The sequence below is a fragment of the Coturnix japonica genome, chromosome 3 (genome assembly GCF_001577835.2).
Source record: "Coturnix japonica isolate 7356 chromosome 3, Coturnix japonica 2.1, whole genome shotgun sequence".
In the NCBI taxonomy this organism is placed as follows: Eukaryota; Metazoa; Chordata; class Aves; order Galliformes; family Phasianidae; genus Coturnix; species Coturnix japonica.
The window spans coordinates 31902258-32190615 of NC_029518.1; the positions used below are offsets into that span (position 1 = coordinate 31902258).

The 288358-nt window shown below is 38.4% G+C and overlaps 5 protein-coding genes and 1 long non-coding RNA gene across 12 annotated transcripts in view; 4 read left to right on the plus strand and 2 right to left on the minus strand.

Annotated features, from left to right (window-relative positions):
- Positions 1-22682: 22682 nt before the first annotated feature.
- Positions 22683-183625, plus strand: PLD5 (phospholipase D family member 5). Of its 3 annotated transcripts, none has more exons than XM_015857803.2 (10): positions 22683-23247; positions 81541-81677; positions 115992-116160; positions 123572-123686; positions 143756-143883; positions 163469-163666; positions 166744-166883; positions 168083-168248; positions 172630-172744; positions 173165-183625. In XM_015857803.2, the coding sequence occupies exons 1-10, from the start codon at positions 23062-23064 to the stop codon at positions 173398-173400; spliced, it is 1590 nt and encodes a 529-aa protein (XP_015713289.1). In that variant the 5' UTR covers positions 22683-23061; the 3' UTR covers positions 173401-183625. The 3 variants fall into 3 exon arrangements, with proteins under 3 accessions (XP_015713289.1, XP_015713290.1, XP_015713291.1); XM_015857804.2 differs by lacking the exon at positions 22683-23247 and adding an exon at positions 54033-54299; XM_015857805.1 differs by lacking the exon at positions 22683-23247 and having other exon boundaries at positions 81578-81684.
- A 22503-nt stretch (positions 183626-206128) lies between these two features.
- On the plus strand, positions 206129-209794 carry LOC107311213. Its single transcript, XR_001553945.1, has 3 exons — positions 206129-206236; positions 206603-206791; positions 209293-209794. It is a non-coding gene; the product is annotated as an uncharacterized LOC107311213 (long non-coding RNA).
- A 9812-nt stretch (positions 209795-219606) lies between these two features.
- On the plus strand, positions 219607-221379 carry MAP1LC3C (microtubule associated protein 1 light chain 3 gamma). The gene is made up of 4 exons (XM_015857823.2): positions 219607-219720; positions 219800-219855; positions 219964-220070; positions 220835-221379. The coding sequence occupies exons 1-4, from the start codon at positions 219663-219665 to the stop codon at positions 221040-221042; spliced, it is 429 nt and encodes a 142-aa protein (XP_015713309.1). The 5' UTR covers positions 219607-219662; the 3' UTR covers positions 221043-221379.
- A 15588-nt stretch (positions 221380-236967) lies between these two features.
- Positions 236968-253458, minus strand: EXO1 (exonuclease 1). 4 transcript variants are annotated; one of them, XR_001553992.2, is made up of 15 exons: positions 253185-253418; positions 252839-253006; positions 250930-251049; positions 249925-250048; positions 249130-249267; positions 248695-248907; positions 247996-248183; positions 247147-247243; positions 245268-245484; positions 244399-244651; positions 242719-243169; positions 242149-242253; positions 240473-240666; positions 238118-238662; positions 236976-237895 (listed from the first exon to the last, which is right to left on the minus strand). XR_001553992.2 is itself a non-coding variant. In XM_015857767.2 (14 exons), the coding sequence occupies exons 2-14, from the start codon at positions 252997-252999 to the stop codon at positions 238521-238523; spliced, it is 2403 nt and encodes an 800-aa protein (XP_015713253.1). In that variant the 5' UTR covers positions 253000-253006; positions 253185-253418; the 3' UTR covers positions 236968-238520. The 4 variants fall into 4 exon arrangements, 3 of the variants coding, with proteins under 3 accessions (XP_015713253.1, XP_015713255.1, XP_015713254.1); XM_015857767.2 differs by having other exon boundaries at positions 236968-238662; XM_015857769.2 differs by having other exon boundaries at positions 236976-238662; positions 253339-253458.
- Positions 251364-261078, plus strand: LOC107311319. Of its 2 annotated transcripts, XM_015857773.2 has the most exons (4): positions 255847-256214; positions 256314-256391; positions 256734-256913; positions 258352-261078. In XM_015857773.2, the coding sequence occupies exon 4, from the start codon at positions 258403-258405 to the stop codon at positions 259351-259353; it is 951 nt and encodes a 316-aa protein (XP_015713259.1). In that variant the 5' UTR covers positions 255847-256214; positions 256314-256391; positions 256734-256913; positions 258352-258402; the 3' UTR covers positions 259354-261078. The 2 variants fall into 2 exon arrangements, with proteins under 2 accessions (XP_015713260.1, XP_015713259.1); XM_015857774.1 differs by lacking the exons at positions 255847-256214; positions 256314-256391 and adding an exon at positions 251364-251414.
- WDR64 (WD repeat domain 64) overlaps positions 257986-288358 on the minus strand; it is a 51800-nt gene continuing 21427 nt past the window's right edge. The window contains exons 11-29 of the mRNA XM_015857561.2: positions 285970-286093; positions 283592-283740; positions 281539-281662; positions 280022-280191; positions 277855-278034; positions 276538-276668; positions 273686-273778; positions 272777-272879; positions 271426-271468; positions 269693-269757; positions 268269-268374; positions 266530-266591; positions 266028-266137; positions 265721-265891; positions 263844-263943; positions 261277-261357; positions 261080-261113; positions 260287-260371; positions 257986-259846 (exon numbers count right to left, since the gene is read on the minus strand). Of these exons, the coding sequence (XP_015713047.1) occupies positions 259807-259846; positions 260287-260371; positions 261080-261113; positions 261277-261357; positions 263844-263943; positions 265721-265891; positions 266028-266137; positions 266530-266591; positions 268269-268374; positions 269693-269757; positions 271426-271468; positions 272777-272879; positions 273686-273778; positions 276538-276668; positions 277855-278034; positions 280022-280191; positions 281539-281662; positions 283592-283740; positions 285970-286093 (1971 nt within the window). The 3' untranslated portion in view covers positions 257986-259806. The remainder of the gene's footprint in view (positions 259847-260286; positions 260372-261079; positions 261114-261276; positions 261358-263843; positions 263944-265720; positions 265892-266027; positions 266138-266529; positions 266592-268268; positions 268375-269692; positions 269758-271425; positions 271469-272776; positions 272880-273685; positions 273779-276537; positions 276669-277854; positions 278035-280021; positions 280192-281538; positions 281663-283591; positions 283741-285969; positions 286094-288358) is intronic.

A 288358-nucleotide genomic window follows, 5' to 3' on the forward strand; every position in this document is an offset into this window, starting at 1 on the left:
TGTTGTTAGCAGGTCATAATGTGGTAATAAGAGAGCCTTAATTGTTTTCTCTCTGTTAAGTCATAATTTCTGAAAACAACCCTCAAATTTACCTTTGTTCCTGCAATTTTCACAGCATTGTGAAATTTGTTCATGCAAAGAGAGTAAAAGAATGAAGATGAAGATCCTCTATTTCTTACTTGTTTTGGAAAAAGCTGCAAGAACATATCTCTTTTTTCTTTTTTTCTTTTCTTTTCTTTCCTTTTTTTTTCTTTTTTTTTTTTTTTTTCTTTTTCTTTTTGGCCCTCCGGCCAAGAAGTGCAGTATTGAACATAACTCTTTTGAGAATTAAATGCTGTAACTGAGGCACTTTCTCAGATTAAAGTGCTTCTTCTTTCTCTGGCAACTTCGGACCTTGAAATAAATTCAAACATTTTGTTTTCCTTCATTCTAAACTTCATTCCTGATACTGTATCCTGGTCTTGCTAGCAGATAAAATGAAACTGGCAGATTGCAGATTTCTTATTGTAGGTTCTGCTTCTGTGCAGTACTGTTTGTAGTCATCTCAGATGGAAGTTCAAAGCAAATTCAGTATGTTTTCCCAATAACGGAAACTAAAACACATTGAGAAAATATTCCTTTATGTCAAAGAGCAGACTAGATGACTTTGACTCACAGACATTTATTGATTCTTACATGGGCTTAGAAGACACTGAGAAAAAAAAATCTGTTAACTATGGACTATTGTTAATAATTGCTGAGAACATTTCTACATTAATCATCTCAAGGCAAATCACATTATATTGGAAATACTCTGTAATGGATTCATTTATGATGGTAGATTTGTACCCTCACCTTAAATCAAAATAATGGTACGTATTTTGTTGCAATCACATTGAAGTAAATGGCATTATGCTATGGATAAAAATGATGTATTGTATTTTGTCCCGAGTTTCAGACATTGCTACTGTTAGTAGTATCAGTCTCCAGGAATTCACCTGAATTGAACTGATTAATGTAAAATTCTTTCAAGCTACTTCTACTGCCTCTAGAAACACTTACTAGTTCAGTCTAGTAATGGCACGGTTTTTAACATGGATTTATGTGTTGTTTTTCCTCAGTGTGTTATTATTTATTTTATTAATAACAGCAGCAGTTCCAAAACCTATTGTGACAAATGCAGTAAAAACTTATTCAGCTACACAAGGACAAAGAGTGGAGCTTTTTCAAAGTGCCAAAATGCCTCTCCCAGCTATGATGCCTTTTGCTTTTCCTGGCACTCTTTGATGAAATAGATTACAAAAAGGGGTTGGCAGAAAAACAAAGCTTAGACTTGAACTGTTTCTGCACCTGTAAACTGAGGGTAGCTGAAGTCAGAGGAAACAATTAATGGACTGAGAGTCATTAGTCTGCTTACTTCTTCTGTGTAGAGAAAAGATGTGGAAGTAGTCTTGCATGACTGAAAAAATCAGGCCTCCATTATGGAATCTTACAAACCAGCACTGTGCATAGAAATAAGAAGCTTTCCACTTAGTCCCCAGACTGATTCCATTATGTATCTTCTTGCTCTGTATGTCATTATTAGATCGATAGGGCACTAATACAAAAAACAGCTAGAGTTTTTATCTGAATTTACTCCAGTATGACTTAAGCCTGATAAAGAATTTATATTCCCTATGGAGTTTTTGAAGATTACTAAGTTACCAAACAGAGGAGATCAGATTTAGTAGTAAAACTGGCATCAAAAATCAGGAACAACTCTCTGCTAATACAGTCAGAAACTGTTCTCTTGCTTGCTTGCTTGTTTGCTTTCCTTCTTTTTGTCTTTCCCCCTTTTCTCCATTCTTTCTCCCTTTCCTCCTTTCTTTCTGCTATATCCCTATAGCTCTTCTGGGTTTACATGAGATGAAAATTAAGATTTGCATATTTTTACTGCAAATATTACTAATATTTGTTTACTTAATGTGAAAATACACATATACAATGCCTTTGGTAATCAAATTGATTAATTATATTGATTTAGTTATAGTTATTCAACAGAATCTTTTGCCATGTTTCCTGAAAACACAGGGGAGATAAATTCAAGGACCAGAATATTGGTGTTCATTAAGCTATGGCATTTCTCATTTAAATACAGGTTTGAAGGCTTTCTGTCCTAACCAAAGTCACCACTAAGACTGCCAGTATTGTGGCTACTATTTCCTCTAAGGAAAAAGCTTGGAAGTACAACACAATGATTATATGCTGTACTTTCTCCAAATAAGCACTTTTTAAAATGTTCACACTATTGATGAAACTTAGGTGCCAGTCTGTTGCCTATGGTTTTACACTCTGAAGTTTACTTGTTTTTCCTGCCAAAAAGTATAATTCTTCTGCTTTAAGTGGTCTATGCCTTCCACTGCATTTCTTTGCAGACAGCAGCTCATAAAGCTGGACACTAGAAACGCACTGAAGTGAGAGTACCCATTAGGGTGTTTTTGAAGTACTGTCCTCTACAAGTACAGTTTTCATTGCCTCATTTCTAGACAGTTATAGTGTCCTCAGGGTTGATTTGCAATGTTAATACCATAAGACTTTGTAAAAAATGGAAGCAAAATTGTAGCACATGCTGAGATTTTTGATAACGAGGATGTCTCTCAGAACAAAAACAATGCTATATTTGACTGCAGAGAGCAGAAACAATGGGAAAACTGGTATGTTGTTATGATGGGCTGGAGTTTTAGTTGTTTATTTGATTTCTGTGTATTTTTACTGTTCCAGAAGAAAATCAGCAATATCAGACAGAACCAAACCACAGCAATTTGTATTCATTTGAAAAAAAATTTGTTTTCCTTTAGCTGAGATTTATAAGCATCCTCATACATAATCACTAGCATGTAAGAGAGAAAATGTTTCTCATTGACAGAAATGCTCTTTATTTTAATGCTGGTTTCATTTTCAGAAAAACTGTTCAAGAATTATTTGAAAGCTTTCCTTTTGGGAGGAACAGGGGATTGATATAACTATGAAAGATCGATTTATATGTTGATTATGTCTAGGTTTGATGGGAAATCAGACAAAACACTTTAGGAAACAAGGTTATCACTAGAGCCACACTGTGACAGTTCAATTCAGCATTTTGCATTAAAATTATCCATGAAAAAAAAGGGTTATAGCTTAAAGTTCCCTCTTTTAGCATGGATCCAAGAATGAATTTCCATGCTCTTGGAATTCTTGAGTGCCATGGAAAATACCAGAGAGCAAGTCTGAGAATCTGGTATAAGAAGGTTCTGTAGTGCTTGTATTTGAGCTTGTTACATAGCCTCTATATTCTCAGGTGTGCAAAGGCGTGTGATAAACTGGGATAATCATCACTAGTCAGGGAGAATTTAGAGAAAATACCTAAGAATTATGTGTTAACTTTCTAATGTAGATATTTACTGTGTTTGGATTATCTGATATAGCAGCATCCTTGGCTTTTCTGTGGATCAAAACAGGGACCAACCTGCTTTTTGAGTGTGGTGTATAAAAGCTGCATAAGTAATACTTAACAAGAAAGAGAAAATGTGTAGAACCATTGAAACATAGAATGGCTTGGATTGAAAAGGACCTCAAAGATCATCTAGTTTCAACACCCCTGCCATGGGCAGGATAAGCATTTTGCTCCTGAGTTACTTGAAAAATGCTCAGTAGCTGTTCATAATTTCCAGTGTACAAGGATGTATAAGGTGGCAGATCACAAAAGCTGATCTAGTTTTAGTTAGAAGATGTAATGTTTGTATGTCACCTACCTACTTCTCTGTCCGGGGGAAGGCAGTTTTTGTTTTGTATGTGTTTAGAGAGTTTTAAGGGTTTAATCCCATTGTTCACAGGAAAGTGAAGTTCACAGGAAAGACAGACATATTCTTCCAGAAACATAAGAGAAGTGCCTAGCAGAATATAAAATAGTTTCTAAAATGTTCGTGTTAAACTACCTTCAATTTGAATAATAAATATTTCTGACAATTCTTTATTATGTGTTACTTTCTGACAATACAGGAAGTACATTGATATTCAAGAATCACATCTTTGAAAACTTCAAGGCAGAAAGAAATAGAAAGGCAGTAAGTATCTGTTTATAGTAATCTCCATAAAAATAGAATTGTGCTCAATTCTTCAAGGGTGGTTCTCCACTTGTGGACTGGAGAAGAATATTGTTAATCAAATATGAAAAAAAATCTGGAGATTGATGCAGAAAAAAATTGGACTAGATGATCTTGTAGGACCTTCCCAACCTTGTGATTCTATGATTGTATCATTTTCTTCCTTTTTTTTACCTACCCAATGTAATGCATAGTCCTTTGCAATCACAGGGGAAAATGGTTAAGAAAATTTTGGTTAAAATCTCAACTGTTCTGAGTTTCTCTTCTTAAGAATATAATTTTGTGTACTAGGAACCAAGAGAAAAGAAAAGAGACCTTTTAACCAAAAACAGAGATTGATTACATTTTGTTTATTCCAACTTGCATGTAGTTGTGCATTTGTATTATAAGACTATATAGGGTTTTCTTCAACTACAGTTGAAGGTGACAGCAGTCACACTGCAGTGTGATAATCAGTCATTGATCATCAGTAGTAACCAGTAGACCACCTTTTTAAGCATCTTTTTTGTGGATTTGATTAAACCTAGTAAGAGTAGCAATTCTAAGACCCTAAAGAAAACTGAAAAGAAGCCCCTGTGTATTTATATTTCATTATGATTTTGAAATACATTTTAATTCCTTGATTAGGAATTTCATGTATTACAATCTAGAAGTGATTGCTTATGTCATTGCAAGTTCTAACTCTTTAGGAAATGGAACAAAGCTCAACTTCTGTAGAAAAACCTTTCCCCTTTCTGTCTGTAAAATGGATGAAGATGAATGAAGAGAGGAAGTGCAAAATACTCCTTTGCAAGACTGCCAACAATCTGTCATTTCTTCAGAAAATTCTCACTTTTGAGTTTTTGCTCTCTTTTGTCCTGTGAAGCTATGTCCTACTTCCTCTTTTGCATCTTCAGGGAACAGAAAGGCTCCAAAAAAGAGATGAGAGCTTGAATGTATGTGGTAAGACCTGTGTTTTAAAATTAATGGGATCCACAGAGAGGAAAGTGCCATAGGCAGCAAAAGGCCATTTGCTTTCCTTTTGCAGGGAGAAAAGCTCAGCAGCATAAAAATTGTGCTGCTGCGGCTACTGCTGCTGTTCTCTCTTTCTTTCTTTTTTGGTCCCACTTCTCTGAGGTAGGTCCTAAGGACAATGGGCAGGATGTTGTTCCAGTGTGTTGGAGAACACACCAGAAGTTCAAGAAGGATGTCTAGTTCATGCATAGTTGTGAACCCATCTATAGTACAGTAAGGAATTGCAGCACCCCGATTTTTATTTATTTATTTACTGCTGCAGAAGAATCTCTTAAGTCATTCCTACCAAAATGTCTTTAATTATGCCACATCTGTTCACTCAAATTAAATTAATTTAATTTGAATTTAAATTCAAATTTAAAAAAAAAAAAAAAGAAAAAAAGAACCAAACCACCAAAAATTAGCTTGGCTCTTAGTAGGCAGCGGAGTATCTATTATACCATTTCACTTATGTGAAGATGAAGAAACTAAAGCCCAGAGGAAACTACCCTAGGACTGCTGAACACTAAGCACCTGTAGTTATCCAGGGATCTTTCTGTCAAAATACTCACTGATTTCTTTTTTGCAATTTCCTTCTGCAGTTTAACAGAAGCCCAAGCACATACATTTTTGCAAGATCCATTTCCATTGATACAAGTAATAAGGTTATTCCTGTCCCAGGCAACCTCAGGACTTTGTTAACAAGATATTTATTTCCCAGCTTTTCTGTCTAGTAATGCAGTTACTAGTTGCTAGTTACAGGATTTCACATCTATTTTCAGGCTCTTTCCTGCTTGTGTTGTTTTCAGTGTTTTTCATCTGATACCAAATGTCTAATCAGTGCCAAGCATAAGATTGACAAATGCTTACATTTTTAAGGCTGGCTCTCTAACAAGATCCTGTATGTTTTTATCACACTATACAAAACTACAGAAACTATGAACTAGAAGTAAGAGATGTGTAGACTCTGCAGTATACCCTAGGAACTGAGAACAGGCCATTCCAGGTTGTTTTCGTGTTTTATTTTCTACATGCTGAAGGACCGTTCTAAATAAGAGAGCTGAGTACAATGGCTGTCCTTAGAAGGCAAATGGACAACCTTCCATCTTGCAATTAGATCCAGTTCTTAGTTCTTAGATCTTAGTTCTTGACATTTCTGTGTAGTTTGACCCAAATTTAGTAGAAAATGCTTTACATCTTACTCTATTTTCTCCTATGAGGAATTATTTAGACTTTATGAATGAGTAAAGCCAAGAACAAGTTTAAGTATATTAGAAGTGGATATACTTTAATGTGGTTAACAAGGTTGTTTAGGATCAACTTTCAGAATTCTCCTCTTGGAGTAAGACAGGCAAATGCATTTTGTTTCTTCAGGGTTCTGTCTGTTTACCAGCTTCAGAACTTGTTAGAACCTATCACTTGAGGGCACTTCAGGCATTTTAATGTGCAGCCACTTTACTAGGAGCCTGTGGCAAAATACCAGAGTTTGATTTCTGGAGTAGTGAAATAAAGGACTTCATGTTAATTATTAATTGTTATCAATCTTTTTTCTTCTGCTAAAGAAATTTTGGAAGTTTGGTTGGATGGAGAGCCTAGTTTTATATAATAATGGTCCCAAAACTTACTTTCCCCATGAATCCCTCTAGTGATTTGCTACTCCATTTGAACTGTCACAAGGCTATGGGACTGGGTGGGGTCCATCCAAGGATACTAAATGAGCTGGCAGAAGTGATTGTTAAGCTGCTTTCCATTATTTATCAGGTTATTCAGTATACTTGGAACCATTTGCCCCAGGGGTGGAAACACAGCCCAACCATTTGCCATGGGTTGGTCCAAACTGTATTGGAACAGGGTGGTGCTCCCAAACACCTGCAGTACATTGATGACATTGTTGTGTGGGGTAATACAGCAGAGGAGGTTTTCACAAAAGGAGAGCAAATAATCCAAATTCTTCTACAAGCCAGTTTTGCTATTAAGTGAAGCAAAGTAAAAGGACCTGCCCAGGAAATTCACTTCCTAGGTAGAAAGTGGACGTCGTCACATCCCAACAGATGTGATCGACAAAATCACTGCCATGTCTCCACCCACTAGCAAGAAAGAGACACAGTCTTTCCTGGGTGTAGTGGGCTTTTGGAGGATGCACATTCCAAACTACAGCCTCATTGTAAGCCCCCTTTATCAGGTGACGCGGAAGAAGAATGATTTTGCATGGGGCCCTGAGCAGCAGCAGGCTTTTGAACAGATTAAACAAGAGATAGCCCGTGCTGTAGCCCTGTCCCTATGGATGGGACAGGATGTAAAGAACATCCTCTATACTGCTGCTGGAGAGAAAGGTCCCACTTGGAGTTTGTGGCAAAGAGCCTCAGGAGAGACCCAAGGCCGACCCCTGGGATTTTGGAGTTGAGTGTACAAGGGGTCAGAAGAGCGCTACACTCCAACTGAGAAGGAGATCTTAGCCGCGTATGAGGGGGTTCGGGCTGCTTCCGAAGTAGCTGGTACTGAAACACAGCTCCTTCTGGCACCTCAACTGCCAGTGCTGAACTGGATGTTTAAAGGAGAGGTTCCCTCCACCCATCATGCTACCGATGCCACCTGGAGCAAGTGGATTGTGCTGATTACACAGTGAGCGTGGATGGGGAACCTCAATTGTCCAGGAATCCTAGAGGTGATCATGGACTGGCCTGAAGGTAAAAAGTCTGGAACATCACCAGCAGAAGAGGTGTCACATGCTAAATGAAAAGAAATACCCTGTTCACTGATGGATCATGTTGTATTGTAGGGAAGCATTGCAAATGGAAAGCTGCTGTGTGGAAAGCTGCTGTGTGGAGCCCCACATGACAGGTTGCAGAGTCCACTGAAGGTAAAGGAGAATCAAGTCAGTTTGCAGAAGTAAAGGCTTTCCAGCTGGCCTTAGATGTTGCTGAATGGGAGAGGTGGCCAATGCTTTATCTTTATACTGACTCATGGATGGTGGTGAATGCCTTATGGGGGTGGTTACAGCAGTGGGAACAAAATAACTGGCAGCAGAGGGGTAAACCTATTTGGGCTGCTGAACTGTGGAAAAACATTGCTGCCTAAAAAAAAGATATGGTTGTAAAGGTGTGTCACACGGATGCACACGTGCCCAAGAGTTGGGCTACTGAAAAACAACAAAATAACCATCAGGTCGATCGAGCTGCAAGAATTGAGGTGGCTCTAATAGACTTGGGCTGGCAGAACAAGGGTGAATTATTTCTAGCTCAATGGGCCCATGAGACCTCAGGCCATCAAGGAAGAGGCATGACATATAAGTGGGCTAGAGACCAAGGGGCAGACTTAACTATGGATGCTATTGCACAGGTTATTCATGACTGTGAAACATGTGCCATAGTTAAACAAGCCAAGACGATCATAGAATCATAGAATCATAGAATTATTCAGGTTGGAAAAGACCTTGAAGATCATCAAGTCCAACCACAGCCTAACCATAGTACTATGTATACATATGTATACAGACCTGTGTGTGTAATGCATTTTAATTATTGTTTATTTGTATATATATATGTATTTTAAGCATGATATAGTGATGTAGAATAAGGTCTGGAATGTCATGGTTTTGTAATTTTTGCTATTGGTGTTCCACATCATAACATCTTGCAGAGCACAGAGAAGAACTACACGTCCCAGAGGACGTCGTGGTCAGAGAGGGAAATATGTCATGGAAGTGTTATGATTATGTTATGTTATGATGTGGAATACCAGTAGCAAAAATTACAAAACCATGACAATGAGTTATTGGGAACAGACTGCTCAGGGAAGTGGTGGAATCACTAACCCTAGAGGTTTTCAAGAAAAGGGTAGGTGTGACATGGTTTAGTAAGTATGGTGGTGATGAGCTGATGGTTACACTAGATGATCTCAGAGGTCTTTCTAAACATAATGATTCAATGATTCTGTGACTGAACATATAATGAAATTTCTTGCATTCCTTGTATTTTCCATATAGTTCAAGATACCTTCTCCAGGGTACTACTTCTGCACGCTTTCCTACATTGCCTAAGTTAGCCATTTTTCTCTACTCGATTCTATATTCTCTTCAAACCCAACATCTCAACTTTTTTTTTTTTTTTTTTTTTTTTTTTTTTTTCCCCTCAAGTATCTAAAGAAAATAACATAGAATTCTTCCTCCTACCAGCAGCATGCCAACCATCCTTTCCATATTCTCTTTCTCACCCAGTTTCTTCTTGGCAGTACTGAAGACATATTAGAGCAAATACAGCATTCTGGTATATCTGTGTCAGCTGTTGTTTGAGTCTTTGTGGATACTCTCCTTTTAAATGTCAGCTCCTCTGAAAAATTCATACCATCAGAATTAATGTCATGATATCTCAGGTTATGAGAACTCCTCAGTCAGAAGATTGCTTTCTACTAAACTTTTCTCAAAATAATAGGGAATGTGAGAATCTGAGACAATATCATGAACTTATTATTTTTGTTTTTGCTTTTATTACCAGACCATTATTTTAGTAACCTATTCCAAAATCATTTTATTGAATGAGCTCTCTGTGAGGCTTTTACAACTCAGTTTAGAGGAAAAAAACTTGTTCTTTGCTTGGATTAAGTTTTCATTGCTGCTAATTCTTTGCCACCGCATTACTCATTTCATAATGAGAATATTTTAACTTCCATTGTTCAGAACAAGAGAAAATGCAAGTACTACAACAGAAATGAATGAATAAAAATTGTACTGTATTAGAAGGATAAATTTCCCAATCTGCTCAGGCAACTAGTACCTGCGTTAGTTTATCCTGAATGTGAACTTCCTTGCAGCAAATTCCTGCCCATATCGTTGTTTTATCTTGTGATGTGTCTGGGCACATCCCACTACTCTTTCAGATGAGGTCCCTGACTTGTTTTTCTCATTTGGTTGTTGCAGTTCTACAGAATACTTGTTTGGAAAGAACACTGAGTGGAATGTATCACTTCTCAGTGACTTTGCATCTTTGTTTTGCTAATTGTTGGTGAATGGCCTGTTAGGCTGAGTTAAAAGTTCACTAACCCTATCAGTTAAGTAAATGTACAAACCTTCCCTGAAAACATGTGGCCGCATCTAGATCTTAGATCCTCTGTGTGGGCAGGTGAAGAAGAATAATTAATTATAGCTAACAGTAGGCTATGAGCAATGTGAACAGTGCCAGAAAGAAACAGTGAACAGAAAGGTCATTTCAGCCCTCCAGAATGGTTTCATACTTAACTATGAGTGATGGAGTAGACAGGGAGAATGACAGGAGGTGTCCAGGCAAAGGTAATACGCTACAAGAAAAACAGAATAACAACTTTTAAACAATTATGTCAGATTTGGAAAACTCTGAGATGCCTACCCAAAAATATAAGAACAGATTACTAATAAGAATACTGTGATTAAATGTTAGAATAACATTTAATGTTTAGTAACTGTGATATTGCCCTAATTTGAAACTGTTTAGCATGCTTTTTTTCCCCCCTGTTTTGAACTGCTTTACAGCATATGCTATAAGAAGAAACTAAATAAGTTGACTGCTTTGCTAGATTTGCAAGATATATTCATTATTAATAGTCTTTGAAAAAAAATATTGTGTGTAGAATTGTTCAAAATGGATTCTCTTAACATATTCTTAAATATTCTGGTTGGCTTTATTGCATCACCAGCACAGAGAACAAGACACTAAATTCTTACAAAGATTTTCATCCTTTTTAGTTGATAAAACTAAAGTATATGAAACAACATTGAAAGATGCACTTCTTTTTAGAATAAAATGAAAGTAATGAGTGTCTTATCTTGAGTTGTAGCCCTCTCACCATGTCAGACTGAACAAGACTGTTATTAGTATGAATAGAGAAACACACAGTGGGCAAACAATTAAATACCATCATTCTCCCCATACTGTTTGTTCAATCCAAGTCCCTTTTACGTCTTAATCCAATTACCAGGTTCCATCATGTCACTCAGTCCTTATTGTCCTTGTTTGCCACTCTTGTACTCTGTCATTAATAGGGCATTACTTTGTACATACTCTATGATCACATTACCTAAGACTGAGATTATACTGTTTTTTGCTTCTATAATTGTGCTAGCCAGACTGTACCACATTTGTCTTAAGTTAGAGTCACAGGAAAAGATGATGATTTTTCTGGACATGGTTCTTTAAGACATTAGATCCAACAGTAGAAACTTGGGTTTGATTGTATCCCCAAAACTGGATGTACTGAATTCAGAAACAGAAGCATATGTCTTGTCTAAAAGCAAAATTTTGTCTCTTCTGTCAAAAATATTTGCCTAAATTCCTAGAAAGCCAGTTCTACTTAACTTCTACTTCTCATTTCCCATTTCTAACTTTTCTTTCCCTTTTGAACTGCCTCTCCTGTCTTTTATATGTTATGGTTTACTATAAGCCAGAAAGTCAAAAAAGTAAAGTCTTTTCTAGTTTTGGTTCCCAAACCATGCTTGGTCTGTGATACAACTACAGAATTTCTTGGAATTTCAAGTGAGTTTTATGAAGTGTGTAATGAGCATACTGTAGGATTTAGAAGTATAATATGGTCAATTCTGAATGGATTTTTACAGGAAGTGAGAAAGCAAATTCCTGATACAAAATCAATGCCCTGTGAATTCCATTTATCTTCAAAAATCCGGATCATATTAAAGCTTTTCAAAAATATCTATCTATCTTCTCAAACCTAAAACCAATAAATAAAATAGAACAGTGGCCCAACTGATTCAAAAAGTATTCTTGGAAAAGGAGATATAAATACTCTGATGTAAAATTGAGTAGAGATGTCAAGCATCTAAGTGATCTCCCTTATGCCCAGTCCAGTCCCATTTTTCCATTCATGTCAGTAATTATGGGTTGTAGATAACTACCACCAAGATTGCGGAAGACTCAAGATTTTTTTTAACGTTGTGGAAGACAGGATTAGCATTCAAAATGATTTTGATTAATTGGAGAAGTATCTTGAATAAATTCAAGTTAATAAAGCTTCAGATTTCAACAAAAGAATCACAAGTCCTTGCACAAAATATGAGTGTGCTCCCATCCTGCAGGGGTTAACAGGCACTTCATAGGAAATCACAAGTCTAATATAGGCAAACAAAGTGGTTCTACTGTAAACAATGAACCTCAGTCTTTACTAAAGAAAAAGAAGAGCTGCATATGAGTAACAAAACAAAAATCTTCTATCTTGGTTGGCCACCCCAGTATCTCAGCTAGAGTTCTATGACAGCCTTTTTCACCATTATTAGACAATATAAATACAAACTGAAGTAATTAAAGAAGAAAACATTAAGAATATCGTGCTTGGAGGACATGCACCTTCAGGAAAACAAAGCAATGACAAAAATCCCTCCAAAAATAAAATCAGTGTTGCTCTGAAGAGGGAACAAAGAGTAATGATAAGGAGACATTTAACCGGACTTCAAACATGGAAAGAGTATTATGAGGACAACGATCAGTTATTCATTAGTTGCTGTTAAGCAGCTGCTAAAATAATAATAATAATAATTTATAGCAAAGAAGATGCTAATCAACTAGTAAAGTATAGACACTGTAAAGAGTAAATCACAGAAGCTGTGGAATGTTCTTCACTAAAGGAAGAGTGGAAAATTTGTCTTAAGCTGAATCTGAGGCAATTATCTGGATTCATTACTAGGGAAAATGTAGATAATCATTTAAGGTCTTTCCTGTTCTCAACTTTAATGATTCTTTGACAGTTTCACAGGAACCCCTAGATGGCTGCAGCACTGTTATGGCTTGTTTGCTTCTTCCACCGTGCCTCTGAAGTTTCCTTCAGGTGTTTGTGGTTCAGATGTCGATCTGATATAATTTAGATATGCCTATAAGGAATGCACTATACCTTAAACGCTCAAAGCAATTTCTAGGCCATGTAGATAATCAATATTCCATGTTGTAAAATGTTAAACGTATTTCTATTTTTCGTCCCAAAAAGAGAGTTGGAACTTTTTATTTCTAGAATACAGTAAATGTATCATGACTTCACTTCTTCCTTACCTGTTTACAGTTGTTCTGAGGATTTAAGAGAACTTTTCCAATTTACTATAAGATTTAATTGTTACATTATAAGAATACTTTGTTTAAGCCATCAAGTGTATTCATTAGAAAACTCACTCTTCTCTTGGAATATATTTGATGTGGATTTTGTTAGAATGAAACAGATTTTGGACAGTCTACAGAGTTGAACAACAACAACAACAACAAAACAGCAAAAATACCAAAAAAATTAAGATCTGTGTTGTTCATGTTGAAGCATGACTCAGACAAAGAGATAACTGTGTGGATCTATGGTAGTGCTGCCTGTTGCAGCATGCAAGGACCTAACTATGGTACAATGGAAGAAACACAGCTTGGAGGAATGTGTATGTCCATGATCCCTCAATCATCCAAGTAAGAATACTGCTAAGTGAGAATGAGCTAAGATTATTTCTCTAAAGTTGTGGCTCTGAAGGCAAAATGCATTATGTTTAATTATTTCCATCTCATCACAGAAGTTAATACTGGGTTGTGAAAGTAAGACTATCCTAAATAGTGATGAACCCACAGATAGATTAATTCTTTCAGAACTGTAGCCAGCAATGATCCAGCAAAGTGTTTGATCACCTGACTTTCACACAACTGCAGGTCAAAAAGCATATTACACATCAGTGAGGGAAAAAGTACATCATTTAGGCTTCCCATTTCTCTGAAATGTGAAATAGTTTATAAAAACATTAATCTTCAAAGCTGCTACCGCTGTTCTTGGTGGAAACAATATATCAGAGTCATAAGTTCAGCAGCTTTGGCTCTTAGCCCCTAATATAGCAAGCAACACAGATGAGCCTGCTGACATGATCTATACCAAGTGAAAAACTAGCAGTGATCATGTCCCTAGCATTACAGTGCTTTGTTTTTAGTGTATGTATTATCCTGCGTAATATCATTAAAGACCTGGTTCCCCGACACTGTAGTTATTTTGTGAATATCAGATTAAAAAAAAAAACAACACACAAAACAAAATACACAAGGGATTTTCTATCCCTTGTAATGAAACAAAAGGCTTGAAAACATCACATCAGGCATTTGTGAAACCCCAGAATAAAAAGTCCCCAAATCCCTTTAAATAGAAACCATTGTGCTTTTTTATCTAATCTTACAATTCCTTGTGACTCTGATCAAGAATTATGAATTTTCAGAGACGATCCTCCCCACTGTTGAGTGGACTACCAAGAAAAGAATTATGCAGTTCCCTGATTTACGGTTAGCTCTGTCAGTGAGTACCAAGATTTGCATTCATTCTATTGCATGAACTGTTTGTCTCAGAAGAAATTCTCTGGCCTTCTAACAGTAAATCCTTTGCACTGAGAATGTGCTTCACTTATTTTGTTTGCAGTGTTGTTGAGGTAGGTGCATCTTCCTGATATCTGATATCCTGAACACTGTTGTAGTTTTTATTCGCCTTTGGTTGTTACCAAATCAAAAGCTGGGTCATGCTGCTGGCTTTTTATCATCCTTTTATTATAATGTGGGTTTGTTTGTTTTCTGTTAGAATTTGGCATTGTTAGTTATTCCTTCTCACCTCTTTTCCTCCTTGGAAGTAGTGCTTCACACATTCTGGATCGTTTTCCTGTACCTTACTACTCCTTCACTTTGTGTTGCTTTGTTTTCAGACTTCTTAGTGAAATAGCATAAAGGCTGTAAAAATAATGGAGCTTCTGAAGAAGTTATTACAATGGTAAAAATTGTCATTAGTTCAGTAGAGGACATACTAATTTGACAGCGTATCTGTGGTATTTCCATAGCCCTCACTGCTATGATAGTAAAGCCCTAGCAGAGAAAGAGTTCACTCTTTTTCTACAAAAGAAGTGGCTCCAAAATTTCACCTGTGGTGTTTAATGATTAACACAAAAGCACTGATGCATCTTCTGGCTAAATAGGGGAACATGTACCATGAAGCCATATCTTAGCCTTTAGTTCTTCTTTAGGCTACTTAATAGCCTTGGCATGTCTTGTGTATTCTTTGTATCTCAAATTATACCTGCTAAATGAGAAAAATATTTATCCTTTTATTTTTAAAATTGTCTGTCTTTTTTCTTTGGATAGAGAACTTGAGAGACGGAGAATGTCACTAGGGTGTATCTGTGTAATGCCTTGCACAGAATCCCAAGGTCTGTCACAGTAAATTTGAATATAACAGCATCTTGTAATTCATTTATATTGCACCTGTGCTATAATGTATACTCATTACTGATGCATACTTACCGTCCATAAAGTTTATCCTGAAATGTCAATCACATATATACGATCCCCACAAGTCAGTCACACTTTCATATGAGGTACATGTACTTGTAAGACACAGTTTCCATAAGTTGAACCATTCTAAATCCAAGCTACTGCAGCTTTCTTTCACCTCTCCTGAAAGAATATTGCCCTCCTGACTTAAGGAAACAAACTCTATAATCCAGAGTTGGGTTATAAAGCAGGTATGTTTATTCCAGCGTTGCACAGTCCGGGTGCAGGGCGATAGCTCCTCCAAACTTGCACACCGTAAGGAGAAAGTGTGTTTACAGATATTGGTCAAGCTAATACATAATCAATAGTCTTCTCCTCAGTTTGATTACATATTCATTACATTCCCTATGGCCCATATTCCTCACAACCCCATTCCCTCATTCCCTCTGACCCATTCCCCAACCCTTGCAGTTTTTTGGTGAAATTCTTCTTCTGTTTTTCTTATTGGTGTTATCTGCCTGTTCTCCCATGTCAGCATCATCTTGCCGGGGTAGTCTAATCCTTCTTCTTGTCAGAGGTCTCCGGACAATTTCTTCTTATCTTTATTGCCCTTTCTCTGTTTTATTTTGACTAAGTGTCTGTAATTCCCCCTTTCCTGCACTTTTAATGTAAACTATCTACAGTTACCCTTTGTCTTGGTTTCTGGAATTCCCCTTTCCCTTTCTATAGCAAAGTGTTACCTTTGCCTCCATTTTGGTTGCTCACTCTTCACTTACCACACTCTACTCTTCAGTACACAGCTGGTCTGAATGAAAGCCTATCACCCTAACTGCTTTTGGATCAGTTGGATCAGAATGCAAAGATATGTATGAAGTTATAGCAGTGTAGTGCCTATTTTCTCATATGTCTTATTTCATCCACTTTATGTGCGTTCACACCAGTAAAACACTTTACTGGTCACATAAATAAGTTTGATATTTGTAATGTAACATACCTTTTGGGGGGGAAAGATCACTTCAGCTTTTGTGAATTCACTTTCTATTTGTTCTCAGTGGGAAGTATTCCAGTAAATAATGACCCTTACACCTGTATTTGCGTAAGAATCCCACCTCCAGACTCTTAAAAAACACTTAACTGCAAAAATTTTAAAGCCATCTGATCTACATCCAGTACGAAACAGATAAAGATGATTACATTGACATCTAAGCTTTATTGCAATTATTAAAAGAATTGTGTTAAAGCTTATGCAACTGTAGCTTGCAGCCTCATGTTATTGATCAGGAAGCTTTGAGCTAATATCCTACAGGTTGTTAGAATTTAGGATATACTTCTTTGGTTCAAGAAGTACAGAAAATTCTTCAAATAATTGCTGTCCTATGAAATTAGATCGAAATACTGAAGAATAATTTGAAGGCAAAAAACACTCTGTTTTAAGAAACTTGACTATTTTAAAGTATATTCTTTGGTATAGTAGAAAAAAGATATTCTAGAGGAAGAGGTCACACATGTAAGAGATCTCTTTGGATATTTCCTGATCTAATACTTCTTTTACTGCAGATTGTCATTAGTAAGAAGAAATGTATACTATAGGTGTCCTATATATGTACACATATCATATATAAAAGATGAAAGAAAAAAGTCTCCATAGTGTTTTATCCTTTTTGCAATATGCTTCTTCCTTTCTCTGACTTAATGCATTGTGAGAACATATCTGAGGGATGTTGAGAATGCTAAACCTAGAGCCCCTTCCTTCTGTATATGAGCCAATCAATCCAGCCACAAAAAGCATTCCCAAACGTTCCCTTCCCTTTGTTCTTCTTCTGCTCATTCACTAAGTGGATTTTCTTTTTTCCTTCTCCCTCCCCACCTCCCTCCCTAATTCCTTGCTGTTTATATAGTAACATTCATACAAAACGTTCAATTTTTCTCTTCTCCCTCCAAACACTTAATACTGTGCAGATGTAGAGAATATATTCCCTGTTATCAACCGTAATTTATGTATGTGTTGAAAATAAAAATGAAAAGCATTCCATTGTCCCAGGAGATCGCTCCTTCTGCTTGTGCATATCCCTCACCTGCTGTGCTTCCGTTTCAGTTCATTAGAAAAAAAGCATTCCTTAAAGTATTTTTCCTCTGCTGACTAACAAACCCCTGGAACAATTTTAACTACTCACTTCAGAGTATGAGCACTCGAGAGCTTAGATCTTATCAGCAGTCTGCCTATTGCACTTAGCTGTACCAACAAGATAAACTCAGCATGAAGAGCCCTAGCTGAGATAGACATGAATCTACCTGCCTGATAAACAAAGAGAAAACCAGTGTCCTTCACACAACTGCAAAGGGTCTCAGACTTAGGGGAGTCAGACAGGCACTGCTTGCTGCAGTTTTATTTTAAAGAAATGTAGGCCAAATTCTGTCCCCCAGATACAACTTCATTATACAATTATTTTTGTCTCTTGACTCTGGTGGGGACAGAGAGGCATAAAGGAGGACAGAATTTGGCCCCATTATTACATGGAACTAATGGATGTTATTTTAAGATGCAAGATGAAACTTGTATGGACAAGATTATCAAGGCCCACATATGAAAAAGAAGGGAGGGATGAATGAGGAGAAAGAGCAGAGTCAGTGTTGGCTTTGAGATGAAAAATATCAGACATTCTGTCACAATCTCTGGTGAAAGTGAGGGCATCCCAATCCACACTGATATGTGTTCAGCACATGATGAACCGAAAGGACTACCTTTAATTGTGTGAAGGTAAAAAGGATAGTATGGGAGATTAATTCTAGCCCTGGAGTTCTAGTTGAATTGTAATTTTTTAAAATGATATTTAGAGGATAATCATTATTTCAAAAGAGAGATAGGGTAGTTGATATTTTTATTTGTCTACTAAAGGAAATGAAGCTTATGTAACTATACTGGTTGTCTGTCAGTCCCAAACCAGTGTGTTCTGAAACACATGACTGATTTCAACTATGTCTGAGAGTGATGCCCAGATGTTCCTACTTGGTGGTTGTGGGGTTTTATGAAAACTGGCAGTTATGGATGGAGGAAAGAGTTTGGGCTTAAAGTCTGAGGGAAGAGATGTAGAAGAATTTAATAGCTGGATCCAGAAAGACATGGAGGCCTGAAACAGGGAACATAACAATAACAGTAACAATATTTCCATGTTATTTCTGAGGTAGGTGTCTGATGCGCTCATAATGTGAACTCTGAAGCTCCAAATTTTCACTGTAACCTTAACCTGACCCCACTATTACATACTTATGACTTTAAAAACTGGATATATTTTCTGTCCAAAGGCCACACATTATGTCACACAGGGCTTGAGAAAGCAACAATGTGGAAGTTACTTATAATCAAAAACATTCCGTGTACAAGTCCAGGTTTTTTCTTATTTTTTTTTCTGTTTCTTATGTAGTGAGTTTTACTATTCCGACCTTGTGGATGAGAGTGTAGGAGAACACACTATGGGGAAAACCTTCTCCCCCATGGTTCTTCTTTCCTGTGAGAGCCACATTTCAGTTATTGCCAGCTGCTTCCAGGAGGCTAGCAGAAATGCATTGCAAAGCTGTCAGCACTAAGGACATAGACCACTATGATGGATATTTTCCTTTGTATACTACTAGAATAAAGAGAGCCAAACAGGAGCTGGCAATTCTAATGTTGTTTGAAAGACTAGTAGCTCAAGTTGGGTTGTACCACTGTTATACAAGAAGTTACAAAGGCCCTTTTCAGTCCTTCCCCCAAGCTGAGTCTTGTTGGCAGTCCCTAGGGGAAAAGGCAAGTTCAGCTGGGCCATTACCTTCCTGCCTGGCTGCCAGGAGCAGTACTGCTGGTGACCGACACAGCCCTCTGCCTGAGCACCAGGTGAAGCCTGTAGGCAATCACTGCCTGCTGCTCTGGACAGGTGTAGGAAATTAATGTGGGCCAGGGTGTGTGCACTGTCTAGATCTGCAGCACAAATGTAGTGAGTCCAGTGCTTTGTGAAGAGGTCTTGAAGATATTACAGGTATGATTTTAAATATATATATGTCTAGGTGTATGATATTTGCTGTTTATTGGTCTAATGCTATCGTATATCTGGCATACTGCTTGAGTCACATCTAAAAATTGGTTAGAAAGCAATAGTACAGGGAGTACCCCTTAAAACTTGTCTGAGCTTGACTTCTGGGGAAAAGGATTGTGGGGGTTTTTGTGTGGTGTTTTAATTATATATTATACACATACTAATCCTATCTGTTTCTGTCCATGTCTTGATTTTTCTCATTGGTCTGAATGAACTCTAACACTACAATGTTCATTTTACTGGTATAAATGATAGAAAGCTTTGTAGGCTGCCTTGAAGGTGTTTATCTGAGTCTTGATGTTAAGTGGGGTTAAAAACTGGAGAAAATGGCAGTGTAAGCCACAATAAAGTAAAGTAACATTACTCTATGCTTGACTTGCATCTGTTGCTAGTGAAGTAAGTACAATGTTTACTTTCAGTCAGCCTTGCCACTACAATCACCTGGTGCACAATCAATAAGAGTACAGAGGTTAGACTTAGACAGATGTGTGGTTAAGTAAGATTATTATGATGGAAAGATAATTAGTAATAAATGAAAATGCTCACTGATGTTGTAGGCTTGTGGCAAAACTCCACAAAGGAACAATCTCCAGAGGGAGATCCTCCCTTAGTGGCAGTCAGTCCTTCAATGGGGTCCAGGAGAGGTGCAGCCAGGCTCCACCCCTTCCAGTAGTACAATTGAATTGCCTTCACCTGTACTCTGTGGCTGACTCATTGCTTGCCTCAGGTGACCAGTCAGAGCTTCAGGCTGTGATCAGCATTTCCCATACACCTGGCTATAGAAGCAATGGGCTCTTACAGGAGCAGGCGTTTGGTAATTCTGAATATTGCATGAAAGAAAGACAGCAGCTTAATCTACCTCATACAGCTAATTGGAATGTCTGACCTACTACAGAGCTGATTGAATTTTAATGAGCTGAATTATCTCTGAGTTAAGCTGGATGCTATCCTTTTGTTCTGAATAACTTTGTTTATTGTATAAGTCTAAAGCAGAAACAAACTGGAAGGGAAAATCTGGAAAACAGTTTAAATTGAGTTAACTGCTATGTATTAACTGAGATTCAGTTTGCCTGAGAAAAGTGTTTATGGAAGCACAAAAGTGTAGCCAGTGGAGTAAGTTTTCCCACTCAAAATCTTCTTTCCTATGTCTAGGAAACAAAGTTTCAGGGGGTATACCTTGATCACATGACTTGAATGCACTTGTTCTGAGTTCCTTTTTGTCTTTAATTCCTAATCAGAAGAGAACTGGGGTAATACTAATGTCAGTAATAGTAGCAGAAAAACATGCAAATAAAAGAGCTGGGTGCCAGCTAAGAAAATATCTAGAAAAGTGAGCAAACCTACTTCGTAGCCTAGGGATTAAAGCAACCTCAGCACTCCATTTTGAGACTGTTCTAGGTAGGCAGAAGGAAGCTCATCTGGCAGGTGAGGATGTTGCTGGTAGAATAGCAAGGAAAGATGAGATAAATTAACCTTACACAGAAAAACAAAGGCTGTGTATTAAAATACAGAGGGGAGTCTAACAGTGTATTGTCTTGAAGTACACTGTCATATTGATTCTAATCTGTCACAGAGTGACCTATTAAAGGATGGGAAGGAAAGCAGGTGGTGGTTGCAGAGTGCTAATAACTTGTTTGAAAATTGTTGCAGCCGCCATAACCAAGAAAGCCAGAGGAACAAAGAAAGTGTTAGAGTGCTTTATATACTGATATAAAAATATTTCCTATGTAAATAACAGCATAATGCAGGCTGTTCTTCACAGCATACCTCTATAAGAACTTCACTCAGATATTTCTAGAACCTCCAAGTTGCCTGAATCCTTTTGTTTGCTTGCTTTGTTTCTTTGTTTACTGAATATTTGCATGTATTCCTGTCCTTTGGTAATAGGTGTGTCTGTGCCTGTAAAAAATTCTTTTGCAGGCATCAGCAGATAAAGTTCAGTGTGCTTTTAATCAGAACAGTCTTAAAAAGATACTGCTGCAGCTCTGATTTGCTGTACATTGAGTTTTAGGTCCTGCGGGGGCATCTGGCATGCAGTGTTCATGTGGACTTGATTTTTGCTCCAGGTGTCATGAAAATGCATCGATAGCCTTTTGAAGAAGGTTCTCTTGAGTCTTCTGTTGGAGTTGGGGAAAGCCTACAAGCCCTTTATACTGGTAAAAAAGTACTTGTCTATGGCATAAATGACTCTGTTTATGTCTATCTTGTTACACTTAATTTTTGTAGTATTTATGAATGTGAGCATCTGGCTGGTTTCTGCATGATACTTTCTGAAGATAATACACCTTGAGCCAGATCCTAAGGATAATTTAGATGTTCTTTCCACTCATACAGAAGTAAGCTTTTCTCCAGCCAGAGGTAAGCAGAGAGCTATTCAATGTTCTCATCCAGTGATATGAATGAACAGGTTTACCATTCAAAGGTTACTCTCTGTTAACTGGATGCAAGTGTAGAGTTTTGAGTTCAGTATTGCTTTATCTGAATGACTGCATCAGTTCACTTCTCTAGCAAGCTGAAGATTATCCACCAGCAAACAGTCACCAAACTGAAATGATGAGCTGAGTTCCAACAATTACTTCGTAGTATTATATGAGAAAGTTTCCATGTCTGTACCTAACATAGCTTTGCAGAGTGTGTGGGCAACTACTGATGTGGCTTTTCATAATGTGAAAAGGAAAGGTTGTGGTTTTCTCTGTGGTTTGTTTTGTTTTTGTTTTTTTTTTTTCTTTTTCCTGCTGAAACAAGTTTCAGCTAAATAGCAGCACATCCGAACTTCTACCAATCGAGATGGCTCTGGGCTGTAAAGGCTACCACAAAGCATTTTCTGCGTTGAGACAAATGCCAGTATTAGGGATGCAGGTGTGTGGGCCGGCCGGTGCAGCCTGGCCCACGGCAAAGGGGTGAAGGTGCTTCAAGGCAGGACGCGGGCACGGGGCTCCTGCTCGCGCTGTGCCTGCTCAGCTTTCCTTGGGGCGAGGACCTGCAGCTGCAGCGGCCGGGTCCTGGGAAGCACTGGGAGCTCCCGCCCAGAGCCGGAACGGTGCTGCCGGGGGGACTCGGTACCCTGAGGGGTACGGGCAAGCAAAGGCTCCCAGGCTTGCAGAGAAAGAGCCTCTACCCTCCGAGAGAAGGGAGGCTGCGGCAGCTGCACGCCCGTAGCCGCGCGGCTTTGTGCTCTCGCAGGCAGCCACCTTCGGGGAGGAGCTCAGCCCGGGCGGGCGGCGGCCCCTCCACTGCGCCAACCTGCAGGCGGCTGGAGGCTGCGGCCCCGCCCGGCCTCCGCCTGCACGGGGCCGCCCTCCTCGCACCGCCGTCCCGCACGGAGCTGCACGCAGCCGCTCCCCGCGGCAAAGGCGGCCGGTAGCGGCGACAGGGAGCGCCTTTATTCCCCCCAGTCCTCTTAGTCTGCTGCCCTGTTGTACCTGCAGCCTCTCCTCCCTCCATCCCTCCCTCCTTCCTTGCTGTTCTCCTTTTTTCCCCTTCTCTTTACATTTTGTGTGTGGTTCTTTTTTAGTATTGTTTTTGCTTTCCTCCTCTTTTTCCCCCATTTTTTTTTTTTTTTTCTTCTTCCCCATTTTTTGGACCCTCTTCCTCTACTCCTCTTAATTTCCAGTTTCTTCTAGTTTTTTTTTTCTTTGGACTGTGCCTTGTCATGTCAAGATGGAAGTCAGGCATGACTGGCTTTCCTCAGCCCCCCATGAGGGCTTCGAGCAGATGAGGCTGAAGAGCAGACCCAGGGAGCCATCGCCGAGCCTCACAAGAGTAGGTGCAAACTTCTACAGCACCGTCAAGCAGCAGGACTACAGTGCCAGCGTCTGGCTCAGGAGGAAAGACAAACTGGAGCATGTAAGCCAGCTTCTATTTCCCTCCCTCCTTTCTTTCCTTCTAGACCTCTGTCTGGGTGCTCTAGTAGGCTATGTCTCTATGAGCTTTGGCTCCAGAAGAGAGGTCTTGTGCAAGTGGTTGAGCATGGCATTTCCAAGTGCTAGAGGAAGGAGCAACTCACAGGTCCCAGGCTGGTCAGTTCCAGGGTAAATAGGATGTCAGCGCTGTTCCCAAAACACATGGAAGTTTTTCCCTCAATGGAAATATATTTGAATGTTCTTGGCTTATTCTTCTGTTCCTCCAGGTGTGGGAGGAGAAACATTGGGATGATGCAGATGGAGGTTAGAGCATTTATCTTGCAGTGTTTATAGTGTAGTTCTATAATTGCTGAATGAAAATAGTTGTGTTTTTTGTTTGTTTGTTTTTTTAATAATAATTACTGTGTGTTTGTTTGGTTTTTCCTTCCTTCTTATTCCTACATAGGACCCTGATAATGTTCAGTCAGAATGGAGTAGAGAGTTCCTTCAAGGCATCTATTTTTGCAGCAGCAATACATGACTTAACTAAGTGTGTTTGGAACCATAGTTGAACTGATGCTGTGGGTAGCTGTAGTGAATATTTTATGAGAATTTAAGGTGCTTCTAAGTATCACTGCCTCATACAATGTTGGAAAGCATTTTTCATGTTACTTGTAACAGGAAGGAAATGGATTGAGATGGCATGCATACTGTCTAAGTTTTGAGTAGCTTATTAGATTAATTCCATTGTTACAGTGTACAGTACAGTCAGAACATGAAAGTGGCTGCATACATACAGGGATGCAAAAGAATGTGGATGGGTTTGCATAATGCAACAGTGTCATCCTTTATGTTGCTGAATAATTTGTAATCAGTTACACTGACTTTAAGATGTACAGAAAAATAGAATTCTAAGTGGCATATTATAGTCCTTTAAAGATAAAACCTGAAAAAGACCTCAATCGAGTGGCTGACAGACTATCGCACTTCCCCCACCCCTTTGCCCCCCCCCGCCTTCTCCCCTCCCCCTGTCTACCCACCAACCTGCAGAATATCTTACCCATGTTAGTGAAATCTTCAATTTGACTTGTTCGTGCTTCTGGGGAGATGAAAAGTGATAAACTGTTGGAAATACTGCATTTCAAATTTTGACAAAGATATTGAATCCTATCTGCTTTCCCACACACATTTTTGTGATTGCTCATGCTAACAACAATGCTTCACAGTAGTATGCTTGTAAGGAGAGCATTCTCCCATTGTGAATCAAGAAAGGCCAGTGCTTTATCTCAGCATAGCTGATGGTTAAAACACAGGACACACAGCAGTCTGACCTCTGGTTTTTGTGACAGGATTTTGCTGTGTGTGCCTACATGCTGATACATATCAGCAAATGAATGATCATTCATTTGAGGTGGTGGTGAATAATCTGTGAAGTTTGGTAGTTAAATACTGTTCTGGTAGCTGAATATTTGCATGTTCAAATATCTGCATTTGAAATCAAGTAGGTGTTAGCTTGCTTGAGAATGACCAAGTGCTAAACCTTTATTTTGAGTGGTGGTGTAGTTTGTTTTTTATTTTTTTATTTTTTTATTTTTTTTGCATTGGGATCTTTTGATAGTCAGTATTTAGTCACAGCAATTATCTTGAATAACCCTTCTGCATTGGTGTGAAAAGCTTTTTCTGTTATCTCTTGGATATGAATGCATGTTCTTCTGGGGATTTCCCTTCTATTTGGTCCAGTTATTTTTATTCCCAGCCTGTACTTGAACCATGGAAAAAAAACATATAACATTAATATTTCTCTCTTTCAATGAAGTATTTCATTGGCACTTATTTTGAATACCCTGCAGTGTGTTAGATGTGCCAACTTCAAATATGTGAAAATACTGTTGAGATTTAAAGTAACTGCATTAGTCCTGAGTGTTGTAACAGACAGGTTATTGGATATGTTCCCTTAATGACTGTGAATAAAACGTGTATTACTTTCTAGATTGAATTTTGCTTATACAGTTTTCTTGCAAGGTTATTTTCTATTTCAGATAAATCTTAAAGAGCTTCAGTGTTTTATTGCCAAAGAAATTACTTCCTATGCCCCACTCTGCCAGCCCGAAAGACAAACCTATTAATTAGAGTTGCATTGCTTTCAGTGGTGTAGGCATTGATGGATGATAGCTTATGGCCAATGGATGATGATGATGTACAAACTTCAAGGAAGATGGCAGTCATGAAAAACTTTTCATTGCAGCCCCTCACCATCCTATGCTTTCCTTGAGTTAATTATGTTATTTGATACCTACCAAAGATTGATAGACAAGGAGTGAGCATTCACATGGGCACCTATTTTTTGGAAGTATGTCATAAATTTGATGCTTTGTGATGGTGGCTATATGCAAAAGAAGTTGCAGATAGTGAATACGGGTTAAGATATGTGTGGATTTTGAAGATTTAGATGTACTCTTTAAGTGAAAGGAGTTTTTTTTCTTTTTCTTCATTGGCATTCTCTTAAATTGACCTCGCTGTGTAATAGGGATAAAATTATGCCAGTGTATTTTGAATGCTATTTCCTGTAAATTCTGGTAGACCACAGTAGATAAAATATATCGATTTTCATTAAAGTGATTGGCATGACTTATTCATGTGTGACATTTATTAATATATAGTTTGAGGGACTGAAAAACATTTTCTAAAGTCATATGTGTACATAATGTAAAATGCATGGTTTGTTTCTGGATTGCAAAATAAAGTTGAGGGGTTTTGTGTTGCTACTTTAAGCGGGTCTATATTTGAAGAATGTAGCAAAGAGGTTCAAAATTCAACTGTTGCATGGCTTTTTAAATGCTAAAAGCCAAGGAACTGAGATGAACAAATATGGTACAGTTTCTTTAAATTGTTTTATGCTTAATTATTGACTGACCATGGAAGTCAAAAGGTGAAATGTATTGTTGGCATCTTGCTGACTGTTGTTACATCAAATGACCTTCATGCAATGTTTCCTCACTCATTGGTTTTTCATGTGGGTTATCTTTACTGCAAGTAAGAGTAATGCAATTTGTACCACACAGGATGAACACAGCTGGATGATTTTCTCCTATGAACTCAATTGGTATCTTTAGGATTTAATATGTTATAAGACATGCCAGTAAGCAGGTTTTGCTGAAGTGAGGCCTCTGTATAGCTCTGTTGTAGCTCAGTTTATATGTTAACAGAGAAGACAGAAGTCTCAGGAGCTTTGCAGGTGTGAACACAGTGATGCTGCAGATGTTTGACTGGCTTTTCTGCAGAGCTCAGGTTGTTTAAATTCAAAGGGTCTGCTTCAGCTGGTTCCAAATGTCTTTTGTGAAGTTATTTGTCTACTACTGGAAATAACTAGAGTAGAAACTGTTATGCAAAAAGAGACAGTTTTTTATGTAGTGTTTCTTTTGTTTGTCTCTGGTGTTGTCTTTTTAATCAGATGTGACTTGGATAAGAGGAAAAGAACATGATACAGAGCAATAATGACTAACATGCTTTTAGCTGGTGGGAGTTACCTAGATCTAATTGGCTTTGCAGCTATTCTCAGTCATATCTATGCATCTTTAAATTACAATAAATATTGGACAGCTGCTTTTGTAGGATCTCAGCAAAAGAGGTACTAGGTACCTCAATTGTAAAGGAGAACATAAGTAATAACATTAAAACAGAGGAGTTTTTAAATCTAGCACAGATATGCTTCAAGTATATACCTTTTTAATTACAAATACAGATATAACTTCTCAAATAGTAATTGCCCTTTAAACTGTTAAACTTGGTTACTCGGTTGTGCTTTTTAAAATCAGAGAGATTTTGCCTTTTTTGAATTATATCCATGTATGGGAAACTGGTAATCACAGCCTGAACCTCTGATTAACCAGCTGAGGCAGGTGTCGGGTCAACTGTGGGAGCACAGGTGAGAGTAATTTAGCTGTGCTCCTGGAAGGGGTGGAGCTTGACTCCACCTCCTCCAGACCTCATTTAAGGGCTTACCACCACTAAGGCAGCATTTTTTGAGACTGCTCCTCTGTGGAGATCGGATAGCCAGCCTCAGCATTTTCCAGCCAGACTGAAGGCATCCATATTGGTGAGTTTTTCCTATATATAATCTTTTAGATATCTATCACCATCCTTCTTGGATTATTGCTGTCTTTTATATTGTTCCACCTTACAATCAAAAACTGTGTTGTTGGGGATCTAGCAATAGAAGAGTTGTACCTTCTTGGACACACTCAATCTATTACCTTTAATATAGTCACAATGAGGAAATCCTGTTGATAGGTCTTGCATCATCTCTTGTTTTTACTTAAGTTCTCATCAAGTGCAAAGGCAATTCTCAGATTTTAAGTGCTCTTTTTCTAGGGGAATTGTCTTGACCATTTGGTGCTGCACAGTCAGCCAGCATACTACTGTCCCTTTGGCTGAGTTATTGTTTGTGGAGGAAAGGGGTGATAAGGTAGAGGGAGGGCAATACTGTATGGGAACAAAGGCAGTTATCCAACATGTAAGTGCTTGTCAGGTAGCACTGTGAATCGTCTTAGGCCTCGCATGTCTGTGGTACTCCTCAGAGCCTTGTGACCTAATAAAAAATGAAACACATTCCAAGGATGCTGGAAGATGCAGTTTGCATAATAAAATGTAAATAGAGGAGATGAATGTAACTTAGTGCACTCCTGTTACTTGGTTTACAACTCAGAGCCAAGTCACTTTAACATAAGGCAGAAAACTAAAAGAATCTGAATTGGAATTCAGAAAACTATTCCACATACTTCTGGAACAGCCTCTGCCTTGCTGTGAATGCAAACACATTGGGCTTTTCTTGGGGTTCTTTTTTTTGGGAGGGTGAGAACTGGGGGGGAGTTCGTAAGGTAGTTTTCATTATGAAAGAACAAATAATGGAATAACATTGGATACTGGGAAGTATACTGTACATAAAGTTACATAAATTGAGACCATTCATAGGAGTCAGAGGTGTTGGTTTACAGCGTAAGAAGCTTTTCGTGGTAGATTAGAATTCCAAATACTTATCTGGTCCTGGAGATTGATATCTATATTTAGATTCTTATCATTAAAGTCAAGAGATCGAACTCCATTACATAGAGTGATTTTTGGTTCTTTCTCAACAAGAAGCTGACATTGGAATTACCTGGCTGTACCAGTGCCATTACCATGTGTTGAGGACCCTGCTGAGGCAGCAGCACGGGGTTACCTTCCCTGCTGTCAGATGGACTGGAGAGGTCCTTCTGTAGAAATGGCTTTTTCTTTGCATGCATAGATATATTTATTTATTTATTTTTAGAGAAAAAGAAACATTCAGAAAAGCATGGGAAAGGGAAGATAAAGATGCATGAACAGTAGGGAGAAAATACTAAATACTATTAGGGTAGAAAATGTGAAATAGTTTATTTTTCAAGTAGTATGAGGAATTCAGAGTGGTGTCTGGAGTAGAGAAGAAAGAGTTGACCTGAGTAGTTACCATAAGTAAACATAACTTCATGTTCCAAAGGCTGAAAATACGATACATAGTAGTTCATTTTCCTTGCTGTGGTGAGTTGGCTGTGGCTGTTTGTTAGATGCCCACCAAGGTGCTTTCCAGTCCACATCTCTCCCTTAACATGAATGAAAAAAGTGAGAAAGAAATTTAACCTTATCTCTCCTTTTCCTGCTTTTGACTTTCCTCCTTCATTCTTTCTTTGAGTACTTTTCCACCCACTGGCAGTGGGGGGTAGGATCTCTGTCCATTGTATTACTCTTTCTCTGTTCTTACTTTTCCCCTGCTCTGATATGGACTCACTCCTGTGGGATACATTCCTTCAGGGGAAGAGGCATGAGAAGGTATTTCTAGTATGCCTAGGCTTCCAGGATGAGGAATAATGAATATATACCTAGGTGCTACCTTATCTGCTGGGTGTGCTGTCGAACTGTTTATTGAGAATGGAGGCCATCCCGTATTCAGGTGTTATAGAAGAAGCAAGTAAGCCTGCTGTTCTCTCAAAGAGAGAGCTGAAGGGTGGGTTTATTGTGACTGTTTTATTGAGGTTTGGTAGCAAGAGAGCCACTCGGTGAAAGTGAAGAAATATGTGCAAGGAGTAGGAACTTCTGGTTCAGAAGGAGAACAAGGGAATTAATGCCACTCTGGTACAACTGGACCAATTAATTTAATCTGTCATTTCTTATTAGGCTGCAGATCCATTCCTGTTTGTTTGGATGCGTATCTATCAAAATGTGCTCTGTTTTTGTTTTTTTTCTTGGTTAGTCCTCACAATTATTTGAGATTATATAATGAAACAGAATTAGAGTGTTTTTATAAAGATTTGGATTTTTTTTTAAAATCAATGTGTTGAGTAATTTCACTGGATAGGTAATATCTTGCCTCAGACAGAGAAATATCAAAGGTGCTTTTAGCATTGCTTCATTGACTTGTTCTTTGAACACAACCACAAATAAACCTATTCTCCCATTTCTCTAGATGCAGTATTCATTGGTTATAGATGAATGCAGTTGTACGTTACTAATTCTTATTAAAACCAAGAATTTAAAAAAGCTGAGCTGCTACTGTTTCTGTCTGCATGATGTCAGCAGCAGCAGCTTGTTTTACAAATTATTTGGCTGTTGTAGTTCAAATTATAGTCTTTCTGCTTTAATTTTGTTGCTATTTGTATTTCACTATTTACAGTTACAATAAAATGCTTAATATGGTAAAAAAAGAGCTAATGTTTTTGAGAATTGCTGCTAATAAAGCAGAGAGTGATTCAGATAATTCCTACCATTTTGATAAATTAGGCTGGAATTCCCCAAGGCATTTGATGCTGTTTGGAACTGAACCAAATGTGGAACAGTGCTGAGAAGGGGATTTTGTCAGTGATTGATTGTAAGGCTATCAGTCACAAGTTTAACTTTCATGATCTTGTTGATACCAAAGTAAAGGCATGTTTACTTGCTAACAATTCTGTGAATGTCAGAATTTGCTGTGAAAAGCCTACCAGAATGAGAAATGGGATTTTTTTATTTTTTTTATTTATATTTTTGACATGTGGAAGGGTTAGTAATGTCTCCAGGATGGTGTCTCAGTAGTGCTTTCAGCATTACAGAAATCATGCTGCTGCTCATTAAGTTCCTTGTCTGATCCTTCTTAGGCAGGGTTGGTTATTTTAGTAAGGCATTATTTATGCTAAACAAACTTTAGGCATTACTTCAATTGAGGCTGCCTGCTAAACTTTGAGAATGATGTTGAAGTTTCTCAGTGCTGTTTGTGCTCTTTTGCTTAGTTTTGTCTTAGCTGTGGTAAGGTCTCTATTGACTTTGCTGTTAGAGATTTCAGTTGGGTATCAGCTCCTTGAGAGAAGAGTATGGATCTGCTCAGCTGTTATGAGTTTAGGGCAAAAAATGAAAGTGTCCTTGTAGAATGTGAAGCAGATAAAGGAGAAGCATGGCTTAAGCTAGTTGCCGGGTAACTTACATAGAACAGTTCTCTGTTAGCATGGGGAAAAAGTCTGTTAAAGGCTATAAAAAAGATGGGAGGTATTGATTGTAGCAGGTGAGATATAAGAAATTGTAAGATTTATGAAAGTATGTAGGAAATGAGGTAAATAACAACTGGATCAAAGTTCTCTTTAGGGTGTTTCAGAGTGGGGAATATGCACAGAAATCAAACAAGTGTATTTGAACTTAGCTGAAAGACCAGTGAATTAATGGGTATTTAAGGGTAATTCAGGAAAACGAGACTACTTGTGAAATGTTTGCTTTACTTCCCATTAGACTGTGTACTTCTAGTCCTAATTAGAAAGTGTGGGTGAAAAAGTGTCCATCAGTCTTAAGCAACCCCAGACAACCCTGCAGGCTTGGGGAGGTGTGGCTGGAAAGCTGTGGAAAATGAATTAGGTGAGCAAAGAGTTGGTGAATGTGACTGGTGGCTGTAACAGAGTTGTCAAGTTTTGCTAATTGTTGTTTACTTGGGGAGTACCAATGATCATCTATAAAGTTTTACTCCTGGAACACTAAGAAAGAAATCAAGTGATCAGATTATCTATAGGAACTTAGAATTAGCATCTTTCCTGTGGCTTTCTTCTGACAGCGGACAGAAGCTGGCCTGTGGTTAGCTGTTTGATTGGCGGTGATGATACTGCCCATGATGAGCTGGGAAGATGAGTGGAATAGAAATAAGGTGAGGCTGACTCTGTCAGCTTACTTCAGGAACTGAACAACTGTGCAGTGTGATGAGTGAGTGTTTTCTGTCTCCGTAAATGGGAGTTGATGTTCATTTGTAACCTTGTGTTGCTCAGTCATTGTTACCTTTTGGAATGAAGTTCTTCAAAGGCTTTGAGCAAATGATTGGCTGAGGTAGCCACTGTGTTTTTTTTCCTTCTCCTAAATCAGAATCTCAAATTTCTTCCTGCTCATTAGATAATGTTTTACTGCCTATAGTGATGTGTTTAGCATTATTTCATCATTAGAGTTTATAAGACTTTCTAATGACCATAGTGGTCTTTTGATTCCTTATAGAAAAAGCTGCTTCCATAGTTTTTCAACAGAATGTGTAATGTATATATAAATATGTACTTGGGTAGGGTAGTGAGCTTCTCTTTCCCATCATCTAGAGATGGCTTCAGCCACACTCTGAAGTATTTGCTAGACTGTCTTGTTTATTCATAAACCTTTTCATGGAAAATTAGCACGCTTCATAGTCAGCTTGTGCTGTTTGCTAGATAAAAAGTAATTTGCACTCAGTCTTAGTCCTGTAAGTGCTGCTTGAAACAATATGGGATGGAGCATCTTCTGTGCTTCCCCTGTTGCATCTGCAATTTCTACATCTCTAGGAATGTGCGTCTTTAGAGTAATTTGTGTTGCATAACTGAAAAATTCATAGTTACCCTGGTTGGTGCAGATGATTAGAATGGCTTGAAGGAGACATAACTTAAAAATGGCTTAAAACAAGTGAACATAAGAGAACATTAATGAATTAAGCCCCGACATCTAAACATTATCTAAAAGTTCTTTTGTAGTGATATTTGTTGTGGAATGTGACTTTTGCCAAGTTTGCTGTGCTGAAGGTTGGCTTGTTTGGGAGATGCCGTGAGCACAAAAAGATCATAAATATACCAAATGCTGTTTCAGGTCCCTATAGGGACTACTATTTATTGTTTGTACAGTGACAGTTATGCTGAGAAACAAAGACACTTAAGTGTTTTTGTAAATGGTACCCTTTTAAACAATGCATTTGTCTTTGTAAACGTGAGCTTTTGTCTCTGCAGACTTTTGTTCTGATTCCCTGTTGGGTGTGTGGCAGGCAGATAGCGCCTCACCCTTTGTGTTGCTTTATTCCATTTCATGCAGTGTTCTTCTGAGTTTGGTTCTCCTGGTTCAGGTACAGCAAATTCCTTCTGGGAAAAGCTGGAGTATACCAGTCTCTGTTCTCTGGATATACAGCATATGGTCTTGATATGCATCAGCCTGAATCAGTTTATTTCTGCAACTATATGACATCTGAAACTTTAGACAGAAATCTCAGTTTAAGTATGTATAATTTTAGGTTTGTGTACTTTATTCACCTGGCCTGTCTTTGCTGGGTCTGTTCCAAGCAATCTGTTTGGCTTTAAGTAATTTTTGCCTCTTATGTAGATTCAAAAACTCTGCTGTGTTGTAAAGCTATTTCCCTTTTTACTTTTCCAGGGATGGTGTTACCTATCAAAACTAATTTACTCACCTAAATCTAGACTTTTTTCTTGATTTTTCTGTAATTTTGTCTCATTGCTTCTACCATGAAGCTGATAATTACTTTTTAAATTCTCTTATCCATACTTCACATCCCCTCCCACTGCTCCCTCTGACTTATCTTGTAAGTCCACAACCCAATTTTAAGTATTGCATGTCACCTCCCTGCTGGATTTATTTGTGCAGAGCTCCCAGTGAAGATATGGTGAAATAATTTTCTAAGTTCTACATATATGTTCTATCTCAGGGTTTTTCTATCTAACTTTTGAACTGCAAGATAACACTTTCTGAAGATCTTAAGTGACTTAAGCTCCTAAATCTTGAGTTTGCTCTGCTGAAAACCCTGAATTTACAGTGAAAATGGAAGGTTTGACTTGTGTGCCAGCTTTGTTGTCTGTAGATTTAATAATTTTAAAGGTAAAAGTTCCATGAAGTTTTTGTTATCAGTGTGATTTTTGTTATGCCAACCAGCAATGAGTTCTTTCAGAAACTCCTCTCCTTGTAATTAAATAAAAGCGTGGTTGTGGGATTATTGTGATGATTATTTTTGTTCTTCAAGATTTACCCCACCCACTGGCTGGGGAAAAGTGTTTGTTTTCAATATTTGGAAGCTGAACATTTTTCGTAAGAACCTTTAGAAACAGTTGTTGCTTTGTTTTATACCCTTTGATTCTGTTTGATGTTAAATGTTCTCAGTTTACTTCTGGATGATGTGAATTTTTGATAGCTTACTTGGGTAATTTCCTCAGTCTTTGAGCGTGGAAGTTAGATGAAGAGCCAGCTACTCTTGGCGGTTTGATTATTGACACCATGAAACCCCTTCCCAAAACATATTTTCATATAACAGTTGTATGTCTAATCACACACATCATGTTGATGTAATGTTAAAAAAACAACATAACCACTGGTATTGGAGAAGTTGTCTGTATTAGGGTGGTGATAGAAACATAGAAGCTCTCTTAGGGCCTCAGAAAGGAAAACACCAGATTGTCTAGTTCAGCCAGTGGAAATTCGTGGATTAGAGAGCAAAATCTACAGAAGAACTGCTGTGAAAGATCTTAGGACCTAATTTTATTTTTCAGCTACAACATAACAGATTTGAGGTTTGGCTTTTTTATTAGCTTAGTATTTTGCTGTGAGTAATTAGATATAGGGCTGTTGTCTCTTCATTGTTGTTCTTGGTATTTGTTTTTGTTCTTTGTTTTTTGTTCCCCCCCTTCCCAGTTCTTTGGCATACTAACTGCAAATAAAACTCGGTCATGAATGTCCACATATAAACTTTAACCTGCAGGCCGTACTTCTTTTGAAGTAGCCCAGGATACAGTTTATTTTCTGGCCTGTGAGGGCACTTAGTTGGCTCATAGCCAGCTTTCCATTCACCAATACCTCCTTTTTGGCAGGGCTGTGTATTAGTAAGATGTAGAAGAATATTTATATGGCTTTGTTGTTGTTGTTGTTGGTTTTTTTTGGGTTTTTTTATGTAATAAAAGAACAGATATTTGAACCACTTATTCTGATTTTTGACTGGGACTTGAGGAGTCATTGGATTATTTAACTAGCTTCTGTTAGATTTAAATAAGGAATATGGAAGCTACACAGACCACTTAAAAAAATATGAAGTGCTTATACTGAACATAGAGGCAACTCTTGCCTTTCAAAAGCCAGAGGTATTGTAATTGGATTATGTCAGAGTTCTAATGCTGTTCCACATCAGTACACCAGTTCTTTGGTAGCTTCTATTGCTTTAAAATCCTTATTTATTTACAAGTCTGTGTGCAACTGAATACAATTAATGCTATATCTTTATCTTGTTTTATTTTTTTAAAACATACATGCTGAGAGTCAAACTATTGATTCCTAGATGGGCGTGCTGGCACATTTGACATAATCATTTGCAAATGTTCACTTGCACAAATATTTCTGGAGTGACCTTTTTTCCTAGTGAAAAAAGAAAAGTCTATTCTAAATGAATGTCACCTGAAAACAGGTAAAATGAATTAAAAACTGATTAAAAGTTGATTAAAAATTGATTTTGATATGTAGCTGTCCCACCTGATTTGTTTAGATGTACTGATTCTGAAATGTAGGATTTTTTCTTTCTGCAGTCCTTATTCCAGGTAAATTGCAATTGATTTGTGTTGTCACTCAAGTAGTTTTTATACTACTTTTCAGTGGAAAACTGCACTGAAAGTAGAATACAGCCTTGAAGATTCTACAACAACACTATGGAATGAAAAAACAGAGTCATCACACATAGGAGACAACTATTTTCACTGGACGTTATCCCCTGCCTCCCCATAATCCCTTAGTCTAGCTAGCTCATGTTAATCAGGTTTGCTCTAGAGAAGGAAAGGGATGCAAACTCCTCCCTTCTACCTGTCGCTTAGTACATCTACTTATTACCTTCTCAGGTTGACTCCCTAATTAAACTGCTGCAATTTGTCTGCTATGCTGATGGAGAGACTTGAGGACTGTATTTGAAATTAACTTCTGGTAGTAGAGACTGGAATAACTAACATTAGCAGTGTTACTTTGATAGTGAAGATTGTGACTGTTTCCTTATCTGCAAGAGGGTTCTTCTGTTGCTAAGTTAGCTCCTTCACCTTGAAGGTCTCATGGCTCCTTGAAAAGGGCTACTCTGTCAAAGAGTGATGGAGCTGACCAAGGGAAATAGTACTGAACTTTCATTTTAATTTGGATTTAGATGATCTAGTTCAGAAAATAAATATAAAGTTAGGCTAATGTAAATACATGTTTTGGGCATAGGCAGGAAATATCTCAAGATGATGTTTTACCTGCTATTCCTATTAAAGAGAGTAAAAGCAGCAATTATGTTTCTATCTGACCTTGGGCAAGATGTCATACCTCTTTTGCAGCTGGTTTCTCTGCTTGTGTGATGGGCTAACAGCATTATTCAACTTTTTAAATGGGATGTGGCCATATGTCCAGTCAGTATAATTTACGTATAGTCAAGTTGCGGGCCATGTGAATACTTTAGATAATGTAATGTTTTTCATAACAGAATTCCAAAGTAAACTGCATGATGGCAACCCTAGATGCAATTCTGTGCATGTCTCATCTGGTTCAGTGATGCCCAGCTTCCTGAGTTACAGTCTGCCACCTTCCTTATTTGCTGACAGTGATCACTTGGCCAGAAACTGAGTTGACCAACTTGTTGAAATTACAGGCAATTTAAATAATTTTCCTTCACAATGAAATTGCTAACTTTCTTTCAGTTAATTAATCAGAACAGTTAATCATACCTCTGCAGAGGGAGCCAAACTTGTTGTAGGGGGAGGAGTAGTAATGCGAGAAGAAGAGATCATTGGAAGCTTCCCTATTTTGTTGGCTGCTATAGTTTTGGGTTGGTTGAAATTCAAAGCAAAATAATATCTGTAGGAATGCATTTGACTTAATCACCTCTTACAGAGTATTCTTTCTAGAGCTGTCTCTGTCTCAGTAGGAACCCAGATGTCTGAGCCTGAGATTGCGGGCTGTTGCAACACACAATCATATTTGAGTATAGATTATTTTAACTACCAGTAGATTTTTTTCATGTAAATATTGGAATAATGCAGTTATCTCTCAGGAACTAAAATTCTGTTTACCCAAGATGAAAGCAACAGGACTAAGTTATTTCTGTAGACCAGCCTTCTGCTTCCTAGGTAAGGCTTGATTGTTCTCAAAAATGTCTTTGCTGCCATGGAAAATATGTGGGCCTAGAGCCTCACAGACCATGTATTTTTTGAAAGGCAACAATAATATGAACAATCAGTGAGAAAATATTTTGGAGAACATCTATGTGACTTCAAGCAACTTCAGATAAGTTTTGTCTTCAGTCTTCTAATATAGTAATTTAGCTCTTCTTTTCTGTAAGGAAAAAAGGACAGAACTTCAAGAAATGTGTTACTGGATTGCTGTGATTAAATTTACTACTAGTACGAATTCTAATTCTACTCACCAGCCGTTTCATTTCTCCCCCAAAAAGCTTCTTATCTGGCTCCCTTAATGAGTGCACTTCTTAACACAGACACACATGGCACATATGTTGTGATAATTATTTTATAGCATCTTCTACTCTTTTCATATCCTGGGTGACCAAAGCTTCTGAGAGGAACTTAGGAGTCTTATCCTTGAAGGTTTGGAAAAGTAATACAAGGTGTTATTGGAGAATGTGAAATGAAAAACAGTCTGGAGATGTGGATCTGTTGGCACAGTGAATGTTCTGAAAAATGTTGTCATGGTATATGGCCTTCCTTCCATTTAATAGAAAAGATTATATAGAAATGAAAAATAGTGAATTGAGCCAGCCTGATCTGCTGGATCTAACTGCTAAAAGCAATTTCATCCTATTTCTAAAAAGAAGTAGAATCCTCCGGAAACTGAGTAACCCAGATGCATTTTTTTTTTTTTTCTTTCTTACACTTGAGAGGGAAGAAAAAGGCTAACATCAAAACTATTCTCTATTTATATACCACACAGGGAAAATATTGAACAGTCAAAACCTTGAACATGGCTTCTGCTCTCAGAATGTGCAGTGTAAAATATACTTGCTTTTGTTAGACATATTCCATAGAAACATCTGAGTAAAAAAGCAAAGAAGAAGCCTAGAATGCTGGGACTGTGGGAGGGAAGAAGCTCAAGGAAAGATTGGGGGAAGAGTTCCTGCAAGTGAACTCACTTGTGCTGTCACAGAAGCAATTAGTTTGGAAGGGACAACTTATACAACATCCCTGCTCATGCCTGTTCACCTAGAGCAGGCTGCTCAGGACCATGCCCTAGCTTTTGAATAAGACTCCACCGTGCTCCTTGACTATCTGTGCAAGTGCTCATTTTCTTACATTGTAAAAAAGCTTAAGTTTCATATGGAGCCTCCTATATTTCATTTTGTGTATCACCTTAATCTTTGTGGCCCTTGTCCATGTCACTATTGTACAGAGAAGTCCAGAACTGAATGCCACACTTCAGATGTGACATCAGGCAGCCGATTCTTCCCCAGTACTTGGCAACTTCTACCTGCTGGCAATGCTTTGTCCAATACTGCTGTTAGTCTTTTGTGGGATGAAGGAATTCATTCATGTGCAATGAAGGATCATTGCAGATCCATGCTCAATTTTGATGTCCACTGGGACCCCCAGATCACTTTCTGCACAGCTGCTTTCCACCTGGATACTTCTTGACTTGTATTGGTACCTGGGCTTGCTCAAGCCCAGGTGAAGTACCTTGCACTTCTCCTTGTTGAACTGCCTGAGATTTTTGTCAGCCCACTTCTTGAGCCTGTCAAAATTCTGGATGGCATCAAGTTCTCTGGTGTGTCAGCCACTGTACCCGATTCTGCATATTTGCTGAGGCTGTACTCTGCCCTCTCATCCAGCTCTCTAATGGAACTGCTAAGTAGCACCAGACTCAGTATTGACTCCTGAGCTACGCCACTTCTTATTGACCTTCAACAAGATTATTTTGCCCTTGATCATCACCCTCCGGGCCTTGCCCTTCAGTTGATTTTCATTTCACCTTCTTGTCTTTTCATCCAGACTGTACTTTAATGCCTTCTTCATGAGAGTCTTCAAAGACAGTGTCTAAAGCTTTATTTAGCCCTTTTATCAGGTTCCCTCCTGGTCTTTCCTGCTGTCTTCTGGAAAGTCAACTGCCTGGGGCATAAGTGCAGCATCTCATTGAATAGTTGTATGTTTCTGTGTACTGTTGCACTGGGAGGAATATTTAACTAAAGAGATTTGTAACACATTAGTGTGAGTTTGAGGCTGGTTTATGCAGAAAGCCTCACAGTTCTGTGCTATTTGTTGTTGTTGTTGTTGTTTTATTTTTTTTCTCCCATCCTCTGAAAGCTTTGGTATAAAACTTAAGCACCATGCTGAGTTGAGATACTTATCAGCACATGCTGAAGTCGGTCTGGCAGCCTGAAAAGTCTGACTCTTTGAGAGCAGGGAACGTGCTGAAGTGGTCCATCTCCATGTTGAGAGGCTGTCACTGTTGGTACCCACATAGGTTTTGTTCACCTCCTGTGTAAAATGGGACTTGCAGCTTATGATATGCATTAAATGATATCTTCAGTGACACGGGGCACATCAGGGCCTTTGAAAGATCAAGAATAAAATCATGTTAATGCTTGAATAAATCTGTAAAACTTACCAACTTGTTTAATTTTTCTTACATAACTGGAGTAATTATTTAAACCAACAGGCAGCCTTTGATAGATGGTTATTAACTCCTTTGATTGCATTTCTATGTAAAAGCACATTTTTAAAGTGAGATTATTGCCTATACAGACAAGCAATGTGACAAACACCTGTTAACTGATATCTGTTGTAGTGGTAAAAGACTGCTGAATTAAAATACGTGTAGTAAGTGTATTATATGACTCTTTCTTGAAATTTAAAGGTTGCTTTGCTGGGAAATGTGAAAAAGAAAAGCAGAGTAATAAGAGTGTGTGTGTGTATATATACTTACTGTTTTTTATACAATGCGATACGTTTCATAATTGAATCACTGGAAACTTGCCCACAAAATACATACTTCTCTTGAGTTAATAACAAAAAAAAAAAAAAAAAAAAAAAAAAGCAGAGCAGGAAGTTCATTCTAAGGCACATTTTCCATCCTTATGCCCCTGGGCTGTTTTCACTGTTTCTTAGTGTAATATATAACTGTGAATGATGTTACTTTTTAAGCATCAGGACAAATAAAACTAACATCTGCTGGTATGAAAATATTTAGAGTTTACTATACTGTCTTACGTTTTCCACAGTTATTACATTTAGCTAATCTTTTTCATTACAGTTTAATATTAAAGTGATGAAATAATATTTTATTACAAATTTATTTTTATTAATACTTCAACGACTTGGTTTTACTGTTCTGTCTTGAATAAGTTATGGAATTTCAGTTCAAAGAAAGTTCTGTCTTATACTTAGATGTAGCCTGCGGTATAATTGCATTAGGATTTAGAAGCAAAGTGGGTATGTACATTTTTCTCATAACATAGATGAAAAAAACCCTCCCTCACTGATAACATAGTTTTTTGGTGGTGGTGTTTTGTTTTTTTTTTTCTCCTAATTTGTCTTGCCTTCTCTGTCTAATTGGGTCTGTTTGTTTCTCTGGAACGTAACATGAAGCCATTGAATGCTCTATTGTTTCGAATGAACTTGCAAAAAAGGCCTTTAAATTCTCAGAGTTAAGATTTGCAAGGAGAAACGTTGATGGCTTATGCAATGCTGGTTACTATGAAGCTGTTATTTTGAGGGGTTTAGGCCGTGTTTCGTTTAAAAGACTATATTCAGCCTAGATATTGATTTGCTAGTTAACTTGATGTTGTTTTAAATACTGAGACTATTTCTTTATACGTGGATTGTAATATTGTATTACAGTTACCAAAGGGTTTGAGGTATAGGGTGTTCTTTTTTGTTTTTCTTCTATTTAAAAGTGAGTAGTTAACAATGGACGTACAACGTACTAAAAAGAAAAACTCTACAGTAACAGAAAGTCATGCTTCACAAGATGTGACATGATGTTTTTCCTGGAAATGAATGTAATCTTCTATCAAAAACATATTTTCCTACAACTAGATCTTGTAGTTTTAAGTACCTTAACACTTCTGTAGTTGCGTGTGCTGAAGGAAGCAAGTAGTAGTTCCTGATGTGTATGTGTGTATATATATATATATATATATATATATATATATATATATATATATATATACACACACACACACATATTTAATAACAAAGATTGACTGTTCTACCATCCTAGCTTTGTTTCCTACCACCTACCTTGTACTTGGGAGGTTATTTAGAATCTGTTCAGATTCTGCACTGCTTGTCATCAAGGAACCCAATATTTTCAGTGCCTGTAGATGGAGAGTGCTGCTGAAAGTCATTGTGCAGGAGGTAAGGGATAGTATAAATCAGTCTTTACTCTTTCCATTGTAATGGCTGCATTCCTGTTCTTCAGGCAGTTAATAGTTGTTTATGTTTTTCAGAAAACTGGAATCGTTGGCTCAACATTCTTCAATAAAGTGCTCAGAAAGTGTGTTTTTGTAACAAATACATCTGTATATATGTATTGTAATCCATCCATAATTGTATTACTTTCTATTTCAGCTCATGAGATTTGTTGTTTTTTTCTCTTTAGGGAGTAACTACTTGATTTTCAGCCATGTAAAGGCACGTACACAAGTTAAAACAAATTCTTTCTTTCTCAAAACGTTATTTCTCATTTATTAATGCCTTCAGACTATTTCAGGTTGCAATCTTTGTCTTTCATCCTCTAATAGGTTCTTTATAAGTTGTTCTAGAATGTTTTTTAATGCAAATAAAAAATGTGTGCCTAATACAGATCTTAACATTCATTCGTATGAATTCAGATTTAGCCTTGCTGTGTTTATATGTCCATTGCTAGGAAAGCTGATCCAAAAGTAATGGCTCTTACTTTACTATGTTGGCCTGCAATGTCAGAGGCGAATGTTGGTGGTATGGCAATAGAGGTTGAACCAGAGTCCTCTTCATTGTCAAGTCCATATTCCATACTTAATTACTGTAAGTGGTAGTTGACTGTGTAAGAGGAAAGACCCTACAAAAATGAAAGTGAAAGTAGAATGAGTAAGCCTCAGTACAGATATGATCAGTGCATGCGCAGTGCCCAACCACAACTTCATCCGAAATTACATTGTTTTGGGTTTTCCAGACTGAGGAGAGATGAGTGATCTTATGATTTGCTGTCACTTTTGTTTTCTATAGTATTAATGAATTTATCTGTCTTGGAAGCATTTGTTTCCTACCTTTTGGTATCTAAAAAGAATGGCATTTCATTTCCCAGTGCAAGACAGGGATGATTAAGAGGCTTGAGTGGTCATGAAAGTACACTGTTGGAGCAAGCTAAAATACAGTTATAGATATACCTATCATATAGCCAGAAAAATATACTTTTCAGTAAAACAAAGTAGGCGTCACATTGGATAATCTTAAAAATTCACTTCATGAGATTGAAGCTTTTTTTTTTTTTTTTCTGTTGAGTAGGGAAGGATCTGTTGTTTTCTTACACAAGTATGTTCAATTTTTTTTTTTTATCAAATCAAGTCTGAGATGAATTTTCTGCACAGCTCAGAGGACTCAGCAAGACTCTGAAAACAGCCTACTAAAACAGAAGCACTCAGAAAATACCTAGATAGACTTCCAAAGGAGTTATAACTTCCTTTTCTGAGGCTGCTTTTCATGAAGCAGTCAGCATTTCTTCTTTGAGACCAAGAGCTGTTTTTTTTGTTTGTTTCTTTGTTTTTGTTGGTTTTTTTTTTAGATAGTATCACATATGCTGTGGAACGTGGCCCCAGGAAGGTGGATGAAAAATTGTACTTTTTGTATTCACAGTCAGTTGCCTGGAAAAGTGTAACATTGCTGAAAAACAGAATAATGCAGTCCTAGAGAAACACAATGTAAAAGAAGGTGTCAGTATATACCTCCAGTTATTAATAGAGTGCATAGAATTCAAATATAATTTATCTAATAATAAATGGGAAAATAAGGTTGTGCAAAACAAAACAACAGGAGGAAAATAAAGAAATTAATTATTCAGGTCCATGGTAAGAAATTTGGAACTCAGCCTAGGTTGATTCATGTTTTGAGTGGTTCCTGTAAACTGTTCCAACTATGACAGGCTACGGCTTTGCCTCCAGTTAGTGGTAAAATTATTTACAGCAATTTCTGGCTGTTGCAGTCTTAAGAAAATTATTCTATATATTCAGCAAGTTTTATTCTGTTAGCTAGGTAAATGTCTTGTAATCCTCATAAAAAATAGAAACAGACTTCATGATCTCCCCTAGGAGAAGGATTATCAAGGTAGAAAATATATTATTTAGAAAGCATTTTAATTAATCTATTAACCAAAATCTGAGCACTGGATCCTTCAGATTCTTCAAACAAGGACAAATGTCTTTCTCAGTAGCTGCTTCTTTTGGGGACAAGCCTCTCTGAGCTCTTAACCAGTGAGGATGTAGTGAAGTGCTGCAATGTGGAAGCAGCTTCAACCATGTTCAGTATTTTGATGTCCAGGTTGTACATTCTTGGGCTCCTTGTGTGGGTTACCGGGATCTGTTCTTACTGAAGCTTATTCAGATGAAGCTGAAAATAAAATTGCAACATTCACAAGCATAACATTGAGAGCACAGATGGATACCACTCTTGATGTTTTGTGTACTCCTATATTTAGTAGTCATAATTTTTGTGTGTTGATAGGGCAGAATCTTCTAGTGTTTTATTTATTTTTTGAGTTCCTGATGGATTTTTCTATTTTAGGGTGACTTTGTAACTCCCCTTTTATAAGCAAGTGATTTTTTTTTTCCACGTGCCTAGACTGGGAGAAGTCTTAAATGACATAGCTTACATATGTTTGGCATGTAGTATTTTACAAGTAATTTATTTGTCTTCAGATGATTTTTCCTTTCTGTCTACTTTGAGCCCAAGTACTTTTTACCTGTAGAATTAAACTTCCTCTTCAGGAATGCAGTAGATTTATGTGTCAATAGTGGGAAATGGTAGTGCTATGATTTAGTTTAATTTTAGACTGAGAGTTGGCCATTACTCTGCAGAATTCTGTGCCTGACCTGGGGAATCATGTTATCATTTTTCAGTTAAGTAAGTGGCATCAGCTTATCTTTTGGGTGAAAGTATTGTTCTCGTCACCTAAAGATATACTGAGCAAAGAGAGGTATTGAGTACTCAAAGTAAGAGTTTAAAGCTTCTCTCTGGAGTATGTGGGATTCTCTCTGTTCTTCAATCCCTCGTTTTTCAAAACTGATGTTTTTCCTGGCAGGTCAGACTGTTTTTCTTCAGTCTCAAGGCCATGTTTTTTAGCTGTATAAACAAAAGAAACACAGTTGAAACTACTAGGGACTATGTGCTGAACCAGTAAAGAATTTGGCTTAGAAGTATACCCATGCCTTAATTATGCCCAGGACTAGCTGGAGACAACTTAAAATCATTAGGTAATTAAGTTGTTAATGAACTTAAACTGTGCCTTCAGTTCATCTTGACCAGTAATAAATTCATTAAGATTTTCATTACTCAGCATTAAGTTTCTGAGCAGTAGCTTTCAGCTACACTACAGAAATGTGGGTATTAATCTAAATTACAGTAAATGTCTGTTATTCCTTCTGTCAGTGCCTTATGATGACTGTATGCACCTGGTACGTAGTAAATTCTTGTTCAGTCTTATGCTTCAACACACATGCATAAATTTGCTGTTCCATCACTATTCTGCTGTTCAGTCACTTCTTGCTAGCCTGCAAAGCACAGCCTTAAAAGCAGGCAGGTCGTCCTTCATCTGGAAGATGTCTGTGGAAGTGAAACTGTTTTTGTGGTTGTTTTTTTTTTCTTTTTTTTTTTTTCCCTCCACCCTATTGATCAGTTCTTTCTTATTCTTGTTCCTTTACTGTAGCTGTTGATGTCATTTTACCAACTGACTCCAGGCAAGCATTAGAAACATCAACGAGTAAAGCTGAGAATATTCATGTGTTAAGTTGTAGCTGATTTAAACCATCTACTTCTCTAGTATCTTTTGAGTGAACATCAACTCTGCAAGGGCTTTGGGGAAGGCATTAACAATGAAAGAAAAGTAATGCCTCCTAGTTTATTATGTTGGCCCATAACATCAGAAGTGAATGGTTGTGATATGGCTATAGTGATTGAACCTTCCCACCGATATTCTGTTACATGCTGTTGCTGTGCAACAGATGTCAGCCAAGGTGCAGTCTGACAGTACAGTGTCTGACATGAAGGTGTGTATAAAGCAAATGGGTGGAATTGAATTCCTCCATGCAGAAAAAATGGTACCCGTTGACATTCATTGATGCTTGCTTGAAGGCAAGCATAGGGAACATGAGCTGGGTTTAGACCGTTGTGAGACAGGTTAGACACAGCAAGAAGCCACATTCCAGAGAGCCATGCACAGCTGTCACACCATGAAATGAAGAACATCTTGATCAGCTCATCCTTGTCAATTGATGGGTTACAATCAGGGAACTGTGGAGCCAAATATCAGCTTCAGCATGTGAAAATTGATGGTGGCAATGTTTAAGTATTATTGCAGAGCTTGCACCAAGTGGGTCCCATGAATACTCAAAGAAGAAGAGAAACAGCACTGTATGGAAGTTTGTCAGGACCTATCTAACCAATACAAGTCTGAAAGTGACAGTTTCCTGGACTGCATAATTTCCAGTGGCAAGAAGTGGCGTCACCACTACAAAGTGGAGTCAAAACAGCAGTCCATGGAGTGATGACATGAATTCCCCATAGAAGAAAAAGCTCAAGATGTAGCCCACAGTGGATAAAGTCACATGCACTGCCTTTTGGTATAGGAAAGGAGCGATCCTTCCAGATTTCCTGGAAAGCTGACAAACTGTCAACTCTGACCACTTCATTGCTGTGCTGACTAAGCTGAAGGCTCAAACTTCCAGAACTAGGCCAGAGAAGAAGGTAGTCTTTCTCTTGCAACACAATAACACCAGGCTCTGTATCAGTCTGAAGAACATAGAGCACATTGCCATTCTTGGCTGGACTTATCAAGCCTACCATATTGTCCAAATATGGAGCCTTCTAACATTCACTGGTTTGAACCAATGAAAAATGGGCTGCGTGGAAGACTTTTTCCTAGCAGTGGTGTCACTATAGCAGCTGTGAAACAATGGGTCACATTTGCTAGTGCTTTATGAGGCTCTTGTCCATTGCTAGCAAAAATACATAGGTAATGCCAGTGACTATGTTGAAAAAGTGTTTTATAGCTGAGAATTTGCTTTAGCAAATAGTGTAATTGTGCTTTTTTGTATCTGCTTTATTTTCCATGGAAATAAATAGGAGGTGTTACTTTCAGAGTGACCTGCATAGTAATATATTCTCATGTAAAAGATTTTGCAAGTGCTTCAAGCTGTTCAGGTTGTTGTCATCTTCTCCTGCAATTGCAGTCAGCTTTGCTGCAAAAGAGGCATTCTGGGTCCAGCTGGGATGTAGTCAGCCTTCATAGCACAGAGTGGTGCAGTGTTTTTGGATTTGTGGCTACATGCATGTTGATATTGCACTAATGTTTTTTGGCTGTTGCTGAACAGTGCTTGCACTTTATAAAGGCCTTCTCTGTTTCTCACTTGCCACCCACAGCAAGAAGCCCGAGGTGGGAAAGAGGTTTGTAGGAGGGATACAGCTGGTACAGCTTACCCAAATTGGTCAGAAGGATGTATATTCCTTGCCATACACCACTGCACTCAGTGATTGAAACTGAAGTTAGAGGAACAAGGGGGTAGGTGAGGATTGAATTCTGTGGTAATACCTTGAGAACTAGCTGGCAGTCAGTCTGTTGGTTAGAGGTGGTGAGTGATTTCCAGTGTCCCTTGCTGTCTTTTTCTTTACCTACTAAATTGTCTCTGTTCAATTCATAAGTTTTTTTGCATTGTTCTCATTCTCTCTCTTGTCATATTGATGGGGAGAAGAGAGCAAGCGGCTATATGGGTGCTTGTTTGCTGTCTGAGGTCATCACATCACAAAAGTTTATCTGAGTGTAATGTATATACTTTATGGTGTATAGTGAAGAGCATATATATTTGTAAACAAGCAGTGTTGCTCTCTGGGCATCTGTTTTGTGTGTGTTATGCCAAATTTAGCTGCATCACAGCAGATTTTTGGTCTAATTTGAAGGTGTAATGTACTTTAAATCTTGGACTGGCAATTCTGCATATCAGTTCTGCCCATCTCAGAGTGAGATAACCCAACTTTTTCTCAGCATTTTTATTTTTAAACTTGTCAGTTTGCAGAGTTTATTGTGAGACTCTTGACTTCACTTTTCCAAGGGTAGGAGCCTGAAACTACTTGACAAAGAATACTCCACTTTGATAAGCTTCTTTAAACAAACTTTTTATTTTTAAAGCCAGGCAAAATGGGTGAAAGATCTTTTCTGTTAATCTCACAGGATTTGCCCACAGTGAGTCTAGGGCAAAGTCTTGAGTGTGTACTCCATTTATCTTTAGAAAAGCAGCCCATCCCTTAAATCACCTTTCTTAATTTTTTTCCCTCCATGTTGATAGGATTTGTGGTAAAGAATTTAGTTCAGAAACTCATGCAGTTTTTCCAAAAGCCTTTTTTAAACAGTCATTTTCTCAGAACATCAAGAAAAAAGCTGTTGGAGTATGAAAGTGTTTGTCCTTGCTATTGTTTACTATTCTGTGTGTCTTTGCTTATCTCTAATACTGAATGTTCTTATTTATCAAGGCAGCTTATCTTGAGTTTTTTATTTTGAGTATTTTCCACTTTCTTAACTTTTTTTTTTTTAAACATATATTATAGCGTACCTGTGGAATCATATATGGATACTTGATTGCATCTGTTTACTATTTCTCTTTATTTTTCACAGTGGGTGAATGGAAACTCTTTTGTGATGTCTAAGGCTTCCTCAGTACATCCCCAGTGCACCTCACATTGCTGCCTGCTAGGATTAATTTGGGGCCAAATCCCACCAAATTTCTCTAAGCCTATTGCTCCATCCCCATTGTATCTTCATAGTTTGTCTTTCTCACAGAGCTTGTGCTGGATAGAATTGGCAGCTCATGGGATGGCAGTCCAGGTATGCATTGACATTAAGATGCTCATTAATTATGCTGGTCTTGTTCCACAGCAAGGGGAATTCTCATATGTCATTCAGAACCATGCGGGTCCATTTCCTGCTCAGCCTGTGCTGTAGATACATATTGCTTACACCTACGCTTCTCAGGATTTCACAGATCTGTAGCAGTCTTTTGCCTGCTGACAGCCTCTATTCATTTGGAGGGGTTTAATAAGTGCTGCCTACTTCACATACCATTCCAGTGGCTGGTACCTGAACAAATGCTGGTCCTGCTTGGCTGCTTTTCAGTTCTTTTGTACAAACTGTCCGCTTCCAGCTTGTGAGGTTAACATGACAAATTTGAAGTAGGTTGTAGTTGTCATTGAGCTAGTTGTGCAGGATCAGTTTGGGTACTTTCCTGGCCCTGTTGCTTCAGATCATGCCACCTGATCTGTCAAGTACTTTGTCATCATCATTGGATGACTCTTGATCATCCATTGCTTTTCCAAGCCTTCTCTTGCTGATGTGACGTTGCAGTAGTACCTTGCTGTGCTCGTTTCCTCTGGGGCTTTCAAGAGCTATCTCTTTGTAGCATGTACCTCTGTAACAGGCACCTGCATTCTGATGAAGGCAGTGCTGCAGGAACATCTTGATCACAGATGTAGATATTCCTCATCTCTTGTAGTTCGTTGTGACCACTGGGCTGAAGATCTCCTTGGTGCCGTTCAATTTCTCTCTCAGACTGTTCTCAGTTCAGTGGCTCCAGCTTTGATCTTTCTGCCATTTTCTACTTCTATCCCAGTTTGAGACTGGCATAAGTAGAGTACTGCAGCACCATTAAATGTCTTCTGCAACCCAGGAAAATTATATTATATGCAACTTCATGTGGAAACAAAACTGAATTACATCAATGCAGGGAATACTGTTTCATAGGAGACCAAGTACTAATGTATGTGTAATGATTAGCTGCTCTAGAAATTAGCTGTTTTTCAACGTATACATTATGTAAGCTTCTCCGATAAAGATGTTTAATTAAGTACTCACTAGCATATGCTGCAATCATTCTTACTAAGCTTAATTAAGTTAGTTCAAGTGCTTATTATAAAGGAATGAGAGCCTTGCGTGGTTGCTGTCCGCTCTGCTGGCGAAGCGGGGGCCCGCAGTGCTGCACCTCCCTCTCGTGGTGAAAGGCGGCGGACAGCGGCTGCCGGGAGCTGCTGCGGAAACGAAGGCTGTGCTCGTCTGTGCTCGTCTGTGTCAGCACTGAGTCTTTTCTTTCCTGCAGGGAATGTGGGCAAGTGTTTCTTTGGGAGCGGAAGTTAATGGAGGGAATACTGCTCCGTTAGCTGTTTTTCTCAGCGCTGGAAATTGTTTGTTTATAAATGAGGTCTCGCATTGGTAACAGTTTCAGTATCTAAAGGCTGTGTGCCATCTTCACTAACATATATAGGAAGGAAGATTATAAAGATGGTTTTTTTATTTGGATTAAACAAATTAGGATAGGACTTTGCTTCTTAAACAAGTAAAATGTACAACTTTTGAATTAATTTGTCATGCGAAGATGCTTAAACATAGAATGATTTATTATCCTGAGCAGGAAGGGACTCATAAGGATCACAGTCTGACCCTGCTTCCACACAAAATCCAAAAACCCAAACCCAGTGTCTGAGAGCAGCATTGCAACACTCCCTAAACTCTGTTACTCGGGGCTGTGTCCACTGCCCTTGGCAGCCTGTTCCATACCCATTGCCCTCTGGTGCAGAACGTGTCCCTAACCCCCACTGCACCTCCCAGACCCATGCCATTCCCTTGGACCCTCTCACTGTCACAGTCTGCAGAGATGTGACAGTAATTACTCACCAAAACACCATGGACTAGAATCTAATTTCTTTAAATGGGACTCCTTACATGTCTGTTTCTTGCTCTAGACCACACCTACAGTGATGTGCTAATTTCAGTAGTTGCTTCAAAGGGTTCCAGTTGTGGAGTTGTTTGGCTGCGGGATGTATAGACACTATGTCCTCCCCTTTGCTGGTGACAGAAGGTGGAAGCTGCCCACCCTCTCAGTGTAGCTTCTGTGCCTCCCTCACAGCTGTCTCTGTAGGGAGCTGTAGAGGCTTCTCTGCCATTGGGCTGCTCCAGGCATTGCAGGAGCAGTGGGTTGCCTAGGCTGTGCAGCCTTGGGGACAGCAGGCCTAGTAACTGCTTTCTGTTACAAACTTGTGTGGGCATGAGAGAGATGGGTTTAACTTTGTTGTGCTTCTGTTCTCTAGCATTGCTATTAAGGCAATAGAGAGACCCAGGTTTGTGCATAGCAGGGGCTGGGAAGGCTCTGCATAGCCCACTCTCTGTGGTGGTTGGCAGAGGTGGGGAGACTAGCTGTTGTTTCACTGAAGATGATTCCTTAGGTACTGAATCAGTGTTCCACAGCAAAATAAAGGAAAGCATAATTTCCAGTCAGCTGGGCTCTGGGAGGCAGCACTCATATGTTTTTGCAGCTGTATCTGACAGATGTAGAAAAATTTATATTAAGAAATAGACTTATTTAATATGATGGCAGTTTTTTTTACAGCTGTTATTAACTTTAACTCACTATTTCTAATCTTCCCAAAATGAGCAAAGCTTGGTCTTGGCAACAGTGAAAACTCATTTTTTGTCTGTATATTGATAGTACCCTATTAAATAGCAGGTGTTGGCTTTGGACAGGATCATTCCCTGTACTGTGAGTTGGTGTGTCATTTCAGGGCTGGGCAGGCCAGAAGTCACTGAGAGTGCTAAAGTTTTACAGCCCTGTTTCAGCCTTTGGTGTTGTTAATTAGGCTTTGCTATTCTGTAGATGTTCTTTCCCTGTGCTCATTGCAGTTGAAAAACTGTAACTGCTGGGTTAGTGCTTATCTTGATGTAATGGGCCAAGTGAAAAGGCTTAAGCAAACAGAAGGTGCTATTTGAAATGTGTTTTGGAATTTGTTGCGTGCAAATAATATCATGGTAAAAGAAAAAAAATGTAGGAATATGGTTCTTGCTCTTGCAGAACACTAGTTTTGAGGGTCTGGTCATCTATTAGGCTTCTATGGAGACAGACAGAAATCAAAAATATTTACTGCCATATCATTTCTTGAGTATCCACTCCTCTGCCATCTTGGTACTGTTCAGGAATCTCTCTCTGTGCTGGAGGCCTCTAACAATTATATTTTCAAGTCTGTCTGTCCAAGACAAGCTATAAACTGGGTTTGAATTTTAATCCTAAAGAGAATGTCTAAAAATTTTGAAATGACTTGGTTCCATCTCAGTTTGCAGTTTTCCTATTCCTGATTGAATTGAGTATACTTAAAATGAGAAAGTGCATTTTGCTGTTCTTTATAGACCCCAATTATCATGATGGTTTAAAATCTTTTCTGTGTGACCTTTTGGAAAAGGAATAGGGAAAAAAGTGCATATTTTCTGAAATATTAAATTATTTAAAAATTCAGAGTCTTTTATTACTTTTCTTGTGTAGGTGCTTTTGAAGTTTCGAACTTGGTTTGTTTTGTTATGTTTAGACATCATGCAGACAAACATAACCTAGTTTACTTAGTACTGTAAAGTCAAGTAATAGCTCATATGCTTGTCTTAATATTTATTAGAACTATGATTTAATTTTAGCCATTCATAGCAAGATTTATATAGATATTTTCATTATTTATTACAATCTATAGGGAAAGATGATGCTATGTAATGTTGGGGACAGTTTGGTCAGGCTTACAGAGTATGCCAAGAAAACTGTAACTATGTGTCCTCTTTGGCTTTGCAGCATCTCAAGCAAATCCAAAATGACTCAACAGTTCTGTATGTAATTTCTTTTTGGACCTCTCCTTAATTGAAAAATTGAGATACTTTGTTTTTCCATCCTGTCTTAATGTAGCAATGAAATGCCAAAATAAAAGAAATTCCACCAGGGCAGAAGCTCTTTGATCAGTTGCCTTGATCAGTATCTCATAATTCAACTGTTCAGTTGTTGCAGATTGAGGGCTCCAGTGTGAAGGTTTAAGTGCTGCAGAGAACATGAAGGCAGAAGTAGATCTGACAACGCAAGTTGTTTCTATCACACATATCAGATTACTTTTAATTCAACTTTGGGTTGTCAGTTTCATTCTGAGCTCCTTGATCATTTAGATCATTCAATGATACCCTTGTGTCATTGACATTATTGCTTAAGGATTGCTATGTGTTTTTATTATATGGGCTGCTTGCTGTATTTCTGCAGGTGTTAGAAGAGTGTGATCAGATGCCTCTGAGTGCTTTTTTTTGACTTTAGAAATGGCTTCTAAAGCATGGGATTCATGATGATAGCCTATCAAATGGAGACAAGCCTGACAATATATGACTATATTTGCAGGACAAGGCTATAGGCAGTCAGCACAGGGTTAAGGGTTTGAGTTAAGTGCGTTAACCCAAACTTGGGAGGAATATGATTTCTTCTTACATAGAAGATAAACTGTAGGCCTGTCCATAAAACTTCTGCAAAGAAAATACTTAATCTTTAAGGCTTGTCTAGATGTAAAAGTTGAGGTTCAAGCTTAAACTGTTGCAATTATTACATCAGTATATTATGTCTATCATGTGGACTCTCCTTTTTCTCAGTATGTATGTTGGAAGGAATAAGGAAAAAGGTGATTTACTGAAGCAAGAAGTCAACATTAATATTTTTTATGCCTCTGTAGTTGTATGGATAATATCTGTTGAGTTTAGGAGATGATATTTGCACTTTAGTTTGTAAGATGTGTATTTTAATTATGAGAATGCAGTGCCAGTATTCACTCTGAAATCTGCTTTATTTAGTTAATGTTTAACTACTTAATAATTCAATTGAGGCATCCTGGTTACATTGACTGAGAGGCAAACTTGGAAACTGTAAGTTTCACATAGTGATATCACCCTACTCCATACAGACTTACTGCAGAAACACACGGAGACAAGTGTTGGCTACATATCTTAATATTTGGCATTTGATCCCTATCACAGTAGGTATCTTTTGTTAATGCCATCTTTGTACATTTCAAAGGGGTTGAAATTTATTTATTTGTACCAAATGTTCACACCTGTAAATTCAGGTCAAATTAATCTTTATAAAAAAGATCTGTAAATATATTTATTTCAGATGTTTCTTCTTCCTCCAGAACTTCAGAATTTCTTTCAGGAGAAAGCTGCTTCTGGCTGTCAAGCTTAGACATCTAGCTCAGTAGATTTCTGTATTGGCGCTTCCATCTGGAAAACACCACATACGTTATGGTGTCCATAACGTATCATTTTTTACTATGATCTTTACACTTTCTCTGTGTACAAAAAATAGTTTTCAGAGTTGATATCTAAATTTTATTCCTGTATGTAACTTTAAAATTAATTGTTATTTCAACAGTTCCAATTTCTGACCTGCTCTCCTTCAGCTTGCCTGCCAATTAGTCGGTCATCCTTTTTCCTGCTTTTTTTTTTTTTTTTGAGGTCAGCCCTGCTCTGTCATAGTCATTCAAGCAGGTACTATGAAAATCATTGTAGTATCCTGTGGTGAAATGAACAGTGTGAACATATTTTCTGACTTTATTTCTTCCTTATGCAGGGCATGGTCTTAACTGTTCTGGATCTTTATAAGTTCTTGTGGCAGAAGCACCAATCCATTCTCTTTCATTCATCCCAATTTTACACATTAATGAATGCTTATCTGCTGAGAGCAGCACCAAGAATAATCTCCATAGTCTCTTTCTTTAAAATTTGTTTATTATGACGCACAAAAGGCTTACAAATGATCAGGCTGTGGAGGTATTTCTGTAAGTCCATGTCAAACTAGACATCATTTTATTTGGTTCCACCTCTCTTCCATTTCTTACTCTGTTCTTTGATGCTAATAAACTCTGTGGAATCAGGTCTTTCTTCCCTTTTTTGTGTCACGCCTACCACAGCATCCTTGACAGTTGCTGGGCACAGTAAGACATTCACATTACAATATGAATTAAGTAATTAATCTTAATCACAGCATTGCAGAGAGATTTTCTGTGGTGTATATTTTTGAGAGAGATGGTGTTGAAAGCATGTAGTAGAAATTTCAACTGATCATCTCATCTCTTTGGAAGTCACCATCTTGGCTTTACTAGGAAAAAGCATGTTACAAAAAATCCAAGAAATAACAACCACATTGCATATAATTTTTATCCAAAGGGGCATTTGGCTATTTCACAAAACGCTGTGTGCTTTGGCAAAGTTTGGAGCTTTGGCTTAGGAAGATCCATGTTTGGAATAACAGGGTGTGTTGCAAGTCAAGATTCAGGTATCTTGGCAGAGATGTATGCAGAACCTGGCACGAAGCCTGTCTGCACTGTGCCTAGCTGTAGCAAGTGCTAAAGTCCCTTGTGAACAATATATGAATCTCATTTTGAAAGGGAGGGAAAAAAAGAGGAGGAGGGAAGAGGGAGCCAGGATTTATTTTAACATTTAGTGGATATATAAAAAAAACAAGTGTCAAGAAGCAAAACATTTTCATGAAGCATTCGCTGTGAAAATCCTGCAACTTCTTATTGCAAACCTCTTTATTGCTTGGATTGGCTGATTTCCAGAGCATCAAGGCTAGGAATTGAGGGACTGAAATATAATCAGTGGTGATACATTTTAACCACATGAAACATTCTCTGCTTCCAAAGCCTCCGGTGTCTCTAGTAAGCAGTGCAACAGCTCCTTGCTGGGGGACTCGAGGGACGTGGAAAATATTGGATCACAATGGTAAGCAGCGCTTTACTTTTCACCAGCTTTAGGTTATTACTTTGAAAAGAATGCCTGAAAGGTGATTAAATTAGTAGGGAAACAGTTTTTTAAACCAAAACCTGCATGTGTAAGCTACAGAGGCATCCTCAGTGTTTTGCTGAAAGAGATCAGCAAAGCAAGTTGGTGACAAATATCTTTGGCACTGAACATGTTGTGCAGCTAATATAAAATCTTTTAAAATTGGGCTGGACTGCTAACTAGAACTTGATGTAAAATATGAGCTTGTCTAATTGTTCCAGTGCAGAAGGACAGCTGCATGGGCTTTTAATATCATCTCACAATAATAAACACAGCGATTGTATACATAAAAATATAAATAAATCGATGCTGATTGCTTATGCAAATTGCATGTTTCTATGTTTTCTCTTAGGTGCTGCTTATTTTGGCTTTGTTTTTCAAGGAGCAGAGATGCTCAGTATGTACCTTTCTACTTTCAGGGTGCTAGGAAGTTTTTATTTTTCCAGGTTTTTAATCTGTGAAGACCTATTGGTCACATTGCATATGCAAGGGGGAATTAGGAAGGGAAACTGTCTGGGTACTTTTATGCTTTGTAACAATTCGAATATTAAAATAATAAAAATAGGATATAAAACGTGTTAATATAGAAACCAAATTTACTGACAGTGCCAATTTTATTAAAAGTTAAAGCAATGTCTGGAGATGCAACAAAATATTGTAATTGTCAGGTGTTTTTTAGGTATTAAAGAACTGGTGGGTGTTAAGGCAAATTTGGGGAGTGTTTGCTCCCAAGACTCATTGTTAAGATTGAATATGATGCATGTTTCAATTTAAAACAACAACAACATAAAACAACACCCCACCACCACCAATCTCCTATATGGGAACTCAGCCATTCACTTTAAGTGCATGCTGAAGTCCAGGAATGCATTGATTTTGAAGTTACATTACATCAGGGTGAGAGGAAATCAAATTACTGAAGTCAGGAGAGTAGTGAAATCTGCTTCCTTGACAGCCCAGCTGATGCGTGGAAAATTATTCTCTTTGTGATTCAAATGGGAGAAAATAATTTTAAAATAGCAACTGTGAGAGTTTGGAAAGTGTGTAGCAGATGTGAGAAGGTCTGATTCGGTATTGTTTGTCTGTCTTGTGTATTTATTGTTGCTCAGCAGTACGAGGACTAGAATTCTGGAAGTAAACTACCCCCGAATGCTGTCTGATCTTTTCCTATGTGGTTTTACAGCATAGCAAGAAATAATACCGAAGTATTATAGCTAATGAAATGCTGACCTATATGTTCCGTGATTGTGACTGTAAACACACTTAAATATTTTTAAGACTTATGTTGCCCTTCTCAACATACACTATGGATTAGGAAATCAATGATTGAACAGAAACCAGCCTGTAAGCTTCTTGGAAAGATATTAAGTATGAGCATAAGTATTGTTAAATGTTACTACCATTTCCTTGACAATAATGCTCAATGTTGAATAGCTATTAAGTACTGATATTAATTAACTGAGGAGACCTTATAATAATGTAATTTACTCTCAGTCAACAATGTGCAGTTCAACAGTTAATAAAGGTTTGTACTGCCTTGTATCTAAGTTCTGGTATATGAAAGAATTGTAGATGCAGGGACTGGCTTTTTTTTTTTTTTTTTTTTCTTCTATTGTAAACTCAGAACTTGACGAATAACAAAGGAGGTTATACGTGTTTCCAGATGTGTGACTTCTCTTATAGCGAATCAAAGAAAATGCTGTCTCCTAGTGATAAAACTATTCATATACTGCCACGTATTTGCTTTTGATAAAGATTAATCCAAAGTAAACTTGCTTTGTGTTTTGCTTGACATGGATTAGTTAGGCAATTAGTGCAGGCAGTTCACAAGAGATCTTTTAGTTAAGATTGCATGGGAAAAGATCTTTCATGTTTGCTGTTCCTGGGGCAAGAGGGACTGAGGGGGCAGATTAAGAACATTAATAATAATTCTTCCCACTCCCCCCGAGAAGAACTCTCAATAGGAATCTGCTGTATTAGGAATGGCACATGTGGTCCGAATGGCAGTCTTTTATATTTTCAGCGTGACAGGATTTGTTTCAGAGTATAAATCAGTGGTCCTATGTTAGTATTGCAAACTATGTGATGGAGATCTAAGTTTAATCACTCAAAGTCTTAATTTCTAACAGCAGCAACAATAACAAGTAATGTACAAGCTTTACTTGAAAAATTGGGAGGACATAAGCTTGACTATTGGAGTAACTTCTAATGAAGTATGATTTAAGAACAGTAGAAGAGATGCTGGGTACAGTGAGGATTATTTTAAAACAAATAACGTAATTCTACAACTGGATACTGTGTTCATCCAAATGAGTTTAGGATAAAAACTTCTTTTGAATCCCAGTGACTAAGCAGAAGTTCTGCCTGAGAATATAACCCTGTGTTTTAAGATCATAGCTATAAACGTTTGAACTATGTTTCACATACAGGGGAATAATCACAGAATCACAGAATTGTAGGGGTTGGAAGGGACTTCTAGATTTCATCGAGTCCAACCCCCCTGCCAAAGCAGGCTCCCTACACCATGTCACACAGGTAGGCGTCCAGGCGGGTCTTAAATAAGGGAGCATAGTTGCTTTCTGTCTCTATGAGCTTGACTTCACACTAGGTAATATCCCTAGATTTTTTCAGCCTTAGGTTTTTGCTTTGTTCTTCTACTTTCTTGGCCAAAAAATTTACTTTGGGCATTCAGAAGCAGTCATGCTGACTCTCATAATACTGCTGCTGAATGGTTTTAGTCAAAAATCTTAGTACAGTACAGCTTTGATGAATGACAGATCGTGTGTGCTTAGTGCCAGCTGACGTGCCTCAATTAACTTTTGGCACAGTTTTATTCAGGTGATGCGCTGTAGTGTGCTGTAGCTGTGTAACGGGCTCCTTAACACACCATCAAGTCTGTGCACCATATGTAGGATGAAGTTCATGCTTTACTCCATAGATACTGCTTGTGTAGAAGGGAAGAAAAAGACAAGCATTGATGTTTAATTGAAATGTAATGCTGACATATAGGCAGGTGTACGTTTGAGTTTATTCATAATGGAAAGAGCATCAGTTTTGAAATTTCAGCATCCATATTTATGGAGTCTGGGTAGTTTCAGTGAAAGAAATATGACAGCAAACAAGGTTTATGCAAGGTTTTCTAAACTGGAATAATTTTTGGTGGTGGTGGATTTTTTATTTTTTTTTTTAAGCTGTTTTACTTGTATTTCAGTATCAATATACTCTGCAGATCAGGTGTATTAGCTCACTGAAACCCATGTTTTAAATTGTGCCATCAGAGAGGCAGTGCAACATAAAATGCTTTCAGGAAGATATAAATTATTTACTGTGGTTTACATAATGTATTAGCATGTCTGCTGCATCTGTGTTCTAGACAGGTTTTTATTCCTTCATCTGTGTGATATACAAAAAAATTATTAGGAAGGGATGCTTCTAGCCTTAGTCTGTCCTGATGGCAGAAGGGAAGGCAGGAGAAAATTAAAGCAAGGGAAACGGTCAGTCTGGTATCCACATGAAATAATTAATGGGAGCAGCTTCACAAGAAATAGAGTTACAGCGAGCCAGATAATTTGTATTTTCCTTCACCTAGTGTTGCTCATATTAGAGTATTCACACTATTTTGAAATACCCAGACAAAACTGTTGCCTGTGTATGTTAGGACTGTCATAGCAACATGATGTTTTGCTGCATGTAATTGCTTGTATATGTCATGATCACATTGAGAATACCGCAAAAAATTGTGCGTAAGTGTTCTACATAAATAAAAAGAAAAAAACTCAGAGTAGACAAGTGTTCCAATGCCTCTGTACCAACTGATAATGTAGAGATGTAAAATAAGTCAATCAGGGAGTTGTGCTCTGAAGGGTGTGCTGCCTGTAATAAGGAGTGTGATCTGGTCAGAACTGAGGCTGGTTAGTGTGTGCTGGTGGGAGATGCACTTGCACAGCTTGACTGGACTTCCAGTTTTAGTGATGGGAAGCTTGCTACTTAAGCTCTCCAAGTCTTGTACTTTGTTTTTTGTCTACTGTATATTTCAGCAGTTAAGGACATTTTCTTTAAATATGTTTTCCAATGTAGCTGTGTCACCTGAGGATACAGCTACATAGTCAACTCTCTTTTATCATTTAATAATGAAGTGGAGAACTCTGAGACAAGTGTCATCTGCTCTTCTGAAACTGTGCCTGGAGCTCCACTTCCTCTCTGTTCACCAAGATACACTCCAGGTATACGTCTAAAGCTTTTGGTTCCGTGAAGGTTTTGTATTGAGGAAATCTCTGGTGTGGGTATTTATTCAACTGAAAAGGACTGACAGATAACTGTGTGAAACCCATAGCTCTTCTATCTCCATTTCTGTAGTAGGATAGCTTTCTTAGTGGAGGCTTAACTGCAGTAGTGCTAACCTTTTGGGTAGGTCAGAGATGTTCTCAAATTGTGTGTTTCTTTCTTTCCATTATTCACTGGGATGTGGCATTTTTGTATGACTTTCATGTGATTTCCTCTCTGTCACAGGGTAGGAGGGAGTGCATGTGTTTAAGGTTACCAGGCTAGAAGCTGCTGACATGTTTTTTCATACATATTTGTATATCCAGTAACAAGGAGAACACCTGTTTTGGTTGTAATGTGGGTATTTATTTGACCATGTGATAACAGAGATTTATTTAGAAGAAATGGCAAGGAGGAAGATGCTGCAGGACTGCACCTCTCATTTTACTTTATTCCTGTCAATACTTCTGACAGTTTTTGTTTGTTCATGTTCAGAAAGAACAATCTTTGTGATATCGTATAGATTTTATCAGCATTAGTTCTGGAGAGAAAGTTTTGGAACTGTATACATTTGATTTGATTTCAGCCAAAGATGCTGTTTCAGCTACCGAGTTGTGAATAAACAAAGAAATACTTTTCAGACCTCTGATTCATTTGGATAAAAATAAATAATATTCAATTGCAAAACCTAGGCTAGAAAAATGAAATGCTTCCAATCCCTTTTTATTTTTTTTTCTTTTGTTGAGGAAATAGAAGGGAGTAATTTTAGAAATGCTGATAAAGTTCTATATGATGAAAAGCTCATATAAGTCAATTAGCCTTTGTTAGGTTCTTTACTTACTGTACAAAACCTATTGCGTGCACTGCTGAAATTTTCTTACTTTTCTCTTTCTACGATTGTCAAAAGTGATAGGTATGTTGAAAAGAAACCTTTTTCTGTGCTACTGTTCAGTCCACTATTACAGAGGATCCACCACAAAAGCAGCAGTTGCATCTAATAATTCTTCCAGTACAGCACAGGTGGAAAGAAAATTGGCTTCTTTATAATGCAGAACATGAGAAAACTGAATTCTATGTGACAGATGAATACAACACACTAGGAATACTACAAGCAGAATGTCTTGGAGTCTCTTTTAGATGATTTTGAAAATCCTTGTGCTTAGCTGTTTCCTCTCTGTACTCATTGGCTGTTCATGGACTGTGTTTCCTTTCTCCCTTGCTGTTGATGTGGTCCTGTAACCAAGAAGTAATGGGCAGTTCTATCTTCTCCACCTGTGAGAAGAGTATTATTATACCTGAGTATTTAAGTATTTCATTTTACACTATGATAGGTGCTACAGCCCAGTAGGACTTAAGTATAGTTAAGTGCTTGGGAAAAGTTAACAAATTTAAAGCAAACCAGGGTAAAAGTGAGTCCTACTGTGTTGTTTTTAGAACCCCCTAAAGTCATGAAAAATGTGAACTATCTAATTGAAGAAATCATTTATGATACAGTTTCTTATCTATGTTGTAGAAGGAAGGTTATTACATGACACTTCAGAACTTATAAGCATAGAATCACAAGGTTGGAAAGGACCTACAAGACCGTGTAGTCCAACCATTCTCCCTTTACCATACCTACCTGTGATTTTTGTTACATAAATATCTCTAGTTCTTTTTTATTTGTGTGTCACAAGTTCCCCAAGTGCAATACCTCTCTTCAGTTTGCTGAAGTTGCCTTCACAGTTCAAAGTCTCCTCTTAAGAAAGAAAAATGGGGAAGTATTTATGGAAGAATCCTAGGGATGAATATAATGCTAAAAACAAAACACCCCAAGCCCCACAATTGCTAGTGAATGTTTATTTAGAATGACTTTAGTAGTATTAGGACTTTTAGCAGCTATATTAATTCCCTGGTGTAAAGTAACGGAAGTAATACGTTTGCTGTGGATCATTTTAATGGTCAAAAAACAGTGAAATATTTGCTAAGATCTTTGTCAGTTCTTCTGCTGGAGAGGAAGCACTTACATCCTTCCAGTAGACGATGGAGAGAGAGTAGGTGGGTATTTTCAGGAACAACATAATTAAATGCACATATGTAAAAGATACCTGCAAGAGGTTGCCTGAGACCGTACTTAATAGAAATGGATAATTATAGGGTGAAAAACTACTTCTCTGGAGTGATAGCATATGTTATTAATTTACCAGTAGTATAAAGGTTTTTTGAATAGTTTTCTACTTGTAATGTACTCTTTTTTTTTTCCTAATAATCTGTCTCTTCAGAAAGTAATTTTAGATCGAAATGTGTTAGTGATTTGTTATACGGCAATTTTAATAGAGAACTAATATAGGCCATTCTTGTCATGGTTTGTATCATTGCACAGAAGTGTTTTGCTGTTGTTTTAGTTTAGTTGTTGTTCTTTTTCTCCTCTCTTTAATGCACTTTAAATTGTGTACGTGGTTGCTGCTGCTATGAGATCACAGCCATGATTCTTTAAAATGAAAAACAACCTCTGGAGAGGATCACGATAATAACTCACCTGCTGTGAAATACTGTGTTACTTAGAAAGTAATTCAAAGGTGACTCAGACATTGGATATGAAAACAAGTCAGTTCCTTGGGGCTTAATCTTGGTAATGCTTGCTACCACATGTAGAGTGTTATGACTTTCCTGGAATTAACCATGTCCTAAACATAGAAAATATTCCAGTTCCCACTATTCCTCCAATTTCCATGGAAAGAGAAACAGCTTTAGTGGATCTTGTTTAAGCTTTCTTCAAATAAAACTGTAGGCACAGGGTGTGATGACATTTGTCTCTTAGACCAGACAGCTTAACCACCCTTGGAAACTCTTTGGCAGAACCACAGGTGCTCTCAGTGTCGCCCAAAGAAACCTTCAGCACAAAGTGGCCCTGTCTCTCCTGAGAATGCTTCGAGAATATATGGTGAATAGAAAATGATGCAGACATTAGTTCTGGGAAGGTTTCATTGATGCTATCAAATGGCTTTCCTTGGCTTCTATTAAAAACACAAAAAAACAGTGCAACCCATACCATTGCATCTGAAAAATAGGAGCTAACCCATTGATCTCAGTTTTAAAAGACAGGCTCTTTTTGGCTTGCTTTACTGTAAATTTTGCTACCAAGAGTTACCTTAGGATATTCCACCTGCCTTCATGCTCTACTAAGTCAATGTATTACTGCAGTTAGATGTGCAGCTGAGTGTTCTTGCCAGTTTAGCTTTGATTTGCTATCAAGTGTCGCACAGAAAACATAATTTTGACCTAGATAATGTCTTAGCAATTGGGAAAAAGTACATGGATTCTGTAGGAATTTATTCCAGAGAAATCCCAGCCACTACCATGAAGCCATATTTCAGTCAGGTTTAAGAGCATTCATAATGTAATCCTGTACAACTTCTTTTACAGTAGGTGCTGTTGGTTTTAATGGTTGAAATGAAATCTGTATTTGAATGTGGCAAATTTGCTGCATCTATACATGGGGATCCTAATCTGAACCTATATAGGCCACATGTATTTTCAGTAGAACCATAGAATTGAGTTGGAAAGGATCTTAAAGGTCATCCATTTCCAATGCCCGTGCCATGGGCAGGGTTGTCACCCATGAGATCTGTAGGGGCATTTATTTTTTCATTTTTGTAAATGTGTTTATATCTTTTTAAACCAAAAGTGTTATTTTTTGAATTGACAGTGTTCTCCAGGGAAATAGATGCAGGATGTAGAATACCATATTTTGGGTTTTTACTACCTTTAAGCCTGACACTGTGCTGCACTGGATGCATATCTTTTTATTGTGGTATAAACACTCTTCTGTCTTAAATTCTAAAATAGTTGTTTCCTGGAGGAGGTTTGGAGTATACACTGATGTACCTGACAGTTAATTAAAATTCAGTGTTGTTTGTTCTTGCTTAAATTAGTGAAGAAAAGCTTCTAGGAAACACCACAGAGAATAGCGTTCTGAAGATTTCAAATTGTTTTGAAAGATGAAAATTCCCATGTCTCTGTTCTTTAAAGAGTTGAAAAACAATTCAGACACAGCCTGCCATTCTTTTTCTGTGTGTACACATATTTAGAGTGAGTATTCTCTCCCCCTCTCTTCCTCACTCATAAATAAAGAAAAGGATTGAACTGCAGAGAATACCTCTTATTTTCTTATTTTTCCAGCAGATTATTTTCTGAATCCTAATTGGTGAATTACACACATGTAACTTTTTTCTACACCTGGACAAATTCCTTGTGGACATTCAGTCATTTCATTAAGCTACACCAGGAATTGGCTGGTATTCCATACAAACCAGGAAAAAAGCATGCATAATAGATTTTGTTTGTAAGCAGTATGTAACAGCTGATTAGCTAATTAATGCTATTTTCCTTCACATACATACAGTGTCCTACATCCAAAAATTAAAATAAAAATATATTAAAATAAGTTTTAAGCTACAATTAGGTCTCCAGATGTCTGATTCCTTGGTTTAGAAAGCTGCACTAGAGCCTTCTATTCCTGAAATAAAAATGATTTATAGTCCAAAACCTCTTTCATGCTTGCCCATCTGCCATGGTGCTCATTTCTTTCTTTATGTGGTAAATAAAATTTCAGAGTAATTCTTTAAATCATTGCTGAACAGCTCATTACAGAGATCTCATGCTTGCCAATGCTGACAAACAGTTCCACCCGTACTAGGCTTGCAAGGCAGGAAGTCCATCAGGATGAGGACTTAGGCATAGTTCAGTGGACTTATGCAGGATAATAAATAATCACTTGACGTGTGTCATTTCCCTGTTGTTCCTTTCAAGAAATGCAGATGCATACTGAGTGGAATGAGAGAGGGAATTTTCCAAGATTTCTTTTTGAGTTTGTGCCATTAATTATCACTTCTAAGTTAGAAACTAGGAATTTAATGTCTTTCGTGTTACACACTCTAATGCTGCAGGCAACATTTGCACCTGTGGTTGGGTCAGCAGATGTAGTTAGTCTCAGTGTCTCAATTTAGTCTTACCTTTTTCGTATTTTTTGAAAGGTCACTTTTGCTTACAGATTGTGGATGCTGAAGCATTGGCACGTTGGGCTCTTTCAATACTACATACCGAACTGGCAGTTGTGAAAGAGAAATCTTACTGCCTTCATCTTCCCAAAACTATGGACTAATGCTCCTGTGCCTCAGGCCACGCTGTTAATCAAAACAACTGCAGCTTAAAAATCCTGGAAGTTGGGCAACTTTTAAGTGTCTAAATGTAAGAATTTAAATTTACATAGGTAGATTTGATCATTTTGCCCTTGGTTGCCGAGGAAACCAGTTAATTACTATGCATTTGCTCCAGCACTCTGCATGCAGCTTTTAAAATATTTTATTGTAATTTTTCTTTTATTTTGTCTTAAGCTAGTGTTTGTAGAAAGAGGTGGCTTGACAGCTCTGGCAAATGAAATAGTCTGCCTGCCCACGGAATATGTGCTCCCTAGACAGTGGCAGTCCAAACTTCCTCATGCTGTTTTGTCAGTGTGCCACAACTTTTTTTGAAGAGGAAGGAAGTACTTGGAGGTGGAGGCAGAGTCCTGGAGCCATCAAATCTTTGCCCTCAAAATGTGTGTGATCAGAAAATGACCTGTGTCTGTCTTTCAGTGTGTAAAACGGAGTGGCTAAAAATTGGATGAATTCAAACTCTAGAAAACTATCTCCAATCTTCAAATCGTTGTCCAGCTCACAACCATGATTCTAATGCTTTATTTGCAGATAACACTGACAACAGATTATCTGATAAACTAAGCAGATTTTTTCCTTGCTTGATTCTGAGAGAAAAGGATTTCCAGGGAGTTCTGTGCTGAAGACTTCAGCAAAAACATCCTGGGATGATATTTGCAAATTAGAAGTGGAAATGGGAAACCTGGGGATTTAGTCTAAAAAGTTAAAATTGCAGCCTTCAGTTTTCTTTGGTGATGACTTTTGTTGAGATAGGTGTGTAATATGAATTCTGAGAGCTACAAATCACCTGGCACTACTAGAAAGTAGTGAGCTTTGTTTTTAACAAAGAATTGTGCATTTGCTTCTCAAGTTGTATTAAGATCTTCTGTTTTAGTTAGTTAGTAGCCTGAAAACAATGGAAGAGCCCTGACAAAATCACTCTGCTTGACTCTAGTGATCACTGTGAATTTGCAAGTGTTCAGAGAAAATTGTAAGCCAGTAAGAATGGAGTACATCCATAATATCTTCTAATTTCATAAGTCTGTGCTCCAGCGTGACTGAAAATTAAAATATAGAATGAACATTCAAATCTTCCAGCTCCAAGCATTTGACTTTAACAGCTACAATGGTTCATAATCACTTTTGTTTAGTGCAGCTTCTGTAATTAGGGAAGAGGTTTTCCAGGAAGCTGTCAAGACCATCTCTATTCAAGCTATGCTTCCAAGGCAGCTTAAATGACCTAATTCAGACTGCATACTCCTGTCCTGCCTCTGTCTGAAGCCCCATCCCTTTCTTCTAGCCAGTCACTTGTAATGAATCAGATTAGGAAATTGTTTTCTTAAAAATTAACCAGAAGTTTTTAACTTTATGGAGAGGAAGATGTTGTCTTCTGCATGGTAGAGTTTTGCATGCTTTGATTTGGAGACCAATCTTTGATTTTTTTTATTATTATTATTATTTTTTCAATGGCAAGAGTATGAAAAGCATAAATGAAAGTGCAGTATGTTAAGAAAGGAGAACACTGGAGGTTATTCTCTGGTTACTGAAGTCACTTGGATTACTAGTTCTCTGAATGTTGTTTTGAATTACTGAATCATCTCTCATTGTTTTTTTGTGATTCTTTTAATTTATATCTGATTACAGTTTCAAGTTCATTGCTTAAGTTCAGACTAAAAGCTATACATTCTATTGCTTTTCCTCCTGTAGACTGTATAATACAAAGATGCATATGTTATTGATGCTCTGAATTTATGAACCTTTTCAGCATTTCAATTCAAGATTCATTGCTGCTTTTAGTGTTACTCTAAGAAATTCATAATGCATTAATGTAACTCTAATTGAGCTATCAGTATTGGTCTTGTACATGTTACATCTTCTTTAGATGGAGAGAAGCAGGAAGAGTACATAGGAGAAAATGGCAAATGTCTCATTCATCTTCTGAATTCGAATATATTCCTCCTACCTGGAGAATCAATATTATAGAAAGCAAGTAGCGCTGGAATTTGTTTTATTCATGTATATTAGGGCTTCTTAAGTTTTAGAAACTAGTAATCCAGTAAAAAATTCCATGATGGATTTGCATTTGTAGGTGTAAGGAATGTGGGTCTGTTGTGGAGATGTTAAAATGCATTTGTAAATTAGGAGTGAGATCCTGCTCTTTAAGATTAAGAAACTTTCCATTTTTTATAATCCTAGTTAACTTTGCTTTACTGGTATGAACTGACTTTGTTTGTTTGTTTGTTTGAATCGCTATTTTGCTTTCTATTTTAATAACTCTAGTTCTTACACAACTAGTTTGTGGTCCTTGGATCATGGTCCTTTAAACTCTGATTTAATCACAGAATTGTTGTAGACTCCATATTTTTGCTACTGGGTGGTTTGCATGCTGCAAATACTCCTCAAGCCTGAACAGAAGGAGACTTTTCTATAGAGTGTGAGAGAGCTATTAAGTTAAGGAAGAGGAAGAACTCTGTTAAGACTGGTCAAAGATATATCCGGTATGTCTCCTTTGTGTTGGCCATACAAGATGCATTTTGCCTGGGTCATTTGGCTGTGATGCGATGATGGTGGTTATCTTCTTGGTGTGGTTTATTAGTTGTTAATTCTGTTTAAGAGAAATAGCCATCAGTTATGGCCCTGTCAAGTGTCCAGTGGGACTAGCAGAACATTTTCATTCATCATAATGATAATTAACACAGCAACTTTTATGCCAGTGGTTCCATTAAATTCAGTGAATCCTGCTTCATTCACTGATGTTGAGTATACAATGCCCTTGTTTCCTGAGAGTCATGCCAGATCTTCGGTAATTACAGCAACTCAGAGAGCTTCTGAGGACTAGACTTCTCAGGTGTGAGACAATGTGAGGTGCTGCCAGAATAAATTTATTCTCCACTGTGATTTGTGGAAGAGCAGCATGCTATCTATATAGCGAAAATACAGAGTGCTTCTGTGCAGTCACTGCAGTCATTAAGACTCAATTGTATTGCTGCTTGCATTTGTATGAAATATATACTTATGAAATCACACAAATCTATATAAGGGCTGATCTTAAGTTAGACAGGTATTACTTTTTCTTAATAGCCCCAATTATTAAAATAAAATGTAAATAGTTGAACAAAATGCTGTCTTCATGAATCTAGTGTACTTGTTTTCTGGAAGCTGTGGCTTGGTACAGACCATATCTCAGTATTTAGGACTGTGCAGCTCCAAAGTCTTGTATGATAACACAAAAAATGTATGTCTCTGGGCTAAAACCAATTCACAACTGTCTGTGTTTAAATTGATAGAAGTACTGTTTTTTGATTGAGTGAATCAGATAACGTTACATCCCTTTAAACACTGCTCGCGGTAGCTCTGTTTTTCTTTTTTTGCCACTTGGAGCCAGTTCTCTAAATTCACGTAGAAGATCTTTATATGTAGCTGTCACTGTTTGTTGTTATTGGTGTCATTAATTTTAAGAAACCAATTAATAAAGCCTACTGTCATCAATCTGGGTACTGATGGCCTTATATTTTTAAAGTTTTCTATAAAGGAGTGTCTTACTCTTCCTTCTCATCCTATTCAATGGATAAATTTCACTTAACTGTCCACAGGTTGATTTTTATTTTTATTTTTCACAAGTAGTACATTTCCTTTGCAATGATAACTAAATAAAGCTGTCAGGTTAACATCAATTGTCATTCCACACTATTATGCAAGGAAGAAACCTTGTAAAAGTCCTTCAAAATAGATACTTCAGTGAAAGGCTCCAGGATAAGCTGAGTTCAGGCTCAAAAAGCCCGAGAAGTTGTTACATGTACAGAGTGTACATGTGATCTCTGAAATTCGGAAATTCAAGGTAGTTCAGATAGAATTGCATTTTACTGTGATTTACAAGCATTTAAGCAGTATGACTTTGCTGATGTTTTTAAGTCATATGGATACAAAATCTGTTTGTATGGTCACGCTTTACTATGCACATAAACTGTACTAATATTTTATCTGTAACAAAAGTGAAACCTCAGAGTTCCTAAGCGGGTGCATCTGAGAGCTCTGTCTCTCGTGGCAGCCCATGCAGTACAGTAACCTCCTTGAATTTGCAAGGTGCACCCCTAAGAATTGTGATCAATTAGGCCATCCTTTGGTGCAGATTTTGAGGTATTAGCAACCGCAATAAAATTAGCTTTCTCTTCATTTTCCAGGACTCTATATGCTTCTCCATGTAAGATGTAGACTGCTTTGTTTCTGTGAGTGTCGTCGGTCAGTGTGCCAGGGTGGAGCATTGACTTCATGAGGTGGCTGTCAGGGACCTGGCAGCCACAAATGCCAACCATACCCTCGGGTGTACCAGGCCCAGCACTAAGAGAGAGGCAAGGGAAGGGGTTGTCCCTCACTGTTCTGTGCTGTGCAGCCTCACCCCAGTTCTGAGTGCATTTTTGAGTGCAAAGATGCAAGGAGATGAAACTATGAAAGAGCATCCAAAGAAGGGCTACAAAGATGGTGAGGGCATCTTGTCTGTAGGGCAAGACATACAAAGAGTGGCTGAGGCTCTTTGGTTTATTCAGCCCAGTGCAGGGGAGCTGAGGGGAGGTCCTGTAGTTACCTACAGCTCCTCACGGGGAGCAGAGGGGTAGTGCTGAGCTCTGCTCTCTGGTGGCAGTGACAGGGCCCAAGGGAATGGTGTGGAGCTGTGTCAGGGGAGGAGCTGGGATTAAGAAAGGTTTCTTTACCAGTGTGGTCAAGCACTGGCACTGGCTGCTCAGTGCAGTGGTCAAGGCCCCAAGCCGCTAGAGTTCGTGGAGTGGTTAATGCACTCAGATGGTGTCTGCATGTTGTGTGGTCCTGTGGGAACAAGGTTGGTTGATCCTTGTAGGTCCCTTCCAACTCAGGTTATTCTACGACTCTATTGATAGCTCTTCTTATCTTTTTCCATATCTCTTCCTATTGCTCTGCAGTTTTTGAGATTAGTGGATCAGAACTGCATGTGGCTTTAAGTTTGTGGGCATGTTGAGAATTTGTTCGTTAATATAAGGACTTTGTTTTGATGTTTTGTTTCTTTTCCTGTAATTCATCTGATCTCTGACTTTTGGACACTTAGTTAATATTTCCCATAAAACTACTTAGTATAACTGTAATCTTGCTTATAGATTGTGCTGCTCAGACTAAAACTGGTTTTGAGGCAAATAAAGTTGGAAGAATTACGTGTATTTTAGTGTGCTATGTTGTATGTAGCTGCATCATTTTTGCCACTGTGCAGTTACTCCATATAAGGTGATCCTTCTGCCATTTCTTGCCTTTGATTGCCTTCTTTACTAATGTGAGATTAACACTGTATCATCGTCTGTCTGCCTACAGGAAGGGAAAATGTAATTTAACTAAGAAAATGAACAATGAAAGCAGTAATTAATGTTTATTCAAAAAACACTTGTTAATTTTGGAGCTGGAAGTCTTATAATTATTAACTTTTTTCTTTATAAGACTCTTCAGTAATTTACTGGTGTGATTTTTATGAATAATTTCTGTGGAGTTTGGGGGTTTGTTCATTTAAGATGAGGGAGATACTGAGATCGGTTTTAGCCAAGTAGCACTTTAAAATAAGTTGAACAATGTTTCTCTTGGTTCTCAATCTTCAGAACTATCTGAATTAAGTTAAATCTAAATCCCTGTCCATTTTTGAGGGGACTGAGATTGAAGCCCAGCCTCTGAAGTAGTTTGAGGGAGGATGCTGAAGTGAAAGAGGGAATTCCTCCATACCCCTGATATTTAAAGTCTCCCTGCTATCTACGTATACCTGCAATGTATTTATAATCTAAATGTACCTAAAGTATTAACTAATAGAAGTCAATCAAGATTAGTGGTTTTAAAAGATTCTTACAGCAGGGGTTGAAGTCAGTGTAGTATTCAAACAGGAGAAAAAAGCTTTCTCTTACTTTGTAAATAATGCCATGTAAAAAGTGCTTCACATAGCCTAAGTAAGGGAGGTCTTTGTGGCAGTCAATATGTAGTGTTCTAATACTTGACTGGCATTTTGGATTGAGGTGCCACACTTCGTTAGCTTTTTATAAGGTATCCTGGGTGGACTAAGCTATAATAAGAGCAGTAATTAGCTATTTGCTATGGCTGCAGGGTGGGGCAAACTGAAATAATTGAGTTTCGGAATACATAATAGAAATAAAGACAATCTGAAATGATAGATGGATATTGCTGCTTCTGCTCCTGTTTTTGTCACCTTTTCATAATCTTAGGGGACTTTGATGTTTTCTGATACTTCTGACAGCAGTTAGAAGATTTTTGTAGAACATACTGAAGTCTCTCTAGTGTTTTGAATGAAGGTGTTGTGGCATGCTGCAAAGTCTAAATGCACCTTTTTTTTTTGCCAGTGCAAAGACATCTTTTCAAAGATAAGGCAGGGAAACCAACTGAAGCTCAAGGAGGATCAGTGAGTGGGAAGCAAGAAAATAACACGATCAAAGAAGCAGCAGCAAAATATACTGCCATCATATATAAAGGCTGGACTTTATTCCTTGTTTAATTCTAAAATTCTAAAAGAAGAAAAAAACGATTAAAGGGGTTTGAGCATAGCTTCATTATAGAAGAGATTTCTGCATATGTGATTATGCATATGCTCCAGTATCAAGGACACTGAGCAGACACAAGTGCTGTAGTTACTATGATAGTACTAGAACATTTACAGTGGTTGGACTTGTGGATGCAAAGTTGAGTCTTTAAGCCTTTGCCAGATTTGCCTCTAAAGCAAAATACAATTTTTGAGTTAACTCAGTATAAAATGTCATTAATATTTTTGTGGTATTTATCTTTTCCCATTTCTAAAAGTAGTTCTTTAATATCCTCTATCTTATTATTATGTCACTCTTCTTGGGTTAGCTCCAACTTCAGTTTTTGTTTCTTGTCCTCTTTCACCCCATAGACTTGCCTCATCCTGGTCTGTAGATCTGTCTTCTCTCAGATTTGCTAAAAGGGCAGTTCAGATCCTGAAACATTACATCAACAGAACCTGATCTTACTGACTGTATGTACTTTGGAAAAATAATAAAGATTTTTTTAAAAAAGGTTTTTTAGCAGCACAGGCTATTACAGAGAGTACACTATCTGCTAATTCAGTTATAATCACTTTGTACAATATGTCAAGATTGCTGTGGAGAAAAGTGGCCTTAAAGAATTTCTGCAACTTCATCGGTCTTGGCTGCCTCGGAAATGCCATAGTCTAGTGAGTATTAATTCAGCTTGATGGCAATGGTATTTCTCTGTAGCCGTTCCATCTTGCAGTAATATTGGGGCATACTGTTCCCTTCCCCTGTCTTGCCTCAGAAGTGTAGCCTGTGTTACCTACACATTAAGTATCCTCCTTGATTGATGTAGCTTTGCTGATATTATGACAGGATAGAGATGTTGGAGGGAGGAGAAGGTAGAGCATTGCTTTCTGAGAAGGATACCATCCAAACCATTCTCTAGATTAGATAATCTGTACTGTGCTTATCCAAGGTAAAATAAGTAGAAGATGACAGCAAAGTTTTTCACTCTGTATTTTTTGTTTTTGTGTGTACGTAGATTTCACAGACGGTCAATAACTTTACCCCGGGTGCTTTCTTTTATCTGGCTGTGTGAAGAATTGGGGTTGTCTAACAGAAAACAGAGCTCTGGGAATTTCTCACGTTGGGCCAAAAATATTGTATTGAGAAGCTTTTTGTCAAAGTGCCCAAAGAGTCATTTACACTCTCTGAGTCTGCTCTTATATAGTAAAAAGACAAATTTTCAGAGTTGCCATCTACAAAGTAATTTGTACAGCTACAAAACATCAGCAAGTGACAGTATTAATTTCTGCAAATATAGCAAATAGTTTCAGTGTCCTTGGAGCAATCTCTGGATAAGCGTATTGTTATTTATTGAGTTTATAAGTTGCTAGGTAATTTTCTTCTGTTTGAACTACAGTAGCTAGATGGAGACTGGCTTCTTTTTTTTTTTCCCCCCTTCATGTCTAAAAACAAACTTTCTATGCTTAATCTAATCTATACTGAGAACTCAAACTGCATTTCATTTTGCCGTTTAGAAAGCACTTTGAAGATTTTTGTGTGCATAAATCTGTGCTCAGAACAGTTTTCTTCAGTTGATACAATGCCTGTATTGCAAACAATCTAATTTCTTCTTCTCTTAAATATTACCACTGAAATTTGCTGTCAAAACAAAACTTGGGAAAAACATTGGACTGCTCAGTAGGATGAAAGGTGATAACGTTTAGTGATACTCTCAGTCATGCTGGTACTCGTACTGGAACTTCCTCAGATACGTTGTCACTTGTATTGGTGTAGTTCAGTACACTTCCTGTCCTTTCAGGAACATTGAAACATCAGTGAGGTGCACATACCTACTACTTCTAATTGTTGTTTGACAGGATTTGTGCTTTTGTATTCAGCGTTCATCTCTCTAAGTTGGTTGGGTTTTTTTGCCTTGGAGATTCTGTGCAACAAAACTGAGAATAATAAAGTAGAACTTCAAAAAAGCTATATTTTATATTTTGTTTTAAACTGTAACAGAAAGATACAAGTGTTCAGGAGGTTTCAGTCAGGTGCCATGAAAACTGAGGATGAGTTGAGGGAAGGTGTGGTCTAATGGACAGGATAGCTGCAGTGCAAACAACATTTGGCTAGGTGATAGTCCACACTAAAATGTTTTACAGAATGGGCTCTGTTTTACCTGAATTTTCAGTGACTTTGATGCAAACAAGGACAAAATAGATCATATAAGAAGCTGAACTAACATTATTTTCATGTATGTTCTTTCAATGATGATGTTGACTGATTATCCTTATGTATAAGGTTACAGAAATTGAGAGAAGGAAACTGAGAACAGTGAATTTTTTTGTTGTTTGCTGTAGCAAGGAAGGAGGTAAATATAGCTGGAATAGTGGACATTTAGAGGGCATCCAGAAACAATTTACTTTGGCCAGTTTACTCCTTTTTTTTTCATTCCCCCCCCCTTCCACATTAGAGAGGTGTTTCTCCTCCATTGGGTTAGGAAAAGTTCCGTTTCTTCAGTGAGCTGTATGGAGAACACCGTAATGGATCTCATACAGAAAGAGGAAACAGAAGGGAATGGAAGACTGAAGATCTATAGCTATTTGTTTCTTGCTGCTTTTTTCTGGGTTTGCTTTCCTGTTACATATTTTAATGTGCTCAAAAATTTATATCTGTTGTAATTATTCAGCTTCTCACTTTTGTTGCTATTCAGGGAGAGTCTTTCTAATCAATTATCAGTTATTAATAATGGCTAGCAACAGGCATTGCAGTTACTGAAAACTTGGAGAAAATTGTTTTTTTTATTTAAATCTTACCTACCTGCTTCACTAGGAAGCACTTTCATTTAAAACAGGCAAACACAAATGAAACAAAAACAAGATAAAACCATTGGAACTGAAATATTTGTTTTACGTGGGAAGAGCGAATAAAATGAAGCTCCTTGGTGAACCCCATCAAGGAGATTCAAGGTGCTCTTGTGGGATGGGAGCTGAGACTTCCAGTCTGCCTTTCTTCAAGTCAGAGCTTTTCATGTAGAGTAGGGGATGATGCACTTGGTGACAGCCCACTCTTCTGTCCCCTGTTCACTCTAAAAAGGGTCATATGGATTCACTGACAGGTGTCAGGTGAGTGAGAAAGACAGGGAATGCTAAGCAGGAAGATTTTTGTCTCTTATTCCTTTTCTACAGAAATTCATGGATCTTGACATACAAAATTTTTTCAGGGAAGTGGGCAGGTGAGGAGTGTTCTGGACCAAATATGTTTCAGTCTTCCAAAAATAGTAGTAGGAGCCAGGATTTTTGTGTGCAATTTTGAGTTCCTAGAAGCCAAAATCAAAACAATAGTCCAGTCTTTACTCATTGTTATGTATTATTCTATCCAGTAAAGAAATTATCCATCAAGTAGAATTATTTAAAATAAAATAATAAAAATAAAATTATTTAAAATAAAAAAAAAATAAAAAAAATACTGTCATTTAATTAGAGTACAGAATTTTATAAGATAAAAGCCTTGGTAGCTAAATTACCTCTCAAGTTTGTCATAACAAAGAAAGCATGGATCAGATACACATAATCTCTATGATTAACTTGTTTACCTTTATCCCTCTGATTAGCTCTGGATTGTAAGCCTCTTTTTATTTTCCTTTATCTCTCTTTAAAGTAGGACATAATTCTTATTATGAATGTCACACTGGTTGTGTTCTCTGTGACAGTGGAATTAACTTGCTTGGCTGAGTGGCAAATCTACTCAAAGTGTAGAAATTCAGAATGAGCTAAAAATAAATGCTTCTCCTGTGAGATAATCTCTTTTTTTGAACTTCTGTCAATACATAATATCATTAATAAAACTTTTCCCTAAATTTGATCTCATCAGAATGAAAGTGATTTTTCCTTCTTTCCTTTTTTTCTAATTTAATGTCTTCATGACACATCCCCTGAATTGGTCTAATTTACATTGCTCTCTCAGCACGATTCTGCCCCAAACTAGGGAGGACTGCAGCAACTATTGGACAGCTTTAGCATGTCAGGAAAGGCTCGTAAAGGACCAAATTGTATCAGACAAAAGGGTTCTAAAATTTAGCAACAACCTTGTTGTACTACTTAGGTATGTTTCAGTTTTAGGACAGCCTGTTTAGATGGTAACATCTTTAGACTAGAAGTTGAAGAAAGAGTACACTGAATATTTTTTTCCCCACTTCTTTTTTTCTCTTTTCCATTCCCTTCAGTGTACTTCATGAACTTTCCTTGATCATCCTGAAAACTTCATTAAGTACTGTTACCATCAGTTTTTGCTTCTGGGGTTTTATGCTGTTTCTGTTTTGTTTATTTTTCTTTTAATTTGGTCCATCTTTCCTGAAGGTACTTCATCTTTCACCGTGTGAAGAAGTGCTCATCAAGAAAAAAATTGATTATAGCTTTCTCTAGAGCAGCAATTTTTATTTGCAATATTCCTAAGGTAGTTATGGAGTTGATGCTATTGTGGTAAACATCGTTACCTACAGGCTTCAGGTTTAGAGATGTGTTAATTGATATTATGATATAGAATTTATAAATATGGTGGGTTTTTTGTTTGTTTGTTTGTTTTTGGTTTGTTTTTTTTTCTTACTAATAAGTATTAATAGTCTTCTGAGTTGATTGTTCAAGCCAGGCTGATTGTTGAATACACTTTTCCTTCCAGGAGACACTGAACTTGGGTAGGCTGTACTTAGGGTATACGTTGGCCTTTTTCTGCCTTTCCTGGACTACAGTGCTGTCTTACACTGTTATAAAGATTGAGTCAGTGTATCCTGGTCAAATGTCAGGACCAGGGAAATAGGAGATATGGTTTAGTGGTTTTTCTTTAGATATGGTAAAGGGAGGATGGTTGGACTAAATGATCTTGTAGTTCCTTTCCAACCTTGTGATTCTATGACTCTATGACCCTGTTTCAGGAAAATGACATGTGAACATTTGAATGCTCTGTCTCTTCACCCCCCTCTCTTGTGAGAGTTTTGGTCAACATAATGCATTAGAGGTTAGCTGCTCATTTGCTGGAAGCACTTTCAACTTAGAGCTCCTATTCTGAAAGTTAATTGCTTTCTGTAATATAGTGCTTTGTATGGAGGAGGTTCAGATAAGTTGTATTTAAAGCCTTGGAATTCTTCCAAGGTAGTTTCTAGTTTTTATAGTAATATGTCTGTCATTGTGCTATATGCCTGACCCACTCAATCAAACATTTGTTCAGTAAGCAGCGGAACCACCACAGCTACTTTGCTGCAAGTGCACACTAAGGATCCCACACCCTGCGGGCTGATTCTTCTCATCCCTGGCTGTCTGAGGCTGCATGGTGCTAAGGCATATATGCACTCAAATGTGAAACTTTCAACAATCCTTCCCTTGGTAGAGGCGCTATTTTGGGTATTGGATTTCATAAAACATCTGAGATGATTACAGTTGTATAGATCTTTCTTTTAAATACAGATTCAAAAGATACTGGGCAGACAGTGGGACTTTGTATACCTTGTTTGCTTGGAAAACGCTGACATTAAAGAATGTCTTTTGAAGAATTAGCTTTCAGTGGTGACTATATGAGTAAAAGGTTACTGATGACTTTTCTCTTAACTCTCTCCATTCAGTATTAAAAGGTGAGCAAAATATGCATACTTGAAGTAGAGATAGGGATTATTTTTGTCTTGGATGCAGTACAAACATTACAGAAAGACATAGAAATGCCAGCCAATACTACAGTGTGTCATGATTGATTGATTCATTTTCATGTTGTGCTTTGCTATTACTAGTGGGTCCTTCCATGGAAAAATTAAGTAACGCAAGAGCACAAAAATATATCCTAATGCGCCAGCCATTTGCATATCTAGTCCTGTACTATGTGTTTAACAGTGACAGCATGTCACACAGCTTCTGTATTAGAGGGTGCATCCTTGCCTCTTTCATCTAGAGGCTTCTCTGGACATGTTGTTGAAAGCATTGCATAATTCCATTCTAAACCTGCTGCTCCTATTTGCTTTCACATACTTCTGTGGTAATAAATTCCAGATGTTCAGTTCCACTTGATGTTTCTGAAACTTAACTCCTCTTTGTTTCAATAACATTCCCCATTTCTGGTGTTGTGATACTTGGTGAGTAACACCTTTGGCTTCACTGTACCCAATGTTCTGATGAATTTTCTGCTTGCCAAAGTACAGAGTCCTACCCTGTTTTGGCTTTCTCTTCCTGGAGCATCTGTTCCCGCCTATAATTTTTATTGTCTCTCTCTCTCTCTTTTTTTTTTTTTAATGTCTTCTAATTTCTATATCTGTGCAATGGTTTGCTTGCACCTACTTGTTGCTCTTTTTTCTTCCTTAATTATTTTTTAACATTTTTCAATGTATTTCTTAAATTATCAAGAATATGCTCCTCATAAGACTTGTGCTCTAGACCCCTCACCAGTTTCGTTGCCCTTTTCTAGACACGTTCCAGAGCCTCAATGTCTTACTTGTAGTGAGGGGCCCAAAACTAAACATGCTACTCAAGCATGTAGCATAGCATGTCATACAATCCCAGTTATGCAGAATTTTATGTGCTGTTGGACAGGTTACTTGTGCTTAAGGTGAGGGCTTCTCACATTGGTCTTCAGACACAGTACGTGAAAGAGCAGGCTACCAATACGACACATGTGAAAACCTCTCAGAGCCCCTGTGGCTCTGACAAGCACACATGAACTCTGTATTAGTATGCTGTGTAAATCCTGCCTCCTTAGTTCTCCAAACAAATATAAAAATAAAGCACTATTTCAAAGCCATGACATGTTTGGTTGGTTTGTACTCTGTTCTCTCAGTAGTTGCAGTGTGGTGATTTCATGGCTCTTATTTGGGGAGATGAGTTGTTGGTTGTTTTTTTTCCCTTTGTACTGTGCTGAGGGAAAAGCAAATTCCTCTTTACATTTAGTGTGTTAGAAATACCTATTGTTTGTGAAGAAAGTGAAAGCTTTATGGGCCATTGAAGAGTTCTTAACAGGATTTGTTCAATGGGTATGCAGTGAAAGTGGATGGATTTTTCTTTTAGCCCTCATTTGAAATTCTGCTTGGATAGCACTGGTTCTGATGCAACATTAACTGACTCTGACTACCATTTTTCTTAATAATAAATAAACAGATAATGTCCTTCTCAGATCACAATCTTCTCTGAATGGTGCTGCACTGCATACTCATTTTGTGCAAATTTTGTTCTTTTTCTCACTCTCTACCTAGGGGGATAACAACATGAATAGTACCATGTTTTATTTTAGTAAATGCAATGTTTTGACGGATTTCTTTTCAGTGTTGGTATTAAGTTGGATGAGGCAGGTGAAAGAAACACATTTTGCTCATGAAAGTGGAAAATAACAGCATTTTTGATGGTTCTAATCTCTGCAGGAGTTTCTTTCCCTGTCTTTCATAAGCTCTGAAGAAATCTGTCATGCAAGAGTTTACGGGTTTATGCTTGAAATGGTCTCGAAACTTGTTGATAGAGAAACTCTCAGTCATCCTTGTCCTATGACATGTATGGTCCACTGAACAGATTCTCTGGGCCCAGACTTTGCAGCAGGAAAGAATGGAATACTTTCTTCTCTGTTTTCAACATGTATGGGAAGTAAAAAGATTAGCAAGTTAGGCATCAATAAGGTACTAAAACGTGAGTAGGTTAGCTGAAGAGACTGTAGGATCTCTTTCAACTGGAAATTCTTAGGGACAAGTTAGACAAATATCTGTTAAAGTAGGATTTGTATAAATTAATCATATTTGTGAAGAAATGGACTACATAAGCTTTAGAGGCCTTTCTCTACTCTGTATTTCTTAACGAAGTGTTAAAGTTTGAAAGACAAAGGGGTTCTAGGCACTTGCTGAAGAAAGCAAAAGGATAGAGTAGACAAGCTCAGATCCCAGTTGCCAAGCTGAGGCAAAGCAGTGTTGCATCAAGCAGTTTTCCCAAGCACACGAACTCGAGCCCAAACAGCAAATCTAACAGATTCCTTCTAATGGCTCTATGGTGTGAGCTTTTCTATTTTGAATTAATTTCTTTCAACAAGCCTGCTGTTACTCACACATGCATGCACATGTGGATAGTAGAATAGAATAGAGGCATGGACTGTTCTGATCTGCTTTGATTAGAAAAAGCCTATTATAAAATTGCCTGCAGTTTTGACGTTAGCGATGGAAATTAAGATTTACTATCCCTGTCAAAAGAAAAGCTCAGGAGACACATTTGGTGCCAGCAGCTATTTTTCATTCTTTGTTTTGTGATATTAGCATCAATTTGAAGATAAGCAGTACTTAAATATTCATACCTTATCTAATGTATATGTTTAGATGTTGTCAAAAATCACTACTCAACAAGAGTAATTTCAACTGTAGATGCATTCAAAATCCCCTTTACTATCTGTATAATGTTTTTTTTAATGATCTTTATCCAGCCTTTCAGACCTGTGAATAAAAATTTGGGATTAGCAGAGTAGTAAGCTGGAATTTTTGCTTTTTCAAAAAGTTTAGTATTTTGTATTATCCTTCGTTCAAAGAAGAAAAATCAGTTTCTGGAGTTTGATAAGGTTCTTTCTAGTGTGGGTGAATTTTATAGGTCTTCTCTGCTACAAGTCAATATGCAGTTGAGCTGAGACTTTTAAAGATAATAATAATAATAAAAATTAAATCAGTAAATATAAAATGAAATAACTAATCTGTCGTTATTTTCAAACAGAAATGCCTAATTTTTTATTCTAGTTTTTTAGCCTGATCTTATTCATCATTGATGCTGTTCGTACTGAGAAGTGGTTGAACTGCTGAGTTTATTAAATGCACACACTCAGAACTGAAATAATAGGGATTTAAGCTTTATACAAATCCAAGCTACAACACTGAAGTCCAGAAGCCTCGAGTGTGTTCCCTGAATTGATGTGAAATGGGATTTAAGGTAGATCAGGAGGATTATTTTGGCCTCCCACTTTGTTTATTCCAGGAATATCACCACCTGGAAATTGCTACCATAAAATTTCCTGGTACTGAAGGAACATTAGGTGTCAGGCTCACCTGCTTTCGGTTTTTTGTTGTTTTGTTTTGTTTTTTTTCCTTCTTGTGATATCATTTTAAGTATTCTGTAGTTTTTACATAGCTTTTGGCCTTTAAACAGGACTTTCAGGGATGTTCAGTAACTCCTTTTAACACAACATCTCTTGCTGCCTAAATCTGGCTGGCCCAGCCTTGAAGCCTGATGTGTTCCTATCTGTTCCAGGCCTTGTGATGCTCACTGTTTGTTTGTCTGCTTGTGTGGACACCAGCAAGAAGGTGGGAGCCAATTGCTGGAGCAGTGTTGTGCAGTAGCTAGGATGCCTGTTGTGTCAGTTTTGTCAATCTTTGTCTAAAATATGGGCTTAGGACTGTTCCCAGTGAGCAGGATGACTGCAGTTATCCTGTGATTAGAGTGAAAGGAACATTAGGGTCACAAGCTGTCCTGACTGGCTTCCCCTGCCCTCAGGGCTAGAGAGTAAGTCCTGGCTCTTCTGGGCTTACTGCCATGGAGTAGCTCAGCTGTCTTGCTGCCATGGTGATAAACCCAGTGCTTGGAAGAAGCTGCATCAGTTTCTGCACATACTCTTAGGGAATTGTAACAAACTGCATGAGACAAAGGTCATCGTAGCTAGAGATTAGATGTCTTGATGAGGAGATGGCATAAAGCGGTGTCCCAGGTCTGAATGTCTCTTTGGCACTTTGTTTTTCTTGCTCCTATGATGAGGCAGTGTTTTAATGTTTCTCTATTAAATCCTACTGTGCACGTGACTGCAGCTTTAGTTTTGAGCACCCAAATGCAGTTGCTTATAATTCTTGTTTATACATTGCCATGATTATACCTAACAGAAAAGCAAGTCCATATTGCATTTATTTCAGGAGTAGGTTTTCTAGATGCTTGAAGAGGGTTTTCTTATGCTGTGTTCTTATAAGACTTTAGATAATGTATTGACGTGGATTTAAATATGTATTTGAAAGTTATAAAAATGTTTGACATGCATTATATTTAAAACACATGTATAACCTAAATTTATTCAGTGTTAGGTAAAGGGATACATTTCTCACTGAATTTCTTAAGATTTGTTTCTGTTTTACTGAGGAATTTGTTTTACTGTGTTGGAAGTTTGGGAAAATCACTTTAAAAAAAACACAACTTGGGCCTTTTCTTTATGCAAATGTGGTACCCTGAAATGTATTACCTCTTAAATGCCAAATAGCATGGAAATACTGTAAAGCTGTTTTTCAGGAAGAAACACGAGGTTGCACTTTTCCTATTTCTTTACAAAGCTTTTTTTTGAAAAAAAAAAAAATTAAATTCATGTACAGGGCAATGATAAAAATTAAGAAAATGACTATGGTAACATCAGAGTTTTTTAATTGTTATTTAAATATGTTTTGGATTGTGCAAATTTTCTTTGGTAGAAAAATACACAGTATATTTGAACAGTAGGTCAATGGCCTTTCTACTCATGCAGCTGTATAAATTTCATGTCAGGAAATCCTTTAGAAGGTTTCACATTTATCTAGGGCTGTACTTGTTTCCCATTTAGTGCTGCAGGATTTCACATTGTAGAGTAAGGAGGTGCTATGCTGCGTTTTGCCAACAATCTCCAATGTTTTGTTGCGTGCAATCTAGCATTTGTGAATTTGCTTTCTTTGTATCCTAAGTGCTGTAGGGCAAGGACTGGCCAAAGTGTCTCAGTTGCTGCGGCAATTTTAACAATGTTAGTTGCTTTCTGTAGCAATAAAAAATAACTTTGCTCTTCATTCTTCTTGCAATGACATATTTTATTTCAGCGAAACACAACAAAACTCTTAAGATTTTGAGTGCCATGCTGAAGTGTATATTGTGTTTGTGATGTGCAATCAGAAAATATATAGTTAATGTGAGAATCATTATGTTAATGCATAATGCTTTTTTTTTCTTAATGCTTTTCTTGTGGTGCCAACAGAAGACAAGTTTAAATTATGAATATTATTTGTGACATGAATTATTTAATAATGCCTGAGAGGTATAAACCACATCTCAAGGTGATAATCTCAAGGATGGTTTTGAGGATATTTTCATCCTGAGGTTTGTTTCATGTTTTCAGCTATGGCAATAAGGTCTTCTAAGGTTTCTAGATTTCTATGTAAAAAATAATATGTCTTTAGTTTCAAGTCATTGACTGGAATGTGCTTGCTACATTATTTTTTTTTTTAATCTTAATCTCTTTCAGTCCCAGCAAAGATGCATTGTGATCTTTGCACTGGTTTGCTGCTTTGCAATTCTCGTTGCACTGATATTTTCGGCAGTGGATATTATGGGAGAAGATGAGGATGGACTCTCGGAGAAGAACTGTCAAAATAACTGTCGGTAAGAGGTAACAAACAAAACTTCTCTTTTGGGGTGGATAAGAACGTATATGCACTATATAATGATATGTAGTAACTAACGTAGTTCAATGGTGTAATCAGTAAGAGAAATAGATAACATCCAGTGAAACGCTTTCATTTTGTGGTATGTTCTGAGCAAGATTTTCCTGTTAGTTCAGTTATTTTGTGTTCCTGGGTCAAAGTTTGTTGCGTTTCAATAATTGAGGCCTGTGCTAGCTCTCACTATTCTCAATTTCGCTGCTTCTTTCTTTCATCAAGACTTTTATTCTTTCTTTCTGGGAAGGTCACTGATTGCTTTTGACCTGAGACTGCTCCTTTTATATAACCTATTACTGCTCTTGCACACCCCTAATATATGCAATGCCTTACCTAGGAACTGTGAGAAAAATAGGGATACAGATAGAAAGACCAAATGTCTGTATTGAGGCTCAAGGGAGATCTTATAATTCTCAACAACTCTGTAAAATGAGGTTGTAGCAAAATGGATGTTGGCCTTTTCTCCCATATAACAGTGATGAAAGGAAATGGCAAATGGCCTCAAGTTGTGTCAGGGGAAGTTTAGGTTGCATTTTAGGAAAAATTTATTCTCAGTAAGAATGGTGACCCCACAGGACATGTGCGGAATCTACTCAGCTACCAGTGGCTGGGCCAACCTCCAATCTAGAGGTGGTTTATATATATTACAGTAATCTAATTAAATGTTATTGTCTTTTGGAGCCTCTTCTCATCTTTTCTACAAGTTGTTGATTTGGTTTGTGACCTCTTTGGGTACAGAATCCTGTCCGCATCATGCTTTTCTTTTTATAAGCACTGGCTTTGTTGTTTTTTTTTCCCTTGTGAAATTACTTGGCCTGTTCAGTTTATGGTACACTCACAGTTCTGGATGGCCTTCTAATACTTGTCTGAGTTTTCTGGAGCTCAGTTAGCTTTCATTTCCTCATCAGGGTCTGAGGGATTCTTTACTGTCAGTTGTTGCCTTCCAAAAGTTTTGAAGACAACTGTATGTGTCACCTCTACACCCACTCCTCAGTGTGGGAATCTGTGACAGAACTAGGTCAGACGAGGGGAAAGTCTTTCTGCTCAGTTGCTTCAGTGCACTGCACATGACTTCAGTTATAGACCATGTTTTCCTTGTAGTTTCATAACCTAGCAGTCCCCAATTTTGTCTCTAGGCTTAACCATGAAAGGCCTTGTTTTTCTCTTTGTACTTTTCAAATGGAAAACAAAACAAAACAAAACAGGAGTGGGGGCGGTGTACGGTGTGATGGTAAACTAGAGTATTGTTTTTTTCCATGTCTCGAACAATTGCTTTTTATGGGACATGGCAATCTCTCTTTCCAAAAATGCTCATCTTTGCTCAGTTTTTTATTGGTTGCCATATGTCATTCTTGTCTCTCTTGGACTGTGAAAGTGGAATCTGGGAGTAAATCTTTCACATTGATGTTAACCATTAGAGCCAATCAAACCATTTTGCATTTACAATGATGAAAGTGATCTCAGCACTATTCTAAGATGCCTTTCTCAGAGAGATACAAGTGTGTGATCTAGCTACTAATACTTGAACCGTAACACTATGTATAAACCATTTCTCATAACAGCTATTGCAATATCCAAGAGCTGGTAGCTAGTACCTAATAACATTGAATCTTCCTTTGCATGATGGAAATCTGGCTCCTTTATGTGTTAAATATATTGCAGACTTCACTGAAATGCTGTGAGATCAATTGCTGTGTGACATATATTTAGTACTTGGGGTGAGCACTTTTAATAAGTAAGACAAGAATTATTGAATTCTTGTATTTCTGCTGTGTGAGGACTTTGACTGAAATTCGGGAACAGCCACTTACATTTGCAGGATGTGCTGAGAGAGTTGGCAATAGAATGCCATTTTTTAAGATGAAACTGTTATCAAATACAAGTTTTATGCATGTGATTCTAGATTTTTTTTGTTGTTTTTGAATAAGCTTGATGGGAAAAATGCTGTTGAATTGTGAAGTTGAAGTCTTTTCTTCTACTGGAGATCAACTTCATTTTGGTGTTTGGATTCTAAAGGAAAATATATTTAAAAGAGAACTGTGGTCTAGAATAGTTCTATAACTAGAAACAAGAAAGGCAGTGGGAGACAGAAAACAGAAAGAAGTAAAAGGAAGCCATTTTAGAAATCCAGTCTTTTCTAGATCGAGAGAGACATTGTTCTGTTTTAAGCAGTATTTTCCAGTAAGCCCTCTATATCATCTTTTTGTTATTATGATTGTATTGTTGTTCATGAATATGAATAAAACTGTCCCGATGAGATTACTGTAGTTCAACATGAGGCTCCTCTATTGTTAATTCTTAAACTCCTAGTATATAATGAATACTTACTGAATTTGTTGTCAAAAAAGACCTTTTTTACCATTGTATTTATTTTTCTTGGGAACTTTGTAATAAAGACTTGTCAGGCAACTGGAAAAGCAGACTTTATTACATGTCTGCTAATTGCTGAAGGATTTGTTGGCATCTATTTAATAGGCACATAGGACATGATTTGTAACATTCAAGCTTCTTGCTAAAAAGCTCAGTCTTTAATCAAGAACTCTAAAAAACATTTTGCCTTACAGGCCATCTATGTCTCTCACAGTGTGAAGTCAGGTACCCAGAGGCTACAAATTGTTTTCCACTTTGTTTGCTATACAGGCAGGTAAACAATTCAGTATATTCAATAATAGTGAGTAGAGTATTCAAGAAGAACTCAAATGTTCAATATTTAACTAATAAATGAATGAAATTATTTCTTTTTTTCTTTTTCTTTCTTTTTTTTTTTTTTTTTTTCCTTTTTATACAGAATTATGTTTTTTTAAGCTTGTTTATGGGAGTACAGAGATTAGTAACTTAGAAGAAATTACAACTCTGTCCCAGTAGTTAAGGGCAAATAGTAGGGCAAACATATGTACCATAAAAATAACGACTGAGAACCACTGTAAAAATTACTATCTTCTACTGGTACACGCAGTGCTATTCAAAATTAGAGTTGGGTGGATGTGGGCAAAGGTCTATGAAATTTATTTGGCAGAAAAATTTGGGTTTCAGAATTGAAATTAGAATTTGACTTCTGCTAACTGGCAAACTTTGTTGGTTTAGATGAAATAAAGTCTCCCACATAACACTCAAACCAGGAGCTGCATATGGAGAAACTGGTTTACTGAAAGCAATTGTATCCTTCAAAAAAATGTTTTTATTTTTACATTTGGATCAAGTCGGTTAAGATGCATCTTTTCAGTACAAAGAGTGCTGTGCATTCCTGGCTTGGTTCCACTAAATTTGACTTTAGAATACCATACTTAACATAATACAAATGGTGTTTTACCCTTTCTATTAAAAGCAGCTTCAACCGATTGTCATTTAAGAATTAAAAAAATAACAAATAGTAATGACTATGAAAAGTGGGGTTTTTGCAGTTTGCGCTTCAAACAGGATGCAAATAATTCTCTTGAGATGCCCACCGTAATGTTGTTAGGCAGGCCCTGATAGATGAGGCTGGTTAAGAGCATATGCTTAGCAGTCTGGGAACTATGCCTGTCTTTTCCTGGGTCCATTAGACACTGTATCTATAAAATTAAATTATTGTAATTTGAAAATAGTACCTTTTTATGGCTGATTTAATTTAAATAAATCTTGGCTAGCCTTTGACATAAGTCAAGACTTGGTTTTATTAAAACTGGCTGGTGATCTCTAAAAATCAAAGTGTGGAAAACAGAAGAAATTACATCTGACAAAATATGCTCTCTGTTATCTGAGGTGTTAGAACTGAGGTCTTTTTACTGTTACCAGTAACTCAAGCATTCAGTAAACCTCTTCTCCTGGTTGTTGCTGCTGGCAGGCATTCAAGGGGTCCAACAGAATTTGCACGTTGTCTTAATTCTCCTTGTCTTGCTGGCCTCTCCAGTGCCCATGGAAGCAGTTGTGGCAGAAAACATAAATCTTTCTTTGGCCTTGATTCTAGTCTTGTCCCTCTCTGGGGACTAAGAAGGAACAAGGTGAAAAAGTTAGTAATGATGGATACTTTGTATGGTTCCCAGCTGCAGTTTGAGGTGTAGAAATATTGTTGTTATGAGGATAAGGTTTTTTTCTTCTGTTTCCTCCCCTCCTCCTTTTCTTGATGGTGTTCTGGGGATTTTCTTGTTTTGTGAATTTTAGTGTTTCTAGGGAAAACTAAGGGAAGTTCTTAATGGCAAACCACAGAATCACAGAATAGCCCAGGTTGGAAGGGACCTCAAGGATCATTAATCTCCAACCATCCTGCCACCAACCTCTGCATTTAATACTTGACCAGGCTGCCCAGGGCCCCATCCAACCTGGAAACCTGGTTTTGTGTGTGTTCAGGGTTGATTCTGGCTTGGATTCTGTTTCAGTGATGCTGCTTTACTACTTTAATTGATTATCGTTTCCTCGGAGTAGTAATGAAGGTACTTGAGCTAATTTGATTTGCATTGAAGGAACTTGCCTTTGGGTATGATGTAAATGGGAAAACGTAGGTGGTTCCTTTGGTGTTTGTAGGAAGGCATTGACTAATTCTGCCTAAAGCAAGCAAACGATGATCCTAAGGTTGTGTTTCCATTTGCTTTGGCAATTGTTTGGATTGTTTTGGGTAAGGATTTGTATCCTTCATAATTTCAGTATCTTGTAGAGGAGCTGAATGTTCCCTTTGAAATGCTAAGATTTAGACCTCAACAGAGCTCAGCACTGAGATTTAGTGATTAAATCTATTTATACACAATGTACTTTTCATTAATCAGTTACGTGTTGCATGTGTTGGTTTCAGATGTGCCTTTTATTGTTGGATTGTGAGAGAGGACCAAAAATTGATCGTATTTTATATTGCTTTGTAAACCTCTACCTCTGCTACTTTACTCAGAAGGGTTTTGCAGCACTTTTTGAGCATACAGCAACCACATTCTTACATAGTTATACCTTGGAAATGCTTTGCCCCTGGCTGGTTGTGGGAGAGATTTTTTCTGTGCTGCATGAGTTCTGAATATAGCAAGGTTTATATCGACTGATTTCTATTTAATAAACAAACTATGACACGCATAATACTTTAATGCCTCAACAGAACAAGATGCTCAGATTTTGAAAACAAGTCTGTTAAAGAGCAGCTGAAGATTTCTATTTACAAAACACTTATGGCACTTGGCATAAGAATACCTTCTGTCAACATGATGGCTGTTGTCCTCCTGTTTTGAGGTGATGGAGAGAATGAGCTATAAAACCACTTATATATGTATATATTTAATAATTGATATTCTCAGTCATTTTTATTTTTGCCTGAAAACAACCTTACTATTGAAGTTTTTGTGGGTAAATGGTGCAGAGACCTGATGAACTTCCTTGTAAGGACATTCAGTGAATTGGACCAGGGAGGGGATTCAGTGATTAATAAAAAATTTTACCAGAGGAAACTCTTACCTTTCCTTTTATTTTTATTTTTAATGTATTCTATGGAAAAGATACTCTATTGACAGTTCCTCAGTATCTGTACAGATACAGACAAGAATTTTCTTTTCTCTCTCCCTTTGCCAATATCAAAAGAGAATCAATTTGTTTTGTGTTTAATTTCGGCTATAAAGAATGCTTTCACAAATTAAAAGATGTGTGCCAAAACTCATGAACATGTTCTGTTTAGATATTATTCTACTACATTACTGCCAAAAAATGGTCCAGCATTAATTACACTGTGTGGATGAGTCTGGGCTTCGATTCATTTTGTCCTAATTCACGTTTTTCTACTCTTCTTCTCAGTTAAATCTAATGGTTTCCTCTGTGTTCTGACTGAGTGCACCAGAGGCTCCTTAAACCAGCTTTTTCTATTATGCCAGACATTGTTTATGATGTAATGCTGAGATTGATGTGTTTTGTATTCTTGGAATTTATAAATTTAAGTATTCATTTGTTTCTTGTTTCATGACCCAGAGTTTGGAGAAAATATTACAACCTTTGCAGAAATCAAATTCTAATTACTTCATGGATCCTGGGTGATGTAAATGGGATAAAAAAAACAGTTGTTTTTACCAGGTAGCCTCTCCTATCTGGTCTGCTGGGGACGTTCTCTGTAATCAAATCTTTCTCTTTATTCTTTCTTAACTTAATGTGTGCAGAAAACTCAGATGATTTCTTCCCAGCAAGACTCATAAAATTCTCAAGGTCATTTTCTTTACCAGACTGTAAGCCTGCTTTAAACAAAGTTATTAAATCTGGAATTATTGGTCATTCTCCTGATCTTGGAGACTGATTTACCACACAACAGAGAGGTTTTTGTTCTGTCTGCTGAGAATAGAATAGAAATCCAACTTAATAAAGCTCTCTGATAAATATTTCTTCCTTTCCTCTGTGGAAAAAAAACATTAAAAGGGGATAAATTTTCCACCAGAATATCTGAATTCATGCTCTATTTCAGGGTGACCTGTGCATTCATCTCAGGCTAACTTTGTATCGGACCATAGTAAGTACCTGATCCAGTGGCACCATTTGCTTTTAATTCCTACTCCACACTCAGTGCAGTATTTTAAAAGGTACTTACTGTCCTGTCAGCTTACAGTAGATATGTTGAGATCTGTGTCTAATTCTACAGTGCTTCTGTGAGTGTCCTTTCAAAAAGTGTGATCTGACACTCCTTAGGAGTTTAGGTGGGACAGTCTAGACAGTGTCTTTGGTGCCCCAACCAGTGCATGGATGGGTGCCCAGAGTGCCAGGGCAGCATCAATTATGAATAAGCAACTGGGGTGTTGGTAGGAGCCCCATCAGCATCCTAGAGATATTGGTACTGTTTTCTTGGGTAAGCTGGAACCGACAGCATCTTACTTAGAAGCATGCAGCACACTTTGTCAGTTGTAGCACTGAAGCTGAATTCAGATGGCAGTGGATCTTGGTGTTAATGCTCCAGTGGAAAGTAGTTGAAGTTTGCTAGTATTTTTTTTCTTCATGTACTCTTTCTGTGTTTCAGTAGGATGGTAGGATGTACTAGATTGAAGCTTTCAGAATACACTACGTAATTTTTAAGATTTGTTTTGCCTCTGATGCTAGATTCCTGAAGGGTATTTAATAGCACATGAGAACCGTTGGGTTTGACCTCTTACTGTTGTTACCGATTTATTTGGTATTCCCAGAAAATAAGTATGTTGTATTCATATTTATGAACATGAACACAGGTGATTTTCTGGTGTCTTTTGCCAGCTTGACAGGTACAAAGCTAATTGGTCTTGCAATGTATTTCTTTAGAAACAGTCAGGAAAATAAAAGGAATATTCTTTGGTGTCATTTATGCACTATGTGTTTAAGCCAGCTGAACTTGAATCAGTCTCTACAGTAATAAGTCTTGGAGCTTAACTTATACTGACTATGTATTAGAGAAAAATACTGTGTTGCTAATAACTTAACAAGATACAAATATACATAAACTCAATGAAGATGCATAAACTCTCAAATCTTTAACAAATTTCACTAGAAAAGTTGATGAATGAAAGTACACCATTTTTTGGTCATGCAAAGCTAGATTTGATGCTTGAAGATTCAAACCAAATGATGATCTTTGTAAAGACAGCAGAATAATATGTACATATGCAACTAAAGGGAAGAGGGTGTATATCCCTCTGCGCTAGAGAGGTGTTCCTGAAGGAAATCGTTGCACATTCACAGTGCATTGCATTGTACCGCATGATGTCCAGCACAAGGAATGGTGAAGGCAACTCAGGCCTAGGGCACACCCAGCATCAACTGTCATATCAGTAAGGTTGGAAATAACCTCTATGATCATCTAATTTCACCTACCATTTCTTTCAGTGGCACGTCATCCATGGATAGGCCATGCAATCTATTCATTTCCCCTTCCTACTGTGGAACATGCTGTCTTCCTCAGGGGCAGACTTGGAGCTCCTACATACACATACAGGCACATTTCTGCAGCAGCAAGCTCCCAGTCATCAAAGTTTACTGAAAGTGAGGCATTCCTGCTACTGGATGCTGAAGTGTAAACCTAGAGCTTTGATTTTTGTTCAAATAGTGTTAAAACATCATCAGACTTTTTGTTCACTTGTATCAGCTTGATGGTGCATATTTTGCAGTTCATTGCAGATGATTGTAGAGAGTAGATGTTTAGTGTAATAAAGGTTACTGTGGGACTCTGGAGGTGAAGTACTTTGAGCAGTGGAGGCTGAAGTGTTGGACAAGTAGAATTATCTGATGCATGCAACTTGGGCTACTGGGCTCATGAGCTGCCTCATCTGGTGAGTTTTATGGGCATACATCATATGCCACCCTAAAGATATCCTGAATACCTTCCAGTTTTTGCCAAAGACAGATTTCCACAGCCTGGTGCTAGTCCATTACTATGACATCATATGGCAATGGTCTGAAGAAGCAGAAGGGATATAACTTCTAAAAGTAGCATCAAACTACATTTTTGTTGTTGTTGCCAGTCACTCATTTGTCAAAGCAGTCCTTCAGGACTGACTAGAAAGGAGAACACTGAATACAAGGAATGTCAGAGCTGCTCTTAAAAGGCTATACAAATATTTGGGATGAACAGCAGAGTGATTCTGTTAGAGCTACTGACTGTTCTGGCTCTGTCATGCTTATAACACTTCAGGATATTTTTATGTTTTCAGGGCTTTTAGTTTGGAAGTTTGAATGTTGCTATTAAAAAATAGAATTCTGGTCAAAGTAACTCTGATTAACTGCTCATGCTTTCTAGTAAAACCTAGAAGTGAGAATTGGGGTTATTTGTCTTACTTTAAGTGCATCAGACCAAAATACTCTTCCAATAGAAATATAAGGACTAATTTATCAAGGTACATAGCCTGTGTCTGTTCTGGGAAGAGACCCCTTGATTCTCTTCATCGTGACTATACTTTTTTGCTTGTTCTTTACCTGCTTTTATGCCAAATTTTAACCAGATGTAATTTTCACCATTTGCAATTGTATATGGACTAAACCGATCTACTCTTTAAAAAGAAAAATAACTTATTTTTAAGCAGAAATATAAGCAACAGATAATGGACGAATCTATTTTAATGCTTCTACGATCTCCTGGAAATTTCTGTAGACTATTGCCTTTATAATTTGAGTGCTGAGTGCTGGCAATGCCCTTTGGGAATGAATGCTTCAAGTATTTTATTCTTTTCATCTGTGGATTTTTATTACCTTTTCTACCTGCAGCATATCTTCTGAATTTGCAGTGCGGATTTCAAATAGTTGCTGACTATAAGTTTTACCTTGGATTTTCCTTCATTCTTTTGCAGTGTAGTTTTGTTTGTTATTGTTGGGTGAGAAGGGCATTAATTAAATTTAAGGAATTGTTGGATCATAGAATACAATGTCAAATAATATCCTTTTGTTCCTCTTCTGGGAAAGAGACCTCTTACTTAGAGAGATCTCATTAAATTACTTCCAACACCATGTGATCACATTAATTTATCAGAAAAACAATATCTTTATTCTTGTCTGGTTTCTACAGCTGAGAGCTAATGCATCTGTTCATTCCAAGTCATACTAAGATAAGCAGGTATTATCTGTTGGAAGATGCACAGGCCAAAAGAAAAGAAGGAAACCAGTCACGTTCCGCTTTAGTGATATATAATGAGACCAATATAGTGCTGGGGTCGATACTTTTTAATATCTTCATCAAATGTATCAACAGTGGGGTTGAGTGAACCCTCAGCAAGTTTGCTGATGACACCAAGCTGTGGGGTGCAGTCAACATGCCTGAGGGATGGGATGATATCAGGAGGGACCTAGACAGGCTTGAGCAGTGGGCTCAGGAGGTTCAACAAATCCAAGTGCAAGTCTTGCACTTGGATTGTGTCAACATCCACTACCAATACAAGCTGGAGGATGAAAGGACTGAGCACAGACCCTCTGAAAAGGACTTGGGGGTGCTGGTAGATGGCAAGCTGGACATGAGCCAGCAATATACCTTCACAGCCCACAAAGCCAAGCATAACCTGGGCTGCATCAAAAGAAGCGTGGTCAGCAGGATGAGGGAGGTGATTGTGCCCCTCTGCACTGGGGAGACCTCACCTATTGCATTTGCATCCAGATGTGGAGTCCGCAGTGCAGGACAGATGTGGACCTGTTGGAGCATATCCAGAGGAGGTCTGCAAAAATGATCCAGGGGATGGAACATCTCTCTTACAAGAACTGAGAGAGCTGGGACTGTTCAGCCTGGAGAAGAAAAGCCTCTGAGGTAACCTAAGAGAGACCTTTCAGTATCTGATGGAGATAGAGCAGACAAGGGGAAACAGTTTCAAACCTAAAGAGAGTAGATTTAGGTTGAGTGTAAGAAAAAAGTCTAATACAGTGAGGGTGCTGAGATGCTGGAAGAGGTTGCCCAGAGAGGCAGTGGATGCCCTGTCCTGCAGAAACTGAAGGTCAGGCTGGACCAGGCTCTGAGCAGTCTGATCTAGCTGTGGATGTCCCTGTCTTTTGCAGGGGAGTTGGACAAAATGATCCTTTCCAACGCTAATGATTCTATGGTAAATATTTGGACAAATTAATGTTACTATTCGCAGTTTAAAAAAAATGTTGATAAATGATCAGAGTTCTGTGGAAGAAAGTTAAAACACAATGCACATTTCACTATTAAAGAAAAAAACATCCGTATAAATATTTATTTGCAATATTCAGGCACTGTGAAAGGATTTTTTACAAACTTACATAGTCCCAACTGAGCGTGAAAGTAAAATAAAAGCATCTCACTGAGTAATTCATATATATGATAGTAGCCATTTGCATGTTATTTGTTGACCTTTTAAGAGCCTCAGTAAAGGTGTCGTGTTGGGATCCGTTTCTGTGTTTCACAGGTGGGTGAGCAGTTAATGGGTTTCTGCTCAAAGAAGCTGAGTAGCTGTAATCCAGCTTGTGTAAAGATAACAGCTGTACAGAATTCTGACTCAGTACCTTAGATGTTAGATTTTAGTTAACCTGGAAGTACGGGTAATGAGATTTACCCAGGGGAAAATACTAACAAAGGAAAGATACTGAAATTATTTCCACTAGCTAAACACTAGTTTAGTGTTTTCCTTAGCTAAACACTAGCTAAGGCACTGGGTCAGTGCCCAATATGTTAGGTTGGGAAGTCTGAACTCCTGATTCCTGTCTGATGGATATTCATGATATTCCCTTGCAGCATGCATGCCTTAAAAGGCAAGAGGAGAAAAAAATAAAATGCAACACTAAAAACAGTAGCTGCATTTCCTTATATATGTCAAGGGTAAGAATGGCTTTACCAAGTTCAGTCAGCACTGTTTTTGTGTTTTAAGCCTCACAGTTAGGCACAATGACAACCTCTGTTAGAAAGGAAACAGCTGCCTGCACAAGCTGAGATGCAGAGTTGCTATGACTGGAAAGTATGTGGATTGCCTACAGAGACTGCCTGCATACACCCACTTGATAGTAGGGAAACTGTTGCCTACCAGTGTATTTGAGAAATTGTTATTTTAGAATGTCTAATAGCTTCTTAATAGCATATGATATGCATATCAGGCAGTGAAGCTTGAAAACATTAAGTAATAGTTAAGAGAATATAAAGAAACAGTTAGAAAATAAGCCCAATGTGAACTTCTTTTTGGTGTACAAGTTGTGAGTAAAGAAAAACTGTGGCATAAAGTTGCAGTGGAGGTATTTGGAACAGAAATAAAAAGCTCAATCTTTGTATTTTTTGGTAACTTTTAAGGGGCAAAAGATAGCAAAATGCTACTAAATAAAAATAGTAGAATAGCCAAGGTTGGAAAAGACCTACAAAGATTGTCCAGTCCAAAGATGGATGTTGAAGTTGGCTGCTCTTTTCTCAAAATTAGGTGGAAACTGAGATGGGAAAAACTAGCATTTTCTTAAAGCCTGATTTTAGTTACTAGAAATATTTATCTTATTATGCCCTTGTTCTTTCCTGAGTAGAGATTAAGTGTGAGTTTTGGAAACATAGGCAAGACAATTGTGTGTGTTTTTCAGTAAGCAAATTTTGTATATCTTCAATTATAATATGACAGTGAACACAAGAAAACTAAACTATATATTGTCTCTTTGTTAATAGTGTATTTTACGTTCTAGGAAAGAAACAGCAGCAGCAGAAAGATTTCTTGTGCAAAATTCATTGGAGTCAGTTCAGTTTCATTCTTTAGTGGGAGAACTGTAATCCATACATCACTGCACTGTTTCATTTCACCTTAGAACTTCCTCAGGAGTCTCATGTTTTGTGTTCTGCTCTTTAAGGTAGCGCCTTGCAGCCAATAATAAAATAACAAAATAACATCAGCTCAGGACCGGTTCTTGATGTGGGCAAGGCCTTACTCTTTTTAAGGTGCTGATGTAGCACCTTGATAGTAGGACAAGGGCAAGAGGTATGGTGGCTGTGGGCAGGACTCTGGCAGGCAATGAGGGAACCCCATTCCTCTCATTAACTCCAAATCAGAGCAGTAAGAGATTTCAGAAAGTTCTTGTTTGAGTGTGAACATTTTCTGTGATAAATGGTGGTTTGCTAAATTATTAATACTTTGTGGAATCCTTCGGTATATTGTGAGGTATTACTGCTCTGTAAGACTAGTTTTCTTCTGGCTTAAGCTCTGATAGGATTTTGCCATGTAGTAAGTTTTCTCATTGCTTTCTTATTTTTACAGCCATGTCCTTTCCTGATCCTTGATAGACATCCATAACCCTACTTTCCTTCTCTTTCATTTCCTTGTCATTTAGAATTGGCTTTGTGAGGTTCTGACAGCATTGCTTGTGTCTCAATCAGGATTTTCTATGCAGTTCTTTCTGTGGTATTCCATCCCCTGGTGGTTTAGCAAGAGACATAGACTTCATTCCTTGGAACTTCTACAAGATTCCTCCTACACACATTCATATTCCCTATCTCAAGTCTATATTCAGAGAGAGAGTGTCTTGGGGATAAATCTGTGTTGGCCACAGCACTGCAAATATCAAACAAATCCTCACTTTAATATATTAATATAACTAAGAGAAAAAATTGGCTTATTAGTTAAGATATGCTTTGGTGCAATTATTAAAGATCGTTGCATAAAATAGTTAGTCTGGTGAATATACTTCTGTGATCTCAATTTTATTAGACTTGAATCAAAATACTTATGCATAGGAGTAATTCTGCTATGACGAGCCCTTGTTTTTCTGGCCGCAATTAGTAGACTTTAATAAAATGTACTGAAACAGCAACAGCAGGCTCTTCTTGGTATAGCCAAGGGAAGTTTTTTTTTCAGGGAGAAATAAACCAAAAGAAAGCATAGAGAAGGAGTGCTTCTCTGCTCTTAGCTGAAGGAATGTGGATTTACTTCACTACCTGGATTGCTGGACTTAATCCTCCCACTGAAAGTTAGTGTCCGCACACTGAACGGTTCCTCTGAGCTTGTGGTGTTGCAATCTCTTTGTGCCAGCTGCATCAGCATGAAGCTCTCATTGAGTCTGCATGTGCTGACAGCTCCTGGCACTACTGCTACTTCCTTGCCCTGTTAGGCTCATCCCCTTGCTTGTGGGTTTAGGTAATGTCCTTTGAAGAAGCACCTTGAAGTCGGACATACTGCCACCCCATCCTCCAAGTGGAACATTGGGACACCATGCTTCTCTGATTTTGCTGTTGCGTGCTTTTAGACAATAAAGATATTAAGACCTGTTTATGGGAATTGAAGCTGCAGTTAGGTATGCTTTTGCTCTTCCATTAGTTTTTACAGAAAGCTGCTGCTTTTGTTCAAATCAACTGAGAAATAAGGATTTTAATGTTCCTTGCTACAAAGAGCCGATGGATCATAAATGTCCTTGTTTTGGCATGCTCATTGCAGGTAAAATCCGCTGTTTGGATTTTCTGTGGTGTGTGAAGACTGATCAGATTAGTTGCTTTCTCCTGCCTCAGCATCCTTGGGCACTTGTCTCCCAGCAGTATGCTATAAGAATCCGCTGACCATCTCTCAATTCTCCTCACACAGCTGCAAAACCCATTAAAATATTTTAGTGCTGACAGGCTGAAACACTGTAAAAATGTAAATTTTCTTCTGCTGAAGGGCAAGATGCCAAGAAATGCTTTCTAAAATATTTCACTGCTGAGTAAGGATTTAGGGGAGTTTTGGTATAGCTGGAATACAGTTTCAGGCAGTGGGAGAGAAGCTTATGCCATCAGTAAGACCCACCAGTATTTTTCAGTCACTTCAGGACTTTGGCACAGAGTACTTGCTGTCTGAACCTTTTTCTTTTAATAGAAAATAATGGGCTAAGAGGTGATCTGCTCTGTTGGTGTACAAAGGAAGGACTTCTTTTTAAGCTTCAAAATGGCACCATCTTCCCCTGCTTAAGTAACTGTACTTAGAAGCTCTATATAACAGCAGGGTGGGAGGGTCAGCTTTCATTCAGCAGAGATTTTAACTGCATGTGGACACTGATTTCTTGTAGTGCAGTGGCCAAGGGGAAGGCCCAGGACTGTGCCCTTGACTGTCTGTGGGGTGCTGAGCTGGAGAGATTCTGTCTTTTTGCTTAAACCCAGTAAATTTAATGAATGTTATTTTCTGCTGCAAAAGAACGGTGAATGCTTTATCTGGAACTGGAAACAGGCTTTGATCTTTGATCAGAAAATTTAAAAATTACTTTCTTTCATCTCTCAGCTTAAATTATCATCTGTCCCATAAATCAAGACTGTTTCCAAGGATGCTATTTTCTTCTCTAAATCAGGGGCAGAAAAAGAACAAAGTAGTTGATAATCTCTCTGCTTTTTTCATACTATAACAGTAGGCTTGTGATAACAATGTAATTTCATCCTCTTGGCCCTCCTTTGCCCCATATGGCGTGGTCACCTACGTTAAGCTATTGTATTTGTTTTCCTATGTTTCGTTTTAGCTGTCAGATTTACATTAGAGAATTCATGATGCAGACAAATAAGATTGGTCCTTTGTAGTTCAACATGTTAATGTCTCTATGGATTGTCACTAGTACCTGTGGAATGTTTTGCACAAGTATGAATTATAAGGCATAATAATACTTCTTCTAAAGTGACTTTTTCATAACACTACCAAAGTGCATATAAACACTTCATGAGCATTACTTTATTCAGCAAGGAACTATCAAGGAACAGCAGCTCTTTCTGGTCAAGTTTCCACAGTGAACTCCACAGTGGAACACACCAGTTTGTAATTAATACACATATTTCAATCTTGTCTAATTTTAGTGTAAGCACCCAGAAAAGAGTCAGGAAAACGTATCTGGACATTCTTATAGCATAATGACGAGAAAAATCTGGGTCATACTCTGGTATTCAATGTAATATATGAGAGCAAAATCTAATGAAGGTAGCGGGAATTGTACCTTCCCATAAAGGATTCTATCCTAAAAATTCTGGAAGGACTTTTAACTCTTCTTGAGAAGCTGAGCAACACTGGCACAACTTATGAGTGCTTACATTTTGAGGTCTCAGCAGTCAAAGTCTGGTTTGCATTGGATTTTCATTTATTTGTTTATTTTTGAAGTCCCGTGTTAATAATCAACAGCCTATCCAACAGCTAGATAAACCCTCACTGTACCAAACTTGATCTTTAATCTACATCTGAGAAATCATGCTGCAAGGTAAAGTAATTATCAGTAGAGCTGGCTGAAAATTAAGCATACATATTATGGCATTAATATTGTATACGTTATCTTACATATTGACCTAACATTTATGGTATAATAAAAATAAATATAAGTAATATAATAAAAAATACATTTCTGTATTTTTTCCACCTGCCCCAATAATGTTGACATAGTCGGCCATCAGATAGCTAGACCATGTGTAGAAATTCTTAGAATTATTTGTAGTTTTCTTTAATTGAAACCTTAAAATTTCTCATGCTACTTGTTTCTCTTGTATCTGGAAATAAACTGGAACTTTTCTTTGCAAGCATCTTAACTCTTAAATTTTGACTTTGTTGTTTCTAGTTATAACCAAAGTGATTTTATTTGAAATATCAACTAAAGGCAGTAAAAACTTTGACTCAAACCCAAACAATTAAAGGTTTCTTGTATTTTCTCTGGGACGTACAGGGATGTGGTATTTAATCAGTAGCAAAGAGTAACCACTTGTTTTCTAAATGCTGGCTTCTATTTAAAACTCAATTATTTTGTATTTGAAGTCAGGAGAAGGTCTTGGTAAAGATCAGTTTTTCGCTGCATCCTCTCTCTCATGTGTTCTCCAGCCCCAGCAATCCATCATGATGATGGTAGGGATCATTTTTCCTTCCAGGTTTCAGTTAGTGAGAATTCACTGAACTCATACTTCACATGGCAATGAAAAATGGACATCTTTTGTCATACCCTTTTAAGCTTAATAGGCTCTAGACCTTTCACCATCTTGGGAGGCAAGAATGTTGATTGGCCTTTTATTAATAACAACTACAGTATGGGACGGTCTTCCTAAACATTAGGAATCTAGGAGTACAAGATAGCTAAAGGTACGGTAAAAAGCCTTAGATATTGCTCCTTAATCCCCAGGAAATACTCCGTTTCTGTGCTGCTGTCTTCATTCAAGTTCAGAAATAGTAGTAGAACTTAGATATCAACTTTCTGTCTTGTTTTTTTTTTTCCTTTTGAGTGTATGTTGTAAATACTGTCCCATGGCTCAGTACCAGCATTTTAGACAGCTAATGCATGCTGGAAGATTATCATATTGTGTGTATGGTGGCCAGCTGAGAAAAATACCTGATTTCATGAGATGCAACATAAATGAGAATTATCCATCTCTGCAGCAGAAAGAGAAAAATATGAAAGAAGATTCTTTGGGTTTTATTGGGGACAGAGTGTGTTTCCAGCTTTTTTTTGTTTTGTTTTGTTTGTTTCTTTTTAAATCTTTGAAGTCTCTCTTCTATTGCTTTTAGCAGCTGTGGGATGCAGCTGCAACTGCTTTAAAGGCAAAGCACTTCCCAGCTCCCCCTGGCTTGTGATGCTAGACCCGTACTAGTATTGAATTTAGAAGGAAAGGATGGCAATCTGCAGGAGTGGAGGATGGAGTTACTGAATTTTTTGTCACTTTGCTAAGTGAAATAATGATCATCCTTTATGTCAGCCTTCACACCCTTCAGTTTTACCATCAAGCATTTTGCTTATTTGTAAAACTGTTGCCATCTTTTTCTTAAAGTGCTTCTCAGATCTCCCCTCCGCAGTTGCCTCTGTGTGGGACAGGAGCCTGACCACAGGCAGTCTAGCAGCAAGCTGTGTTTGCTATTGGGACCAGCAAAGAGTTGGGGCAGGCTGTCTTAATCTGCAATCTTTGGGTATTTATTTCTTGTTTCTAAATTTCTCTCTTGGAGTACTGTTACTGTTCCCTCTTTGGAGGATGAATTACCATTTTTGAGATTTAGTGTGAGAATCTACTGAGTTGGATGTTGAAAATGCTGCTACAAGATTATGCTGGAGTAGATTTTCGGTCATCTGGTGGCTTCTTGGGTCTCTTTCATTTATAGAGGTTCTGTATCATAGATAAGGTGTTTTTGTTTTTGTTTCCCAAAAACCTACATCAATTTAAATAATTAGGATTTTTTAAGATAATATGATGGCAGTAAAAAGTACATTCTTAGTAACAAGATTTGTCTCATTAAGAATAAAGTTCAGTTTAATCTAAAATATATTTGGTATGCAAAGCATTTATGATATGTTGTAGATACTTGAAGTCTGTATGTGAGCTGGAAGGAGTGATTATGTTTCAGAGAACATTAACCCTTCGCTGCACCTTTAGAAGACATTTCACTTCCAGTGGACAAAAACAATTTGATGTAAAAGAAAACACATTTCAACTAGTGAATTTGAAGTCAACCTTGGAAAAAAAAAAGTGATTTTCATTAGGAATGCTGTTATTTTTTGCACATCTGCTAACTAGAAGCAAAACATTTGATTAACTCTTGGCAACATTTGGCTGAAAATATGCAGTAATTTTATTTTCTTTTGTGAAGTGGGTTCATTCACAATCTTTTTGTACCGTGTAGCACAATAGAAAGCCCAAATATTAACCAGTCAACTCACTGTACACAAGCAAAGACAGCCCAATGCAGCCTTGATTTTTCAGGAGAGAATTTACCTATGTGAAAACTGGAAGAAAAAAATCACCACAACAACAAAACATTCCTTAACTTGCTCAAAGTGTGCAGTTTTGACAGGTTTGAAAGGGATTTGTCAGTCATACACTGTTTTGTCAACAAAGCTTCATAATGTGCTTAGTTATTTTTAAAATTGGACTTTTTTTTCCAATAACTAATTAGTTTATGTTCCTAATCTTTACTTTTGCTGTTTGGTATCATTATTTGGTATATATATAATAGAAAAGTATTTGGTTTCCATAAATGGCCCCACTGTCATCAGGCAGTCTGTTGAGAAGATGGTGTATTTTTTCATCTCTCATATGCTTTAAAGCAGAACCAATTTTTTGCATGAGATCGTGTTGTTATGGCTCTCTGATGCATTCTATTGCTTTTTTTTTTTTTTTTTTTTTTTTTTTTAATTTCAGTAACTAAAATACCAGAGAATACTAATGGGTAATTTTTTCATGTTCTGCTTATATTAAATAAGGAGATAGGTTTACTCTTAGAATGTGATTCTCATGTATTCCAGTACTCCCATTCCAGGAACTAGAATGCGAGAGTTGGGTTGAGTTTATCTCTAAATTATAAGCAGTGAAAAAAATGTTATCATTTTAAGTGACAAATGCATGACTTCCACCAGAGCTCTCAAAATGATGATGACAATGCATTTGTTAAATACTTATAATAAGTTCAGAAATAATGAAGAAGAAAGGGAAGAAGTACTGCCTAGAAGAAGACACGGTTTGCATAAATGTAAAGGAGTGTTAAAAATTAGCAGTTGCTGCTGAAAACTGCTGCTTTACGTAGGGAATGGGGGAGAGTTCATTAAAATTTAAAAGGAAAACAAACCCCTAGAAACCAAAAGCTTTTAATTTTTAATTTCAATTTGCCACAAACCTCACTTCTGTTTGATTTCTTATTGTAGTTCAAGTGTCATTGCTTTAAAAACACAAACAAAACAACAAGACTGCAAATAATATCTGGAATTCATTTGATACATGACCTAACATCTTGATTCATCTTCATTCAGTCTTTCCAAATGACCAACATTTCAGTTGTGTCAAAGTATGAAATTATTGGGATATCTTTTACTATTCACACGCTAATAATGAATTAAATACATAGCAGAATTCATTCATAATTGTCTCCAAACTGCTTTAATTTGTTTATTCTGGGGATTTGTAGTATTTTTGTTCTATGAAGACCAGTGCTTGCTACAGTGTAGATAACCTGTTTCATTTTGGGGTATTGTTATGGATTTACTTACCAGAGATGTTTGGTGTCTGTGCCAGCTGTGTCTAGAAGAGGCAACTTTCATGTCACTTAGGACTATCAGTATTTTGGTTTTGTCTGGAGTTTATTTTCTGTTTAAAGCTTGCTATTTATATTTGAAAGCAGTTTTCAGGCAGAATGTACCCCACTGTATCAAGCTGTTCTCAGTTCTGTTATCTTGAGTCTGCATCTCATATTTCTCTGCTTTCAGCTTGTTTTCATTGACATTACACAGAAGGGAGTAACAGGAATAAGCCAAATCCACTTCCAAGTATCAGTACCTAAGAAGTCTGTCCTAAACTTCAAAGGCTGAATAGATCATGGTGTTTGGGAGCGTACCTTTGGCCTCTGAAGAACTGCTTGCATTCCTTCTGCCTGTTTGAATGGTTGTTACTTTCATCTCAGACCTTTCCTGCTTGTGCTACTTTTCTTTTTGATAACCTCTGTTAGAATTTATCCTTCTGTATTTTTGTTTTCACTTATGAAAACAAACTCTTGAGGAGACATACTACTTGGGGAATCCCTCTGAATTTCAAGGTGTTTTTTAGTTACTTCTCCCTGTGCTCCCAAATTATTTTCCAGTTGTGCAATTTGAAGATTTATATTTATGTTACTGTGTATGTAGAGATAAGGTGTAAAAAAATCTTTGCTGCTATAAGCAGACTTGTCTTTAAAACCATATTTTTCTGATTTTATGCAGCAAGTGAAATGATGAGTCTTTTCAACCCACTGGAACTGGAAACAGGATGGTAGGAGAGAAATATACAGAGCAAAAAATAAGAATTATTTACAATTGTTTACCTGCATGCTCTAAATAACTGTAATGGCTCTGTTGTTATCCAAACTACATTTTCTTATCCAAGATAGATTTCCTGGTCCTAACTTAATATATGAAAAAGTTCTTTTAGGACTGCGTCTGTAACATAAGCAAGTATTGATCATGTAAGTAAGGATTCATCACAAAAATCAAGTCAGAAGACAGCTTAATAAAGATACGGTCAATAGAATGGAAATTGCCTGGTCAAAAGAATAGTCTTGAGTGGTTTATTTCTCATCTGTGCAGTACTCATAAAAGCAGAGGAAATGCTATTTAGCAAGGACTTGATCTTAATTCTTTAAAAGAAGTTACTGGAACATTGTTATGGTATTCCCCAGGCACAGGAGTAAGTTCTGACATTAATGTAGTTCAGCAAAGTTAAAAGTCAGTCAGTCTTTCAGTCTTGATTTTGTCTGTGGCTGCTCTCTATGTCCAAGAAATTCTTCATTGTGTAATTATTCTGGAGCTAGAGTAGACCAGGCAATAGCTTGTGTTGCCATTATCAGCATCATGATGTTTTTTCAATTTTGAGTACTCTCAATTGCTTTTACTATTACTGTCCTCTCACCTTACCTCACTGTAACTTTTACTTCACTTTGTGTTCTAACATGAAAATTTGGCAGAATCTGGGAGCTGGAAACCAGTTTAAAAACTGCAGAAGGTAAAAATTAACCACATTTTTAAAAGCTTACCTCAAACTTGCAATACTCTGTATTTCCGAAGTGGCTACCATTTTAGCCATATTCCCCTTCAGCAAATGTCAGTCTCAGTCAGAATGTTTCTCTGGGTAACCCTTGATCTGGCAGATGTACTTAAACTGAGCCAAGTGGTATTCACAGACCTGAGGTTGAGCTCATGTCCAGGTCAGTAGGTGGCTGCTGCCTTTTGGAGTGCACAGGAGCTGGGTAGTAAGCTTTCCTGTGCATCTGTCCTTTCAGAAAGGTACTTTCATCATTGTATGAAGAGACTAGGCCAGTGTAAGAATGTGTTTTGTGCATCAGGGGGAACTTGCAGTACATGTTAAACATGCTTCTTCCTACGCTGCTTTTGATGATCTGTAACCATTTAAGCTAGTCTGTTAGAAGTGTTCACTTGCAGTTTTTTTGGGTCTGACAAGTTAAAGCAGTTGTGGTTCATCTACATACTGATTATTCTTTTTGTTATGTGCATAAACTCATGAGATACAAAAATACACTGGGCCAGAATTAACTAAAGTTGAGCATTAATGAGATCAAACAGACAGTAAATGGGTTTGAGAAGTGAACTACTGTAGAATCCCTTATGTATAGGCTTTTTGGAGGCTATTTAAAATGATTAAGCTACAGCTCAATTCTGTTCCAACTGAACTGTTAGGAATTTTATTATTGACTTCAGGGAGGCTAGTGTTTAATTTGTTTTACTTCACCACAATCCACCATCTGCCTTCTCAGGCAAGGGACTCGTGGGGATTCTTGGAAATACAGCTTCCATTAAAACAAAAAATGGGCATGTGAAGGGTAAGAAGAACATCATCAATTCTGTGAGGTGTCTTTGTCTGCCAGTGGATGAATAGGAGAGGTGACCTGATATTTTATTTCCTTTTCCATTCCTGTTGTCGTTAATATAAAACTCTTTGTAGACTTGCCCTTGTTTCAGTAACTGTGGCTTTGTTTTGAATATGCTGCACATTCCATTGATCAAACATTGTGTTTGTGGGACACCACCGGGGCCAAGGACCCAGTGGATGATTTTTGTGCTGTCCCAGCATCTCTGTTGATTTGTATGGTTTGCTTAAAGAGGAGTAAAGAGTAGGAATTCTGCTTTCAGGAAAGTGTGGCTTTTTCTTTTTCTTTTTTTTTTTCTTGTTGGTTTTGCTAGATTGGTGGGGGAATGGCATTTTGAAACATTTACACATTTATTGTCAGTTATAACTGAGTACCACTACACAGAAGTAAAGTCATCTGTGCCTTCTCTTTCCTGAGGTGTCATTGCTACTGGGAACAGTGCAGATCTGAAATCCTCATGTCTTTCTCCTGTAATGTTAGGCAGGAAGAGGAGTTTTTAAAGGCTAAGTACTAGATTATAAAGCAAAAGAAATTAGTTTTCATCTAATAAGAAAGTTAGCTGTAGTAACTTTCATTAAATCTACAAAATAGTCATCACAGGAGATATGCTAGAGTGGGTGGAACTGCTGAGAAGATCGATAATTCCTACCTCAAAGTATTGCTGAGTTTTTTCATCAGATGTTTATATCCTGCAGTGGGGAAGTAAAATTTTAGCCATGTGCATCTGTCAAATAATCCTTGATTTTTTTATAAGTCTAGGTATCTTATTTGCCATGACATGCTGTCACACATAGTTTACGGTAACTATTCTGAATTCCTACTGATTTTTCTTTGAAATAGGCTTTACTTTTGGTTTTATGCATCCACCTTTCGTGTTTTACAGGTACTACTCTGTAACTGTTTGATTATCCATTTCCATATCTCTAACCAACTATAGCAAGCAAGTTTTTACATCTGTATTGCATTTATTTATTTTTTTTTTAATTTACTCATTATAATGCATGATTAAGTCAAGTGAAATTCTTTTCATCTGTTGTGGTGCAGGCCTGGTCTTCTTGGGGTAGGTTACTTGGAGTTTTATGCTTTGCTGAGTAGCGTTTGTAGGTCAACACATCCTTTATTTAAAAAGAAAAGAAAGCCATTAGAGCCTGTAATTCTGAGTTCAGTGTTATATAATTCCTTAGCACGCAGATGTTGGAAAGAAGGATAAAAAATACCCCTTGATTTTGTATTACCTATGATAATATATCTGACTGTTTTAAAAAGATGATACAGAGCATCTATTGCGTGTCACTCTAAGCAAATAATTTTGTAGTTGAGAAACCATCGCAAGGAAAGACAACAGTGAATACTGAAAAGTAATGACCAGAAAAGATACCCTGAGTGTTTTTGAATAGTACGCGATCCTCAAGATCAACACTACTTAATATTTTAATTAATGTATTTTGCTCAAAGAAGAGTTTAAGAACCACTGTCAGAATTAGAAAAGAACCTGGTAGTTCTGTGAAGGAGTCAAGGACTACTGAAGGAAAGAAAGAGATGATCCTTATGGTTTTGGAGTACTTTAAAATTTATAGAGCTTAATATTTCAAAGTGCAAAATCATTCATTTGCAGATAGAAAAGAAGAATGAGCGCTATCAATGAAGAACTGCAGGAGCCTTGATAATAGAGTGGGGTTCTTTATTTTCTCATTAACATGGACTGTTTAATTTTCTTGGATTGTTGTTTATTTTTAATCAGTGAAAAGTATCAGTAGACCTTACCATAGAATTTTTATTTCTAAGTTAATAATGTCTTTTTTTGTTGTTGTTGTTGTTTTGTTTTTTTTTTAATTTAAAATAGTTTTCTTATTGCATTTAAAGTGTGTAGTAGTGATTTAAGGAAATGGCTCTGAGTTTTTGTCATCTGTTTAGATATTGTGTTATACCTGCAAGTCTTCTCGTGGATTGCAGTTTGCATATTTTACTTTTACAAATGTTAAAATAATCCTGAGAAGTTGTTGGACCATATTCAAATAATCAGAAAACGCTTGTTTCACTCATGTAAAGACATGACACATTTTTTATTTGTGGCTTAGTAAGAAGCTGTTCCATCAGTTTTATTCACCTCAGTAAAAAAAAAAAGGCATGGAGGTACTGGAGCAGGTCCAGAGAAGGGCAACGAGGCTTGTGAAGGGCTTGGGAAATCAACCACTGTCAGTTATCAAGAAAGAGCAGAAACTGGATAGAATATGAGCTGTACTTTTACCTTCAAAGTGTGATGATCATCTGTACAAATTCAACTAGCAGCTCATTAGTAGTGACATCCTACAGTGTTTATCAATACTAGGGCCACAATGTTTAATATGTTTATTAATGTCCTGTGCAGTAGGACAGAGTCATTCTCAGCAAGTCCTCTGAGGGAATCTGACAGGCTGGAGAAGTGAGAAAATGTGCTGTCCTGCACCTAGTTTGAAATAATCCTGTAAAACTGCTTTGAAGGTAATATTACAGAAAGGATCCTGAGAGTCTTGTTAAGACAGTAAGCTAAATGTCAGAGGCAGCTACAAACTGTTTTTCATCAGCAAAAGTACAACCAGCAGTGCAAGAGGAACAATTCTTCCCATCTGTTAAGCGCTCCTGAGGTCTCACTTGAAGTACGGCGTCCAGTCTGGAGTTCAGAAAAATGCTGACATGCTCGAGGAAATCCAGCAGGTCTCTAGACTAGTTAGAGAGTCAGTTGCTGTAGACACAAAAAGAGGCTGAGATAACAGTTGAACCTGGAGAATGGCAGAAGAGAGATTTTAGTGTTTTCTATGACTGTCATATAGCTGATTATAAGGACAAGGATACTGGGCTCTTCATGAGAGTGCCCAGTAATAAAATGGATACAATGCGACGTGCAATGGATACAAATTACAGCAAACTCTAGTCAAGTACTGATCTTGTGTTTTTTCATTGTGGAAGAGGTCAAATATCAAAAGAGGCACACAGAAAGATCTTTGGAATCTCTGTCCTTGGTGATATTTGATGCTTTGCCAGACAAGATGCTAAGCAAGCTGAGCTGGGTGGAACAGTGTTGGGCAGGATGTTGGGCTATGTGACCTCCATGTGTCCCTTTAAGCCTGAATTATTTGGTAATAGTGTTCGCTGATGTCCAGATCAGAGCTCCTTATTTTCCATGATGTTCTTCCTTACACTTATGAGAGTTCTTTGTCTGTAGGGATGTCTGCCTTCGATAGAATTCAGTATGGTGTAGGGGATTCTCTGTTTTGGCAATTTGTAGCATTTTTGCTAAGGGTTAATTCTGGGTCTTAAAGTAGAATTTTCAATTTATTTTTTTTTTCCCCTGCAGATCCACATCATGATACAATTTTACAATTTGTTATCAGTGATTGAGTTAACTCCTCAAAATTGCTCTTCCCAGCCTTTCTATACTTTGACCTTGTTTTTGTCCTCTCTGCTTTGCAGCGTTTCTCATGTTTCATTTTTCCATGGAGCTTATCACTGCTCAGGTTCTGTGGTAGCCTTGGATGAATTGAAAGTAATGCTAAAATATCATCAGAGGCAACTTTCAGAGAAATACAGCTGCCTTAGTTTTCTACTATTCTGCTAGAAATTGTTGTCTGCAGTTTCAGAAAAGAGTTAAAAACATTTTCTTAGAGTTTGTTCCATGTTTCAGCATTCATCTGGCATTTAATTGGTCTGTCCTTCTTTTTCCTTTGGTTCACTCACTGAACTTTACTTAATCTAACAGTCTTGCAGAAGCAGGCAATGACAGAGTTCTGTTTCAGTCAGTTTTCTAACTAGGTGTGTGAACTAAACACTAACTGATTATAGAGCATCCCAAAGACACATTTCCCTGTGGACATCATTAGAACTGACTTTGAACCAGAAGATGTATGATCTGGAAGCAGAAAATAAATATAGGTGATACAAAAATACCCTTTCCTCTGACTGAAAATGGGAGAGGTCTTTCAAATTTGTGCAGTTAAAATGGATCTTAATTATCTTTTGATTTCTTGTGGGGATATACATGCCATTTTGATCAACAGTTTGATTGTAGTCACTCCTAGGCAATAATCCAAATATAGTTTGAGTTTTCCATTGTTACAGTGTTTGATGTTAGCAATTCCATAGGGAAACTGCAATAAAAGAAAACAGAATTGATTAGAATTTCAATCTAGAAGTGCAAAGGAATTATTAATGTCAGTTTGAAAGGTACGGGTAAGTTTTAACCTGGATTACTATGTAGAAGTGCTGCCATCAGTGTTCAATAAGGCTGAACTCATGCTGAGTAGTTGCAAGCAAAAATAAGGAGCTTCTATGAATTAGAAGCATACTTAATGAAAAGGCACTAAAGGCACTTGGCCATGGAAAGTGAAAGCTAAGAAGGAAAATTATTGTCAGTCATGAAAAAATCATAGGGGAAAGGAATTCCAAGATGGAAGGTGGGCTACTGAAGATGAAGGATAGGGTAGTAAAGGATATAATGTGAGACAATTTCTGCCTACGAGAGAATCAAGATAATAATATACCAATTTGAGAAGTGGAGGTAAAAACTCTTCCTGGTCCCAATGTCTTTTCTTCATCTTAATAATTTAGGAGTAAAAGTATATGAAAAGAAATGCCTGAAGTAGTGGGGATGTGGATGCTTGATCTCCTGTGAAGCCTTATCTATTTCAGATAGGAACTTCTACTTAAGTCCCTACACATTGTTTATAGCTTACTGTATTGCCAAGTAAGCTGTGCATACATATGGTAAACATGCTTCTAAATCCATTTATTTGTTTTTCCTGTTTATTACAAATAAAAGTAACCTGTGCCAAACATTCAAAGAATCGCTATCACTAGAACTAGTAATTAGAAATCTTAGTTGATAAAGCAGTGCTTTTTTGTTACTGGGAAACTGCCGAGATATTCATAAGCACCCTTAAAAAAAAAAAAAAAAGCCAAATTAGATAATACTAATAATATAAGGAGTGATAGGATTGATGACAATTTAAGTATCAACACTTAGAAGTATGTCCCTGAATATCACATTTTATAGACCCACGCTACTTTTTTCTACTGCAGATATTAATAGGATTTTTCAGTAGATGGGTCCCACTGATGCTGATGTAACAAGGAACTCTACTACTGAAGAGCTTTCAGTCTGCACAGACAAAAGACAGTCGAGGAGCTAAACAGAACATATACAGATTTCACAGCAACACTGATTTCTGTCAGGGAACTCATTTGGAAGAGATTTAATGAGCAGAAAGCTACAAGGAACAAACCAAAGAGTAATAAAAAGTTCATTTAGCATGTAATATTCAGGGGGAAAAAAAAGTCAAGGCAAAGGAGAACTCAGAGGAATAGAAATGGAGAAGAACTAAAGCAAAAGATGGTGAAAGAAAATTTGGCACATGCATGGAGCAAGCTGTTCTGTGTAAAGAATGCAGAGAAAAAATCATGGAGGATTCAGCCAGTTAGCTTTAGAAAGCCTAAGGATCCCACAAAAGGACTTAGTTGACCCCATTCTCTGTCTGCTTCCTAGTGTTTTTGCTAGAGCATGGGTAAGAAAATCTCCCAAGACAGAATAGTTCATTCAAAGTGATGCATTTTGAGCACTGGCCAGGAGAGTCTGTTTCATTGTGTAAAACATAGCTGTAAGAAAAATTCTTTGTTCTTTGTCATTTAATGCTCCACAATGAGCTGGAATGAATGTTCGAGCATCTAGAAAATGCTGAGGGAGAGAAATGATAAGAAACAATGGGAATTAAAAACAAAGTTGTGGTAGTCATAGAAAAGGTTTTATGGGAGAAATTTGCTACTCTCCTGAAGTTTTGTTGAGCAGAATGAGCTTTTGGGTTGCTGTTGTGACCATAGACAAACATCAGCCATTTGTAAGTGTTGATTTGGCATCCTTCATCTGTTTTTTGTTGTTTTTGTTTTGATTTCTTTTTTTTTTTAAATTTTATGTAACATTACATTGAAAACTGTTCTTCCTGCATTGTCTTTAAAATACTGTTGTGATATCATGTTCTAAATAGAAGCTGTTCTATTGTTTTGCAGTATCTTTAAACATGAAGAAGACGGGTATGTCAGTAGTACTTTTAGTACTTCTTGTCACGATTAGCACATACTGTGACAATAGCTAAATGAAAATGTTTTAAAGCCCAAATATATGTGACTAACAGATGGCAATTTCTACTCTTAGTCTGTGTCCACTAAATGAATTCTAGATGTATTCCCAAGGCTTATTTCTGTTATGCATGAAGAAAGCCATGAACTGAACATTTGACCTCAGTATTGATGTGCTTTCTCATATGTGAAATTCAGCTACAGTCTCTGCTGAAATAAATGATGATTAGTGTCTAGAGATAATGTTGCTTTCTTTGACAAAAGTGTCACTGTTGCATTTGAGAACAATTTTTGAGTTTTTCAAACAAGCAATTGTTCAATGAAGCAAAAGCCACTTGAATCTTGAAAAGCTGTCTCTTATCAGTGGGAATTATTCAATTGAAATAGAGTGCAAACAAAAATCATGACATTAAGCAAAGAATTACATGACTAGGTAATATAGAGTATGATGCCCTTCATATTGGTTATTAATTTTGGAATGTCTCATCAGTATGTGGAAAAAGTCAGAAGAATGCTGTGCTAATTTGGTTCAGCTGCTGTCTTTTCTATATCTTTACTGGTCTTATCAACCAATCCAAGCATCATTTCGTGTTATGTTGAATAGTAAATGTGTTTTTCTGCGTTCTGAACCTTAAGGTTAGTTTTTAATTTGTATTATGTTTCAATTCTTATTACTTCTGGGGCAATACAGAGGGTCTTCAAGAGCTGCTGACACAGGCTGGATTGAGATATTGATAAGCTGGCACTCATCAGTTCTTGTAGGGTTCCCACTGAAGAGAAATAATTAAATAGGACACCTGAAATATCACCTAAAATACATTTAATTAGAAGTTGTTCACATTTTTGAACCTTGGGTGATTTGCGTTCATGTATAGCAGGTCTTTCATTTGAAAGTAATGTCTGTGTTAAAGTTTGTGTCACTTGTCACCTAAGGGGAGCTGAAACAGCAGGAGATATATATGTTTGTTTATTTATTTATTTATTTTTGGGGGGGAGGGGAGTACATTCATTCTTATGATAGTGGAATAGGAGAGAGGCAATCATCTTTTTCTCACATAATGATCCATAGGACTGTCCGAAGAAATATTGCTGGGATGCTTATAGTTATTTTTTCTAGTCTCAGAAAGTTGAGTTTAATCTTCAGCTTTTGAAAATCAGTGTTGTTTCACTGAGGTAACCACTGACTAAGAATCTGGGCCTTAAGATGATGGATGCATTGCACTTGTCTAAATGCTATATTTGGCTTTGTACACATTGTGGTGAGTGGGCACAAAAGCAACTGTGTGGGAATAGCAGTAATGAAATGGTCTTCTGGATGCTTATGAAAAGTATAAAAAGGTTTAGTGGTGTGAAAATACAGGTGGATAATAGCCTGTGTTAATTCCTTCTGCAGACCAATAGGAAGAATTGGAAGGGGACTAAGTGCAGAGAAGGCACAAACTTGGAAGGGGGAAGCTAGAAGGCTGCTTCTGGTTTTAGGTATTAGCTGAAGCTCCTAAGGATGGAGGTCAGTGAACACTTGAAGTTGTCAGGGCTCTTTATTCCCATTCTTGTGACACAACTGCCTCCTGCAGCTGCATGTTAAACAGAACTGGGCAACTCATTTACTGAAGAGAGAGCAGTGTGTTCTGATTCCAGTCACAAACTGTAGCTGCAGAACTTAGGCCATGGGTGAGAAGGTCTATCAAACCTTTTGCAATAGATGCAGGACATCTTAGCAATCTCTGGCTATGTGTTTACTTAGCAGATTACCTCTGTATCTTGCTGCTGTGCTCTAAAATATTGTAGCTGTTTCTTGTGTCAAAGTGCTCTTGTGGCATCCACGCTGGCTCAAGTGTGACTGGGGTGCTGCTGACTGACTATATGTGATGAAGTGCAAAAACCCAGGAGTGTGGTATATGCTATCTTGGCTTGAAGCAGCTGGGAGAAATGTCGCTTTGCTGTTTTAGCCTGTAGCTATGGCTTCATTTCTTTATATGCTTGAATGTTGTAGTCGGGTGATCCTGTTCAGATGCATGCTATCAACTGTTAAACCACTGCCTGTATGTCCCTCTTAGTTGTAGTTCATATATGCAGGGAAAGAAAATGTAGGAAATATGATTGGAACATCTAGTTCTATGTCCTCGTTTTTCTCCTTTCTCCATTCATATCTTGCACATGGTTGATGTTATCTTCCAGAGTAATTTCCAGCCAGATTCTGAATATGAAGGCAGTCAGGAGATGAAGAATATTCCTTCAAAACAAAGGCTGGTGTTGTGTATCCCTATAATTCCAGCACAGTTTGATTTCTTAAAGTGAGAAGTGTTAATAAGCTCACTGCAGTGTTTTATCACTGATTGCATATAATAATTAAATAATATATGTATTCATTAGGGAAGCACTTATAGCAGCTTTTTAATTTAAGCATCGCAGTAGTCTGCTCTCCTGAATACTCAGAAATGTTCAGGTAAAGCTCTTAATCTATGCTGTATGTTTGCAGAATCTTTAACACAAGAAATCTGAGCACGTCTGTGTTTAGTGCAGATCTAAATCAATGAATCCTCTTAAGCAGCCCTTCCAAGTCCTTACCACTAACTGTAATAGAACAGCCAAGTGTATTGATAAGCTGTGCCAATGCCTCCTTTGGTTTTATTTATTACTTAGGAAGCTTTTTCTCTGAGAGATTTTGTTCTGTGTGATTTTGAAATAGTAGTTATACTTTTTCTGGAAGGGAATAAATGCACTCAGGTGCATTAGGCCAGTTCTCATGTGTGACTCTGGATAGAGACTAACTGAAGCTCATTTTATGCAAAGCTATAAATATTTGTTAATGTAATAAGTTTATTGAAGCAGCAAACATATAGCTTCTGCCTATTTTCACTGTGCTAGCGCTTTCTACTCTAATTAACTCAGATCCTAAACTGTTTTCTTTTGAGAAGAAAATAAGATATGAGAGCAGAAATGAATCTCTTGTTTTCTGTCCTATGAACTGTCAGAGAAAAAGGAAAATGCTCAGCATGGGATATAATTCAGTTTTAATTTCTAAATGTGAGTCATGCAGCTGAGCTCAGAAGTGTCTTATTATAGAGGTCAAGTTCTGTTCCTTGGAAGGCATTAAATATGGCTATACTGCTTTCCACTTTTCTGTTGATTTAGTGGGGCCTGAATCTCATCTCTGACCCTTCTCTCCCTCTGTGACATTACAGAAATCATACATTACTTTCAGGTTTCTCAGTCTGCTTGAGGTAGGTTTGAGAACATTCAGCTATATTACTGAAGGGACCAGGTTATGTTGGCATTAATCAGGTGAAATAAATAAAGCACCAGGAAATCAAGGAGAGGAAAAATATCTAGCAGGTGTAAGGTTATCTTCTAATGACTTATGACCATAGGTAAAGTCTATTTTAATCACCATGTTACATTTGTTCTGTTTTGCTTTGACACTTTTGCAGTGTCAAATGACTAAATGTGTCATTGACTAAATTGTGTCATCACATCTGATGTTCCTTAAGGTCTGCAAATGCCCTTCTCTCCTGGAAATTTTTGTAATACCTTCAAAAAAGCACTTTGTAGGTCACACTGGAACAAAACAGAAATAAGCTTAGATTTTATTAGTGGAACTGGGGCTTGTGAACTCAATTTCTTGGGATGCAAGTTAAACAAAAGTTGTCTCGACTGGATCTTTGCTCCTGTGCCCAAGGAGGAGGGAAGATTGTGAAGACAAAAATAACTTATTTATGAACTGGGTTGGTGGTTTTATTTTCCATATCTCTGTGGTATCAGTACTCAAATGTGTATGTGAAGTAGAGGCTGACATCCACAACAGTGTTTATATTACATTCTATGGAATTGCTACCAGTTGTTTGTGGAATCTGTGTATAGAATGTATATGCATTATACTGTAATATTTTCCCCTACTTCACACCTAATGAGGTGAAGTCAATATAGCAGAAATAAGTATTTATGTGTTTGGCTGGATCAAGGTCCTAATCTCAAAAATAATGTTAAATTTCAAAACCTGAGTGGACAACCTGCTGTAATTGATCCAGCTTTGAGGGATGAAGTAGATGATCCCCAGATTATCTCAATGTTTCTGTGATTCTGTAACAGTGTTACCTTTTTATCAAATTACGGCTTGACAAAGATGGGGAGAGTTGAATGCTTTGCAGTGAGGCAGCAGTTCAGTACAGCCTATCGGATACACTGCTGCAAGTCACTGCAAGTGATCTGGACATATTTGATCATATTAGATATTTTGTGGGTTGTCTATTTATTTACATAAACCACTGTGAATGTCAGGCAATACTGGGAAATTTTAGCCAAATCTTTTATTAGGAAATGTTCTGCACTTTTAAATTATTGCTAAATCAGAACTAAATATGATGGATTATTTTTGGAATAATCACTTGATACGTAAAATGTCTTTGGAGAATACTTAAATAACTTTCTCATGTTCATTTGTATTTGGGTGGACAATGGAAGAGGCCCTAAAAGACATGGATTAATTTAACATCTTTGCTACTTGATTGTTGTTGGTGGCTTTTCTTTATTATGCACATGTAGAAATCACTTCACCTCCTGTACCTTGTTTTCTCTCTCTTTAGATAGTAGAGTATCTTTGTTGTATTAAAAAAGCTCTGGGACTATGAAAGCTTATAATTTTATTGGGGCTCTTAGCAACGTAAACAATGCCAAAAGAAGCAAACTAGATTTCTAAGGGATTCATGTAAAGATTTAATAAGTTCTGCAAGAATAACAGGTGCAACAGGAATGTATGTATAAACATGGGCTAAAATAGTTTGTTTTTTAAAGTATAGCATTGCGAATAGGCACAAAAGGGTAGGTTGTTTTTAGAAGACTAGTTATTCTGAAAGATTATAAACAGAGTAGTTAAAATATTTTAGAATAAAGTATACTTACAGGCATTACAAAACAAAATGTATTTTTAACCTCTCACTGTTAATTTGTTGATGTTACAATTATGTTACTGTAATGCTGTTAAATCTAATGTTTATCATCAGTAAAGTAGTATGTTCAATTATGTGGTGGAGTGTCTCGTCAGTAACTGTAGTTCAGCAATATGTGTGTTGTTTGAGTTGTTTTAGGGAATAAGAGAATATTCGAAGCTATTGAAAGGAAAAGCTGTGCCTGTTTTTTTATTGGCTTGGTGTAGGTTTGTTTTTGTCAGGCAGGAAGAATAAGCCTATGATAATTACCACGCTCTCACAATATTTCACCCAACCTGCCCTATAATATTAAAGAGTACTAAACTTCAGTCTTCCAATGTATGAGCTTCACAAACATTTCACATGCAACACTGTGGGATGAATTTCAGTAACAGAAGATGCAGAACTATTCTTTTTTTCATGGGCAGAAAGTGCCCAATTCTCAGTTATATCTGATATTTATATTGATTATTTACTAACAAAACAAAACTTAAAAATTATATTGCCAGTGTTGATCATTATGATAATAAGTAGTATAGAAACAGTCTTGGAAATACTTGTTATACTTGATTGCAATGAAACGAAGCCCCTGTTGCAACTTTCCTAAATCTAATTTGTTTGAGTCACATTAAAACAGGCACTTATAAAAGTGCAACTTGTATGAGTTGATAATTTCATCTGTTTACCTAAAGGCACTCGACTCACTTGTGATTATTTTTAATGTTCCTCTATTGAGTGAAGTAAGGAGCTTTACCTGCTGTAATTTAAGAAAGTCAAGCACGCTGAATGAAACAAAATTTCTTTGAAATGGAGGCATATTTAAAAGTGTCAGTTTATCAAGAGGTTTGTTTAGCTTCTTGGATTGGATGCATGGGAATGTATGTAACTTGAAAGCATTTTGAACAGTATTGACAGTAAGGAGCCTTTCAAAAAGAACAGAAAATTAACAAAAAAAAACCTGTAATCGTCCTCCTTTCATTATCCACAGGATTCTAATCAAAGCCTTATGCAGGTAAAACAAACAAACAACCAGAAAACCCTAGGAGTACAACTAGGCAGCTTGGAGCATCTGAAAGGGAAAATGCATACGTAGATGCTTTTATAACAAAATGTCAGCAGCAGATATAAGAGAATGTCAGGGAGTATGCACGTTGCCACCTTGCTTAGAGTAAAGTGAGACAGTAAATGCAAGGATGAAGAATTGCAAAGAATTAAGAGATTGTTTAATGCTTCCTTTTTTTCCTTATGGACTGGTTCCATCTTGTTATAAGATTTAAGCTTTTCTGTGTTCAAGCTGATGTTTCAGGGCTTCAAAAGCTTAAATTGCTTTACTGCCTTAGCATTAGGTCATCTCCATGTTTTATTGTTTGGGGAACTGCAGAGCATGGCAGTTGGCAACTTCAGAATGAGTTGTGAGATAACTGACTGCTGAGAGCTTCTGGGAGCTGATGTTGAACCACAGGCCCAAACCTGGCATTTATTAATTTATTTTTACAATTGGAGACTTTTTTATAAAGAAAGGTGCTCATGTTAAGTGGTTATTTTTTCCTTATCTATTCTCAGGGTTGCTCTTGTGGAAAATATTCCTGAAGGGATCAACTATTCAGACAGTGCACCATCCCACTTGTCTCTTTTCCAAGGCTGGATGAATTTGCTTAATATGGCTGAAAAGTCTGTTGACATAGTATCTTCCCAGTGGGACCTCAATCACAGTCATCCATCAGCATGCCAGGTATGTTCTAGACTAAAAAAGATGGGACTTTAACAATCTGTTTTTGTTGTCTGTGAATTGTTTAGAGCTGCAGCCCTTCTATGTAGCAAACCGATTTGTTTGGGTAGTTTAACAAACAAACAAAAAAAAAAACAACAACAAAACACACAAACGTTTTCTTATGAGGATTGTTCTGTCAAGATGTTAGTTTTCTGAGAGTGGTAGCACACTGGACTAGGGAACAGATCTAACACATTCAGATCACTTCCATCTCAGGAAACAATGTCATTGTATAATCTTAAGAAACTTGCAAAACTATAAATATTCAAATGTCCATAATTTGGGAATATCCTTAAAGCTATATACTTATTTTCTATTTGGTGCAACTGATCAGGTAAAAGAGTAGTTATGTGGTTTAGTTCTGCAGCCAAATTGATGTGTAGAATTACACTTACAAATTATCTGATAGCAAATGTATCAGATGATTCTTCATATCTTTTCAGAATGAATCTGAAGGGTAGTGAGTTAGGGCTTGTGCAATAAAGTACAGTAGGAAAAATCATAAATCACCAAATGAGGCAAGCATGCATTGCAGTGATGCTGTGCCAACAAATATATGATTATTGATAGTAGTTACCTTAGAAATGGGGTAAGGGCAGGTTTCCACTTAGCGTTACCCTGTCAAATTGAGATATTGAAGAAGGGATGGGCTTAGCGTGTCTTTTTAATAATGGATTATTAGCTGGAATGGAATTCAGTTAAAATCGCAGTAGGGTAAACATAAGAATCTACAGTACTATACTATGTCACAAACTTTTCACTTTCCTCTCTAGTTTGGATGATACTGTGCAGTAAAAAATGCCTTATGCTAAATTATGGACAATGACTGGTATTCTCAGCAACCAAAGATGGTGCTTTGAACTGCCTGTGTTTTCACATAATCAACTGACTTGTGCTTCTTTTTAGAGAGGCTGTTGCGTAGCTGAAGGTCATACATCCACTTTCTTCAGAATCTCCTCTATGTCCATTTAAATGAGTGAAAACCTGAGCTGAGCATTCAAATGGAAAATTTAGTGCAAACCCTTCCTTTTATAATGCTTATAAATATTGGAGTAGAGTTCGTGAATAAATTCATTGAATATCAAAATATTGAAGCTTTTTGCAATGTAATTATGTAGCTAAGCTTTATTTAAATTCATTGCCTAAGAAACTTAAAACCCATGTTCTGTCATTCAAGCAGACGAATTCACAGAGAATGCCTTAGATGTTTTCAAGATGTGCATGAATTGGTCTGTGCATGAATCTTTTAAAAACATTTTGTCTGAAAAAATCTAACATGTCATTTGCTTCAAAACCGGCAGAGCCGAACAAATCCCAAACAGGGAGTAAAAATAGCAAACTGGAAATTGGGATTTCAGTAGTTGAACATCAATTCCATTCACTGTTCCACATTTTCATGCAAAGTAAAAACTGTGAGATTTTGCTGAGTGTCAGAACAGGGAAAAGGAAGAAGAGGCGCGTAAGTGGATTTGCTTCTTCACCCTTATATGCACTGTTAAAGCCATAAAAATGTTACTTATTTTTAGTAATATTCTATTTTAGTTTTCGATTTAGAATACAGAGTAGTCTTACAAAAGTAATTACTTCTGTTTAAAAGGTGATTAATATTCCAGTCATTCCCTCATTTGTACAGCAGTGTGGGCTGAACAGCTGATAGATTTTTCTGTCAGGCTTGTCTATTCATCCTAAAACAGTGTGCTGCTATTGGCCAATCTAATTGCTGAAGAAATTGCCAAAGAGGCAGGGATCCTTAGCAAATTGCTGTCCTAGAGAGTGTATACAAAGCTTAGAGAGTGAAAAATAGGGAAGAAAACTTGTATTATTGCATTTGATTTTTAATGTCATAAAAAGAAAGAGAAATGACAGAGGAGCTTCAGTAGTTGTTATCTGGTAGTGTTCAAAAGTCAAGTGTCCTTGGATCTTTACAAATTCAGATTCAGGGAAATATATCCTTGAAAAACAGAAATGTTATGCAGGGAGTGCTGCAAAACTTCTAGGTGCTATTGTGGTTATACTTAAGGAAGTTCTAGTTGTTCCCTAAGTGATGCTGCTTTAATCAGAAATTGAGAACATAACCATTTTCTTTAGGGATTCACATCCTGCTGTATTAGAATTTTCATTTCGGGAATAGTAAGATGTATTATAAAGCAAGTTTCTTTACCTGACCAGTTTAAAAGACATTGATTTTTGGAGAATGGCTGAGTAGGCTAGATTGCTTTTTCTTCGTTGAAGGACCTAGCTATATTCTTTGTGTTTGTGTTTTTATGGACACGCATTAATCTATTGTGTGTGTGTGTGTGTGTGTATCTAAGTCCAAAATACATCTTGAAGAAAAAGAGCAGTAAATTCTGCAGTTTTACCTTCACATGTGCATATATATAAACCTATGGTCCGTATGTCTATCTATGATTGTTTATATATAATACGCATGCATCATGTGTGTACATAAAATTGTGGAATTTTCCACTCTATTTTTCTTCAGTTTTGTTTGTTTGTGTCACCTTTTCTCCTCAACAGTTGTCTCTCCATGTTTTGTGACTGAATTCTTTGTGAATTGCTGACTGATAAGCTCAGCACAAATCTTGCTGGATTGGAGTCTTCAAATATGAACACACAATGCTAAAATGTTTTGTGGTCTTCCACTGCTTTGAAAATCAAGTAAACAAGTATTAGTTTTGCAAACTTTTGAGTAAGCTTTCCATACCTGCGTTTCTTATTCAGAAGAAAATGGTGTGTTCTGGCAGATTTGTGCTGTCATCTCTGTGTGTTTTTTAGATAGAAGGGTAGTTGTTAAACAAAAGACATTGAGATATTTGCAGAATGTGAACTTCTGAATCCTCCTGTGGCAATCTGATGTTTAGACATATCAGAAGACATTGGAAACAAAAATTTTGAAGATAGCTTTTAGTTCAGTTTCAATAAAAGGAGACTGGAATATAAAATCATGCAGATGTGATGATTTTTTTTCGGTTGGTTTCCTCTGGGTCTTCTAATGTTTAAAAACATTAATTTGCAGTGTTCTTACATAGTTGCAGTAAGTCTTTCCTTACTAGTTCCATTTTAACAAGTAAGGATCAATGCTATTTTTGTTTATTGATATTGCCATAAGTATGGCAGACTTCCCCCTGAATGGATTTTTGGAGCATCCTTAGTTGATCAGTGGATAGACCTGCGTGTCTGACTTTTTTACAATGGTTGTACAAAAACCAAGTGGTTCTGACTTCATCTCTGTTTCCCAACCTATTGTGCAGTTTTCAGATGGCTTGATGGGAGAAGTCTCCCACTCAACCTGAATATCTTGTGGAAGCCAGCTGTCCAGCTTGGTAATGAAATCTCTGAATGTGAGCTGTGGGTCATTTGCAGACAGGTCTCCTACAAGAGTCTTAAGATGATTTGTTTGATAGAACAAATGTTAGTGCCAGAGATTAGGTATCCATCCTTTACAATTATAAAAAAAATGTAAATAAGTACAAAGAGGATGAGAACATCTGTAAACTGAGCAGCTGCCAGCAGAAATTGGCTACAGCCAGCTACAGAAATTTCAGTGTATTTTCTTTCTGTAAGCTAATACTTCCAAAGCCATATCTCCCTGTAAGATGGTAGCATTTCCCCAATACAGCTGATACAAAATAAGACATAGAAATTAACAAGAGAAAGTTTTTATAGTGAAAGCATTTTTTTGGACTCTGACTTTCTGAAAGTTGGTTGGATTCTACACTAGCTGTCTTGCTAGAAAAATGAGGAGAGCATTTTGAGTTTCTCTGCTCTGTATTAAATAGCAGAAGTTAAATTTAGGATTCTTTATTTACTGCATTGGTTTCTGCCAGTGTGTTCTGCTTGTTAGTGATGTTTTACAGATATGACTTAACAACTGATGATAAGACAGCTTGTTAAGACTGTGAGTAGAACTATATAGAATAAATTCAGAAAAAAATTCTAGAAGTACCTATTTTTATTTCTGTTGAAATAAAAATCTAAGTGTTGTCTAAATTGTAGATATGGAAGGGGACAGACACTCACTTTTAGAAAACTTCAGCAAATGTATTTGGTGGTTTTTATCTCCCCTGTTTTATTTTTAATGAGGAATGTGGGCTGACAAAGGTAACAGTAGCAAAGGAAATCATCCATGCTAGAATCAGTCTGCCTACGAAGAGATTAGAAATTTCTCTGTGGGGAATTCCAGAGATTTCTGGTAGTTTGGACTTATTTTTTTATTTTCTTTTTTAATGTAATTCTTCAGCTTGCTGTGGCATGGATAGTTGGGACGGATGTTTGAGATGGATGGTAGCTTAAAGCTGTTTGTTCATTTGATATGCACTTTTTACAACTGATTTTGTCTTTTTCAGTAGGTTTTCTGACACAGCATTGTGAAAATGTCAGATAGTATTTTATCAGGAGAAGCTGTTTTCTTGACGTTATTGTCTGCTAAAATGCAAATACAGTGAAAGGCAGTGTGCTGCATTTCACTTGGCTTGTTACTGTTTCTCAGTTCTCACAATCTAACTGCATGAGAGTGATTCAGATCTAAATCATGTAGTGGCACAGCAGCCCAGTATTGTCTCACAGAGAAAGTGTGGTCTGTATGACAGGATGAAGGTTTGTATTTAACAGAAGCATTTCAAATGTGCAGACAACGGTGACAAAACTCTTCAGACTTTCTGTCCTGTCTCTTTTCTTTTTCATAGAACAAACCAGTAAAACTGCAAGTAAACATGTCAAAAAATATAGAATCTGAGTCTCAAATTAATATTAATGGGAAAAGAAGGCCAGGTACTTCAACAACAAGAAGAAATTTCTTATATGCTATTTTACTAGAGTACATATGGATTTCTGAAAGCAACTTGTGTATTTCTCATAGTTGTTTAGAATGCCCAGCTTAAGCCTTCGTGAGAGTTGTAATATCTGGCAAGGAATTAAGCAGCAAGAGATGCACCAGAAGGACTTCTTTCCAGTTCTGATGCTGGATGATATTTTTTTGTTTGTAGTGAGTGCATTCCTAGTCTTAGCCAGCCATGCTTCATGATTCTGTAACAGTTGCTACTTAGAGATTTTTAAATGTTTTTATCAGCTTGAGGTTTCACTATGTGTGAACATATTTGGACAAAAAAGGATATGGTAGACACATAGACTCTGATGTTCCCAGTGGGAAAACAGACCTATTTTCAGAGGTGATGTTTTAACTGGATCACTCCATATGATGTATTCACCCCTCAGGTGGGCCACTCAACTGTCAGAGTGGCCTGTAAGGGATAGCCAGGGTGCTGCACTGGACACATCAGCACGTGTTGAGACCAGGTATAACAGGTTAAGGCACAAGCTGGAAACAGTGTTGTTTATTGTGGCCCCTAAATTTGACTGTAGTCTAGCAGCACTAGTCTGCAGTAATTAAAGGAGAGACCCAGGGGGATCCAGGGCAGCAAGGAGTGCTGGTCAGTAGTGATATGCTGCTGCCCAAGGGTTGCATTGGAGCTGCTGCATAATTCCGTATGCGGCACCCATCTCCAGCACACTATTCTTTCTTTAATCCTTAATTCTAGTAACATTTGCCTTCTTTAATAAATAAATTCTTCCAACTAACATCCTTCACAAATAAATAAAACTAAAAAGATGAGGAAGATCTTTTTAGCTTTGTGACTAATGGGAATGGCTGATTTGCATAGCAGCTCAACAAAGGTTTTTAGGTATGTGAGATAAAAAGTGGGTGCTATTTCTTCCAAATGGGAGCACCTTGTCATCTCAAAAGTGCTGAGTCTAATAAGAATTTAGTTCTTCATGTATAGCATGCTTTTATCGTTATGTTCTCTTGCTTTCATTGCTACAGCATATTGTTGACTAATAAATTCCTGGAAGCCCTGGGATGAGCAGGGAGCTATGCTGTGGATTTGAGCCATCAAACAGGCACAAAGAGCAGATCTGTACTTCCACTGCAGCCTCTGGCTGCTCTGTAATTTTGAGAAAGCTAGTTTTCAGGAGGCTGCATATTCTTATTTTGCCATATAAATTTGTGCATTTGGAAGTGAACCTGAAAAAATATGTGTACTGTAGACAAATGAAGAGCTACTTTCTGTACCTGCTGAAATCCTAGCAAGGCTCAATGGGCATTACAGGGCAAAGAGGTTTCCCATTGGCTGCTTTTCATGGTGTGGTGAGGAAGAAGGGTTTCTGCATGAGTTTTTGTTAGTCCATTTTACATCACATTCCTTCATCACAAACTGCTTTTGCAGTGCCTGTATTTGTAGAACAGAACAATCTTTTTAAGAATTTAGATGAACAGTTTGGAGGTTGTGTAAAAAGAATTCTCTAATACAGTCCCATGAAAGACTCTGTCTTCTACCTGCTTGATTGAAAACTGGCATAACTGTTAAACTTGGCGTGCAAGATTTTACCCCAGTGCTAGCATTATACTGAATTTACTGAGTTATACAGGTAGAGCAGACACTTTTTTCAACTGATTAGACCCAAATGTTTTTGTGTATGATACTGCTAATTGTAACTGGTGTCTGCTGAAGTAAGGTCGAATGGCAACAAGGAAAGAAGCTCCAACTTTGTGACCATAGTAACACGACACAATATGGTGCATAGGATATTTTATTCATGTCACGCAGCTACATGATTCTAACCAAGTGTTTTCCTTTAAATAAATATTGGACCTAAAAATTAAATATCTACTATGAAGAGGTCTAGTTTTTCTTTGTTTTTGGACGTGGAAAAGTGTGACTTGATTTGAGATTTTTATTTTCCGTGGGAAATAATTGCCTTATTTTCTGTTTCTGTAACATCTATGAGGTTACTTTTTGTGAGTTTTTTTGGTTTTTTTTTGGTTAGAAATAGGGCTCACATAGTAAAAATAATGCATAATAAAAGGGAAAATTAGATAAAATACATGTAGATTATTGTTCTTCCATCTGGTATAGTTCTTCTAAATATGAGCATATTGACTACATGGAAGTTTTTTGCATGATAGTTCAAACCACTTAAAAAAAAAAACAAAAACAAAAAAAAAACAAAACAAAAAAAACCAACAAATTTTCAATGGGAAAGTGTGCGATGAAGTCTTTTTCGTGCACTTTTTTTTTCCTGATTTAACATGAAGTAACTGGTTACAAGAAAACTAATATAGAAATACACTCATGCAGCATCTAGATCTAGACACTTCACTCCCTGTGTGTTGCTTGTTGTCATCAGTGATGTCAGCAATGCCCGGGGAAAGCAAAAGGGAAGTTTAGCCTTTAGAACAGTAACTTACTAACCTGTGGTGTAGGCTTAACCATATTTAGGAAGTTACTTACTCACCTGTTGTACTAGGTGTGTATATGACATGAATCTTTAATTCAATGATATGCTATTTAAACAATTTTGCTTTCCTTTCCAGGGTCAACGTCTTTTTGAAAAATTGCTTGAACTGGCATCCCGAAATATTGAGATAAAACTAGTGAGTGACATCCTGCCTGTGGAATCAAAAGTATTAAACGACCTGAAATCAAAGGGTAAGACCAACGTCTTTATGTATGGCACTGACTGCTATGTGATATTTACTTTAAATGCAGACCAAGATGGCACGTATAAAGTCCAAACTGTTGTTGAGCAATGTTGTCCTGTGAGTCTTCAGTTTTCTTTGATTCGTAGTTATAAAAAATCTGAATATCTAACTGTGGCTGGAGTAGACGTTTGCTGATTGCACTGGTTAAAATGGTGAAGCAGTGTTTAGATAGATGTTTAAACTCACTACAGCCATACTAATGGTAGGCAGTATCACCTGCGAAATTGCTGTTATACTCTGTGCGACAAAGTACTTTCCTATTTTAAGCAATAACAAAAGAAATGAATGAAACATACCTATGCTACCGCTGATTCTGAAGCACGGGAAAATACTTTTAGTCAAATTTAACCAGCTGACACAGGCGTCTGTGTTGTGTGTGTATTCTCAGGTGCCTACTTTCCTAACGATTGTTTTGAAATTCAAAATCGCTGTTCAAAGATGAGGTGTACACTGAGGGTACATGACTAAACTTCCCTTACGTAAAACTGTCTAAAAGAAAGAAAGAGAAAAGGATTTAAGAAATGGTAAAAGAAATTAGGATCTCTTAAGAGTTTTGATAACCTCACACACATTTTTGTTGAGCAAAAATACCTTTAGTATTGAGATAATCTGATAAAAGTATGATTTTAATGTTAGGATAAATTTCAAAAGGAAAAGATAATCTATATATTGTGATGATCATCACTTTTGAGACAGGTTAATATATAGATCAGAAAGGGTATTATAAAAAAATAGATCAAGTTAAATGTTTACTACTTGTGCCAGCACCCTAACATAACGTGTCTTTGTATGATAAAGAATAAAGAACATCATTTTCCAACAAAAATTGATTTTTGCTTAAATTCCTTATAATTTCCTGACTGGGAAAATAAAACAAGAAATCACTAGTGGAAGTCCTGTTTCATTAGGTGGATTTCCTTTTGAACAAGACTGGCATATTTTTGAAGACTGTTGTTATTTTAATGTGATCATTGTGGAGAGTTGTCACGTCGTGACATTGCCTGTTCCAGGACTTTGATTATTTCTACTGCATGACTAAAGGTGATACTGATCCTTTGATAACCACAGAGGCTACATCAGCTTTGACAGACATCTGTGAAAGAAGGAATCATATTTTTCTGATGTGTGGAAAAATAAATGTCTATTCTAAGATCAACACCAATGAAACTGTCTTCAAAAAAGTCATTTCATTCCCTTGTGATTCTGATGTCCCAAGCTGCACAGAGTAAAATGCAGTTAAAGGTAGGACTTGTGCATTTATATTGGTGTACCGCACAGCTGATATTTTAGTTATAATTTATTTAGAATGCCAAATATCAGAAATTATCTCCTTTCCAAGAAAGATGAGCAAAAACTTTAACTAGGAAAGGAAACCATTTGTCATTAACATTTATGTCAGTTTGTGGGAATTAATTAGATCCGTTAACTTGCTGAGCAAGCAAATAAAACATAGGCTTTTACTATTTTATTAGCTTCAGTTTCCCTTATGACTAATTCAGATTCCCAAGACAGGAAATTTTAGAGTATTCAAATGAAGGGATCGATAATATTGACTGCTCTGAGCTACAAAGAATCAGAGTAACTGTTACGTAGTAATTCTTGTCAGTTTTGTTGCCATCCTCTTAGAACCCAGTTCTACTTTTGGCCTTTTCTAAAGATCAATATTGTAAATTCTTGCTTTTCTAAGTATGAATGCTTTTTCTCATTCTGTGTTTTAGTTTATTTCTTCAAATTCTTGAATTTCTGTTACAATGTCTTTAGGATGATGAAATGATTGCCAGCTCTATCGCCTCACATTTATGTTGCTTTGTTGTTTCTGAACCATTGCTCAGACGTTGTAGAAGAGCCTTGTCTTTCTTTTCACCAGACTAGATGATTGCACCCATGAGCTGTGCCCCTGCACTGTGCAGGCTAGTTCCTGGGGTCAGAATGAATGTTAACTTGGGCGTTATCAACCACAGGCTGTGCCTGTTCAAAGAGTGCCTGAGAACCCTTTAAGTATGGCGCAGTCAGGGCTTCTCAAACATCACCTGTGCTTCTTTAGCCAGGGATGTCTCTATCACTGTGCATCTTCCAAGTAGCATGCTTCATACATTCTTTTTTATTTCGGTACTAAGAACCATAATATGTAACAGCATTGCTGCATCTCAGCACAGATATTGGGACTACAGCTAAAACCCAGCTTATTCTATCAAAAATTTCATTTTTGTGGACAAATGTGAGTGGTGTCTTCATGCTTCCTCACACAATTTCTGGTCTACTGCAGAAAATAGCTCTGATAGAGCTTTCCATCCCAGGGGTGCATCCTAGAGTCCTCTTTACACATCCTTCTTGTCCGTGCTGTTTGACAGAGGAGGAAGTTGAACTCTGACTTCAGATTAGAGCTGATGGGTTAAGACAAAGCTCAGTTTACATGGGCAGAAGAGCAGAACTGAAGTGGTGCAGAGTAAAATATAATGAGTAATTTACAGAACAGTGAACAATGTTTGTACAGATATCTGAGTTAGCAGTGAACCTGCAGGTTTTGTCACCACTTTTGATCTTTTCCTTGCCATGTCTTTGCTTTCCTGACTGACTTGAGCTAACTATAAAAAACAGCAGCATGATTACAGAAGCAGTTCAGCAAATGCACTGTGAAGCATGAACTGCTTTAGTCTGCCAGCACACCTAGGGCTGTGGTGATAGGAGCCTCTGAGCACTACAGTAGTATACCCTTGCTAATAATTGTTGCACTGCAGGAGTGTTATTTAGCTGCAAAATTAGACATTCAGTAATAAGGAAATACTAGCCCCAGAACATACATCTATGATAGACTTTAATTACATTATCTGTTGCTATATTTTACATGAAATACCTAACTGGTGCTTGGTGTAATCTTACCACGTTAGAAGACTTTTCCATTGTATCAAATGAGAATACATCAAACATTTAATGCCTGAGGGAGAAGATGCTCATTCAGAGGATATTATCTCTGTTGATAATGGGTAGAATCTTTTTTTATCTCGTATTTAATGTATGTCTCCAGGATCCTACACTGCATACAGGATGATTTATTTCCTCATAGGATTTTCCATAGTGCTTCTTGCTGTGGTATCTGAGTGCTCTGCAAATACACTATTAATGAATTTCTTCTTACAGCATTACTGTTAGGCAGGTCAGTTGCTGCTTCTCTCCCTCAGGGACATCTGGCAATTATTAATTCCAGCACTGGCACCAAAAGCTCGATCCAAGCATTTGTTTCTTATAATCATAGTTGTAAATATATATATTCATTTTTTTCTTAAAAAGCAACAATAAACACAAGTATGTTTTTCCAGCTCTAACACTGTCAAATTTAACACTGAACATACAAACTATGATGCTATCTTTATAAACCTTTCATAATAGGCAGATCTAGGGTGAATTCTTGATTCTCTTTAGTTAAAGCCTTTACTCACTTTCTCACGTATGTATACAAATACTATGCATATATATATATATGACTGTCTCCTGAAAAATAGACCTACCTCTAGGCAAAATTTGGCTCACTGTGTAAACAAACACCTTATCCTTCCTGTGCTGTGACAGTACCTTATTAATTCTTGCTTTCAAGGTTATTGCTTTAGCCTTTTCTCAGCTGTGTTGGTTTACTAGATTGAAACATTTCTTGTAACCCTTCCCTGTTCTTGCAACATAATTAGCTGTTACAGTCTTTGTGTGCTTAAAGCAAACATCTGAATGGTATTGTTTTCAATTAGCAGGTTGTTGTATCATTTCTTACGTGCACAGAATCTAAGTTTCATGCTAATTACAATATTATTTTAGCTGACAGTATTAATGCTTTTTAAGGCGTGCCAGTGCATTTTCTAAAATATGAATGCTTCATTTTTTTTCCCCCTTTCCCCAGTACTTCTGTTTCATAAACAATTTTTCTTATATTTCTAAGGAATGCTTTTTGCCACAGTGCTTTATGTGGCAGATAAGGAGAGAGGACTCTGTCCGTTTCCAAATAAGACTTTTTAATTTTTTATTTTTTAAATTTTTTTAGATCGTATAATTTAACTTACAGCTATTGAATTTTAGTACAGAAACTGATGGATCATATGAAGTCTCTGTGTTAAGTAAGGCAGAGTCTAATCATAAGATGATACTCTGACTTACTAAGTAGTTTATGAACATTGCCCAGGGTTACTGTCTCTTGGTTAGATGCAACTAAATTAGAAAAAAAAAAAAGACAAAATATATTACTGTGGAGCGACAAATAAATTAGTAGGAAGTGGAGCACTGTAAGCTTTCTGAGCTTTTATTTGTGCACTTTGGATTGCAAACACTAGCAGTTACCATTCCATGACAAATCAAATCTGTCTGGGCAGCTGTGTGATTCCAAGCTGCTCTTTGCACGCTCCACCATATGTTGCCCCTCCCTGCCTTCTTCCTTGCACCAGTTCTTATATGTCTAGGGGGCTGGTCTGGCTACAGACTGCTTTTATTTTTTCGGTGTTTTGTTTTGTTTCTTTCCACTGGCATAATTCTAATTTGCATTTGATTTCTGTGTTACTCAGTGTGTTATCTCACAGGTTATATCCAACATAAGGATAGGAAACACGTACCTGCAGTTGACAATGGAAACAGAACCACTGGAACTTGGTTTAGACAGACTTGATCTGAAAGTTCATGTAATGCTTCAGAATTTTTAGTGTTTTAGAAGGTTTTCTTATTTACTTTTGTTTTAATGAAATTGTTCCCCAGTGGACAGTAGTAGTGAATATTTAACTAAATGTGTTTGTTTATTGTATATGCTAAATATCTATACATCATACCTAAATGTGTTTCAGGCCATATTCTGTCTGCTATTGTTGGCACCCTTAGGGCGTAGAGTGGTTTTAGAGATTTCAGGCTTTTGGAACATTAGTTCTTATCTTCGACCACAATCACATTCCTTTTCTTTATGTCAAGGTGTGAATGAGTGGAAAGATGATTTCGTAGTTTTAACATGTTATAGAAAGACTGAAAAACTTGCGTTTTGTTATCAAAAGATGGAGAACACTTGAGAACCTCAGTCCAGTTAATGTAATGCAAGTCATAGGAATGTGGAGGTCCTCTATTTCAGAGAAAACTGCTTATTTGGGAAAGAAAAACCTATGAGATTAGCAAGGGCACCTTTTGGTAAGTTCATATTGACATAAAATATGTTCAGAGGGAAAGGAGAGGAGGAGAGTTTGCAGTTTTCTGTAGGCAGATGGTTGGGTAAGGCATGATTAAATTTAAATTTTCAGCCTAGAATATTTGGTTTCAGTATTAGAAAAAAATGTTCCAAACAAGTGGACAGTGAATATTGAGCAGATTATGAAAGAGAAACCATTGTGAGATTTTAAGAAAGTTGGCAGGCCCCTATGAGTTGTGGTCTCATGTGTGTTTATCTCTGGTCTGTAGGATTGGTCTAGACTCGTTTAAAGGATAGTTTTAATAGTTGCATTATATAGAAGAATAACCTAAACTTATGTAGTTAAGTAACACTTAAGTCCCTTTGGTATAATGATAATACTGGGAATCAATGTGAAAAACAGTGTGAAGGCTAAAAGAAGAATACATTCCATTCAGTGGGAAACTGGAATGGATGCTAATGGATGTTTGCTGCATAAGAGTGTAAAGAATGCTTTTAAGAGCTGAAACCCAGCTGCTGATGGCTATATCTAAGGTACTGAATGGAGTTGTAGCTTCACTGCTTTCTTATCAGTAAGTCTTTCCTTGGCCAGGTTCTGTAAGACTGTGGAAGGAGGGTTGTTAGTGGCAAGTTCCATCTCTTAAAATTCAGAAGTACCAAAAATAGACTCATTTCATCTTTGGGTTTTCAGAAACAAGTAAGTAAGATCCTTTGAGTCGAACAAGGGTGAGTCCTGAAGGAAGCAATTTGGGTCTGAATTTCACGTAATTCAGTTTCACATTGGACATTCAACTATCTACTTAACATCTAGGCAACACGATTATGCAGAAACTCCTGTTTAGCTGTTAGACCTTTCTATTTAGGCACCTAAGCTTCTTTGACTCATTTTATGTTACTATGTGTGCACACATCCACTGAAGTCTTCAGAAGTGTTCAGCATTGGTTTTATGCCTAAATCCCATGAAGACTCATAAGAAATGTTTCTCATTTGTTTCAGCTGGGGAGCTAGATCCTGCAATATAAGGTAAGCCAAGCCATGTCCAACATTATTAATCGTGACTGAAAAGAGAGGGCAGGTAGAACTTTTGTTACATCTTAGAGATGCGTATAGATGGACAAAATGTTTTTGACTCAGAACATCTGCCTGAATTGTGGAAGAATGGTTCAAAATCCTGATCCATGTAAATGTTTTTAAATTTTCAGCCTGAAAGAGTTACCTACCTTACCAGACACATGACAGGAATCAGACTGAGCCAGTATTGAAGATCCTTAACCTCATAAAATAGGGGGTGTAATCACAAAGGTTTGGAAATGTAGAAGATAGTCTTTCTGTAGAGGATCTATCTGGGTCCTTGATATTTGAGCTTTAACAGTTTGCAGAAATTCTTCAAGTTTCTGCCTTCATTTGAACATGATGTTAATTTGGAATAGAAGAAACCTGATATCTAGTCCTTGCTCTTCTTCTTTTCCTCCTGCTACCCTCGCATATTTGAAAATAAACTTGGACGAACTGTTTTAAGCTTCTGGTTACAGGACAGGATTTTGAAACTTGGTCAGAGAATGGATCCTGTGCAGTTCTGAATGAGTTCTTGAGGTAGATGGCGTGGTGACCATTGTCATTGCCTACTGTCTAGTTTAGATGTCTTAGCTCAAAAACATAACGGGCTGTAGTCCAGCTTTTGTCTAACATTCTTTGGGAAACAATGCATACTCTGGAATTAAAACTTCATCAGATGCACGAATATCCTCAAAATAGGCACCATAGTAGATTGCAGTGTGAAACAGCTTATTTTCTCTTACGAGTCTGAAACCCATCAATTTTAAGAAGGTTTAGGCATGGGCTGCCTTAAAGAGTTCTCTAACAATAGGAAATTAGTAGTATGAAACTGTTATGCCAATAATTTAGAAAGAAAAACAACATTCTTTCATTTCTAGAGGCAATCAGGGCCTTGGGTTGTACTGAATTGTTTTCAAAAGAGGGAGAGGGGGAAAAGGTTTATAAGCTAAAACCTCTTGGTGCCCACAGAAGCCAGATATGCAGGTGGCAAAGTCTAATTTTAAGTTCTACAACATTTGTATATGTAGATTTAGAAATGAATATCTTTGGAGGTAATGCATGTGTAATGTGTACTTTTGCATTATATAATATCACTCATTTGTTTTCCAGTATCTGTAGCTGCTGTTTAAAAGAACCATAATTAACGGGAACGCATCTGACTTGATGAATTAAGATTATATTCACTCTAAGGCATTTCTAACATGCTAGATNAGTAGAAACAATGGCATAATTCTGCTTTAAAATCTTTAATTGAAAAAGTCTTTCACAGTTGATCGGTATTTTTGTATATATTTGCTGTTTGCAAATTTGTTTGCATTGAAGTCTGTTACCAGTGCGTGTGTATTCATGGATTTTGTGGAAATGGGTGATTGTGTTTTGTAAGTTCCAGAACAGTTAGAAGTGTTGATAATCCAGTCATTTTGTGAAAAGTCATGTTGCTTTTGTTTAGTGATAAGTAGTCAGGTGCATTATCTCAGGTTCACACCACAGAAAATATCTCCAAATCTTGTTTGATAATTTGCACGGATGGTTTTTGTATGACAATAGTGGTTTGAATCACTGACACTTTTTGGCACAGAGAAACCAATAACAGATGGCATTAGACAAAATTAGTTATGACATTTCTACAACATATAGATTGCATGCAAGTTCCTACCTACTGTTACTGGAAGAGCTGGTAAGAGCTGCCAAGACTGTATGAGCTCAAAAAACATTTGTTAGGTAGCTGTGCTCCACCTGTGAAAGTGTTGGTACCCTGTGCTCTGTCTTAGTTGCAAAAGCACTGGTGCTGTCTGATCCCAAAAAGTGATGATAGCCAATGATATTTTATGTAGGGGTTCAAAGAAAACGATATATTTTATCTCTGATGAATTTTGTCTGCTCATCTAGGTCGCGGATGTTTCTTGTCCGCTTGAAACTTGACTGATTTCTTAGAACTGTGCTTTGATCTGTCACTGCTGACTTAGCATAGAATCACAGAATGTCTTGGGTTGGAAAGGACATTGACGATAATCCAGTTCCAACCCTCCTGCTGTGGGCAGGGTTGTTACCCATCAGATCAGACTGACCAGGGCACTATCCAGCCTTTCTGTAGATTTCATATATTAATTTTCAATGTAACCTTAGATTTCTATAGGGCTCAGGTGTTTTATAAATTTTTATACAGTCTAGTGGTTGGAACTGAAATTACGTTAAGATTACTCTGAAGTAACTCATCTGGAAGTAAAGATCCCAGAATGATATTTCTATGTTACTCTCCATCATTTCCATCTCTCTTCACCCATTCTTACAGAGTGATATCTCTAATGCTGACACTTATGAAGAGAATGCATTCAGCAAATTTTCTGTCCTTCAGACAGAATATTAAATGCATATAGTGAACAGATATTAACATCTAGTGCATAAATTTATAGTTACTTGCATCTCTCAAAATGAAACAGATTTCTGCTCCTGATGATTTTAACCTAAGGAGCCATGTATGCATACAGTGATGTGAAGAATATCAGTGAAGTTACAGGACTGCATAATATCTATGCTAAGGTTCAAGATTATGTCAGCAGTTTGTTATTAAGGTCACAATGCCTTTCAGAAATAACACTTTTCATGCAAATGGTCACTGAGCAAATTTTTCCAGCCGTTAAGGTAAGAAACAAACTGAGGGTATATTGTCTGCCTTGGTGGAGTAATCACAACTGCATGCTTATGCAAGGAGCATAATAGAAACGAGTAAAATATTCTGTTTTCCCTTTTTATTCCTTCAGCAATCTGTAGATTCCAGACTCCCCTGTGATGAAATTTAGAAATCTGTCATTTTGTTTGATCTTTCAAGAAACACTTTTGAGTCTGTTTGTCTTTTTGTCATCCACAAAGCACTACATGCAGAGCAACGTTCTGCAGCTTTAATATCCATTGTTTCTTGAAATCTTTTTTTACTTGTTTTATTTATTTCAACAGTTAACATATCTAAGTGCATTTTCTTTCATTTTGTCTTCTTTCATTTCTGTTTTTTTGATTACTTTGATCTCTTGAACCCTAGTCTGTTGGACTAAATGATCTTGTAGGTCCTTTCCAACCTTATGATTCTATGATTCAAATACGCTTATTGAAGGATGCAATTTAAAAACTAATACTCTTCTTTAGCCTGGTTTATAACTGTATTTGTATCATCGCTTGGAAGAGATGGGTTGTGGTAACATTAAATGTTAACACTGAGCCTCTATTAAAATGTTTTTGAGTATTTCCAGGAAACCAGTACAGATTTTTCTCTTTGGCTTTTCATTTCCTCTTAGCATACAGCCTTGGGATATGAAGGCCTTCTTCCTGAAATCAAGTATTACCAGGAGGGGCTTGAGAGATGGAGGCATCAGCATTACAAAGACAGATTAAGTATAGAGTGGTCTTCCTTGCAGGGGCTTTTTTGATAGTTTCAGCTTGAATTGATGCTATGTATTCCTCAAAAGAAATAAAGAGCTGATACTCCACTTTTGCATTCCCTAATATGTGAAACATAAATTTGTGGTGTGGAAAAAACACATTCTTTTTATCATGTCTTTTTATGCCATGAAACTATTTATAGCTATGATGTCAGTTGAATATGACACTCTTCTTCCCACTGGACCCTATCAAATTTAACACGCAGGGGTACTTATGCTCATGTAAGCATGTGTATAGTATTTTATTTTGCTATAATTTCCATTGCATAGTCTCATCTTTTGCTTAATGAGCACTGATCAAGACTCAATCTGTAGACAGCCTTTTTCTCTTTTCTATGGTGTTAATGCTTAAATAAGTGTGCTTCATTAATATTCAAGAATAAACTTTCATAGTTATCACAGAGGAGGAATAACTTAGTTCCCATTTTGCGTATGAGGAAATGACACAGAGATAAGTGCCAAGACATCCATTTACTTTGTCAGTTTGTGACATGCACAATTTGTGGGGTTTTTTTGTTTGTTTGTTTCATTTTGTTTCTTTTAGTTGTGTTCATGAGGTGTTTAGACATAGTGCTGGGGGACGTGGTTTAGTGGGAAATATTGGTGATACGTGGACAATATGCATCAGCGTCATTGTGAATAAAATTAGACCCCAAGAGCTCAAGTTAAGTCTTTGGAATATGAAATTTGCAGCTGTCCTGTGTTGCCTTCTTTCACACAGAGCAGCTCTCTGGAACATCAACTGTGGGATCTGAAAATTCTAGGCACTTTGAAACAGCTTAAAATATGAGACTATTCTTTTTTCTCTTGAAGCCTAGCCTTATTTGCTCCATTTTGCTTTTTGTAACCCATGAGAGAGGTCCTTCAGCAGCAGACTGCTTTATTGCAAGGCCTTCCCTTGCAGAACTGTTTCCTGTGCTTTGTATGACCTTGTTAACTGCTGACAGTTTGACCTTTCATTGAATCTAGTTGATTTTCCCTTATATCTTTTCCCTTACACTCTAATCCCTCAGGCTTCACTTCCAGATAGCTTCTTCAGATGAGCCTCTGAAATAATGACAGCACTTATTCCTGCAGTTTAGAGTGAGTGCTTTGAAGGGATTGGCATCAAGTCCATGATGTGATTGTTGGGACTAGAAGTGTGTGCGCTATCTTCTGACTTCACTTTCACAGGGATTCCAGTGTAAGGAATTCTACAGACCTGGTTGTTGAAGGTGTCATGAGGGAGTAATGTTGGATCTTTATTCCTGTCCTTCACAGACAGTTGCTGACATTTACAAAGAAGAAATGAGATGACACCTGTGGTCCAGTCCTTCAGGACATTAAGCTCCTCTGTGATTTCAGTGTGCTGTTGCTTATTTTTTGAATGTGCAGTGCATTTGCCCTTCACTCAGTTACTGACAGAATCTTTGGAGTTGTGACTTCCTTTTATTTTGCTTTCTAGGCTTCAAATAGGCTGCTGGTATAAAAGTCAAGTTGTGTTAAAAAGCTGCTAACTGACAAGCTATTGATTTGTGGACCATGTGTATTTCCTCAGAGACAAAGCATTTTTTTCCTTACATACTTTCTATTTTTTCTCAGTGCACTGTATGGATTTTTCTACTTATGGCCAACAGCTGGGGAATTGTATGGCTGTCCCTTTGAAATTTCTTCATTTTAGTGTGTGAAGTACCTCTGTAGCCAAAGCAGAATGCTAAAGTCTTCACAAATGCATCCAGACAGGTCAGAGGCAATAATAAATTAAGTGTGAGACACTTGAGCCAGATAGAGCAGAGCTGCAGAGGCTATTCTGCATACTTACTTCTATTAAAGAAGAAACTATAGAAGTGCTGTGTTCTTGTAAAAACCTTAGATCCAGCTTCAGTTGTTTTTTGAGACTAAGAAAACAATAAAACACTCACAGAGTCCGAATCTGCAGCAACTGCCTGTAATCTGACTACCTGAGAGTTGTACATCCTCTATTAACACTTGCAGGAGTTTTGGCGAATGCAAAATAAAATTAGGACCAAACTGGGTACCCCAAAACTGTGCATACTCTTAAAACTCCAATAAAAATCATTCTTTCTTTTCCACAGACTTTTGTGCTAAGGCTTGTAGAATGTATCATGTTACTTATGTAGTTAGAGAACAAGATATATTCCTCAAGTAATGAGAGAATGAGGGAGTGAATGAATAACTGAGCAGTGGATGAGTGGGTGAGAGTGTAAGGATGAACTAAGGCTGAAGTGGGAGAGTGTCAAGAATGATGCTGGGAGGAAAGTAACGGGGCAGGTGGAATAAAAAGTAGGTCTACAAGAATCATTCTATGATTTAATGAGGAGTTAACCAGATGAAAGAGGAAAGGAACAGAAAACTGAGTAATTTACTTAGGAATACATCAGAAAAGAATGCTGGTAAGAGGCCAGGCATGTGCTTGGTGGGCTTGTGACAAGGTAGCTGGAAGTACAATTGGAATTCTGATAGCAGTGATCTGGGGAAAAAAGTAGAAAAGTAAAAGGCTGATTTGGCAAGGTGATAGAATGGGATCAAAGAAAAGAGTTAAGGGAAGATGCTGAGAGAGAATGAGTAGTAAAAATAAATGGCTGCACCACTAGCAGACCTGGGTTAGTGCTGTCTGTGCCTCTGTTTTGCTTAAATGACTGTGGCTACATCACCCTGTTCCTCTGGCTTTTTGTAGCTTTGATAATACTTGGGAGCTGCTCTGAGCGTCAGTTAATGCAAGTGCAGGAAAAAAATGAATTCTATTTTGGAGGAGCATCTTAGAACCAAAACCACTGCCCTTTGTGGAAGTATGCTCTGTCCTCACCTTTTTGCATGTCCCACAGTACACTTTATCATCTAGATTTGAGATTTCTCCTTGATGGAAGGGAAATCAACATCAGCCAGAGCAGAACTGCAGGTGTCTGAAGACATTTTGGGTTACTGCTAGTCAGCATTTAGAAGTGACTGCTGATAATGTTGAAAGATTTAGAATTTATAAATACCAGAATTAAATAAGGTTACTAAAAAAAAAAAATTAAAAAAAAAAATTAAAAAAAAATTCATTCATTCCTAGGGGTTGTGATTCTCATTCCTTGTGTAAGATGAAACAGTGTCCCTGTATTCTAGGATGTTTAATCTAGGAAATACATAAAGGAATCTAGTTCTTCATAATGCTAATCCAAGTAAAGAATCTTTGAAAGTGGAAAGTGCATGACTTTACTAGTCTCTGTTATATTTAAAATAGCTTTCTTTTATAGTAAAAACTCATGCATTTATAATTAGGAAAAGGAAAAAAAGTCACAATCAAGCTTCAGTAAATGCTTTTATTGATAGTATAATAGTCTTCCTTTAAGTGATAATATGCTTTGTTGCCTGAATCAGCCAAGAAAGGAAATAATTTTACCCAATCTGTAAAGCAATCACTTTTATAGCTTCATCTAGTCAGTGAGCAGCGTACTCTCCCAATAACAGAAGGCAAAAAAAAAGATGTGGAAATTAAAATTACAGATATATATTCTATCAAACTTTGTTGTACAACAGTTATCTTACAGACTCTGTCTGCTTTCCTGTGGAAAATGGGGCAAAGAAAATTCCATAATGACAGGTGAAAATCTTACCTAAAAATTCAAGTGCACACCATGGGATTTTAGAAGACAAAACAGGGAGAACAGAAAGAACATTGCAGTGCAAATGATTAAAAAAAACAGAAAACAAAACCCAACAAAGGATGGCATTATAAATGGTCTCAATTCTTCTCTGCTCTGTCATATTTGGCATGGTTTGCCTACCTTGTATTAAAATGGACCTCAGGTGTTTTGTTCAGTGATTCAGAAATGTTTATTTGGTGTGAGTAGGTTTTACAAAGAAATGTTGTCAGACCTCTCTTTCATTCCTCTTGTGCCATGGAAAGAAACATTCTGGGTTTTTGTCAGGTTTTCTACTGAAGAAATCAAAGGGCACAGCAGTCAGTGTAAAATGCATTCACGTGGGTGAGAACTGTAATGCTGTGATGCTGAACTCTGTCTAGAGCAATGTACTTAGCTGAGAAATTGGTATTTTGATTACATGGACAAGCAACAAAGGCCGACATTTGAAATCTTGGAAACCATTGTTGTGGTGTATTTGGATAAATGTTGCCTTGGGAACTAACTAGCTCCCAAGATGTCACTGCAGTTAAACAAGCAATTGAAATAAATTAATTCTGACCTTTTCTTTGTTCTCAAGAATCTGTTGTTCTGCATACCGTGAGCAAACTCTGCACACACATGCATCCCCTGGTAGGTCTTCTCTGGATCTTCTGTGTCAGTCTGAACCATTGTGCAAGCATGCAGGAAATGTCACCGCAATCCAATATCAATATTACCCTCATATTTACTTTAATTGTGTGATGCAAGTGATTATGTGAGGTGAAAGGCAAACATGTACTGGGAAATAGCACCGTGACTGTGTCTGGTTTTGAGAGGAACTGAGGCTCTGCTCACACTGACGTATGTTTAAATGGCAGCACTGATGGAAAGCAGTTCCTAAATCTTGCTGGAGCCACTCATTCCCATCCTTGTGCTGTGCCTTCAATTGTGCCAGAAAAGTTGTTCCCAGCTACATGGTGAACTGGGCTAGTTGAACTGTTCTTCATTTGAACTATTTTATTTAACTAACATTTAATTGTTATATACTTATATTTTTTTAACTCAATCTTTTTTCTGATCCAGTGCATTATTAGGATGCCCAAAAAGTGACTCAGGCACAGCTGAGGAGCTATTGGAGTGAAGGGGTCACTAAAAATGAGATGTGTTCTATTACTGTTAATTTTAAAAAGCAGGATCGAGCAGTTTCTGGGGCTGCATTAGTTCACATACATTATTTTCGTGCACCTAATAGGTGCAAAACAAAGTAAAACCCACTGGTGTGAACATTGATGTTTACTGTCCCTGATCACACAGCCCTGAGCATAGCAGCATGTTGTGGTCTGTCAAGGGAAGCAGCCAAGGAGCTGGCTGGGTGCCTGGAGAGGGGGCTGGGAAGGCAACTTGTCAGGGACAGAGGCCTCTCTGATCACACCGGTATCTCCACAAGGAGATCCCTGACTGCAGCCCATCTGCTCAGGGAAGAGCTCTCCTAGCAGCCTCCAAGCTACAGCCCGGCTTGGACACACGAGCTGGCTGGGGAGCGTGCCAGCAGAGCTGAGCGCTTTCTGTGTGTCCTCTCTGAACCACCCACACTGCAGCTCTGGGTCTGTGAGCCCGTCCAGTTCAATTCCAGGGGCAACTGCAGGCACTCACATCTCTCCAGTGATGAACTGGAGGGGCCCATGGGGCTGCAGCTGGCGATTCTTTTTCTGTGTGTTGAATTCCTCAAAGCTGTCCTTGCATCAGGAACTACAAGATGATGTAACGTAAGGCAGCAAGCAATCCAGTAATTTTCCATGATAAGGTCTCAAACAGAAGTAGACCCATTTACTGAACCAATGCTGTTTAGAGATGCTGTATGTGCTTGTTGTTTATGTACATCAGCAGAGTGGGAATTTCACGCAGTAAGAGGACATTTTTGTCTGGAAGGCAGTTTGCTACAGTTTAAGACAGACAATATAAGGTCAAGGTATTGTGACAACTAGCTGCAGTAAGTAGTTTCTCTTGGTTTTGTTGGCCTTGTACTAGAACGCAATTTCTCTGTGTAACAGTTATTTCATTTTTGTATGTATGCGGCAGTTGCATATGGAGCTGATAAAGAAAATATATGTATGATGTTGTATTGTTTTGATTTGCATGGGTTTGAACCGGTGAATAGTACGTAATCCCAGAATGTCAGGATCAGTCCTGGTTGTTTGCAAGAAGGAGGGGTGTGTGAGAGAGAAACAGGGAAGTTCATAAGCTAAACAGCTGATGTGCACTGAAGGTACTGCCGTGCATCAAAGATTTCCCTAAAAGTCCATGAGTGTTCTCTGTAATATAAGTCTGAATCATTAATCCTTCTGCAACCAGGCAGGCTTTGAAATTACATTTCAAATCCAATATTCCATGAAGAGCAAGAAATAGTAAATAGTCTGTTTTGCCTTTTAATCATTCAGAGGCAAAAACAACTTTGTGTTGTCAAGTTGTGCATTCCTCTGCTTTTGTACTTGTCCTCCTCTGAGCACTGGCAGGTCACACTAATGGAGCTTCTGGAACAGCTCCAGAGGTTTTGCAGTCAGTTAAGAAGAAAGCGTAAAGGTTTCTGGGGAGCTGATCCTCTGCCGGGATTTCTTGTGTCTGCACACTACAGGGCAACTACTCTGCCACTGGGCAGGGGGTGGAAAGTTCTGGATCTCTGTCTCAGTAGAATGAAGCTTTATTTTTATTTATAGGTGTACTTTGTCTTGTGGCTGAAAGCAAGTAAGTAAAATTGAAACATCTATTGTATAATGTAAGGAAGTGTTCACTTTGAAAATATGTACATCTACATAGATGAGTGGACACACGTTTATATTTCCTAGAGAGCAAATTGTATTTAAAACAATAAGTTAGAGGTCTAGGGGTAATAAAGGATCTGTTGAGCTCTGAGTCGCACACTAACAGCATCACAGCTGATCTGAAAAGTCAAAGTAGCTGGAGGAGGACAGCTGCTCCCTGACACAACAGCAGCACAGTGTGAAGTGCATAGTGCTCCCACCTGCATGTGAGTGATTGAGCACCCCTGTGCTCAAGTATATGCGAGACTTGTGAGCTCTAGATTTCCTGGTATGGGCTGGGTAAGTCTGCTCTTGGCTCTAGCTTGAGGCCACAGTCCTCAGCTCAAATATATGGATCAAAATGAATATTTTTGTGCCAAGTGAAAGCCAGCAGCAATGCAAAGCAAATAGGCCATGGCTTAAACCCGTAGATTCCTTTTGAAAGGTCACGTTACTTGTATTCCCAAGCAAACATTTCATAGAAGAGGAAAACAACAGTGCCGTGAGCAAAGGGTATGTAACATGGCGATGAGTGAAGGGACAGCAAAATGGGTAAGCTGAGGAGAGCAGCTGGTCCTCCTGTGGCCTCCTGTGGTGACATGTGGGGAGTGGTGGCTGGGGGATGCACACTGGATTGGATGTAGTGTAGGAAACATTTGCCAGGTTCAAACTGGAAATATTCCAGAGAGCTATAAGCAGCATTTCTTTTACTGCACCACAAACTGTCCCAACATGTGCTCTCGGATTGCTTATCTCTGTTTCTCCCAGCATCTTTTTATTGCTGTGCAGTTTTTTTCTGTCAGGGCTCTCAGGCCTTCATCACTGCTCTGCCTGTGGTGAGTCACCCCTCACTGTTGCTGTAGTTTCCTAGGTACCTCTGTTGGCCCTTGTCTCAATCCATAGACCCTTTCCCTTCCCTTTTTCTTCTTTGGTTTTAAAAACAACCCAGTGAGAGTACGAAAATAGTGAAGGCAGAAAGCCGATTTTAGCCACAGTACAAGCAACACAGCTTCTGTTCCCTAGGCATTAAGTTCACTGGTTCCATGGTGAGCCTCATCTGGTACTGGCACTGCTGATAATTTGCATTTCAGCCTGGTGCTATTCCAGGCTGCATGCAGATGTGGGATCTAAAGCCTCTGTTTTCCTCCACCAGTCTGTGGTATGGACTTGGCTGAGAGGAACCCCTTGCCCGCTGCAGCCTGCCTTGCAGAAAGCCCAGGTGTTCAAGGACAGGGTCCTCTCTGTACACCCCAACCTGGATTCAGCCACTGCTCTGTTCTGGGGTGCAGAACCTTAAGGCCTAGAAGAGAAAGTGCTTGTAGAAATGGCTGCCACTTAAAGCATGCTTTGATACCTACAGTATTATTTCTTCCTTTGGGAAAGGGGCACGCTGCACCAGCCCTTACTATGCACAATTTCGTGAGAAATTCTGAGTGCCAGCACTTTTTTTCTCTAGGCTCTCATCTTGCTCTTTAATGTTTAGTGAACCAAAATTGTTGGATTTATTTTCAAAGAGTCTGGTATCTATGGTAGCAATCAAACCTACAAATTGTGCCTTCTGCTTGAACTCAGTAGACCCAGCTTTGTGTAATTGAGGCTGCGGTATGATAAAGAGTTCTGCTATGATTTCACGTATTGATCAGTCCAATTTAATTTCCTCGTGGGACCTGGACTGTGCTAGGGATGATGGATTGTGTTGAAGGCCCGATAAGCCTATTTTAACAAAACATCTCAAGGGCTTCTACAACAGACGCAATTATCAATACTGATGCATGTTTCCTTTCATCAAAAGTTAAGGGCTCATTAATAGGCTGTACAGCAGCTTCTGCAGCAACACATGCCTTTTTTTTTTTTCCTTAATTATCTTGGAGGTGCTGTTTCCTCAGCCTTGTAAGTGGGCTGTTTCCTGGAGGAAAATAAATCGGGCTCCAGGTTTTGTTTTTAATTGTATGAGTGCTAGCAGTATCTCCTGCACTTCTGTACTCACTATTTTGGAAATCGAAACCTACCTTATGTTTTAGAGCGATAGTCTTGTCCCAGCAATCATACCAATATGTGAACTGCTGCTTATAGCCAGAATTTTGTGTCGAGTTACTGATCCTGGCTACTGTCTTTGATGTTCATGTTGTTGGTAAAACAGTTTACTGCCATGGCTTTGGCAATCAGCATTTCTGTTCAGCACTGAATATTTTTAAAAGGTTTTTATTTTAGGCACTCAGTTATGAGAAGGAAGATCGTTGTTTCTGTTGACAGTGTCACCTTTCCTATTTTAAAATGCTAACACTTCATTTATAAACTATTTGCTGTAGGTGGGCCGTGGGTGTTAAATTCAAACTGCTGTTTAATGTTGCAAATAGGATGTAAGAAAATATGATTGAAGCAAACTGTTATGTTAAACTTGATTTTTAAGCAGTTTCCAGACATGCAGCTAGAAGTTCAGTGCTCTCCAGAGTCACTTGCCTTAGCTAGTAGAGGAATTGCTTTTATTTATTCATCAGAAAACAATCTAATCCATTTAACGCCCCTATGTTTTCTCATTTCTTTACCATTTCACACATGTTATCTCATTAATTAACATAATTCTACTCATTAATACATGGATTGAAAGCAAGAGTGTTCAAAAGGGGGAATGCTTTGTTTCCAGCCTTTCCATTGTTTTCCTTGAACTGAAGAATGTGGATGGGTGATATCTAGAAAAACGGAAGCTTGGCTGGCTGGATCCAAGTATATATAATTGTAGAGACTGTGAGGCATGTTCTTTTTCTTGCTCAATGTCCTGCGTTGTGTGTTTGGTGCTTCACCTGATTTCTTTCTCTTTTCCTGCCTGAATTTCAAGATTCATTCATTCAAGGGAGACTTACAATTTTCAAAATAAAAACAAGAAATATCCAGCACTGGTAATTACAGCTTAAAGCTGAGAATATTTATTACACAGAGAGAAATAAGAAGTTAAAAATATATTTAATTTTCCCCTGAGTGTCCTGGAGTTTTTGAAATTGTAATTTCTTTCGAGATATTATGGAAACACGTGATACTGATGATCACAGAAATGCTTATTGGGAGGCGGCTGGCACTGTTACTGCTTTCCAGTCTACTCCCACTTTGATTCATCAGTCTCATCTCAGCTGTCACACTGGGTTACTGTATATTACCTTTGGCAATAATTAATTCAGATTGATCACCCAATCTTAAATATAAATATTCCTGAAAAAAACTAAACTCACTGAAAAAAGATGATGCTAACAACTGATTGAACTTACCTAAGGTTAAATGTATTTTGGATTTAGAGCTGCAAACAGACTGACAGGGCTGATCCAGGCATTTTCATTCATGATGGAGCCAACATGCTTTTACCTCCTCACATGCAGGTTCTTTGATTCCAGTGGCCTGTGATCCTAATAAAAACCACGCCATTCACATCAGCAGGTTCAGCATTACAGCTAAGCAGCACAAAGCAGTCTCAGTGTACTTCAGGCTGCTGTTTCCTTCTTCACTCCATCGTATTGCCCTCACCTGTTCCACGTGGCAGCCCAATGTACGCTGTGCACTCAAAGCATCGCACAGAGGAAAGGAGCTGAGTTTGCTTTTCAGAAAGGGTTTTTTATTTCAGAGGTCATTATGATATGTGGCAGGTTTGAATTACAGAAGAGATGTTTAAAAATAAACTGGTTTTAGGAACATACAGGAATAAAAGCAATTACCGGATTTTAAGTGAGAGATAAATAAGCAAAGAGGATGTTCCCTTTACCTTTTTATCCCCATAAATTATATGGTAATTAATTATATGTTAATGAAGTCTGATGTTGTGGGACAGTGATGCTTTACCCTCGATTTTAAGCCTTAGTAATACGTTTAATTATGCCCCTCAGCAGTTTATATAGTTGATACCACAGAATGTGAAGTTTCTTCATTTTAATGCTTGCAACTTCTATTCTTTTAAACAATAATATTTATTATTGTGTCCCTAAATTTGTAGGTGCAGAAGTGCTATATATGAACATGTCAGCATATAATGAAGGACGCCTTCAGTCATCTTTCTGGATTGTTGATAAACAGCATGTGTACATTGGAAGTGCAAGCCTGGACTGGAGATCATTGGGACAGGTAATTCATTGGAAAAAGTAACCGTACAGCCTTTAAGCATATAATGTTGTTGAAGCCAACAAGTGGAAATATATTGCTTTCTGTTTCTGATTTGCTGGCTCTTGACTCTTCTGCATTGACAAAAGCATACTGCTGTAATTACTAATTAATTCATTACTAATGAATCAAAACATTTATCCTCAACAGTTATGTTTTGGGATTGGTTGGTTGGCTGTTTTTGAAGCGATTGCCTTCTACTGATGTTTGTGATGACAATGTTGTTTGAAGGTTGTAGTTTCTGGTTTATCAATTAAATATAAACGGTAAGCCTCATCAACCACCAGGGCTGAGGTATTACAATCTGGTGCTATGAAGAAGTAATTAGTCAGTAATGTATGTTGTTGGTCTTTTTGTAGGTACCTGTAGCTTTCTTTTTCCCCTCAAATGTCTCAGAAATGTAAAAGACTGTAATAGTGCAACAGAGCGTAAATGACCATGCGAGATCATAATCAGTTATGTTTAGGGAGTGGAACCTGTGCTTTTCTATTGCACAACAGAGAGAAAAGGAAGCATTCTAGATTGGTAGCGATTAATTTCTATTTAAGAAGTATTTTGGTAATGTGAGCAGGAACATAAAAAAGCCTCATGATTCTGATAACTGTACGGATTGTATAAAGAAGGAGGCGTGTTCGGTATGAAGCTTTTAAGATTTCTTTATAGGATGGGTCTTCTCAGAGTGAAGTAAATCTTTGTTCATATAACATACCTACCTTAAACTGGATGATATTTTAGTATTTTGAATATGATTTCTCATTGTTAATTTTATTGTCTTTTTTGCATATGTTTGGAAATTTTGTTGGTCTTACCATCATATACGGGTAGAATTTTTATGTGGTGATAAGACAAAGCCCAAAGGAATATTTGCACAGAGAAAAAATAAGTACTTCTTGCAAGTTGTTGTTAAAGAAAATATGCTTTCAATTAGCTGAGAAATGTGTGCTGGGGTTTCAAAAGAGCCTAAGGACATGAGATGCTCAGTTTTTGTTGACATCAGGTATGAATATCCAATTTCCTCACCCCAGACTTATAGGTTAATACATCAGAATAACTGTCAGAAAGATCTGATAAGCAGTCCTAAAATAATAATCTGTCTTCAGCTCTTCACTTAAGAGGCAAAGCAAGCACAGAGATCTTCCATTTTATTTTGAGTGCTTTCCTCAAGGACAATTTTCTGGCAGGTGCATAGGGCTCTGTGACGCAATGAGACTCGGTTGGTTTTTGTTCTCAGACTCTTCATGTAGCTGTGCCTGAGGGATCAGGCCCCACTTTCCTCCTCTTCAAGCAGCCTCAAAGAGTACACACCAAGTACAATTGGGAAATAGAGGATCAGGGAGTATCATCCAGAGCCACGCGCTGGCAATGTTGGCAGCAGGATAGAGCTCCTGCATTTCTGCAGTGAAAGCAGGAAGTTCTCTGAAGATGTCACTGCATATTTACTGTTCCATCCTGGCTTTATCTACAAGAAAGGGGCTGTGAAAAGGCAGACTGGGCTGCTGATTACTCACATATGGTCTCTTTAAAAACTCATCTTACTTACAGAGTAACACAACTGTGGATGTTGAATCAGCAAACCACCTGGGCCAGTTTCACTACACCCTGACCGCAAATCACAGGATAAAGTAGGTCTGTGCAATTCTAGAAACATATGGTGCTTTGGCCAATCAAGCACAGCAGTCGTCTTCTCACTCAAAGAAAACATTCCATGTGAGTCAGTCACAGTGTCACCAGCAGCAGCTCTATTCAGCAGCTTTAAGTGTAAATTATTTGAGTACATTCAGACTGACATCTAATAGTATCTGAAATGCGATGAAAAGCTGAAGATTTTAGTTGTGCACAGTTGTCATGCATTTTTTGAATGCCTCCCCTTGTATTTTCTACGTGCATATTTACTGCCTTCTCCCTACTCCGGCTTTGCATACATTCAGGCCACTGCACTGCACTATTCTGATAGGAGCTCCCGCTCCACTGATGTAGCGGTAGTGCTAAAGATGCTCACTTTTAATAATGTACTAAATACAAATAGGTGGCTGTTAGATTTGCTCACCTGTGCAAATGTATTTTCAATTATATTAGGCATGAGGCTGGAGCAACACTCTGCAACCAGGAGAAATTTTTGTGTTCACCTTTCTGAAATTAACAAAAAAAAAAAGATGCATGTCTCAGCAATTGGTTTGGAGTTGTTTACTGTCTGCATATGATGTACGTCTTTCTACAAGAAAATCACTCTTGAGAAACCAACTTTTTTTCCCAATTATTTGTGTCTTTACCAACGTAGTTACTTACAAATTTTCTCACTGCTGTATCCTGCTCAACTCAAACACCCATAGCCTTGCCTTTAGCATGGAAGGAGGTGGTGTTTACTGTAGAATTTACATACACAGACCTGTAGCAGACAAACTATTCTAGCTTGATTTTATTTATTTTATTTATTGTCATAGAGGAGAGTAACTATTTGAAAATCTGAACAATTCAAATAGGAGCTGTGTGTTAACATTTTTGTGCCATCAGGATTGTAATGCACTGCATGAGATCTCCACATCTCCTTCCTCTGGCAGATGATTTTCCCTGGATGCATTATGTGCTCAGGCAGTTCGCATTTGTATTCAGATCAAGTGTTACAAGGCAGGGGTTGCACAGGTAATCTGCAGCAGAGCTGGGAATGGAGCCTGCCTCCACTTCCTGATTTTCAAACCTCACTTAAAAGAAACACATCAAAACAACAACAGCTTTTTGAGCCTGAGCAAGTTTTGTACATTGGCAAATACTCACATTGGGCTACAGTCCCAGAATCTTTACCCTTCTTACCTCTTGCTTTCTGGGGTGCTGGAAGTGTAAACGCTCATTAAATGCTTGGTATTGTAATGTCACAAATCTCAGCACAACAGAATATTTATGCAGGGTTACTGCAGTAGATACAACTTGATTGTATTGTTCTTTCCCTACCTGATACAGCATTGTCCTTTACTTGTGCATCTAAATCTAAAGTTGCAATAATTACTTAACTTTGAACAGCTTCTCTGAAACCAGCACCAGGATTTACACGTACAAAGGTGTCAGATTTCCTTTTACAACAGTTGTGGAGAATTATTCTCTGCATTTATAAGCTTGACACCAGAAATCAATCTCACATGAGGCTGGCTGTTTTGCTGCCATTTTCCTGACATTCCATCACTGACAAGAAGCAGCACTAAGTATTTCCTTTAAAAGCAGTTTTTCTGCTTCATGGAGAGAGAGTTTCATATACTGTGTATATATTACCTACAGAATAACATTTATAGTTGCATATATCCTTGTGCTTTGGCCATTAAAGTTTTAGTACTTACCTGAATCTGAGCTTTGACACTGCCAACAAAACTGACAGCACAGCCTATTACTGAGTTTGCTCAGCATTTTCCATGTAAAACTGTGTTTCAAGTGGGATGCAAGATTTCCAAAACTGTTATTGTTTTGGCTGAAATAATCTCTGCCAGTTATCTGCTTTTGTCTGAAGTCAGACCCTGCAGGCAACTGAAAAATAGGCTTTAGCCTTTCTGAGAAAAGGAATTTACAAAAATGAATGTTTTCTTATTCAAAGTGAAACGTTCTGATCTTTTCTTTGAACAGGTCCAGATTTTGTCAGGGATGTGTCTTTTACTGCTGTTAACAAAATATACCTCATACTCCTCAATCACATCATCTATTGAAAGTTTGCTGTTTGTAGATGGCTAACAGTAATTCTTCAGAAAGTCCTTTTCTGTCTGTCATACTTCATTCCCTGAGCCTCCGTGTGGTTACAGACCTCAGCACGGGGACACTGCTAGAGTACCACTGAAATGCAGAGGTTTAATGGGAGGAGATGAGACCAGAAAGGAGAAGATAAGGGGTTGTCTGGACTGATCTGGACCTCAAGGGACATGGGTTTGGTCTGGATGCTCTGAATAAAGCAACAGCAAGACAGAAAGCCAGCTGGGGAGGGGGATGAGGAACCTGCAGGAGACTGTCACTGCAAGATAATGAGACTGGTGAGGTGTAGGAAGGAAGGAAGGAAGATGCTGAATAACAATGATCCCAGGGAAAACTGAAATTAGCTATGTGAGGAAGCAAGGCAGATTAAATCACAGGACAGGTTTGCTGAAGAGAAAAGATGGAAGCTGCCCAGGTGCTGAGAGCTGTGAGATCAGTTAGGAGGTGAGAAATTGTCTGATGATGTGCTGGGAAAATACAAGTGCGGGTTGTTGAGCAGAATCAGGGACAAGAGGCTGGGAGCAGAGTTTCAGTCAAAAGACAAAGTCTGGGCGTGCAGCGTGGAGGAGCACTGGGAACTGGTGGGTGAGGAATGGGAGCCAAGGGCTGAGAATGTCTCTGCCTCTTCTTGTTCCGGCTCTGGTTTGCACCATCATTTATGTGCTTAACCAAGACATTAAAAGCACCTCAAAATTAATGTCATCAGTAAGCTCCTCTTACTCTTTTTCTTTATCCCACTACAAAAAATCTTAACTGTAGTATTCTGTTTGACTGGGAAATAAACCTTCTACAGTCCTCTGAGCTGGTGAAAATGCTTTTCAAACAGTGAGTGTGTGGTTTCGTCTTGTTGCTTTTCCTGCATTTTGGTTTTTGTTGTTGTTGTTCTGTGTTCTTTTAAATTTTGCTGCACTGAGCCATTCTTTCTGAACAGGGACATAAACCTTAAAAGTTTTCCTGTCTCCTTTAAGATCTGTAGCAGTAAAATAATCTTTCCACCAATCTAGATCCTTTCTTATACATTTTTTAAACTGATAAAATGGTGCAAACACTATAAACTACTCTTTCACTAAGCTGGCAAACCTGGGAGAATTATATAAAGGTAGTCGCTTGTTCTTTGTGGTGCTGTTTGCCCTTTAAAATGTGTCTTAGGAGGCACACTTAGAAGAGGTGGATTGTAAAGAAAAACATTTAAATCACATTTTGTACTTTCTGTCTTATATGAGAGATCTATGTGGTCATCTCTACAACCTCCATCTTCAGCTTCATGGACGTATCTGTTAATTGCTGCAATTGGTGCAGCATCTTCCCAGTGTTGCCTGGCTGTCACCTAAGACGTCAGTCTTGCAACCTTTGAACAAGCCAAGCAAGATCTTTGGGACAAAGCTGGGCAATGTGCTGAAGGATATACTTAAGGTAGAGACACACACTGTCTATTGTTAGTCAGCAAAATGCATGCATCCCTGCTAAAATGTTTGGTTAAGGGCTAAAATTGCACAGATTTACTCCATCAGCTGCTGCCTGTGATTTGCACTAGTAACAATAAAAGGAGCAGTGATGCCATATTCTACTTTATGGTTACTCACAACTTTATGGTTACTACTTGCAAGTGTATGAGTGCAGTTAACATCCACATCTGAAATTCTGAGCTCTCAAACAGGTTGCTGCCTGCTTCTTCCCTGTACTACCTGTAACTGGTAGACTGGCTGTGAACAGCTGGACCACTAAACAAGTGTGTCACATCCAGAGTCCTCCAGTTATTGATAAGACTGAGGTCAGGACCATCAGCTGGGAGGCCACCCCTTTGTTGTACTTCAGCACACAAACTGTTTAGATTGAGCAAAAAAGTGTGTCTTGGCATGCCAGAAAAGGATGGGGTGCTGGAATGAAATGATCTTGGGGGAAAGAAGAAGTAGGCCTGAAAATAAGGTTAAGTTCTTGGCTGGAGAAAGGATCCTAGAAGTAGGGGAAGATCCTGGAGGTCAGGGATCTATGAGAAGATGGAGGCTGGTGATGTCCCCCATAGAATTAAGCTGGCAACAACTGGGAGGTGTGAATGTGAGCAGCCACAAAGCAGAGATGGCCCCAACTTTGTGTTCCAGCACCCCAGGCAAGCAGCCACCTCCCTGAAGGGATGGGAGGTGGCCCAAGGTGGACAGCAAAGAAGTGCGTTCACAATAATTCAGCAGCTAGAAAAGCTGCCTCCTGTCTGCTCTTAGACAAACAACAGTACTCTGTTGGTGGCCTTTTACTTTCTTTCTCAGTACTTTTCTTCTCCTTTGGGGTTATACGTTAGAAATTGCTGATCATATCTGTGTAATCGAAGCTAATCAGAAAAACAGATGCACTGTCCCAGCGCTACGAGGACACAAGCAATGGCTTATTCTATCTGAGGGGCCAGGTTTTATTCAGTGCCTTTGAGATATTAAATAAATTGCACAATAGGGCAAAAATACAGTAATATTAATTTCTGAAGTACAAAAGAGTTGTAGCAATTATGAATTGTCAGTTGCATTTAAATAACTACAAGTAAGTTGCTTAATTCATTTATTCCATTAATAATTCACTCAAAACAAGTCAAATTAGCAGTGTGAAATGACGGAGAGATGACTTAATTATTTTGAAAATGTTTATTAAGCATCTGTAGTTTGAGTAGACAAGCAAAGTTATGCTTCTTACAGAAAACAAGAGTAATCCAGAGCATCCTTACTGTGAAAGTATGCTGGATTCTGATTTGTTCTGAAATTAAGAATGCAGCAGCTAATGGGAAGACAAAATGTACATTTTTTGATTGTGTAAATCTTAAGCAAAAATTGCTTGGTAGTATTTTGCTTTAGTATGAACTAGATTTTGAACTTGGCTGCATGATGGCTTGCAGCAAGATGAGTGCAGGAGCACTTATTTATTTCTCAGACCCTCTCTCTAAGAAAATAGGAGATGAGCAGTAGCTAGATTGCTTCTCTACCATCTTATAGTCCTCTTGTTGCCTGTGACAAATGACCTCTGATAAAACCTAACCTCTTTTTCTTTCTGGTCACTTCGAGATGACAAAAATTGGAAGAAAAATATGATGTTTCATGTATCAAGAACTGCACCTTATGCCAGTTTGTGCATAGTTTGGGACTGTGGGAATATTGGTGGAGCACTTCTCTGATTGCTCAAGGAGTAAAATCAATGAGATACAATCCATCCAGTTTCTTACTCTGAAGTCTCGTCCCAGTTGTATGTGGAGGACTATTTCTGTCACAGCTTGCTCTCGCTGAACTTCATCCCATTGGCTTCAGCCCATCAATCCAACTTGTTCAGATCCCTCTTTAAGGTCTTCCTCCCTCTAGGCACATCCACACTTCTCCCAGATTGGTGTCACCTGCAAATTTAATGAGAATACACTCAATACCTTCATCCAGATCACCAAGAAAGACATGAAATGGGCCAGACCCCAGTACCAACCCCTGGGGAACACCACTCATGACCAATTGCCAGCTGGATTTAATTCCATTTGCCACCACTCTCTGGGCCTGGCCATCCAGCCAGTTCTTTACCCAGCAAAAAGTGTACCTGTCCAAGCCACGGGCTGTCAGCCTCTCTGGGACAATACTGTGTGAGACAGCATCAAACATTCTGCTAAAGTCTAGGCAGACCATGTCAACAGCCTTTCCCATATCCACCAAGCAAATCACCTGATCACAGAAGGAGATGAGGTTGGTCAGACTGGATCAGTGTTTCACAAACCCATGCTGGTTGGGCCTGATCCTTTGACACAGGTCTAAAGCAAGAGTTTCCTGAAACTCAGGATGCTCTTGAATGCTCATGGGAGCAAATGCAGTCTATAGGGCTTTTCTTTTTCCCTCAGGTGAGAGGAATAATTATTTCCTCAAACCGCTTCCTTAAAAACTGTAGTTTCTATTTATTCATGTCATATATGTTATCCTTTCATAAGAACAATGTATGTAAGTATTCAACTTCTCTACACTTTAAAGTACATCACGATGATCTCATTTATTACTGCCTTCCTAAAATCTTGCTGTAGCGCAGCCACCTCCCCAGACTGATCACTGAGGCAAGATCTCTACATTTGCAATTTCTAGTAATGACAGTTGCATCTTATCTGTACAGAGCGGCACAGAGCAGGAAGCACGCTATCATCGGTCAGTCATTTTTTTTTTAACTTTTATCTAAATTAGTCTCTTGAAGTTACATAACAGCGCATCTGGTCCTTTGGAGATAAGATTCTTGGTCTGACACTTAGTGGAGCTGCATCTTTTCACTCTAGCAAATATTACATTGTGTTTCTACTGATAGAAAGCTGTTCTTGTATGAACTACAGTTATGTCCCTAATGTGCATTTCAGACTACTGCCAATCCCTACTGTCGTCTTCTAATAATTTGCTTAATTTTCTTACTGTCCCAGAGGTGTCTTATTGCTATTAGTCAGTCAAGCGTAGTGTCAAGTGCTGAACAGCTCCCGCAACTTCATTATCCAGCAAAGTTCAAGCAATCTCAGACAGGTAAGTGTTATACTGAAAGTACATGTAGCAGACTACCTGTACACTGCATCTAATTCCACATTTCATGTTACCTATGTGAGTAGGTGTTACACAGCTGTACTGACAATTAAATACTTTTTTTGTGCTTTAGTTCTCATAGTATAGAAAGCAAAGTGGACTGTCAGAACTCTGCTGTGATGTTATTATAGCTGGTCCTTCAAAGAACAACATGCCTTTGTTGTGGTGCAGAGTTAGTATATTTGGAAGTCTGGCACTTTATTTTGTTCTTTAACTGAGATAGGCCATGTTTTTCCTGCTACATTCAGTAGATGAGGAAAGTCAGCATTTCCCTGTTATGCTCGTTTGGCTTGAAATTTTTTGTCTCGCCATTCAGTATTTACAAACAAATCTCGGTGAAGCAAATGGGCTGTTGCGTTTCTCACTAGCAATGCTGTACATTGCAAACAAACAGAAGACTGGTTGTAGCCAGATAGAAATATGGATAATGTGGCGACTACACTTGTGTTTTGTGCTTTTTGTTGCTGCCTGGCACTGCTTTTGGTTCCTCCTTCGTTCTGCGGATTTCTGTTTTTGCAATCAAGTGAGTGAAAATAGCCTAGGGCTGTGTATTCTCTTTGCACTTAAAGCCAAGAAGACTTCCCGTGACACATCAGCTTTGCTAGTGTCTCAAGATGCAGAGCCAATCCCCAACTGCAACATGGTAGAAAGGCATCCCCTGTTAGCAGAGCTCTCCTAATGCCATGTTCCATTCTCACATATCTGCATAATGCATTTAGTGTTAGACAGGGCAAAGTCTATCTTGCTGCACAGTTTTATTCAATTTCTGTTGACTCAAAGAATGCACTCATTCTCTCAGACCTTTGAAATTAGACATCTATTTTCATCATTATTTTTCATTTATTGTGGAAGTTGTATAGAAGAGGTTCACCTACCACTGGAGTAATCAATAATAAATTGGTTAAATCAATAAATAATAAGGCTACAGAATGAAATAATGGAACATCCCATTTGAGCAGTCATTTCTTTCCAAGGTAGCCCAGGGATATTCATGTAAGAGAATCACCACAGTCCAAAGAAAAATCAAAAGAAAATTAGAACGATTCTTTCTCATCATTGTTTGTCTGCTTTTTAATACTTGCCATGAAATCACTACATTTTAAAGTCACAGATGAGGATGGTGAGAAGGACCTGTATAAAGAGCTGTTTGCAGTAAGCAGTAGAAAAGAATGTCCAAAACTGGGTTTGCTTTGAGTTTATAGATCTTCCAGCCAAATATATTGTTAGTCCTGTGTTTTCATTTGTCTTGTGTTAATTAAGAAACTCTGAAATATCAAGATGTGCTGAGATGGTAATGTGCGTGACTACAGGTACTGCACTAGAAGGCTGTGTGACTTCTGCACTGGCCTGGTGGTAGAGTCTTAAATAAGTAAACTTAAGTGGATGAAAGAAAGGTGTAAATTCTGTATAATATATGTTGAACTGAAAGAGAGCTTGATCATTAAAACCCAGCTGAATCTCTGAGGAGGAGGTAATGCACCACAGCCTGTTCTGTCATCTCCCACAAGAACATGCTGGCAACTAATCTTGGTCAGTAATGTTAATGAATGGAGGCAGATTCCTCTCAGAGGAATTTAGCTATTAGCATACCCCATCAGATCAGTCTTGTTCAACTAAACAATTAAAATAGCAGCATTAAAATAATCATGACAGTATATTCCCAATATGTCAGTGGTTCCATCCACGCACACATACTCTGATATTGCACAGACAGTTCCCTTCTAGGTGAATATCTTCATTCAGAATTGCCTCAGCTCCTAAAAGTTCCCTGGTGCAGCAGCCCGGTCATCTCTCACTTTAACAATGGAGCCCTTCCAAGGAAAACTGGATTTAATATTGTTTAGTGACAAAGATACTTGGTACATCAAGCTGAAAGGCAAAGCTATAAATCTCTGAGTATGGCAAAGGACAATCATTTCAATCATTCTCTGAAAGGAATAACGAGTCTGCAGTTCAGTATAAAATCTCGTCTTTCTATATATACAAGTCATCAAGCAGAACAAAACATTCTGACAAGGCATTCCTTCCATATGAATGTGCAGAATTAACAGCATCTCTAAACCTTTTCAGACTCTGACATTGTCTTCATAAGCATTGAAGCCTGGTTTGGAAGTCATCTTGCATTGACCTTTATTAACTTTGCCAAGTAAGCAGCAGTCTCCAAAGCAGTGAGATCATCAAGGTTTGCATGGAAGTGCTCAGTGGCAAACTCATTCCCTGCTTGATGAAGACATATGGGGAGGCAGCACATGCCAACAGAAATGTGAGATAAATCTTCAGGAAATTTCAGGAGGATTCCTCTGTTAGGTAATCAAAGTTCTGTAATCGATACAATGACTAACAGGCATTTCCTTCAAAGTTAACAGTATGGTAGGTTTCTATGATTGGGTAGCAGATCCTTTTGTATGGAGCTCTGCCATATGGGTACAGAAAATATGCACCATGTATATATAAAACAGTTTCATAATGTACGTTCTGCTTATTAACATATAGTGTATTGAAGATATCTTTCATCATCTTCTTCGTGACTGGTATTTTAGTAACTTCAACTCTATGTGCACTGTAACAAGGAACTCAGTTCAAAAAGAAGTTATATTCTCATATAAGATAATACTATTACTATATTACTCATATAAGATAATACTTTTCTCAAAGTATTATCTTTCTATCTTCAGATTGAAAGGGATTGCTAATGCTGTATTCGAATAACATATTTTCGAGTGTGTTTTCAGGTGTTTCTTTCCTTTTTCGATAAAGTTAGTGATTACTACTCAATACTGCAATTGGAAATGGCATCAAATCTTACGTTCTCAGAGGAATATGATATACCAGTTTAATGCCAAGTTTTTTTCATTGGAGAACATGGCCATATCTTTACAGAAGTGTTTGCTTCTGTGTCAGAGAAGCCTGAAACCTACTACTCAGAAGAATAGGAACAAAGGAGCAAGCATGGAATTCTGAAACACATTTTTGTATAGGCTAGCCATTATCCTGGGCCTGCCTGTGTAATGCCTGTGTAATATTTAACTAAATCGCTTTACTTCTCTAAGCTGGTTGGATCTCTAGCTTACCTTAAGGCCCTATAAACTTCTTTAATCAAGATTCAAAAAAAAAAAAAGAGAAAAGAAAAAAAGAGGTTTTGGCCCTCGCTGTCTGTTATCAGGTAGTCTGGGAAGGCTGAACAGTTACAGCAGTAATTCATATGCAAAGTCACTGTCCCAGTTTCTGTCCACAGCATGCCTGCCACCAATCTACATTCAGTTTGTAAAATGAAAACCCACTGTGCGTGTCAGTAGTGTTATAAATAATGCACCCAATTAGTCAGCTATGTGCTGCTGCATTTCCCTGAAGCTCATGAATCTGAAAGCCCCAAAGAAACTGTACTTTGATAGAAAAGGTTTACACACAAATAGCGTCTTTATTCTGAGGTCAGTCCTTTGTGCTCTCCTCTATGTGCTGTGCAGCAGAAGATGCTGGGAGGCTGCCCCTTGCAGCATTACTAGGAGTGAGAACAAATGCTCAGAGCTCATGCTGTGATTTCCAGCTGCGTGAGGAGGATGCAAGATAAGGGCTGACGGAGGGCGATACAGGCTGTGATGTGTCAGAAAGAGGCAGCGGCATGTATGCGCATGTGTGTGGTAAAGGAGATTCCACGGCTTTCCAGAAGCCAGCAGGATCCTTCAGATCACCTTTTAATTCTGCTACAGTTCCAGTAAGATAGTGAGTTGTTTGATTTTGTATGAGTGACATGGGTGCTGAATGTGATGCATCTTGTCAGCACTGAAATCACGGCCAGCACCATGTGCTCCTTTCCTTCCTAAGCGGAGCTTTTCTTTATATAATGAACAAAAACTGTATTTGAAAAGAGAAATGGAACCAAGTTAGGAAATCTAATTAATGTGAATTCTACAGCAAAGAAATAAATCAAGCTCGATTCTGGAGAAATGGTTTCTTGCAGATTCTAGTTTGCTTTTTCCCTGAAGAGACCCTTGTGCTTGCTTTGAAGGAGTTATGAAACTGTAAACTGAATAGTCATTTGAAAATGATAAATTAGGCTGTGATTATGCCAAGTGATATTAATTATGCTGATAGAGTTTATAGCAGGAAATTTTTAACTGATTCACTTCTGCCTTCTGGCTTGCGCTGACAGTCAGTGATGTGTTGCTGTGGCTGGTTTGTTAGTGCAAATAGCAGTGGAGGTAATAAAGCCCAAACTTCCACTCTCTGTGCTGTGTTGGGTTCCATGGGAACGTCACCACACAGTGAGCAGTGGTTTAAACAAATCTGATTTGTGTTGTTTGAAAAAGTGCATTTATTTGTGATGAATTCCATACCAATGAGCAGATGGCTGAAAAACAAGACTTATGATGTGCTGTTTTCTGTTGTGCCAAGGACACAGGGGATTTCTTGTTTTCTACTTTGAAGATACGTGGCCAACTCATCCCCACAAATCTCTTTTCACACCGTGCCATCAGACAGAAAGTCCCTTCATTGGCATTTCGAGCTTCCTCTGCCTCTCTGCAGCAATATCTTTCAGCAGAAATGAAATGCTGAACCAAATTATCAGCTCTGGAATTATCTGCCTCGTTGTGGCAACCTTTTACCCTTAGGAAATAAAAGCAAAAGTAACAAATGAAGTTGTAGCTTCTCTGGCACTTCTAATCTGAGAGAACCACAGACTGAAATCTGTCAAATGTACTTTCTAGAGGTGAGAATTAAAGACCAGTGAACTGATAGAGGCTGCCAATTCAGTTGTACTCTAGCAGAGTACAGCTGGTCCATTTTGATGTCCCTTCCTTTCGTTTGCTGAGATCATGGCGTGGCTTAGTACTGACGTTCAATGCAAATGCAATGTGCCCCATGCATCGAATGCGTGACCTCTCCTCAGTCACGTGTTCAGGCTTATTTTCAGCACAGTGGCTTGAATGACAGTTTTCCATTTTCGGTGATGGGATCTAGTTCCCAGCTTAGGTTGACACTGTATTCTGATGTCAAATGGAAGGGATTTTTTTCTTGTTTAGTAGAAACTCTGCCTGCCAATTATGTTTGAGTTGCTTAAAACCAAGATGATAGTGAATTAACCTTTAACCTTGAGCGATAGCAGTGTTTACAGACAGTTGAAAGCAGTGAATAGCTTGAATAAATTCACTATCACCCAGGTTTTAGGGGTTGAGCTGTACTTCTCTGAATTAATTCTTATACCTCTTACTTGGTTTTCTTGTTGTTCATTGACTATTTTTAATGTAGATTTAGATCTTGTGGAAACACAAACATCCTCTCAGTAACATTTAAATACTGTATTTGCACACCAAAACTACAGAAGCTGGGGACTCTGTTTATCCATCTTGTGACTTGGTGCTTTAATTTGTATAGGTCTGTAAAAGTATTAACCCTTCCAACAGCTACTGTTTGGACTTTTTAACTGTTGTTTTATGCAGTGTATTTTGCTACAGAAACCACCTAGGGCAAATGAGTCCCAGAGAACAAGGAGATACAGCTGATAACTCCTGTATGTTAACTAGACAGCTCTGGAATGTAGGCCAGGCGCCAGGAAGGTCTATGAACAGGTATTGCAAGGTAATACATTGGAGAATGGTTGAGAGTTTAATTCTACAAATGTCAGGGCCTTGAAGCCTCTGCACTGTATCAGGAGCCAAGCATGGCAGGAGTATTTTGGCTCTGGATGCACAGGGGTTGGTTGCAGCTTCTAGTGAAGCATTAGCTGAGGTTTGTGCTTTTTTGTGCTTTGCTATTTTGGTGAGCTCTAATGCCTGCATTTGTTTTGCAAGACAAACGAAGAAGTGCTGCAGCCTACGCAGCCTCTTCAGAGCCAGGCTGTGTTCTTGTTGTGCATCAAAGTGACAGCCACCCGAGTGGGGCCTGTTACACCTAATGAATTTGTGATGAGTGCTACTCCTGTAGTCCCATTAAAGCCAAGCCTGCTACCACAGTCCTACTGAACACCACAATACCAAGAAATGCTCCTCCCTTTCTCAGATCCCCCACCTCTTCCTCCCTTGGGGATGGTCGTCCTGCACTAGGGCTGCATGGCACCCAGCACACATCCTTCCTGTCCCTCTCAGAGGGTTTGGTGAGGGCTTCAGAACAGTGGTGTGAAAGCAGCCGTAGGGTGATGCTGCGTGTGACTGGAGAGTCACTGAGCACTGACTGCTGCCAGACAGAAACCGGAGGGAGATGGGGAGGGGTATCAGATGAGGCTAATAACTGAGTGAAAAGGAACCCCTTGTCTGGAGCACAGGCTGACCACGCATCTATAGCACATATGATGAGAAGATCTAGAGCTTACCACTGCAAATATCTGCAGCCTGTTCTACGGTGGTAATTAGCACATTGCCTGTTAGATTTCTTTAGAAGCTACAGAAGAATCTTAGGACCTTTTAAACCTTGGTAACTGACAGATCATGCTTCTTGTTACTACACTACCCTAGTGTTATTCTGCTTTTGCTCAGCCATACATTTGGAAATTACTCATTAAAACCCCCCACAGGGCTGAAAAGATAATGAAATACATTTTCAAACGCAGACAAAGGGCAGACAGGAGGTAAACACATGCAGCCCTATACACAAAGGTCTGCTGAATACATTTATAGTCCAACAGCAGACTCCCTGTAGTTATTCCAGTGCCTCTTTAGCACAGGCAGTGGATGGCGCCTGTAGATTGTCTGCGCTCTCAGGCAAAAGTTGGTGCCTCAGGAGAGCTGCACAGCATTGTCATGGTCAGGTGATCAGACCTCAGACAGAGAAATCATTAAACTCTTATTTATTTATTTTTTAAGAAATTAATAAGGAATTTTCTAAAGCCTCCTGCTACGCTTACAAGTCAGATACTACAAGCTGTGAACCAGATTGTACCACTCTTATGTAGGTCAGATAGTACCTTGCCTACACAGGGGGGTTGTTTCCTGCAGTGTATCCCAAGATAAATATAGAACATGCTGTCTGGTCTGTGCTCTGTGGGCTAAGGAGACAACATGCACCCCTAACCCCGTCATCCATCCACGAGTTTCTAAAAAGCCTTATTGACACAGCTTCTCAGATTAACTTGGATCCACAACCCTTTTGTTTTAGGTTAGTGGCACCAACAAATGTGTAAGAGCAAAGAGCAAGCAAAAATTTCTATGAGTGAAATCTATCTCACAGTCTAGTCTAGGAAGTTATTCTTCCTCTTGTCATAAAAATCAGTTTTTCTAATTGCAATTCTTTATTTTCTACTCTTCTATTATTTTTTGCAGCTTAATTGTCTTCTGTAGTTAGACCATCATCGTATAGGACCACTGTCATTTTTCCTTGGGTCTTTGTAACCATCTGCTTCTCTGGTGATTTAAGAAAGCACTTCCTGGCAAAAAAGACAGATGTTGATTTGGTAGTCTTTAATAGCTGCTTTCTACAAATGGAAATGGCGTGAGCAACAACAAGGGAAGCCCTCTCCTTCATTTTTCATTCTTTGAAAAGGGCACCTATGGTGGCTCTTAAATAAGGAAAGACAGGACACAACATTCCCTGTCCCAGATGCCAACATAGGCTTTGCAAATATCAACTAAAATATTTCAAGCAACTTTTTTTTTTTTTCTCAGATTTTCCTATCTCAGTATTTCTGTTCCATTTCGAGGCATTCAAATTTGTGACTTTCATTTCAGATTTATCTTCCTTAGACTTAAGACTTTGACTTTTTGAGACCTTCTTCACTTAATTTTTCACTGCTATTTTCATTGCCAGGTAAGTTAGTTTTGAAACTTGGGCTGAAGAAATACTTCCCTTGCCTTGTGAGCTCTAGGCCTGGAGGATTTTACCACAGCAGATATCTTGGATGATACTTAGCTGCAGGTTTCAGTCACTGGAAGTCGGGAACAATGCACCGATTTTGACTCTTTCAATATAGGTGTTTTTTTTCCTTCTCTCCTCTGAGACTATTGAGAGAAAGAAAGAAAAAAAAAACTCATGTCTGTAATAACAGCAGCTCTTAAACTGAAGGGAAATTCTTTTCCCTTATCTAGATGCCATACAGCTTCATACTAAGTCTGTCACCAACGCATCCTTGCAGCCCACTCTGAAGTGGCTCCAGGCTGACAGGCTTTGTGATTAACTGGGAAAAAAGCAGTCTCTCATCACCTGTGTATGGGAGTAAAAACAGGCTCTGTGTGGAAGATGCTTCTGAAGCAGAAGCACATTTTAGTCTCCAAACCTACTTGAGGCTGTTCCACAAGAACAATGGGGCTGAGGTTTCTGTGCATTTTTTTATGCTGTTTTCCTTTCAAGGTGACTTGAACCAGACTGCAGCAAGCCCACAGACCGACATCTAACCTCATTTTCTACGGAAACGAGCTCTGCACAGTAAGTGCATGAGTTGCTGTCTGCCATATTCCAGTAACTTTCAAGCTACTTTCCAAGTTCAAGCAATTTTGAACTTAACTCCATAAAGCTTATTAAAAACATGCAGCTGGAAAAGAACATACTTTTGTGCCAGAGGAAAAGGACAAGTCCGGTCTGTATCATGTACTGGTGAGCCTGCATGGGGAGAGTTCTTATTATGACTCCAGAAACAGGGAAAGCTTTAATCACCTTGTGCCTCCAGAGAAGAGACCTGTACAATGCAGTGTGCGGGCAGCTGGCTTTGTTATTGCAATGTGAACGCAGCTCCTGGGGTGGTGTCACCAAAGCCAATGTGCCAGGCAAGGCCTGGCTGGGGCTGTTGCCTGCTGTCGAGCACAGTGAGCACTGCAGAGTGGATGCAAGGTGGGTCATAAAAATGGCACAGGCACAAAGCAGGTACTACCCCAGGCTGCTTCCTCCTCTCTGTAGGTAAGGAAGCGCAGAGGAGGAAGGGCAATGCTTTGATTTGCAGGGAGGGGGAAAGCACACTTCTCTGAAGAAAGCTGCTCACACAGATGCAAGGCTGGCAGGCTCTGGTGTGCTGTTTGGTCACTGTTTTATCCCTGTGCTTAATGGAAGGGATAAGGAGGATGGTAATAGTGGGACTCAAAAGTGAGGGGAAACCTGTAACCACATAATTATGTCAGAATCAACTAACAGCCATGAAAAGCCGATTAAGCTCTATTATGCAGATACATGTAACTGAATATTATTAGTAAGTCCTCTGCAATGACGTGCCTGGCAATTAAGAGAACAGCACCTGCAGTACTCGGTGAAAACAGAGATAATGTACAGTTAAAAATGTTTGGAGACAAACAGCGCGCAGAGGTCAGAGACAGCTTAAAATTGAATACAGGAGCATCTTCGAAGATAGAGGTACCCAGGGGAAAAAACAGAGATGTTATTCCAAACAGACTGGCTCAGATGCTGGGCACACCTTAGAATAATTTATATTTATCATCAAAGTGAATTTACTGGCTCATGAATAAGAGACTGCAGTGCAATAAGCAGTCTGTGTTTTTCAACTACCTACAAGCTGCCGGCTTAACTACAGGTTAATGGAGGAGTATCATCTTTTTCTCCAAGTTAAATTTAAAAAGTTCATAGTAATATTAAGATTTAAGCAACAGCAATTTGGGGTAATGTTCCTATGGCTAAAACTATGACATAAATATTTGCGAATTAGGTTGTTAAGAGCTGTATATTTTAATGTATGTGCCACTTCTGACTCAGGGACTCGACGATGGTGCTATCACATTTCTTTCACACTGGAGTGTTGGGGTTTGCTGTTTCCTCTCCCACCACTGGAAGGGAGCAAAGATTCAACTCTGTTCTTTTCCATTCCTCTGCCCACTCTTGCAGAGTGTTTTGTATCCGCAGACAGAACTGTGCAGGAACAATCTCTGAGATAACTGTGCATCTCAGAGTTCACGCAGGCTCAGTAAAAAGATACGCTCCAATCAGAAACTGCCCAGTGTGACTGTGGGGAGCTCATTTGAAGGAATGCAACCAGTGAGGAATGTGTTGTGTCACTGGAAGCATGAGCACACTGGAGAACTCATATCCTCATTTTCTTCAGCATGTCAGGAAGACTTCTGGGCCGTGCTACCAAGAGGCCTGCAGAAAAACAGCATCAGTCCTCTAAATATTTGTTCTATATGTTGTTTCATAGCAGGTTGTTGTTTTATGCGGGTTGTACTGGTTTTTGAAGATGGCTGAAGTAGTATGAAATGCAAATAATAAGAGGTCAATCGCATCTGTGTCCCCAGCAGTACCTAGTGGGACTGCCCCCAGCAGACCTGAGTCTAGTGTGTAAAGAAACAAAAGGGACAGAGGGTGTGTCGTTACACTTTCATTTCAGAATCCAGGAAATAACTTTTAAGTGGAATATATGTAAGTTCAACAGCAGAAGTACTGGGTATGTGTAATTAATGAGATCTCTGCCAAACCAAGACTTAAGGATAATCACAAGACATGCCCTTACTTAAACAGTGTATGAAGACTGTTAAGGCATTCAACTGTCTCATACGACTAATATTTCCTTGGGCTATTTTCCCTCATGCTTTACATGTGAGAACAGCGATGCTTTCATAGTGCTTAACTGTCTGTGTTTTCACATGCGACAAAACTGATGTCCATAAATTTAGAGTCCTGTAGGTGAGGTACCACAGGAAAGGCAAGAATCAAATGTGTTAGTGTCTTAACTGCGTATCTTGTATACTAGATCATACTGTGTGTAATTGACCTATCTGCTGAGAGTATGAAGGATCTGTTTTGTTCGTGCTTTTATTAAAAGCTGAAGATACGTGTTTCTTCTTCAGCAGAGAGATAACTTAAGCCCCTTTGCATACAGCTTTTCTGAGCGTCAGAGAAGACAACTTATTTCTGATGTAAGAAGGTGTCAGCACTAGCACTGTGTGCTCTGGCACTCAGCAGAAAGGCTTTCTCTGTAAACAAGAAAAAAAAAAAATAAAAAAATAAAAAAATAAGACCCATCCCAGCCAAAAGTCATAACTCTTGAGCAGCAGCTGCAAGAAAAAAGGTGCCTGTGACAAATGGGAATCAGCTCTCAAGTAGTGTCTGTAAGTCAGGTGTGGTGTACTGTCACATGTGGACACGTGGCTCTGACATAGCTATGCATACAAACCCTGTTACAGCTTCTGGCTGCTTTTGATTTTGAAAATTTAGCTCATGTGTTTTCCTTTAACAGAGTATTGCTCACAAATGTTCCTGTAGCTGAGAGTAATGCTACTGAGCCCAAGGTACACCTCTGGAAGTCACCTCTTAGGAAATGTTTACATTCTTGCTGCTTATTTCCACATATTCCTCAGCCAAAATACCACTAATAATAATAACTTTTAATTTCACAGATGAAAGAACTTGGTGTCATTGTGTACAACTGCAGCTGCCTCGTCCTGGATTTACAAAGGATATTTGCCCTATACAGTTCATTAAAATACAAGAATAAAATACCTCCGAGTTGGTCTAAGAGACTCTATGGAGTGTACGATACTCAAAACAAACTGACACTGCAGCTGAATGAGACAAAATCAGAAGCTTTTGTGTCGGTAAGTTCTGAAATGAGTTGCAGAGGGAAGGAAGGGGAGAGGATGATTTAACTCATACTAAACTGCAATGCCTCTTTACTGAAACAGAGGTGTTCAACAGTTCCCTGGATGAAGTCCATCACATGGCTGTGTTCTCCCTGACAGATAATAGCTGGTTTTATATCTAAAGTTCACTACTTTGGCTTTTATATCTTGTATTTTATTTTCTAACATTTTGTGGCTTTTTGAAAGCACTTGAATCTGTCTTCAGGAAAGCACATGAACCCATTAGAAATTATCAGGACTACTGATGGAAATTACCATTAACATGAATGTATGTGGTGTAATTTAAGCTGGTACTGAAGCATTTCTTTCAACTGACCCTAAGAGAAGATGATGTGCATTACTGCTGTGTACTTAGCTGGAAGCAGCTATTAACACTGAGACTTGTGCAGGTGACTGGAAACACAGATACAGAGATAAGACCACTAGAGCTGTCATCTGTGCATCACTCTGTTGTCTGGGAAAGTGGTTATTTCAGTAATTGCAAGGTTTTAGGGAAGTTTTATCTTTTCCTGTGCTGCAAAAGAAACTAATCACAGTATATTTTTACGTTTTGATTTCTGTGAAATTGTTCTTATCTGCAATTTGCCATGACTGAAAACTGCTGCAGAACATGTGCAATGTTCTTATTCTTTCCTCTGTAATTTTCACCACTTTTCCTCCTTCACCTAGGAAATGGTAGGGACGACCTTCAAATTAGCTGATTTACTTACAATGGTGGATACAAGGTGAATAGCTTGAAGTAAATGAATTCTTAATCAGGCATCCGAAATGATGTATTATAAACTTAATGTCAGAGCTTGAATTTTTATCCATGATATTTATAAGGATCTTCACTCTGTTCCCTTGAGAGCATTCATGCTACTGTAGAACATGATCTACTTTTATTTTAAATGATATTTTCAGACTTCTAAAATTCAAGTAGCATTCCCTGTGGATTCACTGCCTGTGTGTTTGTATTTTTAATGGGAAGGAATGGAACACTCATCTGTTTCAGAAGTGATGTAGCAAAACTGGAAAAAAGTACACAGATTGATAGATATTGAAGGATCTTTCCTTCTGGGCATTATTTCACGAGTAAAATAAAACAGCCTTCAAAATCAGGAATATACTGAAGATTGTAAGAGTTATTTTCCATTCTACATAAAGCAAGGGGCTGTTTTATAGCCATGTAAGTCTAAACCAACACAAAGGATGTAGCTCTTGATTTTTACAATCTATTAGCACAAGATGTTGATGCAGATGAGTAGTTAATGAGATATCATAGTATCATAGTATGATAGTCTCGTGCAGGTTGGATTTGCCTTCACCTGCTGGGTGCCACAGAAAGTTCAGGTGTCCCAGATTTCCAGACTTTTATAGTCACTGGAGAGACAGAGCTGCTCTGGAGTGAAATGAGTGAAAATCTGAAGTAACTAAGGCAACCACAACTAACAGCCTTCTGAGAAGACATATATACTTCTATTGATTCTGGAGAGTCTCAAGGATTGGTTTAAGTGAAGAGAACTTACTTTAAGACAGCTTAGGAGCTGCAAAATGAATTCTAACTGAAGTAGTTGCTGTTATTAAAATTACGTGAACTCCTACTCTCTTCTAAGCAATCTGTAAGAAACTGAGAAATCCTGCTGGAAGCCTTTCCTGTGGGGGCACTCAGTCATGAAAGCTGAGCAAAAGCCATCCATAAGGAAACCATTAATCCTAGAGAAAGCATGCTTACAGTTAAGGGCTCTGCTTACTACTCAGCCTGTTAAAATGTTCTGGTGTATTGATGGACAGTTGGCTGAGTATGAGCCAGCAGTGTGCCCAGGTGGCCAAGAAGGCCAGTGGCAATCCTGGCTTGTGTCAGGAGTGGTGTGGTGAGCAGGACTAGGGAAGTCATCCTCCCCCTGTACTTGGCATTGGTGAGGCCTCACCTCAAGTACTGTGTTCAGTTTTGGGCACCTCAGTACAGAAAGGACATTAAGGGGCTGGAACAGGTCCAAAGAAAGGCAACAAGGCTTGTGAAGGGCTTGGAGAGCATGCCCTATGAGGAGAGGCTGAGGGAGCTGGGTCTGTTTAGTTTGGGGAAAAGGAAGCTGAGGGGGAGACCTTATCTCTCTCTTCTAGTATCTGAAACGTGCTCACAGTGAGAGCAAGGTTGGCCTCTTCTCTCTGGTGACAGGATGAGGGGAAATGGCCTCAAGTTGCACCAGGGGAAGTTTAGGTTGGATATCAGAAAAAATTTCTTTACAGAAAGGGTAGTTAAACACTGGAGCAGGCTCCCCAGGGAGGTGGTTGAGTCACCATCCCTGGATGTGTTTAAAAACCATTTGGATGTGTGGTGCTCAGGGCCATGATTTAGCGGAGGGTTGTTAGCTAGGGTAGCATGGTTAAGTTGTGGTTGTACTTAATGATCTTTGAGGTCTTTTCCAGCCTCAGCAATTCTATGATTCTGATCTGAATTAGCTCCCATGTTGTGAATGAATTCCTTAGTTGTTCTGTGTGACTGAGAACTTCTATGCGAGAAAATAGTGTAAGAGCAGTGCAATATCCTCTTTAAATTTCAGATGATATAAATTACGTTGAACAAATTCATTTTACACCTTTTCTAGAGTTAAAGACTTATTCCTTGAAAATGTATTTCACTTTCAACCTTTATGCTATATAAAACAACAAACATAACACTAAGTCACTGAACTTTCCTTCTTGTAGTCAGAGGAGTCATCGCTGTAATGTTGCTTAGCAACAAGATCATCTTCCAGACTGGTTGAAAAACCCATGTTCTGTTTGGGTTTCTTAGTATTCACGAATGCATCTGGAATACTGGTCTTAGAATTCTGCTACTGTTAAATTTCTAACATTTTCCTACTTTCTTTATTTGTAGGAAGTTTTTTCTTACCAATTGGCAGACTAAGGCACCATGACTCTACACAGAAAGGGAGGGGGGAAATATCAACACCCCTAAAGAAAAAAATTATTACCTTGCAACATGTGAAAGAGAAGAAAAGAACCTGTCCTTCTATTTTAAATGCAATATTTGAATTTTGCCTTCACAGAATTCACCTAAACTCTTCTGCCCAAAGGACAGAGTCCTGGATATTGAAGCTATATACAATGTTATCGATGATGCCAAACAGTTTGTATACATAGCTGTCATGGACTACTTGCCGATCGTCATTGACACAAATGCTAAACGGTGAGTGTCCATGTGCAGGGCCAGCATGCTATCACGATGCCATAAGGTCTGCTGGAGAGAATGAACCCACAGGAGATTAGCTGCTATGTGGACCAATTTCTTGGGGCCCAATTCTGCTCTTATTGAAATCAGTGAGAGTTCTGCCATTGACTTAAATAGGAGCAGAATTGGGACCTAAGAAGACATTACCAGTTCAGGGTCCTAAGCTTTGGATCTGCCTTTCAAAGGAGCTCAGAACTTGTCTAGTAAGAACATGCACAAGTGACTGAGACCCAGGAATACAAGAACCTACACATCCATGAATCCTGTTCCTCACACTGCTTTGATAGCACAACTACACTGCTGTTCAACAGGAGAGAGTATTTGTGCATGCAGAAGTGAGACTGTGTGCTGTGAGTTCTCATATGAAGCATGGGAGATGTCACAGTTTTACTGAAATACACAGATACATTAAAGCTCTTTCCAAATTCAGCGTAGATCACATTTTAAGTTGTATCACAACTGATAGTTTAACTGAGAAACACTAAAAACAAAATCACCCATCACTCAAAACTGGAGCCACCATTTTATAAAAGCATTAAACTCAGAAAGAAGGTACCCAGTGGTCCCACAGTACCAGTTCCTATGAATGGGGCATCTCGTTAAGCTTGCTGTTCTATCCACACACTTTGCTTGCTATTTGATTGGAGAGCTGGGCTGAAGCTCATGGGATTAGTCCAAATGTGCTTTTTTCCAGTTTTGCACGAAGATATGTTTTGTTCAAAATTGTCAGTAAAAGTAAATTAAAAAAACTTCATTGTCCCCGTTCCCTTACGCCTGCAACCAGCAGAAAATCCTTCCTGTACCTCTGCCTGGGCTAGGTAAGCAGCACCCTCTAGCTGTAGCTCCTTCTACTACACTCACTACAGGCACTGATGCAGGAGCAACTGTCACAGCTATGGGCAAACACAGCTCAGCTGGCCCACCTGCACTGCTCCGTGCCCTGACAGGACAGAGTGGCATGGAACAGGAATAGGATGCAGGCTAATTTTCTCAGTGAGAGCTCTTGCAAATGAGAGCAGCACTCCTTAAGCAGGAAATCAAATTCACATGTGTTTAGTTCTTCCTGTAAAGTCTTCTAGGCTCAGCTGCCTAAAAATCCTGTTTTTTGTGTTCGTTTGTTTTAAGTTATGTGAATGTACTGTATTCTTTCTCCACAGATACTGGCCATTTCTAGATGGGAAGATAAGAGAAGCATTAGTTTTACGAAGTATTAAAGTACGACTTCTCATAAGTTTCTCAAGAGACACAGATCCCCTTACTTTTAACTTCGTTTCTTCTCTCAAAGCTATCTGCACTGAAGTTCCAAGCTGCAGTTTGAAAGTTGTAAGTATCAACAACATTCCTTCTTTGAAATCTTATATATTCTCCCTGCCCTGTCCTGAAAACAAAATGAAGAAAATCTGACATCTGAGAAGCATTCTCCATTAGTAGCAAAGCCTTTAAATTCCATTAAGGAACAAAGGAAATGGATGAGGGCTGCCCTGAAAGTACTGCTTCCTATGTTATTATGCTGGCCCACAATGTCAGAGGCAGACAGTGGTGGTATGGCACCAACATTCCATTACATGTTGTAGCTGTGTGGCAGATGGCAACAGAGGAGCACTCTGACACAGTGGCATCTGACATGGAATGTGTATGAAGCAAGGGTGTGGGACTGAATTCCTCCATGCAGACAAAATGACACCCATTGACATTCATCAATGCTTGCTGAAATGTTGATGGAGATCAAACAGTGCAAGTGAGAACAGTGAGGCGGTAGGTGGTGCTTTCAGCAACAACATTGTGAAACAGCAAAACACCTCCACTGGTGCAGATTTTTACAAGTGCAGCATGCAGGCTCTTGTTCATCACAGGCAAAAATGTACAGCTAAGCTAATGGTGGTGACTGCTGAAAAAGTGTTTTGTAGATGAGAATGTTTTATCAGGTGGTGTTATTGTGCTCTTTGCGCCTGTTATAGTTCCTGTGGAAATAAGCAATAGACATTACTTTTGGAGCAGCCTACATAGTATAGTAAACTAAATTTATTCCTAGTAGTAACAGACATTGAAATTAAGAGAGAAGAACAGAATGATACCAAAAGGCAGTCTGTGTGGGGGACAGCTTGCACGAAACACCGCATCTGGTCTGTCACAGCAAAGCTAACCAAGAGAACTGGAGCCTTATGGCTGTAAATGTGACAGCATGAACATCTTTTAGTCTGGATTTGCGCAACCTTACTGTTCAACTGCTTAGGCATCTGCATTTTATTATGTACAGAGTACAAGAAAAAAATAATGACTGCCCAGAGAAGCTGTGGTGCCCTATTCCTGGAGGTGCTAAAGGCCGGGTTGGATGGTGCCCTGGGCAGCCTTGAGCTGTTGTGGGGCAGCCCTGCCCACGGGAGAGGGTCGGGGCTGTGTGGGCTTTGAGTTCCCTTCCAACCCAAACTGTTCTGTGACTATGAATTGCAGGGAAAAAAAAGTACTGTTTGTGTTTCACATGCAATGTGGGATCTACTATATGTATCTAAAAACAGAGATTTTTGCTATGAAGGGCACCATTTCTTCTTAAGAGAGAAGCAGCATAAAGTGTACTTTGAAGACCAACAACACATATAAAACTAACATTGCTTAAGCCACTTCTGATTAACTTCTAACTCATTCAATCTTTAGCGTGAAAATTCTATGTATGTTTTAAGATTTTTTTTTTTTTTTTGAAGTGGCACTAAATGTTATACATTCTTTTAGCCATTGCCATCTACTCAGAACAGGTAAAATCTTTAGCACAGAACTTATTTCATAAAGAGCTGAATGATAGGGGAAAAAACCTCACAAGATGTATAGGAAATTGGTAATCACAGCCTGAACCTCTGATTAACCAGCTGAGGCAAGTGTCGGGTCAGCTGTGGGAGCACAGGTGAGAGTAATTTAACTGTGCTCCCGGAAGGGGTGGAGCTTGACTCCACTTTCTCTAGACCTCATTTAAGGGCTGACCACCACTAAGGCAGCATCTCTTGGTGGTTGCTCCCTGGTGGAGATTGCCTCAGCATTTCCCAGTGAAGGCATCCATATTGGTGAGTTTTTCCTCATAAATAACCTTTTGAATATCTGTTACCATCTTTGTATCATTCCACCTTACACAAGATTTCTAGGCTTCTAGTTAGATATGCTAGCCAGAGTATCTGTAGTTAAAATAGAAATATAAAAGTCTCCAAAAAAACAAGCTCTAGGCACGGCAAAGCACACAGCTGCAGCTTTGTGCTGAAGGCAGCAGCCCAAGGTATGTGGTCACCTTGGAGCAGGCAGCGCAGATTAATTTCTCCATTAGAGAGGAACCTCCTGGCTTCCTGTGGCCACTGACCAGACAAAAGCAAGTTTTGGTACAAACACAGCATTAAAAACCAGGGTTCTGCAAACCTGCTGTGTATAGCAGCAAGAACAACAGTAGTCATTTTGCAGTCTGATGGGGAGGTCAGGAAGGCAGCAGACTGCAAGACAAGTTCCCTGTTGCAAATGCTGAATTTCAACCACGTTCTCTGTCTAGAAACAGCTTTTTCTCTTTTGCCATAAAACTTCCTGACACTGCATTGTGTGTGTAAACTCAATGCACATACTGGGGGAGGAGAGAGGGGGGAAAAAAAAAATATATGGGAGGAAAAAGCTTTGCTTAGGGACAAAAAAAGGAGCACATTGCCAAACACCAAGGTAAGCTGCCAGCAAAATGCTGCTCCTTCAGCAGTCCCGCTCCCCTCACTGTACCAAATGTGACTGTGAAAGTAAAGCTTGAATCATAGAGTGAAGTCCAGTTGAAAAGTTCACTGGTGTGCCTCTTTGACCTGTCACTGAGTACTGTACTTCAGTTTCGTGTGCTTGACGTTCTAAGTACATGCTACAACACAAGAATGCATGCTCTAACTCTCAAAGGAGCTGTAGAAGAGACCCAGCTCTGTTGGTTACCATGCTGAATGCAGGCAGGTGCATGCTTCTGAAAGGCCCACTGAAAGTAACTAAATGTGATACTAGAGGACTGGAGCCTAGGAAGGAGAGCTGTGGAACAGCATACAGATCTATGGCACCAACTGCAGCTAAGGTAAGGGGCAGGAATAAACAGAACCTTTGACTGATTTTCCAGAAACATCAAAATAGAGCTGCCCTATGAGTCCAAAAGATGTTGTGCATTAAGTATGAAACCTTTACTCCTAAGCACCAATTCTACTTTAAAGTTTCAAACACCTAAAATAAGAATGGAAACAATGAATGAAATCCTAGCAAAAGGTGTTGTTATCAACACGGTATTTCTGCTGACGGTAGGTTAAGAGAACGTTAATCTGAGCTACTTACTGCTGGTGACGGTTTGCTTGCTTAGCTAAGGGAAATTTCTGTATTGTTTGTGAGTGTAGATGCAGCTCCCTACTGGTATCTGTACTGACTAGGAATGACCTGTCGGCTGTTGCCAGAGAACGCGTTACATATTCAGTCATCCTATCTTTTCCTGCCTGAAGCTGAAGCTTTCTCTTGTGCAAGCATACACAAACAGGAAACTAGCATATGATTTCTGAGTTTCAAAGTCTGTTGAGCCTATCTCAGTCTGACAATTCTGAGTTTATATAATGATTGTGCTTGGCTATTTTTGTGGCAAGATATGTAATTTTTTGTTAAGTATCCTAACCCTGGGAAGAGAGCTTGTCATGTTTTGGTTCGTGGCATTGAATACTTCACCCACACACAATTTCTAGACTAGTTCCTACAACAGTAGTTGGCTACGCAGGGGTTTGCTTTATCTTCCAAATCACTGGGAAGAGTTAATGCAAGTACCCTCCAAGGACACCTTATGGCTGCTAATGACCTCTGTTCCTGTTTTGTTGAGCAAAGAAAGCCCTTTTTCTTCTGGCTTTATTCAGAAATATGAGGTATTTCAGAATGATTCAGATCCATCTCCAACTTGCTAAGTACACATTCTCTGTTGTGGGTGCGTGCTTGTATAGGGATTTCTCAGGCAACCAGAGCAGCGACAGCATACAGCCTGTTACCTTCATCAACAATATATTGTAAATTACATTTCTTTTGAGGCTGTACACCATCACCTCAAAGTTTCCAAGTCATGCAGTAAGTATCTGATTTCTACTTCACTGTGTTATTCTGCATTTCTATTTTTGGAATGTGTGTCCAGCTATGAGCTTCCTTCGCAGAATAAACAATATGTAGTGTTGTACTGGAAATCTCATTTTTGCCTGGCACTAAACCAAGTAAGGAAAGCATAACAGCTTTGATCAGACCATCATTCTTTGGGTAAAACAGATGCGTTTTTCTCTTGTCTGGCAAATTTCTATCTTTGCCCATCAATTTTTTCTTGAAGAGTTTCTGAGATCAGCAAGTTTCCATCTGGAAACTATGCGGTGTCTAACGTAAAGATGTGAATTCAACTTGTTGGCATACCTGGAAATGTGTATCCCGAAGCAACCTTCAAATGCCAGGATTCCTTGATGAAAAGGAAAATGAGCTGAAGTTTCTGGTTCTCACGCAGAAGACAATTCTGCCTTGTTTTTGTTTTTTTCTTTTCATTTCACAGCCGTTATTATGCAGCATTTTAGCACTTCTATATGCAGTAGCCATCTACTTTGTATGCTTCACAATGCAAAGTGAGATCACAGTGAGAGCAGAATATTTCTTTTAATCCGTGACAGAATGGTTCCTATTAACCCCAACTTCATTTGTTTTATGGCAGAAATTCTTTGACCTCGAGGAAGAGAGTGCATGCTTCCTCAAAGATCAGAAGAACACTTCCCTCCCCAAACTAAACCGTAACAAATACATGGTGACTGATGGAGCTGCATACATTGGTAAGTAACCATATCTCCGGCAATTCTAATTTGTAGCCATCAAGCCTGAAATAACACTCAATTATAATTAAGGAATCTAAAGCTGATTGAATTATTAAGTTACTGGTCTGATTTCTTTGGGAACCTGACTGAAGGTTGCTCTGGGAACCCAAAAGAAGATAGCTTTGAATTTCTTAATTAAAAACCTCTTAAATTTCTTTTTTCCTATTGGCTCAGTATTATGTAGCAACTGCTATCCATCACATCAGCTTGTTTACAAGGCCCAAAACTATTTTCATTCTTGGCACTGAAGAGGTTGATGACAAATACACACACACGCATATTTATACATGCATACATAGTGTATAAAAGGCAAGAGCAAACTCATTTTAAATAAGGAACTTGTTCTTACTTGTTGTGTATTCCTGCCTTTACTTGTAGGTAATTTTGATTGGGTAGGAAATGCTTTTACGCAGAACGCTGGAGCAGGCCTCGTTATCAACCAAGCAGACGCGGGGAACAGCACAAGCATCATAAAGCAACTCAAGGCTGTTTTTGAAAGAGACTGGTATTCACATTATGCCAAAAGTTTACAACCAACAAAAATGCCAAACTGCTTTAATCACAAACTCAGTAAAGCAACATCGAATAAGACTGCCATGAGCAATGTGAACTAGAAAGACTATTTTACTGTTTGGTATGGCAATGAAGAATTACGTTGGGGTGTTGCCCTCTTTCATATTTACAGACAAAAGACTTCAGCAAAAAAAAAAAAAAAAAAAAAGAGTTTGGGAGGTGGGGGGGGAATTGTTTTTAGGAAAAAGCACACTTACTTATATACAAACTGTCTAAAATATATTCTCTATTGATTTGGGACTCTCAAGGTTTGTTACTTGTGACACTGAATGTCATTTCTGCTTCCATGTTATTTTTTATGTTCTTCATTTGAACTTAACTGAAACAAAAGAATTGATTCATGCTGTTTCAAGAATTTCCCTAATTGCCATCCAGGCTAGAACAAACCCTTGGCAGAACTGAGATCCTGGCTATGAAATGGCATTCGAAGATGGGTTACTGTTGATGTGCAAGTAGTGGTAGGTTTACTGTATTATAAAAGATAGCAGAATAAGGATATATTCACCTATCTAAATAATTCCTTCTAAATAACATCCAGCCATGCAAGTTTTTCCTATTTTTCAGCATTTAGTGTGAGCATCGCTCTTACATGTTTTCTAAATAGCCTTAAATTACATTCGAGTTCTGTGACTGGGAATTTATCTCTAAAGGGATGAAGGGATTGAGGTTGACCCAATCAAATTCATCAGAATCCCTGAAACCTCTCAGTTAAATCAATTTTCATTAATGTAACATGGATTCCTTTCAACGTAACTGCTCTTTATAATTACAATGGTTTATAACAATGTAAGTCTCTTCAGTAAAAGCAAAGATCGAGCATTGATTTTTCTTGCAAGCTCAAGAGAAAAAGTTACTGAAGTGAAATACCACCCAGTGCAGGGCAGCAGTTGCTTGATGACTCATTTTTAGACAACTGCATGTAGACAATTTTTTTATTTTTTTAGGATAGTGAAGGGTTCTGCAAACACATGCAAAAATTAATTTCATACATTACACTTTTTTTTTTCTCTTCATATCAATTAAAAAAAAAAAAGTGAAATGGCTTTTTTTTTTTTTTTTTTGAATGTCATCCATATAGATGAATCTATCAGCCCAACAGAAATGCGATGCTTTCATTCATTTAGGCCCCAGTTTCAGCTGGCATTGATGGTGTCCCTCTACAACCATGACTCAGCTGCACTAAGATGCAACTGATCTGTGGAAGTGAGAATTTGCTCTTTAAAAAAAGGTATTCATGTGTGACAACAGAATTTTCTCCAGCCCCATTTTAGCTTAGTTTCTTAATGAAAATCACCATCTTCTGCTGAGGATGTGGCCACAAAAGCAAAGTGCATTCTTTATTTTGTTGAAAATGTTCTGTATTCAAAATGCAGACTGTTCTTACCATGCTGAAGGTTATAGAAGGGACAGTTTGAAAGCAGTGGTTTAACAGAAAAGAAATGTCTGAAAGGATTATTTTCACCTTAAGAACAAGTCAATTAAAAGGAGAGTCTGTCTTGGAATGCAAGTTTCATTTACAGGTTTAAAAAAAGTTTTATTCTGAAGTAAGCAGAGTTTTTGAAACACCGCATCTTTTTAATATTTCCTAATGTCACTTTCTGCCAGTTGCCCACTGAAGAGAGAGGAGCACACCATGAAACCAGTTGGGACTGGCAAAAGCACTCTTCTCACAAACACTGTTTTGCCATTTCCCAGTTGTACACCATCTTACTGAGAATAATTCTATTTGTTGTCAACTTTTACAGCAAAGTGCAGAGCTCTGATGCTTTTTTAATGTTCAGATAAACCGTGCAATTTATTAGCCTTCACATATATAGAGAAAAGCGTATAGTTCGACATTCATTTAAGAAACAAAGTAATCTGAAGAGAGAAAAGTTACCTGAGTTTGAAGGAAAAGTCTTTGTGAAGAATAACTTTTGTATTTTCCTTCTTCTGTATATAACTTCAGTATATGTATAGCAGGTATGGTAGAGATCCCCAGTACTTAACTAACAGAATCTTTTCTATTATTATTATTATTAAATAAGGATCAGTCCAGATACATCTCTGGTGAAACTCTTACCCCTCAGCTGAGTTGCATCACCAATGAATTTTGTCTTCTGAGTCAAGGGGGGAAAAAGTAATTAAAAAACAACATTTTTAAAAACAGGTTGTAATATTTGTAAATTTTCTGAGAGATTGAGAGTAAGTCCCCATGGATGGGTGATCTTACAGCTCAAAGTAAATTTAATACCGAGACTTTGGAAAAAGGGAAAAGAAAACCTACTCAGAACCCTTTCTCCCCACTGTCCAGAGTTGGTAGCTGTAGCACCTGATGGCAATAATATTCAAGAAGAATCAATGTACTATTTTCTCCCTCGCATTATGGATATTAACAATGTCTTAAGCTTTTGAAATGGCGTTTTGTACATGTAATGAAGAATCTCAGTGAAAGAGACATTGTCAAATCTGTCTCTTCCGATTTAGTATTTAGTGATGAAACAACGGAGTTACCACTGACCTTCTATTTAGTATACCAAATGAATGATTCAAATAGTAGTTTCATTGGACAGATTCTAGGGAAATACAATCCTAAGCATTAACTGGGCCCATCTGTTTACAAGTATATTCTTACTGACTTAATCAACAAATTCTGATGCCTCAATGACCCCCCCCCACAATGTAATAGTATGTTCTTTTTTTATGATGGAAGGGGTCTGGTTTTCTCTAAGCAACTCTAGTGCAAAATAGTGTCAGCCATCCCACAGTCGGACTGGCAGGCTCAAGTTTCATTTGGTATAAAGCACAGGTTGGTGTTTTAATAGCTGTTCAGATTGGCAGCGGCTCCAAAGCAGCACAGAAGGCTTTCGTCTTTTACATTAACCAAAAGACAAAGTGCATCCTTGGACTTCAGCAAGTAGGAAATTAAGGAGAAAACAAACAAACAAACAAAAAAACAACATCATACAAACATTATTTTTTAAAGCTGTTGCAGCCAATTATTTGTTTCTGGCTAGCATTGTTCCTGCTTAACTAGATTTGCCACAGCAGCCTCAAATGTGGCTTCAGCTCCTTCTGCCAACGTAAATCAATCTGTAACAAATCTATTTCACATTGAGTTAGCAGAGATCTGTCTAGACCAGTTACCTCTTGCTTCAGCTCTTCTGAATATCACCACTGCACAATTTCCAAACCTAACAGGAATTTGTATTTAATTGTGTCTTGTGGACCTCAGAGACATAATCCAAAAGATGCACTTTCTCTAATCCCCTTCTAGCTGGCATTGGTAACTCTGTCATATTATAAGCAATTTCCTAAACTGAACAGCTTTATTCTTAAAGAATACAGACTGTAATTGTTGTTTGCTGCATTTCCTAGTGCCTTACTCATAGTTTTTGTTTAACTGTTCCTCGAGCGAAGTCCTGCTAAGATCTTGTACCTGGTTCTGAGGCATACAGCAAAGCCTCCTAAGTAAGAAGGCTACACAGTGTGATGTTTACAGGTCAGTACCTGACACTAAAGTCACAAAAAGACAAAAATGGTACATATGATGTTGGTCCAAAAGCCAAGCATGTGATTCTGAGAATTTTTTTATCCCAGCCCAGTTTTAAAACTGAACTGAACTCCACAAACTACTCCTGCATTTGTTATCAACTAACCCACAAAGTGATCAAGGCAGTCTGTGCTGCTGAAGAATAAAAAACAGGAAGTGACATTAAAAGTCATTTAACACATGGCTGACACCAAACCATCACCAGAGGAATTCCTTTAAAGCACAGTGTGAAGTCCAATACAGTGGTCACTTTACAAGTCTCACGTATTACAGCTCAAGTAGTTTTGGGCAGGGCATTGCTTTTTTCCTGCCTCTAGCATCTGGTCTGTTTGGGTGTAAGGAAGAAGGATGTTCTTCAGTTTTTAATACTGGAGGAAAAAAATGCAATAGGGCATGTAATGACTGCCCTGAACAGGTATCTACAGCTACTCTCCCTTTCTCTCCAATGACCAGCAAAGCATGTATTGTGTGCTACCATACACACACACAAAAAAAAATAAAAATAAAAATAAAAATAAAATAAAATTGGATAGAAACAAATCTTCTCTAGTCAGGCTACAGCTGTGGCCACTGTAAGAAATGCATTTTTGAACTGAATTGGCTGGCCTTGCTGAGCAGTGTTTTACACAATTCAGGGCCCAGCATTCCTTCTAATAAATCCAGACTGTGAACAAAGCTCAAGGGAAAGCCTGAGGAATGACTAAAAATGCTCAGAATTCTACTCTTAAGAGACACTAATTCTTTGCATTCTGCTACCCACCTAAATTCTTTGTACTGCTTCACTGAGTATTGCATATATAAAAAGTGAACTAAGATCCACATTAATATTACCTACCATTTCATCCTAATCCAAGGAGAAACCAAAACAGAACATTTCTTTGGGATTTTTTTTTGTGACTTTAGTGTGTACTCACTGAAAATAGCACAGACTTTTTCGATATGATGGTAAGACATCAGCTGGCTATTCCAGATTTTCAAATTGAAGTCCTTTACAAATATCTTCCTCTTGAACATCACATACCTGACTCCTGAGAATGGCCTTATAGAGAGTTGTAAGTTACCATTTTGGACTTCAAAATTAACTCTTCATTTTAATACTAAAATATTGACTACACCTTTCTATGTTTAGAGACAGTAACTTACGGCAGTTTTACCTCCACCCCTATCCTTTCTATACACATATACTCACATTTTTTCACTTGTCCAGTTTAATCTACTGTAAAAAAGAATGAATCCTTGGTGTATTTTAGGTTTACAGTGATACCTCCTGAGTTGAACGCACCATTGAACATATTCCACTTACAACACCACACACTATAGTAGCTCAGCTGTTATGCTAGACAGAATGCTTTCCTCACCTGTAATTTTTCCCACTATAAATACTACTGATTACTTAGGAATTTCTCAGTGTTGAATCAGGTAGCTTTTGCATCACTACTTCACATAAATGCCTTAGAAGCTTGCCAAACTAGTATGTAGAAGAGAGAGACCTCATACTAAACAGTTTAGACAATGAAAGGAACTCACACGCTTTACAATGTGTGGATGCTGAAGTCGGTAGATGAACTCTAGTCCTGTAGTAGTCAGGGAGCTGCATGTCTGAACATATTAAGCCTCTCTTGAAGAAGAAAAATAAGGTTGATAGCTGATTGAAGTTACAGAATAAAAGAGAATATAGCAAAACAGATCACAATTGTAGCATTCCAAAGGATTGTTCTGAGCTCCTGCTGAAAAGTTTTATGTTACACGGCCACAAATGTGTATAACATAAGGTACCTGCATCATGAACACATACTGGGCATTATATCTTGCAAAGTAATAACAGTCCCATCCTCAACAGCATTACATGCAATTTGGATAGAAAGAAAAGAAGGGAAAATAACCACAGAGTCAAAACAACTTGAATCAGACTGGGTTAACAGACTTGATGCTGACCTAAAGGCTATGGGCTAAGTTCTTGTTTTGTTTCTTTCCTTGCAAAATCCTGCATTTCTTAGGCACCTGCCATTCTCCTCTTCAGGAAAGAATTAACATGATTTATTTCCAGAATGAGGAGGAAAACTTCAACAATTACAAAATTTATTTGTGTAACAGAAAGCAAAGAAATCAGCATGAATAAGAGACCACCGAATTCTTTGTAGCAGGTCCTGAAAAGTAAAGCAATATTAGAAATAGAGCTTTTTCTTGTACATCACGCTTCTTTAGTGCTATATAAACAAAGGCTTTCAACACAGCAAATACCTCCAGGTATAGTATCCTATGTCATATTTCGGTATGTTCTCTCATTGTACAAATACAACCAAGTTGGACAGATACCATTCTGAACTAACCGGGGAAAACTAAGCACAAGCATCAGGTCATCAAATCTGATACATGAATCGCACTCAAGCATATGTACATCTAAGTTTTTGTTTTTTTAAAACAAAAACGCTACCTAGATAAAGTTTATTGCCAACTCAGAAGCTGGAACTATGTTTTCAAATGTAACCTTGAGGAGATTCCTAGGGTCTTCATGGGGAAATAACTTCATTTTAAAGATTAAAGGCACTGAACGTTGTATGTTGCACTGTCTGAACAAGACAGTATATAACACATATAGTGAGGAAGTGGAAGTGTGTGGAGCCTCATTTTAATGACTGACTTGCTACCAAAATCTTTCTAGTAGATTTCCTCAGTATTCCATCACCTCCCTTTATTCCTCATATGTAATTCCTCACGTGATAGTGTACCTGTATTTTTTTTTTCTTCTTGAAACTTGAGATCCCTAAAAGAAAAGCAGCAACCGTTTCTTTCTAAAGGTTGAGGAGCCAATCTCACTTACCCTCTCACTGTTTCCTTATCCTTCAGCAGAACATTCCAGGTTTTCCAATTGTGATTGCCCAAGGAGCAAAGAAAAAACACTTCAACTTTGTATAAAAACCATGGGTGGCTCAGCAAGCTTTTGCCCTTTCAGAGCACCCTTACCTAATACAGTACTAAGGAAAGCATAATAAAGGAGCCCAAAAACATGAGGAAGGTATGTTCACCTGCAGAAATGTACATACAGAAGGGTGGGAGGGGGATTGAATAATAGAAGAAAAAAAATCTGGCAAGTTTTAAGCGATGTAGAGGTTCTGGTGACAGCCTTCTTATGACCTCATTTTGTTCTAAAATATACATATATATATTTTATCATACAGACAGATTTTAATGACTGAAATTTGCTGTTAACTTAAGTACAATAAGGAGAGAGGACTCCTGTCTTTAGGAATTGAATTTGTACTCAAAAGGTGGTACATACCTGTGGGAACTTGGGGCTCACAACGAAGTACAATCTGTTCCACTTCCAGGAGAGCACCATACTAAAAGCAGCCACAGCACCTGCTTCTAGTAATCTGCAGGTGCTTTAAATAAATTCCCAGGCAAGACTGAAGAAATTTTCCCTGTAGAAAGTACAAAGAATGGCAGGTTCTGTGAGAAACACAATGAACCTAATGCAAACGTTAAGATGCCTAAGAAGTCACGATCAAAATGAAGCCCATTCTCGTTTTTGCCAACATTTAAAAAATAAATGAGAACTGGAAGAAGTCTGGGATGCCAGCACAATACCCCACATTGATAAAGTTGGCATTTCTAAATAAACAAGCCATTACATTTCTGGACAGTCGCCACATGTAAACTGCTGCTCTGAATATGACAGAGTGCAGAGTCTGTGTATCGTTAGCTCTGATGCACTGCCCAAAGTTTTGGCATTAAAGGTCTTATGGGTCACCTGTGGAAGTTTATTGCTTAAAGTCAGGCAAAAAAAGAGAATGTTTCTATGCATATTTAATACAAGCCCTACTGTCAAGTAGTCGCTTAAAAAAAATATGTCACTTCTGACAGTCCTCAGATTGTAAACAAAGAAATCTCAAGTCTGGACACTGCAAACCCATTTTCCAGTTATCAGAGAGCTAATAAAATAAAGAGTTCATGATGCCCCCTTATCCATTTCAGATTCCAAATGTCCTCGTACCACATTCGTGATGTGGAGTTGAAGCTCTACACACACAAATGCTCAGAGCCACATCCTCATAGGAGAAATGGCTACATCAGAAGATCCAGAAACATCTCTAGTATCGTAACTGTTTCACTGTTATCCTATTGTGAGGCTGACAGAAAACAGCACATCCCGGACTGGGAAGGGCTGCGTGTCCTTTACTAGGAAATGGGAATAGAACATGCACACAGACTATAGATAACAAACCACAGAAGTAAACTGGCCACAGCATAAAAATATATTAACATAACAGATTCCTATAGCACAAACCAAAGCCATTCTACTCACCTTTTCACTCCCACATACATGTGTGCCAAAGCTTACTTCTTATAAAACGAAGGGCGATGCTTCTCTTTCAGCTAAACACTACAGGTAGGATTACACTTTCCTTCTCTTCCTCCCCAGTTACCACTGCCCCCACTTCTTCCTGTTCTCTTTCCACACCATTTTTTTTTTCCTATCAGACTGTTTCTGCTACCTCCTCCTCTGCTTCTTACCTGGCTTTTTTTGTTCTTCATTTTTGAGCTATTATTTCTTACACACCAGTTTGTGTAGGACTCCTTTGCTACTTTGCACAAAGCAATGAATCCCTGCAGCTTGCAGCTGGGGTGCTGTGACATCCTCCATCATTACCTCTGCTAGCTTTACCTGAAGTGCCAAGAGAAAGGAGGTAGAGGAGCACGTTGTTTAAAGAAAACAACATTTTTGTTTTAGTTTTACTACATTGGCAGACAAGGAAAGCAGGATAAAATATCTGAAAGGGAGAAGGGTTTAAAGTCATAATCAGCATCAAAGCTCACACAACTTTAACAAAAAGCTTTGCCCCCAAACCTGTTGCTCACTGCTGTCCTGAGTCCCACACCAGGTGAAGCTGCCAAGCTGTGCAGAACAAGCAAGGCAAAACCATGCACAGCAGCAGCTCCACAGCCCCCACTTTCCCCACCAGGTTCCCTGCAGCCATAGAGAGGTCTAACCTAGGTACTGTCATCTTGCAACAGATGAGCAGTTGAAGCTCACTATTGTATATGCAAACACTGCCTTCAAGAAAGTAAATGGAAAAAAAAAGAAAATTTCCCCATGGGTGTGATTTTGACACTGCATTGTATTATATTTCCCTACACAAGCTGACAGTAACAGGAGTCTATCATCAAGTTTGCAAGGCAGGCAGGACATGTACTATACAAGTTTACTACTATGCCTCCTCTATCAAATAGAAGAATCTGTCTAAACTTATTTTGAAAACTGCATGGCCAGCTTATGCAGTAGTTAGATACGTGGCAAGGTTGCAGTATTACTCTCTAAGGAGAATACAGTAAATGTGCTTATATATTTTGTTAATTCGAGCATTGTGTAGTCTCCAAGCTCTTCTATGAGAAGTATGGGTAACTTCTCATCACCCTATTTCAGAACACAGTATTTATCACAGATGTGTACAATACAGTGGCATAGCTTAGGCCTGTTATATAGGTCAGTACCTGCAATGCACATGAGAACATAGTCTGCCTCCGCAAAGGAGAGTGGCTGCAAAATCTATTTTGGATAACCCAATTTGTATTTAAGGAAATCAACGTGTGGTCATTTCTAGAACTGTGAATAAGGCAACTGCTGCATGCTTATATATTTGATAAGTTTTATTATACTATATCCTTATATGAATGCCTATGCAGTGTAAATGCTTTAATATAAGATACTGAATTTTTTTTACACATTATTTTCTAAACGACTCTACATTGTACCACATTTATCCATGTTCTGTGTTGTTACAAAGCGCAAGCAGGAAGACACACGATTTTAATAACTCACACAGCAGCTCTTCAAATCCATTATAAAAACACGTTCTTATATAAAGACTTTTAACTTGGCAAGAAACGTGCTTCCTTTCTACACTGGGCTTGGTTCATAGCAATACCTGGGTAATGGGCGTATACTTAGTAAAAATAAAATAAAATCAGAGTCTGTAAACGGGGTTCTGAACTCTGATGTAAACCAGTGCATTGGTATGTTTTGATACCTTTGGAAACAACTCATCTGCATTTATTAGGGAAACAGCTGACCTGTCAATCTGAAAGCAAACCCTCTTGTTTAAAACCCGCAGACTGAGCAGTTGCTGTGTTTCATGCTGCAGGATGACAGGCAATGTAGCAATTTTATTTTATTACTGTTTTGTTCTTTTTAAACGACTTCCTTACCATCTTATCACAGTGAGGACACGTTATCTGTCTGTGAACTGGGCCCACTGTTTACAGCATTACTCTATGTAACCAACATCCAATGTACTTATCTGAATGAGAAGATTCATTCTTTGGAACTAAAAACAACTGGGGAAGCTGTGGCCTGGTACAGGTTGGGTGCTGCTGTACTGGGGCATGTTGCACATTTGGAAATCACTGGCTGAAAGACTGCTGGCTAACAGAGCACTGTCAGCGTTTGGAAGTGGGTAATACTGCACTGCTGCAAACTAAGCTACCAATGACATAACACTACTTCAAGGAAAAAAATAAAAACACATTAAAAATATGTAAATATTTATTTTAATGCTGCAGCACCATAGCTATCATTTTTCACTGCTTTGATATCCAAGGATTCCTAGTACTACACAAATGAATTTCATCTGCTTTGGTTTTTAGTTTCGGTATTTTCATTCAAAGCAAAGTAACTCCTAAGTAACTCCTATTTCTTTGTACTGCACTGAAATAAAACAAATCTTGTTTCAGTATGTGATGCTTTTCCTATTTTCTTTCGGTTGTGCTTCAGTCAGCAGTTGTGTCTCTGAGCATGGCCCAGCCCTGAGGCACATATGGAGGCACACACTGACAGATTTCCATTGAGGCTGCGTGCTGCCACAGCAACAGCAGCACAGGTCTGCTCACCCCTGCTCTAAGCTTCAGCCACTTAAGGCTGTGCCTAGAAACATGATTCAGGCATATCAGGCCCTCTGTCATCTGTGTCCACACTGAACAGACTCTCAGTCTGCAAGGCAGCCCTGCCCACTGTCAACACCAGCAAGTCAAGCAGTGGCACAATACAAGCTTGATGCACCTCCCTGTTGGCTCACAGCTCGCTCTCTACCAGACAAAGCTCCAGCAAAGCACAGCTGGCTGCAGCTCCCCAGGGGAAAAAGAGGAAAAGCACAGATTGGGCAACTTGTATCAATTCATGCAACCTAGCCATACAGCCAAGGAACCGCCCTTGGCCTCTCTCATACCCTCAACACTACACCATCCAAATCTGAACCTAAACAGCAAATCTTGCTGTCAGGCAAAAGCGCAGCCTTCTCCAAGATGTCCTTTACCTATAGCCCGCCAACCCAGCAGGGAACAGCCTCTGCATTTCCAGCTCATCCCCAGTTAACCAGGACCAATTGCTACTGAAACCATAAACTGTCCCACTGTCAAAGAAGAGCATTTATTAGAAGAGATGTTCTAACAGTAAGAAAAGAATAACTGCTGGGCTCTTTGCTTTAATGTTTTGAGTTTGGTTTTGGGTTTGTTTTGGGTTTTGTTGTTGTTGTTGTTATTTTTTATGTTGTATAAGAAAAAAATAAAACTGTCTCAAAAACTCTGCCAAAAATCAATGCCACAGAACCTCACTCTGCACTTCAAGCCCCAACCTGCTCTTGGGGTTCCAGCCGTTTAGACCAGCAGGAGGCTAATTACAAAGGAGGAAGAAAAAAACATTTTATACTGGGTAATGAAATGGAAGCACCTGAAGATGCTGCAGTAAATTACTGCAATAGCAGAGCTTATCAGATGGTAATAATAAAGGAGATAGAAACAAGCTCAGATTCTTTTCTTTCTTCCTTGCTTTACGCCTGAAAGTATCTGCTTCAGTAACAGCACAGTAGGCACAACTTCTATGTTAACTCATAATTATTCTAGCACAGAATAATAGCCTACAGAAGCACTGACATTTAATACAGGCAAGTAACATTAAGTGTGAAAATGTACAGCCTATTTTCATGCTTAGAAATTTGCATAAAAGAACAAGTAATTCCTTCTCCCTTGTTTATTACTTTCTCTGGTTATTAAAGAACAAGCCTTGTTGACCCATTGCATATCAGCTTCCCTCCCTTGTTTTCTCCCTCTGATGCTCAGTCCCAGAATAGTTTGTTCTAGGATACAGCCAGAAATGACAGCACACCCTGAATCAATGGCCCAGAATTTTATTTTCAGCTCTAATTCAATATAAAGTAAGGCTATCAACCTCCCATTAGATCTGAAAGAGCAAGAAAACATTTGAAAAATTAATGTACAAAAGGAAAACAATCAGTACTGTATGACAGCCCAGGTCCCCTCACATCCTAAAAACTGGATTATGAAAATAAGAACAATAGTAACAGAATTCTCTACCCAAAGTTCTCTTTTTAAATGGTACACTTTTTAAAGGAGCGGATGGACATAACACACTAATACAGTGCTGTGACTGACTCCTGAACAGCGTATACCTCGTGTTGTTGTCCCAACACCAAAGTGGTGCACCTAAAGAGAACTCCTCTGAAGACAAGCCCAGGTTTTAAACTGTTACCACAGCTTACAGTAATCCAGGTTGATGGAAATACATTATGGACTTCAACAGCAGAGCCAGAAAGACACACATCACAGATGTTTGGCTCATTACAATAAAACTTCTGAAGTGCATCACTCCTGCAGTCAGTGGTTGAACAATCCCTTCAACATGATGCACACAATTGGTCTCAGTACCAGAAGGTCATATTCTAGCCTCTACTCTGTATCATTCCAATGATTATAGCCAGAATCAATCAGCAGAGCACTAAGTCATCAATTAGGTTTTTACTGCTGGTGTAATGCAATACTCCCAAAGACTACATTCAACCAACAAAATATTAATACTGGACTTTAAAGGGACTTACGAGCTACTAGAAAGGTCACATCTTTTGCAGCAAAACAATCTTAAGCAAGCTCATTTTAAAGGCTTATAAATGCTTAAAGTATCTCAACACCCATAGAACAGTCATACTACTACAGCTATGCACTGCTTATGTTACAGAACTGCTCGTATAAACTCATTTCTAACCAAATGCACCATTTAAACCAATGCTGTAACTGCACAGAGAAAAGGATCAGAAAAGTCATTCCAGTTCATCCTAACATAGAATTTAAAGCTGAAATCACAACTTTCACGGATGGCTCTTTCTAATTGGACAGCAGTGCAGCCAGTACTTACAGACAAGTAAAGCAGCAAAACCTATGGCCAGCCATCTTCCAGTCTAGGGTACAACCCTGTTCCCTTTCCATTTGACAAAAAGGTCTCTGGTCTACATGCACAGAAAACTGAGATGGGGGAGCCTGGTGGCACTAGCTAAAGAAAAATGGACACAGGCAACAAAAACAGCATTCCAATCCATGTCTACTATCCTGTAAATTCCACACCCCTGTGTTGTTTCCAAATATCAAACTGACAGCAGGATCACCTTTGAAGCCATTGTTTTCTTGATCATCTGACATGGAGAAAAACATTCTAAATTACTGCAATATCATGCTGCCAGATACTACAACTTAACATTTAACAAAGGACAAAACACTTCACAGATACTGGCTTATCTAAACAGTCACATGAAAAGACAGCAATAGCCACAAGAAAACATGCTTTACTAGAAAATCTCTTTAAAAGCACTGTTGTTACTGTGAACCGAATGCAAACAGATATACTGAAATAACCTAAAAACAAGACATAACTACAAACAAAATGGCAAAATTGTGATCTTTGGTATAAAGTCCATACTGTCAGGACTGCATGGCATATCACGGACAGACAAATCACACTAATAACAGATGCCAGGATGAGCAGTTCAAATAAGATGCTGCTTGTTCCACTGCCATTTTAGTGGAGAAGAATGAGAAAAGCCAACTCCTGCAAGTCTATATACTCTATTATACTACTTATTTGCAATTCCACCAACTTTTGTTAGCTTGTTCTGAATTTGGTTTGATGAGTAACAAGCAAGATGAGTATATTGCCATTATGGCTTCTAGAACACTTACAGGAATTGTGCTGGAATGATATTAATAGCTAGATGATTAATGAGACCAGCAGAAGCTCCCATCTGGAAGAAGCCTTAACGTAAATATGCTGCCTGGTTCCTCTGGGTTTTCACCCCACCTGATACTGCACACCCGTTACATACAACAGCACCTCCTTAAGAATAAAGGCAGACTCTAACAAACACAAGACTCAAGGGAAACACTCAGAGCTGGCCCCAACAGCAACTTGTGTTCCCACAGGACCCACAGATGTTCACAAGTGATAAATTCTCTGCAAGGACCAGAACGGCTTCACTTGCCAGAGTCAGGTGTACAGTACAGTCCTGGGTGGATGCTTAAGAATAACCAGATGTTGTGGAAAAGGGCTCCACGAGATATAGGCTGCAGCCTAAACAATGGCCAAAAGATTAGTCTGCAGCATTTGCTGGAGCCTCCTTAGACAGATTTGCAGTGGCCTGAAGAGATGTGCAGGACAGCACCAACCCACTCCAGAGGAAATCCACCTGCAGTCCGGGCACCTGGGAACACGCTCTCAACCAAGCAACATTCTCCTTAAAAGCTCAGTATCACTCATTCTCAGTTCTTGACCCTATTTCTTCAGAACCAAATATAGCCTGACTTGATACACACCACACCTGTAGGTAGGCCAGTATGATCCTGTAGCTAGTGATTTATTGGCAAAATTAACATTTTAACAACTTTTCACTCAGCTGAGGTCAAATCAAAGATCTTTGGAGGATTTGTGAGCCAAAACAAGTCCCAGAACCCAAGTGACCCAGACAAGTGCACAGTAACTCTAATTCTCACTGAGTCTGTCTAGCGTTCAGCTACATCAGGAACTGTTGGCTCTCAAATGTAACACTTCAGAGATTGACAAGTATCAGAACTGTCACAGCTCAAAGGAGCAATAGCACACACATCAGGAGTACCCAATGATAAAAACCTGAGTGAATTGATTGTACATCTTTAATTTAAATATCTGAGCACCACAGTGCATTACAAAATGTGTAAGATTAAAGCCCAAACAAAAATGGTGAAATCTCATGGTACCAGTCATTAGGGATTTGGCTGTAGTTAAACAGACAGGTGCAGAGGGTAAGCTTGCTTCAGATCTCTCAAGAATACCTCCAGAAAAATAAAAAAGAAATGCTTGCACGCTGTGAAAAGCCAATTGCAAATGGTACAATGAAAGAAAAAGAGCAACCAAGCATCTTGCCATAGTGATAGAACATACAAAAAAGAACAACAAGATCTCTGCATTGGTGCAGCCTCACCTTAAGCACCATGTGCAGGTTTGGGTGTCACAATATAAGGACATAAAACTATTAGAGAGCATCCAAAGGAGAGCTACAAAGATGGTGAAGTATCTAGAGGGCAGGGTGTATAAGGAGCAGCTGAGGTCCCTGGGTGTGCTCAGCCCAGAGCAGAGGAGCTGAGGAGAGGCCTCATGGCAGCTGCAGCTCCTCACAAGGAGCCGAGGGGCAGCACTGAGCTCTGCTCTGTGTGACAGCGACAGGGCTGGAGGGAACGGCATGGAGCTGTGCCAGGGGAGGGGCAGGTTGTGTACTGCAAAAAGGCTCTTCCACTGTGGGGAACGGAAATACAAGGCACCAAGTCTGCTTGAGTTCAAGGGCTGCTTGAACAACACTCTCAGACACAGGGTTTGAATTTTGGATGGTTCTGTGTAGAGCTGCAAGTTGGACTCAGTCTTCCCTACTGGCTCATTCCAACTACGGACACTCTGTGATCACATAATCATAGAACTATCAGAGTTAAAAACGACCCTTAAAGGCCACCTAGTCCAACTCCCTTTCAATGAACTGGTGAATTGGTGGAGCCAATGGTGGATCCACCCCTTCCCACACCTCACTAAAGGGCTGGCAGTAGAGGTGAGAGTATTTTTTGCCAGACATCCCTGCCTACCTGAGACCATCCAAAGGTAAGAAGGTCTTTTTCTTCATTTCTGCATCTGTGACTGCTGTATTTGGGATTATTCTCATTTGCTGTAGCCAAAGACTCTGCCAGCCTGTTGTTACTATCACATTATAGCATTACAGGTAGCATCTCCATTCTATGGCAGCCACACTCCTACCACAACACGAGCTTCCAGGAATGTATCTGTGCTATTAAAACAGCAACTACATTGGTACCTTTGCAAGTATTTATCTCACATTCACATTCATTTACTCACTTCAGCTTCACACAGAGATCTGATTCTCCTACTTAAATTGTTAAATATTAAGTAGAAACTTAAAGGATGGCTGAACAACTGTTTTAATTTCATATATAAATGCTCTGCTTCCTAGGCATCAGCAATACATTGCTAATACTTCTGTGACAACTGAAGGACAAAATGCTAGGTTGGAATAATGACAAATCACCTGAATCACCTGTGTTACTACTAAGCAAAGAGCGAAACCTTCAGTTTAGCTACCAACACAATCATTACCAGCTGATACCAGCAGTGCCTCAGAAGAGAGCAGCACCAAGTTTCCACCTCTGGAAATCACTCTGACACACCTGTTTTTCATCAGTCCACAACCACCATATAGTGAGAAAATAATCACAAGCACCACACTGAAGTTTGGCAGCAGTGCTCTATGCTTGTTCTTGTGCAGAGATCCGTTACTGGCTCTAGTACAAAGACTGATGCAGTTTCTTGCTCCTAAAGTTTAAGTGTCATGTTGGTGCAATGTCTGTAAAACTACTGCATTGGTAAAATGAAGGAAATAAGATGAGTAACACCAGATATAAACTCAGTTACAGGAAATTAGCATCAGGAGCCTAGATGACTTAACTCAGGCACATCTAGGCCACAGGCTGTATGCATCCCAGTTCAGTGTCACCTTGTATCATCACGACAGCAGCTCATACTGGTCAAGCAACCTGGCTCAGCCCCAGACACTCAGCAACAACCAAACACTGGTGTGCTGTTGACACTGTCTCTACTGAAACCAGGACAAGGGAAGGGTGCAGTACAGTAGTAACTCAAGTTATACAAATAAATTCAAGCATTTTGATAGTCCTATGAGTAGTGGGAAAAAAAAAATAAAAATACAGCCTTCCTTTCAATTTTTCTCAAATTCTATAACGGAATTTGATAATAGGTTTCAAGACTGGGGGGGGGGGGGGCAACGGGCTGGGGACCACTATCCTTTTTTTTTGTGTATTTGTGACTCTACTTTCAGTCAATAAAATAAACTGCCTGCCAGATTTTCAAATGGAGTGTATAGAGCTGCCATCAGACATTCAACTCAACAACATGATCATATCTCTTGACCAGACTCTCACAAGCCTCCTCTTACCAGAGAGGAACATCCCTTGCTTTGCAGTCATGCCTTATTGTGGTGATGGCTGTCAGGCAGTACATACATTTGTAAACAACTTTCTTTCAGGGAGAAAGCACAGGAAGAGTAAATTTCATCAAAAATCAAAAAAATATATATCTTCAGAGCTCACTAAGAACTGTAGCCACTGCCTGCAAACCAGGCTGATAAATCACACAAACAAGGTCACATATCCCACCAGTTCTTTGCTGTGGCTAATCTTTTAAAAATATTTTAATAATTTTTTGAAGTGTTAAAAAATAAAATAGGCTTTGTTGTTTATAAAGTATATAATATAGTTATTGTATATATGAGTTCCTCTTTGTTCAGCTGGCCCAGGCCAGCCAAAAGGTTGGACACCCATGCTCCAGTGTAAGGGATCCAATAACTTCAGTTAAAACAATGTTCATTTCTATCCCCCACTTGGTCCCACAGCAATCTGTAATACTCTAGAAACTATTTTCTGTCCTAAATGGCCTCCCAATATACCACCTCTCACACCACAAGCAGCTCACTCCCAATGTTTTGCAAGTTTATGACTGGCTGTGCCAAGTAAGCACAAATTATCAAAGCCCTGAGAGAAACAAAAGCACCTTGAGGCATCTGCTGCCTATGTCTCACAGCTGGGACAAAAAAACACACAACAAAAAAACACCAACTGAAACCAGGCCCCATCCAGCTCCACACCAGGTATGGAAACCAACACACCAACTCACCAAACCCAGCCTGCCGCTGCCTTACCGTACATGATGCTCTGGAAGGTTCTGCAGCCAGGTCGACACGCCGCATCCCCCTCCTGCCCAGCCACCATCTTGTGCAGCCACCCCAGCGCTGCCCACCAGGTGGGTGGTGAAATGGCAGCCGTTGCACCTGGCTTCATTCTTTTCACACGCCCATATTTTGCAGTCGCTGTTATACAGCTCTGGGAAGGACAAATGCTTTTGTTTTCTTTTCCTGTCTAAAGATGCATGTTCTCAGTGTAATGCAGCTTAAGCTGGAGTAAATACGGGCTGATCTCACCTTTCTCTGGCCGCTGCTTTCCCTGCCATGCTACTGAAAAATGGCTTTTCTAGCAGAAATGTACACTGGAAACAGAATGACTCATCCTGCAGCAGGGTTATTTGCCATGCAGAGGGTAGCATGTGTAGTCTGCCAGGCAGGTATGTTCATTTCTGTAGTATGTCCATTCAGTGAAAAAGCTTGGGATTTGAAGTGCAATTGTAAACAAAGGAGAAAAATAAGCCAGAACTTCAGAGCTGTGGAAATGGCAGCAGTGCTTTCTGTTTGATCTCACATGGAAAATGATAATGGTCATTTAGAGTCATAAAAATCATTTGAGTTAAGGAGGACCCCTAAGGGCCATCTCATCCAAATTCTCTTCAGTGAACAGGGAAACCTACAGCTACATTAGGTTGCTGGGAGTCCTGTCCAGCCTGATCTTGAATGTCTCCAAAGATGGAGGACAACCTGTTTCAGTGCCTCACCACACTCAATATAAAAGACTTCTCTCTTATATCCAGTCTATGTCTCCCCTCTTTTAGCTTGAAACCATTTCCTCTTGTCCAATTACCACAAACTCTGCTAAAAAGTCTTTCCCCTTCCTTCTTATAGCTCCCCTTTAGATTCTCAAAGGTAGCCCACAGGTCCCCCCAGAGTCTCACCTCTTTCTGTCAGACCTCATAGGAGAAGCTTTCCACCCCTTGGATAATTCTTGTGGCCCTCCTCTGGACAAGCTCCAACAGCTCCATGTCTCTCCTGCACTGAGGACTCCACATCTGGATGCAGTACTCCAGGTGAGGCCTCACCAGCGCAGAGGGACAGAATCACCTCCCTCAACCTGCTGGCCACGCTTCTTTTGATGCAGCCCAGGAAGTGGTTAGTGTTCTAGGCTGCAAGGGCACATTGCTGACTCATGTCTAATTTGACATCTACCAATACACCTGCAGGTCTTTTTTGCAGGGCAGTGCTCTGTCCTTACAACCCTCAGCTTGTACTGACAGTGGGGGTTGCCACGACCCAGGTGCAAGACCTTGCACTTGGATTTGTTGAACCTTCTGAGGTTCACTTAGGCCCACTCCAGAAGCCAGTCTAGGTCTCTCTGAATGACATCACATCAAGCATGTCAAGCACACCACACAGCTTGACTCTCACTCCCATTGTGCATAACTGGGAAGTACAAAGATAGGTACAGTCCTTAGCCTTTTGCACCAAGGTCACTTGCAGTATGAAGCAGCATTTGGCTTCTCTGCTGTCCCCTTCACAAGAAACAGCAGCATCAATTTCTCTACAGGACCAATTCCTTTGTTTCTGGAAGGGATATACTCATTTTTTAAGTTATTTGGGAAAGAATAAATGCAACTTCTCTGCAGGGATTTAATTTTAGAACTCTTTTCAGTTCCTAGATATGTTCAGGTTATAGCTCTGGGCAACAGATTAATTCAGGGGAAAGAAAGTGTGATGAAAAGCTGATGTTGGTGAGAGCTGTTGAAACAGGCAGGAGGCTCTAGAGGAACACAGTGAAAGGAGAACAAAGCACAGGGAAAAGTCATTTGTTGGCCAAGATAACATCATATATAATTTGCAGCTAAACGTGTATGCCCTGTATTCAGTCCCACTGACAACAAGGGATAAAATCATCATCAATACAATACAATCAAAAAATCTATGATTCTATGCAAAATACAATCAAAAGCAACTCTCTGTAATTCATATGTGCAGGGTCAGAATTCATAACTCCTTCCTTTACCGTAACAGCTGTGATAGATACTAAAACATACTTGTTTCATTAAGTATAAAGTTCAGCCTGAGTTTTTAAACTCCTTTAGCAACAATAATTACCTCTTTCTTACTGCCTCTGTTGACTTGGGGTCATGGCTCTACTTAAACTCAATGTGTCTTATTTCTAGGTAATATTAAACTCTGCACAGAGCATGCCTCAATTCGGAGAATGGGGACTGCAAAAACTGTTAGATCATTACACACTGATACTGAATACCAGGTCCAGCTTTGCTACCCTATTTAACTGTCAGTAAACAACTTTGGGATTGGAGTCTCAATGGTAGGTCTGTACTACGCAAGAACCTATGCTGAGTTGAATGCCCTCCTTACTGTGTCTTATGAGTAAAGCCCAGGAGCTCTGAATGCTTATGCTACTTATTTAGCCTTCAAAGTTGCTATCTGTTTGCAGATTTGGAGAATTAAAGTTGAGACTGATGTTTCTTAATCGTAGAGCAAAATTCTTTAGAATTTTAGACACCCAGGAGACACATATTTCAACCTCCTCATGCATCTGAAATAGCCTTTTGTTTGGGATGTATGTAAGCAAGTCCTACCCAGGACAAAATGAGGGTCCCTTCTATTAAGAAATTCTGAATGGGACCTAGCACATTTAAAAGAACAGAGCTGCTGAAAAGAGTTAGGAGGTTTCTATGGCAGTAGATCTTTTCATTTAACCTTTTGGGTTTTATACAGGATTTCTGTACACACAGATGCAGGGAGATCCACAGATGGTCACAGTGCTTCTGTGATACAAGCCACTGCCAACAGAAAAATGAGTTGTCAGAGAGGGTTCACAGCAAATATATGCTGTGTTATATGTAACTCTCTGCAAATTATCCTAATAGTCATGGAAATGAGTTCTGCTTGGCATAAATCACAAGAGCTGGTAACTGAAGGCCTCTAAAATGGGCCTATTAGGAAAGACAGAAATAATTAGATGTGCTTTTTTAAAAAAAAAAAAAAAAAAAAAAAGTTCATTAAAATGGGACAGCTGTTGTTCAGCAGCTAACTGCAAGAAATGAATGCCAAAAGTAACAGATACTGCAGTTAAGGCTGACTACCTGCCCTTTATCCGAGTAATTTGCATATCATACAGTCAAAGATTGGTATTTTTGTGTGCTTGTCTCCTAATGACAGGTATAGCTGCTGCTAAGAAGATAACAAATGCATCACACCAAGGGTCCCAAAAGATTGCCTCCTTTCCCATCTTGGTGAAGAATGAACACAAACCTCATCTATTTTCATAATACACAGTCTTGGGAGTGAAGATGTAGCTGGAAGGCAAAAGATGTGATTTGAGACTTCACAAGCAAAGATTTACAGGAACCAGATCTAGGTCTCCTCTCTTGCTAGTGCTCTGGACAACAGGTTCTTAATTACAGTGTTGAGGGGAGAGGCAGCATTACCCTTCCAGCCCATTATTAACAAGCAGTACTTCTGACAACAAGTAATGGTACACAAATCCAACTTTTTCCTACCCTTATCCTTTACGAGATTTTACCCTACTGTTCACCTAAATGAAGTAGGGAAGCATGCTAAAGACATAAGGAAAACAGTAACATTCCCAAATACCAGAAAAAAATATGTTTACTAGCTTAAAGGGAGACACCTGTATACTAGGCCCCACTCTTTGCAGCCATCCACCATACTTGACAGTAATCAACATTATTTAAGGAAAAATCTCAGGACTCAGAAATGTTAACCAGAGGTTGGAAATTTTATGAAAAATAACAATACTAAACACAGATATGACAAGTAAATGTCTTCTATTAATCACTGCCCCCATGTGGCCACAAACCAAAAGCAAACAAGGTATAAATTCATCATTGACTATGATAAAAAATTGAGGAGCATTCCAAGCAAGTAAACCCATCTACACTGTCTTGGCATACTCAAAATATCTTTACTTGGTGAATAGCTAGACATATAGTAGATACTTGAGTTTTTAGGGAATAAAAATTCTAAAGCAAAAAATCTCAGTTGTATTCCCGTACAAAGATTTTTTCTTCATGAGCTAGATGTAGCCATGCCACACCAAATACTATTCTAAGATTAAAGAGTATTTTTGGATCTCCAAAGAACTCCAGAACTAATTTCAGCAAGTCTCTTAACATTTGTGAGGATGGAAAGATTCAAAAGTACCTATAGGAATAACATAACCATGTCACAGAAACACAGATGGTCCAGACAAGATGCTATGGAAGTATTTTTTTTCTTGATCATTTCAACCTCAATATGGTTGTCATTAAGCTACCTATCAGCCTTCCTGAAACAGTAAATCTCATCAACCTGAAGCATTCAGCATGACAAGACAAAAAAAACTAAAGCGTATGTTTCTTAAGGGATTTGCAAGGTAAAAAGAATTTTCAGACAGCACAAGTAGCACAGTTAGCACAAGTTTCTTTTTAAGAACTACCACTTTCACAACTAAAGTTAATATATCCACTACAGAATTGAAACATTTTTTTCCAGCACATATTTCACGTAAATCGTATGTTTGATAGGCTCCATGTGTCAAGAATAGGATTCAAAGCCCAGCCTTTGAATCTGAAGCCTCTGCAGGGCATGTTTGACTATCTAGTCACCTTTTTGTAATCAAGTTAATGCCTCCCAGCATTCTGTGCTATCCAGGTCATCACCAGTGTCATTCTTAAGGGACACACAAATGTGAAAGGATATATAAAAATGGGAAAAAGATGATATTATAGAGGTGTTCAAAGCAAAACAATTCCATCCCCAGGGACCACTGTCAAAAAAAAAACATTTATCACTTATCTCAGCATATCCATTACAATTTCAAGCCATATTTGTATAGTAGGTACTGAAAAGACAGGAGGACTTGAATGCATGTTTTCAAAGGTGCTTGCGACAACACATGAAACAAAACTTTGAACATTTTTCCAGGTAACACACAATCACTTAAAAGCAGGAAAGACAATAGTCAATCAGTTAAATGTTGCCTTCCCAAGCTGCTGTTCTCAAACAAGACCCAGCTTGTCATGCCCAACTGCAGAGGAACTTCCAATCTATTCATTACTGTGTGTGAGTAGCACATACAAGGAATGGGGCACAAACCAGTCATCAGCCTTCAACAGCTGGGCACTCAAAACAAACAAGAAAAAAAAGCCACAATGCCTAAACATCCAGGTTGCCTAAAATCACACATCCCTAACAGTGAAAATAACTAAAAGTAGAAAAATACAACACCTGCGTTTAGGGTCTTTCCTCCCAGTTTGTTATTATCAAACAATCTGTAGAATAGAGTCATAGGATATCTGGAGGGATTATCAAGTCCAGCACCTGGCTCCATACATGACCATTCAACAGTCACAGTCTATGTCTGTGAGCATTGTGCAAACATTCCTCGAACTAGAGCAGGCTCAGTGTGGTGACCACTGCCCTCAGCAGCCTGTGCAAGTGCCTGATCCCTGCTGCTTCTCCCCTGTCACAGATCCATGCTGTTCTCAGGCCCTGTGTCTGTCACAGAGAGCAGGGCTCAGCTCTGCCCTCGGCTCCCTGTGAGGAGTTGCAGCTGCTGTGAGGTTTTCCCTAACTTCATCACCTGGGACCTCAGCCACTCCTCATACACCTTGCCCTACAGACCCTTCACTATATGCTCTCTCTACATAGATAGAAGAGTGGAAAACTCACTACAATATGGCCATTGCCTTGTTCAGGGAGGACACGACCAATGAAAAAGCCATTTGCCCATTCATTTTCTTGTGTGGCAGGCAGTTTTTGCACTCAAGAAGGAATCTTGAATGCAGGTGCTGGAATCTCTATTTTTGACTCTGTTAGTCCTTGGGGAAGCAGGTTGTTAGGCAACCTGCTGCACTTGATGCAGGATAACCATGCAAGCTTCATTTACCCTGTCACGACACAACAGCTTCAGTTTTTCACTCCAGAGGGAGAAGCTTACAGCAATAACAGCCTGCATGAGCATAGTGTAGGACGTACACTGTCATACATAGTGGCAAATATTAGGCAGCGAGAAGTGAAAAATGTCTAAAAATTGGTTCTATTTCATACAAACATTGCTGCTAGCTGACAATATGATAGTATTCTGGCTGTGCTAATCTGGCTGTGAGACAGCATGTCTTCTAGCCCTGTGGACTCATTTATCCCAAGTTCATTTGAACTACCTCATCTGTTAATAGCAAATCCCAGCAGATGGCATTATGTAACAAGGAAACATTACTCAAGGCACTTACTTCCTTCTCAGCTCTGCAAGTCCAGACTCGAACTTTTCTGTGCTTTGGCCTAACCTCTCCCTCTCGCACCTGTGGTTTTTCCAATCCAATCCTGTAGTCATTGTATTTCAGCTGGGTGGAAGTACAAAGGTACATACAGCTGTATGGACCTTTTATCTTTGTACTTGTCACTAAATTTTGAAATCTCTTATCTCCCTGTGATCTTGATGTCAGCACAGGCACTGAAGATGACAGGCTGATAATAACTGTTCATCTCTCCTGTTACACTGTAGTCTGTAGGAGCCAGATGCCGAGGCAGTAATAGCTTCAGTGCTGAAATACATCTGAATTCAGTTGCAGATGAAACATCAAAGGTTTAAGCACTGTGATGTGAACATAGTTGTCCATAGCTGACTTAGAAATAACCTAGAGATGAGCCAGACACTGGGGGTTCCCAGATATGACAAATAATGTGAGTATTGCAGGTACAGCAGCCCCACTCAACTGTGGCAACTGCTAGCAACAGTCCATCCTCAACTGCCCTGCTCTCCCTTTTCTCCAGTTTCTTCCTATTCTAGTTTTTATTTGTCTTGAGAACTTCTGTACAGCTGTTCCTGAGGTTAGAGATCATACTGGAGACCACAGTGTGCAGATGGAGCAAAGCCCTGCTGCGTGCCAGGCTACAGGGGAAGCTTGCAACAGTTCTTAGCTCAATCCATGCTCTTGTATGGTTCTGAATCCTGCTGTACTATTTTCCCCAATAATAAGAAGCTACATTTACTGCTAAGAAAAGTGGTAAGCAATGTCTGTTCAGTGCCAAATACAGAGCTGAAAATCTGCCAGCATGAGTGGGAATTCCTTCATCTTTAATGTCAGAGCTACTGACCATAAAATACCTAGCTCCCTAACCTGCATGTAGTCAGGTAAAATCAATCAGGAACAGGCATCAGTGAAGAACCAACATAATCAGAGCCACTTTAAAAGGTAGCTGTTTGAGTGAAATCAATCTTTTTAATTGCATGTGATCCTAGCTGTTGATAATTACTCTCTCTGACATGATAAAGGCTTCTTCATTCACTCTACTGTTCCCAAGGGATCTGGCATTTCAATACCATTTCCTTAGAGTTTTCTATTACCTAGATATCACCTATCCACATTTAGTGTTTTTTGATGCACATAAAGTATTCATTCACTACAGTGATTGCTACACTACTACACTAGCACTACCGCATAGGAATGCTGCAATGCCTCTCTTTTTGTGGAGTACACACTTAGCAACGCTATTAAGCAGAAGCTAGCCAGACATTTTGACAAAGAAATCCATTTCACGTTACCCTGCAGGCAGACCGTTAAGTATCTTGCGCCATCTGCTGGCAGCACTGCAAATTGAGCTTCCCAAGAAAAGCAACGAGCTCTTCTGACCTAGAGCATAGAGCTCAGATACCCGCGGTAAGGAAACAAATCCTGATAGCACAGATTAAACAGAGGTGCTGAGATGGACGAGCTGTTCAAGGCAGCTTGCTTCCAGCAGAGCCCTCATCCAATGTAACTCATTTACCTCATATCTGTACTGTGCTCTGCAGCTCCGCAGGCCTCAGTTGAAGAAACAGTAAAACCAGAGCTTACCAGGGTATGTGCAGATTTTGGGAGATTCCTCTCAAACTCATGATTACACCTATGCTGTGAGGGTATGAAGCCTGTGGAGCTGTGCTTCCCTAGTAGCAACTGTACAAAACAATGCAGTACATTAGCTAATGAGCCTGTCTTGGCTATGTCAGCTGCAGCCTATCAGATGGATAACTTGTTGACTGCAGGTGTGCCCACAGATAATTGGGAGCTGATTTTATCCTACCTTAAGAACCAGAACTGAAGCAAAATTCTTCTGTTAAGTTGCTAGATCTAGATCTGGAGAAGTATTGTAGAGCGGCAAGGAAACTTTTCTGCTGAACTGAGGAGCAGTGTGAGAAAGACTCTTCCTCTGGCTAAATTCACATATCCTCAATAACTGCTGTTTTCCTTCATTATATATATTGTATAGGAAATTGGTAAAACTATTGTATAGGAAACTGGTAATCACAGCCTGAACCTCTGATTAATCAGCTGAGTCAAGTGATGGGTCAGCTGTGGGAGCACAGGTGAGAGTAATTTAGCCCTCATTTAAGGGCTGACCACCTCTAAGGCAGCATCTCTTGGTGGTTGCTCCCTGGTGGAGATTGCCTCAGCATTTTCCAGTGAAGGCATCCATATTTGTGAGTTTTTTTTACTATAAAAAACCTTTTGAATACCCATTACCATCTTTGTATCATTCCACCTTACATTATATATGTATGCTTGTATAAGTATGTGTGTTAGTTTGTGATAATTAGGGGGTTGCTTCCAGTCAGGATTTATTTCAGGTCAGCTCTATCCAAATTTGTTGCAGTGTCTCTTGTCTAGTTACAGATCAACATCTGAGATGGATGAATAAGCAGGGGTGTATTATTAGTAGGTACACAAAATATTAGGACTTGGTCCAGAACCCACTGAAATAGGAATATTTCCCTAGGCATCTAAAGAAAACAGTTGTGTAGACAAAAAAGTTAATCAAGATTAGGTGTAACACCTACTCAATGTCTGTGATATGCTCTATCACTGAACTATTTCCTAACTAATTAGCAAGTTCCAACTCAGTGTGAAGAAGGTAGATAGAGAGTTGCTAATGAAACCTCTTTCTTTCTTTCCAAGCTGTGAGCTGATAAGGAATACAGCCTGCTGGTTCATATTCTTCTTACCAGAAGAATAGAATCGTGGAAATGCATCAGAGCAAATTCAGATGTTTCCTTCCTTCTTCTTACAGTGACATTTTGGTGAAGACATAAGGTCATCAATAACTACAAGGGAATAGGTAGCAATAGCTGTGTCTAAGGAGCATGAGGCAAGATTAATACAAAGGAGCAATTTCCAAATGCTAGAAGCAACTTCTCAGCCAATCTGATGCCATGTCTTCCTTTGAATATGTGACTCAGTAATATCAGAAGACAACACTTGCAGGATTTCAGAAAAAGCAGTAACAGAGGAAAGGCTCTGAGTTTCTTTTACCCTAACAAAAGATTTGCTCACCAATTGAGAGGCAGGGTAAGTTCTGAAACAGTAAAGCCCAATGACTCTTTTTCTCCCTTCCCCCCCACTAGCACACGTGTACGCCCACTGCTCTTGTCATGCCCAGTTAGATGCTACTAGCTAGGTTTAATCCACTTGTGTCAGGCTGCACAACAGCTCCTATCTTCCCTAACATACCTCTTATTGAAAGCTGTAGGTGGGCGCATCACAGCCAGAGTGCTTTTCTTTCTTTACTTACATTGTTTCCCAGCTTGCACAAAGAAGCTGGTAGGAAGAGAGGGAAGAGCAAAACTGTGATTGACTTTGCTCTTTAACCTTGTCTTTCAGCTCAACTCTCGCCTTCCATTACATCTTCTGTTTCTCACCAAATCTGCTGATCGGCATGTAAGAGGCTAACACTGAATATCTTGTCACACTCAGAGACAATGCTGAACGTTAGGGTGATTCCTAGGTTTGCCCACAAGAAAGCTGTTATCTGTGCTAGAACCACATATGTCTCTTCTTGTATCTGCTTATATCCCCAACACGGCATAATTTCAGCAAAATTCTGTAGGTCAGCAGAAAGGGGGGAGGGGGAATGTCCTTATTGTCTTTCTGAAGTTTCTGCTTGATAAGCTCTCTGGAGCAAGGACTATATTTCTTATTGCCTGACTGGAAGTGGCCTTGATTTCTGAAGCATCTGTAGACACTAACAGAGAGAACAAATACTGAACGTCAGCAGCCTTACAGCTGTGGGAAGCAAGAAGCAGCTGGTGTTCATTTCACACGACAGTTCTGAAATGTCCTCTGACTAAATATAAAAATCATTGGCAGATGGTGGTTGACAGCAAACAATCTCAGGAAATTCATGTATCAGGTTGAATTTAACCTAATGACTGCTAGAGAAATTATGTGAAGGTGAACAGGCTTTCAGACTCAGAGCACCGGGTAGTTATCTTCATGATGCACCTCACCAGCTACTTTGTGTCTGTTTTGTATCTCTCTATTTCAAAGCAAGGGTCTGATTTTGCTTGTTCTAGCTTTGGCTGGGCTGGAGTTAGTTTTTCCTAGCAGCTGCTATGATGCTGTTTAGAATTTAGGAGGAAAACAACACAGATAACACACTGATGTTTTAGTTGTTGCTGAGCACTGCTTACACTGAGTCAAGGTCTTTTCTGCTTCTCGCACGGTCCTGCCAGCAAGACGCTGTGGGGGCACAAGGAGCTTGGAGGGAACAGAACCAGGACAGCTGACATGAACCAGCCAAAGAGGCATTCCATACCATATGAACAATAAAACTGGGGGATTTGGCTGCAGGGGACTAGCTGGGCATCTGTTGGTGAGCAATTGCTTTGTGCATCGCTTCTGTGGTGAATACATGTGCATGCTGTATATATATCAATATATATAGTAGTTATCATTACTATTATTTTTTGTTTCTTTTTCTTAGTAAATTTTATGTCAGCCCACAAGTTCTTTGTTTTTATTTCTACTTTCTCCTGCATTTTGCTGCTGGAGGGGGTAGACAAATGAATACCTGGTACTGAGCTGCCTTCCAGGGTAAAGTTTAACACTGCTCTGTGGTGAGATCTCTAAGACGAGCTGCTAACTGGACAAGAACAATAAAATAGCTTACTCATTTCCAGCACCTTCTAAAACTGTAGGCTATTTCAGAATCTATCATACTGGGAGTCAAATAGAAGTAACAACTGTTTAAGTCTCATAATAGCATCTGAGCCTTCCTCCTCGAGTGCCGTGCTTCTCCTGTAAAGGTAACCAAACTGCACACCCCCGTGCTGTCTCTGTCTGTGCCCAGCCCACTGCAGCTGCTAAGCCTTACTGGGAAGGCTAGACTTTGTCCATGGAATTCAAAAATTGTCTCTAAAATTGTGGACTTGAGGAGGTTTCACAGCTGTATCTGGCCCAGCCAAGCACAAATGAAGGTCAGAAGCTGTGGTGGATGTGGGCAGCATTGCACACCAGGGTGTCATTCTAGCAGGAAATTCACTGGCTCTGAAAGGCCTTGCAGCTGTGACTGTTGGGTGGTGGGGTTATTCAAAGGGGTATAGCCATATGCTCTGTAATACTTGTGGACCATTCATCTCTGGCTACTGTCAAGGACTGTGCTAGAAGGACCCTTGATCCCCTTGTGAGTAATCAGTGTAATTAACCCTCTGTGGCAGGACTAGTGCAAGGCAGCAAACTGCACGAGGGTGGAGCTTTTTATGAAGTGATTATTTAGTTCTTTTAAACATTCACAAGTGCTACTTAGCTGTAAGTAAATTATATTTGATGTCCTCATGCTATACATGTGCAGTGGAATTGCCAGGCTAAAACCTGAAGCAATGATTGAGCACCAGGTGAAAAAGTGTGGCTAACCCAGGCTGCTCAGGAGCAAGCCATGCATCTGAGTGACTGGAAGAGTACTTCTCTGAGTAGAGACTGTATTCCTCTCAAGCTGTTGCTGGTTGTGAGAAGGGGTGAGATGATTTTTATTCCTAAAATACCTTTGCTGTGAAGCTTAATACAGCTTCTATGCCAGAGCTGTGGCCTTGCTTAAAGAGCCAGACAGGGGAACCTTGGCTGCAAGAGGGTAAATAGCTGGGCAGCAGCATTTTTGGTGATATGTAAATTATGAAAGAGTCTTAACAGCCTTCTGAGGTAGGATGAAAGACCAGCTCGGGCTCTGACTCACTGAGTGTTTTCCATATACTATTAACATTCCTGGCAGAGATTGCTAACAGCAAAATATGCTTGCTTTATAGGCTGCTAACCTGAAAAACTAATGCTTGCTTCTCAGAAAACAGTATATCACCTAATCTATTTGCCCCAAATGTGAAAAACTCTGAAAACTGTTGCAACTGTGTCCTTATGATAAAACACCTCTCTATTTTAGTAACTCTCAAAACTGCTCTCTCTGAGCGTTAAAGTGCTTATGACAGTGTATGGGTCAGCTGTTGAAAAAGGAAAGGAATTATGTGTGTTAAACCATGATGCAGAACTAGTGATCTGTGTTGTACTTGGATTTTGTAACACACATCATGAAATCCTGGAGACCTCATAAAATGACCCTTCCATGTAGAGCTAATGTTGAAGTAAGGGTACTTAACTAAGATAATGCATTTTGATGTAACACATGAAATGGATTTTTCCTAGTTATATGTAGTCCAGGCAAAAATAGTCTATGCCATGGCAGCAACAGTCATGCTTGTATTTCAGGAAGTCCACGTTTTTCTCAAGGACTACCTTGGAATCCTCCTCGAACTGTTGCTAAGACTAAGATAAGAAACATTTATAACAGACCTCATAACTAAGCAAGGATGCCAAGCCGACGCTCTGCAAATGAAAATCTAATTAGAATTAATTAGAACATAATTATTTCCATAAGTTGGAATATTCATATGAACGTAAGAAAAAAGTATTTTTTAATATTTTTGTAAGTCATATACTCTTAAAACTTTTGCTGCCTTCATCTCTGATTAAGTCAGAGCACTGGTGAATCATTTGTAAAATGTATGTTGTAATATCATTTCAGATGGAAAAGATTTATATACATAAACTAGAAGTAATAAGTGAACCTGTTTATTTCCTGAATCTGAGACTCTATTTGTAGTTAGCTGGTTTTAAGGCGGAGGGCTAAAATAAAAATTCATACAATTTTTTTCTATGTGTAGACAAGGATAATTTCAGGTATGTGAATATCACTGTTCTTTTTTAAAAGGTATTGGGCACCTTGGGATTCATGATGCAAATAGTAATCCCTTGAATTTAAGGATTAATAAAATCACACAGCTGCCATCATTGCTGTACTGTCAAAACTGTTAGGCAGAATACATTTTTCATCAGTGTGATTTACTGTTATTTAAAATCAGTACTGACTCAGCTGGAGCTGTATCTCTTTGGTTTGTCCAGCACTGATGGATAAGCACAGTCTACAGGTTGCTGTGCATGGCAAAGAGCTGGAACTGAAGATTTTATTAATTTATGTAGTACTTATATTACCACAGTTTTCAGTCATATGTGGGATTGTTAGAGTTGTCTTGTTTCAGATTTATTATAGTCAAAGCCCCTAAATTTTTGCTCTTTTATATTATGAAGACAGTATAGAGAACTGATGCCCAAATTTTCTGTCCAAACAAAATATATGTCTTCCAAAGACAAAGGAGGAGATTAACATTCCCAAGATGACTGAAAAATTGGTGCCTGCAGACATGCCTTGGTCAGACATTCCTGTGACTATCAGGCATCCTATGACTATCATATTTAGTAGGTACTGTACATATGTGCACACATCCTGGAGTGTTCCTGAAATTCCTCAGGAAGATGGTGGCTGGGAGTGCGCTGCTGTTAGCAAACATTTTCTTGATGTGCCTCTTGCTCCTTAATGGCTCTCACAGGAATGAAGGTATCAGGAGATGGTTATAGGTCAAAATAATTGTTCTAGTGAAACACACCTCACTCACAGGCCACAAGTCAAGCTTGCATTACAGTGGAGATTTGTCAGAGATATGGGCTGCATTCCCTGCTCCTGTTGCAGTCTATAAAGTGCTCTTGTCACCTCTATTGTGAACACAGCAAAATTATGTATCCCCTGTACTATTCACTGGTAACGACACAAAGTGCACTAGTCTGTGTCTGCTGTCAAGAGAAATTAAACCAATTTAACAGTGCTGACACAAAGCCTTTGGTCACCTGCAAGAATAACAGGGAATTTCATGCCTCTCTGAGCCTCCTTGACAGTCAGTGAGCTCAGAAAGCTTTGCTACAACACACCACAAAGATCGAGAAAGCAAATTTTGTGTCCTTTTCTGTGGTTGTGGTGGGATTTGTTTGTTTTATGTTGTAATTTAGAATGCAGAAAGAAGCTCTAAATCCAAAAGTGGAAAAACAAAGAAACAAACAAAAACACTCTTGGGAGGAAATAAAGGAAAAAAACTGGATTTACTTCTAGCTTTTGAGAGCCTCACTCATCTTTGATTTAAGTATTAAATAAAACTTCTCTAACCAGTATATTTTTTTTCTGCAGAAAAGTCTGCATGAAGCTCTATTGCCAGAAATGGAAATACACTCCCAAAGCATGCTGCTCTAGGAAGACCATAGCTTGTCTCATTACATTAAGTGCTATCCTCACATGTGCAATCAATTATTCAAATAATTTGTTGACAATTAATATAACTTCATTCTAATCAAGAATGATTACAGTTAAGAATTATGTGATCACATCAAGATCTGTGCATCATAAATTCAGGAGGCACAACCTAGAAGGTGAAGAAACATCATTTTTCAATGTGTTCAGTTTTATTAGTTAAGAGGACCAAGAAAGGGTAATTTACATGATCCTTAAGCAGGGGCTCATGGAACTTGTAAGAGTGAAATTACTGTCTTTATTGCATTTGTTGCTGTCAGTTACATAGTAGAAGCTCTTCAGTTATGGTTTTATTTATTTATTTTTAATAAAATAATGTGTTTAATAAAAAAAGGTGTTGCAGAATTATCTAGGTTACTCTATGTCCATGACAGGGAGCAGTATGCCTGTGGGTCCCCCAGCCCCCAAAAATGTGAAGGGAAAAGGAAAAGAGGTAGAGAGATGGGAGCTGGGCTCAAAGAAGCAAACAGAGCAGCAGCAATGATCTAAGGAGGAAAACTTTTTTTTTTCTTTTACTAACTATGGCATAAGAGTGCAAGATAATACAACATAATACAATCTAAATGAAACTGAGGCTAATAAACCAGGTAAAATCAAGTAAACACCTGCTGCCAGGCAGTGTGAGAATGACTGTTGCTTCTGTGATTTGTTTTCCTCTCTGACTGTGAGGTATTCTGGGATGCATAGATCCTCTCTGTGCTTCACGTGATGTCATAATGTGGAATACCAATAGCAAAAGTTACATAACCAATGGTCATGGCGAAAGCATTGCAAATCCATGAGCAGGAACGTGCTATCTGGAGAATAGTAAGTCCAAATTTAGTATATTCATGTAATCACCAAGGTTGGAAAAGACCTCCAAGACCATCCCATTCAGCTGTCCACCTACCACCAATATTTCCCCACTCTCAAGGAAGAAGTTGTTTTTAAAAACAGGTGATGAGTGCCATCACGATCATATTTTAAATCAACAGCGCAATTAAAGACAAGAGAAAGGGTTAGCTGGCAGGAGATTAACTGAATTGAATGAATCCTGAATTAAATTAATTCCTCCTAATAGGACTGAGGTAGAGAAGAATCTATAAATGAGATATGAAAGAAACTGAGGCAGGAGGAAAACTGCTACCCAACATTCATTTTCAGGTAGTAAAGTTCTACTTTTTCTTGTTTCAGTTCGTCAGGAAGGATGCTGTCCCATCCAAAGAACTCCAAAACAGAAATGAGAGAGAGGCACAAGAGAAAGTAGACAAAGAACTAAGACAGAAATTTGGTATTGTGAAAGATATAAGAATACATCTCAAGAGGATAAATCCCAGTGAACTTAAAGAAGATTTTGACTAAGCTTCTACATTTGAATGGAAGGTAACCACCAGGACAGAGAAATGGAAAAAAAAAAAAAAAAAAAAAGAGAGAGAAAAAATGTGTCAAAGGATTTTTTTGCCCATATACAGAGGACACTTAATTCTCAGGATAAAAATATACAGTGTTCATCACCTTGAAGTGATCGTTACATATCATTAGTACTCTCTTCAAAACTTTCAGGCTTTTTGAGCCCTTGCCATAAAACATTTTCTATTTGAGAACTTGCAGTGTTTATAGAGATTTACAGCACCTGTACATATATAAATATATATATATATATATATATATATACATACACAGACCTATATACATAAATATATCAGCTATTGAAAGTCAGGAAACTCTGACTCTGCCTTTGCAGATTACATTCCTTTGTTACATTCTGTCATTTCTGCAAAGAGTAGCACATCATGCTGAAGATAGCCTTTATCGTAAGTAAGATTTCAAATAAGAAGTGACTTTTTCATATAGGGAGCGGGAGATCTCTGCTGTTTTAATCTATACATCACATCTGGTCGCACTATGCCCTAGTGGAGTGCATCTTTTTTATGTGTATGTTGTACGTTATTTTTAATAACTAATAATGTTGTATTAAATAATGCATAAATTCTCTGACAATTCTCTCATATATAATTCATAGTATGTTAAATATATTAGCACATCACAATTTCTACGTATTTCTTAGAAGCAGTTGTATCCCTTTCAGCAACACACAGAGTAATCACAAAGTGAGTGAGCGTAGGAAATGAAATATATGCTTTTAAATTTTCCTCAAGTGTGGGACTAGTCAAACCACAGGATCACAGCCCAGACCTGTTTTTACTAACACAATCTACCGGCTTGGAAAAGGCGCTTATTTTGGGATTACCTTAAAAACTCAAATTCAGTAATGTAGTGAGCTCATGTTAGTATTGATAGCAAGCATGACAGGTCCTTTTTAAGATCTTGGTACTATCTGCTGCAGTATATTTGTATATGAAGTGCTAAGGGTGAGCACACCACATGAATAACACCAGAATCTCCTCGTGGACAGGAACAAACTGGTTTTTGTTTTCTTCTCCTGAATTGTCCAGATTTCCTTAGATTAGATCATCTTACTCGGTTAATAAGAACTGTCTAGTAAGAGTCACCAGAACTGGTTACAGTAAAACCACTGTGTATATATTAGATCTTCCCTGCACAGCAGCGAGTTCAGCCACTTGAACCAGATTTGGCAAAGAGAATAAAAATAACAGAAAAGTGGGAGTAATCAGAAAAAGCATATTCAACCTCAAGATGTAGCACTGCAAGAAACTATGAGAAGGGGAAACTTATTGTATTGTATTCTGAAAGTGCCTACTGAAAGCCAAGTGCTACACAGCTATTAGCTGTGTTCAGACATGGATACATCCCACTGCTATGCTCTCATTTTGTGAATGCAAAGTTAATAGGAAGACTGGAAGTGGCACTGAGTACAGTGCTAGGGTACTTTAGTCAGAAAGTATAAGTTGATTAATCTGTTTCATATTTGTTATTTCTTTCTATTCATCATCTCTTTAACAGAGCATAAATAACCTAACAAGCTGTCTTGTTTTTATTAGTAAATTTACCAGCAAATTTGAAAAAAAGTTTTGAAGGTTTTGGGTTTGAGGATTTTATAAAAAGAAAAAAAGGGACTATTTTATCAGGACAGAAAATCAGATAACATTTGCCACCTTACAGGTTCCTCTATCCATCAATGAATTTGTATGTTTTTTGACAGCAAGCTTCCTCACCACCGCGTTTTTAAAGCACAGTGCAAATTAAAGAAATGTGTGAAGTGTGAGCCCTATCCCACTAACACTGGAGTACATTGCTTTCTACCCTGATTTGCTCTCATTGGAGCCTACCTGTATGTGCCTCACAGCCCAGTTTATCATTGCAAAACTGAGTTCCCATCTATAATTTTCCCACAAACGCTCCACATCTGGCAAATATCACATAAGCTCTATAGTACAAACTAAATAGCCACTTCTCTCCAAAATTCATTCCTAGAAATAGGAACGAGCGGTTCCTCAAGCATCCAGCTTTCTGTCACTGTGCCAAAACCAACACAACAGAAACAAGTTTTACCTTCTAAAGAGCTGAGATTGTTTTCATTCTTTCTTCTCATTAGCAACTTCTTTTTTATTTTTCTCTTTGGCCATTGGATCAAATCCATCTGAACTGACAAGGCAGACACGTACAAAAATTATCTACCTGGAGAGAATGGCAAGGTTTAAATACTTGACATTTTTCAGTTAGCTCATCCTGCTTCACTCTATTGCTATTATTATTTCAATTCTATTGCAATAATACAAACACTTTCTCCAGTCTATTTTTGAGGTAGAAATGCCAGTCTTTGGTTTTCTTGTCTTGAAGAGACAGGAATGACTAAATTATGATTCAGTGGTCTGAACCCAAGTGATTTCTGAAACTGTATTCTTTGCAGTCAGAATTATTCACAAAACAAAGCAGTAAAGTTCTACTTTTTCTTGTTTCAGTTTCCCAGGAATGCTGCTTTCCCATCCGAAGAATCTCAAAGGAGAATCAAGAAAGTAGCACAGCAGAAAGAAAACAATGAACTAAGAAGGAAATTTGGTATCATTAAAGATATAATAATCCATCTTGAGAGGTTAAAATTTCCATGAAATTCAGATGTTTCTCAGCAGCAAAGTTAACAATCAATAAAAAGTTACTGTTTTTCTTTGATCTATTATCTCTTGTTCAGTCTGTAACATTCAAGTCACGTTTTGTCAACTGAATCTTAAACCAATGTCTACTGCTCCTTCCAAGGTCTTTGATAAAGACCTACTTTTATTGTCCCCGAGTGGAAACATCGCTGGTGTACATTCAGCATTCATGAAGAATGTGCTGTAACTGTTTTGTGAAATATTTCAAAGCTAGATAAAGCAATACTTTCCAGAGTATGTTAAAAGAACACAGGTATAAATTACATTTTCCTTTCTTCCAGTACCAAAATAAAGCATCTGGTGTTAAAAAAAATACATATATAATTGTGCTGGCTGTTGTTTATCTTATTTTTTTCCCCCCCAATAAATAGCCCAAGGCAGGTTCTTAGTTTTGACAGTGTTTCTCCATTTATCCATATTTTCATTTCTCAACACGCATCCCAAAAATCAAGTACGATCAAATACCTAATGAAACACTTCATGTTTATTCTAGAGCTGCTTTACACGGATGCTTCCACTTGCCTGTCGGATACTGAGAACTTTTCAGATACCAACAGTGTTACGAGAAGTTCTCATTAACTGTAATTGTTACTGTCACTGCCTTTTCACTGTTTTCTACGGCCACATTCTTCTCTTTGTAGACTATATTCAATTTCTTGTTTTGTCGTTTCTTCAGACTTTGTTCGTTGTAATTAGAATTATTCAAGTAATAAAAAGATGTTTTACCTCCTCTAAGTCATTGATCCTTACCTTTTTCTTGTTTGTGACAATTTCTTGAAAATTGGGTTTGTGCATAGGTTACAATACTGGAATGAACCCACGATTGTTGATGCTTCCTGAAGCACATTCCATACACAAGTTCCCTTTTCTAAAGAGAATCTCTGCAAAATGTTTTCTTTTATATGCAAGACAAGATTTATAAGAGGGGTAGCATCTATTAATAAAATAAGTAGTCTTTTTAGAAAGATAGAGAAGTACCATATTTCAGCATTAAATGCAAAGTAAAACATACACGATGGGTGAAGGTGAATCTCAGATACAACACACTAAGTTTGGTATTAGGCCTTTCACATTTTCCAAGAACATCTGTGCTGTGTTAAGAATTATTTGCCTGCCTTTCAAGAGTGGCAGAGGAGTTTTACAGGGACACCCACCACGGATTTCTTTGCTTCCAGTAAACAGAGACCAACACTTTCTCTCCATTACTTTCCTCTGCATCTTGGAGGAGTCCAGTCAAAGAGTCTTTCCCACTATGCCATCTCTTGTTAGCTTCCAAATTAGATATTGTGTACATCGGTGGAGGGCTTTATAAATAAAAAATGATACTGCGGTGGAAGGACAAGCAAAAATCAGGAGTTAAGAATAGAAATTTGCTGTGCTTGAACAGGTAAGAGCTAAGGGAATACGCTTGCCAAACCTATTCATAGCGCAGAGCCTCTGCTCCTGAAATAGAGCTAATTAAAAAAGTGAAAAAAGGCTTCCTAATTTATTTTTTATGTTGACAATTTACATTTACAGGAAAGTATATCGTATATGAAGCATTTACAGTGCATAAAATCAAGATTAACTTTGACAATTTCTTAAATCAAATTGTTGGTACTTTATAAATCAAAAATTAGTAACATACCATAGTACCTATGATTCTGAATCCAGCCACAAGTAGCCCTGAGGCTAAGAGCGTGTGAATTACTTCCCAGACAGCCACACTCAGGGAGCTACCAATGGTTCGGAATGAGACATGAAGAAAGTTCTGCCATGTAGAGTTACCTCTAATTAGCCACCCAGTTAATGATGCTGATGTTGACCCCTTCATGGAGCCAAGAGCCAACATTTTAGTGTTTTATGCCACAGCAGCTCACTGCTCTGCAGCTTGCCTCCAGCACAACATAGGAACTCCCCCTTTACATGTATCTAGGCCAGCGTGACTGCTTTTCCCAAGGGCAACAAGTGGCCTTGGCTGCAGGAGATGAATTTGGGCTTGAAGGGCCACATTGCCCTCAGGATACATTACAAACACCACTGCATACAAATATTCTAAGTGCAAATGAACACCATTACTGCCTTCTGTCAACCAATATAGATAACAATGTAACACTTTTTGTCCCAAATTTGCCTGTGCTAAATATTAATGTAGAAGCTTGCTGAAAAACACCACCTCACTGTTCAGTTAAGAGGTCCAGCAGAACAGAGTTGTAAGCTGCAGTCACAAAGCATGGACTCAATTATGTTTTCAACTTAAATTAAGCCCAGAGCAGCAGGTGACAGCCAGTCTGAAGCTCAGAGGTGGATGGGAAAGTCCTTTAATTCTCATTATCATTACTTGGAAGAACAAATGAGTGTTCCCTGAAACTCACACTAATGTTATACTGTATTCTCTATGGTAATAACATTTGAAACTTGCACACTGTATAATAAGCAAGACCTAAATGGCCTGGTGAAGGAGAAGGGTAGATCTTAGGAACTACCCAGTAATAAGATAGAATCTGCTCTCGTGTAAGAAGAGAGTTAAGACAAGAAGAAAACGTGCTATCTGTGGCTGTTGTTATGCTTGATGTCACATTAGAAGCTCTAACCTTTTCATCTGGCCCACACACTGTACAAATCTGTGAAACTGCCACGTTGATTTTGCTGACTTAAAACCTATTTGGGCTTATATGGTGTAAATTCCCTTCCAAACCCAGCAGTCAGATTATTCACCTCTGGAACCATGGAACACATCCATTAAAGTCTAGTCTGACTTTCTCAGAGATTTAGGATAAAAAAAAACAGTGCTAGGAGACATGCTGGTAATTTGAATGCAGATAATTCCCTTCTGCATTTCCCATTAACATCACTCATTATAATCAGCTGTCTTAATACACGTCTTTTGTCTATTGAAACTACAGAGGTTGAGAATCACAGACATCCCAAATTTAGATGTCTGGATTCCAGTTAGAACTGAGGACAGCCGGGAAAGTGGGTTTCTGCTAACCAGAAACATGATATTTATTTTTCTTTTTCCCCTCAAATTTAGTTTTGGTTTGAATGAGATGAAATCTTTTTTTCCTCAGAGCCCTTCACTCTGCAGGAAGCTGCTCAGACACTGCAGCTACCCAGCTAAGTGCCTCCCCTCCAACACCAGCAGCAAAGTCAGGTAATGTCACTGAAGGTGGGGAATCCCAGACTGCCTGACCCTGCAGCAATCTCCCATGGGACTTGTGGTTAGATGTGTGGGAGGTGGGGTTACCTCAGGACTCTGCTGTGGAAATGCTACAAAAGTTCACTGAGTGCAAGAGGTTGCGGTCTCTAAAACCTAGAATCTACCTAACAAAGCTTGTTCCATCTGAAACTCTAAAGCTAATCACTTCATCTGGAAGTTCTGCCTAAGGAACCAGTTTTCACAGCATGAAGGAGAAATTGAGTGGATACTGGACCAGGTGTCACACAGTAGGAGTGATTCACATCAACAAAAATGGGAACGAGCCTATGCTAAATCTTTCATCTATGGGAACTTCTATAACACATCCCATATCGGGAGTATATTTCTGGCCTCTCTTTAGGTGTATGCAAAGTTGCTGATCTTCCCATGTCTGCACCCCAGAGCTCCCTCCCTCATGCTGCACAGCCAGGCAATCATCTTTTCTGCTCCTTTATACACCTTAGTGTCCTGCCCAGTGCTCAGGCCAGGAACTCCGTATAGCAAGGTCCTCCTTTTTGAACAGTGTGAACATAGCAGGTGCTCTGTGGTAAGAAAAGCACCTCTTAATACAAGAATAAGGTTCTGCAGATTGATGACTTCCTTCACCTGAATTCCTGTGTTAAGAAAAGTCATAAGGTTAACATTGCTAGTGCTGTTGAACCTTCCAGGGCCCTCCAGGATAACCATCTCACTGGGCAACTATCCTAAATAAACCACACCTGAACATTAGGCTGCATCACATTCATCCCGGGCAGTTTCACCTTGCATCTGACATGGTGTACTGAGTGAAAATGTCTTGATGCTGTGTCTCTCACAGATGGTCATACAATCCCCCGCTAGGCAGAACTTTTACAGTCTTAATTCCTACTGTCAGCTGGGAGAAAGAAAAAGCTCTCTAGATTTCAAGAGACCAGTTGAATTCCAAATCAGAAAAAAGTAGCATTTTGTTAATAAGGTATTTGACACCTTGGTTGAAAATCCCATGGGAAAGATGCTCCAAAAGCAGCCAGAGCTTTATTGCTGAGGCTTAACACAAGGCAAACTTTTCTTGAAATAACTTGAAGTATTAAAAACAAAGTATTTCATGGTAATGACTGCTGCATGGTGCCAGAACTCTATAGGCTGCTCTCAGATGACAGGCTGGGACAGGCCACAACTGGCTAGATGTTCCAGGAAACAAAAGGAGAGCCACATAAAAGTGACAAGGAGCCTACTGGTAAAAATATTTTCACTGAGAGTTACCAAACTGCATGGGAGGCTCTGCTGGGCATGAAAGAGGGGGGGAGCTTTCACCTGACTGCCCCCGATGAGTAGGGCTTTCCTACATTCAGGACATTGAGACTCAAGTCACTGAAAATAACGCAGGATGAAAGACTTCTGCTTTCAGTCATTCATTCATTCAGTCAGTCAGAGGTTTGCTCCAGCACCTTCCCGGACCAAGGGTCCCATCACCACTGAGCACTTGCCTCGGCTTCATCCATCCCACCATTTTGATTTTTTCAGCCCATCCCGCCATTTTGGTTTTCTCAACACACAAGTTTTGATTCTACTTCTATGCATGAAAACAATCCCAAAAGCTGCTCTGCTTGATCAGGACCTTCTCTGACAAGAGATGTAAGGCTTGGTTGAAGAAGAGGATCCAGACCAGGCAGTTGGCTCCATAGCTCTTCTTCTGGGAGTCCAGCTCAAGTCATTTTTGATTAGTGACTCTCTTACCCCATTCCATTTCCTGCGTGACATTAACACGATGCTAGACACTAAGTCACTGCTCTGGAAACAGATGTTAGATCTAGTCACTTTCAGGCAGCCTGCCAGCATCCATCACCAAACCCATTTCAGAGACAACTGCTGAGAGCTGGATCAGAAGGCAGATTTCAAACCACATTACACATAAGAAACAAATACTATCCAGGAAACTGTTTTATAAATCACTCCTTGGAAGACTTTTTATTTTGGAGAAGCATTTGGGGAAATGCTTCATTTGACCACAAACAGCTGACCTGTTTAATCGTTATGTATCATGTACATCCATAGCAACTTGCTGTATCCACAGTGCATGTCTGACTTTGAGCCTATGAACATGAGTACGGAGAACAGCTCTGAATGTTCAGGAAGAAAAAGGCAATGTCTCCTTCTAGAGTCTGATCACAGCCCTCCTGGAGCTGTTTGATTTGAAGGAATAATCCATTTTTACAGAACATGAGGAACATTATGTGGCACTGAGTTGACAGGGTTAGTGGGCATGGTGGTTGCCCTGGATGACCTCAGAGGTCTTTTCCAACCTTAATGATTTTATGACGTGCTGTTTTCTCTCACCAAAGCAGAAGTGCACAGTAATATTACTAAAACCAGCAAGAAAGAATGCAAATATGCTCCCACCCTGAACAGAAGACTCATTACCAGAAGAGGGAAATCATGGTGCCAGAATTCCAGCCCAAAACAGACATCAAAAAAGTCAGATTTATTCAAACAGATACTCACTAAATTCTAATCAGAGCAAAATTTTGAGCATTTTCCCCTTTGTTAAGATTTGCATCAGCTCTTGCTGCTATGCATGTGAAGTTCCACCAGTTCTTTGTAACAGGCAGAGACACAAGCTCCCAAAAAAGCCAGTGATCTGGCAGCAGCACCCATTAACTAGTCTTGATTCACTGGTGAGCCTTGTCATCAGGAGCCCCTCAGCAGCATCATTCAGTATGCTCCTTTGCTGCTAGCCATACAGCAGCAGCAAATACACGTCTTGATATTTCTCAAAGGCAAATTCATTAACTGAAGCACAGTACTCCAAAGAAAAGCTAAGTGCCTTGACCACATGGGGGAGTATTTCCTCCTCACAGGGAGGACTAAGAAATCTGGCTGGCAAGATCAAGTTCTGTTTCTTCTGTAGATAGAAAACACAACACACATGTAGACTGTTGGTTTGCTTCTGTGACACTGGAGGAGAAATGGGCAGGTGAGGAGCTGCAGAAGGAAAGGAGGCAAAAGATACTCGGCATGTAGCTAGTTATGCTGAGGAAGGCTCTCTTAAAAACCATTATACTGGCTGGCTGTGCCTGACCACTTCAGGGCTTTCCAAACTTCTCTTGACTCAAATATTCTATTCTCACATACAGACAACCTTCACAAAGACATTTAAGATAACTACACACAAACCTTCACAGACAACAAATAAGCCATCATTTTACCAGCTCACATTTTTCCCTCAAACATCACACTGCAGTTTTTCTTTCTGTTCAGCTAGGCTGCTTAAATTAATAAATCTCTGTCCTTATAATACTGCATAATTTGCATTTAAGCTCTTAGCCTACATATACCTGTTCTGAGACTTCTGCACATAACTCCTCAGCCTCTCAGTTATATATCAACTTGTATTCAGGACCATTAATGCTGGACAGAATTTATAACCAGGGCAATGCTTCGTTTGTCATCCAAGCTCTGCTGCACTGGAATTAACTCGACACTTACACACTGACTGATGAAGGAATGCTAATCTCACTTTATGGGGTACCAGGATGCCTTTTGCCACGTAACGTGGAGTGAATCATTTCCAGAGGAGCACAAATACCTTCTAAATCAGACCATGTTTTTCCATTTACTTATTTTTTTTTCTCAACTGACTCTGAACCCTGGGCTTGTACCCAGGCACAGAGTGCACTGCAGAGGCTTCCGAAGCAGGAATGCCACGTGGTTACAGACAGGGACTTCAGCTGAATGTTCTCTGCAGCTGGCAAATACTGGCCAGAGCCTCCTTGCATTCGCGTATGCTGCTGAGGCTGGCAGCAGAGCATCCCAGTCCTCTGATCAGCACAGGCAGCTCTCAGTCTTCAGCTCCACAGCAGCTCTTACATGCACCTGAAAGCAGTGCTGCAGTTCCTGCCTCTGAGCTTGTGTTTTGTACCTTACAACACATCTGAGGATACAAAAGCACTTGCAGAAGGGAGGAGGAGATTCCAATAAAGTGATGCAGAAGCCTCAGCATCTCTTACACTTATTTGTGTTGTTGCTACAGAGCTCAGAATAACCAACCCATAACCACAGTGGATCACAGCTAATGTCATCCAAACTCTCATACGTGCTACAGAAATATAATTTGGAACTTCTGCTTCAGAGCAGGAAAGGAGGAGCATTCACAAAGCTCAAAGAGAATCCCTCAATGGGAGGAGTATTTGGCACTTCTTAGGGCAAGACTAAGTTACAGATCCACTGCATTGCAACTGGATGCACAGGCACAGCCACACTTGACAAGCTAATGTGTGATTGTAAGCCTGCCTTTGTGATGTGCAAGGGCTAAGCACTGTCTGAAGTAGTTTGTACCTGCTCAAGCAGTCTGTGACTTTATATGTCTTTATTCTTCTTGCAGGAACTACTGGAAAGCTTAGGAAATGTGATTTTTAACATGCAGCATTCAACTGCTCAGGGGCATTTGGCCAGAGATTTTATAGCTTTTTAGAGTTTTTAATGCATTAACGTAGTCTCAGTGGTTGCCAGCTTTTTAAGGGTCCCTTCCAATTAAAGCAGTTCTGTGATTAAGAACAATTTGGGGAAATGTGCTTTCTCTAATTCTTCAGGCTTTTCTCTAATGCAGATAAAGACTTTTCTCAGAGCAACACCAGCACGAGTAGAACAGCACAGTCTAAAAAGCAAGGATTTACATTAGAGCCCATTCATCACCTTCATCCTACATCTCTGAAACACAGTAAAGCCAACGACAACAAGATACACCAAAACATCAAAATGAGAAAGTTCAAGAATCAAGGAAATCAGTGAATCTCCTGAAAGCACAACACGAACTGGCAGGCAAAACAGTTACATTTTCGGACAGGGAACTCACAAAGACTAGAAAGCCCATGGCAGAAACTCCCCTCACTTGGACAGGAGGCAAAGCCTGCAGGCATTTGCTCAGTCACTGACTGACTCACTGCTCCCCTCCAGCAGTATCGCTTCAGAGCTCAGCAACACTTTCAGGACAAACCCAATTTTGTCCTTTCCTGGTGAGGTTCTACTAGCTCACCTCAGGCTACTGCAGTTCTGTCTTTCATGGGAGATCCCTGGTGACCACTGAAACAAAAACTATGGAATCCCCACATTTCTGACACCCTGCACCCTCTTACACTGGGGAAACAATTCCCTGCCTGAAGCATCTTGATACTTTGAGAGGGGTTTTTAATGTCTTTGGGTAGAATGGAACAAGGCAAAGAACACGCTCCTTCTTTGCAGCATTTACGTTAACTTCTTCTGAACCAGACTCCATCAGTGAGTAGGTCAATGAGGCTGGGATCAATTCATTACAGACAGCAGATAGATCAACATTCAATTATACAGCTACAACCTGGAAAAGGCTGTAAATGTGGCAGTGACACAGGATTAGATAATACAGGCCAACCATTTTCATTAAGGTCCATGGACTTACAGGACTCCCATCAATGCAGTCTTCAGGCATGCGAGCAAGTAAAAAAAGAATAACAGTTACCTTTCTTCCTTGTGCTTCAGTATGGCACTCTGAGAAATCCATTCACTGCGCAGAAGTGCTTCACTAGTCCAATAATTACATGCAAGTGAGAAAAACTTCCAAGGGAAAGGAGAGAAGAAAGATCACATTCCACATGCAAGTCTGAATCTGGATAATTCGATGCTAGTGTAAGCACAGGTGCTATGCAGACACACAGATGACCTCCCTTGCTCTCTGCCTCCAGATGATGTAACGCAGGGCATCTGCTAACTGTGCTCACTTTTAGCTGCAGTAGGAATTAGAGCCACAGCCAAGAATTTCACTTGAAGTTCCGTTCTTCAGCTCCCTCCCTCTCTTGTCAGGTGCTCAGTTTTCTGTCAAACAGCTGCCTGTGAAGGCTAACATCCCTCTGGAAACAAGGTGCTGGTGGTTGTGTGGAACCAAGTCCAGGTGTTCCACATGCATCTCTGATAGGAGCCCTGGAGCTCTCCTGCACAGCTGGGGAGGCTTACCTTGGGGATGGGTCCCTTAGGGGCCGTGTTGACAGCACCAAAACTGGCCACAGCTCCCCTCCCAAGTCTGAGGCTCAGCAGCTCCTCAGAGCAACACACCCTGTCCTCTCTACATACTTCAGTTCGTTGTGCCATTTGGTGAGCTGTGCTGTGATGGTGTCATGGTTTTGTAATTTTGCTATCAGTATTCCACATCATAACATCATGTAAAGTATGGATAATTTTACTGAATGTTCAGCTCACAGAAGAAGACTACATATCCCAGAGGACATCATGGTCAGGGATAAGTCACGGGACCAGGACACTATATAATCTCACTCCCAGGCTGGACTTGCTCTTCACCAGACTTTTATAAACCCCCTTACCAGGGAGAAACATCCCTTGCTTCACAGTCACACCTTATTCCTGAGATGGCCGTCAGGCAGTACGTACACTTGTGAACAACTTTTGTCAAGGATAAAGCACAGGAGGAGTACATTTTGTCAACAATGTGACAAATGCCTTCGGAGCTCATAAGAACTGCAGCCACTGCCAGCAAACCAGACACTGATAAGCCACTTTCTCACAAACAAGGTCACATATCTCATCAGAATTATGGTGCTGTTGCTCTCTTTTGTTTTGTTTCAATATAAAATACTAAAAACAGTTGTATTACTTTCATGTATGAACCATGTTATGTATTTTATGAGGGCTGCCCTGAAAGTAATGCTTCATACTATGTGATGCTGTCCCACGATGTCAGAGGCAGACATTGGAGGTATGGCAGCAGAGGTTGAATCCTAATATTCGTTACACGTTGTAGCTGTGTGACAGATGGCAGCAGAGGGGCAGTTTGACAGAACGGCGTCTGGCATGGAAGTGTGCGTGAAGCAAAAGCAAGGCTGGGCAGCGCTGGGATGGATGCTGGGATGGATGCTGGGATGGATACTTCCAAGGCAACTCCCAAATGCGAAGCAGCCCGCCCGCCACACGCCGCCCCTCGGGGCGGTGCCGGACCGGCCCATAAGAGGCGCGGCGCGGGGCGGCGGCCTCAGGCGGCGGGATGCAGGCGGGTCCCGGGGTGCAGCCGGTGCGGCCCTTCAAGCTGCGCAAGAGTCTGGGTATGGTTATGGGGATGGGACGGTACGGTGCTCTCTCTCTCTACGTTACAACGTAACGCTTGTGCTCTCTCCCGCGCAGCCACCCGGCGGGAGGAGGTGGCCGGCATCAGGGCCAAGTTCCCCACAAAGATCCCGGTAATTCGCTGCTCCGCGGGCGGGGGCTCCCGGCTTCTGCCTTGAGTATTTTGGAAGGAGGGGAACGGAACGTCGCTGGGGCTTCTAAGTGACTCTAATTAAAAACAGGTAATCGTTGAGAGGTACCAGAAGGAGAAATACCTTCCCCTGTTGGACAAAACTAAGTTTCTCGTCCCCGAGGAGCTGACCATGACGCAGTTCATCACCATCATCAGGTAAGGGCCGCGCACTACCGCGTGAGAGGGGCCTGGGGCGGCCTCCCCCAGCGGGAGCTGATAGGGAAGAGCTCGGGGCTCCCGAGGTCCCTCTTCCCCCTCACTGGCGGATAAAGGCGGCGCGAGGCTGCTGCTCTGCTCCCGTTCTGCCTGGTTCTGGGCTGTGCTCTGCATCCAACTGCTGCTGCCCTGCTGCTCCTGTTGCACTTACAGGTTGCCCAAACCTGTGGCAGCTCCATCCCGGGTGTTCTTTACAAATACACTGGCAAAGAGGTCTCCTAAAGGGGGGCGTTCTGTGCAGGGGTGCTGGGGAATTGTAAGGCAATTTTTTGTCAGTGACAAAAAGTGCGTGGAAGCCATGTTTCCAGTTATTAACTTATGTAGAAGATACTTTTGTCAGCCAGTCTTCATGTGTAAAGTCTCTGAGTGAGACTCCTCTGAAGGTGGGCAGGCCTTAAGTTTAACAGGCTGTGCTGAAATTCCCTATTGTAGCTACACTCAGCACTTCTTGGGAATGGGCAGCCCCAGGCTCAGGCTTGGTAGCAGCTACAGTCCTGCAGCTTAAGCCTTTCCCTGGAGCAAGCTTCCTGTTTCTGAGTACAGTTAACTTTCTGATGGAAATATTAAACTAAGCAACGTCTTCGTGCATAAACTATGTACAAGAAATGCTGCAACTATTCTGCTTAATGTATTTTATAGACTAAGGTTGAAACCTTAAATTTGCTAATGCTTGGTCCTTTGTTTCCTTTTCCCTCTTCATTCAGAAGCAGGATGGCTCTGACTGCTACACAAGCTTTCTACCTGCTGGTGAACAACAAGAGCTTAGCGAGTATGTCTTTGACCATGGCAGAGGTGTACAGGGACTACAAGGATGAAGATGGCTTCGTGTACATGACATATGCTTCCCAGGAGATGTTCGGATGCTGCTCACTCACCTTAGGGAAAACTATGGAATGCCACCATAAAACCTAATGCTGGGGTCTATATGCTGCAGCTAAGCCACTGTGCTGTGAATCATGCATGTGACATGAGACTCGGAGATGCTCCCTCCAGTATGAGCTCTTGAGCTCTGTACTGCGGAGTTATGATCCAAAAGCTGGCAGGACCGGCTCAAGGCAGAGATGGTGGTACACTTTTCCATGGATGATAATTTAGATGTATATTTTTATACTTGGAAGGCACTGTGGGGTTTCTTTTTTGTTGTTGTTGTTTTGGAACTGCACCTCCACTTTTTGCAATACCGATCTTGTGATGTAACTGCTTTTTAAGGTGTTGCTTAAGAATAAAATAAAGAAGCTTTTAAGTACTAGGTTGAATGTCAGTTTTAATTTGGGGAGAGACTTCCTGGGAAAAGGTCCTAGAATGATTCTGGCTCCAGGCTTCTGGAGTGGAGTGTTGCTTGCACAGCCACTCATTCAATTTCACAATGAGATAACAAAACTCAAGCCTGCTCATGCAGCAGTAGGCTCATACCTACAAACAGTTCATTCATTGAAGTACCTGAGTAGCAGGGTTGCATCAGTGCTAGAATAGGGGTCAGTGTTCTGCTCTTTCTATTGAATTCTGCTAGTCTGGTCTGTAGGCAAGCTGGTCATCCCTTTCACCTACAGGCACCTGCACAGCTCTTCTGCTGAGGGACTTCAGTGAGCCTTGCCTCAAGTGTGGGTGTTTGTGCTGTACCTTACAGAGGTATGTCAGCGTATCTGGAAAATGTCAAAACTATCATGTAGTGACATGCTGATACATTTATTGTACAAGCTTCCTGAAAATGAATTGGAAGAAACTCTTGACAGGAGGTTCAAGCTGAAGTGCAGCTTTCTAATATATCAGGAATGTGTCAGAAAGTTGTAAATGTTCAGTTTGTGCATAATCGGAATACCAGGTTATGTAAAAATCTGTTGCAGCGTGCAGTTAACCTTCAGAAGCCTCAGCTTAGGATAATGAATATAACAATTTGACTATTTGTTATGTATAAACTATTGCATCATAATGGTTCTATTCAGTATAAAATTGATCCATGTAGAAGATGCTGGACTGAAAGAAGGGCTGACAGTGTTTGAATTATGCACACATACATACATCACTTCCTTAAGCGAAAGAGCTTTTTGTAGTGTTTCTCCTGAACTTAAAGCTTTAAGCATACCTGGGTTCAAGACTCTAAACCTGAAAGCTACGGTATTCCCTGCAAGGGGCACCTGTATTACTGAAGGTGTTATTTTCCAGCTTGTAAAACATGGGGAGAAGGGGCAGGCACAAAGAAATGGACCTGACCTCACTAGAAGTGGGCGGGCTATGTCAAAAGTATAGGTTATAAAAACACACAGGCTTTGGGATCCCGGAATCTGTTACTTGGATAGAGTTCCATTATACTCATAATGGAAACAGTAGTTTCCATTTCAGAAACTGAATGCAAATAGTCATTTGTTAGAAGTCCCCAGGAAAGCAAGGACACCTGTTTGGCAGGAGCACTACACAAGGATGTTGAACAGCTGTGGGAACTTCACAGTGTGGAAGCAAGGGGAAGCCTTACCATGTTCAGGGTCTCTTGCCAGCCTAAGAGCATAGCTAATATTTCGCTTCATTGGCTCCTCTGTGTTTGTCTTCCTGTCTTGTGTGATACTTGGTATGTGAAAAGTGCTACAGATTCTTGGCTGGGGCAGTTTCATGTCTGACAGCTGACTCCAGTTGGTAATGTAGTGGCTAAGGATTAAATGTTGGTCCTTCCAGCTTTCACTGACATTAGATTGTATGCTGTCTAATGGGTTGAGTCAGAGATTTAGCAAAAAAAAAATAAAATATATATATATATAATAGTGACATGGGAATAAGGTCAGTTGCAGGTGAAGCGCATCACTATAAACCTGTTTAAACTGGCCTAGTGAACCCAGAGCCAAATCACAGGAGCCTGGTAAAGCTCCGTTATTGGGTAATAGAAACAAGGCCTACCCTCCTATCAGGTGTCAGAGCAAGTAGGATTTATCATCAAAGACAATTTTCAAAGACTTTCCAAAATAATAAACTGGGAATTAGATGCCCAAATAAATTGTTTAATCTGTTGGTGGAGTCACCTTGGTGTGATAAGAAGCTTTGAATGGGACCTATTCTTTGAACTGCAGGGAACAGCGATTAAAAAAGAAGCAAACACAGAAACTTTGCTCTGATGACTGCCATAAGCAGCTGAGATAACCACAGCTGCTTCCAGTGAGCTGCTGTTTGAAGAGCTAATATTTGAGCTATTATGTGTTGATTAGATGGGTAAGTAATTTTTGCAATGAAGGATACCACTGCAAACTTTCAATAAATAAATTTTGTAGTATTTTCCTTGGTAACACCAATGTAAAAAGGGAAGGTAGAGATAGTGTTTGTGTAAGTGCATCCACTTACCAATCACTGTATGGATTCTGGCTCTTTAATACCCAAAATCTGCATCAGAGGAAAGAAAGCATGCTGAGGATACTTTGTTTTTGCCATAGGCTACCAGGTAAGTCCTGGAAAGTACTTGGTTCTTGAGATCCAAATCTACATGCTCTGTGGAAGTAACTTGTAAGGTTGGGAGCACAGCCCTCAGCTCCTTGCGAGGTCAAACTTTGTATCTCCCAGTTCTTCAAATGTGAAGTCCGTTTAATTGAAGGGACATTGAACTTAAGTGTGGAATGAGGACTGAAACTGCCCTTGCTTTTGAGTCCTTTAAATCCATATTTATTTATTTATTTTTAAGTGAATATTGTGTAAAACAGAGCACTGGGGGAGCTGTGATTCAACACAATTGGCTGAGTGGAATTATACAGAAATAACACTGGGGGGGAAAATATTAAGGCCTGTTTTTCTTAATTTCACCAAGTCACTTGGAAAACTAAAGTGTTAATAACCACAGATATTACTAGTGGTATTGAAAGGGAAATACAGAAGTAAATAGAATCAGGAGTTTTGCTGCACAAAATGGTATTGTAATGAAACATATCACTTGTTTTTGTAATATATGCCTGCATAGAAACTGCTCTGGGAACAAGATTGTTTTCTTCAGAAAAAACCTGAGCAAAGGTATCCTGAGTTGGAAGAGACCCAAAAGGAACATCAAGTCTGAATTTTACCAAATTTTAGATTAGCAAAAAACAATCAAGTTCTACCTGTAGAAATGTGCTTAACTGCTTTAGCTTTTTCTAAGATGCTCCTCAGTAGTTGTTGTGTGCAGCTCTTTCCACTGATGCTTTATTTTTTTGCTCCTGAAGAGCACTAGTTTCATAGCTATTTGCTGCTTGTCTGTATATAGTTCATAGTATGTGAAGGCAGGCGGGTTCTATCAAAATTAGCAGTCTGGCCCTAGTTTAGAGAAACATGAATATAATTGAAATGGAGGTGGCCAATGCCCTTAAGGCTCCCCTCTACAGTCATATTCATGTCTGTCCCCGTCTCCTGTTTTCCACATGCTGCCTATTTTGTATTTGACTGTAGCATTCCTATGACACACAACTGTCAGCAGCAACATACTCTGGGCAGGTCTGAAGAAGCCATAGCAAGTACTGATGCTGGAACCTGAAGGGCAGGGTAGCAGGGCAGACCCTTGAGAGGGAGATGGGCAATGTGCCCTGTGGGTGTGTGCAGTTTCCAGAGCAGGCAGGAGGGGAGCCAGCAGGGGCTGCACAGGCCACTCAACACTTACATCATGTCCGGCAGAGGCTACAAAGGACCTTTATGAGGTTGCTCATGATTTGTTGAAGGGTGGGCTTGGCTGGCAGTGTTTATTTCTGCAAATACTGCAAGATCTTGACTTTGCTTTCTGTGTTTAACAGCATAGTAAGGTTCTTAATTGGGCTTTCTGCCCAACTCCATTTATGTCAGAAAGGTGTGAAAGCTGTTGATTCCACACTAAAAGCCAGGTTCGTTGCCACTGATTGAGCCCCTCGATAGACCCGAAGCTCACTTTCAGTTCTCAAGAATAGAGCCAAGACTTTACAGCCTGCCAGATGGATTTGCAGGGAAATCTTTAGGTCAGCCAACCAGAGAGTGAGGAGAGGGGACGGAGTGGAGAGAAGCACTGAGGAGTTGTATCACTGCTCCCACCCAAAGCAGCTGCAGCCATGTGTTCTTTACAAGCCTGCCAGTGACTGAACGGAAAGCCTGAGCCTCACTATGACATCACTCAAATAACTATTACACCCATTAGCTCAAAAAGACAAGTTATGAGAAATAACATGCATGCACACACTTGTGGATATAGCCTTTTCCTGAATAAAATGATCTCTGTCAATGGAAAAAAAAAAAAAAAAAAAAAAGCACTGGAGAGTGCTGAAAGGATGATATGGTGAGTAGAGAAATTCTATTCTTAGTGCTGGCACCACTTCACAAGAAGACTTGGCCTTTACTCCAAGAAACTAAAAGCCTAACATCAATGGACATAGGCTCTGTCTGACCTTCCTTCCCCTAAAAAGCTGCATCTGCGGTTGCAAATTAAAAGTCAAATAGTGATATGAATGGCATATTTGAATGCTGAGTGACTGAGGAAGAGCATTTTCCAGCAGCTTTACGCATTACTCATCAACAAAATAAAATAGTCATCTATAGGAAAAACAGCTGCTGTGCTACAGGTGAGGGGAGGATCACTGACTTAGAGCAGACATGTCTGTGCTGTCTAGACGGTCGGGGTAAGCCAATCACTACAGGGGTTAGGAAGATAATTTTGCTATTCCAAACTGCATTGGCCTGGTTATAAACCTGTCAGAACGGTCAAGAGAGGCCTCAGGAGAAATACTGCATTTCCTAGGAGGCAGCTGTATTTGATTTTAGCCCCAGCTCTTCCCATCCATCTTCACTGACTTTTTATTTTTTAAATTTTTTTGGAAAGGAATCAGGCCTTCTGTGCAGAACCTGAGTACAGATTCCAACATTGCTGAAAACTATAAATAATATACCCTCAGTTGCCATGTAACAAACTTGTATGAGAATTCACAGTTGTTCTGTTACTGTAATTCAACTGATGTTAGAGCCATGAAATTTGGCTATGACTTGGCATCTCTGGCAGACCTGGAGCAGGAGTTTAGATAGGATAACTGAGGTCATTACTGTCATTTTACTGCTCTCTCCCTTCCAGCAATTTTGGCTGAGATAGAAAAGGCATCCAATCTCTTCTTGAATACGCTGAAGAACAGCTGTATGTTTTAGCACTGATCATTTAGGGGAACTGTTTCAGCTTCAGGGTTAGCATGGCAGGTTTATTTTGTACCTCAGCTCACCCAGCTGATGTTGCCACAGAAGGAGGATGCTTCACATGAGCTATTCCAATGCTGTGAGCTGGCAATCTCTAGAAAGGGGCTTGTTGGTCCAGAGGGAGCATGTTACAAGAAACTGGGGGGTCATGAGGAGCTGCTGCTGCCATAACTGGCTCTGGAAGACGATGCTAGGACCCTAAAGGAAGGAAGCCTTTGGCTCTGTCATCCAAGACATCTGGTCCATTAAGCTACTATGGAGCATAACTACACATCATGCTTTGCAGAGCATCCTGTATAACTCAACAGATAAAGAATTTATCTGGACTTGGGGAGACCTTGTTAGGGTTACCCTTGTGCCTGATGAGCCAGAGCCACATAATCCACGCTGCACACTTTGGTCAGCACCTGGACCCAGCACAGAGAAATGGAAGTGGTACAGCTAGAAGCTACATCGCCACAGACAGACAGTGGAAGAGCAGGGCTGCAGGGCTTGAACCCAGCTCCTATGATAGACCTCCAGCTTATGTTTTCTTTTTGGAAATTATCCAACTGCAACACATGTGAGTGGCTTCAATTTTACTAGTGGAAAAACATAGGCTGTTTTGAAGGGCCTGATTCATAACTCTATAAAAGTAAATGAAGCAGTTCCAGTAGAAGCTAGAGCATGCACTGAGCATTGCCTAGAGCCACACAGGCAGCAGAGGTACAGCTACCATGTTACAGTACATGGGAGGAAGAACTTAAGTGGGGGGGGGGAGCATTTTCTAGTGGATGATTTGTTAACTGCAGTACTACATAAAAAAAGAAAAGCTACAGAGGAGTACCTATGTCATACCATAAAAAACAGAGAAGCAGAGCAATGTGCTGCAGCAGTGAGCAGTTTGACAGCAAATAAATCTGTAAGAAAGCTTACTATTTTGCACGCATAAGATCCAGAAATGGCCAAATGCAGACACTACATGCATTTTTGTATAGCAGAACAAGAAATGAAAAACTGAAGAAGCTGAGCAGTTGGAAAAGATGTGGTTTAACAAAACTTCTTTCCAAAAGTGCCATTAACAAGTCAGAGTTCCTGTAGGCTGAGACAGCAATTCACAGAATCACCAAGGTTGGAAAAAACCTAAAAGATCATCCAGTCCAACCATCCACCCATCACCAACAGTGCCATGAGACAGCATTTCAAGGTATCCTTCAAAGCTTATTATGAGGTGAAATGAGGAGAAATAAGATGAACAGGTGAAACAGTTGCAGGAAAAGTTCACAGCATGTGTGTGCAGCAGAAATCAGAGAGCTTGGCTGCTTCAGTTGTTTTCATGATGCTCCATCTAAATTTTGTAGCTCAGTTAAAGACTTCACTAATGAGTAACTCATAGTCTTCTCATACTTATTTAGAAATAGAAAACAGGCAGGATGTAGTTCCTCTATGTAACTAGAGACAAAGCTTAAACTGCAACATCAGCAAAGGGCTGTTTCTTTGAAAGCACTTCATCAACTCTAAACTAGAAAAAGCCAAGGAATGAAGGAATTAGCCATTTTTTAGATTTATAAAATATTTTTCAGAATTTGTCCATTAGTAGATTTATGTGTGAATCTCTCTTTTGATCTCTCTGTGAACTTCGTCTTCTGTTACTTGCTACAGAATAGACCTGATGGGTCAAAGTTTTACAGCCAAGCGTTTGTGTATATTCATGCACTTATATGATGCCTAAAATCTCTTTAGGCACTTAGGCTCAAACAGGCAGGTTGACCCCAACCATTTTATTTTTTAAATGTATCACTTATTTGACAGACACAGAAGATGTAAAGTCTATTACTTTCATGCCTTTACTTTTAAAAGTCTGCTCTCAGAAAATTCATCCTGATGGAAGTGTTTGGGTGCAGTTCCCAAACAGCATAAAGAGTCTGAAAGTGCTGATGCTTGAAACCAACCTGACAAACTCCATCTCCATGATCCATCTGGTCCCAGAGGTCAGCAGAGCCCCTAAAAATGGGGAAAGGTCTCAGATAACTTGGCCACTCCTGCAAGTGAATCCTGTGATTAGGTAAGTATTATATCCATGTTACAGAAGATGAATAGAGGTATGCTCTGACTTTCCAGTCATCAAATGGCAGTTACCAATGCTGAACCATATAGGACTCATTGTTGATATCATTTAAGGCACTCAAAACAGGAGAGGATTAACTGAAAGCTAATATTGTGATAGTATTTTGAAAGAGTAAACAAATTAGCAAAGGTAAACACAAAACTTCAAGCCTGATATTGATACTTGTAGGGTGTATCAAGGACTTAAGATTAACTACTGAGAGTTTAAAAGGAGATCAATATCAATGTGTGCACTGAAAATATATCTTGTCTAGCAAAGTCTTCAATAGGATTACTGTTTATGATTATAAAGGTATTCACACTAACACGTTATGTTTCTTGCCTTTTTTTTTTGCCTTGGTATTACACAATATAACAAAGGGCAGGTCACTACTACTGGATGAGGTGGAGGTGAGCACAAAGAGTGGCAATAAGAACTACATAGAAGTCAGAGTAGAAGCTATAATTACAGGAGATAACACAGAGGCTTGTCTTGAAGAACAATGATATTAAGGTACTGCCAATCATCAGGAAAGGCTAATACAGTCACTGGATCCATGTAGAGGCAAGAGAATTTGTCCTACTTCTGTCCCTGGCACTGGAATCACTCCTGCTACATCCAAGCTAATGCGTACAATTCACAATTGATGTTGCAGCTTGGAAAAAGTTCAGAGAACTGTAAAGAGAAACATTGAAGTGTTGGGAAAAAAATTACCTGCAAAGAACAAAGTTTCAGGAACTCAGCTTATTTACCTTATCTAGGACACTTTCAAAATCCTTACTTACTTACATCACCAAGAAGCATTGGTGATGGACTCTTCAGTCCAGGAGACAAATGACAAAACTCCAGTAAGGAAAGTACTGGAAAGAAGTGAAGCAAAACAAGACAGATTTTTTTGTTTGATGAAGGCGAAGAACTTAGGAGTGCTATTGAAATTAATAGCATTATTTACCTATTTCTAGCATTTTTTAAATGCAAGGACGCATGCTTTTTGGAAAGTGATTCTTAGTTCAAATTCTCAGCATTAATGTATAGTTGTTGTATAACGTGAATCACTGAAGACCTTTTATCATGATGTGAAGACCTTTATCATTTATGTGAGAACTAGCAAAAAATGAAAATGGAAATAAGAGAAAGGAGAAAAATCGAAAATGAGTACAATGTTTTATTAAATTAGATCATCAAGTAGCTTGTCTTAATAAAGGACTTTCTGCCTACTGCAATTTTGTTTGTTTCATGCTGCTTTCGCATGTCACGTCCAGGGGTCAGAACTGACTTGACATAGAAAAACACCCACAAATGCCACAAATTCAGATGGTCACCTACAACAGTAGTCTTCTATTTACAGGGCTGGATAGATGGATTGAAGGAAGAAGTTCTATGTCTACCATATTTACTCCACAGATTCCTCCAAATGCACAAAATGCACAAAAACTCAGACTTGCTATAGTGGAACACACACTAGTCTCATCTGCTCTAGACTCCAAGCTCAACCTGAGAAATAAATCAGTAACCAGCTACTCTACCCCTCTGAATCCTGAAACTGACGTATTATCACACACCTCAGTTTCTCCCTGCTAGCCTTCCACTTTTCTGAAACTTCCAGATGATAACTACCAGCTGCCTCTGCCTCCCTAAATGCTGAAACTTTATCCTACTTAGAAAGGAAAACAATTTAATGGTAAACAAGATGGTAAAAAAGACACACCAATTTTAACTTAAAAAGTAGTAAATGCTTTGTAGCCTTGCACTTTTTTTTTTTTTTTTTTTTTTTTTTTAAACTAGAGTCTGTGAGCTCAAGGATTCTTGAAGATTAAAGTTTGCTTTGGTTTGCCCTCTATCAAGTCTCACTACACTCAGTTAGCAACAGCTGCTATTCCTGGCATTATTCTACTCTCAGAATGCTTTTTATCTTAAGCTGTATGTTTCACACACAATTATTTGAAGAGTTTTACTAGATAAGCCTGTTGAGATTAATCATCCCTCCTGCAAAGGTGCCGTGGGATATACAGCAGAGTAATAAGAGCACTAACTCAGTTACATAAAATACATCAGTAATGCAATGCTTTGGTAGAAAAAAAGTGACTGAAATGAAAAGGAATTCTAACTGATGCAAAATGAACTATCCCAGGCTAGGATAAAGTAGGATATTTTTTAGGCTAGCTAAGAAATGCTATGATATAAATTGTAATAAAATTAAGCTGGTTTTGTTCATAGCAATTACAAGGCAGTGTCAATAACACATCCAGATTTAACTGCTGTTTTATTTGTTTTTTGACCTTTTTTGTTTCTCTTCCTACTTGGGTATCAATTTTGCTGGCAAAGCAGAGAATAATTATAAAAGCTTTATCTTAGACCTTCACTGAGTATGACTGTCTTGTTTTTCTTATGACATCTTACTAGGTTTAAATGCTATCTACACAAAACTTTAAAATATCTCACGTACAGGCTGTGATAAGGAAGTGTGCATACATAGTTGGCCTTTGGTAGTATGAGCTTAAAAACAGGTTTATATCTTCACATCTACTGTTCATTTTTGCTCTCACTACATCCTATTTACTGTAAAACATGTAAACTTTATACCAGAGCAGAACTGCAGTCTCTCTACCTGAGAAAGCACTCAAGCAATCTGAAAATAGCATCGTACTCCTCCTTGCACCCAGCTGTCTTACCCAGGCTATGCAATGCGTTCCTTCACAGTGTTACTGCATATTCAGCCCCAGTGGAAATACATTCTTACATCAGCCATCCTCCCACCTTCAATCCTTTATTTTTCTCAAATTTTTAAAAACAAGGACAAGACCACTGATAGTTTAGCTTTGACACCTGGTTGCTGAAAACTCTCAGTTAAAGACAGAGTTTAAGCCATGCAGAAGTCTCTCTACAACTGTATGTGCTGCAGTTAGTATATTCTGTGAAGACAGTAAATATTCCAGAAGACCTGCATTGTCAAGAAGAGCGCCTAGTAAAATACAATGCATTAGGTATTATGGTATTATGATGGGGGGAACACCATCTACCTGACACTTCTGGTGATGTCTAGGAGCACTCTGAGCAGGAAAGTCCATCTTCACTTTCTTTTACTAGGATCACAGATAAACTCTCCTTCTAGAGATCAAGTCACTGAAAACATGAATAAAGTAAATGTGAGTAGCACATACACTATGATTTGTATTCTTATATATAAGAAAGAAGGTCCAAAGGCTCAGTTTAGGAGCCTAACATGTCATTTTAGACATAATTTCCTCCCCAGGATTTCCTCTAATTTCCTGGTATTTAAACTAGATTTTGTTTAATGCTATGTATATCTACATATCTCTCCTGGATTGCTTATGTCTTGCTTATAGCTATTACAGATTTTTTCCCTTGAATATATCATATTAATCTGTAGAAATGAGCAGGAATGGAGCAAGAAAACAGGACTGAAAACTTGCTTCAAAACATTCCAAGTTACTTAAAGATGACATAAACATAAAGATGACATAAAGTTTCCTGTTTAAGGAAAGAAAGATTTGGAACAACTGAAAAATCTATGGTTCGAAAGTCTAAAACTGTCTTAGTTCTGGAAATAAGAAAGTGCTCAGAGTGTACACAGCATGAGCAAAACTCATACTTCTATGCAACAGCCTATACAAAGACAAATCTCAATGAGAAAATGAGTTTGAACAAGTATCATCTTATGAGATTTTTCCTGTTGGTGTGAAAAGTCAAATGAAAACACACATAAAAATTGAACGCCAATACTTATAGTGGAATAGATTATTGTGCAGTTTCAGTTCAGAAATTTAAATCCTGTCAACTCAAGTGGCCATGATCTACTGTTCACAGAATGACCCAGGTTGGAAGGGACCTCAAGGATCATGAAGCTCCAACCCCCCTGCCTGGCAGGGCCACCAAACTTCTATGTTTACTAGACCAGGCTGTCCAGGGCCCATCCCCTGCTGACATATATTTAATATAAAAAACATCAAGATATCCCAGTATAAGTTTACAACATTTTTAGAGTGGACTTTGAAGTTAAAAATATATGTACAGACCTTACTTGCACTCCACAACATTGGCAGGTATTTGCATTTAACATTTAAACTGAAAACCAAATGTAGACAGAAAATTTTAATAGAACTTTAACAAATCCATTTCTTTCATCATTTCTTTTCCAAACCATATATTTTCTGCTTTCCAGTAACAGTTCTACAGGCTGTTGTTTTATCTTGTAGTCTTTGCTCTAGACTAAACAATGCCAATTCCTTCCACAGTCCTGCCTGCTCCCTCCAGACTGTTGCACATTCTTCTTACTCCCTCCTGGACCAGCTCCAGTGGGTGTGCATTTCTCTTGAATTATGATGCCCAAAACAGTACTCTGAGCCTTACCAATATGTCAAAGACAGAGGAGGAAATATTCTACACGTCTTGCGTAGAACATTTGCACCCCAGAATCACTTCATTTTGCTCAAACATGCTAACCCTTGGTAAGTTCAGTGAGCTTTCTTAAGCTGAACATTAGTATTTGGAGATGCTCTTTCCACATGAAAAGTGGGTTCAGAAAAAGATGCACAATCAGCGTCTTAAGGCCAGAAAGTTTTAAGTTGTTTTACTGTATTATATGGCACGTAGGCAGCATTGCCAGTAAACCAGAAATTACCTCTAATTTATAGTAATTCTGGCAGAACAGTCTCATTTAATGCCCTAGGCAGTAACAGTGTAAATGTTACAACTGATTAGAAGACCCCTTACTTCACTGCATTGCTTCACACTGCATAATATTTTACAGAGAAGATTACAGAAGAATTATGAATATTCTTTGCTAAATTTTTTTAATTGTTTTTCTTTGATTTTAATGAAGAACTGAGAGCACAATTATTTCTTGGTGTGAGAGAACGTACTGTTCTGATTTTAGATTACTTACTGCTTATTTTTCCACAGATCTCCTACTACATGGTATGAACAAACTACTGTCTATTCCCTTGTGTTTTACCAGTTATTTCGGAAAAACATCCTTGTTTTTCTTCCAAAGCAAACTTCTATTTGTTATTAAGATGAATTTCTGTTAAGAAAATTTAAAATAGAGAAAGACAGCGTCAGACTTGTGTTAGAGTGGACTATACCATTGATTTGGAGATATTAGCTCCAGAGATGCAATCACATTATTTACTGTTTACTTTCATCATTTTTTTAAAGCTGAACTTAAACTGGTTTTAAATAAACAATTTAGAAGTATACCTAATGGCAGTGCACAACTCAATAAAAAGGTAGATAAAAGCCTCCATTATTTGTATAAGTACAACTTTAACATACTCAGGAAAAAGAACCAATTCTTTTTGTTAAACTCTGTTTAACAAACATAAAAAACTTTGGGTAACACAGATAAGTTGTGGCAGACAAAGTTTTAATTCAAGTATAGATAAACTATTTTATTTATCTGCCACCCATATTTCCTCACCAGAAATATGGTAGAAAGTTGTCTTGGTCCTCACTTCAATTTATTCATTCATAAAAACAGAATTTCTTTTGCTTCTTATCCACTTTTAAAGCCAGCAATGACAGAGAAAGTACTTAGTGAATTGTTTGGAAGACTAAAACATAAGAACTCTAAGTAACAAACAGTAGATAATACAAGACAGTTGGAGTGTTGTAAAGGCCTGCCACAGTTTTATGATGAACTCTATTTGTTTGGAGGGGAAAAAATACCTTCAGATCCACAGACATCTGTTTTGGTGTTGTTTAAGGTTTTTTTCTTTAGAAATTCAAGTAGGAGAGCCCCCTACATGCCATGCTATCATTGCAACTACCACGTGGTTTGGTCCACTGAAATAATCTCTGGTTTACTCTTCCTTCCTGCATCTTGACAGAAAGTACTTTAGTCAGAAAACTATCTGTCAAGTTGCTGGTAATGAGATTGTCTGATCAGAAAGAACAAAGGTGGAAGTCAACAAAACTTCAGTCAGACCCATGTTGCTATCTGCCATCTTATGGATTTATAATATAAAACCTTTTAAAAAGGCACTTTCTTGAACATGGTCACTGTGCAGTGGACGGGGTGGAAAAAGTCAGACTGTGCTTCTCAATACTACCTGGTGGTGGGCAGCTCTTATAGACCCTAAAAGGTAAAGGATGCAACTATTTTTTTTCCTCCTTTTTCTTCCCTTACTCCTCCCCCCAGCCATACCCTGGCTTATCTGTTACTGTTGTGGAATTTATGACAATGTTACTTACTTGCAGTGTACTCTGATGGATATACTTATACTTCACTATTGTCCAAAAATTCATGAGCACAGAATACTGACTGGTGCTTCTCTGAAGACTGAAAATGCCCCTTGCTCTTTTGCATTCCAGTTTAAAACAAACCACTCTCTATTAAAAGCTGAAGCTGCAGGCATTCCACCAGGACCAAGCTCTTCTCTCAGCTCTGAGACATCTGTCAGAAAGCAGTAACAGAACAGAATTCAGCTTCATGTGAGCACAGATCTTCCAATGGCAAGTTATGGGAGATAACGCTTCAGAACACTGCATTAGTGAAATCTGTATGTCAGACACAGGAAACCAAGAAAAAAAAAAAAAAAGAGACCAACCACAGAAACCTCCAAAATTATATTATTTTTATAGTTTAGTGAGAAGATGGATGTTCTCACTGTGACTGACCTCCAAGAACTACATTTAAGCCAACACAAATATTAGGGTTTTTAAAAATTATTTTTTATTATTTTAATGTCTGAACATTCATGTATTAGTTATGGGGCAATCATCTTGCTTAGCTTTGATTACCTTTTCATGCCATTAACCAGCCTCTTTGCTCAGTGCAGATTGGGAGAACAGCTTTTTAAATACATGTTGCTTTTTGTTGCCTTTTTTTTTTTTTAACCAAACCACCATGAAAAACCACGAACCACAAACCAAAGCAAACAAAAAGTTGAAAATGGAACTAATCAAGATGGCAATTGCTCATCCCTGTCAAAGGCAATGTTATTCCAGCTGTTCTCAGTCATTGCAATGAACACCAGACTAAAAAAAGTTAGATGTATCTGCTAATTGTTAAAAACCAGTGCTTATGATGCAAATTTGGGTGATAACTGACCTCAAAATCTCATGTCCACTGATTGCTTTAAGTGAAAATTATCAGCTGAGAGCATACCTATAAATTTTATTAAATACACCTATTTCTGTTTGCGTCACATGAATGTTTCTGTGACAGATGATTTGCTTAATTGGATCAAAAATTGTAAGAGTAATGAACAGGACAGCTAAGGCCTGGAATTTCACCAGCATCACTTTTTGTCCTAAAATTCAGTAACATTTTCAGCTGATATTTCCATCCAATACATAGGAATAACTCTTTCAGTATTTCTGTGTACAATAATGCCAGTTAACTAGATTTATTTCTTAGCACATTCTTGATTTCTAGAATCTTCCTAAATCACAGCACAACAAATGTATTTACTCAAGTTCAGTCTTTGATGCATGGTAAGAGTATTTCTACAATGAAGAAAAAAAGTTGCTATCACTTATTATGTAGTAATCATTTCATTAATGGATGTACAATCTCCAACTGAATGAATTGCATACAATCTACGTTAGGTGCTGAGCCTCCCCATGATGATTTTGCTCAGTTGTTTTCTTGGTGTAGAATTAACCCAAAGTCCTGATATTTGAGCACTTGCACGCTGAAGTGAGATCAGGAGAATTAAACATGCCAATCCAAACACAGTATAGCAAAATCTCCCTTATCTATGACCTTCATTTCACTGTCAAACTCAGAGTATGTAATAACACAAGAAGACCACATGAAAGGAACAAGTATACACATTTCTTTATCATTATCAGCACTAAAGCTTAGATTTTTGCAGACAGATTCAGGTCTGTTACCAACATGAAGTGACCTCTACTGTTCAGAAAAGGATTTAGCTCTTTAGCTCCTCTCCTTCCCCTCCTATGTCAGTAACTTTATTAATCTCATGCTTGATCTGGTTACAATGCTTTGTAATATTTTTTACCTACAATTAAGCCCTATAATGAAAAAAGAACTGGTAGTTACACTTCCAGAAGAGTGAAGAAATGACTTCTAGCTTCACTATGACTTTGTTACAAAAAAAATTTAGCAGACATGAGGGTAGGAACACTTATGAAGTATCAATAACTGCCAAAACATAACAAAAAACACCAGAACACTAAAAATGCTACTAAATGCTACAACAGCTTTGTGTGTTTTTTTAAAAACTAAGATTGCAAAACCTAAGTCCTCTTACCTGTACTATCAAAAATACATTTGATTAGGATGCTCATTGTCATAAGTATTCACTGTCACTATAGTATGCACTATAGTGAACATCTGCAGTCTAGATTACCTTTTGGCTGCAGGAGTAGCTAGCCAGCACTTCCAGAAGTGGAGCTTGATTAGACCACCATCAGTATATTTAGCTTTATTGACCTGATTCACTCTCTCCACAGGATACAGAGATGCCATCCATTTCATAAGAACATTTTGAAGTCCTGCTGATGATTATTTATGGAGAATTAAATATGTAAAAAGAATGTCATATTAAAGCAAACTAATAAAAACCCACCAGCACAAACATATCCCCAGGGATTTATCTGCTCTCACTTATCCCTATTTTTTTTTAAATGCTCATATCCTCCAGCTTCTTAACACCTACTTTTTAAACCAAACTTTCCATTAGGACACTTTTTTTCCCCTTCTCCTGTCCTATTGTCACCTGAACAATTTCTGCCATTCTGAAATTGAATTTATTTATTGCTATGTAATATTCCCTTAGTCAGCCTGAACTTGGGAAGTTTTGCAGATATTAGTTTACATATTTATGTTGTTGTGCATCTTTCATAAAAGAAAAAAGCACTCAGCCCAAGAATTCCATGCTTAACTATAACCTTTACATGTTATAGTATCATATGTTTACACGTGAAGTAGAAATCTCTATGCTATTATAGTGCTCCTTTCTGAAGATTCCCCTATACCGTGTCAAAACCCAAGATTTCTGAAGCCCAAACAGAAGTTAAACACAATCTTAAAAAGTCTACTTAAAGAACATAAAACAAAAAGTACTCTTGCATAAAGGATTTCTACCATACCTACCACTGAAATAACACACTATCCAGTTGTTACACATCCTGTGTCTCCTAAGGTATTATTAAATTTTCATATTCCCTAGAGAAGGGTACACAAGAAAAAAAACAAAACAAGGTACATACTTGTGACAGTCATGCCAACACACATACGTGTAATGCCTCCTTTATTTCCTCTGATTCTATGTTTGAAGAAGCTAGAGAAGAACAAGTCATGGTATCTTCAATAGCTAAACCACAAAATTAGGTAAGGATATGCTTGCAGATAACGGAATTAAAACCCCAGTTCTGTCCATACATGTTGCTTTATTGTCAGAGGTCCTATACTCCTATTGGAAGTACCTGCCCTTGTCAGTGGTAGTTTGTCTCTTCTGATGTTCCACTAACGCAGGAACTCCGGGTTCTCAGCAAAAAGCACAGACAGTGGGCATCTGTACAAAGCAGCCTTACTTTTCTCACACTGGTAAGTGATGAAAACAACAAATTAGTTCATGATAGTTGCATCATCAGTTGCAGTAACACTGTAATTTATGCTAGCCAATAGTTCTATGGCTATGAGCATAAACATTCATCCCTGTACTTGTAATATTCCTTCCAGCAGTTCCCACATTATTCCCACCAATAACGTGGCTGCATTATATGTTAAGTACAGAAAGCTAACCATCGAGAGAAAAGATCTTACCATATAGTGAAAGAATCATCATTATCAGAGTATAGTGATGACTGAACAATGATCTTACAAAATTCAGACAGAAACATGTTCTGTTGTCTTCTGCAAAAGTAAAGCCATAGCTGTTGTACAGAGTTCTATCATGTCTATGTGACCTGCAAAAAGTATTCAGGATCAGCTGAAAGTGGTTTGGACAAAACAGCATTAAATTTTCAACAAGAGAATGGAGATCTGAAGGTTTTATTTCAGTCAGTATAAAACTGTACCTTTCAACTTGCTTTTTATAAAAAAGATGAGAAATCAGTAATCAGACTAAAACATACAGTTAACTTCCAAAGTATCTTTTCTATATTAATGAAGTCTGAAAAAAAACTTTGACAGTGATAAAAATGTGTTCTATTGCACAGCATGCAGTTCATTGGAATATAGCTCTCTGAACATGGGAATGTTCAAGGTGATTAAAGACTTCCTCTTCTGTTTCTGGAGTGAGCTGAATGTTATCTTTGATTGGAGACAGTGGGTCTGACTTTTTACAAGAAGGGAGCTTTTCATAGTCTCTGCAGAAAAGACAGACAAAACAAAACCCAAAGTTATAACATTGCATACCTGTAAGAACATATGGGTTAACCAAAAACTAGACTTCTCATCCTACTAACTTCTCATCCACCAAAAGTGATAATGCAAGTTTTATGTCCAATTTCACTACTGCTAATAGTTTCACTGAAACCGATTTCAACCATTCCATGTGAATGGAACAAGAGCTATTATTTTAACATCTGAACTGTAGTATGTACCGCATTCTACACTGGGTTGTATGTGTTTCTTTAACTTCCAGGTCTTCTGGAAGACTGTAATATTGTATATATCTTGTGAATGTTAAGGACAGAATAGATTAGAGTCCTGTGTGATCTGTTTGCCCTCAGACAATATAATGGCCTATAGATGATTTCAGAAGTTCAGTTAAACCTGCAAAAACAGCAAGCAGAGCACTCAGATCTGAGCCACCCTTCTCAGTGAGGAAAACCCTTATCCATTAAACTAAGAAACTGTTATTTTAATTGCATAAATTTAAGCAATATGTTCAAAATATATATTTCTGGTATACCACCAGAAATTACAGACCAGCAAAAATGTGGATAGAAGTGTGGATGTTGGGGCTTAAGTCTTACAGCCACCAGCAGAGTAAAGGAGCACAGTATCAGTGCTATTAGGCTTGCTGTCTTATTACATCTGCATTCTGATAGATGAAAACAATGATTATATAACAGTCCTTGGCAGACATTCCCAATTAGAAGCCAAATAAGAGGCATCTCCTGCACAATAAGGGTCAAACACCAGTTCAAATCAATACACAGCTCTGAAGAATTAATGTTTTCTGTTTCTATCTACATCATTTATCAGATTATTTTTTTTCCCAAAGTTAAAGTATTCATCTTCTCAGTGCAGATAGGGAAGGGACCTCATGTTAATGAGAATGAAAGAAGTTCATTTAAGTTTTAACATGATTCCAAATGGAAACAGAGCAAGATAAAATACCTACACACTTAATATTATTTTTGCTATTGATAGGAAAATAAATCATCCACACAAGGAAAAAATACCTCTTCAGACACTAGAAAATGCAAGTTTCTCACAAGCAGAGACTTTGTTTAGCAATGCTTCATCATCTCATCACCATTGTGAAAGGAAAACAGATCCAACAAACAGCCATTCTGGAGTGTGAAAGGCAATCAAAGTTAAATAAAACCAATATGCTTTCCATCAAGTTTGGCAACCTTTAGGCTGCTTTTGTATCTGAGCTGAGAAATGCCTGTTAGTATTTGATGTAAAGCCTAGCAGCAATAACTTATGCACGAATCACGCTACAGTGAGTGCAGTACTTCAAATACATTATTTTAGCTGAGGGTTCTTTTTGGTTAGTATGAAAAAATATTATTAGAAGTAGAAAGTATATCTGCTTTAAATTATAACTCATGTCTGTACTGAATTACTGCCCGGTGGCGCAGTGGTTAAAGACGCCGCCTTGCAACACTGGGGTCCGGAGTTCGAATCCCCCCTGTGGCGCAAGTGGTAGAAGTGCCGCTCTGCTACACAGAGGCTCGAATCCCGGGGGCCGGACTCGATGATCTCTAAGGTCCCTTCCAACCCGCACAAAACTATGAAACTATGAAACTATGAAACTATGAACAACAAAAAATAAATTTGCCCAGGAAATGAAGAACTGTGTATAGAAATATATATCTGAAAATGTTTTCCTTGTTGTTTCCTCCAATCAATTCAATACTGAATACCTGAAGAATTTTTATTTTTTTTTCCAAAGACTCAAAGATTTACAAAGGTCTTAAGTAAAGGGTTAAAGCATCTCACCTCTTAAACTGGAAGTTTCTCCAGAGTTCACCAATGGTGGTTTGTAGTCCCAACTTATTTTCAGCATCACAGTGATTTCTCTTCTGCACAGGAGACAGTTTCTTACTTAATCCACTTACTTTAGCTGGTATCAGTGGCTTCAGTTTTGTCACAATATGTGACCCCGCAGAACTGGATTTGCGTAAACCAGGAACCTGCAACATTTTCAGAGTATTAATGATTAAAATAAAAACCTATAAGCAGCATAATCTGTTAAGTGTTTAATTCAGAAGTGCTTTACACTGTGTAAAGATAATACACTATGATTTCCCCAACATATTTAGACAGCTTCTCTAATCCAAAAATCTTCATCTCACATGGAGATAATGCAGCTGCAACAACTGACAAACCAGCTTCTGTATATCTTTGCATCAGCTTTTTGGGAAGTAGCCTATTGAAGAAATACAGCAACAGTTTATTACTTGAGCCTTCCTACTAGTTAACAGTAGAATATCATCTCAGAGCTACAGGTTGCTTACTAATTAAAGTGACGTTGCTTCTACCTGAATGAACTGTGTCTATCTTTGAATACTAAAGAGGATCTGGGGGAAAAAAATAGTGTTAACTACTTGTACTTGGAGGGAAAGTACTGAGATGAATAAAAATAAATCCTAAAAACCTTTGCTTTTTAATTTTTATAAAGCCTTTTATCATCTCAGTCATTCTGCAAAATGTATCATTTAGATGATACTGAAGCATATCACAGCTACAAATTAAATTAACTAACCCCAAATTAGGCAAAGAAGCTTTATGTTGAAGAGAAGCAGGCAAAGTGTTATTTTAACGAATAAGCAGTAGTTTTCAATAACAGGTCTTCTACTAAGGAAGCTGGAATTTAAGTCTTCAACATAGAAACGATGAGGAAAACCATTAGATGTCACTATTGTACAGCAGGCATGGTACTCGTGCTTTGCAAAGCAGCTTGATTTTGATTCTCATTGTCTATGGGAAAGAAACAAGCAGGGCCGTACATGAAAGAATAAAAACATCTTCCTTTGACTTTTGGAACCTTTTAACCAATTCTAATGACAACGCCTAAGGAATTAAAGTACCCTCAAAAATTAAGGTTTTAGAAGTGCGGTGAGGACAGGAAATGCAAGTTTATTTTTAGACATGTAAGATTCCTCAACAGGAAAAGTAACCAAAATGTGGGCTGTGAAGGGAAACTGACTATTCTTGAGTAGTCTAATATCAAATAGAGCCTATAACTAAAACAACTAAGGAAAGAAGATTAGTTAAAACTTTTTCAGGTTTTTAAAAAATCTCTAGTCAAAGGGCAAGAAGCTGCTGAACTAGTGGACTCATCCATACATGCAACAAAGTGAGACTGCATCTTGTGACTTTACCTAAAATGATTGCAATTTGTATCCTAAAGCTTATGCTTTTAGCATTCCAGAGGAAAATAAAGAAGTGGGTTTTTGAGTTGCTTGAATTCTTACTAAGAAAGTTTCAATTGCACCATTCATAGAGAGCCTGCATATATTTCATCTCAGCTCTGATAAAGGTGAGTAAGAAAGTAACTTTCTCCTGCTAACAGGTACGTTGTTACATTAAAGGTTTGAGAACAAACTATTAGACTGTGAAGACTCATTTTCAGTGATCAGTAGAAGTAATAGTAAAATTAAAGGAATCCTTACCTTGATCTTTGCTACCGTATTTTTTCTGTCAGTTTGAACAGCAGAAAATACTGGAGACCTCTGAGTACATTGGTTATCAAGCAGTTTTGAATTGGAATCAGATTCCTTCAGAGGAAAAAAAGAAATTTTTTATACTGTGCATGTTGTTTAACATTGAAATATCTATACTACGTAAATTTTCAGCAATTCTAAGAACATACATAAAACCCTTAGTATACGTTCAGAATGAAACACCAGTCTGAGACAAAAGTTCTCTCAGGGAACTTCGTCCTGGACACAAAAAGCAGAGTGCAGCAGATAGCCTACAACTGCATGGCTGCAACTCACTGCAGTAACAGCAATGTAAAGACTAGGGGAAAAAAAACAAAGAATATACTTGCTTTAAGCTAGTAAGTCATTCATGCTACACAGCTGCAACAAACATCAAGAAGTTTTGAGAGTAGAAGTTACGTAATCAGTAGGGTATAAATCATAGGAGGAGAATCTCACGACCTGATTTCTATCTTTAAAAGTAAGCAAAGGTTGAAATGTCTCTTTTTTTTGTTTTGTGTCTGAATTGCTGTTAGATACCTTTAGTATTTTTGAAGACCCCAAATTGCATTCTGATGGCTCAACAGACTTCTGAGACTGGGAAAAACACTGCGGTTCTATTAAGGGAGAGGACTCTTCATCTGACTCACTACACATGGCTCCGCTCTCTGTTTGTACACCATTACTGTCATCAGCCTGGGATGCCATGCAGTTGCTTCTCTGTTGATGAAACTGCTGTGACAATACGGTATGAGATGGACCAGGATTTCCTGAATGATTTCCAAGGATGCTGAGCCACTGAAAGCAACTTTTTGGTCTTTCTCCAGGAAGAGATGAGATAGTCTTTGATTTTTCAGTTTCTAAAATAGGAGATTCATCTTCAGTTACATGCTCTACCTCCTGTTGCTTGCAATCCTCCTCAACATCTTGAATTATATCACTGTCATCCTTTGCTTTAAAACCAAGTGTATCTGCATCATTGCAGAAAAACCTAAAAAAAAAACCCAAAAACCAACAACTAAGTTCAGTAGAGATGAAAGCAACAGAAAAAGTAACTGCAAGTGCGCATGTCATCACCAACACCTTATCCATCAATTTGACTCTTGAAATGCACTTGAAGACATTGTTTTGACCATGGGCAAATCACCATGGTTTTGATTCTTGAGTCCTTCATGAAGGCATTTAAAAGATAACAGTAAAATTAGTTTATGCTTTTTTTTTTTCATTGAAACATCTGTAAACATGTCATTCATTGACTAAGAATAATAATAGGCCCTTCTTCTGAAAGAAAGCAGAAATTATAATATTTATCTTAAATATTGTATAAATCTAAATGATGATGAAACTCTCATTGAGAAGTCTAGAACCTACCCATCTGTTTTTGTGCTACAGAAGGAGCACTTAAGAGTGAGTACTAATCAAATTTCATCCTCTCTACTTTATAGAAACTGAGCTTTTATTTGGAGAAAAGCCTGCCACATCTGACAATTCTTTGCTTTTGATGAAACTGAACTTCTGACTTAGGGAAGGTATGAGTTAAAGAATATCAATATTAAGATTGTTTAATAAAATTGTACCTCTCTCACACAAATCTTCAGATTATTCAAGGTTAAAAAAAAAAAAAGTAATGAGACAGATCTGGGACACTCATTTGTAAAAACCAGTACAAATAGCTGTGGTCAAATGCAATAAACTAAAAAGCTGAGATACCCAAAGTCGCTCTTCTCAAACTGTTGCTGGAAAAATAAGAAACCTTACCCAATTCTGTTCAGATAATAAGTAGTGTATCATGCAGCATAACCAGGTACAGCTTTATTGAAACAAATAAACAAAAATTCAAAGATAAGCCAGTACACAAGTATTGCTTATTTATTTGGCCAAGGCGGCTATATATTTTTTTTCCTTGTTTATATCTTCTTTTTTAAATGAGTTGTCATATGAGAATTTAGTATGGCTAACATTTAGATAATTGATGTGTAGATACTAACCTGTATTGGGTTGTGTCACAGCCTTTATTTCTGCAGTTAAAAGAAACAGACTTTATTTATCTACCTATATGCCTCATATTGCACATTCATTACAAGAAGTTGCCCATCTCAACTAAAACTACAAGTGCATTGGTACAGTTGCTTAAGTAAGTTCTCAGTATTCACATTAATTCAGTAACCATGATACCAAATAGCATCTTGTTATTCATTGAAACATGTGACCCAAGCATACCTGCTTCTTGTTCCTGGAACAATCACAGCATCTGTCTGTTTGTTTTTCCTTTGCAGAAAGGAAGCAAATTTATTTCTAACTCTGGGCAGAGAGTTAGAGCTTTCTTTAATGACAGAATTCTCTGAAGAATCAATGCTTTGTATTGCAGAAATGCTCTTCTGTGATTGACCATCTTCACCACTCTCCTTGAATTTTTTTGCTTTTGAAAATGAATATTGATTCAACAGGTCTCCATCTGAGAGTTCTTCTAAATCTAAGGACAATTCAAGAATCACTGAAGAAGCTTGTTCTAGAACTAACCAGTTTCCAGAGAAATAAACATGATTTATCCTTTCTACCTTAAGAAGTGTTCTTGACATTATTGCTCAGAAGTTGCTTTTCTGTTACTTTGTATTACATAAGCTAAAAGTAACTTTGGAAAGGTAGAGGAAGTGAGGACCTAACCAGTTGAGATTAAGAGAGCATATTACAGTTTCAACGCCTTGAAATCAAACTTTACTAAAAGCTACAAGGCACATGTCTAGTAAACTAATCAAAATTTTTGATAAGCTAAAGAGTAGGAAGACTGACAAGAGTATCAAAGGTAGAAATGAAATCCTAGTGGTGCAAACAGAAAGGAGGATGCAAAAGAAGAAATACAGAGAAAAAGATATCAGGCCAAATTTCTATACGACCAAATCTCAGCCCCCTGATAAAGACTATTTTATAGACTATTTTCATTTCTTCATGTGCTGCAACCATGAAATATCTAGTACAGTTTTCTCCATTTTTAAGAACTGCATCTCAAAACTGAAAGCGACAGCATTTTATAATACAGTAAAATCCTTACTTTTATAAAATCTTCTACTGCTACTTAACCAAAAACATACCACTCCTTTGCCTTTTTGTGAAGAGCTCTTTGCCTGGAAGTTTTAGCCCTTTGATACTGATTATCTTCTCAATGCCTTTTGTTGTTGATTTCTCTGGTACATGAGTTGTATGAGGAGCATCATCCATACTAGGGCCAAGCTTGTAGTCTTTGCTCCAAATGCTATTTACATGATTAGCACATTTGTCATTCCAGCCACGGCTTCTTTGCTGTGTGGGCTACAAAAGAAAAATTAAAAATGAAAAATAGTCTTATAAATTTGCCTTCTAAATAAGATTTCTTCATTTAGCATAAGAGTATTTTGACACACACCCACTGCTGACATGGCTACTCCACTGAAACGTTTCCATTTTATTCCCATATTTCTTATGCCTTCTTACAAATTCTTTGTCTTCTGTGCTGCCATGACCTCTTTATTCCAATACACCATAAATTGCTCACTGCTCTTCTCAAAATTAGAAGCTTAAATATTCAATAGAATAATTTTGGAAAATATTTTTCTCAGAGTTGAATTTACTTGGAGGAAATATAGTCTCCAAACCACATAAAAAATAAATCTTAGTTACTTCAGTAAATATAACATACTGAAAAAGGCTGGAAGGAAAACAGAAGTTCACTCTAACAAGTGAAGCTTTACTTGTACAGAGAATGAGAACTAAGGATCTATATGCTACAGGTCACCTAATTCAGGGTCATCTTCAAATCTCCCAATACCAATGTTTAGCTAACACAACTTTGTTTGAGCCTCTGCTGTGAACTGGATGAATGCAAATCATGTCAGGAGCGGAAAGAAAATCCCTCAAGTCTCACGTATCACTTAAGGAGCTCCATTAACAGCCTTCTATTCACCAGGAAATAATTTGTTCCTATGTCTATCTATACTTATGTTTACTAACATTAAAGAAATAAGGAAAAATTAAACTGAAAGCACATCAAACTCCCAGTAAAAACAGAAGATTTAACTCTGCAAATGTACAGTCTTGGCTGCACAACTACTTAAGTTATTTTAGAATTTTAGATCAGAAGCAAGTAGCACATGAGGGAACAAGCCAGTAAAGATTCTTCCAGATGTAACCAAATCATTTCTTTCTTAGCACCACTGTAGTTGGTGTTTAATGTGTTCAAGGGCCATCCAGGTCACAGTATTTTCCTGCTTGTTTTTTCAGAAAACACAGATAATTTGAAGGGAAGTGACAAGACTAGGATAAGGTGACCACAGATCATTTTGTCACTGTCAAAATAAGTACAGCAACTCAGAAGACTGGCAACTAGAAAGGACTAGTCAGATGAGCAGTTGGAAGGCATGCATTTTCAGAACCACGGTCAGTCAGAAAACAACGGCTATTAAAACCATGTCTCCGTATTTACATTTTCCAGAACATTTTAGATGAGATACTCTAGAATGCTTTACTGGTTATGACTGTTGAAAACCTAAATTTCAGTTCTCAAGTGCCATAAACACAGTTTACTCCACATAAAATTATATTCCTGGATTAGTATTTATAGAACTGCCTGAATGCATCAGCATCTGGCATTACCTGGTGGTCTCTTTAACAACTAGATGAGCTGTAAAGCCACAAAAGTAATTACTGGTTTAATTGCTTTCAGTAATTACTATAGTGCTGTTTCTGAAGATGCTGCAGAAGTTTGTAGACCAGATGTCACTTGTACTTCAAAGAAATATTAATATCAAATTCATAGAATTTAAAAAAGAGTTTTATACCAGGCTGCTCTTTGTATCATACTTCTTCATACAATGCTGAGAACATACAGTTCCTATACTAGCAGAATAGTTTTCACTGACATCCAGTTGTCTTCTCCTATCAGTGTTCAAACCTGTGTTATTATCTCAGTATGTAATTACATAACAATGGTGTTACCTGCGCAGTATCAGGGTTGTAGTTATCAATTTGTTCCATCGTATCAATATCAATGTTCCCAAGGGCAACCTGAAAACCAGTGCTATCTCCAAAGTGTCTGTACCCATCATAATAAAGGAAAATATATTTGAATAGTGCAATAAATGAACTGTAGCATTCTAGTTAGAACAGTTATTTCTGAATTTGTGATATAGCATTAACCATATATGTTGATTCTAATAGTTACGGCTCAGTATGATGTGACAAGTCATAATGTATCTGCAGTGCTTGGCAAACTAAGCAAGCCTAAAGGCAAACATTAAATCATCGAATAGAAGTCATTGGAAGAATCACCATCTTCCTTCTTCCCAGCATCTGAAATGCCAGACTAGCTAACCTGAAGTATATACAAAGCTAGCAACTACTTAAACAGTCCCCTCCCTTTACTCTCTTCATCTTCCATGCTGAAATTTATGACAAGTATTAATACTCTTTTTGCAGGGAGAAATACCTGGTAAAACAGGGAATATTTAATTCTATGAGCATATAATCTAAAGTGACAGAGACTACAACACAGAACACAGGCACAAACTAACAACAGTCATGGAAGAACTCAAACAGTTGAAGAATAACCTGTACTTCAAGGAGTTATTTCCTATTAAAAAAACAAACAAACAAAAAAACAGCTACATAAAATGATAGGTCACTTATTATATAAAGGAAAGGAAAGCCTTTTTATTCCTTTATAATTTACAGTGCTGAAGAAAAAGCAGGATTCAGCCAATAGTAGTGATGTCTTGCATTGTTTTTCACTGCCCCTCAACTATTCACATTGAATTTTCCCTTCCAGTTTCAATACCAAAAGGATACCGTCCTGCATAAATTAGTGTTTCTGGATCAATATCAGCAGCATAATCATTCAGAGGAACTAATTTTCTCTTGATGGGATCGAAAACCAACTGATAAAGGAATGTATTATTGGCTCGCGTGAAACCCTGTATGTATTCTTCCGATACAGTTATATTCATCTTCAAGTAGTGTCCTATTTTCTTAATAACCTGATCAAAAAGGAAAAAAGCAAACAAATAACAATAACATAATTCCATGTTTGCCTTCACAAGTATTATTCCAAGTCCTTCAATCTTTAATCAAAATTTCTATTTCAGCAAATATTAGAAATACTATGTGAAGAGAAATAACAGTTTTTTCCAAAACAACTTAAGTAATTAAAAGGTAATTACATTCCAGTTATCAGGTATTTTTGTTTATCGTTAAACGTGGAATGCATTCTGTTATAAATATCAGCTTAAACAGGAGAGATGAAGCAGAGAAAACAATGCACAAGGCTAGTTTTCCTATTCTAGCTGTTTATAGTCATAACTATCACAAGCCAACACTTCATAAAGTCTTCTTGTCCAACAAGTAAATATCTACAGCACAAGTCAAAACACTTTAGACCATTCTTCTCTAAACAGAGAAAGCTAAGAACCACTCACATTTTCAATTCAATGCTCTATGTACAGAGACATAAGCTCGCAAATAGCCAACATAAAGCTAAATCAAGATTACCTTTATAATATCTGGATTGTTAGCTAATTTGAGTAACTTGCATGCTTTAGCTAACCCGATTCCATGAATTGATGAGAGGTAGTCACAACCAGACAGAATGCACATATAACGGAACTTCTCTTCAGTGAATACATTCCCAAGCTGCTTGCAGTTTCCTAGCCGAGCCTGATCAATCTCCAACCCATTTCCAAATTTGTCAATTTTCAAAAACACCTGAAAATGAAAAAATAATTGTCACCAATACTGGCTCATTGTTCCATTCATACACATGCTGGCTTATTGCACTTGGCGGAAATAAGAACAGCGCTTGCCTCTATTATCTCTTCAGTTTCCCCATTTTATTGTAACAAAGCAAGTCACACACATTGAGCAACTTTCAACTCTGTTTCTAAGAGATCACTGAGGATTAAGGGCTATTAGTGTTTTCTTCCATACCTTTTTACATCCAAAAGCTAAGAGATCAGAATCTTCTGTTATTATGGCCTGAACCACACCAGCCTTATTAAGATAAGCCAACTGAGCATCAGCTTCATAGGGAGCAACAATACAATCAACTCCTCGGGCTCGTGCAGCCTGTAAACAAGCAGGAAACATACAAGCATTTAGTAACCATTTTCTTTATTTACCAATACACCCCACCTGCTTCTCTTTTCCCACTCTCCCCTGTCTTAAAGCCCTGTCTTTCACATTTAAAACTCTAGCTTCAAAGAATTTAAGGAAGGCTTATAAAACAGCCTCTCCTGTGCTGGCATATAACATTGTACACACTGTTCACAGCTGCATGCTTCACAATCATGCACAGAACATTCTGTACAAAGAAAACAGCAGTTTTTCTAAGAAATGTCCAATGATTGCAGTGGAGTAATGCAAGGGAACCTGGGAAGGGTTTAAAGATGCCAGATTTGATTCCAGGAACTTGCTGAGGTAGGTATCTAAATAATTTTGAACACTCAAGATGCTACTTAAGTCAGTTCACAGATTTTGAAAGAGCTGTATTTAGACTGACAAATTACTGTTGTTTGTACAACTGGACAAATCTGAAGCAAAGTTAACTGCATCTAAAATAATCCAGTGTATGCTGAAGACTAAGAGGAGGTATAGGGAATATTTTTCTTTCCTATTTAGATGAGGTAGCGCTGTAGTCGAACAAAAGCAGAGTATGGCACGCTATTTACTGCATTGATTTTTTTTTGTTTGATATGGTTCATTTCAGCAGCACTGACAACTTACTTTAATAACTTCATGAGCCATAGCATGTGTAACATTCACACTGCGAGCAAAACAGTCCCTTGCTTCTGAAAACTTCCCTTCCCGAAACAACTGCTTTCCTTTCAAAAGATTGGCTTGACGCTTCCTGAAAGAAAAACATCCATTGACCTCTGAATATATATATATATATATTTACTTAGAAGAACAGGTATTAGAAAGGACCAGGAAACAGTGACAGGAAAAGCAGGAAAGCTGTGTTGCAGTTGAATGCACACCAAATCCATTCTACTGTGTCAATCTACAAGCCACCACATCAAAAAAGACACCTAGACTGGCATGGTGAAATACACAGTGAGAAAACAGCAACAACTCAAGCTGAAATCAGCAGTGAAAAAGAAGAGTTGCACTCACAGTCAGGATGAGGTAAAATAAGCATCATGGATTTGGGGAGCATCTGATGTCAGATGCTCACTGGTTTACAGAAAGGAAGGCATTATTTGCTTCCTTTCAAATATTGAAAATGGTTTGCACCACACTTGAGGAAATATATGCTCTATAACTGATAAGCAGCAACACTTTAATGAAAAATTCTTAGAGCTTCAGCAAGACGCGGTTATATAGGACTCAAATCCAAAGCTGAAATAGTTTTATCTGTTTATTTGAAGAGAACGAAAAGGACGGTGGTATTAATTTTAAATAAAGTTATATTATGTAAGAATATTTTTGTCCACAGAGATCAATCAGCTTTGGGTGAACTGAAAGGATTTAAACCCATTACAGGAAACAGTGTGCAGTAGTTTACTTCCTTCCTGTCTAAAAAGGCTTTCATTTATGAAGCATTTCTATTTTTGGAATTAAATCTCTAAGAAGATGTTTGTAAAGTTTTAAGTGTAAATTTAGGGAAGTTAAACTAAATTGCAGGAAAGAATCACCAAAGATCACTGCCTAACGAGTCTGAAGTGTTTCCAACTCTGAAAATGGACAGTGGTGTTAAACATACTGCTGGGCTGACAAATCAATACTTACTCTCTTCGGGCCTTCTCCACTTCCTTTTTGGAAGGTAGGGTGCATCCATCAAATACCAAAATTGGTTTAATTCCAAACGAGAGAAGCATTTCAACAAGTTTCATGCAGAAAGTTACATAACTGTGTCAACAAGAAGAGGGGGGAAAAAAAACAACAACTAATTTCAGTGATCAGGAATCTTAACAAGCTTTACATCTTTCCTATATCACAGGAAGATTAAGAACACATGAATGCCCATCCTTAATAAATAAATACTTGTATGGGTAATCACAGATTGAACCTCTGATTAATCAGCTGAGGCAAGTGTTGGGTCAGCTGCGGGAGCACAGGTGAGAGTAATCTAGCTGTGCTCCTGTAAGGGGTGGACTTCGACTCCACCCCCTCTGAGACCTCATTTAAGGGCTGGCCACCACTGAGGAAGCATCTCTTGGAGATCGCTCCCTGATGGAGACTGCCTCAGCTTTCCAGCCAAGGAATCAACATTGGTGAGTTTTCTTTACTAATAACCTTTGACTATTTACCACCATCTTGGTCAACATCTTTATATTAGCCACCCTTACAATACTTTACCTCCCAGCTTAGGTCTGAGCTGACCACGCTCTATTTTCTTTGAACAAAATGTATTAAGAATTCAAGCAGCATTCAGCTGACTCTGCTACAATAGATTGCAAGTGCTCTACATTATCTTTCCCTGGAGCCTTTTAAAAGTTTCCTTGAGTGCACTTTGGAAGAGCAATAGGGTATAAAGCTTCTAACCACGGAACTATCCAATTCTCAGTTGGTGAGTATCTATAGGCATGTATGTATATATATATACACATATATAATATATAAATTTTATAGACATATAAAAGTATTCTCCTACCCTAAACCTACAGGCAGGCTACTGAGAACATTCAGAGATGGGACAGTCGCCCAAACTGCACTAAAAATAGAGTATGGACCAGGAGGGAATCCTGCCCTGCCTGCAGAGATCAACCCTTACTAAAAATATCTGCAGGTGATTCCAGACTTTGCATCTTTGCATGCTTCCTCAGACCTCTCATCTCCTCACCTGTTAGTTGTATGGATGCATACAGCAAGATCATTTCATCAGCAGTACACAACTAACACCTAACAGCAACTATAAAATTGTTAAGACATGTTTTAAGGCACGGAGGGAATCCCTATGCTACTGTTAAAGTGCCTAAGATAAACAATCATATGACCATGATGATTGATTCTTCCCCCCATCCGCCATTAGATGTATATAGTTCAGTTCAGCCACTCTAAAGCTGCCACTGATGGGTCATGTTTCCCTGCCTGCCAGTTTCTTTTTAATTCACTTAAAAATATATAATTTCCCAGAATTCTAAGGGATTTCCACTATTTCCAAAGACAAGCAGCAGAGCTGAATGAAACTCTGCAGTTGTTCTTATCAACAGAAGCAGGAATTAAAGTTTTGAATTGACTTTTGCCTCTAGCCAAACACTTAATCAAAACCCCATGAATGAAGCTTAGCCCAGACTAATTAGTACTTTGATTTCTAAAAAGAAAGAGGAAAAATTAGAAGGAAACCTGAAAGATCAATTCAGCTTTCTAGAGAGAGAACAAAGGACAAGAGCTCACGCCAATCTGACCTATGCTCCAAAGCTGTACCTACAGCACGGCCACAGTTTTCACTGATGCTCTCCTTAGAAATGAGGCTACATAAAGGAAGAATTCATCTTGCAGACAAGAGCTACTGTAACTAAAAACGTAACGAGCTAAGCAATATAAATAAATAAAAAGATCCGTGCAAAATACTATTCAAAGTGTCTATCAGAGCTAAACTGGAACTGCTTTAACTTTGCTTTTAACTCAAAGACTGCCACGTAGGTGAGACCTCGGCCTGCATAAGGGCCGGGACCGAGGGGTTGCCGTGACTTACTGGTCCGTGGGCTCTCCCCTGGCCAACTTCTCGGCGCAGCCATAGGCTCCTTTGTGCAGCCAGCAATACGCGTCCACAGCCACCGCCTGCCCGCGGTACTTCTTCACGTGGGCGGGCTCCGCGGCCTCCTTGATGAACTGCAGCAACCCCTGGATCCCCATAGCGCGGCTACGGGAAACAAAACGCGCGGCGTGAGCGCAGCCCCTGAGTAACGAGAAGGCGGCGGGCGGCTCCGGCCCGGCCTAGAAGAATCACCCACAAGTCGATGGACAGCTTCCCATGGTCCGCCTAAGGGCGACAAGGCCGGGGCGGCCGCCTCAGCCACTCTCGCCGCCCCCTCCCCTACCTCGGCCTGCGCCGCCGCTGCCCGGGAGGGGACAAAGCAGAGAGAGGAACAACGGCTCCCAACGGCCGCAGGCCCCACGCGCCGCTGCCTCGCTAAGGGGAGAGAAGAGAAGCGGACGCGGCCCGGTTCCTCCGCCCGGTTCCGCCGCGCTCACCCGGAACGTGCGGCCGCCGGCTCCGAGCTTTTAAGCAGCGCGCGCTCTGCGCTGTGGCCCCGCCCCGGGGCGGACTACGAATCCCACAGTGATCCGCGTGGGGTAATGGCGGCGGTGCGGCTCTGGGCGCTATTTGGGTTGGCAGGACTGAGCTCCTCTGCCGCCTTCGTGTTTCCCTGCCTGGCCCTCAGCACGGCTATGGGAAGGGCTTTTGTTGCCTTGTGTTGAAGTGCCGTGCATTGCTACGCGTCCCGGTGGGAGTGGTCCGTAATGGCCGCGTTGATGGTGGACTGTGGCACGGCGGCATCCAGCGCTTTTTCTGTGCGACGTGGTGTAGGAAACCTGCCTTGGCAGGGGGGTTGGACTCGATGATCTCTAGAGGTCCCTTTCAACTCCTACAGTTCTGTGATTCTTTTCGGTTCGCTGCTTGTATCCCTGCTGTTGCTTTCTAATGCGTAAAGAAGTGAAAGATCTGAGAGATGAAAAGAGAATTTAAACGCGGTGTCTGCTGGGTTTGTAGCGCTGCTGTTCCCTGCAGAGTGGCTGTGCAGACCAGGCTGCCCAGAGCCACATCCAGCCTGGCCTTGAATGCCTCCAGGGATGGGGCATCCACAGCCTCCTTGGGCAACCTGTTCCACTGCTTCACCACCCTAAGAGTGAAAAACTTCCTCCTAATATCCACCTAAACCTCTCCTGTCTCAGTTTAAAACCTTTTCCCCCTTGTCCTATCACTATCCACCCTCATAAACAGCTGTTTCCCTCCTGTTTAAATGCTCCCTTCAAATATTGTAAGGCCACAATGAGGTCTACCCTTCTCTAAGCTAAAAAAGCCCAGTTCCCTCAACCTTTCCTCATAGGAGATGTGCTCCAGCCCTCTGATCATCTCAGTGGCCCTCCTCTGGACCTGTTCCAAGAGCTCTGCATCCTTCCTGTACTGGGGGACAAAATGCTGGGGTGAATGTCAGAACTGGTGCTCCAAGTCAGAATTTCAAGTCTATATTTATGTATCACTATAAATGACTACATTAAAAAAAACAAAAACAAAACCAAAAAAACACAAAAACCAAAAAAACCAAAGCCCTGAGCATCCGCATCTCATACCCAGAACTGACTGTGATAGTCAAACCACACATATGGAAAAAGGCACAAAGCTAACATTTCTATTTTGGAGATGTAGTTAATGGTTTTGGACCTCTCGTGCATGGGAGTGACTTCCTATGTAACCATCTGCTAATTCAGCTGCTTTATTTCATTCTGCCTATTTGACACATTAAACACATCAGCTGTAGTTTGATAGCTGGCACGCGGTCTGCACATCCTGCAAACTGGGGCAGCAAGGGGCTCTATAGCACTCTACAGGGATGGAGGAAGAATCAAATATTGTACTTTTCGTGATAATTCAGAGTTTGGATATCGGGCCATTTTGTGATTACAGACAGGAAATGAATTATTTCTATATCTCATATAGAAATACCTATATCTCATATAGGTGCACAAAAGTGCACCTGTAGGAATATGTGGGCGATATGCACTAGTATTCAGTTTGTTAAAAGTATCTTCAATCAGATTGTATCAATAATGCTAGTAAAGTCCTTAAAAACCTGTATTATCTAAGTTAACATTGTAACAGATGCCTGCTTTCACCAGTCAACTGTTAAATTTCTAATGCCATTTGCAGACCTCTGCACAGGTACAGAGGGGAACAGAAGAGCAGCCATATCAATTTCCTGTATCAGAGTAACATTTACTTCACTGTCAGAGGTTTGGCATCTGGGCTGGTCACGATTTGTTCACTGCTGGGTGCACACGGCTTATGGAATCATTTTCCATTGAAAAGATGAGTGAATACGATTCTGACATTCCATTCTTGACCAAATCTTACTCTATTTGCTGGAAGTCTGCTGAGGTAAGGCCCATGCCCATCAACTTCATGAGAATGCAGCTATGGAATAAACACAGTTCTGCTAAGTAATACCTTGTGAAGCTCATTGATCTTAAAAGGAAAAAAAACAACAAAACAACAGCCCAGCTTAGAAGTATTTGAAATAGATGTCTGTCAGAGCAAAGAACATCTGACCTCTCTGTGTCCTTGATTCTTCCAGCAAAAGCAAAAGAACATGAACCTACTTGTTACACGTTGCCAGTGATTAGCAGAAGCAACCTGCTCATGAGTAATCCTATGGAAATGAGCACTGACCTATAATTGATGTGATCCTTACTGCCAGTGGGAACCCAGTGTCTGCCATCCAAATGTGTTGCCAATGTTTTGATTTGGTCATCTGCCTCACTGGTGTGAGTTCTGCAACTTCATTTTGAATACGTGAGCAGTGATTCTTGGCTGTGAGGAGCTCTCCTCCCAGATAACCAGATGCAGGGTTGTTTTTTTGTTTGTTTGGTGGAACCATTGGCACAAACAGATTCCAAGTGAAATAATAGCATTGTGGCTAGTTACACTTTACCTAATGGTTTCTTTTTTTAGGAGGAAATAAAGGTATAAGTGATGGCAAAAGGATGTTGTGGAATAATCACATACTTTCATCTTCGCTAATTACATCAGCTATTCCGTGTTCTGGTGTGGCTGTAGTGCTTTTGACAATTGGTTTTGATCTCTAGAAATGGATGTCAGCACAGAGAACAAAAGTTCACTAAGCACGTAGTATACCAGCACATATGTTATCTTCCCTTCTGTGATCTCTGCATCGTGAAATTATACATCGAGGTGCAGGTGAAGAAGTCTCTGTGCCAGCAGTTGCAGGACTCAGCCTGCCCACTAGAGACTTGCTAGTTCAGGGTCCAGAGTGAAACCCAGCACAGTGGTCAGTTCAGTTTCACTTTTGAATGCACCGAATTGGGAACAGCTCACTCTCCCTTTCTTTGTAGGTAGATCTTCAAACTACTCCTACAGAAATTGCTGCCAGCTAAAATACCGAGTATTTTTTAAACCTCACAATAATATCTGCTTATCTACAATACAGAAAACGTAGAGCCTGTTACAGGGTTCAATTATTTCTTATTTGCATGGACCTCCTCCTTATGGAGAAGACAACAAACAGGTAAAGTTTCCAGTGCATTCCTCCCTACTTGCAGGTGTTTCTCTGTTGGAGGAGAACAGATGTTCAAATCCCTTGGAAAGATGTGTGTTTTGCTATAAAGCCCCATATACCCTTCTAGTCTGTATTACTGTAACATTTTTCTTCTGCAGTACCTATGTGTTACCCAGAAAACCATAAACCAGTCCCAGGTCACTGGTTTCCTCTGCTCTGTCTGAGCCTGCCAAGAACCTGAGCTATGCCTGCACGATTTTCTCCCAGTTAGGGAATCATACAGAGCTAAGTATCTAGATGTTTTTAAAACAGCATATAGTACTGTTAACAGTATGATTCAATCATTAACAGGAAATTGCAGAGATGCAAACAAACTGGTTTGGCAGATGATGGGAAAGGAACAGCTGTGTCATCATATTTAAGCTGAACATCTGAGGCAAAAGAAACCTGATTCCTAAGGCAGCTGAGCAGCACCTAGGAGGTGTTGTTGTAGACTTCCTTAATTTGGTGTTGAGCCTCACTGTGCTTCAGGTAAGTTATGCCTAGACTTATGTAGATGGCTTGTGCTGCTTTTTACAGGTGGGCTGTTTTTCTCTGATAAAAAGGAATTCTGAATAATACTTATTTTCTCCACATTTCTGGTAGTGCAGACAGTGAACTAGCAGATAAAGCCTATGTCTTGGGGAAACCTAGGGAAGAATGAATAATGTGCTGATGTGGATAAAAGCTTATTTTAAGCTGGAAACTCTAGTGTAATGACTGAAGATCCTTTAAAACAAGCAAGCTTTATGGCAGCATGTCAAGTGTAGGTTGTAAAATATCTTTGCTGGTTACTGCTCCTTCAGATTTGTTGACAAATGTCTGGCACAGTAGTGGAAGGAAGCTCCATATAGGTAAGTATAGATGCTGTAACACATGCTCTAAGGCCAAGTCCGGTAGGCAGGTTCTTGCAGTTTTTCAGCTTTTTCACTCTTCTGTGGCTATATCTCACATCCTCTGTATTTCTGCAGGTGATGTGATGATAAAGGCAGGACAGACAACAGCAAAGCCTGTTAATGTACTTGTTTACAAACTCCTCAACTGGCCTATGTTATGTGAAGCTTTTAACTGACGGAATTGAAAGTACCCTTTTCTTCTGCTTTCCCCAACTTATTTATTCATTTTACTTGATTATGTGTAAGACTGTTTTTTCTATGAGTGTGATGCCTTCAGACCTGAAAGCTCTGTTAGTATCTTGCTGAACTACAGCTTTCCAAAAAATGTCATATTTACTGACACCTTAAAAGTATCTTAGTTCTCTCGAGGAGAAAGGAAATGTGAAAACTAAAGAGAGTTGTTCCACAATGGACTTGTATACATTTGTGATGATGTCACAGTAATTCAGCCTGGAGAAGAGCCAGAGGTAGACCATCGCAGCACTCAATTTTTATCAGCCTGTCTATTCTAGACAAACATAGAGATGGTCTGCGCTGACATAACCTCTAGTTTTGAAAGCACGTGGATAATGGAAAGATACTTTGCTCAAGTCAATGAGATGCAGATGTTACTTCAAATTTTCTTAGAATTTTCTTGATGTTTCATGGTTGAACAAAAAAAGGAACACTTGGTTAGGAAAATGTTTATTTAAAATATTTATGCTCAGAACTAGTGATTCTTTGGTGTCACATAATATGATCAAATAATCTTTGTTCTTTCTTTGGGCCTCCTTTATTCCCCATAATCTGCCATTTCCCTGGCCCTGTTATTCTGGGAGAATCCCCTCTTTCAGAAAAACTGTATCAATTACATCTAGCCACACAAAGTCCCCCGTTCCTTTTTTGTGTTTCTTGAACGTACTTTCATTCTTTGTACTACTTGGAGTTAAATTAGAACAAGTTAATTGGTAACTGATTTTTCTAGCAGCAGCTGTTCTACACACATCTATTTCCATTTGTAAGTAATCTAAAGTCTGTCTTTTACTTTTATGCAGGTACTGCCATACTCTTTTTTTTGCTGAGTCTTCCAGCAGGAACTGAAAACTATGTATCTGTTCCTCCTTTCCATTCTATATTTGCCTCTGAAACCCACTAGCAGCCAAGAAGTTATATTTGGCCATAACCATTTCACTGAGTATCAAGTGGGCAACATGAACCTGATCCTCTCTGTCCCACATGGTGGGTCAATGGAACCTGAAGACATCCCTGACCGAGAGGCTGGCTGTTGGGATGCAGAGACATCTTCTTGTATTTTCTCTCATGAGTGTCCTCCTGGAAGCATTCAAAATTATGACAAGTGTAAAGTATCTACCAAACAAGACAGATACACAATAGAAGTGGCTCAGGCTCTTGCTGAGGAAATCAACAAAATTACTGATGGTTTCTTTCCACATATTGTTTTAAACCACTTACAGAGGTTCAAGATGGATGCCAACAGGGAAAAGGAAGAGGCCACCTTTGGAGTTCCCCAAGCAGAACAGGCCTGGGAGGATTACATGGGGTTTTTGACCACTGCAAAATCACAGATGACAGGGGGCCTGATTCTGGATATCCATGGACAAGCACATCCCGAACAGTGGATAGAATTAGGTTATACACTTTCAAAAACTTCTCTTAACTCGGGTGACATTTCTGCTTCAAATTCCTCCATTAGACATCTGTCCAATCAGCTAGTTGGTGTGTCTTTTGAGACTTTGCTTGCAGGGAACAGAAGTTTGGGTAAATATATTGAAGAACAAAATAACAGTTACATTTGTGTGCCTTCTCTATCCAATCCAAGCCCCAAAAATGGGAACTATTATAGTGGTGGATATATAACGCAGACTTTCGGCTCCCGACATTCTGGTGTTGTTGATGCTATTCAGATTGAACTGCCACAGTGGGTGAGGGCACCTAAAGAACTTCCCAAATTCTGTAAAGCACTAGCAAAGGCTGTAATGAAATTCTGGCAAACTAACTACTGCAGCCAGCTCAAGCACGGGTTTCTGCCGTGCTGAAAAATGTTGTCTTAATTAAGATACCTTTCCATAATATAGTAATGATCTGGAACAACTGATATACCTAAAACACTTAAACCTGAAATACAAGTGTGGATGCTAGAGAAAAATAGCCTCATAAGCTTTTCTGTTTTTAATTTCTTTCCTGTAGCATCCTTTGTTCTCTAGGATACAATAAGCGTCTGTTCTAGTTAATTCTGTGTAGTCCAGTGCATTAGTAGATTGCCTATTCAATAAAATTGGGTCTCTCTGCTTTTCTTCTGATACGAAAAACAAAAGAATGAATTCATTCAGTACTTCAAGGCAGATGTTTAGCCACTAGCTGGGAAGCACGGCCACAGCACACATAGCAGTTACTTAAGATGATGAACGCCTTAATCACCTCACTTTTTTCATCCTTTTTCCAGACTTTTATTGCTGAGCAGGACATAATATGGTGTGGGATATCTCTGGTCAGTTCATGTCAGCCATACCAGATGTGGTCTCTCCTATCCTGTAAATTGGGAGTGGGGAAAAGAAACAGCTTGATGACACAGGCAACTCTTAGCAATAGCCACAACACTGTTGTGTTATTGTGCTTTTTAAATCACAACTCAAAACACAGCAGCATGTGGAATGCTATGAAGAAAACTAGCTTAATCCTAGCCAGAATTAGAGCATTTTTACTCTCCAGAGACATTTGCATGCCAGCAATAGAAGTATTTTTTGCAGATTTATGGCCCTGAATCTTTAAAAGCAGTCAATCACAGTAAGGTGCTTTTCATTCTTAACTATCAAGACGTGGAGCAAGTTGGGCTTTTCTGTAAGTGTCTTGTTATAATCATGTTACAATTTTTTCACTGCTTGAAGAACTGGGATGGATGTAGAGATTTTATTTCCATATGCTCAAGGAACCTGCTAAACTACTTGCCTTAAGATGAACGTAATATTCACTTGTCTTGATTCTGCTCTCCATTGAGCTTTGTCTCCTCTTTCGGTTCAGTTAGAGTGGATGCTTCAGGTTTGTTCCGCTGATGATCTGTAGAAATAAACTGCAGTTTTTCAAGAGATAATAAATATACCTACAATCAGACCACTTTCTGGTGTTTTGTAAGAGCACAGACAAAAAATTGTTGTGCATTCAGCTCACAAAAAAAATTGATGATGCTTTATGTAAATCTGTTGTAATGCCATTGGCTTCAATGTATTTGCTCCTAACTTGTCAGGAAAGAAAATAAAACATAGAGTTCCAAGGCACATTGATGGTCAGAAAAACAGTATATGTACCATCTATTTGAACAATATGTATCAGCTCCTGCATTTGTTAGGTTAGTATGAATGAGATACTCCATCTGTAATGCTGCTTTTAAAACCATAAGTCATATATATTTGGATGCTCTATTTATTCTACCTAACGAACTGCCTAAATGTTTGCAGTCTTGTCCAAGCTGGTTCACTAGGCTTTCTCTACAGAGAGAAATCAGTACGACTTCAAGGGGTGATTCTTTCCACCTCTAATGGTGGTGATGATGCTGCGGAATTTCTGGTCTCACTCCAAATAAGGAACAACGAAGGAAGCCTTGTTAGCTCATAATATATCTAACCAACAGTACCTACAAAATCGTATTAACTTACAGTTAACTTACAGACTGTGTAGAATCAATAGTCTGGCTAAAAGAAAATACTCTGAAACAATAACTTGATGACATGAGGCTGAATGGGAGAAATAAATGGTTGGACTACTCACTGTGTAGGATGCTTTCTTCAGCTGGCTTCTCAAGCTTCCACCAAATGGAGAACAGAGTTGGGTTGGTAGTAAGTCAGAGCATGTCAGAAAATTAAATTGAGAAACACTTAACAACAGAGTGAGCACATGATGTTAATTACAAGTGCTAAGGACTTCTGCTGCTTGAACATCACGGTGTGGGAAGCATTTGTGCTTACCTTATATAAAGGGAGATGCCCATATACTGCACCAGTCACTCTGGTTCCTGACACAATGCTCTCCAAAGGTTGTCTAGAGGGCTGATCAATGGAAACCAAAGTGAGTTTGGTACTAGTTCAAAACAAAAGGTAATGAATAAATCCTATTACATCCTATTACTTTTATTGAATAGCATGAGTAGATTTCATGTTATCTGCAGAAGTTAATATCATTCCTATGTGGAGAGATTGTGGTTTATGCACAGGTTTTGAACATTTTTAGATCAGAAGGGGATTTTTCTTCTGCTATAAAAAAGAGATAACAGGCAAGATTCCTGCTTCCCAAGTTAATTCAACACAGTTAATAGCAATTACTATTATTATTATTTTAAATCACCAAAATTAAATCTGTTTAAAATACTTAGCTATATCACCTATCAACATTTTGTTAAGTTCAATACAGGAATCATTTTCATGTTACTTGTCTGTTTTGGTGGATGCATGCTATTAGAGGACAGTGAAAAGCTAGATGAAGGTTAATGGGGTAAAAACTCCTTCCCACACGATAGCTTCATCTACAGACTGTCAGACTGACTCACTCTTCTGGGCTATGCAAATCACAAACCAGCCAGTTTGGAAAGATGTAAGTGAACAAAAAGGCATTGCTGTTGTAAACTGTAGGAAGCTTCAAATTAGTGAAAATACCTCAGCTACCTTGATAGTTCATCCACAATCACATGAATCCTTAGACTTACCTAGGTATTATACAGACAGACAGGGCAGGAAATCTAACTGTTATTACATAACAAAGCAGTAATTTCACCCTAGGAGAACATCTTGTGGTCCTCTAACATGGAAAAAGAATGTACCTAAACACTGAAATAGTGCAAATAATGCATTTCTACCCCATCTGAAAGTGAGATTAGTTTGAAATGGTATAATGCACAAAGACTTTCTACAAACATTTTTCACACAGCTGAGTGTGGTGCAGTAATAACAGTTTGAAATATCACATCTTCAGCAATGAAAAACATTCCTCGAGGAATTAATTCCAGACATCACTTATCAATGTTAATTACTAGACATCACTCATTTTCAGGATGATTGGACGTCTGGATTACAATGAGTTAATTGTACACTCTTGGTATTTGCACAGCCACTGAATAGCAAACTTCTAGTCTGAAGTGCAAACTGAACTCAGTTTATTTTTCTCTACAGCTAATGAAAAGAAATCAAACCTTTTTCTTAGAAAAAGCTCCAGTGCCAACATGCCTGAACAGACAGGTATTTTCCACTGTGAGTCTTCATCTCAAATGACTACGTAAAAACCAAGGTGGCACTCACCTCTATTGGCTTGTCCCAAGGTATACTCAGCCACTAACTGATACCATCAACTTCATGTTTTATTCTCAGCATCAACATATTTTTTCCCACTTACACTTCTCTTTTATTGTACTCTGCTGTGTCTACAGCTGCTGAGCAGCAGGGGATTGGTGTTCAACTGCTGTTACTTTGTACTGTGTGCCCTTTCTGTATAAAAGCAGTTTTCTTGATTTTTACAGAGGTCACTTCAGAGACTGTGTAGAATCCCTGACTGGTATAACTGGTACATAAAGGTGCTCGTCATCTTGTTGTTGCCTTCGGGTGAAATGAATGCCTCAAGAGAATGCCTCAACATTGTATGCTTGGCAACAAATAATCTGCTAGCTCCAACTAGTTGAACATTCAGAGGAGATGAGTGCTGATCCTTGGTATCACAGGGCAAGGAAAAGGAAATAACTGTTTGGGCAAGATAGGGCAGTAAACACTAGAGAAGTGTGTTTCATTCTCCTTGTCATCTCACCCAAGCTACCCAGGGAGAACTGGTTATAGGAGTAATAACTTCCACTGACTGCTGTTTAGATTTAGCTGGTCACATTAGTATTAGAATAATGGATTGTGGTACATAGGAGACCCACTGTACCATAAATTTTAGGAAAGGATGTAAAGAATTCATAGCCCTTGCTAAACATGGGGCAAGAGTGGACAGGAAGGTGTTAATGGAAGGTTTTCTTTTTTTGATGAGTGTCCATAGAGTTTGCATCTTTTTCCTTTTCTAGTCCAGTTCCAAAAGGAGAAGTTTCATTTGTTCCCATGACTTTTAAAGCTATGCCATGTAAAGATGGAGGAGTTGCACCATTATTTAGTAAGAGCAGTAGAAAGAACTACTATATATAAGTAGGTGCTCACCATTGCTCTAATATTTTCTCACATCCTTCAAGTAAACCTTGGATACTACATGGACTTCTGTGGAACCATGTAAGTATTTTGGGTTTGAGGTTTTTTGTTGTTGTTGATTGTAGGTTTTTTTATGCCATCAAGCGAAACAAGTGAATCAGTATGTTCTTTCTTCTACATTGGAATTTAGAAATGTAAAACAAAGACAGTGAAAAACAGAATTTTCATGGATCTCTTTGTTAATGCATTTTTGTTCTAGCTTCTTTACTGAATGAGAATATATAGGGATACTTATGACTGTTCTCTAAATACAGTTGCATTTCCTACTATGTTGCACAGGACTGAAACAAATCAGTAATGACATCAAATACCTTTGGAGAAGCCAGAGCTTTGAAAAACTTCAAGTTCTGAATTGCTTCCACCTGTCCATCCCTTTTTAAAACTGAAGATGATCTGGGTAGTGATTTTCCCCTGTGCATGAAAAAAAGAAAAGGACCAAAAATCAGAAGCTCACATCTAAACAGCAAATTGAAATTCCACACTGGCACCAAAATAAAATCATTTTGAAGTACAAATGTGTACTTCATGAATGATGTACAAATTCATATGTCTTCAAAATATAATTTACATTGGGAGCTTCAAATGTGTCCTGATGTGTTTCACCAACACTTCTTCAGTCCAGATAATGGCTTGTCATCTTTGGGAAGTTGGATAAAGTAATACACAAAACAGTCTTTACTGCAACTCAGTGCTAATTCACTGTCTGGTAATGTTTTGTTTTTTGGTTTTTTTTTTTTTCAGTTCTGACTACAATTCTTCTATGCTTCTGTAATAGCAGAGAAGCTTCCCTCTGGTCCACCTTATGAGGCTGTACATGTACAAGTCTATGGGACCAGATGACATGCACCCTAGGATTCTGAAGAAACTGGCTGATATGGTTGCCAAGCCCCTCTCTGTCACACTTGAAAAATCATGACTTTCCATTGAAATCCCAGGTACAAGTACAGACTGGGAGACAAACTCATTGAGACCAGGCCTGCTTGGGGGTCTTGATAGACATGAAGCTGGAGATGAACTTGCATTGTGCTCTTGCAGTCCAGAAGGTCAACTGTATCCTGGCTGCATCAAAAGAAAAGAGGGATGACCAGCAGGGAGAGGGAGGTGATTGTTCCCCTCTACTCTGCCCTTGTGATTTCCCATCTGGAGCAGTGTGTCCAAGCCTGAGGCCCCCAGGATGAGCTGTTAGCATTTCCAGAGTATTCTGACTATTTTCTGCCTCTTCAAAAAGACTGTAGGGATTAGTCCTTCAAACACAATCAAGAACTTCTCTTTACTGATGAGTTACTGTTCTGACTTCAGCAAAACTACTCACATTAGTAAGAATTCTGTGTAAGAAGTTAGCAAGAGACCAGCCTAAATGGGCTAACAGTAAAGGAACTTAGAACTTTCCCATTTTGTCAGAATTCCTTGATTAAAGGTCAGCCTAAAAATGCACATAATACACGAAACCTTATAATTAAAGCCTGTTTGACTTCTTTAAGCCATACAGTAACTTTTCAGTTTGTCAGTAACAGCCATGTGCATTTTGCTTCTGCATTTCCCCAAACCACTGGCTAATGAAACAGGGAGATCTGGGACTTATTACAGCCTTAGCTAGAGGACCAGCGTTCTCCAGCTTGACTTGTAGCAAACCCAGATCCCTGGAGAGCCTAGAAGGAAAGAGGTCCAACACTGCCACTGAGTATACGAAATTCATGTCAGTGTCAGAACATCAAGATTGGAGGTATGTGAATGTATCTATAGTATCCCAGCAAACTTATTTAAACCATCTTTTAAATAGAAATATTGTTTCTAGTTTGAAAATGTTCACAGTAAGCTTTTCTAATAAAGTTTTGGGTAACCCAGAAGTATAACAGCTTGCAGAACTGGAAAAAAAAAAAAAAAAAAGTCTATTAACCTGAACAGTGTAGATAACAAGCAAACTGTAATTAGGCTAAAAGAGGAGGCGATTATCTAGTTGTTACTATTACTTAAATCAAATCTTGACGATCACCTAATCATGACAGCCACCTATTTGTAAAAATAGTGAGATTTATCCATGGTTTGTAAAACCATTTTTTTTAAAGGATTGTACTGGTTCCTCATGGGAAACATTTTTACTTCTATGATCTTCAGAAAAAAGGTGCTCTGAAAGTATAATATTTCAGAATTATTCCCCACTCATGCATCTAAATATTTGAGATCTTACTTGTCTCTGTCTGGCTTGCTCTTCTGTTCCATATGCTCGCTTTCCTCTTTAATTATCACTGGAACATCTTTAACATCACAAGGCAAAATCAATCGACTGATATCCGATAATTCAAATTTCCTGGGCTGCCCAAAGTAACCAAGATAGTATCCATTCATGGCATGCCAGAGTCTATAGATATAGTAAAAGCAGTTCCAAAGGACAGAAAGGAAAATTAATGCTTTTAAGAAGTGGAGCAAGAGTGAAAATACATTATCAGGTTCTGCAGCACTGGCCATAGAAGTAATAAGTATTAGGTACATTGTACCTGACTGAACCATCAACAGATGCTGTTACTACCACATGTTTTTGCTCTTCATGAAATAAGCCAATGATTTCAGCAGAGTGTGCCTTCCAACAGAGCTCCTCCTTTATTTGCTGAGGGGAAAAAGCAACATAACCACATTTTAGGCAGTTCTGTACATCACCGTGGTTACTGGCTTAGTGGTTTTACCAGCAAGGCTTTCTGAAAATTAAGTGAGGACTTATTGTTTCCTTCACCAAAGAGGCTGCAAATGGTATGTGGCAGAAATTCTGCTTAGAAGACAGTGATAAATTCATTCTAATGTTACCTCTTTTAACACAATAGGATGCTGCTATTGGCATTTAACTTATGGCATTTTTGTTTGTTTGTTTGCTTGTTCATTTACGACCTTTACATGCAGGAAACAATTTTAGACCCCATAGAGGTCTGCATCCATTTTATTTTTTATTTTTTTGCTACTGTTCTTATACTTCTCAGTTTAAGAAAATGTCAGATTTTCCCTTACATTTTTACTGTTTTCTGGATCTTCTAAGAATGAGACAATGCTCCAGCACATAACGTGTCCTTCTATTTAAAAAAGGAAAAAGCAAAACGTCAATAAATTTCATTACTGCTACACAGTTTCTTGTTGCTAACATATGTTCTTGGTAAACACCAGGCAGATTGAAAAAAAAATCATAGGTCAGTGGAAATTATTTTAGTGGGAAAATCACTATCTCATTGTCAAGCACACAGAGTAGAAAATAATACACATTTAGTAATATGCAAATGAATACACATATCATTTTGAATAATGTTTCTTTAAATAGATTTGAAATTGAAAGAATGCAGAGTTCTTTCCTTGAGTGACAAGAATTAGTAACAAGAGTAATCTTTTCCAGACTGTTATCTATTGCACAAGCTTGATTTGAGTTTCTGAGGATAAAAAACTGTTTTTCAATCCTGGTAAAAAGGACAAAGTTTATGATTAATTGCATATATAATTAAGGCTTAATGTTATATGACCGTCTAGTGCATTAAGTAGAACTAGAATCAAAGAGCCATTTTTCTCAAGACCTGTTGTTGCCTCTTACATACATAATTTCTACTACTAGACAGAGGAATCTCTTGTGTTATTCCAGCCTTCATTTTGGACACATCTAACTTCTAGGACCGACTATTATCAAGCAAATAAAAAGGAAATCTGGTAAAGGGAACAATACATTGACATTAGCACCACAGATAAAAGAGAAGAACGCAGAAGGCATAAGAAGCATATACACTCAGTGGCGCAAAAACAAAAGGACAAAGGCAGAGTGCCAGATGAAGAGGTAATAGGGTGGATGCTTTTCCACAGTTAATTAAAATCTGGTTCAGTGTATGCTACCTTATTGATTTGAATCAGTGAAGAGTAGAAACTCCTCTTCATTTTCAGAACTTCAATTTCCTGCTCAGTTTTGAGCCAGATGAAATAAAAAAGAACAAAAAACACACAAACAAACAAAACAAAAAAAAATAAAAAAGAAAGAAAGAAAAGAAAAAAAAAAGAAAAAAACAACACCTCAATCCATTTCAATGTTGATAGCATAATAGCAGGAAACCAGTAGGAAACAGTTCTAATAGATACTTCAGAAGAAAAGTGGCACATGACAGGCCAATCTGACATCACATGACAGATGTAGAAGAGAAAAATTTCCAGGGTTAATGGAGAGGTCTGGGGGTCAGACAGCAGATAAACTCTTAGACTTTCTCCCAGGTAAAAGCCGGATTTGATGTGAAATTAAGTCTAACAGTGAGCTGCTAGCACAGACCACAAGTGCTTTCTTTCCTTACATAGCTGTGTACCAATGAGGCCATTACTGTGTATACCACATCAGTGTATCAGTGTCTGAATCACAGCTCTTGGTACAGCCAAAGGATGGGGTTTTTATTTAGTTTTGTTACTGCAGGTGTGACATTTTTGTTTGTTCCTAATAGCCTTTGGTATTAATGCAGTAATTCAGATGGAAGTTGTATACAGATTCTGTAAATAAATAAAATTTTAAAGTCTTTTTGAAAGACTATTGATAATGCTACTAATTCTAAGCTTTAATCTATCAGCCTTTCATACCAGGAAACACCCTTTTCAATTGTTTAATTATAGCTTTGATGGAGAAAGTCTAGCAGCATTCGCACCTTCATTTTCACATTTCTGGCACACAAACAGCATGATCTTATGTAGTTCTACAAACTGACCTGAGCAGAATGACTAGTACATTCACTTACCCTTGCTGCCTGCCAGAAGCGTTTTAGTAGAGAGGTCTGTACACATTGCTGTCAGAGCAACTGGATGATATTTTGAAAATGGCAAAATTTCTTTCAGTAAGTTCCCCTAAAATAGAATAATTAAATCACATTTCTTTTTATAACATCTACATGAAATAAATAAATAAATAAATAAATAAATAAATGTATCAGAAGTTGAGTGTTATTGATTTGATCTGTTCAGCACTGCCAAGCTTATACCCATTCAGAAAGCTGCTGCAAAAGTAGTTTCCTAATCTAATGAACAGCCAATATAGTGGAGATGTATTCTTATGGATTGTCATCTCTTCTACATCAAAAACACAACAGACTCTACTCTTGAGGCAATTCCAATTCACAACTCAATTGCACCTATTCCTACTTCAACACTTACCTTTCATTTGAAATATCACTACGCATTTCATTTTCTACTGACCTGTCATTTCTTGCTGAAAACTGACACATGATGTCTCCATCACCAACCTGTTTTGCTTTCAAGCAAGTACCAGTAGCCTTCCTCCCCTACTATCCCTTCAGGTCTGGGAGGTGAGGGAAAGTTATGCAGATAAGGAGAATCTTGACAATGTGATGATGATGATGATGATCATGATCATGTCAGTGATGACATCACCATCATTTGAACCTGTGAACTCCTACAGGAATCTAAGCACACAATGTCTGTATCTACTTTGTCAACATTTACCACTGTATTCTGTTTTGTTTGTTTATAAAACATCAGCAAAAGCTACTTCACCATCTTTCTGAAGAATTCTCCCTAGAATTTGCATGTGCTGTTTTACAAGAAGCTAGGGCTTCCTGTTAGGCTCCTCCTTCTATCTGCATTTACTTTTCATCTCTTGTTTAGAATAACAACCTGTCTGGGATAGTCTTATGGATTTGATACAATATGACAACTAAACCATTGGCGTTCTGTTTCAAGATTGGCTTTACAGGACTATAGCTACAGACCAGACATACTCAGATAGATACATACTATTCTCTCCTAATTTGTAACCCTGCCAGTGCTAACTGGCTTCTTAAATGCTCTGGCCGTATTTCTCCTCATCAGAGCCCAGGATACCCTGCTTTGTGTATTATACTTTCTTAGTTGGTACATGAGGTGGGTGAAAAATTAGTTCCTACATTTTCACATAACTTTACAGCCAGTTTTCATTATAAATTATGTTTCTTCATTTTCCATCCAGTGTTACTCTCTGTGACCATTATTAAAGCAGAACTATTTTTTGTCTGCGGAAGAAACTCTTAACCTAGACAAACAAATAAACAAACAAACAATGATGAAATATCTACTGCTGCAAGTGCTACTTGAAAAGCAGGTTTCCAAAGATCAGTAGAATTAACTTTTTAACAGTCAAATCCCATCCCAAATATATTCAGAAAGCTACCTGAATACTCCATAGGTAGATGTAGCCATTTTCATGAGCAGAAGCCAGCACTGGTGGGTATCCTCCTACATCAGAAATTGCATAACACAAGAAAAATCTAAATTTGAAAATAAACTTCAACATAAAGATAGCATTAGCATGAAAATGCTACAGATATAGATGGAAGACAACTGACAAGAAATTAAAACTATCCTAATGGCCTCATCTAACCTGGCCAGAATTATTACTCCAAGAACCTTTTTCAGAGCATAGCGATAGATTTTACAGAAACTGAATGTGCTAGTCAGAGTGCAGGAGGTTATCAGGACATCTGAGAAGCAGTTCTGAAGCCTCTGCATGAGGGTTCCAAAAATGACTATAAGTTTAGCAATCAAACAAAGTTTAATAACTAAATAATACTTACTGACTGAAATCATAGATTTTTATACCCATTTCTCAAATTCAATGATAAATTCAATGTAGTGGTCACACCGTTTTCAGAGTTCCTGCTGTGATTTGACTTCCCCAAAGCTAGACATTCACTGGCAGCAAGGCATAGCATGAATGTCTATTTCATTGAGCAGCTACAAGGCTTAGGAATATTCTGCTTTCAGAGCATGCTTCCTTTGCTGAATATATTTAGCCTAAAAACAGATTTCAGGGGACCACGTTTGTTGTTATTAAGAAAATCTGCTTTCAAGCAGAGGATAAACAAAAGGGGTTTCAGAAGAATCTAGAGGATCTACTTCTTGCAAATGCATTAACTCCCTACTCCCTTTGCACAGCTTTAACTCTTAAGCACTTGGCTGCCTGTTTTTTGTTTTTTTTTTTCTGTTGTTTAGGGACATAGAGAAGGGCTGCTCCAAAAATAGTTAATCCTATTTTATTATGATGGTACGTGACATCAGAAGCAGATGTTGGTGGTATGACAGTAGAGGTTGAACCTTCCCACCAGTATTCCGTTACATGTTATTTGCCACGTGACAGATGGCAGCAGAGATGCAGTCTGGCAAAATGGTGGCTGACATGGATGTGCATACAAAGAAAAAATGTGTCATTTAATTCTTCCACATGGAAAAAAAGGCACCCATTGACGTTCAGTGGCACAGTGAGGTGGTGGGTGATGTGTTTTGGCAGTGGTGACAGCAATATGAAGACAAGCCATGTTCCAGTGAGCCAAGAAGATTTTCCCTAAGTGCAGCACGCAGGCTCTTGATCATCACTAATGGTGGTGAATATGTTGAAAAATAGTGTTTTGTCACTGAGAATTTCCTCTATGAAATAGTATTATCACACTCTTTGAATATATTATCATTTCTATGGAAATAAGTATGAGGCACTACTTCTGGAGCAACCTAAGAAAGACCTTTTTCTATTAAAATTCTACTCGATCCTTTTATTCACACTTGAGTCAAGTTGGCTCTTGCTTTACTATTTCAAAAATTCATGGCTTCGAAGCTTATGTGGGAGATAAATTTGTATTACTGACAAACCCAAATTCTGCAAGGTTATCAAATCACGTCTACTTAGAAAAAAACAGGAATAGAGCCTTTCAGATCCTGCATCCTGACCTAGCTTCTGGGAAATAACTACAAAGCAGAGATGAGCAAAACAGAAATGTATCATCCACAAAAACAATGGTAACTGTTATTCTAAACTCAGTTTACCAGAAAAACTGACATAGTCACTATGAAAATCTGGGTAAAAGTCGGGGATCAACAAAAAAGATATTGAAAACCAGTGGTTCTTCATACCTGCTGTTATCTGAGTATTATCTTCATTACTTCTTGCATTTTCCTAGAAGCAAGGAATAAAATGTAACAGAATTGTAAAATGGAACTTCAGATGGAACAGTTCTCTAGTGGAAATTATTTCAAGAATTTATTTTTAAATGGAGGATTCAATTTTCCCCCAATTTTTATTCATCTCATAGAATTTCATCTGAAGGACATAAAAATCAGAAATGAAAAAATCACAGATGAAATTAATAGGAACAGGCTAGGCGAACGCTAAAGGGAAATTTGGTTGAAAGGTATTTATATTTTAGGAAAAACAAAATTCATCATTTATAGTCATTTGAATGTGCCCTAGATCTCTTAGTGAATGTAATTCCAAATATTCTTATTGTCATTATTGTCTTGAGTAAAGATGAAAACATGAATGAATAGCCACTATATTTACTCATGTCTAGATCTTCAGTGTGAGAATTGTTGCATTTGTTTCTCTTTATATTTGCTTCTGAGGAGCCCCAGGACTGACAGTAATCAGTACTGGCTTCAAAAATTGCTAGGTCAAATAAATTGTGTCTATGAGCATTTGAGGTTTCTTAGAAGAAAGCCTTTTCAACCTTATCTCATCAATATGCAAGAGTTGATGTTTTGGGCTTCTGAGGATCTTTTTGAGAACTGAAAATGGTTGTCCATTTTTTTAATTCAATAACTACGTAGCACAGAATATTGTATATTTTAATTAGGCTTGTGTCTACTTAGGAATCTATAAAGTGCTTTGCTGAAACAAAATACTGGGAAAAAAAACTGTGAATGAGCAGGATTTTATTCCCTTCACCTAATCACTACTTACTGCCCTGAAGATATGTCATATTCTTCTGGCACAAAAGGACTAGAATAATGCAAAAATGTGCACATTGAGATACAGGTAACTTCATGGTAAATTTAAAAACATTATCCTATTAGTCATTTGAAAATGCCCTTGAAATTACGTGCATCCACGTAAATGTGGTTGCATCACAGATACAAACCTCTTTTTATTCAAGTACTTTGTAATTTGTCTGTTTTACCTTCCCATTCTAGCTCTTCATACTCCTCTTTGAAAGTCAGAATTCCTAGTGACAAGCATCTGATACACACTTAGGTAGGCAGATATTCCATCTAGCAGAGATCTAGCTAACTAATAGAATGTGTTGTTAATTCTCCACCTAATTCCCAGTGCAAGTTGCAAGTTCTTTTTATTTTTTTTTTTTTCCTGTAGTTCCTAATTTCTGTGCATGGCTTTATGAAGAGAAATTTTTAGTAAGCTACAAGATTTTAAAACCTAAAAAGAAATTTGTTTTTGATGCTACTGAATCCCTGAAACTGCTATACCTACCTTATCCTGGTTCCAATACCTATTCTTGTGCTCTGGGAGATCACTTACATCATTATCAATATCACTACTCCCAACAGCAGTAGAGGATAGAGAGCTAATTTTCCTGTATGAAAAAAAGAATAACTGGACAAAGATGGTTGAAAAGATCACCGACCGTCTTGAAGATGCTGCTTGCTATCTGGAAATCAACATGGTTCAGTGTAATAACGCACAATAAAATATTCCCAGAAATGACTGGACTGATTAGACTAAGAATTGTTGGTGCTTTAGAAATTTATGCAAATAACTTGGTAAGATTTACATTATTACACAGACAAACTCTCCCATCAAGATTTTTGAGCAAGTGAAATCCATAGTAAGTCAAAATTAACACTGGTATTTATCCTCCAAAAGTAAAGAGGGAAAATTCACTGCATGCCAGTGAGTTTTCCCCTTTCATTCTACACAGTGTTTTTCTTTGCAAAGAGTTTTTAGCTAATTTTAAAAAATATTTTTCAGTTTGTTAAAATAATAATCAGAAATAAGATTGTGTGGAAGGAAAAAAAAGTTGGTTGTAGTGTTTCATGTCTGTTTCTGAGTCAAGAAAGGTCAAAGAGACTCCATAACCCTCTCGCTACCCTATGCCAGAACTCCATCTCCTGCACAGAAATTCTTCTTGATGTTTAGATGGAACTTCTTGAGTTCCAGTTTGTGCCCACTGCCCCTTGTCTTGGCACTGGGCACCACTGAAAAGGGCCTGATATCAATGTGGGTTGATAAATATAACAAAAGTTTATGGATGTGAAAGCAAATTAACCATTTGAACTTGATTAAATACAAAATAATTTACAGTTTAAATAGGGCTTCTTGGTTAAAGATAACAGTAGAATTCCAAATGATAACCCCTGTCATGTTGGAAGTCATAGTTACCTGGAAGAGGAAGCACTATACACAAGGAATAACACAGCATTGACTCCTGATGCTTGAGGAACTGAAGCCTGGCTGCTGTCATTAACTTTATACCTGAAAAATAATGACATTTGTACTGAATGTATCAGATACGTTGTGTATTATTTCAGAAAACCTTGTGTACTTCATTCACAATCTAAAAGTTTAAACATTTCATTTCCTACAAAAACACATCATCTAAGGTTTTAGACAGTTTTCATAATTAGTTAAATAACTGTGATGGATTAATTATAGCAAAATGGTAGGCAAAAATGTGCAAGAAAAATCAGGAGCCAAATGGAGTAACGTTAATTCATTCAGCCAAGTATTTTCTTGAGATACTGTTAGAGAAAACTGAAGTAATCTATGTCAAAATTAACCAGTTACATTACTATTAGAAAAATACCTTGTTCCTGGCATTCAAACCAGTCATATGTGTGAATTCTGGGTAAAATCCTTTCTTTACAAAGCAATGACTTACCCCTCATATATGGGGAAGTAAAAACAAAGGGACAAACCTAGAACTGCAGTTTTTATTATTTCCTGTGGTGTAAGTAAAACTCAGTTAACTTTTTCACAAATATGCCAATTCTACACATTACAGATGATGTGGATAGCTAAGTCTTGAGTTTTTATGGTCTTAAAAAGGCTTACATTCCATCTCCAACACAGAAGACTGGCTGTACCACATCACTCAGTCTAACCAGACATATTCAATTATTCACCTTTCTGATGTAGTAACTCATCCCATGCAACAATTTTCTGAAATATCCTGCCCATCAATTTTGTTACTTTCAGTGGAAGAATTTTACTCCCAAACATCCAAAATCACTTCAGACTTCTTGTTAAATACAACTATACATAGTCATACAATAGTTTTCTAGGTAAAGAGAATTTTGACCTCAAAGCAACCACTAAAAAACTGCCAGTAATGACACTGGCAAGGAGGTAACCAATTAGTACACATTCTGATGAAGTTAAGGAAGGTTTTCTACCTTTCCTGTTTCCGCTGTGAATAAATAATTGACTAGACCTGGGTTCATGGATCACTCTTGCCTTGCGAGCTGGAATTGCTCCAGAATAAATAAATAAATAAAAAAAATAAAAGATTCCCTTTTGCATTATGTGCTGCAGAATATCTTGTAGCATGATAGTTACAGAACTCTTGTGAGAGCTGCGGGTTTAAAACCATACAGATAGAAATAGGACCTGAGCCCATATCCCCAAAGTACTGAGGGGTACCTTAGCCAGGGGCTTAATGAGTGAAGAGGATATTCAATGTTGCAGCTTTCTGAAACAAGCTTTTTATTTCCTTTTTCTCACAAATATCTGAGCTAGGAATTTCAAGTTGAAGTGAGCGTTTTTCCCCTGATCATTTTTTGTACTCTTGGAGGTGAAGCAAATGAAACAAGTTTTCAGGTCATGTTAATTCAAAACATACTTTCTTCCCTTCTGTTCAGCTTCCAAAGAAACCTGCACTAATTAACCAAGAATTTTTAAATTAATGCTCCCGAGCTATTTAAAGTATTTACTAGAGCTAAGCAAAATTGATTAGTGACACTCAAAAATACATGGTATGGCATCTTATCTGAGCAGCCAGCCATCTGAATCACAAAGGTCTTTCAACTAAATGCTGCTGCTCCTTAGCGAGTGGGCCGAAAAAAACCCTCAAAAAACAAACAAAAAAAAACCTTTCTGTAAAATGTCTTAATTTAAGTAAGGACAGATATTTCAAAAGGAGAGTATTTTAATCAGACTTGAAGGGAAGACTAAGAAGATATCTGAAATCAGAAAGAGCAAAGAGAAATAATACCACCAATATAGGCCAAGGGGAAAAATACTGAATTGGAAAGAGGTAGTTATTAGAACAGTACAGAGGTTATAAAAAAAGACCAGAGGATAATACAGAAAATTGAAACAGTGAAAATTATAGCTGTAGCCAAAACAGTCCTTTAACAACCCCCTCCAAATGCATTTCTTTTATCTAAAATAACAATAAGCAGAGATATCTGCCCATCATCTTTAGCTTTTTGAATGGAATATCTTTCTACAGTTCTACCTTTTTCATTTTGAAGATCATCAAGATCCCTGATTAATCCCTCAATCTCAGCTCAATGGATTGAGACAGGCTTGTATCTGTCTGCCTCTTTTTTAATGATTAGTTTGGTAATTCCATATCATTCCCCAAAAACAAGCCTAAAGAATTACTCCAGAAACACCACAAGATAAGAAGAAACTATGCAGTTCAGAACATATAAAAACCTATATCAAGTCCACTTGACCATTCCTACACTGCCAGAAATTTTCATAGCAAGAGAACAACTTTATTTATTTTATTTATTAGGCACATTTCTTTCCAAAAGAAATATGAATAAATAAGTTCAAATAAAGAGCAGAACTACAGTCACATCAGTCAGCAAGAATGTAATTCATCCATGATTATTAGCTGAAATAGTCTTATCTCCAGATATCCTCCCAAACACAAAACTTTATAAATAAGGAAATTCTATGGCTCCACAGCAGCCATTAACCAATGACGGTGACTTGCTCAGTAAGTTTCCTTCAGTGGCAGTGCTGGCATGTGAAAATGCTATTTTTGATTACTTCATTCCTTTCACAAGTGACCCTTTTAATTACTTCTGCTAACTTCAACATGGGGACCAGCTAGCAAAGTGTTATGAAGTGGGAGGGAGAGGGGCCCAGTCAAACTTCTGCTTTAACTCCTGATTGATGTTCATCCTTTACAGTTGAGTACCTCAGAATTTCCAATACGCTGTTTGGAAGGTTCATATGAAATACTGGATAAGAAAATTCCTCCATAAAACAAGACTTACATGTATCTGACAGAAGCAGATTCAAAATCCCACAGAATTACTGCACCATTTTCACTTCCTGTAGTTATCAAGCTATGTGCTTCTACTTTTAACACATCAAAGCACTTCATTTCCACAGAAGGTACAAATCCCTACAAAGAACATTAAAAAAAAAAAAAAGGTTAGTTGGAACAATGTGGACACTGCAGAATGATCTCTTTTAACTGCTAACTTAATATGATGTGTCAATTAACAGTTCATATTCAATATTATTTTAATACTACTGTATTTGAGCTAGACAGATGCACTAGAAGGAAGCAGGGAGTGATAGTAATGATAAACTCCCTTCTGCAGAGGATGAAGACCTCCATCTATCAACCTGTCTTGCTTTTCAGGGAGGTTTTCTGCTTGGTGGGAGTTCAGATTTGGAATATTTTGAAGAGACTGCTGGGGCTTGCCTAGCCTTCAGACTGCTTAGTACACCCAGTGGATACAAATGTTCTTTCCAAGAGATATGTGGGATATCCTGACAAACTGGAGCATAAACATATTTGCCAACAGGCTGAAAAACTTACTGAAGAGAGGTTTAAATTAGGACTAACAGGGGAGGGAAAAGATGATAAAAAATAAAGTGAAGAGGTTGTGGACCAGGTTGGCAAACAAGATATGTGGTGATGTAGATATGATGTAGACCTCGTATCAACCGAAAAGGAATGAATGAACCTACTCTAAGTACATGAAGACAAATAAAGCGCTTTCCACAGGACAGCGCTGTAGAAAAAGCTTTCACACCTTACTAGGGAAATCACAACAGGATGCCTCTATGAAATGCCTGTACACCAGCGTATGCAGCTAGGGGAACAAGTAGGAGGAATAAGAGGTGTGTTTGCAGCTGCAGGACTTGTTAAACATGGGAATAAATATCACTTTAACACTCAGCTTGACTTTCATGTGCCACTATCACTGAAGGCCAGGCTATCTATAGCACTGAAGGAAATTTGATTTCTAGAAGATTCCTAACACAAGGACTTCTTCTTTTTTTTTTTTTTTTTTTTTTTTTTTTTTTTTTTTTAGGGGAATTTTTTTGTACGGGAATACAAACTGTGTATTCAGAGCTCCTTAACCATGGCAAAAACAGTGCAATGAGTTATTAAACAGATCTATCTCAGAAACAATAGCTCTCTTACATTTTTTATTTAGACCTCCAGTGTACTGAAAAGTACGGAATACTTAGTTGGTTCTTATCCTGTTGTTAAACCATGAGATCCTCAAGGGCACAGTAAACTTTTTACTTTCTAATCTTCTGTAAATGATGTGGAACTTTAAAGTGTTTCTCACCTCCGTATCGCTGCTTAGAGAACTGGTGTCATCAGATGGTAGCTGGATATCTGGAAAAAATTCGTGTTTTTGTAAAGTGGCTGGATTTAGTGACAGAAATTTAACTGGACTTCTTTGTAGAAACAACACTGCCTCAGGAAGCACCCATGTAACCTCTAGATATCTTTGAATTTCATTACCCTGTTAAAATAAATTAACAAAAGAGGGAGGAAAATATTTTGTTACTCATACAAAAATGATCAGCAAGGGTGCATCAAAAGCATGTTTTCTGTGCCTAATTTGAAAAAACATTTGAAAATTTATCTGGCATAAGCAGTTTAATTTCCCATTTAAACTAAGTGAAGAAACTCGAGTTATAGCTGCTTATTTCATTAACATGGGTAGTCTTCAGTTCATATCTAGCATATTAGCACAGCTGATGGTTATCTCATTTCTGTGAGAACAAGCCATACTTAAGTCACTGCTTTGAGTTATCAGTCCCTCCCCATTATGCTTAGAGCTCATGCAAATTACCTTAATTTTTTTCCAATTACTTTGAATTTTCTTCAGTATCCAGTTTCTATTTTAACCTTACGAATTCTGTTTTGGAAAATTGTACTAAAATCAGCTTCTTAGGTTTTCTCATGTTCTCAAAGCTGTCTCAAGCTCCAGAACAGAGCAATGATTAAGATTTCACTAAGTCCTACAATATTAATTGTATCAGACAAGAAAATAAAAGAAAAATATGGGGAAGGAGTGAAAACTGTGAATAATTATGGTAGACTTTTCTAAAGAATAAACAGTGTTTGGAGTGCTACTCAAGTTTATCTTGCCATCATGTTTAGAGCCTCTTTATACTCTCATAATAATAACCTGTATTTCTCAGTATTACTGAAACACATTTATAGAAAAGGTAGTTCTGCAACTATATATAATAATATTAATTACTTACTCACATAGACACAGAAGAGATTCAGCTCCTTACCAACCTGTTAGTCAGTGGGCTTGTTTACATTGCATGAATAATTCAGCAGCTTCAAGTACTAACACTGCAGAGTAATTGGTGCGCAGTAGAATTTCAGATATCACTTAGTATCAAAAGCATAAAGTCTATCACTATAACAGCTAGATCTGGAGCTTTATAAGTGAGCACTGGTTGTGAAAATTCCAGAACAGCCAGAGTGAACTTACACAAACTTCTTGTTGCATCAGCACTAAGGAATGCCATCAAGGCACTAAGCAGCTGCTTCCTAAAAAAAACCATTATCTTTAGGAGTGAATGGTACTTCCTGTCCCTTTGTGAACTGCCAGCTCAGACACATTAAATGCACTGGGAGGGGAGCATTTGTCTATACAAGCCATGAACAGTAAATGGCTCGAAGGTGTTCTGCACATAGCCATGACTCAGCCCATTCCAATTTTGCTCACTGTGAGGCTCCTGGTTTCTATTTATGCATGTAAGCCCCAACTTTTTGTAGTGTTGTATAAACTAGCTAAACAATGTGTATTTGTATCCACGGCTGTATAACATAAATTCTTGGTTCTCTTGTTTAGAAACTAATGGTTAACAGGATTGAGAGTTCCAGAATTCCAGCACGTGGTAAAACCTCAGTGTTGCTCTGCAAAATTCCTGTCAATGATTCAGTTCATTGGAGTCCCTTTCCATCAGACAGTCAGATCTCAGCCTCAGATGTTAACTTATGAAGATGAAGAAGAGAAATGAAACAGTTTTCAGGTGTAGAATCAGATTCAACAACCATGGATGACTACATTTATTTGAGTATTCCCATTTACATTAATCAGTAACATCTGTATACACAAGTAAAAAAGATCTGGTCCTCAGATTAGCCTGATAACTGTGACAATCTATTAGGAAATTGAATCCAAAGGTCTCAATCATAAACAGAAAATACTCATTTTCCATTATAGCTAGTATGTGAAAAGAAATGAACAGAATGCTCAAAACAACAATGGACTAATGAACTTAGAAAGAAAGAAAGTTAACTTGATGAGTTACAGAAAGGATAACTTCTTGATAGTTTCTATAAATTTATCTACTGATTAATGAGAAAGTCTTATGCTACCTTGAAAATTAGTAGCTAATACATGAAATAGTAATAAGTAGAATTTATCCATATATATATATATATATATACACACACATATACATATAATTATGTTAAAAAACCTGAATGATTTTCATCTTCCCACTCTGTTCCAAAATGAGAACAACATGCTGACTCTTATTAGCCTTCAGATATTCTAACTTCAGCAGGCAGTGCTCATCTTTGCTGTGCTGGGTCAAAGGCAAGGCTTTAACTTCCTGTCCACTGCCAAAATCCCAAATTTTCACTGTTCCTAGACAGGAATAAGAAACATACACAAAAGGGAATGAAGTTTCAACAACTGATTATGCTTCAAACTCAGGAATTTGAATTAGGATAGGGAAAGGAGAAGAAAGAAGAAAATCTAATTGAAGGTGCAGGGCTAAGTCAATCATCTTCAAGAAGCTGTAACTGCATTTATGTTTATTGAGAAAGCAAGCTAGGGGAGAAAAAAAATATACCAAAAACCACCTTCACCACTAACTCCAATATTATTTCATCACTTCCATGCCCATTTTTGGCTGCAGCCCAGGATGAAACACCACTACCTAGTTCACTACTGTTTCTATTAGTGTCATCAGAGAGCAAACAGAATATTGTGCAGTCAGGAAGAAGACTTCAGGCTCTGATATACAGCAAGGAGCAGAGCAACACAGTTGCTGGACTTGCCCCACAGCACTAGCGGGGAGAAAAAGCTAGAGTATTATCTGAAGTGAAGCAGCGCCATGTTTTCACAGCTTTTCATCAGTATTCCACATCATAACGTCTTGTCCGAGAAACCAGGCAAAACCATGACAGGCTGCTATTATTTATGACTCCAGTTTTGTATGACTTGATAGCATTCACCTATGGTCATGCTTTTAAGATTCATAGAGTTCAATCTCTATTGCAAAATATAAAATTCTAAATATTATTCAGTATTCTGTGTGGGAAAAGGGTATTTTCCTTTTATGTGAAGCAGCTTTCATGTATTTCACATATTTTAATAATTCAGGTGTGTACCTCAACATTTGAATGTGAGGAGAATTATTCTTCAGTGTTTACAGATTAGAGAATTATTGAAGTTGCTGCAGAATTTGGTGTAGCTAGCACCAAATATGTGAATATGTTGGAGTGATCCTGTCACATTCTGTATAACTGATGCACCGTATATAACACGGGAAAAAGTTGAAAAATACATAAGAAAATATATGTATATGTTCTGGTGTTCATTACCATATTGAGCTGCGACATTATAAAATCAGAAACAAAAAACTACCATTCTCCAACTGGAGCCATTTACTCACTGTACTAGAGATCTAGGTCCAGAGATGAGGAGATATCTTTTCAAACCAAGAGCTTTGCAGGCAGTCTTTCACAGAGTACTAGGCAAGCAAAGTAACAGAGCCCCAGCAGTCAAAAATCACCTTTCTATGAATCACTTGTCAAATAAAACGTAAAGCCCTGTAATTCTTTGTGAGAATACTTTCTCCCACCTTGAATGAAAGCCAAAATTTATTTTATCACTGAGACAAAGTGGCTCAAGACAAAGAGTTCTGATTGCTCACATGACATTTCACATAAACATCATAAAGATATGGTAATTATTTAGTTGGTTTACCATCACAAGCCCCAGTAGCAAGATAAAAACCATTTGTTTCAATTGCTGCACAGGTCACTTCAATGTTCAGCCCATGTGCATCTTCAATCTGATATATTTGATATCCTGTTTCTAGATCCCAGACCTTTAAAAGAAAAAACAAACAAACAAACAAAAAACAAAAGAAAAAGTTAATCATTTGTAGTACATCCTCTAAAATTCCCCACACTTTTTTTTCTAGTGTAATTGTATAAAGATGCATACTTCCAAGAGCATATTTAAACTTCCCATAAAATAAATTCTCTGTTATTTCAGCAGACTCAGTAGCACACTACCATGTTCTTTTACTGAGATCCTACTGTAATTCCTCCAGATTCAACTTGATTTGTGAGGTAGCCCCTCATGTCTTAAGTACTGTCTGGATCTCATGCAATTCAGCAACAGATGCCGAAAACTATCTTGTATCTGTAATGTTTTTGTAGCCATCATGATCTAAAGAAGCTGGAGGTTTACAATGAGAAATAACATCTTATTGACAGTATAACATAGACAATTTACACAAACATGCCTTCTGCCAAAGAAATGGTATGCATCATCAACTGGATCAGTAAGAGAAGTTACTTCACACTGCAAATCTTGCAACTCAACTTCATTAGTAATTAACAAAAAATGTAGGTCATTAGTGCTTCTGACGACCAGTATCACGCTGTTAATTACACCTGTAATGATTTGTTATATTTGTCTATGACTCTTCTAATATTTGTCCAGTGGACTACTTCTAGTAGTTCAAATTAATACACATATTTAATATTTAAAATAGTGTTTCAACACAAAGCAGTAATAAAAAGTAAGAACTGAGAGAAATTCCATCGCTTTATTTTTCTTGTTAACTGGTTGTTATATTCAACACTTCTCTCTCACTCTATGACTGAAATCCTGAGGGCTCAGAACAACATGTTCTAAGAAATTGAAAGATAAAAGGATCTGCAAAAGGTCAGCAAATTGGCTCCAGATCTGCTAGTCAAACTGAAACAGATTAATAACAAGAGGATAAAAAAAAAAACCAACAAAAAAAACAAAAAAAAAACCCAAAAAGAAACCAGGTTCTGTGGTTTGACACATGCACCATAAAAACCTTCAATTTTAGTTAAAGAATCTTTATATCTGAGAGACAACGCTAGTTAAAGAATCCTTTTATGCCAGAGCAGCATCTTTTACATAGTGCTGTTTTTATAAAGTGAGGTTATTCATGTTTTATACCAACCCACAGAGCATCTGAAGTAAGCTTCTGTATCCCACTAAGCTGTCTGGCACTCAAACATTTACCATACCTAAAGAGACATTCATGAGATATATGCTGTATGGGAAATTGGTAATCACAGCCTGAACCTCTGATTAATCAGCTGAGGCAAGTGTTGGGCCAGCTGTGGGAGCACAGGTGAGAGTAATTTAGCTGTGCTCCTGGAAGGGGTGGAGCTTGACTCCACCTCTTCTAGACTTCATTTAAGGGCTGACCACCTCTAAGGCTTCTATACTGGTGAGTTTTTCCTATAGATAACCTTTTGGATATTTATCACCATACTTTTTTGTATTATTACCATCTTTGATTATTTTCACTTTACATCTGTCTTCTGAATCAAAGAACAGCATGCAATAAGGCTTGCATAAATTATTGTTTGGATACGTATTTGACCTCGCATTTAAAGTTTTCTGTGGTAGCTACTAAATAAACACTACTATTGCTGTACTATCCATTTCCAAACAGGTGAAGTATACCAAAATATGGCCAAAGGAAATAAAAGCACAAATAAAATTGCTGCTTCCAAAGCCTTGCTCAGTCTTTTTGGTGTTTGCAGCACAAGTCAGAGAAGCAGTTTTCTAATAAAATTAATACTGTTCAATCTAATACATCTGACTCATCATTGGCTTCCACTTCCCTAAAGAATTTGGGCACAAAAATAGCCTCAAAGCTAACACTTTAAATAATAAACACTAATTGGTTAACTAACTGCCCAATAACTTATTTGTAATTAAAAAAACATCTGGGACGTTTTCAGCTTAAAGGACAACTCACCTTCAGTATTGACTCAGAGCAGACAGTGAGGATTTGATGAAAAGCCCTGTTATAAGCCAGAACATTTATGCTTTTCTCATGTGTCTTTGGGACCTGTTTTGTATCTTCTATCATTTGTGTTAGGGGATAAATATCAATGACAGTTGCACCTGCATGTAGTGAGACAAGAGAAAGCATATTTTATAGAACGGTTCATATAAGAAGTAGTGTTTATTTGAGTTTTGCTGAAGAGCATAAGGAATCTTGTCTGTTTTTTGAGGCTATCTTTTTGGAAAGAGTCAACCCAGTTAAATGATAGCTAATTACGTCCCTGCCTCAAGCCACTTCCTTAGACAAAAGACAATTTTATCTACAGGCAGTGAGATTTCTTCTGTACCTTCCTTCATACAGCACTGCAGGTCTGAATGGAGTTTCACCTTCTGGTGCTCTCTGATCAGAAGGATTGCAAAGACAGCAAGGTGGATAGGGAAGACAAGACAAAAGAAGGCTTTTACAAGGCAGGCTTGCAATCCTGACTCCTATTTCATTTCCAGCACAGCTACATTGTAACAGCAGAATAAATGGGTCAGCAGTGAATATACAGCAAAGGATGGAATTGCATAATTCTTGCCAAGAGCCCAGGCACATAGGACAGAAGTTTGGAAAAAGACACAGCAGGAAAGCTGTGGCAGTATTCAAATGAAGCATGAAAGTGAGCCATAATTTATGGATGTTAGTGAACTAATAGCTGAAAATCTTCATAAAATCAGGTACATAGCCATAAGAATGAATGTACCCACATATAGCCTCAAGTCTTTTGTCCTGCTCAGGAGCATTGGGAAATTCACTTAACCTTGTAATGGCACCATTAACAGAGTCCAGGACTACATTTTTACAGATATTTAGGCACTGCTCCATCCAGTCCTTGTTTGTAAGGACAAAGCTATCTCATTTTCATGAGGACTTAGCCATGTAAAACCACTATGTCTTGAAAATCTCACAAAGTAAAATTTTAACATAAGATTCTTTCCATATATTTTAGTGATAAAGCATATTTAAAAACTAGTTTGAATAGTATTCTGAATTGTGGAGTCTAGTCTAATGTATATAGGTTTATAACAGGTTTATTAGCATAAATATTCAACAGAAGCTGTTACATCATTTAAAACAAAAGATTTCTTGTTCATCTTCTTAGATTTGACAAGCTTTTCACCTTTTTCTTGGTGCAAATATAGAAACAAGATGTTTCCGGATACAGAACCATGACCTTAGTTCTCTGACAAGCCTTGGGCTTCTCTCGACTGAGGATAGGTTCAAAGCTAAGGAATCTTTGATGTCAGTGACTATGTCTTCAGGCTAGACAAAGCCTGCTGGTTTTCAAGTTCTCTTCCTTAGATACAGATGGCTAAAATAATTAGTGACACCCATGAATATCTAGGCCCCCAAAGATTCCACACTCCTTGCTATGACGTTAAGAAGAAAATACTGGGGTAAGTTCCCACAATTTTTAATTCATGATCAACTGGACAGTGCAGGTCTTTTGGCACCACATACTGCAATGCTCTGTGTAGCTACTGAATTAAAAAAGGAGTCTGAATGTAGTTGTGAGGGCTCCAAAGAAACTATACCTCACTGCCTTGATCTCTAAATGGGAGGAGGGTGCCAGAGAAAGGCAGAGTTCAGGAATATCAGCAGCTGGGTAGTTTTTAACAAAAGACAAGGCCACAGAGTAGAACATGTAGCTTATTTTTTCTTAGAAAGGTATGCCTTGCTTTCACAAAAGCCTTAATCATTTACTGTTTCCTGCTGTTAATTCCCATGCTGCATATTTTCATCCATATTTCCATACTGAAATAAGCAAAACATATAGCAGGACTCACTTTAAAGTGGGCTTAGTGTGCAAATACCCTCACGTCTCATATTCTGTACATGTTATACATGTTATTCCTGCATTCGGCATTTATGGAGACCAAAGAGTGGATGTGAGCACAGTGAGAATGTAGGTGGTGATTTTCAGTGATGTGAAAAACAAGCCATGTTCCAGATGTACTGTTCAGATTTGGCACCTTCTGATTTCATCTGTTTGGGTTGATGAAAGATGGACTGCATATACAACCTTTTCCTAGTAATGGTTCTGCCATAGTAGCTATGAAAAAGAGTCACCTGTGCTGGTGAAGATTTTTTATGAGAGTGGCACGTAGGCTCTTTCTTGTTCATCACTGCCAAAAAAATCCACAGCTAATGATGGTCACTATTTTTTGTAGCTGAGAATTTGCACTAATAAATAGTGTCATTTTGCTCTTCTTTGCTGTTGTGTCTCCCATGGAAAAGGAGACGTTACTATTGAAGTGATTTACATAGAGGGGAGAAGCTCTCACACATCAGTTACAGCAACATACCTGTGATAAGTGTGCCACGAGCATTGTCAAATACCATGACAAGGGGCTCAATTCCTTTAGGACTCTCTTCATCCTGGAAGACCTGTAGCATTGAAAGGGTCTGTAGATCCCATACAATAAAAATCTAGAGAGAGTGGTGGGGGGAGAAAATTTAATGCTGCATCTTTATTGAATTTTCTAATACTTTTCATTTGTATGAGAAAAATAACACAGCATCCAATGCAAGTCACATTGTTACGTGTGTTACATCCAAAAACAAACAAGACAAATACCTAAGGTATTTTCATCCTGATTTTACTGAGAATAAAAGGCATAGAAAGGCTAAGTTTTGCAATATTGACCTGAGAAATAATGGCTTTTAGCTCATCTCGTCTAACACCAACACAGAACATAAAAGAACTCTGAGAAAGGAAACATAAACGTGACATCTGTCAAACTCAAAATCAAAATAGTAACAGTCAGATTCATTTCTGACAATTCAGAAAATTCAAATCTCTGATTTTAATCCCTCTTTATTATTTGAAAGCAAAATTCCACTCAAATATTTTCCTTTCAAATTTGGGACTATATATGTATATATACTTAATACTATGGATTTCTGCAGTCTTATTTGTCTATTTATGTTCAAGCTTAAATATTTCTACTCAGGAACTAAGAAGTCACCTTACACATTTAAACAGAGGAAGTAAATGTTTTCCCAAAAGACACCCAGAGCTGTACTCTGAAACAACAAAAGCTTTGACTTATTCAGTTTTCCTCATTATATTCCACTCCTTTCTTCATTTTGAATTTTATTTATTTTCCTGCTAAACATCATTTGTACCCATTATAATCCACAGACAGTATGCTCAGTCCTTAATCATGTTTTTGATCATTAAGAAAACTTCACTTATGCATTTGTTAATGCTTTGAAAAGTTCAGTGCAATTGCCAGGAGTGATTTAATGATTTCTTCAGAAGATGTATGCTACACAACTAAGAACTTCCATTTCTTAGTGTGAATACAATAAAGTATTGAAGTATAAATCTTTTCCCTTAGAATACAATCTCAGCATAGAAAAAGTACAGTATAAGAAATAAAATAGAAGATTTCACTGTTTGCAAAATGAGGAGTATAAAATATTGAAAGCAAGAGCAATGAATGGAAATGATACAGGAGTATGCAATATCAAGAACAGAGATGGATACACAGATGTAGAGATTATTGTAATTTCCATCTGTAACCTGATTTTAAAGGAATTTACAGAGGATCCAGCAAAATTTTGAAAAAGGAGAGAAAAAAAAAAAAATACACCAGTGTTTGAATGGACCAATTCTGACACTATGGAAAAATTCATATAGAGGTGTTTCAGAATTTTAAGTGGAAAGAAAATTTGAATGTTCTGTTTGTTTTCAGGAAAACACAGTTTTTAGCTGTTCCTGAACACATGAGAGGATTGAGTTGCAGTAGCCAGTGAATGGCAGATAGAAGCACTGCCATATCAAATAATGAAATTAATTATTTACTGCTAGGCATCCTTACAGTAGGCTAATAGGAGACTCTCAGGATGCAGTTACTTTAACAAAGAGCTTGTGCTTTATGTAAAAGTCTGTATTTTGGTAAAATGTTTCAGACTGTTTTTCAGCATAGTCATCGCTGTTGTGTATACATTTTTGTCAGCGATGAACAAGAGTCTGCCTGCCATGCTTGTAAAAATCTGCACTATTTCTGTTAATAAACAATATTTTTAATCACTAAGTTTCATAATTGACACTATTCAGAAAGAGACTGAAAGTTTATCATGGTATATAGAGTAGCCAGTGTAAGAAAAAATCCATGTATAGATTTCATAGGTTGTCAAGGAGAAAGAAGGGAAATGAATCATAGAATCACACAGATTGGGAAAGACCTTAAAGGTCATTAAGTCCAACCATGATCTGACCATACTATCCTAACTAACAACCCTCCACTAAATCATGTCCCTGATCACCATATCCAAATGGTTTTTAAACACATTCAGGGATGGTGGCTCAACCACATCGCTGGGGAGCCTATTCCAGAGCTTAAGCTCTGGAAGCAGTGGGAAGTGGTTGCAGATTATTGCTATTGAGTTCAGCATTCAGATACTAGTTATGTAATAGTTCTGTCAACTGATAGGTAACACAGAATCTATCAGAAAGTTAATATCTACTATGTTTTTTTNGATTGAAGAGTAGCAGTGTTAAAACACTTTTTAAATAGTCTCTTCCTAATGTAAAATGCATCATAGGATTCAGTACTTTGCATACCACTTGTGCTATAGATATATCACTAAATAAGAATAGATTGAGGCTTAGCAAAGTCATTAGCAAATCACCCTTCTTGATTACACAAAAAGCTATTGTGCAAACAAAGGTTGAATTTTCTTTTT

Bases quoted from the DNA above. Each gene is read 5' to 3' on its own strand.
- MAP1LC3C (XM_015857823.2), top strand. From the start codon at position 219,663: ATGCAGGCGGGTCCCGGGGTGCAGCCGGTGCGGCCCTTCAAGCTGCGC. The intron at 219,856-219,963 runs GTAATTCGCTGC...AATTAAAAACAG, and splicing joins AGTTCCCCACAAAGATCCCG to GTAATCGTTGAGAGGTACCA. The intron at 220,071-220,834 runs GTAAGGGCCGCG...CTCTTCATTCAG, and splicing joins CAGTTCATCACCATCATCAG to AAGCAGGATGGCTCTGACTG.
- PLD5 (XM_015857803.2), top strand. From the start codon at position 23,062: ATGGAAGTCAGGCATGACTGGCTTTCCTCAGCCCCCCATGAGGGCTTC. The intron at 168,249-172,629 runs GTAAGTATCAAC...GTTTTATGGCAG, and splicing joins CAAGCTGCAGTTTGAAAGTT to AAATTCTTTGACCTCGAGGA. The intron at 172,745-173,164 runs GTAAGTAACCAT...CTTTACTTGTAG, and splicing joins TGATGGAGCTGCATACATTG to GTAATTTTGATTGGGTAGGA.
- EXO1 (XM_015857767.2), bottom strand. From the start codon at position 252,999: ATGGGGATCCAGGGGTTGCTGCAGTTCATCAAGGAGGCCGCGGAGCCC. The intron at 251,050-252,838 runs GTAAGTCACGGC...TTGTTGACACAG, and splicing joins AGGGGAGAGCCCACGGACCA to TTATGTAACTTTCTGCATGA. The intron at 250,049-250,929 runs GTAAGTATTGAT...TTTTTCTTTCAG, and splicing joins GTGGAGAAGGCCCGAAGAGA to GAAGCGTCAAGCCAATCTTT.
- LOC107311319 (XM_015857774.1), top strand. From the start codon at position 258,403: ATGTATCTGTTCCTCCTTTCCATTCTATATTTGCCTCTGAAACCCACT.